This window comes from Lichenostomus cassidix, chromosome 3, assembly GCF_008360975.1.
Source record: "Lichenostomus cassidix isolate B80296 chromosome 3, HeHo_3.0, whole genome shotgun sequence".
Lineage (NCBI taxonomy): Eukaryota > Metazoa > Chordata > Aves > Passeriformes > Meliphagidae > Lichenostomus > Lichenostomus cassidix.
Window position 1 is genome coordinate 29,543,886 of NC_139483.1, and position 243,793 is coordinate 29,787,678.

Consider the following 243,793-nt stretch of genomic DNA (forward strand, 5'->3'; position numbering starts at 1 on the left):
CATATCCCAGTGCCTTTTGCTAAATTGGTTGCTGCTTTCAGAGCACTTGTCAAAGCACAGGCAGAAGGGCAGAGTCCTGGGAAACTGAATGACTAATAAAAATATCCAGGGTCATTTTTCTTGAATTTATATTGAATTATGTATATTGAAAATTGTATGTATGTATGAATTGTCTCTTATTTATTTGCTCATATTGCACTTTCAAGAAGAGCACTTCTGTGGCTTATGAGCAAGTGACCAAGAAGATTTGAATTTTAACAAGTGTGAACTTTACTGGTAAACATCTAAGGCTTGAGAGGTTGGTTCAAGCATTACTCAAAGAAAAACTCCAGTATATGGAAGCATGTTGTAAAGTCTATTCACTCTGTTTGGATCAACTCATGGTTTCAGCTAGCTCAAAAGACATACATTTATTTAAAAAAACAAATTCTAAATACACATTTCATAACAACCAACAAGTAAAAGAGAGGCAACCCAACCAATTTGCTTAGTACTGGTCTGAGCCAACAGCCAGCTTTTTATCTTAGGTGTTAGTAATTTGACAAATAAACTACATGTGTATTGAAACTTCTTAGAAACTTCTCAGAAACTTCTCAGTTTTCCCTGAGCATTCAAAGGTCTACTTTCCTTGGATGAGAAAGGTCTGAGGGACCACCTCACAAGAGCCAGCAAGTTGTGGCAAGGTTTATGAAGTGAGGGTCTCACCCAGGAGCTACAGGGAACCTCTGACCTCTCTTAACTACACTCAAACCAGCAGGTGGTAACCTGAGTTTTAGAAAGAGGCATTTCTTGAAGGGTTCAGTCTGTTTCCTGTGCCTGACTGCTCACACAAGCACCTGCACTCATTCCAGTGAGACCTCCTTCAGCAGTAGCACAGCAGACAGAGCACAATTTTAATGCATCAACTTTGGCACTGGAGCTGGCACAACCTGGTTTGTTGCTCCTCTTCTCTTGAGTAGGTGCTGAGCCCCAAGCAAATACTAGTCACATCCAGCCTGCTTTCCATGTTTTGCCTCAAAAGGATAGCTCAAGACAAATACCAGCCACAAACCCCTTTATTTGGTTGTTGTATTAGCCTGTAAGTTATGCAGTCAAGCACTGGAACAAGTCTCCAGTGAGGCTGTGGCATCACCACTCTTGGAAATTTTCAAAACTGTTGGACAGGACCCTCAGAAACCTCACTGCTTTTGAAGATGATTTTGAGCTTGTATTTGGTTTAGATGAATTCCTAAAATCCCTTCAAACCCGAATTATTCTAGGTCCTAAAACTCCTTTGTGTTGGTTGTTTAGACTCATTATCTCATTTCCTTTCTTTGCTATCTGGTCTCCCCTTAAAAAATGTACTCCCTTAAATATAATCTCCTCTGTCTTGAAAAAAAAATAGGATCCACAAACACAGATGACCCAAGTGGAAATTTTAGTGATACCATTACATCAGAGCAGGGCTTTAATTAGTAGTCCTGAAGTAAAGATAATCAATTCTGCCTGTATCTGTTACAGACACATGAGAGGGATGCTAACCAGATGGAGACTGTTGTTTGTTAAAGTGAAAGGTGTCTTCTTTAACCTTGCAGTGATCTCCATTCCAGCTCTGTGCTTTCCTTCTTGAGCAGCTCAGCAGGGCAGTAACTGTGAGGGGAAGAAAGAAAGAAAAAGATTCAGAGATGTAGAAGTTGAGGAAGTCAAAAACTATCATACCTAAAATATGCTTTTTAACTTTTACCTTGCTGCATGGGTTCCTTCTCAGGAACTGCACAGATTTACCCTGGCCTATAAAAAACAATTTCATTCCTTGTGGATTTTGCCAGGAAGACAGGCACTGTGTCTGTTTTATGAAAGCAAAACTGGGACCATCAGGGAAAAAGTAATTAGGGACAACATGGTAGGATACCAACCTTACACTATCTTTTATTATGAGGTATTTATGATCCTGTGTTGTCTACATACTTGCTGTTGGAACTCTTGGAGAGTGTGAGAAGTGTCAAAGACACCAAAAAAATGACAATGTGGTAAGAAGAAAATTAGGAGAAAGGCAATGACAGTAAGAGAGAAGGGATCCAATTTTCTTAAGTGTTTAAGGGACTTAAGAGATCAAATCTTTGGCAAATTTGAGTCACTTCTGATAATTTATCTAATTTACCAGGAAAAAAAACCAAATTATAAAAAGCTTGGCACTAGTTATGCTGGAGGCAAAACAAATCTTATTCATTATGTCTCTTGCTACTCTGCATATCCTAAGCTTGGTGGTGGATCCCCAGGGAATTTCCCCTTGAACACATCCTGTCTTAGCAGAGAGCAACTAATGTGTGAGAGTGCCTAGAACAAGTCACTGCTTTTGAGTGACAGCATGTAAACTGTACAATCTCCTGTAGAAAGGCTGTCTGGTGGTATTTCAGTTCTCTGGTAGGGATTCTGTTTTCCCTGTAGTCTGGCCTCTCCTTGTCTGTTTGTTTTGTTATCATTTGTATGGAGATCATCAGATCCAAGTACATTTGACATATGGAGATAACAGTCAGGAAAGGAAACAACATATGGCAGACAATTCATATCCATCAAGATCTGTCATAAAACCATTTTTAGCAATAGAAAAAGAGGAGCAGAAAAAGACAGCAGGTTTGAATTTAAAATAAGCATGCTGCTCTAACAAACAGGAGGGCCCAGGGCTTTCTTTGCTCAATGAGACTATTGGTTCACCAAAGCCAGCACCTGCTGGGGCTTGAACAGCAGGTTAAAATCCTCTGCAGTGCACTGGCCAGCTGCTTGTTGACCATGAATTAATGACTAATCTGAATGCTTTGAATGGAGCCAATGGCACTCGCTGTCTACCCTGGTAAATCACTGCCTTGGGCTACTTCTGGGCTAATCCAGCTGTTCAGCCCAGGGTTATGGGGAGGAGGGAGAAATGGAACATGTACAGGTGCTGGAGATCCCAGAGTGCGATGCTTGGCTCGCTGACCTCACGTGTTGTGTGCCCTGTGGCAACATCAGATAATTGATTGGACAGATGGGATAGCCCAAATCCTTCCTTGCAGGACACCAGCATTGTCTGCTGGAAAGGTGGACAGGACTGAATTCAGGATGAATTCAAATCATCTAGGAGGGTGCTCTGGATGTGTAGCCCTGGGTCTCAGGAGTGTCCTAGGCGTCAGGCTGCTCCTGGGAATAACCACCTCAGGTAAGGTGTGGATGTATACCAGAAGAATGGTATTTGAATTCTTTAATACAAAGTAAAATAAATGATGGGTCCTTCAGTTTGGCTGAATTGAACTTTTGGCTGGAGATGGGCATTTTGAAGGACTGTATCTAGTCCAGACATGGCTGTACTTGTATTATTTGCATACACTGGGAAATTTTAAAGGAATGAGGTTGCTTTCCAAGATAGAAAAATACTGTGTATGTCACTAATCTGTGTAACTTAGTTATAAATGGAATTTCTTCTGTAAAATGTAACAGCCATTTTACTTCAAGGGAAACCTGTCCTTTTACCAAAGAAAGTGTCCCTTTACTTTTTCTTGGTTTCCTTTTCATAGTCCTGTGGAAGAGCCCTGTCCTGCAGGACAAAGATGCTGCTTTAAGGATGAGGAAACATCTGTAAAGGAGTGTTTACATTGCCCAACCTAACAGAGGTCTCACAGGCTCAGGCACAGTATCCCTCCTGTGCCAAGAGGAAGGAGCAGCCTCAAGCTCCTTCTTATAAACCAAAAGCTGAAAAACAGAAGAAATAGCCACTGTCCAGAGATCTATTTTCAGGGAGGATCTTCTTCCAGTCTATTTTCCTGATGTTCTTTTATATAACTTCTACTGTGGCCAACCTTCTTTCTCTTTTGGCAATTATCTTCTCATCTGTAATTTTCTCTGCTCCAGGAGAGTAGTTGAGCTGTAATGTTGGGGTTTGCTGGTACGACATCTCTGTAAATAAAAAGATAGCAAACCTTGTTGTGAGAAGAAACAAACACTTTCTGAGATGGACAAAGCTTATTTGGTGATTCAGGGCACCTTGCTAGGAAAAGAATCAGTCAACTTCATCTAAGGGTTAAACATGCTCACCTGAGCAGGGTCATTAGAGAAATGAGCACGGCCAAGTGTTTCTCCCATTCCTGTCTGGGTGAGCAGGAGGGATGAAACCATTGTCTGGTCTAACAGGGCATCGAAGCCTGACCCTGTCCAGAGCCTTGCCACAGTGTCAGAATATGGAGGTATTGTTGTGAAGCATTGCCATCCTTTACACATGCCAGCTCGAAGGGTTTAAAATGCAAAATGGCATTTCAATGTTTAAGAATAGCAAGTAATTTGATGGCTGTAACAGAAAAGCTTCCAATAGAAAAGCAATGTGTTCCAGAGCTGCATAACTGTGCTGATAAAATTGCCTCTGGATTCCTTGTCTAATATTCCAGCCTTTCTCTGGCTCAGCAAAACACAATAGCTTGCACTAAGCCTCCCTGGGAGGGCAGCTAACAGCACATTTACTAGACACTTCAAACATTTGATCATATTTCTCCTGAGTATATTTAATATCTGTTAATGTCAGCAGCCCCAGCCTGATTGAAATGCCTGCATTGCTGGGAAAAAAGTGTTGAATATAAAAGGTGAAGTGGGTAAGCAATCACTTACTGATGTCTTTTGGAAATGGATATCTGACTATACATGCTTACCCTACCCCATTTCTTCTGCCCCCCCTGCCCCTGCCCTGCTCTGTTACCACCCTGTTGCTGTGTGCTCCTCTGAATGCATTAGAGTGGTTATTCTGAGTATGCAGGAGATGCCAGGAATAGTTTCAGGTTTCCTGCCTCATCAGACCAAATTCAATCTGTAAAAAATTAATACACCCAGAAGGAACAGTTAAAAGCATCTCCAATCAATTAATGTTAAAATGGGGGCTAGGAGGCTGATTTGTTAAAAGAAACCCAATCCAGCTCAGAGCTCAAGAGGCTACTGAGATGAGTACAGTGATGAGTCAAGCTGCAGTGCTTCAGAGGAGGGGAGCAAATGAGGTATAGGTTGAAGCAATCCATGCATCACTCTCAGCTGCTCATTGCTTCCATCTCAGGGACCCCAAAGGCACACCCTGTTTGGGGCAGGCCAAGAAGTCTCAGCAGAACAAGTCTTCTTCCCAGATTTCCCACAAGGCAGGAGGTGGGCTTACACTATGTTTGCACTGGCCATTCACATCTCTCCCTTCTCCTAGTGCAGCTGGAGTGAGAGTAAAGGATGCAGCCAACAGCCTTGAGGGAGCTGCACATTTCCAGCAGCCCCATGTATATTGCACTGCTCATTCCAGCAATTCAGAAGACAAGTTGGTACACCATCCCCATGACTTTGCCTTTAAAAATCATAAAAAGAAATAGATGAAAGTTGGGGGTTTTTTAATTGATATCTGAACCTTGTTGGCATTCAGTGTTATTTTGTGATGGAAGCTGAGACTCATATAATCTCTTGACTCTAGGGCCTGGAGCTTCAAAATGCAGTTTTAAGGGCATGTGGATAAGTTTAAAAGATTGCCAGCAAAGATCCTCGTGGTGTATTTAAACACAAATCTATGTAATTTACACACAGTGGGTTCAATCTGCAAGTCTTGACAGCCTCAAGTGTGCTAGTCTTCATAAAGCTGATTTTATTTTTTTCCCCCTCAAATGCTGCCTTGATTGTTTCCAAAGTGTAGAAAACTTCCAAATCACGTCTGAAACCATATTTAAATAAAATCTTTTCAAGCATGTTTTCTTGATACCTGCTGCCTTAAAAATAAATAAATAAATGAACTAAGCAAACAAATAAACAATTAGGTACACAGCCAGCTGAAGCCTATTGTCACCACTTTGTTTCTGATTAATGTAGGTCACACTTTTCTTCCTTCCAGCTATTAAGTATTTAGATCCATTTATACTTTAATCCCTTGTCTTTTTCCTGGTCCTTTGGTGCTGTGTTACCTCCTCACAGTCAGAGAGCATTGAACTAAGTGGTAGAAAAATGGGAAGAGGGAGTTAAGGCAGTAATCCAGCTTTGAAATAAAAAATTGGCCTGAGGTTAGTGCTTGAATCTAAAGAGCTTACCGACGGCAGAAGGGAAAAAAAAAAGACTGACAAGAGAAACTGAGGCAATACAACTGAGCCAACATTAGTGCTTATCTCAGTGGGGTTCCTGAATGGAGTCCTTGTGAGAAAGGGTTAATTAAATTGCATTTCCCTGACTGTTGACTGGGCCAGGGCTAGAAGTAAGAGATTTTTGGAAGGCTATATAGGATTGTATGGGTTATTAGGTAAAAATGTAATTCAGCAGGTCCTGGGCTATGCTGCTTGGTGGGCTGCTCTGTTCAGGGAGAGCCTCACACAGCCATGAGGAGAAAGCAGAGAGGCCCCATAGCTGCTGAGATGGGAAGGGTTTGTATTGTGCTCCCCACTTTCCCCTATATCCATTTTTTCAGGCAGAGGAGTACTGCACCCCAGAAATATGTGCACTTGGTTCACAAATCATTGCCTGTGAGATTTAGAGTGTGTTCTTGGCTTTATCTTTTCTGAAAACTACAGTTTCTTTGCAGGTGGGAAGGAAATTTTGTAGACACCAGCAACACTGTGAGGAAAACTCATAGTGAGGAAACATGTCTGCCTGTTAACTATGTCTCACTTTTTCTATACTTTTCTTTATTTCGGCAGTAGCAGCAACCTCTCCTCTGGTTAAATTAGAGGAAACTCGCTAGAGAGAGCTCAGGTAAAGCCAGTTGAGATATTCCTATGTTCACTAAAAGAAGTTTACACAAAAATACAATTATTGGTCTCCTCTGTCAATAACTGGGCATGCTAACTCCATAATGCCCTAGGTTACACCTCTGGTTCTTTGCTGCTTGAAAGCCAAAATCAATTTCCCCGTAAAATTTTGAAAATAAAATACCTGTTTAAGGAGGCATTTTGGCCTTCATGTGTGTTGCATCACAACAAGATATAAACTGGGTTTTGCTGAAAATTGAGTGTCATTATTTCATTTATCCAGGTCCTGGCAAAAGGAATGATGTTTCTGCAGTCAGATATAGGAGACTGCATGGCTCAGTTGTGCCCTACACTAAGATACAATAAACACAGTGTGGTGCAGCTTTAATTTTAATTTAAAATAAATATTTCCATAACGTACAAAATTCCTCTAATACACTTATCTGGGACAACACAAAGATTAAAGAAATCCTGCTAATTCCTTTATCTTTCAGATACAGGGCTGGAAACAAAGACATCCAAACCTTGAGCCATTTAGAAGAGGAAGAAGCCAAAATCTGTGCCAGAGGTTTGACTGCTGGGTTTACTCATGGCTTCAGGTAAGCTTCTTTCCCTGGGTTGTTTAGCATTTCAGAGGCCCTCTGTGTTCCTCAAGGAGAGCTGTGGATTACAGACATAAAACCTTGCATAGATTGCAGCCAAGGCAGAGCAGGGGGAGTACAAACAAGCTAATCCAGGGTGCCTTCCTATCCAGCTGCCTGCCTCTGACCCTGGCCAGCACTACATGCTTCAGAGGAAGATGTAAGAACTTCACAGCAGGCAGATGCAGGATAATCAATCCTTTCAACCTTGTTCTCAAGCCCCATTAGATCTCATCCTGATCCCAAAATAGTTAGAGGTTGGATTAAGTCTTGAAGGATGGCATTTAATATACTCTAAAAATTGTTGTTATCATTAACTCCCATGACTCTGGAAAGTAATGTTATCCATAGACAGATACATTTTCATTTTGAATCACCCTGTGTCCTTGGTCTGCTATTGCAATGAGTACCTAGGCTTCAACACCTGTTTGCAAAAAGTATTTAATATTTTCTTTCTATCTGCAGTGTTTTCGCTGTGATTTTTTTCACTGTATGTCTCTTTTCTTGACATTATGAGCTAAGGAGGAGGGATAAAGTGAGCATACTCTAAAAATTACACATTTCTTCATCACATTATTGTACAAAAGGTCTCAGGAGATGAATTATTTCAGCAGCTTAAGCATTGGTTTGGCAGCCTGCTTCCAGCCCCATTCAAAAATACAGATTTACACCTCTCCCAACACAAACTCTAATCCACACCTCAGTCCAAATTGCTGACCTTGGCTGACTTTTGTCCCAGCTTTCCCAGTCATGGTTAGGATAAGAAAGATCTTATAGGAAATCTGTTTTTGCAGACCATCCATCCTTTGGCAGCCCTTTCCTGCCCTACTCCAACTGGAGCAGTACCTTGTGTCTCTCTCCCAACACTGACCCTTTCACTCACCCTTTTTGTCAGCACAGCCTTACCCAAGACTCTCAGCCACCCTGGAGGTGGAAGAGTTGTCAGCCCAGAATGCATTTCCAGCTTCCCTGTTCCTTTGGCCTTACTTTTGCTTCCCACATCATTTTCAGCACTCTTATTGTGGTGATTTTTAAGCCTAACCCTTGCTAATAGCCTTGTCTTCTGCTCTTTCCCTAGGATGTCTTCTTAATATTTTGCTTTAACAGGAACCATATCCCCATTTAACTTGTGCAGTATCTCTGAGGAAGTTTTTAGAGCCTATGAAGAGATGTTATGTGTAGGATTTCAGCTGGATTTGTAGTGATTACATAGAATTGCTCAAACATTTTTGAGTGTTTAATTTTTAATTAACTTTAGCTATCTGCTCTCGTTTGTGCACAGATTGAATCTACATGGATATAGCTACAGTGATGACTTGGACTGTCTCCTTGTGTCACCTGCATTATATCTTTGCAGCACCTGCAGTGCAGAATCCTCTCAAGAGCTGGGGCTGAGGAGCTTGTGCTCTTTCTCTGTCCTTTATTCTCCCCCTCCTTATAACATCACATTCTCTCTCTCATGTTTCATACTCTGCTCTTTTCTTCTCTCCTGCTTGGTGCCCCTCACTGAGACAGAGGCCCAGGGGCACCTGAAGGCCCCATGTGTGTATTTATGTGTGGTGGGCAAGAGACTGCAGAGGAGGAGGTTTCTGGGTGAGCTGGCTGAGCCCCATGCTGTGAGCTGGGGGAGGGAGGCAGGCAGGGGAGGTGTTGTCCTGCTGTGGGGCACAGTCTGTCCCACGGTGTGACAGGGACAATTGCTGCTCAGAGCCGCTGTGACATTTGGGGCACATGTCTGCTAAAGGAATGCACTGTGCAGCCATGAGGGCCCTCAGCAGTTTGGAGGTACAGATCATGGGATGGCTGTACAAAAAAATTGCTTTCTCAGTAAAGAAAAACCTTCCCACCTTCTTTTAGATTCCCGTGCAAGCCATATTTTCCCTTTTCCAATGTTACATATCTTTGGCATTTTGGCACTGGAATTTGGTTACTTGGGCCAGTCATCTGGTTGCCTAAGGTCTTTCTGAGTGTCATCATAATAATTCTTACTACTCACCCACCCAAAAATTTGTGGCTGGTGCATTTTTGCTATTTCAGTTCCAGTCCTCTCTAGATCATTCATAAATACAAGAAAATTAAACAGTGTGGGATCCAGAGTGGAACCCTGAGGCATATGACCTTTACCAGTGTGAAAATAGGCCATCTGATTCTTCACTTCTTTTCCCTTTGTTGAAGTTTCATCAAAATAATCGTTTACTCCCCTCTCCTAAGCTGTCTGATCTCCTACAGTTTCTCTTTTTTGTGATCTTTGCCCAAAGCATTTTGGCAGTCTCAGTAGGTCATGGCTTTCCTCTGACATGGCCAGAGAATTATAAGAGATTAGTGAAACACTTCTGCCTTCTCTGGCTGTCATTTTAAACACCCTGTTACTATTTCCTTCTCATTCTTAATGCTACTTTCAAGGAAGGACGGCTAAAACATTTCAACCAAATGTAGCTTGTCAAATGCCACAAATCTGTTTCTATTACCATCCTGATCACACCACCCCTCTGCACAACCAGGTTTTTAAATGTGAAGATCAGTAGTAATTCAAAGAGCATGAAAAAGTGCAGATTACTAGAGCTTCGGGCTTGATTTTCCAGTTTGGTACTCATACCTGGGACTAGAGTTCCACAGACCTAACTCAGTGGGAACTGAACTGTGCTGGAAACCTGACCCAGGGCAGTGCTTTGGCCCCTCTTAACAAGCTGATAAGACTTTGTGGCACAAGGCAGCTCTGTGCAGGTAACAACTCAGCTTCCAGAGATCCAGTAAACCTTTCAGTGCCCAGAAAATTAGCTTTTCTGCAGAGCAAATCAGCTTCACAGCTATTCACCTTCCAGTCTGGATGATAATTAAAGTAGAATTAGCTTGGTGGCCTTTGCCCTGTGCGTGGTTGTGCCAAGAAGACAAGTTTATGCTTTTGAAGACCTTAGAAAGTGTTTTGGAGAGTGTATATGCTCATCCCTCATCTCAGACAATGAGGAGCCCTCTTTCTGCAACCAGTTCTGCATGCGGTGAACCCAAAACATGTGGAAGTTGCTTCCTTCATAAACCAGTGGAGATACTGAGGAGGTGCAGATGCCATTGCCTCAGACAGTCATCAAAATTCCCCTCTGACCCTCACAGCTTCTTCAAGACTATGAGATCTCTAAGGCTGTTCATGCTGCTTCTCCCATCAAAGTGTAGCTTGTCCAGGGGGATATGTGCTTCACTGCAGTTGGTTCTTCAGGCTGTCATGGCTAAAAAAGCAGCCCTTGACTGACTGCACATGTGCATCCCTGCTGTTCTGCTGTTGCCTAACTCTACTGAGAAGAAATGGGTGCTGTATTTGATGACTTAGTCTACTGAATGGACAGTTCCTGGAAGAAAAAACCAAGCTAAACAAAACAAAACCTACAAAAATCAAAACACCTGGGAAATGCTGCTCCACAGAATCCCAACTGTCCTGTCCTGCTGCTAAGAGGAGCCATGTGGCTGTTACAGACACATGCAGGAAAACTATGTTATTAGAGGCATCAGGTATTTGTCCAGGAGGCTGTGGGATGCAGCCATTCCTTGGGCACTCCAGATGTATTTACAGTATTAAAAGGTCAATCTTTCCATTTCCCTGTCTGCTTCAGAGAGTTTTGTTGAACATTCTCATTATTCGTTGTGGTATTTCTTTGATTTAAGAGGATTTCTCTATACAACTGTAGTTATTAGAATGCAGTGTGTGTGTGTGTGTGTGGTAAATGTGCTATTACAATAACAAACTTCTTGTAGTAGATATTTATTCTGAGAGCAAAGCTTTTAGTTCAGTTATGCATGTGCCAGTAAAGACAAGATGCACCAGGTAATTTGGAAAAAGAAAAATAAGTGAAATGGAAAAAAGGCACAAAGTTAATAGTTTAGAGTGATGACTTCTGTTTTTGTTATGGCCTCTGTGCCAACTATTAACTTACTTTTCAATACCTGTTTTTTGACAGACAGAAACCCTGTACAGCAGTATAGAGACCTTGAGAATGGGAGCAAATTTTTATCTTCGTATAATTTCCCCCTAATTGCAGGCAGGTCTTTTGGCCTTATGAAGTGTAGATGAATTGCAGAAAGCCTCTGAATCCCAAGGCAGGTTTTAGGGATCCTTCCTGATGTCCCTCCAGAACTCGCCTGCTCTTCCTTGTCCACAACACCCTTCCAGTGTCAGAGAGGAGAAAGAGGCAGCAGAAAAGGGGGGTTGCTAGAGTGGGAAGCAGCTAAACACACCACACAAATTCTCTGATTTAGTGAGAAAAGGTAGAGGCAACGAGGACTTTCTGTAGATTTAGGAACAGTAGGAATGCTGGCATTATCAGCCAGAGATAATTAAAGATATTATAATGAAGGCAGGGAGTCAAAGGCATTATGTCATGATTTCCACTCTATATTTGAAAATCCACAGCATATGGGCTTGGATAAGGCTGATTATATCCCAGAAGAAGTAACCAAAGATTCTGCTAAACATTATCTATTAGGATGACATATATCTAGGAGCCTTGAGAGGGCTGTCTCGGGAAACATCTGTTTTTAATGAACCTGGCAGTGCTGGCAATATTGCAGATGACTGCAAAGGTCTTAGGTTTTGCCAGTACTTTGCCACCCCTTCAGAGGGGTGTAACAGGAGCAGTCAAGATAGTTATAAGCTGAACAACCTGAAATTATTATCTGGCAAAATAGTGCACAGAGAAATACGAGGGTCTAACTAGAAATATAATTAATATCAGGCAACATAGCTTGCAAGGAGGTAGAGCCTACTAAACAGAACAACTTTTATTTTCTATGTGATTACAAATTCAGCTGTCAACAGAGACTGCAGAGAGATAATATGCTTTTGCACTGTGTTCAGCATGCCCCAGCACAATATTTTGACTTGAGTCGAAAGAGGTAGGGAATGCTGACTGATGGGAGTGAGGTTTCTAGGAAATAGTCTGTGTCCAGTGTTATTTTCATTTCTCTGCTGCTGATCTTGAAATAAATATAAAATTGCTGCTAATAAAATCTGAGAATGACACACAAACTGAAGGAGTAGCCAATAATGATAGGGACAGTGTGGTTACACAGAGAGATAGGATGGTGCAGTCTGCAGTGCCCATTGCAATAAAATTCTTTTTAATGTTGCCAAATGCCAAGTCATTCACCTGGATTGCAGGAAAAACAGTTTTAATCCAGTCAACTCTTATTCATGGCAGCCCTAGCACAGGATTTGTTTCTTTTTCTTTCCTCTTTTATTTTTTTTTTCATCTTGAAATATCTGTTAGGGTAATACATTTGGATCTCATCACTGACTGTTTTGCAAATGCTTCTTTGCCAGCACAGACTGTTTTTAAGTGGTTGTGTATGCTAGTGTCAGCCTCTTACAGGTGAGGGTGACAGTGTTGGACCAGCAGTGAGTGAATCAGAGTCGGTGGAGGTGACTGTTGAGACTTACTCTATGCTCAGCACCTGCCACTCTGCTACTGACAATACCTTTCTCCTTGTGTGCTTTTCCTACCCAGGGGCAAGCTGATCAAAGCAACTCACATCTTCCCTAAGCTTGGTGCTCAGCTTGTGACTGAAGGTTCATATATTGGCTGATAAATTACACCAAATCAAATGTGCATTTAAAGTTACTTGAAGCACTTTCTTGGACAACTGCCCGTCCCAGTTCATTATTTGGGCATTCTCTTACCATCTGTCCAAGCCACAAGCCCAGTTACTGCAGCTGGGTCTTCATTAATAGACTCTCAAGATTCAGTCTTCATGCTGCGAGGTTTGAAGGGTGATTAGCATCTCACACTGTCTTCAGCAGGGTAGGGAGAGTCATAGCAGCAGAATTTCACCAGCTTGTACTTGCTTTACAGCATCAAAGACTCATATTTCTGCAGAACAATGTAAAGACAATAGAGGGGGAGTCTATTTCCAGTTAATTATTAAGAATATCTTGATTTCATGCAGGATCTTGAGTGAAAGTCAAAAATCTTATCGGAGAAATTGCATGTATGAAGATGGATCCATTGATAGATGCTCTATCTTAGTAGCTTTTCCCTCCTTGAAATCAAACATCATTTACTCTAATGTAAGCCCACAAAGTCTTGTGGAATATTTGATGGTCATGGATTTAGAGTACATTGTCTCCACATTACTTTTCATGGATGATTACACCTGGCAGATGTCAACCAGGGTGCTGGGCTCAAGTCCTGACTTGCAGGACTAGTCAGCTTTCCTCCATGACTTCAAGGTGCTCCCCTACATGCTCATGAGACCCCACTGAACATCTTGAAAAAGCTCCTGCCACTAAGCTTGTGAAAGCTGATGAGATCATAGCCTGGGAAAACAGTTAGCTTTATTAAAATAGGGTCTTGAATATTGAACCAATTTCTCAGACGTGCTTCTCTTGTCGTTAACCCTGACAGATCAATGGGTTTAAATTTCTTTTTCTAATGGGCTAAGCAGGCTTTGATAAAAAACAAATGTATTTGTGAACTATTCTCTCTTTCTTTCCAGGAGACTGCTTCTTGGTACATACCCGGCTATAAATATCATAGTGATTGTTAAGAAGTTCTTTCCCCTGTGATGATTTCATATTGAAAGGAATGAGAGACTGTTAATTGTACTAATCATGCATCTTTCAGAACTTATCTGGTGGATTATATACTGCCTCCTCCTCCCCCTGCTGAGTAATCAGTGATATGGGCATACCTGCATGTGGACCTTTTTTAACCACCTGAAGCTGCAGCATGAGAAGAACTAAGAAGAGCCTTTCTTTGTAGGTAGGTTTTTTTTGTAGGGTAGGCTTTGCTAGGAGTAAAGCACTGCATGACAGAAATTGTGCCTAAGCCTGGCTCTCCTCTTGCTCCACTAGAAATAAAAGAGATGATGTAAAATTAATTTTTGTGGTGCTAGCGACCAAGGAATTAGGCCCCTTTCCCTAAAAGTCCCCAGCCTAAGGATGCTGTTTCAGGTCTATTTACAGGAGTACTGATGAGTATGACAAGAACCTATAAAGGAAACATGAACCTGCTTCATGTGGTGATGTGGTGAAAAATTAGATCCCTCTGGAGAGCTGGAGGTGAACTGCTGTTCCAAGGTTATGGGGCTTCCTTTTGCCACAGCCTTCACCAGCCTGTGAGAAAGAAAAAGGTACAATTTCCTTAGCAAGGATGACCCAGCCGGGCAGAAGTCTTTCCAGGCTCTCACTTCTTCCAGTTCTTTGTAGCAGATGTCAAGGAAATTGCATCTGACCATCAGCAAGGAGCCTGGGTGACTTCCCACACTCTGCTCCTTCCCTCTGAAGCTGGTGATTTTGTGGATGACTACCTCTGCCCTCTTCTCCCTTGGGATAAAACTGCCTGAGGTCCTGCTTAGGGCTCCTCTGAGGAGCCTCCTGGGCTTGCTCTGTCTAGTCTCATGTCTCCCAGCAAACAGCAGTGGAACAGGAGTCTCTGAGTAATTTCATTTTGCTGGGGGTCTTGTGTGAGCTGGGTTAGTGCCAAAATCTGTGCTTGGGGGTAGGGGTAGGGGACAAGAAAAGGCATGGCAGAGGGATATGAGGTTCAGGTGACAGGCACATGAGAAGTGACTTTCAAATCTTCTATGTCCCCTTATCTGAATCTTGTTTGGGGCTCTCAGTGCCTGTGACCATCCTGCACCACTTCAGCAGCTAACACCCAGGCTGGGAGTGTAGTGCCTCTGCACCACAGGGGACTTTGTGTGCAAAGACTTGGGGCAATGAGAAATAAAAGATGAATTTGGCTTGTCCTCTCAGTGTTGGCTTTTAGATTGCCTCTCTGTGATAGAGAAATTCCAACATCTGTAAATAATTCTGTCCTCCAGAGAAGTGATTGCCTGTGTTGCATTATCTGTGAGAAATCCTTGCCCCAAAACCTTATTTGTGGCTCCATTAACCTAAAGAACTCGTCTGAATGCTCCATTTGCCTTTTAAATAAAGAACAAGTGATTGCTGAGGACTCACATCCCTATCATTTTGTGTTGCTTTCCTCATTATGAGAGGAACATAAGGGTCTCCGATCATTATTTCTGACTCTGTCATTAGCAAAGGTCTGGAAAGCGTGTTTTCACTCCATTAGCCTTCAGAAATAAAAAGAATGATTGCATAAGTCGAGAATAATTATTTCAACCAGCTCTTCTCAATGTATTGCTGTGGAACAGGCTGGGGTCTAAACAGGAGCTGACAAATTAATTTATATTATTTCTATTTTCCAGAAAAAACACCATGTTCAGGACTGATTTAGCAATACAAACTGCTTTATTTGTGGTTTAATGTGCTTTTCTGGTTACTTATGACAAACATGAGGAAGCTAATATTTTCCTTCATGATGTTTGCCAGGACTCCTGCAATTTAGCCCTGGAGAAGTGGTAGAACCACTCCCAGATCTCTCATAGTCCTTTTGTTTCTCAGAAGTGTGGGGATACTTATGTTAAACAGGACCAACCTCCTTCTGTAACAATATCCTTCTGTGATGATGTTGAAGTTCATGGTTATATGAGGGCATGTGAGTCTAGGGGAGGTCCATATTATCTGGACCATTTCCATATTCAGAGCAATTTCTTCTTTGCTTTAAAGAAAGGATGGAATGTCCCCACCTTTCTTCCTTTCAAAGACCAAAATGCAGCCATTTTTCTTTCAGATACAGCATTAAAATTTGCCGGACCTCTGATGAGATCTGTAATCCCCTGGCAAGACATGCTTGCCACAAAGCAGGGCTCACACAGGATGGCCTCTTTCATGGTGTCATCAAATGAGACAGCGTGAGTGCTTACGAGCAGGCAGGGAGTCAGGGCCAGCGAGTTGGAGTCTGTCTGTCCCATCACTGCTGGTTGTCAGCAGAGACAAGCTGCTTCATGGTGCCTTGAATCAGCTTGTTCAGCAGCAAAGGAAGGCAATAAACAGTAGGATGATATGATAATTCAGTCTTGGACAGAAAGTACTACAGAAGAAGCATTATTTCTTATTTTGACTGAAAATGTTCCTAGATTGCTGGAGATAGTAAAGTTAATTATAATGCAGAGTGAAACTTGTGTGAAAGTGGGTTGAAGAAGACTATTTAGTCCCCTTTTCCAACTGAAATAGACTTTTAAACCTTTTCTTTAAAATTACTAATGAGACAACTGGAATGAAGGAAAGCATCTCTTATAGATCTATGCAGCTCCTTTCACCACAAGTTTCTCAACTGGAGTTTTTGGTGGAGGTAGAAAAGATCACATTCTCCTTGTCAATGAAAAGTTGTGAGCTGTTGCATTAGCATTTTTTTTTGACAGGTATATGATTGCCAAATGAGATGTGGATTGCAGCTTGAAAACATAGGTATTCTGTGCACAGAAGGCATTCAATAAGAGACAAAGGTGATGAGCACAGAAAGAAAAACCCAGGTGATACTGTGAATCATGATACGGTGCCAGAATTTTATGTTAATTGCACACTTTGTTTTCTAGCACCTCTGAGTGTGCTAGTTCCTCGGAGAGGAATGAGTTCAAAAGCTTGACTCCAGCAAACCCACAGAAAGCCTGCAGTCATTCAAGCTTCACTATTAACACCAATCATAATCTGAAAGACAAAGAAAGATGTCCTCTATCTGACAGTGTTGTAAAACAATTGTCATGGTCCCTTTCTCCTCTGAACAATCTTCATGGAAGCCTAGCCAGAGCATCTAAGATAGAAGAGTCCTCTGACCAGCAATGTAAAACAGACAGCATCAGTCCTGAGACAAAGGAATTCATCTTAGCCTTGGGACTGACCTGAACTTTAGAGGATCTGAGGCCAGGCATGCAAAGAATAACAATTGGTACATGCCATAGTAGCTTGTAAAAGCAGGCACTATAGAAGCTGACATGATCATCACTTTTGCTGGAAGATTCATGGTAGAGATAAGGCCTCATTAAAACAGCCCAGAGAAACAATGGGGTATGCCCAGCAAGCTGTGAAATATGGCCCAAACCTACATGAGATGAGCCTTCATCCCCCTCCAGAACTGTGACAGTGACACATAGGCTGAGGAGGTGTTTTGAAGCATTTGGGTGATAAGCACCCAGAGCTCCTGATAGACATCCAGGCTAGAATTACCACCAAATAAAGTAGAGTGGAAGTAAAAGTGCAAGATGAGATAAGGAACACCATGTTAAGGGCTTCTAGAAGGGCTATGACATGGACCTGCAGGTTCTCATCTTCAGGTTGCAGGACACATCCCTATGAGCTTCCTCTACTGGGAAATTCACATACTGGGTGGCTGAAACAGGCTTGCTGAAACGTGGCTGTGTTGTAATTAATAAATACACTAATAGAGTCTTCATTGTATTATTGGGACATTTAGAATTTACTCTGAGAAACCTTTCGACTCCATTAAATTCACCTTTGTCACAAGATAAAGAGCTGTTCATAATAGGCTCATTAACATGCAGACTGCAGTTCAGCCCCATCCATTAACAGCTGGCAGGCAGGAGTTTCCAGAAAGACCCCAAGAAACATTTTCCCTGACCAGGAGCTGGCTTCCTCAGCATGTCTGTTAGTCCTGTGTGCGATGTTTCATGACAAGGAGCTTTTCTACTAGCTTCCCTCTGCTATTTAAATGTACTGTGAAGACCAGCTGTAATCAGTTAGGGATCTGGAAAAATCAGCCATCAGTTCCCGCTCTCCTGCTGGGGTCTTTATTTGACTCAAAAGCTGCCATGAGCAGAAGATGCCAGCCCCATGCAATAGCCATGGGCATCTTCCACCTCTTCCCCACTTGGCCCACCCTCATTCAGAGCCCAAGTGTCAACTGCTCTGATTAAGTGCATTAGAGCCAGGCGTGATGATTAACAGTGAATGATAACAATGCCATTTCTGTGGTCACTAGTAAGCTTCCAAACTTAATCTCTCACGCTCTCACAGAGATAAAGAATAGATAATTCTTCCAGTAACAATTATTACACAATAAAGTTTGCATTTGCTCTGTGCTGATGAACTATGGTGCCTGGTTTCACCCAGTGGCACTTTTGAGACCCCAGGGCTGGGGATGGTGCCAGCTCAGGATTTTACAGATTTCTGATGTCTTGCAGGTCTGTCTCCTGGAGCAGGGAATTAATGCCTTTGTTCTTTCCTTCCTTCTAAAGCCCAGCTCTCCAGCCAGCAACTGATAGGGAAATACAGACTAGGGGAAACTGAAGCTGTCCCTAAGTAATCTATCTGAGCTTACAACTTTTGGACAAAACTCGCAACTTTGGGGCACAATTTATTGATTTGAGTTCTGGGGATTGTCATTTTGGGTCTGGCAGATCCGCAGTAGGGGAGAGAGCTATAAAACTGTCACTGGGCTACGAGGCTCAGCAGAGAAGCTAGACTGGGTGGTAAGGATGACTTTCTAAACACTGAGAACAACTTTTTTCAATGAGATGAAAGCCTGTCAGTGACTGAGGTAAATGAGAAGCCTGACATGAAGATTTGAGGCTTCAAGGTGTTGCATTTTAGCAGCCCAAATGCCAGGACACCAGAACATAACAGTCCACTCAAGCACAGATGCAGTGAGTAGCTGAGCTTTGATGAAACTTTCTACTGGATAGGATCCGTGGACCAAAGCAGACTGGATTCAAGAGAGCAAAACTCCTGCTGAAATTGTAAATTAAACATGGGCAGCCTGCTTTGTTTTAGGACAGTGCCTGCCATGAGAAAACCCTCATTCCCTCTGACCTGTCCATCATCCCATGGTGCAGACAGCAGTAAACTGTGGGCAAGGCACTGTGTCATGGGAATGAATGAGCATCCCACAGCTCTGTATTTCAGGAGTTACTGTTTGCTGCTTAAATTCTTACAAAAGAAAAACTGTTCCTTTTTTTTATTTCAGTTTAAGTCTTGCCTGTGTTGCTCCTGAGCTGCCTGGCAGGAGGTCAGCTCTTTCAAAGATGTTTCTCACATCCCTCTTGATCAGCCCTAAATTCAAGGTCTAGAACAAGAACTGTACTATTCAGTGACAAAAGTCTAGTTTTGGGGCAGGCAGGGGAGCTAAACAGAGTATACATCCCATTCCTAGAAAATAATGTGATTTAGTTGACAAACAGCAAGACATTATAGTTAGGTTTTACTGCTGCTAAATGTGTTGGTCCTTAAACAAACACCTAATGGGACTTTAAGCCTTGATTACTTTGAAACACCAGGCTTCAGAAGAGAGTTATTTTCTTATAGCGTCTAGCATTATGTCTTTAGGATGAGGGATATTATTAGAAAAACTCAAAGCAGAGTTTTCCCCTGATGTATTAAGCCTCGTTCAGTTTGTCCTTTTGCATTTTCTCCTGCATTGGATTCCTTCTCCTTTTCACTCTGCCTCTGGTATCCCAGCTGTTCACATTTCCTTTACTCAGGCTTCATGAAATGAACCCAAGATGCAGATTTTGGTGAAACCAAGAGAATTTGCAATTAACTAAAATTTTTTTCAGAGAAAATATTAGATCTGTGTCTTGAACTATGCTTTGTTGTAGCAACACGGCACAGTTCCAGTAATCATGTCTTACCAGTTTGTTGAGCCCCTATCTTTACAGCAACTGTATCCCTACAGATGTCCCATTGAGGAAACAAAAGATGCTCATTTATAATCACCGTTGGGCTGTCCTGAACCCCTCTTTGAAAATCAAAGAAGTTCCATTATTCTTTTTACTCTTCATTTTTACACATTTCTGCTTTGCTGGTTTTATCTGGGGCACAAGATGATCATCCAAATACAGGTCAGGGCTGGAAATTACTCTAGGTTTATTTCTTACAAAATATTGAAACACTCTGCTAGGTTTTGGTACAATGTTATTTCCTTTTGAAGAAAAGTTTTTTTTCCTTCCAGCTGCATCGAACATCTTCTTACCTTTTATGTATCATACCCTGAATAGCTTTAATTCACTAAGATAGCAGAAACCACCCCAGCAATTAGGATCATATCCTACCAGGCTAATGATTCGTATAGTTCACTGGAGGGTTTGGTGAGCAACAAGAATTGGCTCAAAGGAGAAGGAGAGGTTAGCTCACAGGATCCGAAGTGGAGAGGTAAAGAAAGACAAGGGGGTGAGGAAGACAATCCCTTCCTTTAAGCAGAAAAGGCTGTGTTGGCTCAGCTGACCATGTACCAAGACTTGGTTTCACCCATGGCAGAGCAAGCCCAGTATCTCTTTTTGGATACATGGTTCATTTGAAAAAGCTTTTTATTTTTCAAGGGGGAAAGATTTCTTTTTAATTTCTGAGATGCCATTAGAGACAAACAGCAGTCCTACCTGCACACTCCTCTTCCCATTTCCCCTTGCAGAGTCACAGGCTGTTCTTGTTCGCAGGTGGCATCTGAAAGAGGCTCTGAGGTCTGTGTGTAGAGTCAGTTTAGCACATATAACTGGTCAGACTTTTCTTCATTCCAATTGAGCTGCTATTCTTTTTTGTATAATAGGGGAAGCAAAATGCCTCCACCTCAATAAAACTCTGCTTCCTATACTCGGTCCTCTAAGGTTTAAATTTATTGAGTGTACTTTGTTCCTGCCCAGGCTTCTCCTCAACACCCCATGTTGTCTATTACTGTGTATAAAAATGATCTGTGTTGACACAGGACTGAGTGGGCACTTTGTATTATCAGCTCCAGCATTTGCCTTTGTGCTTTATTTCATGCGACAAAAGCGTAATTCACAGCAAGGTGATTTCTTGAAAGGTTTTCCACTGACAATTTGTCTAAAAAGAGATGCTGCTAGAAAAGACAGAGAGGCATGTCTCTTCAACCCATTCAGCAAACTTACTGAAGAAAACACTCAAGGCTTTGATGCTACTTCTAGGGCCTGAGGTGCACGTTCCACTTGCTGGGTTCCTCGTCCCATTGGTATTTCATGAAATGAAATGAAATCTCAAGAATTCAGGGAGTATCCTTCTGGCAAGGTTCAGTCCATTTCACTGCACAATTATTTTTTTGGTTTTTTTTTTGGGTTTTTTTGGTTTTTTATTGCATTTCATTTCATTTCATCGTAATTCCTCTCCTGTGTGATCAGTTAAGTTCATTCCCTGATTTCCAGACTTCATTTCCTTTCATGAAAGGAAATGAAATCTCGTGAATTCAAAGAGCTTCATTTTGGCAAGGTTCGGTCCTTTTCACTGCACTTCATGTCATCCTATTCCATTTAATTGTTTGCACTTAATTTCAGATTATTTTTTTCCTGATTGCATTTAATTTCATCATAATTCCTCTCCTGTGTGTTCAGTTCACTTCATTCTCTGATTTTGAGATTTCATTTCCTTTCATGAACCATGAATGGGATGGGGAGCTACCCCTCTTGTCATGGTTCTGGGGGCCAGGGCAGTAAGCTGATGCATTTCATCTGAGCTCTCTGAGATCACCACCAGCCTCTGGCCTGCCCTGTCTTTCCTGCAGCCTGCCCACCTGCTCACTGGTCCTCACCAGCCCACGTCGTGCCACCCCAAGCAGGGATGTGCTTGTTCTGCACTGTTCTCTCTTCTGCAGCAGCACAGCCTTTCCACTGCTGCTGGCTGAACGGTTTTTAATTATCCTCCTTGGACTTCTGTGCACCGTAATCAACAGTTAATTGCGAACAATCAGACAAATTGGTGATCTAGGGAAGTAGAGAAGAGTGACAGAGGGGAGCAGGGACTAAAGCAGGAGCCAACTCCAGTGATGGGCATGCCTGATGGCAAACAGCTGTTGGAGTAGAGGGGGCCCAGTGGAAGAGGGGCTGCAGTGAAAGCCAAAGCATCTCTTCTTTCCTCTGTCCCTGAAGCATCTTCACTTTGCACCTCACTTCTGGCATATCACCTCCCTTGTAAGACAATACAGCTTGGTTTTGCCAGCAGTATTGTTAGATCCCACTAGTCTGTGGAAAAACAACTCAGAGGAGGATGGCAAATGAGGAGATCTCAAAGTCACAGCACCGAACCGTACAGAGCTCAGAAGTGTTGGGACAAGGCTCTCAGGCACATGGTGTGATTCCTGGGGCTGTCCCGGGCAGGGGCAGGAGCTGGACTTCCAGAACACTTGTGGGTCCCTTCCAGCTCAGGATGGTCTATGATTGTATTATAAAGTAGCAGCAACACTGCTGTTTTCCCTGCAGTCACCCAGATGGTCCCTAGCCTCTCAGAAGAGCCCTGCCAGGCTGGAGGTTAGCCCCAGCAAGGTGAAGGCCTTGAAGAGGTGGCCCCAGCATGTGGCACAATCCCAGCCACACAACATCCAAGAGGATGAGACAAGCAGAGCAAAGAGCTCCTGTCCCTAAAGCCGATATTGTACTCCCACTGCACAAGGGCTGCCATACTTTAGCTTTTGCTGCCTGCACTTACCTACAGCTCGACGCTACCATTGTCAACGAAAGGTGGCCGAGGGGTTTGCATCGTTCAACTTGCATCCCTTTCCGGCTGCCATATGCTTGGGCGCGGTTGCTTATTTCTCTTTTAATCAGCGAGGGAGCGCTCTCCCCTGCCATCACGGCGGTTCTTTCCGCTCCGTGCCCTGAGGGCTCCCTGAGGGGCCTGGCGGGGTGCGGGCGGGGCGCAGTGCCGCGCCGTGCCGGCAGGGGGCAGCGCTGCCGCGGGGCGCCGCCCGCCCTCCATTCCCAGCGGCGCGCTCCCGGCGCTCCGGGAATGCCAGCCCTGCTCCCGCCGCCGGCCCTGCCCTGCTTCCCGGGGGCTGAAATGTTAATTAGGGCAACCGGGGAGAAGAAAAAAAAGGAAAAAAAAAGAAAAAAAAGGCCTTTTACAACGCGCCACTATATTAAACTTACAGCGCTATAAATCGGCGCCGTAAAACTGTAACTCAGGGTTGGGTGTTAGGCAAACCTGACGCGCTGCTGGGGGAACGGCAGAGATCTTAACAAAGTGCATCGTATACAAGTTTCTGCAATGTACACAAAACTTACTGGTTTGTACCCCTATTAGCTGGTTTTTACAACGTTTTCAGGGACCCAAAAAATAAAAATGGCGAGCAATAGAAACAAGCAAATCAATTCAGGAAAATAAAAGTTGACGTGAGCTTGCATCCAAGAAGTGAGTGACAGCACAGCCTGTTTTATTTGTTTGTGTATCTGAGGTGGTTTGAGATATCTGGGTTAATTTAAAAATATTTTTCTTCCAGTTTCTTTCATTGCTTTGCTTCCCGCAGGTCAGGATGGGCACTGCTAGATAATGAAGGCACGGTAAAATGGGTTATTTTTGAATCTATTTACAGTCTGATCTCCAGATTTCTACACCTCAAATGAAAATCAGCTGATTTGATCCCTACTGCTTTTTTATGATCACAGATGATCTCAAGGGGTGTATTCTCCCCATCTCTCACCCCCTCCCCCAGTGGAAAAAACCAAAATCTCGTGGTTTGTCCATTTGTTTTGACCTTCAAAGCCTTATCTCCTGTCTTTCTCCTCTTCACTAGAGAAACCCTGACAAGAACTTTTGCAACCATAAATAGTCATGTCATTATAAAGCAATAACATGGGCTGCAGCTCTCCCTGCTCATGAAAGGTGAGCAAGGGTGTGCAGCTTGTTATTTTCCTTTTCTGAGAGAGGGAAGGAAGAGCTGCTCTTCATTTTGAAGTTTCACACGACATCACAAATCAGGTCCCTTGGCAAAGAGGGGAAGCAAACACCAAATATGCTGAAGTGAGTAACTACCTTGAGTGAAGAGAATCCTTTAATGTGAGCACGGTGTAGGTAATGCAGTATTTATTTACCACAGAAAAACTGTAAAGAGCACAACATTGATTTCTTGGTTTTTATTTTTCAGGTTGGTTTCACGGGGCTTGGTCTGTTGGGAGGATTTTCTGAGAAGCATCTGAATAGCTCATAGCCAGATGGGTTCGGTTCTGACCCCCTGACGTGAGTGAGGTTTGCCACTCACAGTATTCCTGGAATGACACAGGGGCTCTGGCTGGAGTCAGGCCAGGACGTTAGATGAAACTGCTTTTGTGGCACTTCTGCATTTGATACATAGAGGACAGATTTCCCCCTGTATCTCTCTGCAGCATTTGACTCTGTTGACCGTGAAACTCTTCATGTCCCTGCTGAAGAGAGGATTTGCAGTCTGGTGGGAAAGGTTCAGTGGAACATACCCAGTTAGTAGAGATGAACACATTCACCACTACTACTAATGCCTGGGTGTGGTGCTGCCCCACCACGACCTATGCTTTTCCCCTTTTTGCTGACCCAATTGAACACAAAGTCCTTGGGGTGAGGGAGACATTGCTGCAGCCCAGAATACTTCAATAGCTCAAGCTGGTTGTGCCATCCCTTCCTCTCATGTTTTAAGATAATACACAGTCAAGTTCAAAGTCTCAGTCTGTGAGAGCCTTAGTAGTCTGGATCAAAGTATATAAAAAAGTAACCTTATTAGCACCATCTGATTTATATGAGAGTCTTGCCATTTCCCATTGCAGCAAAAGGTGAGAGGGGAAAAAGGTGGCCCTCTGATAGACTCCTCCAATAGTTTTAAGCATTGCCCAGTGTATCTCTGAAATGTGGAAGAAAAGAATCTCACCTGAGATGACTAGGGCTTCTCTTACTGAGATTACCAGGTTGTTGAGATTCCCTTGCACTTCACATGAACAGGGAATGTTCACAGCCTCTGGAACATCTGTCCCTCCAGACAAGCTCAGAGCAACACAGTGTTTCACCAACAGAATGGTGACTGCCTGTCAGGGGCTTCCACCTTCCTGTCCCTTGCACTGGCCTCAGAACAATGCCAGGAGTGCCTGGTTATCAGTGCAGTGTACAATCTCTCTCCCTCAGTCTTTTCATGCACACACTTTCCCCACATACATAATGCTTATCTTTAATTTTCTGTGTGCTCAAACCATGCAATTTCTAAAGAGGGTTAAAAATATCAAATTAATTCAGAAGACAGAGGTGAAAAGAATCATTCTGAGACATTCACAGGGTTGGTAGTAGTAACAAGAGAGACAGTTTCTGTCTTTTTTTGATCCTGAAGTTAATTGCAGGCATCTAGGGTTTAAAGACCTTGTGTTATTGATGGGGGTGTGTTAGCAAAGGGAGGGACTCTAAACAGAAATTTAGCATGTACAGTAGGTTGTCAAGAGAGAAAAATAAGAACAAAGGAGACTGCTATTATCTTTTATTATTATCTTTTAATTCCCCCCCCATTTTCCTTCTGCATGCTCTCTCTCTGTCAGCCTTCTCTCTTTCAATAATTACAATGATCAACTTACAATGATAACAGAAATAATCTCCTGCAAGATAACTAAACAAACCACGTGTTATCTGTACTGAACTGTGCTTACTTACAGTAGGTACATCACTTATAGAAAAGCCAATAAAATTTTAATTAAAAAAGCATGTACGTTGTCAGTTAAGATGCAAAAAGAGTGTGCAAACACATTCAAAGTGGTCCATAAATTGCTTGGTATTTGATAGAAAAGGTAGGAGGGAAAACCCACCCCAAACAGAACAAAACAAAACAAAACAAAACCAAAACCCACCAGGTTTGAGGAGCTCTATTTATGTTACTCTATATCAAGCACTGATTGCTTGGGAATTCAAAAGCAGGGGGAGGGGAGAATCCTTCCTTGAGCAACGATCGCATCCACCCACCTCCACCAGTGCTGGGAGCGAGTGAGCGAAAGTTAATTAAAGATTTTGCATCTCCCCACCGCAGTGCTGGATTGATAGCTCTGGATCCTGAGATAAACTACAGCTCTCCCACACTGTATCGCTGATACGCCTTCAACCTTGCCCTGGAGGCACCACCTCAGGGCATTAGATGTTTGGTTTCCCTGGTGTACTTGAGGCTTGGCCTCTCTGCTAGCACTGAAACTAGGAGGACTGATGAATGCCAGCCCATGAGTAGGTGCATGTCTCAGAGGAGCAGGACTGCAGGTAATTACCCACTCATGAGTCATCGTGGCTTGAGAGGATTCCAGGTCCTCTGTGTGAGTTGTTTGCTCTAAGCATGGGAAGACTGTTTCACATAAAGGCTACTTGGCATGGAGGAATTTCTGCACAGGTACACTGAATGTGAAACAGTTCTCAGCTGACTAAAGCAGTTGGTTTGCTGGAGCCAATTATGACATGAAGGAAGTCCTTGACACCACTCAATGCCCTGAGTTTGCCCTGCTCCCCTGAGTCGTTCTTTCTGGTGGGTCTGGGTGAATGCAGGCATGGTCTTTTCATGGCCTTTGTGCTCCAATGACTCTGGGAATGGTGTCTTCAGGGCTCCCTTTGAAGACAGAAGTGCATATCCTTCACCTAGATTTTTCACTGAGCTTTTGCTGCAGGGCGTCACTGGTAGGAAATCCTGGCAGTGATATGATCAGCATGGATCAACAGTTGTGCTTTGCATTGTTCTCACTGGATGAGTGAGCAACCACTCCTGGGATTGGATCTAGTGCAGAGAAGGCCTATTTCATAACAGCATAATGTGTGACGATATCCCAAGACAGTGTCTGAAATTCCTTCCTCTTGGCACAACCTTCAGCTTCAGCCATAATGGGCAGATATTGCCTGCACAGGCTGCCCAGGAGAGCCCATGCACGTTGAGAGAAGCAAGGCTGTGAGGGGGAAGGACCTATTTCCTCAGGGAGCACATTGCTGTGGTACACTTGCTACTGCAGGACACTGAGTTCTGAGGCTCTTACAGGGAGATGATGCTTGCATGTTGCTCTTCACATTTAAAGAGATCTATGGACTGTACCTAATTACAGAACCACAGCAGCCTGGCAAGGCAGGACAGTTAGAACCCAGCTCCTTTAAGGCTAGAAATTAAGACAAGGGTATTAAAATGCATGACCAGGGTTAGAGAGGTAAGGTCAGTGGGAAGGCTAAGGTTAAAACATCAGACTTACATATTCCCAGAGCTGTGTTTAACATGTCTCAGCCAAAGAAATTGATGTTAATGACATACTAACCCCTTTCATCTGAAGATCTGAAAATGTTTTATGTCCTGATTTGCTTTCTCTATGCAGCTCTATTGAAGGCCATTGGTCTTTCAAGGGGGAAGAGTGCAGGCTGCTCCATGCTGTACTGTACCGGGATTGCCTCCAGGTCCCCTCAGTGTGGAGATGGCTGGGGTTAGTCACTCCACTCACTGGGGAAGGAGCTGGGTGATTGTGCTTCAGGAAGGGAGAGGCCATTGAGGGAAGGTGTAGGAAGATGGCTGGGTATGGGCTGAGATGATTTGGTATAGCAGTGGTGCATGTGACAGGATAGAGTTGCACCTGGTTTAAGGGGTATCAGGATGCAAGGGATATCTGGATGTGCTGCAATGAGATCCACACAGGAAGGGGACAGCAGGAAATGAGGCAGATAGATTGGCCCTTTTTGGGGAGGGCTGGACAGAAAAGTTGGTCAAGAAGTAAACCAAAACCTTTTCTTGTTGATTTCCTTCAGGAAGAACATTTTTGTCCATCACAGCTCTGTGCCAGGCAATGAAGGAGAGGCAGCTGCTGGCTGGGCAGGCTGAGGCCAGCCCATGGTCCCACAGAACAACCCATATGAGGTCTGTGGGCTGGTGTGCCACACCAGCATGGCCAGGTGCTGAGCACGTTGGGCTGAGCACCCTGGCACCAACATGGGTAAGGGTCCTGGGAGAGCTGACAAAAGCAAAGTGGGTTTGACTTTCTTAAATCTCTTGTTTTGGGACTTGAATACTGTGGAGGAGCTAGACCCTGGCAGAGACTGAAGGAGAGGATTGAAAATGACACATGAACCATAACATCTGCAGCTCCACACAGCCTGGAGGGGAAACTGAGGCATTGTGACTAGTACCCTAATGAGCCACAGCCATGGGCCAGAGGGTCTTTGTCTCATTAGTGTTTTCTCTGACAATGAAATAAGGCACCCTCTGGCATCCAGAAAGTCGTGGCCATTAGCCTCAAGTAGACAATTTTACACTCCTCAGAACAATCTCCCAAAATGAAAATGCAGAGACTGAAGCAACTGCTGACTGGCAAAGCAGGGAGGAGCATGGTACTGCCAGCTGCCACTGGGAATTGCCATGGGCTCACTCCGAGTGCCACACAGCAGGGTTTGCTTTGGGCCTTCTCAGGGAAACCTCTGCATCCTGCTGTGACCTTCATGCAAGCTCTTGCACTGGGACACTGTATGAAGTGGGGACAGTTTCCCCTGCAGCAGCCACTGACTGGCAGCTCAGGCTTTTTTTTTTTTTCCCCCTCTCCATTTTTGATTACAGAACTGCTCTGTTATTCTAGCAGGTCTGAAATTAGATACAGGTGCAAATTAACTAAGTCACAAGTGCATTACATTTGGTAATTTTTCTGTCAAGAGTCATGCTGAAGGGTTGCAGAGAATAATAAGAGCAGCCGAGAGCCAAGTGGCTGGTCCAGGTGTGCCCGGCTGCTGAGTGTGCCACCCTGGCAGCAGTGTGAGGCACAGGGTCCATTTTCACAACACAGGCTGCAAAGTCACCCCTTTCCTGATAGTTTTCTACCTCTGATTTTTGTCTGCTATTCCCCTCCTCTGGCTGCAACTGTGTTTGAGTACTCAGCCCCCTGATTGCAGAGCTGCAGTTGTCATGGTTATGTCGCGGTCCTGGGATTTTGCAAAGGCAATAGAGCAAGGCCCTGGATCTTCCTCCTCTATGGTGTAGACCCTGTATGTTTTCCAGGTGAAGGGAGAAGGTCTGTCAGTCTGCCCAGCTGTGACAGGTAGGTGAGGGAATCCAGCTCTCTCTGCCACCAAAGAGGTGCACAAGGATCTGCTGTGCCTCCTCAACACCATGGCTGCCTCTCTGCTACTTGCAAGAGAGCAGTGGTTGTGGGGGCAGCTTCCAAGCAGCAGAGCAAATCCAATCAGTTATCGTAAAGCAACCATCAGACGCTGTCTAAGGAGGTGTGAGTATCTTGTGTAGAGCACAGCATAACTAACTAAAGTGAGGTGGGTGGCAGAGGACAATAAGACAACGTGAGAATGTGTGAAAGTGTTATTCAGCTGTGGCTGCTCACAGATGCAGAGTGTTCATTTTGTGGAGGGGCTGTTTCTGGCTCCCTGTGACAACTTGCTAGTCATTTCAATTCCAAAGATGCTGAGATTCAAGCACAGGAACTGAGATGAATCTTAGTGCCAGCTGCACTCTGTGAAAACTTTCTGCCCTGTTGTGCAGTAATGGTCCAAGAGAGATTATGAGGTGCCTGAGCCAGGGAGCTGAGCTCCTTTCTACAACTCTTCAGATGAAGCTGTGCACTTATCTGTCAAATGGAGGTTGCAGTGTGCTGGCAGGTCAGCATGTGGATAAAGCTGGTCCTGCTGCTCTCTCACAGATAAGTGGAAGGCTTCATTCACCAAGCAGTTAATCTGGAGAGCTTTCACTGGTGCAAAATCCATACTATTTATTTAAAGATTAAATGAATGGTTCTGTGCAAATTTGCAAATTAGTTAATGACATAATTGCATCAAATGATAATATACTGCTGCACAAAGCTGGGCAGGAGACCATTTCTGGCCCGGATTTTCATTTGTTGTGCCATTCAGACAACTTCTCACCCAAGTGGAGCTGAGGTCTTTGCCTGTCCTGGCACATGTGTGTGGCTCAGACAGGGCTTTGCTTCCTTCTCCCTTCCCTGAGGGCTGTTGCATTACAAGGAATATTGTTTATGGCCATACAGGGCATGCTGGAACTGCCTTCCTTGTTTGGCTCCTTGTTTTGAGATATGGAAAAATTGGCTTCAATTTTGGTCACTTTTCCTTCGAAAATTGTATGTTTTGTAACTGGAAAGATAGGTCAGCAGTTGCAGACCTAATTTCAGAAATGTTTTCTTGGAAGTGTCAAAAGTAAACATGTGCTTTTCGAGCACATTGTCTGTAAACAGCTTATACTGTTTCCTTCTGTGCTAAGATCTTCCCTTTCCAGCTTATGTAGTCAAAGCTGCCTTCCAGGAATATATCAGGACACAACCATCCAACCAGCTGCTCTGGGTGAGACCCAAGAGCTGTTTTGCTCAGGATCCACTGTCTGGCAGCAACAATGGCCTAGAGAAGAGCACCACAAATAAGTCATTAGACAGTGAAGCTAGCTTGGTGTGCTCTCTTTGGCTGCCTGCAGACTGCAGTCATGGACCTCCTGAACCAGACGTGGCACTGAAGGGCAGTGACAAACTGGTTCTCCTGCTCATCCTATGCTATGCCCCATTTGTCTTTTGAAATAACTTTATTTTCTCCTTTTGCCCTTCCTAAAGCCTTCCTTATCCCAGCAGATTTTAGTGGATTTATTAAATATTTCTGCTTCTTTCTTCTTGGTGTTTGATTGCTCTCTAAAACATTTTAATTGTAGCATATGTGGGATATAGAAACTTTTGAGGATTAGAGAACATTCTAGACAACAGCTAGGCACCATTAATGCAGGGATCAACCCATAACTCCATGATGCAAAAATAAATCACAATTCTCTTGTGTCTTTTAGAAATTAGAACAGTAGCAATCATCTTTTATGGGCTGAAAGGTTGTGCTTCATAGACACAGGAAAACTAGGGAAGTTTGGCAAACAGTCACTGAACTTGATTAGTCTGTTGCAGCTCCATGTTGACGTCCCAGCTTGTGCTCAGCTCTTCCCAGTGGTAAAATGGCAAAGGTTTCTAACCTCACCCCACTTTTGTTTGGAAAAGTGGTTGTGTATGTCAGGATGAAAGGGAGCAGGGACAAGTGATAAAGTGGTAATTGTGTGGAGTAAGAAAATAAGAGCTACAAGCTTTTGCATGGGCACACCCTAGGCTTGCTGGTGCCTCCAGGACTGGTCCTTTTTCCACCTGTAGTTTTGCTTTCTGGATCAGCTTTACAGGACTTCTCCCTCTCCCCACAGCATCCTGGCCCCTGTTTATTAGTACAGGAACACCTCTGAGCAAATGAAACTCATTCTTTAGCCAATGTCCTGGTTCCTGTCTTCAAAGCTGCAGCATTTCTAATCTGTTTTCACTTCTGTCACTGATTCCACTGGGGTTCCTGGCTAATCACCCAAACTGTTTTGTAACCTTTCCAGCTCTGTCCATGCTGATAGCCTTGCAGCCCTCACTGACTCATACCCACTTCTCACAGCCTTGGTCTTCAAAACTGAAAGGTTAATCCTCCAAACCCTCCAGTACTCACACCTCCTCTTGAGAAACACCTTTTCAGGCCGTTCTCCACTGTACTATCACAGTGCTAGGAAGAATGTAGAGAGATGCCCTTTTAAGATAATGGCATTAAACCTGAGGTCTAAATTCATTTTACATGACATAGATTTTGTTACCGCTCCAGCAGAATTTTCCTATTGATTTCTCTGGAGCATCTCAAGGCATCCTCACTTCTTTGACTTACAAAAAGGTTTCGAAGTTGGAAGGATGGAAAGCTTTCTTGACCTTTCTGACCATTGCTCTCCTCTGAGCGTGCTCTCTCTAGGTAACTAGTCACTAGGACACACTCCTCTGGCCAAAAGGTCACTTAAATTGTGTATATCACTTATACCATTCTAAATGATTGTGTTTTACTTGGGGACATGATCTACTGGAGCAGGAATTTGGGTCACTGGCCTTTGTTGCAAACTGACAGTCTCAATGGCCTTGTTCCCAATAAAGAGTGTCTTGCTGCTAAAGTGAATGGATTATAACCCTGCGACACTGCAATTACACAAATATTTAAACTACCTCTTATTCTAGAAAGAGAAACATTTACTACCTATCCATTCCCTTTTTATGACAATGGTTTCACAATTTTAATATAGCACCGATTAAATAAAACTGTTCCTTGGCTGTAGGCCAGTAATGAACTGGGTGTGTGTACAGAAGAGTATTGTAATACCTAAACTGTGTGTGTCAAAGATTCCCACAGCACAGCGTCTTTTATCTGGCAGCAGTAAAAAATTGGACCTTTCAGAAAAGATGTAAGACCAGTGTAAGCAGATAGTGGTAATTCCCCACATCTTCTCCAGCTTTCAACCTCCTGTGGCTCAGCTTTTCTAGTGCCAGATGTGTTTTCTATATATTTCTCTTTGTTAGTTTTGGTAAACTGAAATTAAATAGTACTGTCCTTTCAAAAAGAGTCCTAAGGCATTTCATAAGGAACTTTATTACTGTTTTGGGGACTCTTCCTCAACTGTCCAGAGTGTCTGATTGACCTCAGAGGTAGAGAACTGGGTTTTTCTATGCAGGGCAGAGAAGACAGTGCTGGGATTTGAACCTGCTGCTGTGGGTAGTGTTGATGCTCAGCTGAGCAGGTCACCTCCTTGACAGAGAATTAAAAAAGCTGGCCTGGAAATTAGCTATTCATCTTTGCTGTTAAGAGAGTCATGTTCATCTGTGCAGTGGAAGGAGATCTGGCAGAATCTTTACAGGTCATGTACAAAGTAAAGCTAGGAATGACTTTTTCTGTTTCTGAAGGTGTTACAGGACAGAAACCAGAGGTCTGGAAGGGATAAAAGCACTGAGTGCATTTAACCTGTCCTCTGAAAAGACAAGCCCAGCAAGTGCTCTTCTTAGACATACCCTCCCTCTCTGTTAGCTTGCTTTTGGGGAGATAATATGAGCATTAAATGGACTAAGGGAATGACCCACTATACTGAAAAGCTGAATCTCTGTGCATATGTGACCAAAAGCATTTTGAGAATATGCATTTTCCTTTGAAATGTGTATATGCCCCAGAGTGCTGGGCCATAGGTCTGCACTGATACAGCAATTTCCGTGTTTCCCTTCCTGCTGTTTGCCCATGGTCACATTCTTTAGGATTTTCACAAGGACCAAAGCAAGCTGTCTTTAAAGTCTCTGTAGTTAGTAGTTCTTCCCAGCATCACAAATTTAACTCTGTATGTAAGGAATGCAGGTTGCCTTTTCAAACAGGATAAAGCTGCTGCATCTTTAATCTCATGTTACAGAAATGCCCAGATCAAAATAAAAATGTGTTTCCCTCCGTTCCTCCTCTTTCAACTTGTGGCACAAGGGGCTAGCAACAAGGTTAGATCTTGGGGAACTTTAAAAGCCATCATTTCCTTGGAGAGGGCCCTTGATTTTACAAACTCCAGGATTCACACAGCAGCTGTTTAATTTTTAAAGTGTTAACTGAAATTTACTACAAATGCAATTTTATGCCAACACATTTTTTGTTGTTGTTGTTACTAAGGCAGCTATTCCATAGTTACTATTTTGGTTCCCATGACGACTGCACTGCTATCCGAGTTGGAGATGATAAAATTGGTATGTTGACAGATTCTGATTGACTGTTGATACCAGTTGGCAGAAGAAACGAAGGCTTTCCAATAGATTAATATGTATATTTTCAGGAAGAAAGAAAAAAGTCACAAATGATTTTTTGGTACAGTTACATTTTACTAGCAGAAAAAATTGAAGTTCATATTAAAAAATCCTGGCAGACCAGAGACGCCTGGGGAGAGAGGGAAGAAGAAAAGGAAGGAGGTAGGGGAGGGTGAGATGATATCTGAATTTCCAGAGACCTCTCCACCTTGTTGCCTGTTGCCCACCAGGCAGATGGAAGAATGAATGGAGGTGAATTGCGCAGAAAACCCCAGAACAGTGGAGGATGATCTACTACCAGCTTGCTGGGAAACTGCTGAACACCAGGCTTTTATACACTAAGAAGCCACAGCCAGAGTATCACAGGGATCTGAATATTGGCTGGTACCCAGAGCAGTGGCTAGTGTAAGAGACTGTGGAAATATCAAGAGAAAGGAAATAAATCTTGGGTGGGAGGCTGGAGAGAAGCCACTGTGGGATGGTGACACTTGCCATGTGGCCTCTTTTTGGCCATACTGCCACTATGGGCTAAAGTCGTCCTCACTACACTGGTCTCTTGAAGGGATGCAGACATTAGGCAAATGTGTTGAGGGAGTCTTTTGTGTCTGGAAGCTGTGGTGAAGAATTCCTGGCAGTTTTTTATGTACATGATTGCACTGAGAGCCCTGAGGAGGTTTGCAGTGGGCAGCTGCAGTCCCCAGGTAGATAGGAATAGTCCTACAGTGGAGACTGCTCTCTGGCATTCTCAAAAAGCTCTCCAGGCACAATTTTGTCACACTTATACATTGCCTGTGACTGAAATTAATGTTCAGTAATTTGGGGATTGCCTGGATTGTGGCATTTTCCTCTCTTTTCCCTCCTGAGTGTGATTATGGAAATGTGCTTATTCCCAGCATCAGAGTGGTCAAGCACATGGGAGGGACTTGGGCACTGAACTGAGCCAGAAGAAAGGAAAAAAGTGTGTTTTGTGAGATGTGACTTGCACAGGGAACTTGTCCCCCACTTTATGCTTAAAATTCGCTGGTCTTCACCAGGACCAGGATCATGCAGCCAGAGAGCTGCCTCTGAACAGTGGCACAGCCAGCGCACTAGCAAATACCTGGGTTATGAAAGAGCCCAAGTCCACTGACCCCAGGCCAGTGATGGGGCTGATGACAAGGTCAGTGTCATCATATTAACAGTCAAACGGGAAGGGATGGAAGGATGGTGAGGGGAAGGGAAGGTGGAAAATGTTGTCATCTGCCTGAAGAACATCTTTCCATGTGCAGTGCCTGGTTCAGCCAAGGTTTTGGTTCGTGCCCAGCCTTTCTGCATTCTACCACATTTAAAAAAGAGTTGTGAAAAGGGTGGTGTCTTTATGCCTGTTCTTCACACTTCCTGTGTATGGTAACACAGACTACTGCTGGTCTGTCACTCAGAAAACTTGCTCAGTGTTGGTCCCAGTGTTTGCCAGAGTTTGGAAATTACTATTCCAACATGCATTCACTGCCTGGACTCCTTTTTCCTTACAATCCTTGATTATTGCTCTATTTTCTGGTTTTGGTAAATGCTACAGTGCTTTGCTGCCTGCCGCTTCCAATCTCTTCCTAACCTCCCTGCAATCTCCTTGGCAGTGACTGTAATTTACTGTGAATTAACCTAGTCACCAGGGAGCTCCTAATGGCCGTTCTGCAGGTCCACAGATTATCTTAAGCAACTGATATTTAGTGCAGAAAAAGGGAAAACTTCTAAAAGATTTAGTAAATTAAAAGTCTATTACAGAGCTTGGGGCTTTTTTGTTTTTCCTTTCCCCCCTCAATGCTTCTTGGCTTTTCCTGCTTCAGGTAGAGGCCAGCCTAGGCACAGAATGAATCCTTGTGGAGAAAGGAGCATGAAGAAAAAATGAAGCTAAACAAACGTGCCAGAGCAGAGGAAAGATTCCAGTTCCTCTCTCGAAGAGCGGCAGCACAAAGGGGAGGTATCTGTTGCCTGCTGAGGCTCCCCCTGCACAAAGATGCCTTGTTGTTCTTTATCTTCCTCATGTTACTTAACAGCAGGGCTGGTTTGTACAAACCCAGATTAGAGCAGATAAGAAAATGAAGCTCTGAATTATTCAGCAGAGGAGGGAGGAGAGGATGTGGCTGGGGTTACTGGATAAAGCTGTGGCCTCCTATGGAGCTGCCTGTCCCTTGGGTTTTATATCTAAATCTATTTGCTCTGCTTAAGCCTGGTTGCAGAAGAATTAAGACATTGATTTGTTTTATTTACAAAGAAGTCCCTTTCACAGCACTTTCAGAAAATGGGAGTAAAAAGAAAGTCATGAGATCTGCTGGTCCATCCTGCTACCCCAGCAAGGTTGACTAGAGCTGGGTCTCTCCCAGCAGACATGTGCCCATACCAGACACCCCCCAGGCAAGGTTAGCTGTGCTGTCATGTCCCTCTGATGTTTCCCCTGCAGAAGCTTGTGGCCCTGAGCCCACTGTCAAAGCCCACTTAAATTCTTTTTTCTTGAACCTCCCAGGCCTCCCAAGCCCTGTTTTGGGAGTTCCTCTAGTTCAGGCAAAGCACTTGCTGCTTATCCCTTGGTTTAGTTATGTTGGAGAGTATTTGTTCAGTACCTCTTGGAGCTGGGTTGGTCAGGCAGCAGAAGAGACAGTGTTTGGACACTGCTTGCCCAAGAAAGGACTCTTCCATCTCTTGTACATTTCTGCTGGTGCTTCAGAAAGTGAGGTAGTAATGTGGAATAAACTGGGGGTTTCTTCTCTTTGCTTTGCCCTCTTTGCCATTGTGGGATAATTGCTGTTGTGGTGCTGAACCACAGTGCTCTCTGCAGTAGCTCTACTACAACAGCTGCACCAGCTCCAATGCTTTCTCTAAGGGCTGCTGCTCTTCAAGTCTTCCCAAAGAGTAACCACAACTTCTTCCATCTCCTCACTTGTTAGACAACACACTGATTATAGGTGTCCTGGACCCCTAGAGAAGCCTTTCCTGTTCCTAGAACTGGGAACATCATCTACAAGCCCCATACAGCCATGGCAGACAAAGCTTTAAACTATTTTCTTCACTGCTGCTATTTTCTGTTGGATAGTTTGAACTGGCTGGATTGCTTCTGCTATAACTACACTCATGTAGGGAGGAACAGAAATCCAGAGACAACACAGACCTGCTGCTGCTGTGCTTGCTGGTAGGGTGTAATTACATCATAACTTTCTTTTGCTCAGAAAGCTGACTTCAGAAATTTCTAGTCTCATAACACATTTTGCAGCCCGCTCAGTTGTCCTGACACTGCTGATTATAGGGCTGTGTTCTGTGTTTTGATAGGAAGATTGAAGTTAGCTTCTCCAGTCTTTTTCTGGAAGTCTTATTTTTAACCTGTGTCTTTTTGTTTGTTGCTGAGCACGCCACATTGTACAACTCCCACTTCAATGGCAAGGAATGTCCATTCAGAAGAAAGGACATTCTGTGCTTTGATGCTTCTCCAGATGTTAAATGCTGGGCTGGCACCCCAGTTCAGAAATGTTACATCAGCAGAAGAAGGGGAGAATCCTGACAGCCCATTCCTCAGCTCTACTTTCCTCTGCTTGTGCACAAAGCTTACCAGTCATGTCAGGTAACCACCTATCCTCCCTCCCCAGCTGCAGTGACTGTCATAGCAGAGACCTGACCAAGAAACCCAGCTACGTGAAGAATGTGAGGCTTTTTCCCATGCAACCATAATGTTCATGCAACTTAGGATGTACTCTTAGGGGCATGGTTAAACATTGCTTTTACACTCATTCATTGGTTTTGGAATCTCAATGAAGTCTTTAAGTAGAAGGATCAGTCCCACTTTCCTGGCATGCAGTGCTGTTTTACTCCACTGTACCTGCTTCCCTCCAGGAGCAGCTGCCCTTCCCTTCCCAGCTCAGTGAGGCAATCCTGAACCCAGGTTTGTTGAAGTCCCTTTAGGATCAGAGACAGTTACAATGTCTGAAACTCTTGTTATTACAGACGCAGCCCCCAGCAAAGCCTGATATTCCCCACACTTCCTCCAGTTCAAAGTTTACTGTACAGCCTCCAAACTCCTGTGCAAGGAAACTGCTCTCAGCACCATCATCCATCTCCTTTTTGACATTGAAAGTCAGGCCAGGGCTTAATGGGTTGAAACACAACCCCTGCTCTCCAGCATCAGCTCTTCAGGGCCTGTTAGAGCCCTCAATCCACACATTGGAAAAGCATTGGCTTTCACTGCTTTTTTTCTCCCTCATCAGACACAAATTAATGACCTTCAAGCAGTGCAGTGATACTGCCTTTAGCCCTCTACTCAGCTGAGCCTCTTTGCTCTCAGCTGCGGAGTGCATTGGATACAAACATTTTCAAATTTCCTGGGGGGTATCGTGTTTGCCAGGAGCAGGGCTCTGAACTCTCCCTCCACACCCCTGCTGAATTACCCCGTTGATTAATAGTACAACTTGCAGTCCTCTTGCTCCTTGTAAACAGGAGCTCGAGCCGCCGCCATTTAACAGGGGCGTGGGATACGCGAAAAGCTGAAATGTCAGCACATCACAGCACCCATTAATCATAAAGCTGCTCTAAAAAAAAAAAGATATGAAAAGGAAAGAAGAAAAAGGAATTATCAGAAATATCAAGGAGCCAATTTAATTGAGGCAAAGACATGCGTGGCGGCTGCTTTTTAACTTTACCTACATCTCAATTAGACAGGGTTGGAGTTCTCTTTGTTTCTGCTTTTGAGAAGTCTAAAAGTCTGCAGGTTTGATCAATGGCAAGGGACAGAGAGGAAATGAGCAGGAGACGAAAGGGCTGAGTTTCCCTAGAAGCTGTCATGATAATTTATGGCCCTGGCTGATAAAACTTTTAACTAGTCAAATATGAGCTGGGAAATAGCAAAAGCAAAACGAGTCTTGGAGGAACAATGCCAACCAGATAAGTCTTCTGGGAAGCACAGCCTGTCATGAGCAGCTTCTTGCCTGGGAGTATGGGAAAAGCCATTCTTGACTCATGCTGATGTCTTGGCTTGCTGTGAACAGGTCTTGCTCTGGAATAGCCAACAGCTGTGATTTAATTTTTTTGGTCAGGTCTGATTCAACTGGTGACAGCAATCTCTCTGCTTGGGCTATGTTGGCCAAGGTGTCTGGAGGGTGATGTGATCAGTCTCAGTAAGAGAAAGTTACAGGAAGAAGACTAGCACATGATGTCAGTCAGGGCTCTGCTTCTGCCATGTCCTACAAAGTAAGCAGCCCCAATATGTGTCAGTACCCCACTATGGGAAACTGAACTGCTGTGGGAAATGGAGCTGGTGTTTTGCTGTGTCTGTGCTTGCAGGAAACAGCCACTCTCTGCCCTTTGAATCCATGCTCAATGAAAGAGTCAGGAAGATCTGGACGAGCTGTACAGCTAGTGATATTTTCAATCTCTGGCAGATGCCACTGCATTACTCCCTAGGACAGAGTACCAGCATCCTGGACCAATTCTAACCCACTCAATTCATTTAGCTGTACTCAGATTTTCTGGCTGGAAAATGAGCAGTGCTTGAATAGCTGCTGAACTGTGCCTGACCTCTATCTTTGAAGGAAATTGTGAGATGGTGAGGAGCAATGGATGTTTGCAGAATGAGACCACCAGTTGGACACCAGGAAGCTGCTTTCTGTATGGGGAGCCTCAAGCCACCGGTCAATTTGTTTTGGAGAAGAAATCCATGAGAGGAGTGAGTTAATGGGGTCTCCTGGTCTGTTATCCACACCACTGACCTTCACACAGTCCTGTCTGTCACCCCAAGTGCTGTGTCACATGGTGACAATAATAACTCCATGGTGAGAGGACATTAGTGCAAAGCACTGGCCAGTGTGTTTGCACTTTGCATATCTTTCCAATATATCTGACACTTCAGACAAAGCCTCTGTTTCGGCTGAAGGCTGCCTCCTATGAACTTCATGACCTTACACCCTTGCTGGGTTGAGAGACTCTCTTCTTCCCTCCTTTCTCTTTCAAGACTGCAGAATCCCACACCTGACTTTTCCATGGTACTCAAGGAGAGAGGCAGTCAGGTGAGAGCTGATTCCCCTTTGCCCACCTACTGGTTTACCCAACAGTTTTAGAGCCCCACAGGGAATTAGATGGGCAGAAGGTACCACAAGCAGAACAAGGCAAAATGGTCAGAGAGGTTGTCCCTATCAAGTCCTCACAGCACCTCTGTGGGTGCCTTGGGACATGCCAACATTCAGCCACTGTCCTGGTGCAGGTCCCAGGGTTCCGCTCAGCACAGTTTAATTGAGCTAGGAAGTTTCTCTGGAATTCAATGAGGGTCCAAGTGAGGGGACATTGCTACCCTCCTCTTTCCATACCAATTTGTTTAGAAGATGAATGCACGAAGTGTCTGGGGAACCTTTGTGGATCTTGGGCATAAAACCAAAATGCCTCCTAGCTGTTCTGGCCTACCCAGTGAGAGGAGAGGGTGCATCGACACCCTGACAGAAAAAGATGGGCTTTGTGGAGGCTGACAGTTGTTAGAGAAATCTCTTTCTGAGCAGCTGTTGTTCTCTGACTCTTGACTTCTTCACTGCCTTCTCCTCCTCCTTGAAGCCCAGGAGTCCCAAGTTTGCACCCACAGGTGTAGCAGTGGCAGTCAGAGGGGAGTGCTGCCCATGGCAGTGGCTACCTGCATGTAAGCTGTGCAAACACCAAAGTCACAGTCCTCCCAGTTTTAACAGCACAGGTGATTAGCCTTGCCACCTGTGGCATTTGTCAGGGGTTAAAAAAGTAAAACTATTCCCTTGCTCACAATCCTGTCCATCTTCCAGCATGTTCTCTTTTCAGTTGGAAAAACACTGGCCTCTCTCACCAAATTATCCAACATTTGAGCCAACATTTGATCCAACGCAGTTAATACATAAATCCTAGCATGACTGGCAGCTACAGATGGGTGAACCAAGAAATTGCTTGACATATTTGCTTACACTGCATATGAAACTGCTTATCTTGTAGAGGAAGGATAGCTCAAAATTATCAGTAATCCACTGGATCTTGGTGCTAGTTGAAAGAAATTTGAAAAGATTTGCCAAAACTCTGGGATATCCATGTGTATAAATATATAGATTTGTACATACACATATACCCTGTTTCACTGAAGGTGTCACCTGCGTGGTGCCTATTTCTCTCACAAGCCTAGACACACATTAATTCACCTATGTGTGAACTGTTTGAGCATTCTCATCCCTGAGGGCTATCCACAGCCATGAGCTGGTAGAGGCTTATTTCTCAGATGTGCCTATCAAGGTCACGTTTGCCTTCCTGCCCTCTTACTTCCCTCCCTTCTTGGCCATGGAATTTCTCCTTCTCTCCCCCTTTCCAGGTGCCTTGCTCAAAGACTTGCACCAGTGCTGTTCTGTGCTGTAGGGGAACACTTTGGACCTGATTCTCATTTACACTACAACAGGTTTTACAGCACTGTGGCAGTGGAAAGCAACCATGAGATGAATATAGATCACTCCAATTTAAAGCTCTTTTATATTATAAGGGAACACCATGAAAATGGAAATTGGGTCCCCTATTTTTAAAGCCTGTTGGCAGGTGCATATAAAACTAGGAAAGATACTTTCATTCTCTGCATTCCTCTTGGTTGTGCTGTGGGCCAAGTAAAGAGCAGAGTGCCCCAGAAGAGACCTCTGGGTGACAAATTGCAGGGCAAGCCTGGATGCTACCTACCTGCCATATGATGGGATCCATGTGTAGGGGGATGTTAGTGGGCTCACTCCTGATGAGAAAGACAGGTGCAGTAGCCATGATTTGCAGCCAGTGTCCACGGTCTGTTCCATGGGGGCAAGGCCAGGCCAGGCCAGGGAAAATGCTGATTTATTGCTACAACTGATCACATCCTGGCTTTTCTGGTCACCCCCATTGCCACTTCCCATCTCTGCTGACTAACACATGGTGCCAGTGGCCACGGCATGGAGGTGAGGATGGTGGAGTTGGCTCTGCTCTGCAGGACAGACCCTCTCCATTTTGCCTTGCTGTCCTTACTCTCCCTCTAAAACAGGACTTCTGCTGTCCCTGCTTGTTCAATAGCCTTTTCTGATTGTCCTCCAGCTTTTCTCAACCCAAACACTGAAGCAAATGTGGGAAAGCTGTGCAGCAGCTGGGGTTGCCTGACTGCCTGGCTGTTCCCCTGCAGGAACCTGAATGTCACCCACAAGTACTGCATCCCTCTTGGGGAAATGAAGATTTATTTTGTTCTTCACATCTGTGGTAGTGGGAAGTCTGGGCTTGAAGGCCGATTTCCTGTAGCTCCTCAGTGGAAGGTTCAGGGCAAACTGCAGGAGAAAGGACTGCATTCACCTTCATCTAGCACTGCTCCCAGCAGCTAGTGTGGGTCTGCATATGTGGGGCTGACTGAGGGATTGGTGAGTAATTCATGCAGTCCATAAACAGAGCAAGCTGATAGAAAATTTGACAGGTGGACAGAAATGTAGGGGCTAGAAAACTGCTAAGCCAAACAAAGCCAATAATCTGTTTCCTAAAGATGTGGGTGCCATCATGGGCAAGGTTCAAGGAGAGGTAATTTAAACTGTTCACTGACATTGCTGTGTCTTCACTTAAGGGAAGGAAAAATGCGCTCTCCAGTGCAGAGAGCTCCATGAAACCCCTCCAGTATGCAGGAAGGTAGTGAAGCAAGGCAAAGAACAGCTGGAAATGTGAGAGGAGATCAACTATGTGGCAATGCCATGATATTGCTAGATGGCTTGCTTTTACCTGCAATACTATACTCTGTCCTGGAAATCTGTCCACAAAAGGTGTAGGAGAAGTAAAAGGAATTGGCAGTGAGGCAGAAAAAGGGTGGAAAATACTGGATTTTTTATGAAACAGAGCAGATAAATAACAAGGATGGGATTGACAAGAGTAAAACAATAGATGGGTTAGACAAGGTGTACTGGAGGATCCTAATTACTTTCTTTCTCAGAGATGATTCATTACGTTGAAAAACTGCACATAAAAAGCTAGGAAATAATTTTTGTGTAATACATAGCTCCAAGTCTGTGGGAACTCCTTGCTGTCAAAAATTAATATGTCCAGAAAACAGAATGGGACAAAAATAAAAAAAATATGCCTGAATGTGGATTATGGAAATACCCTTAATTCTCTGGATTTGCCCCTTCCCAGATGGATGTGGGGCTCTGCACGCACTAGCTGTGCAAACAGAAGGTGTCTCCCCATCATGCTGATCTGTAGCCATAGGTGCAATCACTTTGGCAACTCCAAGCTCATCCCTCTACCATTAACGAGGTACTTACTCATCATCAGGACATAACTAGTGGGCAGCACTAAGCAGGATTTGGCTTGGGTAATGTAACATTTATTCCACAGGCTTTCAGCTTGTGCAGCCCTTGTGGGGGCTACTGTAGGGGAATGTGGTGCCCTTTCTGTTATGCTGAGGCTGTCAAGAATCCACTCAAGCGATGTAGCCAAGTTTATTGGAAAATCATTGGAGGAAATCAGCTTGCAGGTCATCTTTAAAGGCAGATGAGCCTTATTCCTCTTCTCCCACTTCTGCTGTTGGAAATGGGAACTGGCAATGCCAGAGGCTGGGGCAAGGGTCCATTTCCCAGTGCAGCTGCTGACTCGCAGGCAAGTCTGTCCTCCTGCCTCCCCCCAGGCTCATTGTCTGTGGAGCAGAGATATTTACTTAGCAGCGAGCGCAGCTCCCCAGGCAAAAAAAGCCATCGAGCTGAGGTGCTCATGCCCCTGATTCTGGGAGAGCAGGCAGGTGGCAGCTGGCCAGTAAACTTGCAGAGACCCTTTGAAATTGCCCAGCCCAGCAGCACCACTGGCTGCAGGCTGAAATCTTCACAGCTCTTGGCTGGAGATGAGGAGAGCCAAAGGACTGTAAAAGCTAGGACCAGTGTCGAGTGCAGTGCCTCAAAAACCCCTGCAGCTTGTTTTGGGAATAGTTGCATGGGCAGATCTGCCAGGCTCCCTGCAAAGCTGTGGATGGTGCAGCACTTTGAGCTGGGGTTCACCTCCATGGCCAAGGTGTGACTTCCCAACCCTGAGCCAGGCAGGAACCTCCCTGCTCAAAGGCAGTGGCTGTGGCTCTCCCCTGCTCCTGCAGCAGCCTAGCATCATTGTTCAGACTGAGCTGCTCCTGATGTCACCCCACCAGCACCGAGGGGGTGAGTGGTGCTATTGGGGCACTGCTCTCCTCTGAGGGACCAAGGTGAGCAGCCAGGAGGCTCACAGTGTGCTGTGCCTGACCTGCCCAGGGTTACTGCGGAGCGTGGGCGGCTGTTATTCCATCACCTGTGCAGCTCCAGCTTGGTGGCTCATTAGCAGGTAGGATATATTAGTAACTGTCAAGGAACTGGAGTGCTACCTTGTTGGGTGAATGGATGAAAACATTTTAACTCCCACAAAAGAGGGAGAGGCGGTGATTAGCTGGTGAGATGACAATATGAAATGTCAGAGGCACAGACAGTAAGCACAACTGTTCATTATTATATTAACAGCTTTAATTTTCTGCCTTTAAACACCAGTTTCCTGTCAGTGCAATTAGATTGTGTCTGTGTGTTTAATTTAGATCAATATACTGCTGTGTTTGGAGTTTTCCTCAAACATCCTCTGTGAGGCAAGAAGCAGATGAGCCAGCAGGAGCATCTTTTCTTATGTCCTTGAGGTGAAAGCCAGTTTGTGAAGAGGGTATTTAGGTGATGCATGTCCCCACGGCAGGTGAGTGTAACCTGCAGTGATTTATGAAATCCCCACAGATTGGAGTGGGGAAGAGATGACGGCATAGAAACACCTTGAAGAGGCAGCCAGTACAAACAGCACATAGTAATATTTTTAGTGAATTATCTTATAGACCACAGAAAATAAGGGGAGGAAGAGGGGGAGGGAAACAGACTCTCATGCCAGAAATTATTAAAGGCCTGATCCTGACTGTGGTTACACCAATCTAAGTCTGAAGTTGCTCAAATGCTATTAGTGCTGCCTGTATGCCTGTAAAAGTGAGATCAGGATTGGGCTGGATGCTAAGTGCCAGAAAACAGTGCATTTCAGAATGGGATTTCCCTAGTTTCTCCTCTTTGAACAAGTAACAATATATTGACCTGCTAGGCAAGAGGAAGGGAAGCCCAAGAGAGCACAGGGCTTCTTGCACTGATTTCAACCTAGATTTTCCCCATGTCAAGGAATTTTCAATGTCAGTTGGATCTGGTGCCACATTCCTGTCTCTCTCTGCAGACACAGGGGTGTCCTTTCTGCTCACTGGGGCAGGCTGATGTGCAGCTTTCACTGACATTTGTACCTTGCTGAGTGCTTATGACAGAGTGACACTAAAGCAGACTCCTGTGTGCTTTGCCCCTCTTTCAGCTTTGGCCCAGGGTTTCTGTATGCAGATGCTCTGTCTTTACTTTACATAGGGTATTTTTCCTATGTATGCAGATGCTCTGTCATACTTTACATAGGGTATTTTTCTCCCCCATGGGCTAATGCAGTATGACTCAAGGAGCTCTATTTTGAGTAGCTAGTCACGTTCTTTTGCTTTATTGCTCTTTATAGCACTGATCTCTGCAAGATCTTCCCTCATTCCACTGATACCCCTGGATCATCAAGTTTTCTCTGTCAGATCAAATGTTTTACTTTGGTTTCTCATTTACTTTAGTCCAGCCTCCAGAAGCTCTGTTGCTCCATCCTCGTCTCCTGGACTGGGGAGGAAGCTTTTTGCTGTGGGGGGACTGACCTCCAAGCTCTGTGTTTCCATCCCAACCTGCTGTCCCCATCCTAGGGATAAACCTCAGAGGATAGGTTGTTTTCCCCTACTTCCAGGAGGCATCCAGGCATAAGAGGAGGTGTTGTCCTGTCAGTCCTGCATCTCCAAGAAGTGTAGCATGAGAGGAACAGAAAAGGGCTCCCAGACCCGAGGGGGTGAGAGCAGGTGATCCACTAACCTTGACAGGAAACATGAGCAGCCCTGCTGCAGCACAATACCCAGCACACACCACAGAGTGAGGGGATGCCAGAAAGACTTTGCCTGCCATGGAAATATGCAGAAATGGCAGTGCTGGTCTGGCACCCACCCAGGAACTCCAGGAAAATGTGGCAAGGAGTACAAGCAGGAGTCCCAGCACTTTAGCCTGGCTACCAGAACTTGGATGTTGGGCTTAAGATGAAAGCCTGGGGTCTCTGGAAATGCACCATGCGTTACAGAACACAGGACCTGTCATGTTAGATTAAACAAATGGTTCGTCTAGCTCAGAGCTAGGCTTCCTGGCAGTGGTCAGTAGCACCAATTCAGCCTGCAGAAATGGCCAAAACAAAGCACTGGGCCAGGATCCAGAGCTGGGCAGGGATCTGATTTTCAGTTTCTAAATATTTGGTTGATATTCTGATGTCACATGTCATCTAAAAAGCATTTCCTTATTCCCGTCTCTAGGATCAACCATTCCTCCTCCTTCATTTTGCTGAGACATCAGCAATTGTAAGTAAATAACAGGACCTGAAGGCTGCATCAGAAAGAAGAGCAAATTGGCTGATAACCCATTTTGCCTAGGAAGTCGTGTCTGGTTCCAGCTTCTACCTGACCCATGGCAGTGCTGACTTTCCTTACTATCCAGTTGAGGGAAATTTAGAGACTGGATTAAATCTCTGATCTCTTCCTCCTGTAGTACACAAGATTGTAGGTGAAACATTTCCATGGATGTCTAGGCATCCCTCCTACCATGCCCTGAAGCTCTGGCTGGACAATAATTCTTACAAGGAGCTGCTCTCAGCATTTCTTCGATGGTGGGCTCCTCCCTTCCCTTTCAAAGTTAACAAAGTACTTGAGCCTGCACATGTGTTAATTTCCCATCCGGAGCATAACCCTTTCTGCTTCCCAGGATGGAGCATAAACATTACAAATGAAATCTCCAATGGGTAAAGAATGAACAATCACTTTCTTAATTTTTTTTTTAAAGGCACTTTAGGGCTTTTATCAGCAAAGCATTGTGTCCATTAAGAAACAAATTAAGTCATTCTGCAGGCAAGCTAAGTGCTGTTCTTATGCCAGAATTAATACTGCCTCTTTCCACCAGGAATGTTTAAGGGTCCCTCCCCCATGCCCTGGGATTAAAGCTGCTTTTAGTTCATAGATGGAGGATTAATCAGGGGAGCTCCTTGGTAGAGCTCCTGAAATAGAAATCACAAATCAGGGAGATTGGGAAGGAGTCTGGGAAGTGACAAATGTGAAATTATGTCGCACTTTGTTTGGCATCTGTGCAGGGAGGATGACTGCAGTGACTTAGAGGTGTTTGCCTGATGTGGGATGCCTCTGGTTCCTTTGGAAGGAGACTTGGAGTTTGGGAGAGGGAAAAGCAGGGTGGGTAGGGTGGAGGGATGGCTGCAAACTTCAGTATCCAAATAAGAAGTTGTGAGACTTGACAGAACCACGTGTAGGAGGAGATAGTGAGAGGCAGTAATTGAAACCAACACATTGTTCTCTGCCAACAAGGGTGGAGATCCTGATTCATGCTGGTGTGAGACCAGAAGCTCTAAGTTCTCCTTTCTTTTGGAACTTTCTTGACAGAGAAACCCAAATCAGACTATTCTAGATTCTTTTTCCTCAAACCCACAGATGCCGACTCTCAGTCTGTCCCACTATGTGCAAGACCAAGGTGTGATGTGGCCTGCCTTGTTAGTATCATCTGTCTATGCTTAAATCCATTTAAATCTGTCAGAAGGGTTTCAATATTTCATCCCCAGTTCATCCCCTGGTGATGTGGCAGCTGTTTGCAAGTGATACAGGTGTGCAGAGAAGGAAAAATTAATGCAGTTAATTTTCATGTAAACAGTAGCATTATAAGTCCCTTTATACCAGTTAAAGTGTGACTGTGGAGGAGGAGGGAATACTACTTTAATTACATTGGCTTTGAAGCTAATATAGTTAAGTCAGTATGAAAAATTATGCACAGACTATTCCTAAGGGTCTAAATTGAAACAATTCCTATTGAAGAGAAATTCTAATAGAGAAAATCATTGACAGAATGGTGTAAAAGGATAAACCTTCTCTCAGCTTCACGCTCAGTACATTTTGCCCAACTAAAACTGCTGTATGTGGCTGTGTTGTGGAACTGAACTCTGATAGCTTGGCTTAAAAAAGCACAGTTTGACAGAACTTACCTTGGAACTTCATTTTGATTCCCCTGGAGTATTACTTAGAGAAGGATGAGGTGAAAGCCTGACCCCTAATAGAAAATATGCACTACTACAGAGATGCCTGAAGTTGCTAATTGGAACTCATGATACTGTCAAGAAAGTCAAACAAGTGCTGCTCATGATCTTTACCTGACCCTGTGTTGGGCCCCAGCATTTGTCCCATTACAGCATCAGAGGAATTTTGCATTACCTGTTGGGCTTTCTCACAAACTTCATAGAATCACAGAATGATATGGGTTGGAAGGACCTTAAAGATCACCTAATTCCAACCCCCGTGCTATGGGCAGGGACACCTGCCATGAGACCGTGTTGCTCAAAGCCCCATCCAGCTTGGCCTTGAAGACTGCCAGGGATGGAGCAGCCACAACTTGTTCCAGTGCCTGACCAACTTGTGGACTTCTCTCAGAAAATCAGATAATGAAAATTTTCTAAAATTATTCTCAATCCTCAGGGGTTTTTTTCAGTGCAAAGAAGAAAAAAAGAAAAATGGTGGGAATTGCCCTCAGTTTCCAACTGTCTAAACTTCTTATGTCAATAGATGCATTAATATAACCCCGTGTCTGGGACAAGAAGATACGTTTGAAACATCTCCCTTCCCCCAGAGATGGTTTAGGTGCAGAACCCAAACACTTCAAGGTATGTGCTGATGGCCAGGTACAACTCCACCCTGGGTCTAAGTGCAGATGCCCTACCTAGCCTTGACTGCCAAGGGACTGGAGGTATGCTGATGCTCTCCATCAGCTGCATGACACACATCTGTCCATGCTGGGTCAGCATGGAAGGCTGCAACACTCCCTGTCACCTCCCTTTCCCTGCAAATGACAGTGGAATCCAGCTGGCAATATCCAGTTGTGCATAGGGGAAGATGGCCTGCCTCTTTCTTCTGCCCAGGCCCTCCCCTGGTAACAGCAGGTACTGGGTCACAGGCATATGTGACCCCCAATACAGACTCTCTAGCTCAAAACTCAGGGCACAAATGCAAAAGTTTTGTTATTTCCCTTGGGCTGACCCTCTTTTAGGCAGCTGAGGGGTTTTTTTTAAACTGTGCACATTCAGGCCAGTAACTTCAGCACATCACTTCAGGGAGACCTGAGAGCACCATGCCCCAGAGCTGCCTTGCTTTTGACCATGTTTCCCTTGCTGTGAGGGATGATCTTCTGCCAGAGAAGCTTCAAAAAACACTTTCCCCCATCTCTGAAGCAGTCAAATATGGGGACAGGAGGGGAGGGTTTTCTTTCTAGCCTGTATGTGAAGTTATTAAGGTGAGGGCTGGTCCCCTGCTGCCAGGCCCACATGACTGGCCTCTTACACTTTTTCAATCTGTTAGACAGCTGCCATCCAACTCAGACCCCAAATGTTTATCTTACTTCTGAGGTGTCATCCTCAAAACAGTCTGTCATACTGACATGGGCACTAGGGAAAACAGCCCCACTCTGACTTCAGACACCAAACTCTCCCACCCCAGAAAGCCAGCCCCAGCATTTGACCTTTGAAGATTTGTTGCTTTTCTTTTTTGCAGCTGGGGACTTGGAGAAAGGTGTGAGAAGTGAAAGGGGGGTAGAGGAGTAGTGCAGAGCTCAGCTCAGCTGTCTGCTCTGTGGAGCTGCTTTTATTTGGGAGCCCTGAAGTACAGTTTTCAAAACTTCCTGCCCTCACTGGTGTGGGAATGTCCACGTGCCTTTTAAATAGCTGAAGGAACAGGGTTTTGGTTTTGGTGCTGTCTAAGAATAGGAAAAAATCTAGATTTTTTTTTACTTCTTAAGAGGGCATCGGGGAAGGGCCCCTGTGAAAATCAAACATGGAAAATATGAATTTCCACATGGGAAACTGAGCTCAAACATCAAATTGTACAGACAAGAGGTGGCTTGGAAGGAAAGTAGAGGGGGAAAGGAGGTGAAGGCAGTCTCATGCTGTGCTTTGCAGTCAGATCACTAAGATCCCCATGATCTCCAGTTGAGTATCTGACACTGTGTGCAGAGAAGGAAACGACCACACAGAGAAGAGAAAGGAGCAACTCTGAAATGCACAGTTTATTTGAGAGCCTGGGCAGTGTGCATCCCAATGGCTGCACTGCCCAGAGGTGAATAACCACAGAGACATTGCCCTTGTACAGCAGAAAAACCAAGCTAAGCACTACCCAGCTCTTTCCGGAATACTCTCCAAACTTTATCACAGAACTGCAACCTCCAAACTGGCCTGCCCATTTTGAATATCAAATTTCAGGTGAAGGCTTAATAATGCTCCCCATTTCTGGCTCTACTTCTTGATGAGTTTATGTTGCCTCTTCTTCTTCCTCCATTCCTTCCCCACATTCCTCTTCGCAGTGTCGTGGGGAGCTGCTGTGGGTGAAGAGCTTTTGAAAGCTTCTGGGTCTTGCAATTCCTGCCTACCAGAGGAGAGAGGAAAATCCCAAGAGAGAATTATTTCTGAGGCCACAAGAAATAGCATGTCCTTGTTGGCTCCCCATCCTCAGGAATGAAGTATACCTGGGAGCACAAGACATGTTTATTACCCATTACAGGCACTGTCTGGGAGATTTGTTCATGCCAAAACAAAAGGTGGGGTCAGGCCCAAGAGAATGGGAGCTGTGATCTATGGATGCATGCCCAGCTTGTGGGATTAAAGGTGCCTTGTCCTCAGCAACTCAGAGCAAAGACTTCAAAGGCAGAGACATGTGAGGCACTAAAGCAGCCACTCTCCAGGGCAGCTGGCTTCAGTTTGGCTGACCCTGCAGGGAGTTTAAGGAGTCTCCTATCCAAATGTGCCAGGACAAAGGATCTGGGTTGGCTTGACCCTTGATTGGAGTGGACTGGTTGTCATAAAAGGACTATTTTAATTTTTATAATGCTATAAATGTACATGATGCAATGCGATTTAAAAATGTGGTGGAAACGTCACAGAGTTTGAGACAAAGGTTTCCAGCGACAGACCCCTATTGTACAAGTGCTAATCTTCAAGGTCCAACACAAGCATGGCATGGGCTGTGCTTGACAGCTTCCAGGAGGGAAGGTTATGCTTCCTAAGCAATATCTGTGATTTTTAAAGGAGCATTTGGTTGAAGACCAGCTGTACTGTGAATTAAAGTTGGAAAGTTGCAACATAGCAGCTGCAGACTTGTGAAAGCAGTGCAGGCAGACACAGTGTTAAGCAAGGTTTATAGACCCAAGTTCTGGCTTGGTGGTCCAGTGGTGGCCCACTGGAGGTTTGAGAAGCCCAGGCACCTAGCAACCCCCACAGCCTTACAAAGCCTTGGCTAGATAAAGGGACCTGATCAGCTCAATTTGCTGCTGTTTTTTCACATATCAAGATCACTGAAGACTGTTAAATAATATGATCCCCTGGCACTAAAACATCTCACAAATGGTGTTTTACCATAATGAAAATTGGTCATTTGTTCCTCTTGCTTTTCTTTTGCTTTGCAGTCTTTCTCTATTTTATGGTATTGCTTTGCCTCTGGCTACTTAATTTATGCAATTCTGTCTTAAGAAAGACTTTGTCAAAAGTTCTGCAGGAATCCAGTAGCCTATAGTAACCAATTCTCCATTGCCTTTTCATCAAAATCCAACAGACCAATGAAACATGATTTTCCTGTGTTGAAAATTTGCTTGTTAGACCTTAATGTATCTCAATCAGTGACGCTGTAATTATGTTTTAAATTTTCATTATAAGACTTGTTTATCAGGGTAAGATGTATTGATTTGCATGGAATGAGTAACCCTAGTGTTTCTGAAAATGGTAGACTTGGTGTTTGCTGTTTTTCTAATTTCACTGAGAGATTATGTACTTTTCTTCAAAATTTGTTTCTTAGGTGCCTTCCAGATTTTTTAACCTGGGTCATCAGAGACTGGTGATTTACAGCTCTTTAATGTAGTGCATTTATTCTAACATTTTTTCTTTGGACACATCAATTCCTGGCAGTGTCTCATCTTTACGTGCGGGTTGTTAGCCTCACATATAATTTAGCTTGTCCAGCACTTCCCATCATAAGATCTTATTTTTCAATATGTAAGACCATTTCTGGGCAGAGATTTTTCATGGTTACTCAGTCTTCCTTTTTGGGATACATGTATTTTTTACATCCAAAATGATGTAACAGTTTTCAAGAATGAAGCCAGAAAAAAATTATGCCTTTGTGCACATTAAAAAATAAAGGTGACCTTTTTCTCTAAGTGTTCTGTATTCAGCATGCTGTGGAAATAAGCACTTGGATAGCCTCTGAGTCAGGAATGCACCTTTTGTCTCCTCATGAACCTGCCCCAAATCTGGCCTCCAAAACCTGTGATTTGCACATGGCTACTGGGAATAACTTGGATTGTAGAAGCAGAATTCCCCCAAGAGTCTGTCTGTCCTGGGCATATTTGATGCCCCAGGCCATGCAGAATTTGCTGTACAAGGTCTGTAGCCATGTGGAACCACCTTTTAGTGGGTGCTGGGGCAGCAGATTTGCACAGGAGCCTGGTGAGGTTTGGAACTTCACTTGGGAGCTGGTGAGAGCAAGAGAGATAGGGAAACCAGGCTGGGATCTGGAGAAGGGTGAAGGACTGAGACACAACAAGCAGTAACTGGTCCTGGAAAATGGTCTGGGTGAGGGAAGTGGGATCAGGGAGTCAGGCTGGGACTGAGATGATGCAGGCTGAGACCATGTCTAGGTGACTGTGTGATCTCCCACTCCTGGCCACCAGCGTGGCATTCGATGTGCACAGCTTTGCAGGCTCCGTTTCGGTTTACAGCCAGTGGCACTCCTAGGGAACATTTCAACTGACCTATATTGAGTGCCTGCTTAGGATGAATCATGCCCCAGGACAGCTGGGTTTTCTCTGCCTTGACGACAAAAGGCTCATCAGGTGATGAGCTCAGATGGACACCCCTGTGTCGGATCAGATGGGGCACGTCCTGCGGGAGGGACCTCAGCTGCTGAGCCCTCTGGGTGACTTGAACCTTCTGAGGCTGATGAGAGCTGGGGATCTGCCTGTACTGCAGGGCCCTGGGTCTGAGCTGGCACACAAACCCTCTGCAGGGTGTCTCTCCTTGTCACAGGCCACCCCCTGCAGCCCCTGGATGCAGTGCTGGCTCCTTGGTCCTTCCCCTGGCGTTGATGGAGGCTGGCTGGGTAAGGAAGCCAGTGTGGGAAGCCAGTCCTCAGTGACAGAGGCTGTGTGGATGGGGAGATAATGGTGGGACCCTGCAGAGACAGCAGCAACCCTTGGATATAGGTTGAAGAGGATGGAGGGGAGCAGCGACAAATATGGCAGGATGTCTTGGAGACACTGATGAGAAAGAGCAGCAAGATTTGTGGAGGGGATCAGGCTTGGAACACCAGCAAGGGAAGGGAGTGTGGCTGGGAGCACAGGGAGCAAGGAAGCAGAAAGGGGCACAGGAGATGAGGAACCCAGCCGTGAAGGCAGCAGAGCAAACACCAAGGAGAAAGGAAATACTGAAATGCTATTTATTAAGTTTGTGCTGCTTACCTTGTGCAGTGAATGAAACAGGGCCCTGCGGGGAAAACACTGTGTAGCCTCGTAGTTAATGCATAAGGGAACAAACTAATGGTTGCCTGAAGATCCCTGCCTTTTCCTAATTTTTCAGTGTTTGACTTTGTACTGTCATTTTAATAAGTTTTGTTATGTGTCAGATGCACATATTCTGCTCTAATGTTTCTGGAATGAGTGATGTGCATCCTCATTTTCACCCTGTTGCATCTCACAATGTTTCTCTGTTTAGTGCTTGGTCCAAAAAGCAACTTACCCCTCCAGCCTTTTCCTGCTTTCCTACCAGCAGGTACAAGCTTGAAGGAAAATACAAACCTTCAACCCAGCTGCCTAAAGGCAGGAACATTGCCCACTGAATTTCCCTGTCATTTAATGCCTTATCCTGGATGCAAATGCTCACGTGGTTTACAGAACATGCACTAGAGCAATAAAACACAGGCAAGGAAATCAAAGACATATTTCTGTTCTGTTTTTGTATTACCAGTTGTGTTTAATGCAGTGCACTTAAAATGCCTCTAGAATACATTAGAGTGGTTTTGATGGTAAATTTAACTGCCAAACTATTGCCTGCCTCACTGGGATTCCTTCTCATCTTCGAATCCATACATTCCTTGTCTCACTTCACCACTAATGGGAGAAGGGTGACATGTGCTGCCAGCCTAGCAAGAGCAAAGCCTGAGGAGTTTGGAATCGTTCCTGGCTTGTTCAATATCACCCAGGAGACGAGGCTCACGCCTGTGCAACGAACATCGCCAGGTTAACGCAGAAGGACTGACACTGACCTATTATTTTCTTCCTTGGCAGATGTCTCTGAACCACACTGCACAGAAGTTCATCTGGTGAGCTGAGAATTAGCCGCCCTGATACCAAGCATGGCTGACCAGATACGGAGATAAGAGGCTGTCAATATCTGTTCTTCCCTTCATGCACACAGGAGGCCTGTGATGAATGTTTTAGATTCAGTAACTGTGGCCGAGGGGCCACCATTTTGAGGGAAGCTCCAACCCACAGTACAGCTTTTGCTGGAAGTAAGCTTGCCCCACAAATACCAAAGACCTAGAAAAATATCACACAGAAATTCATAAAAAATTCCCCCTGAAAGAAACATTTTTAAAAACAAGGAAAAATCCCTTTTGGAACTTGCAAAACAAATGTTACTCTGTTAGAGTACAAAATTCAGGGTAAACCTGACTAGAAACTGAAGTGAAAGCCAGACGTCTGTTTCCATTGTCCATCAGAGAGAAATGCCAAGGAACAAGAAAGCAGCAGAAAGTGAAAAGCAAATTGGATTTTGAAAAGCCTTGCAAGGATAAGCTTTTGAGGTATCCTCTATAAATCAGAGTACGCAACATTTAGCATGCCAGCATCCATTCAGGTTAATTAGACTGGAGTCCTGTGCCATGAGCTGTGTGAATAACCTAAAAGCACAAGTCAGTGGTACCCACAATATCACAGGAAAAAAAATACAAACATGGATGTGATTGGGCTGGTAGGGTTTAACTTTCACAGAAAATAAGAATGACACCTGCATGCTCTGGTCACTAGGTTGTGGAGGAAATCTTTTGCATATGCACAGTGCTTCTAGGAGTCCCAGAGACCAACCTTTCAGTCTGTTCTGGTCACTTTGGATTATAAGCAGATGCATTAGGAATTGCAGAGGAGAAAAATTCTGCCTGGTTTAAAACATATCTGTGAGTGGCAGGGAGGGCCTGTCTATGGCAATGCAGAAAGGAGGGTGTAATTCAGTGTCTCTGAGTGCCGGAGAGAGTTGAACAGTAGCAGGACTGGATCCCAGGTCTTGAGATTCTGCCAGAGATCTGAGGTGGCAGATTGCATCCACCACAGGAAAGAGCATGTTAACTTCATGTTATCTTCAAGTCACATAACCTAAGGATCTTCAGAAGCAATTGTATTTTGGCTAACAGGGAGGAAAGGAATAACATTTAAAGAAGATACTGCCTTCTTATAGTAAACAGAGTTTTAATCATCGTGGAAGTAAGGTGGACAAAAGGACTGGATAGCTCAAGGAAATGGGCTGAACTGACTCAAGCTCAGCAATGATTAAAAGCCACTACCACTTACAGCAGTTCAGGGGATATTTGAGAGGAGCCGACAGATATTACACCACAGGCATCAACATCTTTGTAGCACCATCTAATTGGCTCCCATGTTGGCAGTCTCAGCTCTGATGCCATGGCTTAAAAGGGGTTGTGGGGAGTAAATCCACTACTCAGTGTGGGGAACAACCTGGGGTGCTCTGGCAGAGCAGGGGATGGAGGCAGAGGCAAGCTTGTTGTGCCAGTGGCTTTATTTTTATTGCGCTGAGGAGAAATAAAAGCTCCCAGCGATTCCAGTCATCAGCCCAGTCTGCTCTGAGAACTGAGATCTTTCCAATAAAGCAAGCCAACAGCAAGGCAAGAATTTGTAGCCCTGCTCCTCTAATTGCAAGGCTCTTCCCCAGCCCCATTAATTTCCTGTGAAACAGAAGTTTAGTCAGCATTAAATCTGGGAATGTTGCCTTCCACTGGGGCTCTCCGTTATGCAGAAGACAGGCTTACATTTTTGCTGTGACAAATATTTTATTGACATTGATACAATATATACGTTGCAAAAGAACATTCAGGATAACGTATTTCTCTGTTTCAGTGGGGAGACACGTTTCGTATACAGATGGCTGGAGTAAATCTGGCCTCACAATTAAAATCTGTTTAGAGTTTGTAGCGAAGTGACTGATGGATTGGGCTCAGTGCTCCATCAATCCCCCCTCCCCATGCCTCTCCATAGAACAACATTGATGGCAGGTCATAAATAGCCATTTGTACAAAGTGCAGGAACTCTTTAAGTATCATTTTACAGCTAGTATATATATTCCAAGTGGCTGGAAAAATGCAAAGTGCTGGGGGTGTTTAAGGAGCAAAGGCAACAGACCATGGGTGGACAGCAATACCTTTATATTTGTACCAAGGGTGCCTATTTGAGCCTTATATTTGTACCCAATATAGGAACAGGGATATCATTAATATTCTGGTAAATCCTTTATTTGCTGCAAGCACAAAATTCAGGTCCTTTTTTTAAGAGAGAGAGGCACTAAACAGGGTTTTCCTGGCCACACAGATGCCTATCTAATTATATGGTTTTTAAATCTCCCCAGCACTTCAGATTAGTGTAGACTTTCACTTTGCTTTTTTGCCCTATATTCTTGCATAATTTTAGTGGACACCACTAAACAGACACTTTTTTCTTCTCCACAAGTTTTTCATATCAAGGCCAGGGGAAAATTAGGTTCACTGGAAGTTGCTACCAATTATGAGTTATTTCAATGGTGCTTAACATTGTGATGGAAGAGTCTAGTTGCTCATCAAACAATGGTAAAACTATGGTAAAACAATGGTAAAAAATGGTAAAGCTTCCGGGCACATTGTCCCTGCATTTGCCCAAAAAGCAGACTGTGATGTTTCCAGCTTCCCCATGGGGTAACTGCTGTGGGATCTGAGGTGAGACAAAAGTCCAGGGACGTTATGCATCTGAAGATTTCCATGTTTTATAAAGTAGTAGTGATAGCCCAACCAGTTGTAGTTAAGAGACAGAAATTACAAAATACTGGTGTAAGTTACAAAGAGGGAGACACATCCTTTTCCTGGAGGAAAAGGAGTCCTGCCATTTATTAATTTTCTGTAACAATGAGTAGTATTTTCTTTGAGGCACAGAGAGCAATATTCCTCCCTGGCCTGTTATGGCCTGACAACAGCAGCAAACCTTAGCTGAGGAACAAACAAGGAATTATTTATTTGTTCTTGGCTCAATTAATTCCTGGCTTGGAATCTCAATGCGGAAATCAGGCTATTTTCACATGTCCATTGTAGTAAAGTAGTGTCAGGCTGAGACATTCCTGGCAGTACCTCATGCCTGAGAATTAGGAGGGAACCACTATATTTGGAAATAGACAAAATCCTGTTATGGCACTGCAAAATACATTCCCCTTACAACAGGATGCAGTAGACTCCAACAGTCAAAAGCCTAGGAAAACCGATGCCAGGAAAACCCATCTGCTTTCCTAGGATGCCAGTCCAAGGCATAATCATGGTTGATGTTAAAAACATATCTGCAGGAAAACATGGAAACTGAGTTTTAGGTCCTGTCACTTAATAATTTTAGCCAAGCTCAACTGCTCGGAAACACCCTGAAATCTGTGTCCAACCAATGCATCTCTTTTTAATATGAGTACTTTTATTTTAAAAGGATCACCCTTTTATTGTTAGATAAACAATACAAACACAGGTCTGGCTGACCTTGTCCTTACACACTTTGATACAGAGAAAGAGTAGAGATGACACACACATGTGTGCAAATGTCTGCTGGCAAATACCTTTCTTGCATGGAGGAGGATGGAGAGCAGAGGGCTCTAGTGCTCCAGGGCTGGGTTTCAATTATAGGTGCTTTTGCACCAAGAACCAGGATTTACTGCTGTTCCTTGATGTGAGAATGAAAATCAGCTTGCTGTGCTGGTTTCTCGTCCTTCCAGAGTCAGATACATTCTGACTACTCTGACCATTTACATTCTAGTAAAAGGAAGAAATAATGAGAAAGAAGGCAGATCATGAAGGGACCAAGTATGAGGAAGGACTTGTACAAGGACAGATTGGGAAGCCTTCCAAGCTAAAGCACAGATGTGTAGGATGCTGCACATTCACCTGCTGCCTCGGTTAACAGGCAGAAATCAGTTAGTCAGATGCTGCCCACCTTTAATGCTGCTCCAAAACCATACAGCAAAGGAAAGGCTTTGTGACACTGACCTGTGGGCTCCCAGCTGTTGCAGAGCTGAGTTAATGGGACCTGGTAGCCAAATGGTCTCAAACACAACTAGAGGCTTTGGAAGTTCACTATAACACACAAGCATCCTTAACAGCCTCTTAGTTCCATCTTTGCTAAAAAAAAAATCACATTAAAAATTCTGGCAACTGTCTGGATGGGTCACCTGCCCACTGCTATCCTGGAGGTAACCAAAGCAGTCTTAGAGACAGTGGCAAATTTGGGCCAAAAAGGCTTTGGATGGTGTTTTCTACCAGGTATATTGGTTCCTTCTTTTTCAGCTGATAGACACTAAAGGGGCCAGGGCAAGGCTCACCATGTCGTGTTGCTGCTGCTGCTGTTCATTTCAGACTATTAGCATGAACAGAAACAGTCATTTCATGCTGATGCCACAAGATTTTCAGCCATCTGTAACATTTAAGCCTTTCTCAATCCACTATGAAAAATAGCTCAGGGAAGACAGGTAGGGGAACAAATCCTTCGGCTCATCATATCAGCTAGGAAAAGATGATAAGGCTTGGAAGGAGGGATTGCAAATACTCTTCTCACCTGTAATGCTTCACTTCTACGAACCCAGTGGGGCAGAAATCCAAATGAAAACCCTTATAAGACCCATACTTGTTAGTAAAAAGGTAATCTTTCCAGCTTGCCAATTCCCAAGAGTCAGAGCTCCAAGGAATGACGGATTCTTTATTCCATCTGCTCAGGTTGAGGAGGAAATGACTGACTATTTCCATTTTTATGGATTCCCTACTCATAGTGCTCTTTGTGACAGGGCAATAAACCACTATTATCTGGGATTTCAGATTTGTAAGATAAAAAATTATTGATTTTCAGTTGCAGAAAACGTTTGTGTTTGGGGGCAACAATTAACTGCCCACTCACCATGTCTCCCTGGATGCAGGTAACAGGATAGAACTGCTTCTAATGTGGAGCAGATCGTGTTTACGCATGTCTTGCTCCTCACCTGGGAGTACCAAACCCTTGATTTCATCGATCTCAGTCCTTGCTTGGCTAAGCACTTTTAGCTTTCATCCTCTAAGTTTTTGCTGCAGAAGATATAAATCAAGGAATTTGGAGAGCCGACAGAGATGGAAAGCTTGACAATGACAGCTGTTACAGACTGTAAGGTGAAAGTTGATGGTCAGGGCATTGTTAGAGCAGAAATGCCTCTGGTAGATCCTCTCTGTATGAATGCTAATTGAGGTGAATAATTAGCAGGATTAGCTTTCAGATAGCAAAGGCAGGTGATTCTGTGGGGACCCAAGATGATATGCCTAGTCATGGGTGGAGTTTCTGAGATGGGTGAAGAGAAGCCTTTAGGACACCCTCATCAGTGCATGAGAAAGTAATTTGCTAGATTGACTCTGTCATTAGGGATCCTGGAAAACTGGGGATTTAAGTCTTTGCTGGCACTAGCATTCTGGATTTTCCTCAGATTGTACATGTGTTCTTTCTCTGAGTAAGATTTTTGCCCTTGAAGAGCTAATGTCAAGGGCCAACACCTTTAGCTTTATGATCACCAGGACTGCAGTGAAAACTGGCTTCTTTTGGAGGGGCAGATTCACCACCAGAAGGAGGAGGAGGGCATGGTGCCAGGCAAGCACTGGCCAGCAGCAATGGTTTCCTCCTTTTAGCGAAAGATCCCAGAAGGTGTGACATGAGGAGGTTTTGTCTGGCCTCCAGGGCTAAAATTCTGGCCAGTCTCTCTACACTTGATGTTTCACGTGGTCAGAAAACATCATTGAAAATGTAGGAAATCTTGCTTTTTTTTACCCTGCTGTTTTCAGTAACGACTGTGCAGTAGCCCTGGACAGAGACATATGGTTTACAGAAGAATATCCATCTACATAGATTTTTTTCCCATGGTTATTTATCATATTTGTCCTTTTTTAGCAACACAACCATCAGTTATAAGCAATGTAAAGGAGCAGGTAGTAAAGTGCCAAGTGCTGTGCTCTTGTCTTGCCAGCATCAGGACTGCTAATGGGACCATCTGGCTCCAGGGCCCTGTTATTGCACTAAACACAAAGGGACACCTCAGAATGAAGGTTAAAATCCTCAGAAACAGACAACTGTGAAACAGCAGGCCCAAGGCAGGATGGTGGCATTTCTGCCCCAAACCCTCCAAGGTTCAGGAGTGTGATATTATAGAAGATGTTACTGACCTGTCCTCCCATTCTGTCCTTCAAAGATTTCAACACAGCATCTCTAAAGGTTGATATCAACCACATTTCTGGTAGTTTATCATTCAGAGACTGCACACTCCCCTTAAAAATCCCAAGGCATGGTATCTCAAAAGCAGCCCAGTTTTTCCATCTTCCACTGCTCATCAAGTAGTTCTTCTATCTCACTTTTAAAAGGCCACATGATTCTGCTTCTTCTCCAGCATTGTCCAGTGCTTCACTGAGGAGCTTTCTTCCATTCATGCCTTGCTGGACTGGTCAGCAGACAAGCTTCACTGATCCCCAGCCTGAGTTCCATGGCTCATCAGGTTACAGGCAAACATCGCTGCTACTCTCATAACTATCTGCTTTCTCGAAGAAACTAACAGCATTTCTAGGAGTATCCTTTTTGCAGGTGCAGATAAGGAGAAAAGAAGGAAAGAAGGAGCATCTCAGTCTGTGTGTGATAGAGAAAGGCTAGTGGTAATTTTTAGGGCTAGAACACCAAAAACAAAACAAAGTCATATCCATATTTAGTTTGGTCTTCATTTTTCCCCAAGTTTTTGCCAGCTTCCTGGAGGAACTGCCTGTAGACATTCCATCATCCTGGTGACCTCTGGACTTTGGTGCCTCCAACATCTGTTGTTCTTAGAGATGTTGTTCTTCCTTCTGCTGTCCTTCTTGTGTGCCCAGACCTAGATTTTCCTCCTCATCCTCCAGTCAGACCAGTCTTCCTGTCACAGCTCTCTACACTGCAACCACTACACAGTTGTCCCTCCAGCCCCACTGGGGGCATGTCCTGTTATCCATGTCCTGGGCAACCTCACTCAGTGGCACAGCACTTTCAACTGCTCCAGTCTGTGACCTCCAGGCTTTCCTGCAGATACACCCTTGCTATTGATTGTCCCTATTCGCTGCTATTTATCCTTGAATCTTTCCAAAGTAGAGATTGCCACCATGATGGTTTATCTGGTGTCCATTAGCAGTGGTCAAGATGAGGCCTGGCTCTGGCCAAGATCCACATATGCAGAGGCAAAAGGCATTAACCTCTCGTGGCCATGTGTTGATTCTCATTTCAGGCTTGGCTAGAGTTGCTGCAACATCAGTAGGTAACTCTCAGATTGCTTCCCAGCTTCCCCTTGATGCCCAGCTGCAATTTGCTGTTTATTTGGAAGGACAGAAGGAACCAATAAATTGATTGATATGAGAAGATGCAAAACCCCAAAACACTATACAGCCTGCCTGAAAGTAAAATTCTGGGTAATTAAATTGGACTCTGGGAAAAACACTGGGACACAAGATGAAAAAAAGCAAAATCAACTGAAAAGGAAAGCAGAAGACTGCAGGAAACATTTAGATAAAAGGGGGGAAAAAGCGCACACCAACCAAAATGAACCTGGAAACTGGAAAGAAAGGCAGACTGCAAACTCTTTGATTCTGAAGATATTTCTGAAGATAAGGCTTACATTTACTGTGCATGTAAGGTCACTTCCCAGTGTTCTTTCTAAGAATTCAGTTTTGTCCATTGATGTTTCTCTGTGGAGCTGTGTTGCAAGACCAAGAAGAACATTTGATCATAGTTGTGGTGTTGGTAGTGCAAGCATAAGAGGTGGAGTATCTCCAGCAAATTTGGGAGAATTGCTCTGGCTTTACATCCTTGCAAGAGCAAAATCTTGCAGATGGAGACTTCGAATAACAAATGGTTCCATCTGTGAGTCAGATGCTAGGCAGGAGGCAGGTGTGACATACATCTGAACAGTGGCAGATGGCCAGTGTTTAGGGGGAGAGTGCTTATCTGCCAACAAGGCAAGAGAGAAGACCAGAGTTCATTTTAGAGAGCTAAGAAATTTCTGGGAATGGGGATGAGCTGGGGCAAGCCCCAAAACAGGGTCTGAGAAAAAAGAGAAAGAGAAAAAAGTCAATCCAGGAAAGCTGGGTGGGAGAATACTGTGAGAAACTTCAAATCTAGAAAAATAACATTTTTATGATATTTTATTTACCCTTAATCCACATCCCAGAAATCTATTGTAAAGCACCTTGTTGTGACATCTCTCTTGCAGTATCACAAGAACCCACTTTTGTTTCCAAATCAGGCTGAGTCATATGTAGGTCTAGACTTGCGCCAAGCTGAAGGATATTCAGCTGACAGTGTCTGATATAGCTCAAGATGGAGGTAAGGGAGGAAGACATCCACCACTGTACCTGTGTGGTCCTTGAAGAAGTGAGTGAAGTCCTGGAGGCTTGGCTGCTTAAGGCCCTTTTTTGTGTAGAGAAAACCTAGCTGGACAGTACTGGTGGGAGGAAACCACTCTTGACCAGAAACAGGCTTTCCTTCAGGGTAGTAAAGTGAGTTGTTTGTTAGCTGGAACTTCTGTTTTCCTCCTCCTAAGAGTACCCTCTCCTCCATGCAATGCTGGTATGGGAGGAAGCTGTTTTGTCATTTAAAAGAAAGAAACAGATGGAATATGTGGCAGTGTTAAAAAGCTCCAGCTTGTTGCCACGGTAACTGAGGGGGATATATTTTATAATTATTATTTAAAATTCTTCATTGTCTTCATTAAAGGTAACAACGATAGCAGAGAATAAACAAAGTGATGCCCTGCTGTGCAAATCAGTCCCTCAATAAATAAAATTAAAGGAGTGCTTTGCATTGCAAATGCTGATACAGTCACCAGAAGGGTGGAAGGACTGCAGGTTATCTGAGGATGATGAATTATGCATGCTGGCACATTAAGGACACAGCAGGGTCATTTGGTACCTCTACCCTTTAACTTCTTTTGTGTGGGTTTGGACAAGTCTTCTGGAGCACTGGAGAAAGACTCGGCCAGCTTGCATCACAGAATTGTCTGATCAGCTTTAGGAACCCCCTCAGACATTTATCATAATGCCCCAGCAAGCAGCTGCAGTAGCTGTAAGCTCCTTGTGAGCCCTTGAGCACTGGCACTGTGGGATGGAGGATGTCTGACATCCTGAACTGATTGTCTGAGGAGTTATGCCTAAGTGAATGATGAATGAGTGTCTTCCGCCCAAGATATCCAACGAAGTTCACCAACTTTTTACCTACATTCTGGTAGTGCTCTGCCCCACACTGCGGTCTAGTCACAGCCTTGCTGTGAACTATAGCAGTTGTTTTTCAGTTCTTAGCTACACATCTGTTAAGAATGTAAAGGAAAGAGGTACTCTTGGCCATCTAAGACAATAGGATAAATCCAGGACAGACTGCAACTCTTCTGAATTGGTATTTGGTTCAGGGACAGAAGGAGCAAGATAGTAATCAGACTCAGCTGTGGTTTTTATGGGACATCTCATGTTAAAGAAAACATCTCATGTTGCTTTGACCTTACTTGTTGACTCAGAGAGAGAAAGGCATCACCAGATTAAAGAGGTAGTTACAAGGGCAAAGTGTTTAGGTGGCTGATTAAAGGACATGCCTGTGACTGGCCACTTTTGAAAGAAAATGTTTTTCTCTTGATGAGCCCAAGGTCAGTGAAGAGAACGTGTGAACACAGCTCTAATTTGATCAAGAGATTACATTTCATGATAACAAGTTCATACACAGCAAAATCCCTGTTATTACTTCTTCTGACTGTGTTTGTTATTGCTGATGGAACAGATTAAAAATACATCCAAGCCTGCGGAGATTCTCCCTGGGGATGAGATTACACAGAGGTCCTCCAGCTTTTCTGCCTTTGCCCCCAGTTCTTTCCCAGACTTTCTGTGTGCCCAAGCATCCAAGCGTGAGAGAGCTCGCTCAGATGTGGAATCCAGGGCATAGGCAGCTGCTCACTCTTCCTTCAGACAGCAGAAAGGAACGTCATCTAAATTTAACACTGCTTCTGCTCCCTGCATTTCCAGTGAAGTCTGAGGCTCCTGGGGCTGTGGAGTTGCCACCAGCAGGGACAGGACAGCAGCCCTAGCTCTCCCCGGTCTGGGTTTGCCAGGCAGCTCCAGGCAGAAATTCCCTTAGTTAAATAAATGGACAAGGGAGGCCATGACCTTCTGTATTTGCATCTCCACTGGGATGAGTGAGTAAACATCAGTGAATTACCATCTTTTTCCCTCTGCAGATATCTGTATACTGGCATGACCAGGTCAATTATTAAGGCAGAAACAGTCTTTGGAAGATGATAGCTATTTCTGAAATCATAAAAACAAGAATGAAGCTCATAGTTTTTACTGGCTTTACTAGTGAGTGACCTGACTCTTCCAAGTACAGGAATGAGACAGAGATGTCCAAGGGTCATCTCCAGTCACTGTCTGGGTCTTACTTTATTCACCCCTATAAGTGGCCACCACCCTTTAAGCAGACAGAGAGAAGCTCTGAGCAGCTCTCCTTCCTCCAGAGACAGAAATGAGGAGGGATCTGTCTGCTCAGTTTCTCATGACTACAAATGCATCAGCCAGCCAGACCATCTCACTCCAGGAGTCTTCCTGTCGCAAGGGGAATAGTATTATCCATTTTGATAGCTGTTCACATGTCATTTAATCCTGACTCTTTTAGTAAGTCTAAGTATAGTATTAAGCATAAGAGAAGGTAGGAAATATTATACAATAATCATTAGGAATGGAATATGATAGGAGCATAGGTAGTAGATTTGCACATATGAGTACCCATTACCAAGACAGCTTTTGTCAGCTCAGCATTAGGTAGGCTAAGTGGAAGTTAAATGTCCAGGAAACATTGGAGGTGCAAGACAAATGATTTGAGGCTTTCCACAAGCAAAAGGTCAGAAGGAATGGCCTTGTTGCCAGGAAGCCAGCAGATACAATTTTTCACTTAAGTTATAACATAACAGAGGACATAGTTTGGATAACGATAAGATGGTCTGATTGTAATTCTATTGTATTGTTCCCAATTTACTTGTGGTATCACACTGTAAGACTGATAAATATATTTATTTACACATATTACAGGAAATCCTGGTTTTGTAGAGGAGTTTCTTTCAACCTTTTGCTGCTGAAACCTGTGGGGATACACAGTGCAGCTGGGTCCAGCTCTTCCAAATGATGCAGTGTTGGTCCTCACACACACTCTGCTGCTTCCCTCTCTTCTCATCTAAAAATTCTTTTGATTTCCACCTTATACCTTGTGTTTCTTTGAGAACTGGCTTAAGGAGGAGATTAAACTTGTATCTGTGATGATCAAGTCACTGTTGTTGATGGGCTCTTCACACATCTACTGATGTGCCCACTGCAGATGTTACAACTTCTGGGAGCAGGTGGAGCTGTCAGGAAATGGTATCCCATCCTCCCAGCACCTTCAGGGTTTGGGAAATATCCCTGCTGCACAGGAGAAAAGGGACAAAAATGAAAACTTCCATTCTATCTTTTTTTTTTGGTGAGACGTGACAGACACTCAAAATAGCTAATGAGCAGGAAACTACAGCATGGACCAGGAATGAGTAAAACTCAGGTCCAGGTTTTCAAAGTCAATTGCAGAAGCCATGGGTTTGAAAGCTGAGCCCTTTCCATTGAGCACTATCTTGTGCTGAGCATTCTGAGTATTCAATATATTCACTTGTACTGCTCCTCTCACAGAAATCTTCCCCTTGGAAATGTTCCTTTTAGAAATCTCACCCAGGAGCCAAGAGACTGCTTCTGAGCCTGGGATGTTCTTCGAGAGAGATTCAGTTTTCCAGAATTAATAATTTGTTACAAAAAATTTTTGGAGTTGCACTATCCATCCCTCCAAAGTAAGGCTGACTTTGAACTTCGACACTGCTTTAGGAATTGGTCTAACTCCTGCAGGGTGGAAAAGATCACATCTTTTTCTTTCTCTGAAGTTAGTCTTAATGTTTATCTTATGCATGAATGTTGTATATGTCTAAGACATATGAAACACACATTATACAAAAATATATGTCTAAAATTTTTTAAAATTTATATACATGTGCTGTATATATGTATGAACACACAGAGTCCACACTGAGGTTGCCCTTCCCTGAGATCAGCATGTGGTCCTCTGTTTCAGTATTTCCCCTGGAGCACTGGAAAAAGCTCTAGGGACAGAGATAGATTAGTCTTTGTATAAATGTTTTTCCTGGTCTTCATTTCCTGGAAGGCCCATCCTGTGCCTCCATCTGCCCTGTGAGCTTGAGATTTTCCATGTGGATTCATTCTCCAGGTTCTTCCCAAATGGTGGTTACAGGGAAGTGCAAATGAGTGAGCTGAGAGAAGAGAATGCATTTTTGATCTCTCTTTTCCCCTGGCCGATTTCAATGAAAGAGCAGTTTTTGGAGGGTGGAGCATCTGACCTGTCTAATTTTATCTGTAGGGATGCAGATCCATCTTTTCAAAGCTGTTTTCAAAGTGACTCTGATAACAAGACTGCCTACAGATAGGGCTGCAATGATTATTCGGAGCATTAATCAGGGAAAAAAATTATGCCAGTTACTGATTAACTAATTACTGCAATCAAATATTCACTTCTCTCTTTGGAACATTGGGCACAGCACTGGGAAAGGGCGACAACAACAACAAAACCCCTCAACACAAAAAAATAGTTTCTTTATTCTTTCGTGGGCTGGGGAAGAGTTCCAATTGCAGGAGACAGGGGCATCCCAGAAGACCCCAGAGGGGCCCAGCTGGAACCCTTTCCCTGTTTTAATTCCAGTGCATCTTTGCCTGCTCTAGCTTGTGATTTAGTGAAACACCAGCATTTGATTAAGGGAGAAGCACTTGAAAGTGACCTCTGCTAATGGCCTTGAATTAAGATTCAGCAACACCTCTCAGGTCCCGGCTTCTGCCCCCTGGGAGCCACAGCAGAGGCTGTGTCCCTGCAGGAAACCTCTGCAGTTGCAGGCAGGAAACTTTCCAGGAAACTTCTTTTGTCCAGATTTCCCGCTGTGCCCAGTGGAGGGTAATGTGGAGTGAAGCGGGAATAGAGGGTAGAGGACAACTGGAGTCTTCTTCACACTCTGAAAGCATTGCACACACCCCAGCTTGCTTCAGAGGAGGTTTAAACAGTACCCTTGGAGGTGATATGGGAAAGAGGGGCAGCCTGTGGTTTCCTTAGAACAGGCAGTGCATGCTCTCAGTCTATTTGCATTGCCTGCTAGGCAAGGTTAATATGTTTAGGGATCAAGTGGGCTGTAGTATTGCTTCCTCTTCAGGAACGAAACTTCCACCAGTCCTCCAGCAGTAACACTTTCTATTAAACACAGGTTAATAGTGAAGTGTTTTGTCTATTCAAAAGCTTTCATACCTTGCTGAATACCTAGCAGTCCTAGAGCTGCTCTGCAGGCTGTGTATCCATTCCATATACATCACTGCAATAGTTTTCAGTCTGAGCTCTGCAGATTCCTGGAAGTCCACAGACTGGTCCCACAGTACTTTCAGATGATAACAAAGAAACTCGAATGCAGTCTTACGTTTGTTCTACAGATGACAAATAACAGTTACACTTCAAATTTTTTAAGGAGCTCATAAACTGAAAAGAATGGTTTAATTCTTTGATGTGAATATCTCATCTTATGTACAAGGCTTTTTTTCTAATTGTAGATGTTACACATACTGACTGGAGACATTAAGGGAAGAGGATGGGTCAGAAAGGATTTTCTAGTGAAAGGAAATGGTACCACCTGAGAATTAAGGTTTTTTTCTTTGATAATTACATTTTCATTGGTTTTCCATGTTATGTCTCCTACATCACTATCACAGAGCCAGAAGGCGACCTGAAGCTCCAGCTCTCGATACTTCATCTCCACATTGCATTTTCACACGTTCCAGTAGTGGTGGGGTCATCCCACTTGTGCTGCTTCAGGCACAATTTGAAGACTTAGCATATGCACTTGGATCACTGTCAGTGAACCACAGAAAGTGGAGTAGTTCAAATACTACTGACAGTAGAACATGGTTTGCAAAGCTTTGCTGTGGGTCTTATACAAACAAGGGGAAAAAGTCTAAACTTGACAGTGAAGCACTAGAATGAAAAGCTGAAATACAAATCAGCTACAAAATCAGTATGAGATTTTCAGGCATTTGACACTGCAATAAATGACAACCCACAAGTGGTGAGCGCATGTCAGTCCAGGAAGATAAAGCAAAATCTCAAAGTTGAATAATGTACTTTGGATTTTTTTCCATTAGTAGCAATGCAGAGATCTTGACATTCTCTTCAGAGGTATTTGAATTTTAGAATGGCTGAAGTTTGTCTGTTATCCAGAAGTTGAAAAAGAAAGAAGAGAAATTAAAAGAAATAGAAGAGCCTTAGATGTTAATTGCTATTTATTCAAAATGTAATAGCTGCAGACCCTGAAATTCATACCACATTCAGAAATGAGATCATGCTTCCTAATAATTGCTAGTTCATACTGCTAGCTCCTTAATTTTTTTTATTTTAAAAAGCATCAAGAATTCCTTTCTAGCGTTACTGACACCCACTCAGCCACCAGCTCACATCCCACATGCATACACACACAATTTGCCCTTAAATGTTGCTGGACATTTAAAAGCTCTTCCCTCTTCATAATTTCAAACATTAATTATTTCAAATGCTTTTATTTTTTTGCATTAAAGGAAATTTTGTCTGACACTCACCAGTACGTTTTTCCTTTTCTAACATGTATGCAATGCACAGTTCAGAACTGCAGAGGACACATCTCATGATTTGCACTTATTAGGGGCAGGTCTGGGAAGCTGAACTATCAAATTTGGGGAAGTGATTAGTCCCTCTGTTTGGCACCCATGAGGACATACCTCGTGTCCAGTGGCCAGCATGAGATTGCCCTGTAAAAGAAAGAGCTTGGCAAACTGGGAGTCCAGAGCAGGGCTGCCAGGGTGGTTGGAAGCCACAGCACACAGTGCAGAGAGAGAGGCTGAGGGGAAACTCAGTTTAGTCTTAAGCAGGGAAGACAAAAGGGAGATCTAACTGCTGTTTTCTACTACCTAAAAGGGTTGATAGTGAAAGAGCTCTTCCCAGAGATCAAAAAGCACAAGGCTGTCATTACACATTGCAGCACATGGAATTCCAGTTGAACATAAGGAAGAAATTTTTCTCCAGGAGGGTGATCATGAGAGAGGTGTCCAGCAAGGTTGTGGGAACACCAGCCTTGAAGATGTTCAAAACTCATCTGCACAAGGCTGTACATAACCCAACTCAGCTCTGAAGTTAGCAGGAGTTAGAAGGTCACTTCCAACCTGGCTTATTCAGCAATTCTTTATTTTATTTCTTTCTCCTCCCAGGGTTACCACTACACTTTGCTGCACTCATGTTTATGTGGAAACTACTGAAAAAATGCCTTTCTGAAATGGCATCCTGTTGTCCTCTTGGGAGGCAGGACCTGAAACTGAGTTGTTTAAAACCACCTTAAGAACACCTTACAAAGCAGGTGCTTTCTCCATACGCATGGTTGATTTTGCAGAAAATTGAAAAGGGTTATGTAATCCAGAGAACTGGTGAAGGGAATGTGGTTCCTTTGTCCGAGTCTCTGGAAGCTAACACAATCCCCAATAAGCCTACCAGGTCCCAGAATGAGATTTATCTGGATCCGTCTTTTGCACTTGGGATTTTTTTCTACCCAAATGCACTCAAGTACTCTCAGAAACAGGGATGAAGCATGTTGGTAACTGTTCTTCCCTCTCCCTCCAGTTGCTTGCAGCTAGCCCTAGTTAGTAGGAAAGGAGACTAAGTTTGCTTTTAGAGACAGGAGAAGGCTGCAGATGCTCTGCAGGTGGCTCATTCCCTGATATATATATAGATATAGATAAGAGATAAATATAGATAGATATATATATATGTTGCCTTTTGTGCACAGGTATTACCTGCCCAGTAGCAGCAAGGCTTGTTAATTCTGGCTTATAATCACAACTGTTAATCAGACAAGGGGGAAATTGGAAAGCAGACTATTGAAATCCTCCCCTTTCTCCACACACAGACAAAATACTCCTGCTCCAAAATATCCAGCACATATCCCAGCAGCTGGCTCCAGTGTCCTCCAACAGGAATACGCAGCCCCTCTGCCTGTCCTTCTTTCTCTCTGGCCAGTCCAATCCACCAGCAATCTGTCTGACCCTTCCCACTGTCCTCGATTCCCCTTGACCAACCCTGGACACCTGTATTTGTCATGCTGGCACTGGTCTGCGCTGGGAATTCCTGAGTGGAGCCTGACACCTGAAATGCCTTGGTAAGAGGAGGGAAGCAAAATTTTCTGTGCAATGCAGAGGTTTTTCTAAGGAAAGCTATGATCAGTGCACACTCTCTCCACAAGAAGTGTACTTGCTGAGCCCCCAGACAGAGGGGAACATGGACTGTGTTGCAAGAAGTGTGAGCTGATTTTATTCAATTTTAAAGAGAGTATTACTGTATTCTAAATCCATAATCTTGGCATGATCCTGCCTGTGGAGTCAAGGGAAGTAAGAGTGGGAAATAAAGCCACAGCTATGGCTTGAGCAGAATATATCCTACCAGCAGAGCTCCATGGGGTTACAGCTGTGGCTGCCACTGACAGGACTCCCCCATGTCCTGGGTCTAGCTGCACATTCACCATCCCACTGAGGAAGAGGGAGGCTCTTGGCCTGTCAGAGCCCCATTTTGCATCTGCCTTTTATGCACTGCTCCCTTTTGAAAGGCGCCTTAGAAATATTAGGGATTATTAGAGAGGATGAAACTGCGTGAGGGAGTATTAAATATTTATTCCCTTGTATTCTTCATTTGAATTATTTGAAAATTAATTGTCTTATTCTGCTCCCAAAAGTAGGGCTGTGCTGCTGGCTGTGGCTCCCACTCTTTATTGTTAATCTTCCTGATCTGTCCTGTAGAGCAAGGCCCTGCTCAGAACTGGGGCAGATTGCACAGCAGACCCTGTAGTGACAAATAAGAAGACCTTTTGCTGCTGCAAATTCAGACTATAAAAACAAACGGAGCACAACAAAAAGGGTCACAATGTACAATCAAAGTGATCAGGGCTGTTGCTGACAGCCAGAGGGGCAGCATAATTGTAGGCTCTCTTTGCATTTTTATTTTTTCCCTAAAGATACATTTCAATTACCCACCATTTGGAGTGTTTACCTGTACTGGTCAGAGACAGAGAAAGATGTGCAGGGACACTTGGAAGGACAACAGCAGAGAGAGGATATGGCAGCAGCAGGGAGCAATGGTCAGGATCCGGAAACCAGCAAAATAGACAGAGGCAAGGAGAAATAAGGCCATGTTCCAGCTGCAGAGATGAGTAAGGCAGCTGACGGAGTGGTGTTCTGGGCCTGCAAAAAAGGCTGAGGAAAGCTGCCAGGTTCAGTCCCTCTCGTTCTAATGGACTTCAAAGTCCTGGAGCTTCTATTTCATGGTCCAAAGCTCCTTTTGGTCAGAAACAAGCATGAAGGTGCAGGCATTCTGTAGGACAACTACCTGCTTACAATTTACTCCTTGTCTCCTGACCCAGCACTACCAGGCACGGTGAGAAAAGCCCCTCAGACTGCCTCCAGTTGTGTTGGAATGTGCAAGAGCACCAGAGTTGTCAAGCACAGTGCTGTGAATGAGACCAATATGGACCCAGGGGGGATGAAATAGAAGGGAGTAAGGAAGGAATAAATTGGAGATTAACTCGTGTGAAAGGGAATAGCGGAAGGAAGGAGGTGAAAGGATATGGGGAAATATCACACTGAGGTGAATGGGAAGGCTCTGCACCCTCACCTCAGCTGGGAAAGGCTGGTAAAGGCTGGTGGCCAGGAACTGAAGAGGACAGTGAGTGGAGAGCATGGAAAGAGCTGGAGAGGCAGAATCTTACTGTGGTAATAAAGAGGAAAATGACAGATGAAAAATAAAGCCCTAGAGAGGGATGAAACAAGTTCTTTAACTAATCAGCTTGTCCAGATGAGCAGGAGGGTTAATCCAGCTATGATGGAGTGAAAAGGCTAAATACATGGGGCAGGGCCAGTCTGGCTGGAGAAGCACTGTCTAATTCCACTCCAAGGGAGAAGATAGTGGGGAAGGCAGGGCAGGGCTGTGAATGGCTCAAAAACCCAGAAGCTGGGGGTCTTCTGCCCTCAGAGGAGCATGTGGCTGCACAGTCATTATGTGGCTATGGCATGCCCTGCCTGAGCAGCAGATAGTGCAGAACTTTTCTTCACAGCTGGGAGATGTTCCTCTTCAGAGCTCATTTATAGCTGCCTTTCTAGGTTTTTTCCCGGGCAAGACAGAGGTTACACCTTGTCAAATTCATCTATTATAGGGTATTAAAGGGAAAAAATGATGTATTTGCCCAGAGTATCTGGGCAGTGCAGCTTACAGAGTTCTTGATTCTCTGTGGTAGCTGGAGGTACCTGCCTGTGGGCTGGGCTATTGCCCCTGCTGCCCCTAAAGACATGGCATTGCTCAGGTAACTCCAGAACATCTCAGTTTAAGTTGGCTTCTCATTTCAAGCTATATTTGTGACCCTAGGACATGTAACCTGGCAGATGGGGGGAAGGAGAGATAGGTTAGAGTAGTTCACAGTGGATATAATAATTATTGTTCTCACAAATGATAATGGGTTTGGTTTGGTTATTCTCTTTCACAGAGTTCCCCTTCATTTCCCCAGAGAAAAGTTCAAGGACATAGCCTCAAGCTGCACCAGGGCTGGTTCAGACTGGACTTCAGGAGGAATTTCTTCACAGAAAAGGTTGTAGAACACTGGAATGGACTGCCCAGGGATGTAGTGGAATCACCATCTCTGGAGGTGTTTAAGGAAAGACTTGACATGGAACTCAGTGCCATGGTGTCACTGACGTGGTGGTGTTCGGTCATAGGTTGGACTTGATGATCTCAGAGGTCTTTTCCAGCTTCAGTGATTCTGTGATTCTGTGATTCTGTGACTCTGTGATTCTGTGATTCTGTGAAGCTAAAGGGATCCCATATCACCCTGATACCACTTCAGATTGACTTCAGATTCACACAAGGAATTGGCTACTTCTGCCAAGCAGGACAAAAACCAAAGGAGGGAGCATTGCACAGGAAGGAGCAATCTCCCAAGACAGAAAGGAGAGGGGAAAAGGGCTGCCTTTGGAGGGCCAGTTGCAAAGAAGAAATCTGACAGTCAGTCAGTCTGCTATTTCTCTGGCTCTGCAACAACCAAATGGAAGAAATCCTCCAGCAGGAAATAGGAGAAGGAATGGTGATAATTTTATTGTTCTTTTGTTTTTTTCTTTTTTCTCTGATACCTATTATCAGCTGTGTTGAAAAGGCAAAATTTACAATCCTGACTCAGGATATGGGACTGCATCCAGGTGCACAACTATTCCTAATGCTGAAAGGTAAGGTGTGGGAAATGTAATTAGTTGTATTACAGTATTTTTTGTGTTTGCTGCAGATGTGTCAGAGAACTAGAAGGCTGAATTCTGCTTTCCCCCACCCAGGAATATATCCATCAATCACCAACAAGACTACTGCCCATTTGCACCATGGTGAGCAAGAGCAGCTCTTTGGTACTCAGCATTATGGCTGGAATGAGATGGGCAGAACAACACAGTGATGGAGAGGAAACGTGGTCTGCAGCGCCTTGAAACAAAGTGCTGGATCTTAGTAACCCAAGGCTGCACCCCCTGTGTGCACAGGGGACAGAGCCCTGCAGGTGACTTCTAACACTCAAGTCACTCACCAGTAGATAATGCACAATTTTCTAATAATGGAGCCAGAAGCCATACACTGGAAATGTTTCTGAGCACAATGGCATGCTTCTGTAGTTGCAGCCCAGGAGGCATGAAGCAGTGAATTAGGATGAGAATCTCAGCAAGAAATCCTCGCTCTGGGAGGCAGGCTGCAAGAGAGACAGCTCCTCTTATTGCTTTTATTACAGCCTCTGAAAGGTTATCAGACCTTCTCCATCCTGTTGTCCTGCCAGAGGGGATGGGTACCTGACAGCTGAGGAGTTCCCCACACTCAGCTGACACAGGTCTTGTGTATTAAGTCATCATCCCCAGACCATCCCTGGCACTGAGTGTATGAGAAATATGAAAAGTGGGGAATCACTGTGCTTTCACCATCCCTTGCAGGTGGATAATCCCTTAGGGATTACCTAAATTTGCTACTGTTGGTGATCCCCAGGATTCCTCTTCTCTGCTCCAGGACCTAAAACCAGTGAAAAACTGTTTAGAGAATGACTATGGTTTAGCTCCTTCCTTCACTGCCTGAGTTGTGAGAGCTAATCTGCAAACCTGGGTCAATACATTATCTGTCCTTCCTCCAAAGAGTCTGCAGAGATAATACAAGCAAAGTCATCCTTTTCTGACAAAGGGAAAAACAAAAGGCACACTCTGTGTTTTTGTCTGATGTCAGTTGGTAAGTTGACAGGGCTAGGAAACAAATTTTGCAGTCCAGATACAACTTCACCATCCTCGTGACATGGTCCTTGGTCCTTGCACTTTAATTAGAGGTGGCAGACAGCATGTAAGAGGAATGAAAGCCACAGGGATTTGAAAGAAAAGCTCCCTGTCTTTATGTTTGGTCTTCAAGATTTTTGTGACAGTAAAGAACAACACTGAGGCAAAAATGCCTGGACAGCACCAGCAGGGCTGTGCAGGAGGTGGATCTCTGTCAGTTTTGTAGACATGAAGAGGTTTAAAAGAGTGCAGGTATGGGATGGCAAGAGATGGGGCACAGGGTGGCTCTGGAAGCTGGATGGCTATAAATCACTCAGCAACAGCCAGTTAAGAAGTGCAGGTGGACAGGTGTTCTGGAGCAGCCCAAAACCAGATGTCTTAGGTAACTAATAGAACAAGGAACAAGCATCTATCCATATGTAATACATTTGGGTGTAATGTGGGATTGCAGACCGATAAAAAAGAGCAAGGTACAAAAACAAGGACATAACCCCAACAGGATCCTAGAGTGAGGAAGAAGGAACCATCAACATTAACATCATCTTTTTCCAGTGAAGGACCCAAGATGTTGAAGACACACCATGATAAACCCCATTCTCTCCCACCAGAGGGAAACCACCATCATCAAGACCCAGAAGTGCAGTGGAAAGGGGAGCATAAGAGCAGGAAAAGATGTGCCAACTGAGAAATTGCAAAATGCATTATTACTACTATTGAGGGCTTTTTTTCTGTACAGAAGTGTGCTTCCTTTTTGTGTTACAGTCAGATCTGGAGTGTTATTCTTGGATTACACTGTTAAGACTTCGATTATACTAGCAACGGATTCTTGGGACTAAATACATATATAAAAATACATGTACATGTGCGCGCATTTCCGCTGTGCCTATAAACAAGAACTTGGATATAATATTTGATTTAAACTTCCTGCAGATGGAAGATTATTCTGGAATTTAAATTTAGTCTTTTTGCTACAGTCTAACTAAGGCATTCAGCCCACAGGAAAATTCAAAGAAGTATTACATCACTAAAATGTAAAAGAAAAACTGAAAGAAGAAAACTGGAAACTGGAAAGAATTTAAAAGGTAAACTTTAACTGTTTTTGTTGTGTTTTTTTTTTTTTAAGAATTGAATAGAAAGTGTGTTTCAGAGTGACCCCTGCACTTTCTCTGAAAAAGCACAGTTAGAGTTACGTGAACAGGAGCAAAAACCATCTGCATAAGAGCTTAATGGAATAGTCCTCAGCTTTGTGCAAATTGAAACATATGTCATTTAGCCAAAGTAAATTCCCTAATACTCCTTAGCTGTTTTGACACTTAAATCCTCCATCACATGCTTCTGAGAGTTCTTCTGTCTGGTGCTGGGAGGAGCCCAAGTACATTTGAGAAAGATATGTCTTGAGGAAGATACTGCAGGGTCTGCTGTGGGTTTGCTGGGACAAAAGTGACTTATAAAGATTTTGCCCAGTTGCACCAGACTGAGTAAGGGTCTATTTTTGAATGAAGGAGACATAACTACAAACACATCCAACCACCAGTGCTTCATTTAAGATTGTTCTTCAAGATTACCTCAGGAGCAGGGCATCCTTATTGCCTTGTAGGAGGCTACTCCCTAGCCCTGACAGCTCTCCTTGCAAATTTGCATGGTTTATGAAGTGGGATTTCAGTGCTGTGTAAACTGGCTGCAATGAAGGCAGAGACTCAGAGCTGGTTCATTTTTATTTTTCCAAACACCCTCTCAGCTTCTTGAACTGACTGCTGAGGAGGCAGGTGACTGTGGCAGTCATTAGATCTGTTTACCACCCATCCACTGCTCTGGTCCTCCTTGCTCTTTCCCTGGTGGTGCCCCTGATGCTGGGATGGCGCACAGGGTGGGCTGCAGCACTGCCTCTGTGTCAGCCTGGGGATCGCTGTGCTCGCTGGGCTCCTGCTCTGCCGCTCCCCTCTCCCTCCTGGAAGCAGCAAGCCAGATGGCCGAGCCTCTCCCGCCTCGTGAGCAGCCACCCGAGCATCCCAACTGTGCACCCTGTCGCTGGAGCTGTGTGTGGGAGTGGGGCAAAAGCAGGAAACATAATGTTTGAGCTTATCAGAGAGACTGGGTCTGATAGCAGTGGAAAGGGACAACATTTGTACACAGAATGAGCACGCACATGCTACGCCGCATGCATTAACCATGAGGTGGGGAGCAAGGGGATCCCAGTGGCTGCTAAATATTCCCTTGTTCAGCTGGAGAACTGCTCTGGCTCTTCCTTTTGAAGTGTATGGTGGGAGGCTGTGGTGCTTGGTGGCCAGCAGAGCCAGGCAGAAGCTGAGAGTCAGCTCTGCCCTCAGCCCTGCTGCTGACTTGCTGAGTGACTCTGCACACACCTGGTCAAGACCATCCAGTGGTCATCTGGCTGCACCATTCTTGGGGGGATGGCTACATGGGACCCCATGATTGCTGGGTGTCCTTCCTTTCATACTGGACATCCACTGCAGCAGAACCTGGGCTTTTAAAATAAGCCTTTCTCCTAGAGCCACGATGTACCACTTGTCAGCCAACTTGAGAGGGAAGCAGCCCTTGTCAGCACGCAGTGCCCTCCTGTCAGCTTGAGTGTGTGTGTGCAGCTGGGAAGAGCTGCTAGGCAGTAGCTCACACTTCTCAAAAGAGAAGCCATGTGCTATCCCAGAAAGGTCTCCTTAAATCTCTAGGTAAATAAAGACTCTAATGTCTGTTATCTGACTTCACAGCCTTTCAGTTTCATTAAGTTAATAGCCTCCATCAAGGGGCAAGCCTGGATGCTTGCAGTTGATTTAAAATGTGTGAATTCATCAATCTTAAATTGCACTTCAAGCAAAGTCAGTGTACTACACCCTGGGGACACATGGAAACCCTAATGCTCAGTGCAGGACTTTGATACCAGCACGACAGGGACCAGATAACCAGGGTCCTTTGTGCAATCCTTATCTGGGCTTGTTCAGCTGAGAACTTCCCTTGCTGTGCTGGTTGGCCACATTTCCCTGGTGCACAGTGGCATGTTTTGTCTTTGCAGGCAACGTGCTAAGCAGACAGTCATGGGGGGCCTGTGCTTGCAGAAAACAACTTGGGGAAGCATGAGCAGAGGTGGACAAGTCTGGAAGGTGGGTCAGATGAGCATTTTCTGTGTCAACTTTTTAGTTTAGGCTTGTCCAAATTAGCTTTGACTCGCAAAGATAATCTTCTCTTCTTCTCTTCTCTTCTCTTCTCTTCTCTTCTCTTCTCTTCTCTTCTCTTCTCTTCTCTTCTCTTCTCTTCTTCTCTTCTCTTCTCCCTTCCCCTCCCCTCCCCTCCCCTCCTCTCCCCTCCCCTCCCCTCCGCTCCCCTCCCCTCCCCTCCCCTCTTCTCTTCCCACATAAATAAGGCAAAGGTATCTTTGCTATTCCCTACAGGCTTTGAGGAAATGATTCTTGCACAGATAGCATTGTGACTCCTTGTCATAGGATTTCTATAGAGATGCAATTTCTGGAACCTTGGAAAAGGGACAACAACAAGAATCCTAGAGAAACATTGGAAATACTATTATTCCATAATCTAGCTGGACATACCAGCAACACAAACTACATGCCCTTCAGATAGGCTTAGGCTCATGTACTTTTAGATCTGGATCAGCAGGTGAGGTCTCAGCTGACTTGTGGTGACCTACAGACATTGACATCATGTTGTCAGTCAGGGCACTGTGAAAACAATTGGCATTACAAATCTATTTCTTAGCTCATGGTAAGGACTTTCAGAAAAGAAGCCAACCCTGTGTATGGGTACATAGGGTCAAACACTAATTATACCTCACCTTTAGTTACTTCAGTTCAAATGAAGAAGATATGTTTCTGCAGACAAACCTTGTCCTAACTTGACTAAGACTTAACATTTTTCACTCTTTCACTTCTGTATGTGTGCATGTCCTTCTGACTAACTCTGTGATTGACACCTAGAAGAGAGACCACTGCAACCTAGCAGAGCTCCCTCCTGTTGACACTGAGACATTTTGGCACATGTACGTGAAGATCATACTGCCACTATCAATACTAGGGCTATAAAAGTAATCATTGTCTTGTCCAGATCCTTTCAGGATCAACCTCTTTTGTAGACATTCTCCACCTCCAGTCTCACTTCACTACATGGATTCAGAGGCTCAGTCTGGATTTCTGGATGAACTGCAGAAACAGAGTCAAACTGCAGAGAGAACAGAAGCTCTAGAGTGACTTCAGTCTTGGGTCCCTTGGGCTTTTGGTATTCCATCTTTCAACAGGAATAGTGAAGCTAAAACTGAATTGGAAGGAGAGAGAGAGCGAGAGAGAAAGGGAGGGAAAGGTTGAGAGACAGCCAATTCCATATCCATCCACATGCAAAGCTCATTATGTGAGCTCCAGACAGTTTCTGAAAATGTCCAGACAGAGGAGAAAGCAAGAGTGTTATGTGCCTGTGTTTTTATCTCAGCTCTTTCTAATTTGTAGTTTGCAATGATATCCTTTTTATTCTTGGATGCTTTTCCTCCTTGTGGAGTCCTTGGTATTGCCTGCATTTCATAGCAAGGTCCTCATCACATCAAGAATTCATAATCATCCAAAAATATTCAATAGGAATATAAAATATTTACATGTGAAAGACTGTAAGACAGAATGAATCACTTGTGTTACTCTGTTGGAAATTGTTCACTTAGAGAGGACATGAATTTTGCCAGGGCACAAGATAGTGGAATTTTGGATAAGCTCTGTGTGTATGGTGTGGATGAGACCCCAGGGTGGTCCTCCTAGCTGCAGTCCTTGGCTGCTCTGTGGTGCGTGAGGGTGGCTGGGAGCCAAGCCCAGTATCTCTTCCAGGATCGGGCAAGCTCCAGGTGTCTTTGCACAGCGAGCCAGAACTTGTTCTGCTGAGCGCAAAGTAACAATATCAGACAGAAGGAGGCCAGGTGGCCAGGCTGGATTCAGAGATCTGACACAACCCGTACTTACCACCCAAATTCTCACCTTCTTTAAAGTGCCTTGCTGATTCTTTTGCAGCATAGGTGCACTTCCAATGTCTGTTATTTCTTTGCTGAACCTGGCCCATGCATGTAGCTTTCTCCTGCACAGTGAAATCCCAACAGAAGCTATCTCCAGTCTTAGTCTCTTTTCTAAGCTCTGCTCATGCTCTGCCTTCCTTGAGCCAGTCCTTCTCACATACAGACTCCTCAACATTGTTGCATCCTCTTGTAATCACCCTCTTTCTCAAAACCACATCTGGATGCTGCACTGTTGTCATGGCATGAGCTGGGAGGAATAAAATGACTTTGGCAAGTGACCCAAGGGCACGTCCACACCGCACAGTGCACTGCTGTGCTGAAGCGCTGAGTGAGCCCAGCAGCAGGGAGCTGCATGGAAACATTAGGTCAGGTCATGGAAGTGGCACAGCAGTGCCACCAGAGTGCTCCCAGCAGGACCAGCTCCCTGGAGCCAGCACCACACAGTGAAGCTCCAGTGCCTTTGAAACCACAGCGAAGTCATGACGTGCAAGCCTGGAAATTTCCAAATGAGCTGTGCCGCGTGATGGACGTATGCTTTGCAGTGTAAGAGGGAGGGAGCAGAAGATGCCCTCTGGTTTTGGGCATGCAGTCTAGGATCCATCCATGTGTACCATCAAAGCAATGAATAAATCAGTTGTAACTCCCTGACTGAGCACTGCTTGGTTACTGCTTGATGGGCCAGCTAAGATCCTTTCACAGACCAAATGTATAGAATTAAATGGCAGGAACCCAAATGCTAATCAAACTGGATCATGTCTGGGATGGTAGTCTTGGCCATTTTATATACTGGTAATGCTCTTTTGAAGCTAAGGGTTTTCAGGGTGCCTCTGTGGAGGAAGTTATCTAGCACAGGTCTGTTCCAGTACAAGAACTGGTAACACGAAAGGAGTCTGAGAAGAAAGGGTGTATGGTAATTCCTGCTGACTATTGGAATGATTCGTAAATTTGTTTCAAAACAGAAAGAAGACGCATCTCTGTAAACTGATCATCTCTAGCGTAGTTTCTGCTCCCACTCTCATTCATGTACTAAACAGTGAGATGGTGGTGAAGCACTAGGACAGGTTGCCCAGGGAAACTGTGGATGCCTCATCCCTGGAAGTGTTCGAGGCCAGGTTGGATGGGGCCCTGAGCAATCTGTTCTAGTGGGAGGTTGCCCATGACAGGGAGGTTGGAACTAGATGGTCTTTAAGGTCCCTTCCAGCCCAAGCCATTCTACAAATCTGTGATTCTATAAACAGAAACAGCTGTCAGAGTTCTTCTCACAAGGCTAAGCAGGCTCTTGTTTTCATCTGTTTCTTGGTTTAACTTTGACAGAGAGAAGGACCTATTCTGGAAGAAATACCTTCATGTTACCATATGGAGGCAATAAATCCTGTCAATATGCAAGGGGATAAAGGGCTAAAAGGAGACTGGAATTCCTAGAATTTTATGCTATGCAGAATTTGAAGGGCTCCTCTGTTCCTACTGCATTGGTATGGGACCAGTATCCTATCATGGACAAAGAGTCACCAGTCCCAAGGCAGGACTTAAGGGTTTGGGCTGGAAGGTGGGAAGGAATCCAGACTCATTTCACCCACTGTGACCTTGGGCAAGTGACTTAATCTCCCTGTGCCTCAATTCCCTCTGTTTAAACAAATGCAAAGTTGCCATTTTAAGTTTCTAAGGGTGCTCTGCTGGTAAAATGTGGTGGTCATACAGACAATACCAATAGTGCATTAGCATCAAAACAAGGAAAAGAAGATTGTTTTTCAGGATGCTTCTAGGAGGAAAATCATTGTTCCACAGAAATTGCTATCTGATTTTTTCTCAGCATCTTCCCTGCAGATTTCAAACTTTCTTGTTGCCCTTTCTCTAATGAAGTCTGGGAGCCTGGAAGATGCACATGCATATCTTCATACTCAAACACAGGGTTTTTTCCTACAGTGTCAGTAAAGAAGAGACTGTGCAGCAAAATGGAAAAGACCTAGGCATTTATATTTGAGAGCAGGAGGAGGATAGGGGCAGTGGAAATCACTCAAGAATATATTATAACGAACAATCCTGTGTTGACAGAGGGATGAACTAGGTGACCTAATAAAAACTGTTGTTACAGATTTTTTCACTGTCACATAATAGAGGACTTCAGTCTCCAGAGCTGTCAATCCAACAGCTTTCACCGGCAGAAGTATTCACTCAAAAATAATCCTGGTGAAAGGAGAGAACCTCAGTTAACTGCTTGCCTGGGGCAGCTAGAATGCAGCCAGGAGGCTTGTTCGGCAAGTAATTATAAATGCACTTTTGCTGCCCAGGTGCAGGAAGCACAGCTAAAGCTTTTACTCATTAACATCATTAAAATTTCCATTTCAGCTGTCGCTCTGGCATTGACAGTGCTTGCAAAACTGTGACCAGGTCAAGTCAAAATTGGCAGTGAGGCTGATGCTGGGCACCATGAGTTCAATTGCTTAAAAGAGCCAAAAAACCAATAGAAATGTTAAATGATTCAACTGTATCCCCATGCACTTCAGATGACAGGAAGGTTGGCCTTGATGACAGAAAGAAATAGGGGGAAAGAAGGCTCAAGAACATAGGAAATGCCATGTCTGATCTGGGCAATTATCCATTTGTTTGGTATTTTGTCTTTGATATTGATGGGTACCAGAAGTTACAAAGGAAGGCTCACAGGATCTCATGCTGAACAGTTAAGGATAACCATTGCTCAGGGAAATATCCTCCGTAGCACCCTCATTAGTGGTTGGATGACATGCTGTAGTGTGAAGCTGTGAAGCTTTTATATTCATCATTTGTATCTTAACTTCTTCTATTGTAAATCTGGAAAATTTCAATATCCACAAATATCTCTTTCTCATTTGAATCCTTCCACACCCTGCACCTCAGCGATATTTTGTAGCAGAGATTTCCACAGGTGAGTGAGGATGCCTGAGGAAAAGTATTCCCTTTGATGGAATACTTTCCCTATCTCTCAGTTTAATGAGATGTGTCTTTGGTGCTAGAGTGTGAAAGACAAGGTAAATAGGAACATTGAATTTTCTTTTCTACATAATTTATTCTAACTATTTTGAATGCCTATTTTATTCACATGATTTCTAAAATAAATACACCTGCCATTTAATTTGCTTCCTACATGTAAGTCATGCTACTCCTTGAAACAATTGTGTTGACTATTTCTGGACCCTTTTTCATTTCTGCTATAATTTTCTTTGAATACAGAACGGAACACAGAATTCTGGACATAATGTTCCTTCATACTGATCTCACACCATTTTTAGTAAGAAACTCCACCCTATTCCCTACGCATGCCCCAACAAACGGAGAGAGCACTGTTTGACTGCGGAGGAGCTCAGTGCTACAGGAATGTAGATTGCAGCTTCGGAGGACTTCAGATCTTTCTGATTTTGAACCTAGGAACACATATGGATATTTCAAATGAATCTTCCAATGTGCATTAGTTACCAGGAAACTTTGCACCCTTATGTGGTTGATTACTCACATCTTTCTCTAGTTTTGACAAGGAATATTTACCATTTGCAAATATCTCCACCTTACCGACTATTTGCCGTTACCATATTGTCCATTAATCTACAAACCAACAGAAATCTTTCTGGGAGACAAATGCATGCTGCTACTGGTATTTTTCTGCATTGGAAACGGCAGACTTGAGGCTAAATTACGTAGTTGTTTTTTTGGATGCTTAGCCAGCTTGTCTGTTTGCCACGGCATGATGTTCTCATTAATAGAGTACCTGATTGCCTACTCTCTTGTTTGGATCCTGTCGAGAATGCTTTGAAAACCCAAGTGAAAACAGGCAGACAGTTTTCATTTGTCCCATGTTTGCTGACACGCTCAAAGAGTGCTAATAGATTGAAGTGGTTTTGCAAATGCCCTTGCAGAGTCCCTGTTATATCTGCAACTTTCATATATTTTGTCATTCTAGTCTTGTTTTCATCGCAGGTAACTAACATTTCCTGCTCTGCTTTCCCAAACACCTATTGCAGAGAGCTACTGCAACATCTGCCACCCTCTGATTCTCCTTAGAGCTGATATCAGCCAGGCTGTATACATTCTGTAGCAACTTAGCAGCTTCTTTCTGAAATTCCTTCAGCCCATCAGATGTACTGTGTGACTTTTGTCAAATTCCTTAACTATTCTGTCTTGCTGTTTCCCCTCCTTCCCCTTTGTATAACAAGGCACAAGCAGTTACCTCCCTCACAGTGGGTTGGAGAAAGTTGCTTCATTCAGTTTTGTAAAGTTCTTTGAGTCCTTCAGAAAGAAGTTGCTACAATAGTGCAAAGTACTATTATTCAGGGACTTAAATACTATTTCTAAAAATATATATTTATAAATATATATTGGGAAATTTCAGTCCACCTTTAAAAATGCGAGTGAGTTCTATATGAAATGATTCTGTGTTCAGCTCTGTTTCTGATGCATTCACATGATACTATGCTTAGGAAAGAATTGCCTCTATTTGGATGGATGCTCTAGATTAATTGTTTTATCCTATCCTTTCCCTGCAAACATCCCTTACATACTAATGTGTAATAACAAAAGGATTATGATCCCAGGCCAACGGCAACCTCTGGTTTCAATTTTTTTCATATAATCTCTCCCTGTTGTTTGTTTTTTGGTTTTTTTTTTAATTCCATTTTAACGCCTTTCCTTTCCTGTTCTTTTCTGCTTGCTGGGTAGATTATGTGTTTTCCCCCCTGAATTTCCAGTGAAAATGAAACAAGGATATGATTTTTGCCTTTGTTTCTGCCTACACTGTCACAGCAGCATCCATGACAGCGTTCAGGGAACAGGGTTTACTCTGCCACTGTACACACTGGTTCCTGAAAGTTACTCCAGACATAATCAACATCCCTCATGCAGAACCTCCTCACATTTTTCTGCTTTTACTAATGGCATGTTCCAATAGCCCTTCCTTTGTATTTACACATTGCCAAACAACTACCTTTTGACCCCAGAAGGAATTTCTTTTCTGTTATCATCTCTACCTCCCCAATAATTGCTGTGGCAATTTTTCCTGAAACACCTTCTTATTGTGTAGTAGAGACACTGACAGCCATCAGGTCAGATCCCAAAAACGTATTGCCCATTAATCAGATGAATAGGCCTGCTGCCATTCTCTGAGTCTCAGACAGATATCCAGTCAGTATGGATGATCCTCCATTCAGCTACACCCATCTCTGGGGTTTCTCCCAGGAGCCATTTCCTACCTGATGGCTCTCAAAACTGGAAAATGCCTGGCTTGTTTGCCCTGAAGTCCACCCACTCTGTGTGGGCTATTCCCCCCTGCAACCACGATTAACTGTGATTAACAAATCATATCGGCACCACTTCATCACACAGCACTGCCCAAGACCAGACTGGAGTTTGAGAAGTTTGTTCCACCCCCAAGGCTCAGTCTGGTCCTTGTTCCACAGCAGCTCAGCACTTTCATTTTCCTCCAGTGCTCTGCAGCAACTTTCCAGACCACGTGTTATTTGCTGTTAGCTGAGAGGGGAAGCTCCAGTTCTTGCACCAAGGTTTCATGGATGCTCAGATGTTCTGGGCTGGCTGCAGGGAGACCCTCTGCTCCTGAGGTGCCTGTGCCATGTATTCTCCTTCTCATACCCAGCCAAGCCACATGACCCCCAGGGACCAGCCAGCATTAGCTCAGCAATTGCCTTTTATAGCTTTTTGTGGTAACTCAGTGAAGGATATCTTCATCCAAACTCCTTGAAGAAATGTTTTCTGATCCATCTATCCCTCTTGCAAGCGAGATAGATGGAGGCAGGAAAAGCCAGGTGTCTGTGGCACCACGAGGCAATTTGTGAACTGTATTTTGTCTGTTTACTTGAAAGCACAAAATTTGTCACTTGTGTGAGTAATTTACTGCTAATTATGAGCTTACAATCTGCAGATAGAAAAATCAGAGCCAATGTGCATTTTCAGAGGAAAAGGAAAATTACTCCAAGTACTGTGTAATTAGGCACTTAGCTGGGACTTGCTCCTGAGCCTTTGTAGAACATTGGTTTTCAGCTTGAGCAAGTTTACATACAATTGCATTAGCATGTATGTGGGAAGGGAGGGTAGGATATGCCAGAGAGACCAACAACCCAGAAGACAGAAAACCCAGGACGAGAGAGCCCAAGATGGTAAACAGTTAAAATTTCCTTCTCAAAGCCCAGCAGAGTGGCAATCCTTGGCTGAGAGAGGTGCACCACTGCTGTACATCCTGCAACTCATTCACCTTTTTCTATTCCAGCTCTTAACTCCACATGCACTCATCTTCCCCCTCCTCTGGCCCATGTCACAGCCTGCTTCTTCCCATCTCAAGCTCACGAATTCACTCTGCTAAACTCAGCCCCATATATTGTACCTAGCCAGTGAACACAAACAATGGAAAGGAAAACCTCATTTTCATTCCTGACTTAATGCAGCATTGAACTGGGGTCATCAGAGCTGCCAGACCAGCGGGCTAATCTCCTGCAGCACACGCCTGTGCAGCCAGCAGCTGGGCTTTGTTAATGCCCTAAACTACAGCTTCATTTTGTGTCTCCTTTGCAAGAAAGAGAGAACCCAAAATATTTCAGTGGATTAAGTCCCACAGCTACTGAGTTTATTGTCTAAGGGCAAAGAAGTGGGAGCCAGAGAGGTGAGAGATGTTGTCAGCTGAGATTTGAAATGGGATAAAGAGTCAGTGAGGCAGGGAGCTACAGGAAGGAAAATGTTAAATACTTAATTGAATTTGTGTAAGTGATTCCTTAATGATAAACTAGGGATAGGGGAAGCAAAGAAATTAGAGATGGAAAAGACCTACTAGGTCCTCTAGTCCATAAAACAGTTCAGATAAAATAACACTCTTTCCTGCTCACACTTACCCCCGCTCTCATTCATTTTTCTTTATTCTCCATTTTGCCTACAAATATGAATACCCTAGATTTCACTTGCATTTCAAACCTACAGGAAATATTTTCAGAAGTTTTTATATTTATAATTTTTCTTTAAATGAAGAGAATGTTGTGCAGAACTCATTAGCATCCTTGGAGATGGGTGTTCTTTGCTTATTCCTACTAACAGATCAGAAGCAACAGGTACTTGTGCCTCCTATGCTGTCCATCCCTTCTGCTGCAAAAGAGACTTCCCTGGATGTGGAGTGGAAACTGAGCTTAGCAGGAGTCCTGAGGCTGCCTGTTGAGATCCCTAGCTTGGCAGGCATCTCAGTGCCAAACAAGGCTCTGTTTTTGCTACACAGACATTTATCTACCTGGAAACGGGCAGACAACCCAGACAGAAATCATTAGGCACAGGCCTCTAAGAGCCATAAAATAATCAGGATTAAGGCTTCCTGCTGAGTCAGTCACAGGGATGGTTTCTGGGCACCAGAGCTCTGTTGTTACGCAGGGATCATCATCCCAAGACCCAGGCAGAGCTCTTGCCAGCAGCTCCAGCCACTCAGAGAAATCTGGTTAACTTTTGCAGTGATTTTATCTAGGAGCCTGTGGGAAGGGCTGTGCCAATTCTCCTGGGCATCTTTCATGAGCCAGAGGCTGTTTGGGAGGCTCTGGGTCTGCACAGCAGAGCACATATGTTCGGGCACTTAGCAGATTCTACAGAGATATTTTTGTTTTTCCCAAGACAATAATCAGCCTCTGGATAAAGAGTCATCTGTCAGGTTTCACTGACAAAATACGAATGACTTAAATAGTTCTTCTTCTCCTTCCCACTCATCAGAAGGGTAGTTTGGAACAATGCCAGCTTCACTGGGGACAAGCTAACACAATAAACTAATTTTTCATAAACAGTGGTCTGAAATTTTTAATGAATCTGTTTCATTCATGTTCACTCCAGTTTTCCTTCTACTTTTTACCCACTTAGGATGAATGGAGTGAGCTGCCAGATCTACCTGGAGAAGAAGACATTTTAAGCAATTATTGCAGAAGGATGAGATGTTAAATTTAGATTCATAGAAAAAATACTTGAGGAACTAGTCCAAGATCACAAGCCCACTGGGAGATGACTTCCCTATCCAAACTTGTTTCCATTTTGTGCAGTGTCTTCTTTCAAAAAACTGGCCAGGCAAGGGGAACCATGGACCAGATTTATTCCAGTAATTTCAGATTATAAGTGCATTTGCGAAAAGAGCAATCTGCCCATTAATGACCTGAAAGAAAGGACAAATTAATTGAATGAATGATTGATTATGTATTATTCTCCCAGTCCTTCAAATCTCCAAATGCAGTGTGAGTCCTTTCTAACCAAATCTCCTCATCAAATCTTCTTCCCTTTAAAAAGCTGTTGTATTATTTGCCTAAATTATTCATGTGCTGAAATAAACGTGCTGGTTATGGAGTTGTCCCATCTCCCTTTCCTCCTGCTGAAAATATTATTTAACTTAAAGGTGACAGTTATATAATTTAACCCTTGCCTTTCATTATTAATGAATTTTAAGATGAAATATGTAGGCTTTTTCCCCATTCTGCCATATAGAACACTGGCCATAATTATGTCAGGTGGAATTTTTTTGCTCCTTTTTTTTGGAAGAAGTATTTATTAGAAACTGTCTTCCATGGTGCTGACAGAAGAAGTTTAAATGGGTGAGTTATTCTGCCTCCTTATTTTTAGCCTTCTTGTTGGCCATTTTCAATAACAGAACTTTCTGGTGCCTTATGGCCTGTTGGCTCGAGTCCTACTGCTCTTTCTGGGGTGATGGATCTCTGCGCCTGCAAGCAATTCTTATCAAATCAACAGACACAATAGTGAAGGTGGGTTTGGCCAGACCCTCTCCTGAGTTCCCTCATGAATTCTCTCACTTGAGACAAGGCTGTGGTTCATGTTCTACGTGTCTGAAACGGAGCATGGCAAAATTATAGGCCCATTTGCAGTGCTGTCAACAGCATCTAGAATTTCTTGTGACCAGGCCCCCTCTTCTCATGAGACCACCCTCCTTTTCACAGCTGCCAGCCCCCCCCCAGAACCTGGAACTTCCCCTGCTGATTGTCCCTTCCACCCCTGGTGCCTGAGTGCTGCCACTGTCTTTTCCCCTGCTTTCTGGTGTGATTATTCTCACTCCTGTTTGCACACACAGATGGAGCTCAATGGATCCCTAATAGCGTCATTTACTTAATTAACATGCAATTAGCTTAATGAATATTTTAACCTCATTATGTAGTTGCTCATCTTTATCTGTTGTGGGTAAGCCTAGTGCCCAGCTCTGGACTGCTATAAGGACAAACCAAATTAGTCTAGTTCTCCAATTATGTTCAAGGGGCCTCTTTACACGGTCCTTTCTCCCTCCCTGTACACGTCACATCTATGATGGAAGGGCTGGTGTTTATGGAAGCAGAACATACCTTTTTCTTCATCTTCCCCTGAAGAAATTGCCTTGGAGATGAGACAGAAGCAGAGGGTGGTGGTATCAAATTCTTGTGGATGGATCTGTGGTGTTTCTGCTGACTTGGTCAGGATGAAAGCTCTGCCTATGGGACAGTCTTTCCCGGCACAGACATCTCCCAGCTGCATGCCTTTCCTGTTTTCAGCCTGCTGTGTGGTGTGTTGCTGTGGTGCTCACTTCAGAGTTGGCAAATGCTCTTCTCCATCCTGTTCTTCTCACCCAGGATTTGTACCTTGGCAGAAGCATTATCCATGCCTTGCAGTTGTAGGATGGTTGTCTGTCAAGCCACTGACCAGCATGTGGAAAAGTGTCTGAGGCTGGCAAGGAAACCACGGTCCTTTGGGCTCAGACAAGGGAGGAGATGAACTCTTACCTGGAAGTTCTGTAGCAGGAATGGAGCAAGGAAGGGTGTCTTAGGACAACACTTACCTCAAGTGAACTTGTTGGCACATTTCACCCTCTTCTTCCAGGCAGGTATCTTAGCAAAGCTTGACAGGAGCCTGCCTTAATGTGAAGTTCCCATCACTTCCTTCTCCAGGCAATCACTTTGTAACTGCATCTAAGGGTGGAGGAAAAAAGTGTGGGTGGGGGAAAAAGTTTGCTTGAGTTAAGAGACATTCTGAGTTGACTGCAAATCAATATGAAAAAGAGACTTGCTCAGTCTTACTGGATGGGCAGAGCAATTTCCTAATAGATGATGTCATCATTTTCTAACTGAGACGTATGTGAGGGAAGATCTCACTCCTACCATCTTCTGGGAAGAAAACAAAATACATCTCTGTGTTCGTTTGTTTACTGCTGTCATCTCAGCAGCCCCCTCACTGACTCTTCCTTTCTGTTATCACCTGGGGAAGGCAGCTATGCTTTCTACCCCATGGAGGCCTGGGGAAGTAGGTTGGGAAGTCATTTGGTCTCAGTGGGAATCCACACAGAAAGAGAGGAATGGACTTCAAAGATCTTAACAAAAAGAAAACATCTCTGGGAAAATGCCATTGGAAAGTTAAGAAAGCAGTGAGCACTATTTCCTTCAGGCTATGCTTTTTGTTGTTTTGAGTCAGCAAGGTTAACCAGAGAAATAGAGCAGAAAGTTGGGATTATTGGGAATGGCTACAGTTGGGTTTTCAAAGCCTTCCTACATACTTCAAAGAAAAACAACAAGCTTTATTTACGCAATGCATACTCCTCCCTTCTTAACCCAAAACCGTCTGTGCAGAGAATAAGAGAAGTGAAATACTAAGGGGGTGTTAGCAAAGAACAAAAACAGACATAATGAGGGATGTCTTAATGAGTTCCTCCACAATGCCGAGGGTCCCGTCCAGCAGGGCTGTCATGTATTCTTGAGGCTGAATCTTTTGACAGGGTCCACCTCCCTGCTAAGGCAGGCCCTGAGCTCTCAGTCAGCTCTTTCCACCTCTGACTTGGCATGTCATGTTCACATTCTGTCAAGGTATCACCCGGCTCCTGTCCTCACAGAGGAGCAGCCATGCTCAATGAGGTAATGAGCTGAGAAGATTTGTGGGTGTGCATATTGCAGCAGGGTCAGCCCATGCAATCGCTGTAAAGAGCACTAAGCCTGCATTATTTGTCTTAATCTGGAGCTCTTACAGAAGCAGCTGTTACTGGGCCTGAATATTTTATCGACAGGACAAACACTGCTAGAACAGGCATCCATCCCAAAGTCAAGTGGACAGACCTATTGCTCAGTGCTGAAGCCTAAGAATCAGGTTAACATTGCTTTGTCCTCATGCTTTGGCTTGACTGAAGCAGCCTTGTGTTGAAGGATTGGTTCAGTCCCCATTTCATCCTGTATTTACTGTGAATAATTCCCTGTTCCTCCCCAGCACTAGGGAGGGAAAGGCACCCTTTGCCCTCACTCTCTGAGATAAAAGAAAAGTATCTTTCCAGAAACTGAGGAGGTAAGTGATAAGATCCACGTGTTGCAAAACTTGCAGACCATAATCTCTGCTTGTCATAGATTCCTACATGGGGCTTCCCATATTCCTGCCAATTTGGTGTACCTGAGCCAAATTCTCAGCCAGCATAAACAGAATTAAAACAGTCAAGTCACTCACTCCAGTGGATTTGAGACACTTCCAGGCAAATATTTTACCTTAAGACACAAGGCAACACACCTTCCTGTGGTCAGAAACGGACTCAGTGTGTTGCTGCTGCTGGAGACAGGTCTGTATCCAGCTGACAATATTTGTGCATGTGCCAGAGGGAGCAAATACCTCCACTCCTCTAGATCAAGAGACTAAAGGGCTTAATTTTGGTTGTGAAGATCCCAGCTTGTAAACTGGTTCATGATCCTTGGGTGTGACTCCAGAGCCAGCTGGTGCTGGAGCCCTTTGTGTGTGTAGCATGCATGTGAATCTGACCCAACAGACTTGCTGTTCCTTTTTAAGTGATTTTGGGGTGTCTTTGTGGAAAGTTCACAGGGATTCTATATTCAGAGCGCCACTCTACATCAGCTGGCAGGCTCAAAAAGAGGCCAAGGGCTGGCATGAGCCCTGTGTGAGAAGCTGTTCTTCTCCTACCCTCTTGATAGAGAGATGATGAGATGATTTTATTCACAAGGGTTGTCAATCCAACACCTTTCAGCAGCAGGAATTCTGTTTAGAACAAAACAATAGACCCAAAGTTGATAATCAGATGCAAATTATGTACCAGTATGCAGAAGACAAAGAAAAGATTTGCATAAAATGTTTGTGTGACAGCAGCTAAGTATCCCTAATTTTTTCCCAGAAGGTATCAAAGAACAGAAAGCAATAATTCCTCACCCAGCTCATCTCCCCTCCTTTACCACAATCCTCAGCCTGCAGTTCTGTATTTGAAGGCAGACCCGTTTATCAGGTGCTCCTGATAAGGTACTCCTTTCCTTCCCACATGCTGCAGAGAGCAGCCTGCTGCAGGGAAGCTCAGGTCAGGCTTGGTGGCAGAGACAGCACTGTTTGTTTCTTTCCTCAGGAATCTCTTTTCCAGAAGGGGAAGCCATTAGCTAAGAGGGTGAAATGAATTTGCTACTGCTCTTCTGTATTTACAGAGCTTGTTCAACAACTGCTCTCTGTGGAGCTGAAAATAGTCTTTTGAGGATAGGAAACATCTCAGCTTCAATCCAACAGCTAAGTCTTCTGTAAAAAAAAAAGCAATCCAGGGTGCCAGTGCTGGCAGAGTTTCTCTCTTGCAAGCAGGCAAGAGCTTCTCACACAGTAGTGGATACACTGGATATGTGCTTTGGCCAGCCTCCAGCTCAAAACAGTATCCTTCTGCTTCCACTGTCTTGTTGGAGTTTGAGCCAGCTCAGGGGCTCAGGGGCTGAGGTGTCTCCCAGAGCCAGTGAGGACTATTCGCCAGTTCTAATGGGTGAAAGTGTGTAGGTTTAATTGTGCTAGCCAAATTCTGCTGCTCTCCAGTGTGGCTGCTGCACATCCTTGGACACAGGTGTTCCCAAGGAGTCCAAGCAAGGTGGCTTCAATGTGGACATCCTCAATGGCTCCTTCTCTGCGTCTTGGCACCAGCTGAGGACTTTTAGTGCACAACTCAGAGGATGCCAATAGCACCCTTGCTTGGAGTCTGTAGAGATCCCTCCTGCATGATGCCAGCCAGCCACACTATGTTCATCAGGGTTGGCCACATCTTGGACACTGGAAAAAATAGAGTGCCAGGGGAAGGGGTGCTCTCAGGATGTAGGGGCTGTGCAACTCATTTCAAGGCCTGAAGCAATGTCACACAAATGAAAAGGAAAAACTGGGGTTCTCCAGAGATGCCTGCACACACACACACACACACACACACACAAGTCTGACTCATCTGTGGCTGCCCAGGGGCACTCCTGTCAGATGGAAAAGAGCTGAGCTGTGGCAGTTGCAGCAGCGGCTGCAGCAGCAGCAGTGCCCTATTCTCGTAATTCATTGCCATCTGCTTCTCCCAGTCAGAATCTATAGCTATTTTCCCCCCACCAGACGGTTAAAAACATGCCTTGATTTTTGTCTTCCATGCAGTATTTCTACAGTTCTGGACCAATCTCAATTGCACCAAGGGAATTGTAGAGTAGTCCCACCTTCTCCAGCTCTAGCTTCATGTATTAGCTATTTTCTTCTAACAGTTATAGATGGGTATAGATGTGGCTGCTCTCTTCCCCTCCCTTTCTTTTTTTTCTTTCTCTCTCTCCCACTGGATATGTGTATGTATGTGAACCAAGGCAAGAAACTAAAAAGCTGATGCTTGAAACAGATTAGTTTGCATTACACAGCCGACTGGCTTTCTTAGAGAGGATTGGATACCGGGAATTCAGCATTTCCCCTTTGACTGATTGTCTCTGCGTCTTGGGAGATTAGAATTTGGCATTTTGAGGCACTCATGACAAGTCTAAAAGACACAAAATGCACCTGTGACATAAAATCAGGCCCAAGAAAACTTATCCTTTCCTTCCTTGGCTTCATAAGCATGCCTGTTTAATTTGCATTGCTGTTTACTTATTTAAGACACACAGGGATTGTGGCGCTCTTCATGGCAGAGCACTTGATAAAGTATTTTGACAGAGGAAGTACAGTAGTTGCCCGGGATGGACAGTGTGCCCAGGACTACAAACCTTCCATTAACTGACATTTATCTTCCAACAACTCCACTGACAATGACTTTGTATTGTTTCTGACATACAAAATATTTTAGATTGGTATTAACCTCTGTGTGCTTATGTGGGTGGATGCATGGTGTGTATCTTATTACCCTTGGTGTTAACAACTGCAAAATATACCTGCTCGATTCGCTTTATAAACAGCAGAAAGTACTGAACATCAGTGAGCTCTGTGCTGAGCACAGGACAGGCTCTATACCTATGAGGAACGAGGAATCCCAGCTATGAGGAATGCGTAATCATGCATTCACGTTATTGCTTTTAAAATGTAACAATGAAGTTACAATCTGTTTCTCTTTTAAAGGCCCATTTCCGTTCCTCTACAATTTTGTGTTGCTGTGAAATGTGCTTGCTTGAAAAAGATCAGGCTGGCTCTGAAAGCAAGGGAGAATACTTGTGCAACATCTGAAGGAGAGCTTATCAAACAATATTGGAGCAGCAGTTTATTAAAGATTTAACCCCTTTGACATTTTCATTTTTGTTTACTGTTTGTTCACATCCTGCTAGCTCACGGATATACAGTTTATTGTCCTTCAGATTTTCCGTATCATTAATTCTGGCTTCAGGCTCCAGCAACAGCTGTATTTGAAGAAACTAGATTATAATTGAGAGAGATTATTAATGATTTTGTTGATGCCCTCTTCCTTTCCTATTGATTTCACTGGAAATCATCAGCTTGATAGTATTCCCATGGAGCTCAAATGGAAAGGGGTCATATGTGTGACTGTCATGCTCCCCTGGAGTTAAGCTGTGTGTGCCAAGGGCACAGAGGTCCTGTCCTGTTTGGGGTGAGTAAATGACCCCCATTCCCAAGACTCCCCTTTCCACCCTGACACAGTGAGATCCCATCTTGTGTACTGACTGCAGTTTATAGGGCAGAAGAATTTGTTTTCTACAAGGTAGCCCAATTATCTGCATCCTTTCATTGCAATAGGAGGCTCCATTTGCAGCTATAAGATAATGATTCCAGGCTCTGCTTTGCAGACACGACTTTCTCTATGTTATTACAGACAGGGCTGGTTTCAAGCATGGGCAAAGCTGTTGGCTGCTAAAGGCAGGAGCCTGCCAGGGGCTGCCAGCAACCTGGTTTGCTCAGCTGGAAGAGGTGGGAATGGCTGTGGCTGCAGCAGGCATGAGCCCACTGTCCAGCCTTTCCCCTCCAAGCTGCATGCTCTAAAGAGGATAGGAAAGAAAAAACACATCCAGGGAGGGACCCACTCTGCTGCTGCCATACAGTTGAATCTTGCTTGCCCAAGGGTGAAGTGAAAATCTTTGGGCTGCAAAATTAAATTTTAGCTACCCTGCTGACAAGCCTTGAGCCAACTCTGATTATAGAGGTATCTTCACCTTCTTCTATTTTGACTACAAAGACAGGCCTATTGAAAGGTTGATTTTGACCCCTGTTAAGAAAAAAAAATAAAGGAGAAAGACAGCAAAATTCCTCTTGCTTCAAGATTTTAGAGTTAAGTCTTACTGACAATACAATATTTTCTGAAAGCATTACTCGAGGAGGAATATTTTGAATCTAAAATCATTTCTTTTACCTCCACTGCAATATGTTTGCCACTTTTTTGTGAGCCTCTCTGAGTCCAACATAAACACATTATCCTGCAAAATCTTAAATAAAGGTAGGTTAGACACTGCTTCCGCAAGAGGCAATTTGCTAAATCAGGGATGATAAATGTAGAACTGTGGTTTGAAAATGAAATGTGATTCTCCAGCAAGACAAACAAGGGGAGGGGGGAAAGTGCTCATATGAGAAATTTTTATTGGTAATTTCTTGATTAACCAATGTTCATTTTCCAGAGAGAAAGGCATCTATTGGTTCCTGTAAAATATTTTTTCTCAGGCATCTTTTATCAATATGTCTGCTGTTTTCAGGGACTCAGAGGTACATGGGGAATACAGAAGAGTATTTAACATGAGACACCTCACACAGGATATTTGGAGCAGGGATGAGCTCATGTCCTGTCATGCTCAGCTGCAGTGACCCAGCTCCATGTTACCCCCAGATAAGACCAGGTGTGCCTAGGGCAGCTGGACTGGATCTTCAGGCACAGGGAAGCACTTTTCACCCTATTACTCTATTCTTCCCTGTCTGCCCCTTCCTATCAACCCTTCCAACTCCATGGCTTCACTGCAAGGGCAGGACTGTAAGGGAATTATGGCAGGGTGTGAGGTGAGTGAGGGGGTGCACAAAGGTGGGATAGAGAAAAATGAGGGCTGACTGGGCAGAGGAAGGGGCAAAGCTGCCAAGTCCTGGGAACCCTGCCCAGCCTCCACCTGACAAGCCTCCCCTCACCCTACCCATGGCCCAGGAGTATGTTTCAGCCCAACCAGAGGCCACCAGTCCCTGCCCCAGAAAGCAGTGCCTTCTTCATTCTGGCTTTCACCAAATTTCAGTTGTCTACTTGCTCCCAGCATCTTTCCAGCAGTCCTTGCTACTCCTCCCATGCTTCAAGCTTCCCCAGTGCCCCTCTTTCATCCCTCCCACTGGCTGTTTTCCACCCCCTCCTTTCTCTGTCCACCTCATCAGTGCCGCCTGACTTTCCCTCTCACCTGTATCTTGATGGTTCCTCCAGTCCCCCTGAAGCTGGGTGGAGAGGTGGCACCTGTCTCCCTCATTCTTGATGCCAAAACCAGGAAAAATCAGAGTGGGAAAATCAGAGGCATCTGCTCCTCATGGCCAGCATCACATGCCATGAAACCTTCCAGCCAGTCGGATATTGTGGTCTACCTGCAAATCTAAGGGCTGCTGAAGAGCTGTAAATCTGATCCCAAATGCGTATTGTTCCTTCAGACTACTGTCTTGTGCATCTTGATGGAATATGGCACTGCTCTGTGTAAAATAGAAATGAATGGTTTATTATTGGCTTATCAGAAATCAGTACTGGAGGTTGTTCCTCACAATGCGCTGTGATTAGAACGGGACATCAGACCAGCAGTGTTTCCTTCCGTCTCTATATTCTATAAATTATTTGGTCCAGGTAAAAATTATGCTATCTTCCACTGATTTTACTGTTTGACATAGCTAATAGGGGAGTCTGTTGCTGCTGCCCAAACCCCTCATCTGACTTGCCTGGGGAAGTTTGGATGCAGGGGTTGGTTTAGCAAGGAGAAGCGCCTCACCCTTGAGCAGAGGGCAGCCACCTGGGGAGCTGCCCAGACAAACTTCTTTGGAAGCCCACAGGGTGAGTGTGCAACACTTCAGATATGAAGTGACATGCCCTAAGGTACTGCAGTGACTGGTGAGCCCCTAGAGGGAGACTGCAACAGAGGGGATTATGTTTTCAAGTTTTTAAAAAGTGCCACATATACTATATGTAAGTCAGGTCCTGTCTTGGTTCCAGTGGCTCTGTATTTGGCTTTACCTCAGGCTGACACTCCATATCATAGTCCTCCCCATCTGTGAGGTACCAAGCAATGATGTGTGGTAAAGCTGGTTGCTCCCATTGTCTTCAAGGCTCAGTGCAAGATCACCTGTGTGCCCAGCACATCACTCTGGAAGCAGCTATAGCAACAGCCAGCAAAATCCCTGGTTTTATTATCAGGCTAGCATGATTAGCCGTTTTTCTCCTTCTTCTGAGAACTAGATGTAACTGGGAAATCAATCAAACTTCAACCTCTGCCAGCCTATGAAGGGTGGAGAAGGTGGAGGTTCCCAGAAGGTTGTATGATTTGTCATTTCTCTGGTCTGAAAGACAGGGAGAGGAGAAATGTCTTTGTTCCACATTCCTGCTAACTTTCTTGGCATAATGAGCTAGCCGGATAATAAGCAAGTAATTATACATTGGAATACACAGTTCAGTGGCAATGCTGTCTGTCTGCAGCCAGGCTGAGAAATGAGGCAAGAAAGTACTCTGTTCCAGCTCTGCTCATCTCTCTGCCTCGCTATCTGAGTTTGGTGAGTCACACCTTGACTGTGTTTCAGCCCCCTCCTCACACAGGGGAGAGCTCCTTCGTGCTTGCTTTTGATCAGGGGTGCAACTCCTGACTGAGACAGCCATGCCAGCAAAACCCCCCTGTGAGAGTGCAGGTTCACTTGTGTTGCTTGGGAGCAGCGAGGAGATGAGTGAGCCTGGCAAAAGCAGCTCTGCTGGTAAACTGCCTCCCCAGGATCACAGTTTCAATGCTAGAGAGAACTCACACACCTGTTTTGTGTCCCCAGGTAGCCCCAGCTTCTCTAAAAGTGTCAGAGCAGCTCCAGTGAAAAATATGTTGGTAAATGTTGTTGATTTTTCTATAATTTCCTCCCAACGGAATTTTTCTGTTAATTTCTCGTATGTAGCATCTAGTGTTACTTCGTTTTACAGTAATGGCTCCTCTAACTCTGATTTGCTGTACAATTGTGTTATAAATAATCATGTTGAGTTGAAACAGAGTATTTCACCATGGATTTTCTAAAATGGATCAAGTTACAGAGGAAAAACAAGGATGCTGCTGTGCCTTAAGGATGTGAGAATATTTAAGCAGAGAGGCAACATGGAATTGTGTTTCAGACTCACACCAAAAGTAAAGAGGGAGCAGCAATTCTTGGTGCATGTGTGTGTGTGTGTGTGTGTGTGTGTTTTGTGTGTGTGTGTGTGTGTGTGTTGCATGTGTGGTAACATCTCTCAGCAGGCACATTTCAGAACATTTTCTCTTTGTACATTTCTTTTGCAGCTTCTGGATTTGTGCAATGAATTGTCTCAGATATTTTGGCTTGAACAGGCACTTTGTTGGAAATGTAGCTGTAGTGTATCACTGGACAGAAGGGAAAAGGATTTTTGTGTGTGTGTGTGTACATACACGTTCACACAAAAATAAAAATCACTGGATCCTTGAGTCAAGTGCTGCAGCAGTGGCAAACAATACCTGAAAATGAAGAGGCAATAGCGACTTGTAAGGGTTGCTCGTAGACTGTATATAAGATCCAAAAAGGAAACTACTTCTGCACAAGTTAACTGTAGGGGCTTAATTCTCAAACTCACTTAAAGCAGCTGAGCCTTGGGAGGTACTTTTGCACCATGGGCTAGATTTGGATCATGAGAAGCTTTTCAATTAAGTCAGAGGGGCCCACTACCTTGACATTTTGGGTGTTGCACATTTGTCAAAACACTTGGACATTAGGCATCCATGTTTCCTTAATGTCATACAGGATCTAAACACTGAGATGAAATAATGCATATACAAGTGGTATATGTGCAGAGACTGCTGAGGAACACAAATGAGGGCTGAGACTTCTGACAGACTTCTTGCAGAGAAGTCCTCCCTCATGGAAGTAAGATTTGCAGCACTTTGTCCCTCCCGACCTCATCAGTTTACAGATCCAACGCAGGAAAATTCAGTGGCAGTGAGACATGCATTGCCCAGTAAAGCAGCTCTTTGCATTTTCTCCTTAAGCCTGGAAACTCTCTGATGTATTCACCTGCCACCCTGAGCTATAGGTACGAGCAGATCAAGGAATGACAGTAAAACAGGCCATATAAGTTATTTTGAATTAAAACTAAGTGTCCACATCCATCTTTGAGTGCCTCTGGAAGAGATAAGTACACTGGGGCCACTATATTTCCAACAAGAACTCTGGCCTCAGGATTTCCAAAACTCGGGTCAAAGCTGTGTTTATTTATAACCCTCCCGGTAGGAGTCTGGGCAGAGGGAAGATGGGTCAGGCTCGGAGAGTGGATTTGTGGTAGTGAGGGAAAATACCAATCAGCTGGAGTGTTGCCAAAAAGATAGCAGGAGGAGGCCTCCACCAGGCACTGGGCTGACTCAGGTATCTCCAGTCAGAACAGCCAGTGATGGCCAGGTGAGCTGGGGACTGCGCACCCATTCTCCTGGGTGGAAGGAAGCTCATCCCAGCAGAGGTCTGACTGCCCAAGCTCTTTGGACTGTGTCCGTTCACACTGTCTTTGACAGCTAGGGATTCCAAATTCTTTTCATTGCCTTGTTACAGTTAGAAGTTGGTGGAGAGCTGCACCTCTGAAGGGCAGTGTATGGTCCCTCAGGAAGCAGTGGGGCTCTTCAGGCATTGAAGGTGCTCTTCTCTGCAGCCTGCTTGCCACGCTGCTGGATCTTTCTGCAACCAGCTCTCCCAGCTCTTGTGGTCTGGGATTGATAGTGAGGGGAGATTCTGGCAGAAAAATAGTTTTCTCTGCAGTTTCCTTTTTATATCCAAAACACAAATGCTCAACTTCTTGAAGTGAGTGTGGTTCTCTCTAGGGACAAAATGGGACTGGAGAACTTCTTGTGTATTATCTTAAGTCAACATATTGCTAATAGGATCAGCTTCCCAAAAATGAGTGTTGCCACTGGGCAACTGAAGTGAGAACACTAGCTGGAGTGTTTTCTCTCCAGTGAGAGGTGTCAGGGCATGTGAGCCACAGCCTTACCTGAGTGCTTCCACAAAAGTGACTCTGCAGGATGGCTTGCTCCTCTCTCCATGATGTGCTGTCTGTGGCCAAAGGCTTCTCTGCCAAGGCCCAAACAGGAAGGTCCTGTCTTAAGGGTTGTAAGAGCAGATCAATCATCCCTGTGCTGTGGGCTGTGTTTAAAGCCCCTCAAGGGAAATTCAAGTAGCACATTCTCTTGGGAGTGCTGACAACTGGTTCAAACACAGCCCTATGGCTGAAGGCATCTGCTTCAGGAGAAGCTCCTTTACCATCACCTGCACTGCCACCTCCACTGCAGGGTACAGATCACACCTTTTAGATCAGCTGCCTGGCACTGACAAAATCTGCAATCGATGCACCTCTTGCTTGTAGTAGCAGAGGGCATGAACAGAGGAGACTCATGCCCAAACCCTTTGTATCTGCTCTTTGTGAAAAAGTAGCCCTCTCCAATGCAGTGTGGGAGATGTGGGCTAGGAGAGGGGGCTGAGGCAATAAAAGGAAGTGGAAGAAAGGAAGAACAAGTTCCTTTGACCAGCATCAGCTTGACATTTTCTCAACTCACTTTTTACACATGAAAGGGAGGGTGGGAAAGAAGAAGAAAGCATGAATGTAGAAGGAGAAGCAGGCAGAGGAGAAAAAAGATCAAAGAAAAGGTGAAACAGGAAAAAGATGCTCCCAGTGATTCTGAGACACTTGTCTGTGCCCCTGTACCAGCCCAAATCTGTCCTAAAGCATAAGAGCAAAAAAAAAAAAAAAAACCCAAAAAAAACCCAGCAGGATATCTGGCAAACTAGATATATAGGCTAAGAAGCATCGAGTTTGGTAGAAAATGTTGAGTTAAAAGCCTGTGGGTTTAGTGCACAAGCGGGGAGGGGGGAAGGAGGGAGGGCACGAGGTGAGCACTTGAGCTAGGAAAAGACGAATGGCCACACATTGAGATCACAGGGGCAAAGGATTGTAATGGCTTTCAAATAAGCCTTAACCAGGGAACAGAAGTTTGTCAAAGTTGGGTAAAGGCAAGAGGCAGGAATAGCAGAATCCTGTACAATAGCAACCAGCTGTCAGAAATCCCAGCCCAGCCCTGTGACTAACAGCATCTGGGAAGTGCAGGGAGGAAGGGTGGTAAAGCTCAGGGAGGATAAATACCTTGGCTGAAGAATAGATATGGACTCCCTGCTCATCATTCCTTTCAGTACCAAACACTGTCTGTGATGAGGAGAGATAATCAAAAATGCAGAGAATACACAAGAGGCTCAGAGGTACCACTAGTGTTGTAAAATGCATCTGGGAAGAAACTGAGCACAGCAGAGGTGTATTCCCTGGAGTGGAGATGAGGAGAACTAAGGACAGTAAAGCAGAGCCCTTGGGATTTATAGCCCTATCCTGGCATGCTTCATACTGGAAGCAGGAGATACCCAGGAGGATCTAGGACTGCAGCAGCACCAGCCTGGTATTATGAATGATGGGAAACACTGCTCTAGGCCAGGGAATTTTTTTTGCACAAAGAGATTCTGATTCCAGCACTTTGGAATGGCAAACTAGGATTTTTTAATTTTTTTTTTACAGTTTTTCTGCAAAGACCAATTAAACAGAAAGAAAACAGACAGCAGACAGTTTAACTGCAACCTGTCATTGTAGCTTCGCCCAGCTTCCCATCTTCCAGTAGTTTGTGTGTTGCAGAGTACCTGGTGCTGCTGTCCCTAATTTGTTTGAAGCAGTTCAAAAGGGCTCTCCTTCCTTGCACATACTGGCTTTCCCCTGACTTTCCCAGTTCCCCCTCTCTGGCTCCTTTGCTGCACAATCTCACTGCCTCAGGTTAGACACTTGCCCTGTTCCACACTGTTCCACAACCTACCTCAGCTCAGCAGCAGCAGAGGAACAGCCCTGTATGCTCCTCGATGCAGACCAATGATGCAGTTAGAATTCCCTCGTTTTCCTGTCTCCCTGCTAACATCTCTGCTGCAGTGCTACAGAGTCCTCCAGCTTTCTGCTCCCCAGCTCTCACCTCTTCTGCAGCATTTGGAGTCACCCTGGCTTTGCCCATTGCCTTTAAGGTGCTCCATTATGTTCCTTTTCTGTTGCTACTTTCTATTTCTTCTCCCTTTCACTAGGCATAGTGAGGGAAATGTTGCATTAAAGTTTCCATATATGTGTGGAGGGAGGAAAGGGAGGAAGAGATCAAACTTCATGGATCCTGTAGACATTCTTGGATGGGTTGCTGAGAAGAAAATGAACAGGAAAGAGGTGATAGAAATGTCAGGGCACAAGCTCAAGAGATCACCAGGGCCCAGAGATAGTTGCATCATCCCAGAAAAGTAAGAAATGACAGACTGCACCAGACTACAGCATGAAAACATTGACACGGAGATAATTAATGTTCTTGCAACTGGACCTTGGCCTCACACAGTTCTTCAATCGCTTCTTGCCTGGTGTTGTGCTTTATATGATTTGCTCTCTTTGAACACAGCAGCTGTCCCAGAGACTGTCTACCTCTTAACAGAGCTGTGAAATATAGGTGATGGAGTATGTATAAATATTTCAGAGACAGGACTCATTTGACAAGTGGGGTCTTGAGAAGCGACCGGAGACACTGACTCCCAGACGGAAAGATGGGACAAATATGTTCTGCAGAAACAGTTTGGGGGGAGGAAAAGCATCCTTTATCTTTGCTTTCTGACAAGTAGAATCACTACAGGGTATGGTTTCCCTATAACAAGTAGCTTGCTTAGCAAGTGAGCATGGGAGTGCTCCCTTGCTGTCACCCGTTGGAAACTCCATAATTATGAATGCTATGATTTATTAGGCCTCAAGCAATAATTATTAATTACCTTATTTAGCAAATGCAGTTATGTTCTTGGGTTTTGGCAGTATTTTTTCCCACTCAGAATATACTTTGGCAGTTTACTTTGAAATTCATCTTTCATAAGCATTTGTGCAAGTGAAACATGAGCATGTGTGTTGAATACTAACACAAAAAAGGGGTGTGAAGTATACTTTTTTTTTGACTCATTAGCCAGATATTTAATTCACACTCATTCAAACACTGAGACACTATTCCATAATTTAATGAGAGTCCCCAGAAAAGAAATAATGGAAAGGCTACAAAATGCCACATAAATATCCTTATTTCAAAATTATGCATAGAAAAGAACAAGATTCATGTCTCCATGGTTTTATTTTATCACCACAAAGCTTCCTAGATCTGCAAACATCTCTTCATCTCATTTTCGTTGGGTTGCTTTCAGCCTGCTTCATGGAAATGTGGACAATTTCACTTTGTCTCATTATCATCAGCTCCTGCTTCTCCTCATGCCCTGGCAAAGGGGTTGATCCACCTGTCCTCCTGGTGCTGGCTGCCTTCTTCTACCCTTCATTAGCGTTGTAACCACCCACTGTGGGAAGGATTAAATCCTTCTCAGATAAGGGTTTATTGTATTAAAGAATAAATTTGCTCCCATCAGGTGCTTTCACAGGCGCCCTGTTCTGTGCCATCAGCTGTAGAAAAGGCATCTTAGAATGTGAAGCCCACAGTTTCTTGGCAAATCTTCCCTTAGTTATAGTAAAAATAAATAAAAATTCAAAAAACGCAAACCACCACAAAAACAAACAAGGCAGTTTTATGCTGATGTTATCCTGACGAGTGATAGACTAGAGTCCAGTGGGAAATCGCCTGCCATGCGTACCACATGCATGGATGCTGGGCACAGGAGGAACGCTGGGCTCTGGGGTGAAGCTGTCCTCTCTTTATCGCTGCTCTCTTCCTGGTGCATGCTATTGCTTTTCTCTCTTCCTTACTGAGCACCGTTTATCATAGGAATAACTACTTACTAATTAGGGGCTATATCTATTAATTACTTGTTTGTTAGAGCATGACTGAGCAGCCAGCCTCTCTTTGGGCCATATATTTTGATTTGGTTTTTGGTTTTTTTTCTTTTAATTTCATTTTTATCCAGGCAGTGACTTGTTCACATGACGACTCAATGCCTGCGGGGTACGTCTTTCCACCCGCTTTCCCTCCGGGTCCCGCACCCCTCGCCAGCTGCCGCGGGGAGCGGGCGTGGATGCAGAGCGGCGGGAAGGGCAGGGAGCCCCGGGGGCAGCGCGCCAAGCCCACGCGTGGCCGAGGCGGAGGCGCGCAGGGCCAGCCCCGAGGAAGAGCCGGAGAGGACCCGCTGTCGCTAAGGGACACCGCAGCAGCCCGTCCCCGGCAGTCCCGGCGGGGCCAGCGCTGGGGAGGAGGCGAGCCGGAGCCCTGCTCCCGGGAGCAGCAGGCGCCGCTCACAGGGGCTTCCAGGGCGCTGGCTCCGCGTCACGGTCTGGGCTCATTGCTACGGACCCGGGCTACGCACGGGTGGGCTCGCCGGCTCGGGGGCGAGCAGCTCTAGGCTTCCCAGAAGCAGCGTTTTATCTCCCTAGCAAAGCAGACGGAGATAGGGATGGCAGAGCAGGGCCCCACGCAGGCCCCCGGTGCCGGTGGTGATGCTCGGGGCTGGTGCAGCCTCCTCCTCCTCCTCCCGGCCTCTCGGCCCTGCGCGGGGAGGCACGGGGAAGGGGCATGCAGGCTCCCCGCTCCGGCTGTCACGCAGGAGCATCACCGCGGCCCGGGGTCGGCAGTCCGGCGAGTAGCGCGGCAGCCTCGCACCGGCTGGGGCCCCGCACAGCACCACTGCCCCGCCGCTCCCCAGCATGCACAGAGCAGCCCCGCCAGCCTGAACCTACCTGGGGGTCCCCAAAAACTTTGCTGGCACCAGCGAGCACCAGCACGGGAGACACCCCGGCAGGCTGCGCTGACCCCCATCCCTTGGCATCGCAGGTCCCAGCCAGGAGAAGCCGACCGTGCCGCCAGCGTCCTGAGGATGGGGATACCCCGGACGGAGAGCCGCTCCCTCGCCCGAAGCAAGTCCCTCTCTCTCCACCCCTGCGGTCTTGTCTATCATTGGGCCGGGGCGAGGCGTGGGGAGGCTCGCAGAATTGGGCAGGAGGCTGGGCTCTCCCCTGCACGCCCGCTTTAATTGGCTCTTTTTTTTTTTCTTTTTCTTTTTCTTTTTTTTTTTTTGTTTTAATCCGAAGGGGAATGAAATAGTGAAGAGGGGAGGGGGAAAGCCTGGAAAGCCAACGGAGGAGAAAATAAGGCGCGGCTGGCAGAGCCGGCAGGCAGGGAGGTGTGAGGCGACCTCGGGCCAGGCTAGCTGGAGGGCGCGGGAAGGCCCGGGTGCCCCTCAGGGGTCGGCGGAGCGGAGCGCCCCGGGGCCGCCTGGCGAGCGCTGACGTTCCCGGCAACTTTTGCGGGAGGTTTTGGCGCTTCAGGAAAAAATAGTGAGGTAGAGACCTGCCAGGCGGTTTCCAGCTGGCATCTGGTAGGAGTAGCTCAACTTTGTCCAGCTCCTTGTCCCTCCTTGTCGGCTCCCTTCCAGTTGCAGCTCGTTAGGTCCCACTAGGAGCTCCGGCAGCCGTCGAGGGAGAGACACACGGGCCTCCCTACAGCCGCAAGTCTTCGGCGAGGCGGGCGGAGCGGGCGAGCACGGAGGCGACGCACCCACACGAGGCCGGCACACAACATCAGGGAAAGTTTTGAAGGGCGAAGGACCTGGCAGGCTGGGGAGGAGGCGAGGAGAGCCGGGCTGAGCTGCAGGCGCAGCGAGGGTGCGTGGTCTGTCTGCTCCTCGGTTGCTTCTCCCTTCAGGCTGGTTGGGGCGGTGCAGTGCAGCTAGGGGAGCTCTTGGGAGCCGCGTTAAAAAAGAAAAAAAAATTAAAATCCTTCCTGGATTTGATTAATTACAACAATCCCCTCCTCAGAAGATCTGGAAAAGAGAAGCGAGAATCACCTATCCCTCCCTCCGCCTTTCAGCAGCTGTCTCCTACCCCCCACCCTCGCTTCCCCCTTTTTTCTCCACCTCCTTCTCCTCTCCCCGTCCGCTCCAGGGGCTGCGGCCAGAACCTCGTCAGGAGGAGGGAGGGCTAGGACTCACTCAAGTTGGCCCCAGTTGGCAGCACTTCGGGCAGCGCGGGACTTGGGGCAGCGCTCGGCAGCTCCCGCTCAACAGAGGAGCCCAGTTTCCCGCAGGGATAGGGGGACAGCGCTGGGCTGGCCCGGACCCTGCCCTAGCCCGGTGTCCCCGGGCTGGCCTTTCCCCGTACCCCGAGTGCGGGCGCGGCTGCCTGTTCGCCTGGAAATCCTCGAGCAACCTGGCGAGGGGAAGCGGCAAGCGGCACTCCGCGTTTCTACCCTCCCTGCCTCCTTCTCTCGTTTTCTCCCTCCTTATTTTCTTTCTTTTTTTTTCTTCTTCTTCTTTTTTTTTTTTTTTTTTCATTTTAAATTTTACCCCTAGGCGGCCCCGGTGTGGGGAGGTCCCTTCCTCCGCCCGAGGGGCGCCGGTGCCCGGCGCGGAGCGGGGCGCATGGGGCGGCGTTTCAGGAGGCTTTCGGCTGCTCCTTGCTCCCCCGCCGGATGCTGCCTGAGCTGTTTTGGCTGTTTTTCTTCGCCGGCGATGAAGGCTCTGCCTTGAAGATGGACATGATCTGTTTTTTATTCCTGTCTCTGGTGCCGGTGTACAGCAGGGGACAAGGGGTGTACGGTAAGAGACGTTGTCGCGGTTGCTGTTTGCGAAGGAGGGGTGTGGGGTGGGGGGCGAGGGCGCAGACGGCGGCGGTGGGATCAAAGTTAAAAAGCACCTGCAGGAGAAAGTAAATGATGCCGCCGAACCTCGTCTCAGCCTGAGCGGAGAGACTGATTGCAGCAATAGGGCTTCCAGCGCCTGTAGCTACTTCATAATTCCTCGCCGTAACCTCTGGCCGCCTCCCTTGTATGAGTCCGCCGCGATGGCACGCAGGGAGCGCCGGCGGGGCTGCCGCCGGGGGAGCGAATGGAGCCCCGGCCCTGCCTCCCCGCTCCCCACCCGCCTCGCGTGGGGACGCCGCGCTGATGCCGGCGGGGGCGGCTCCGGTAGCACCTCCGAGTTGCGTTTTCTTTGGGGCAGAGGGAAGACGGAGGATCCCTTCTCCGCGCTGCGCTTGCGGGTTTCCGTGCTCGCAGGACCACCGGCACGGGGGAGCAGGGAGAAGGGCGGCCGGGCTGTCGCGCCGGGGGTCTCGTTCCCTGCGTGCCGGGGGCTGCCCGCTCCTGCCACCGGCACGGCTCTGCCCGGCTCGGCGGGGCCGGCTACCCGCTGCTCCCCGCGGCCAGCCCCGCGGGGAACCCCGGGGGGCGAGGCGAGGCTGGTTTTGCACCCTGTGGAACTTTGCTGCTGGTTTTCTTCATAAGGTGATGGAGTGGGTAGTGGTCTGTGGCAGAGCTGATGTCGAGGTGCTTGATTTTTTTTTCCCCTCTTTTACTATTATTATTTTTGCATTTACGGGAGCTTACTTCCACTCCTTGTTTGCAGGCAGGGTGGCAAATGGCGAGCTCGGGTGGTCTCCTCATGAGAGGTCTGGTTTCCGCAGCCCCAGTGCGAGGGCAGAGGCGGGGGATGGCACCCCGTACCGCCGAGCACAAGCCCCGGGCTGAGAGAACACCCGGGATTTACTTTAGCCAGCCGTGCAGCCCCCCTTTCCCTCTCCCAGCCCTCTCTGAATTCTTGCTTTACAAGATCTGCATTTCCAATACACTGGGAAAAAATAAATAAAAGCAACCCACAAGACTTGTCTCTCATAACAAGCCGCCTTTATCTTGGCTTACAACTCAGTTGTGCGTTGCTGTAAAGTCCTTCTGGAAGGCATGCCACTGCCTCTAACAAGCCAAGCGCTCTGAGCTCTGAAGAGAGACCCCAGTGAGAGAATCCAGCCCCCCCTCTCCCTCTTTTTTAACAGCACGCAGCCAGTCTCTTGTGTGAGCTCTGGCAAAGATCAGTTCAGTCTCACTGACTATGGGTAAGTCTTTGTAGGTCACTTTTTAATGATGTATTTCTTTAATGGAAACAATTCCTCCTTTCTCCGTGAGGACTGGGATGTTAATTTGAGTTTGGGTCTGTTTTGTAAAATAACCTTTTTAAATAGAGGATGTTTAACATCCTTTATTTTTTTCTTTCTCCTTCTCAGTATATGTGTTTTCTCCCAGTCTGCGTATCCAGAGGAAAATTATATGACCCTAGAAAGGCTGGAAAGATGAGGAATAGAATGAGTTTGTGGTACAGAAACCTGGTCAGGGCATGCCATTTAATCCTTTAAAACAGGTAATCTGCTTCTAGCTGAACTTTTATTATTTCACTTCAGTGTGTTTGCTGCTGAATAGCTGTCAGTTGCTGTAGAATGGCCTCACTGCTTAGGATTGTAGTGAGAGGGACAGAGCTTAAAACCAGATTTGCTTAAATGTGCTTTAGAAGGTTGCCTGTTGTATTTTTTCATACACTTCAGTGAACCTGCATTTGACCGAGTTGCTGCTATTAGATCTTCAGAGTAACTTACTGATGTTTTTGTCTTTTTCTGTCAGAGAGAGATTGAAGAAGCTGTGTACAAAAGAAAGCACAGATGCAGACATACACTAAGATGAAGGCATCCTTTTAAGCCCAAATGGTACACTACTTCTATCTGTTCTCTTACTTTACTACACAAAGGGGAAATCTAGTCTCTTCCTTCCTCTCCCCACCCCTACCTCTTCCAACTATCGAACACCAGGAGCCTTAATACACAGTGGTCGCTGAGTGCAGCCCAGAGCTGTGTCTCATGGAATCAGCATGCTGCAAACTTGGACGGTGACTAATAGTTTTCATATTGTCTTTACCAATCCTGCCTTCAGTCCACTACCCTGGACTGATTCCATGCCTTGTGCAGCCAACATTGTTTCTTTGGATGTGAAATTGCTGTTCCTGATGGCTCAAGCAGAGCTGGATTAATATTGTTATATTTGCAAGGATAAATCAAAATCAGGATTAGAAATTAGTGCTACTGTCCCCCCCCCTTGGGTTTTTCCTCTATATTGGTCTCTTGCCATAGGTTTAAACTGTACTTCAGCATTCTGTGTTGTGAATGTCGATCTCATGTGGCACCTAATGTAAAAATGATGCGAACTTAAGTGTCATGGTTCAGATCTGTTTTCCTGCCTTTGAATATTGGCAGCGGAGATTGGGAAAGGCATCTATATGGGTCTATAAATATATTTTACTTTAGCAAATCTCCTGAGATTAAATCAGATTAAACAAGATAAAGTATCCATGTGATGTACCCTTTAAATAATACACCCACATGGATATGCACAAAAGACCTCTGTCTAGGAGAGCAGAGTTGTTGGAGAGGTTTATTGAGATGAATGGTATAAATAAAATGTGTATAAGGGGGGTTCTGGGAAAGAAGCATTTGCAATCTAGGTGCAATTTAATTAGGAGTCAAGGTGCTTTTTGCTTGCTACCTGAAGAGGCTTGTTATATAAATTGGCATTTGTTGTAATGACTGAAGTGTGTCTGAAACCCTCTTCTCATTAGCTGATCCCATTCTTTCAGCCTTGTTTGTTGCAGGGAGACAAGGCTGGCCTGGTGGGGAAGGCAATTCAGCAGACTGCCAAGAGGCAACTTTTATCAGCCTTTTGTGGTGGTCCATTTCCCAGTCTGCATGTGCTTTTCAGTCCTGGTGTGTTAATGCTGCTGGTCAAGATGAGAAGCCAACTGAAACAGATCTCTAGAAAATGTCAGAATTGGGGAGGAGGAAGGAAGAGGTAAGGAGACAGGGGACTTGCCCTTCAAGGGTTGGAGTTATCAACACTTACAGTCTTTAAGTTAGACTGAGACGGGAGGATTGGGGAGTGGTGGTGGCATTCAAAGGGAAAAGTATGTGTCTGCCTTCTAGATTTCAGGACTTGGGGTAGCTCTGGTTCTGTGTGCACAGGGCTGCTGCTGTGCTTGCTCCATGTGCAATGTATAATTAACACTTCTGGATTGTCTTGCAATTAGCACAGTCCAGCTGATCAGCAGCAGCTTTTCAGATGGAATAAGAAAGTGGTATGTTTTGTCCCCTGACTTTCCTGATTCACCTGCAGAAAAGACATCTCAGGAATGGGCATCACAGTGTGTAATGTGGGGCTACATGCAGCAAGGTGATGGAAAGGGAATAAAAGGAAATGTTTAGGCTGGGCAGCAAGGCAAGCTGCCTGACACCATGATCAGAGGTTGATCATGGGCTGCACTTGAAACTGGCGGGGTGAAGCACTTGGGAGTGTGGAGTAGTCCTGCCCTGGTCTCAGAGGTGGGGAATAAATGACCTGTTAAGGCTCTTTCTTTTAAGAGACACCATCACACTGAATCACCCCTGAGTTGCCACTACAGACAGAAAAAAACCAAAAATCACCAGCTAGTGGAAGACTGTTTTTTTGTGTCTGTGGTGGAGGAGTGTCATAGTAAAACATATCCTGTATTTAGCCCATAAACATCAACATTTTTCATTTCATGTACACATGACATGATTTGCTTCCTGCTTCTTTTCCCTGGTTGGTTGTTGGTTTTGGGTTTTTTTTTTAAGTAAAAACACTTTTCCTAGAGTTTTTTAATGTAGGCTGCCTCACACCCTCTTGCAACCTGTGTGCATGCATGTCTTCTGCTGACAGGTTCTGGGAGACAGGCACTCTAAAGTCACCTGGAACCTGGTGATCTGGATCCATCCCTCTCACCTGCCTCTGCCCAGAGCTGTTTTGTCAGCAGTAACAGGGAGCCAAGTCATGGAGCTTTTCAGCTACCTTGCTGTCATCTCAGTGAACCCTGTGTCCTCAGAAATGGCTGAACGGACTGCTGGCTTAAGGAGTGGTGGAGCTGGCTCCTGTGAGACACTTCTTGGCTGATTCTGTTTTGAAAATGTGATACTTGAGCATAGTGGCCCTCCAAACTAAATGTGTGTGTGTGTGTACATATATGTATACATGTACACACATCCATTGGGCTCAGCCATTTCTCTTTGTTGTCCAACTCTTAAATCTGTGGTGACTGAGGCTGGATACAGCCTTTTGAGGAATGAGTTTTCTAACTGGAGTGCCACAGAAATAGTCTCAGCAGCAGACTGGGTTGGTCCAAGATTTGCATAGTTCTTGATCAGCTCTTTAAGGTTAAGGCATTAAATCTGTCCAGCTCGGTGCTTCAGAACACCTTGCTGTTCTTCAGCTGTAATGTGTCAGATTCACTCTTCTGTGACACTAGAGCCTCTGGTTTTAGGTCAGGTCAGTAGCTTCACACACCAGATAAGCCCTCAATTGACTTTAATATGCAGTACTAGAAAACTGACATTATCCTCTTGACAGGTTGTTTGCAACTTGCTGGATGAAGTCAAAATATTTCACTATAGGTGTCATCAGAAACCACCATCCTATGCTAATTTTTGTGGGAACATGAAGACAGATGTTGAATAATTTGACATGAGCAGCACAGCTTTTAAAATTATCACCGTGTCAGGTTCGCACTGGAATTTTTGAAATATATATATATTATTTCAGATGAGTTTGAAAGAGGGGGAGGTAGATGTAGTAAGTGACTCCCAATAAGTGGAAGATGCGGCAGAAGATGGCCCTGGAGGTTCAAGACAGTAATTCAGTAGTGGCAGTAAGGGGTGCTGTGCTGCTGAGGCTGCTGTTCTTATTTTAAAGTAAAGATAAAAATGATTTCCATGCTGGTAACTCAGGGATCTTGTGACACTTCCCATCAACCAGAAGCCCTACTGTTTTGCCTGTGTTTTGACGAGTTACTGCTATTCTGCTTGCTTGAATAGTGCAGTTTCAGGCTTCCAGTCCCTCCCTCCATACACACTGTGCTCTCTTGGTTCATTAAGCATAGTCTATTAGCATTAAGCTAAGAACCATGCCTGCATGGCCATGGCTTGTTATGAGGAGGGCAGAGTTGGGGGGGTGGGGGAAAATTGCCTTCTGCCCAGTGCCAGTGTGCTGACAAAAGCAATGGAGAGAGACGTTATTTCTACTAGTGAAAGACAGCTTAGGCTGGAAGGTGTTTCTTACTCTGTTTGTGGAAATGTCCTGAACCCTCCCTGCAGAAGGCTTCTTCTGTCGGCATAAGGTGTCCACAGGCAGCTGGTTTGCCTGTGTAGCTCTGGAGAGACAGTTCACTGGTGAAGTTCTCATCAGGACAGGTGAGATGTTTTGTTCAGAGGGGCTGCTGTGTTGTGCTCTCAGAAGGGGCTATGTTTTGCCGTGGGGAAGATGAGCCTTCTAGAGAAGAGACAGTGGATAATGCTTGTTTGTTCTTGGAAAGGCTGTGGGTACTTACATCTGATAATACAATATGTGTTTCTTCAGGCCATTCCTGGTAGCTCAGATCTTACGTACACTGAAACTGTTAAGAAAACTTTGAGACCATTTCTGCTCTCAAGCAGTCAAGGTAACCACCTCAAGTGCCTGTGTCCCACACACCTTTTGCTGATCATCATCCTCTGGAGTGGCACAGGTTTAAACTCAAAAGGGGAAAATGTGCCAGTGTCCCCTGGGCTTGTGGAGGAAAAAGGAGAGCTATGGCATTGACATCACACAGCAGAATGCTGATCTGGCAAGGCCTTTGGGATCTACCAGAGTGATGTGATGACAAGAAGTGGAAAAGGAGACTTTGTGTGTTTCATGTCTCTGTGCCCATGTTTAACTGGTGAGATCTCTACTTTGGTAGGATCCAAAGTACTTGGATTTGAAAAGAAAAAAGCTTCCATCTGCCCTTTATTTGGGGAAGGTGATTGAAGAAACAACAAAAGATTGTTTCTTACATCCAAGCACTTGCTTACTGTTCAAAAGAACAAATTAAATGTGTGATAGTCCATGGAGCTGAGGCTCAAACAAAAGCACTGCATTAAAGAGCTAGGAAAGAGCTCAAGAAGTGGAGCCGGGAAAAGGAGATCATCTCTACGAAATTCAAGTGCTCCCACCAGCTTAGCTGGGACAGCCCATGATGGGAGGCAGAGAGCCTTCGTGCCCAGTGTCAGGTGTTTCTCGGAACGGAGGTTTAGACTCCCGCTTCTTTTCCTGACTTCTGCCCAGGCAGAGCGCGGCGCCGCCGGCAGCTCCTGCTTCCCCTCGCCCCCGAGGAAAAGGCTGCCCGTCCTTCCCTTCCGCGTCCTGCCGGCTCCTCTCCAGCTGCGGCCGCGGAGCACATCTGGGCGGCGGGGCCGCGCCTCCGCCGCTGCCCGGCAGAGGGAGGCGTTGCGCGGCCCCGGCGGGGTGCCCGGCGAGAGCGCCTTCCCGGGAGGAGAGCGGGCCGGCACTTCCCGGGAGGAGAGCGGGCCGGCACTTCCCGGGACACGCTCCCGCCGCGGCAGCGCCTGGGCCGGGCTGGGCCGGGCTGGGCCGGGCTGGGCGCGGCCCCGGGTGCCGGGCTGGCCGCGGAGCGCCCGCAGGCGGCGGAGCATTCTTTCCGTGGCCGCCTTGGCGGACTTCGGGCGGGATCCCGCTCTCCATCTTCCCGGCGTGGTCCGGGATGGAGCTGCCGCGTCCAGGTTTTGGCGCTGGCTGCCTGCGGGCGGCTTTGCCTCTCTCCTGGGTTTGTTTTAGGATCTGAAGCGCTGTTACGCTGGACCCAAGCACTACATAACCACACACACCTTTTTTTTTTTTATTTTTCCCCCCTTTCCCTCTTTTCCTCTCTCTCCTTCCCCTCTCACTCTCTTCTGGATTATGGAAGTGCTGTTCTTCCATACCTTCTTGTCCATTTCCAAGCAAAGGTTATACAGAAGAGTGAGTGCAGGCCCCTTAAATCCTTAATCAGCTTTTCAGGTGTAGTGTCCCTTCTTTTTTTTTGTGGTTTGGATTTTTGGTTTTATTTGTTGTTTTGGGGTGCTTTTGTTTGTTTAGGCTTTTGTTTGATTGGTTTTGGTTCTCCAGAAGAAAGGGTAGGATTAAAGCAATCTGAATGCATATGAGGGAAGAGGGATACTCATGCATTGCCTTGCTCTGTGAGAGGGAGAAAAGACAGCAAGGTGATGTCTGGCTGCTGGGGCTTCAACATTCTCAGCTGAGGGCATTAGTGCTGTGGTATATCAATAGCCTTGGTTCTGTGATGCAGCAGAGCTGAGGGGGCCACAGCAGAGGTATTGGATTGATGCTGGTGCTTTGGCCCTTGGAAAACATGGCTTAGGGGTGCTAGCTTAGAGCAACATTTTCTTCTGAGCATTGTGGCTGCCTGCAGGGCACTACTGTATTTGCCACGCTGGATCCCCGGGTCAGCTTCTGACTACTAAAGCTTTGGTTTTAATGCCCAAATACTGTGGCTGGCAAAGGGAGACACCTAAAGTTAACCAGGGAAGTAGAGAGGCAGCTGAATCTAAATGATTAGTTCTTTAAATCTTCCACTTGTTCTTCTAGACTAGGCAATGTGGTTACTCCAGTGTGTGCTTGTGACTGTATTCCCAAAATGAACAGAGAGCTTTATGGTTCTAGTAATGCTTGAACTCCTTTGAGAAGGATGCTCCTTCTGTAAAGCACTCGGTGTTCTCAGGATTGTGCTAGCAAGGAACAGCAGTGTAGACACGTTTATGTATTTCAGTGGTTGTGAATAGGGCAGGACAGCCCACTGGGGACAGCTATGGTGCTGGAGTGGCCTGGTGATTTGAAGTCACCGGCACTGCTGTGTGAGCAGGTCATGGCTCTGTGCTGGGCTGTACACCTCCAGGGAGAGGGTGCATCGAGGCGGCAAGTGAGGACCTCAGGCAGCTTTTATTGATCTGGCCAGCCTCTTGCTTTCCTGTGGCTCCTTTTTCACTCATGCTGCAAATCACTCATGGCTATTACCCTTTGCTTTAACTTGCATAGGGGAGACACCACCGATGTAACTAAAAATCTGCCTGCCTGTGATGTTATGGCTTGTGGTTTCTCTCCACTGTGAGCTGTAGTGTAGGACAAATGGCATGCAGATACTTTTGCTGGGTTCATGTAAATGAAAATGGTAGAGTGAGGATAGCAATTGACAAAGGTGCAGTAAGAACGGCAGTTTCTGAAGACAAATTAGCAAATGCTGCTGAAAGAAGAACTGACAAAACATTGAAAGCTCAAGTCAAGCTGTGAGAAAAGCTTTAGGATGTCTGCAGGTGGACATTTAATACAAGAGTAACTGCTTGCTATTGCTGCTCCTGTTTCAGAAGGAAATGGTCCTTCACTAATTAGCGTAAATTGTTTTAAAATAAATGTGGATGGGAATCTTGTGCATCTCTTGTGTGTCTTTGTGATGAAATAAAAAGGAAAAACAAAGATGTGATTCAGACAGATGTTTGAGAAACGTGTCAAAATTGTTTTTGCTTACAAATACTGTTTCACCTTCTGGTGCTTGTTGCGTGTCTTGCATGGTGGAAAAAGGCATTTGTAGATTTAGAGTGAAGAATGATTGTCTTTTTGCTAAGTTTAATAAACGGATTATTCTGACTTGGAGCATTCCTCAAAATAGCAGAAATGTGAGCAGTTGAGGCTCATAAAAGTAACCTGAGCAGCAAGAGCCAGCTGGGGATGGGAGACTGAACTCCCCTTTCAGTCAAGTGAATTCCAGCTGGGGTGTTAAGGAAATTTAGCTGGTAAGGGCATTTCTACTGCAGTTGATAGACCCTGAAAATCCCTCTCAGAGAGTACATGTAGGATTTCTTGTGGGTTTATGTGTCTCCCATCACTGTAATATCTATGAACTTCCACCTTTACAGTGCCTCTGTTGCCTACAGTTATTCCACTCTGCATGTGGGGAAATGAGATGGAGATTAAGTGATTTGCCAGTGGCAAAATGGAGAATCGAACATCAGCAAAGTTTTAACCATCCTTTTCTCCCTGGTAAAGTGCAGCTGGTATTAAGTGCAATCCCTGTGGCTGATAGATCCAAGGTAAATACATCCTCCAAAAGAAGGCATAAGCCATTGAAAATAGGCTCTGATCCAGTTATCGCAGAATCAAGATTTTTAGTAAGAAAACAAAACCATGTTTTGTCTTTCACTACTAATTTAGCTCATCTTTGACACAGGTTAGGATTTATTGTAGGACACCCTTTGGTGGCCTTGTAGAGGTTGAGCCTTACTGTACAGCACTGGGAGAGACAGAAATCTTTCAGTTGTGGGTACACACACAGCTGTGCTGTGTGGGTCTGCAGAAGGATCAGTTTTGGCAACTGTTGACTCATTCTGCAACAATTTAAATGATTTTGCACTTGATCAAAGAAGCAGTATTTCTTGCTATGGAAAACTTCTGTCATGGATGGAGGAGGTTAAATGACTATTGATTGTACCAAGGGGAAAGACAGACAGGCTGTGTTTGCCATGAAGGAGCAAAAATTTGGGATGAGAAGAAAAGCACAAATGTGATTAGGGACAGTGCCTGGGACAAAGGAAAAGTTGTGATATCAGGGTGGGGCTATGACTCTAAAATACGGCTTTGTGCCAGAGCAGAGTACAGCTTCTGAAGAAGCAAAAGGGAAATATGAATATTCCAACACATTTTGTCATTTTAAGTATGTGCTAAACCATATCCTTACTTTTCTTACAAGTATGAAGACAGAGAGAAATTTCTAGTGTTTGTTTCCCAAATGCTAACGAAGACCAAAAGGACTTGATGTCAGTGGTATTTGTTAGACAGTTTGACTTACGGTGCACACACACTGCGCCTACGCAGAAGTAGGACTGTGACTTGTGGGTGCACTCTTGAGCTAGCTTTAAATTAGCAGCTTTGGTTACTGATTGCAGTGCAGCAGTAACAGCGTGGAGCTCAGCCTGGCCTGTGCTCCAGCCACTTGTACTACATCCTGAGTGAGCCTTGTGGTGTGTGCTGAGCCCTCTGTGCCTGGGGTCACCTGGCAGTGACATGATGCACTTGACTGCTTGATTAAACTGTTGTGGGGCACCCCCACCAGGTTCATGCTTGCTTTTGGGTTGCAGTGTGAACAAGTAGAGTCAATTCAACTTCTCCCTGTGCCTCTGGGTGGGAATCCTATAAATCCAACTAGCTGGCTTACGGTGGGGTGAAGTTTGAAGCTTGGTGGTTGCAGCAGCTTAGCTGCTGCAATCCCATAGCTGCAGACTCTAGCAAGACAAATGCCAGGGTTCTTCTTGCTCTGTGGTGTCTTTCAAGCAAGCATAGATGCAGCAGTGTAAACTGGTTTAATGCAGTTTGCTGTGGTGAAGGAGAACCTCTGAACAACAGGTCTGGAATTAATCTTTAATTTTGAAAAGCTATTCCTGAATAAGTCTTTGCACAGACAAGCCCAGCATTTAGCTGTGATTAAGTTTCTAAATTGTTTTTCAGAATGGGATATTCAAGCTCCTGTACCATGTAGCTGCATCTGAAGACGTTACCCATAGAAACTAAGCTCCAGCTTTGGTTAAAATAGCACAATAATAGTTGGTGTTCTGTCTGGTCAAACGATAAGCAGCTCAGCACTTTCATCCTTATTTCAGCAGAAAAATGCAATTGACAGTAGAGAATGACTGTTTACTATGATGTGCATGATTAATACCATAAATCTTTCATGTTGGGAGGTTGGGTGAGAGGCATGAATATCACCACAACAAATTGAAAGAAGCAATTTGTTACATTTTTGTGGTTGGTAATCAGGTTTGAAACTCCATGTAGAAGAAGAAATTAGTCAAAGTGAATGGTAGTTGTTGAAACCAAAAACCACTCTGGCATTTGCTAAGCACTGGCAAAGATGCCATGCTGATTTTTGCAGATCACAATGAGCATATGTACCTACTTGTGGCTGATGGTTATTCCAAGTGGCCAGCAGTAGTGTGTGTGCTATTTGACAAACAGTTCTGCTTCTCGGATTATTATGGAGACATTTCAAAGTATGTTTGCAGCATATGGCTTGCTTAAGGAGATGGTTTTAGATACGAGACATTGGGTAAAACACACTAGATCAGCTGCTTATCACTCAGCTTCAGTTGGGTCAGCAGGGCATTTTATACAGACACTTAAAAGAGCAGTAAAGAAAAATGAGGAACCAGCCCTGCATCACAGCATTGCAGACTTTCTTTCCTTGCATAGAACAGTGTGCAGGAAAGCTCCAGCAGAACTGATACTTAATAGACAGATTTTAATTAAGAATTACATTTAATTGTCTCAAAGCAAGTCCAGAGGGAGTAGTAAGTGAGGATTTTGGGGGAAGGAAGCTATGCTTATGAGCTTTTTGCTTGTTAGCCCTAAATCAAAACTTTGCAGAAGGAGGAAACAGGGGAAAATGCCAAAAAGTACTAGGATTTGTGATGTTCTTGGTGAGGTAGACAGGGAAATGAGAAGGAAATGTGTCTAGCTATTGCTGGATGTAAAAAAAAAAAACAACAAAAGCAGAGCAAAAATAAGTGGATGCTGTTGACGGTGTTGAGAATATTTCTCTCTTTCGTTGGTCTCACAATAATACGCATGACATTGTTACTTTTGAAAATGAAAGATTGGAAGAGCAAGTGAGAACTGCCATCCCTGTCAGGCAGAAGCCTTCCCTGAACAGGATTGCACATCTGCCAGAAAGCAATAGCTGTGCATCCAGGGTCATGCAAAAGGGGGCTTGTCTTAGCACCTGCATTGCAAGAAAGAGGGGGATCTAAAGTAGCATTTGCTTATGTACTTCTATGCACTTATTTTAGGGTCCCAGATGTTCTGTGCACATTGCGCTTGTCAGTGGGAGAACAGCTGTAGGTGACACCAAGGCTGGAGCCCAGATCCCAGGGTGGTGTCAGATGGGTGATAGTTTGTAATTAAGGGGTTCAGTTGCTGAGCTAACTGATTTTTCCTGTGTTGTATTTCTCCCTTTTTGTCTGATCCGGTGAGTCATTGTAGTTAGTTTTTGAGGTGTGTTTGGCTGATTGGATTTTTGTTGATGTCTTACCTCTTATATGTGCTTTGTCACACCTGCTCGCCTTGATGACATGGATGACTTTTTATTCGTTAGCCCAGAAGTGATGCTGCTGTGGGGGTGTGACAGGCAGACCTTGTGCCTGTGATCTGCCAGCAAAAGCTGCTGGCCAAACTCTGAGTCAAGCCTCTGCTAATGCCAGACCAGGAGAAATGCTTGTGTTTCTTCAGATTCTCAGGGAAAAAAGAAGTTAGAAGCAGGGTGGAGGAAATCTTAGAGGTTTCACTCTTCTGGATACAGTTTTTGTCTCTGCTGTGCTACCCCTGTAAATAGCATTTTAATTCTAAGGCAAGGAAATTAAGTCCAACTGAGCTGTTGCTCTCATAAAAATGCTGGCCTGAAATGCTGCACATAATAGCTTGGATCCTGTTGCTGTCAGTCTTTCTTTATGATTTTTTTATTTTAAAGACTTCATTGTAAGCCAAGTATGTAAAAAAACCAAAACATAAAAACCAGCAACAAATAGACTCCCTTTAAATTGTAAAAAAAGTTCAGATCTGTTGGTTTCTTCTGCCCATCTGCTTGTGTGAATGGAAAGTGGTGCCATTTGTCTGCCTCAGACAGAGGTTTCGAAAATTAAGCTGGTGATTTCAGTGAGGTGTTTTCATCTGGAAGTGAAGGGAGAGGGCATAGACAGGGCAACCTCAGTTTTTGTGTGGTGTCTTGTCTCAGTAATTTACAGGTTTTCATGGTCATATGATCTTCCCCCACCCCATCACCATTAAATTTTCACTCAAGACATTTTTAAACTTCAGTTTAGTTTCCACTTGGCTGCATTGGTGAGCATCTTTCCATCGCTGGCTGGTTGCTGTGGTCACTGCGCTGCTGTCACTCTCTCGGGCACTCCCTTTGGTGAGCTGCTTCTGGAGAGCCCCATGGCAGATCTGTCACCAGAGCACAGAACATCCTGGAGTGTGAGACCTTTTCAGAAAGCATGCTGGCCTTGTCTAACCTGAGTGCAGTGCCTCGAGACTTAGCTCGCCAGGTTAACGTGCTGCCAGAGAGGCCAAGCCCTGAAGTCACTGGTTTCTGGACCTGCTGTCTGAGATGGTCATTTCTGTAGGGGGATTTCCTGTTTCTCTTGGCTTGAAAAGTGTCTGGGCACTTTGACTGCAAACACTGCTACTCTGGAGGACTTGGATTATGCTTGTGATTATTCCAGAATGGGATAATTCTTATATTTGAACTACAGCTTAACACTCAGCAAGTCATGCCTCCACTACCATTGGCCAGTCTGGAAAAATGGCAAAACCAGTCTCCTCTACCCCAAAAGTTTTTGGCTGTTTTATCTGTGATACCACTTGAGTATCCTTTTCTAGCAACTGCAGGCCTGTCTCTCCTTGCTATCTTGAAGTGAATTGGAGGTAGCTGGCAAGAGTTGTTGGGATTCTATTTTATTTTCTCCATTCTTCACTTTCCTGCAGGATTTTTATGCTGGAATAAGAGGAATTTTGCCTTCCTGTTCCTTAATTGCACTACAATTGTTGAAGTTTTTTCTCATTGCCTTTGTCACCTATGTTTGTTCCCTAACTTTCCTGGTGTCCTTAAAAACAGCAGCTAGAAGGAAGGGACATAAATAGAGCTGGTGTTCAGGATCTCACTTTGTTTTGGACATAAGGGCCTGCTGGGGGGGAGTCTTTGTCCCATTGTCACCACCATCTTCCCATCTGCCTTCTGTCTTTTCTCAATTCCTGTTGCTTCACCTTCGGAATTCTTCCTGAATTCACTGTGCTTAAAATAATACTTATTTGAACAATAAAAGCTGTATTAAAGGGATACATTATAGCTTATTTTAAATACACATATTGGCTCTGTGAGAGAGGGGTTTGCAAAGGAAGTACAGCTGTATGCTTTTGCACATAAGATGAATACGTCAACAAAATCCTGTAAGAAGTCTGCAACAGAAGAAAGCCCTTTTCCCCTGCTTCCCGCATGCAAATTCCAGATACAATGGAAATTCCTACAGCTGAAGCAGCAGCAAAGAAAACCCAAGTGATGCCTTTATAGTGAGTTACAACACTGAAGGCAAACAGCAGCTGGGTGCTTGGTTTGATCTTTTTGTATGAATAAGATTAAGTAGCAGGCACAGTGCTGGTGAGGGGTATTTTCCTGACCCTCTTCCACAAAGCTTTTGAATACTTATGGAGAAGCACAGAGTGTCTCCAGCACCTGCTGAAGGAATAGTGACCAGAGAGCTCAGCACAGCAGAGAAACAGCTGACAAAGACCGAGGCATAATGTGTTTAGATTGCCCTGCTGACCAGAGTGGATGGACTTCTGTGTCCATGTCTCTCCTTTCCTTTCTGTTAGTGTTTTTGTTATTATCTGTACACCTTTGACATTAAATGCATCATCTCACTGGGGTGAGACCTGTGCCTGGTGGTCATCAGGGAACTGGGGGTCTGGGATTAAGGGCCAACTCTTGGGTCTCTTGGGGACTGTGTGTGAGATCAGATGTGATCTGAGGCAGGGCTGAAGTCTTCCAGGGCTGCTTCTGTAGCCACACCAGCAGTCTCTGCTGTAATGTTTGCTCTGCTGGTGTGAGCTTTCATCACTGCATCCATTTTAGAGCAAGAGTGAAAGAGCAAACTGTCAACTGCTTTGGGTTTTTTTTCTGTCAAATTGCTTGTCAGATTCCCGGTGCTCCCTTACCCTGCCTTCCTTCCTAGAGACTTCTTGCCAGCCTTACCCTTTTCCTTGTCCAACTAAATGTGTAGATTTACACACACAAATTCAGTCATGGTATTCCTGACACAGGCTTTATCACTGTTGTTGCCTTTATTTTATTTTTTTTAAATGTTTTTTTAATTGCCTCTTTCTTGGGCAGATACGTTCCCAGATCACTTGTCCATCATCACTCCACCTTCCAGGAAGAAGTGTGGGCTCTAGGTCTGTGAGTATTTCTGGAGCTGCTCTGTAGCACTGCTCTGCCTGGTGGGGGTCAGCTCTCAGCTCAGTGCTGATGCTGGAATGAAGCCAAAATTCAACTTCCACATGTTCTAGCAAAGAATAACCTCCAGGCACTAAACTTCCCAAGGTGGGGAAAGAAGCTGTCTCCTCATGATACTTTTGTGCTTGTTGCCGCTGGATTGGTGTATTGTTGTTTCTTGGGTAACCAATGAGTAATACATCTAAATCTGCAGTTCTTCTGCAGCATCTGGGGATGGTTAGGTTGAATAGAGATAAGCGCAGTCCTTTTTGCTGAAGAAAAGAATTGCATGAGGCTCTCACCTACTTAAATCATAGAGTGACGTTCCTTTTTTGTCTTTCAGTCTCTCAGGAGTGTGACTCTTCCCCTTTCATTGCCCGTCTGGTCATCCTCCCCAGTGGCTGTCCCCCAGGTACATGCAGGCTCTCAGATGGCAGCAGCCAGGTGCCTTAGGTGAGCAGTGCAGTTGTAGGCACTGCAGCAAAGGCATCGCTCATCCATTGGGGAAAAGCTGCCTTTGTCTCTGATAATCCGCTAGATTTCTCTAGAATCCCTGCCTGGGGAAAGCTGTGACATTTTGCATTGTGTTGGGAGCTCTGTGGCCACCTTCCCAGAAGCTCTTTCTGGGTTTTATGGTCCTCAAGGAGGAATATGGTACACTAACTTCATACTGGGGAAAATCAACACTGTAAACAGAGCAGAGAGGGAAATATATGTTTGTTTTTAAAGAAAAATAAGTTCTGTTTCATTGGGACTGAGCTCACATTTAATCTGTGGTAACTTTCCATTTCTCTTACATTTTTCTGGGAGATAGCAAGGTCTGGAGATTTAAATCTGCACCAAAGTAATTGTAATTGAGGACTCAGCCTGAATCTTAGTGAAAGGACTGACAAAACTTCCTGCTGCCTGGATTGCAGCCTGGTTTAGTGGCCCTAAACCATAAAACCCCTTGTCAATCTCTGGTGGCATCTGCAATAATGGAACAAATCTTAAAAATCAACCAAACTGAGACAGAAGAAAAATATACACTACTAAGTCTAATGTCCATTATAGTCCCCCTTTGTGATTTTGGTGTTTACTGTTTTTCTACATCTCCAGGTTTAAGCCTGTTTTGTGTCAGGTTTAATCATTCTTCAAGGAATAGTTGTGGTTGGAAGGGATCTCTGGAAGTCACCTGGTCCAGCCCTCTGCTCAAAGCTGAGCTACCTTGATGTTAGAAGTTAAGGCAGGATGTTAAACACTGGATGAACGTTGAGCTTCCCTAAGGATGGAGGGTCCATACACTCTCTGGGCCCCTCTACTGGTGCTTCACCAACTTTATGGTGAAGTAGATTCTGCCTTTGGAAATGGGAATTTCCTGTGTTGTGTCTGGTGGCTTTTGCACTTCTTTTACCATGCACCACTGAAGAGAGTCTGACTCTGTGTCCATCTTCCTTCCATCCACCCCATCCCAATTAAGCAATAGCAGTAAGGTCTGCCTTGTCGTCTTTAAGGCTTAGGGGAAAAGCCAAACCAACCAACCAACCAACCAACCAACCAGAGAAACCCACCCACCTTTTTCTCAGCTTTTTTTCATACACCATATGCTCTACCTGCCTGGCCATTTTGATGATCTCTAACTGGACTTGATCCAGTATCACATACTGTAAGTGCTGCTTTCTGAAAAAATGTCTTTTCTATTTTCTTTCATTAAAATTGTCCTTGCTACGTGGTATTTATGGCCTATCCTCCTTTTTAAAGTGCTTTGATTAACATGCTGTAATTAGCAAACTCCTGGCATAGTCTGCTGCAGACAAAGAGGGAAACTGAAGATGTGCTGGTAGACATTTGTACATTTTCCATTATGTGCAGCATAATGTGTGGTGACAGTTATACTTAGTTATCTGCCATGAGTGTAACATAACAATTAAACAAACATGGGGTTAGAGATGGTGGAAAAAGGTGTTAAACCTCTTGACCACTTATCACAGGGAGTAAAATAGCTGTGTGTATGTATATGTGTACTCACATGTGTATGTGTATGTATATATAAAACATGTTTATTTATTAGACACACAAGCAATTTTGCAGGGCTGCCCTTGGGATACCCAGTCAATTTCTTTGAATAGAAAGCAGGGAATGTCCAGCAGATGTCCTGTGCTGTGCACCAAGTCAAAAGAAGAGCGTCCTGTCCCCAGTGTGTAGCAGTAAGTGACTGGGTAGGAAGAAAGACGTGCAGTTTCTCAGGGAAGCTTTGTAAAGAGGATGGCGTGGGGTTCCACTCAGACTGTTTCATTTGAAGCCACCTGTGGTGTGTTAATGTAACAGGGGGACCTCATCTCATGTTGAATGCCCCGGGGTTTCTTCACACTTCGAGTTCTCCATGGATGCCCGGTTGGTGGCTTTGTTTCACAGCATGATGTGCAGGAGCAGGAAGCTGAAGATTGAGTCGTGCTGTCTCTCTTCATTTGACACAGTTGTAGGTGGCATGAAGAGTGGGATGCTGGGGTAGAAAGTAGAAGGAATTATTTTACTCCCACTGAATTTTATCTGGGCAACGTGCCCTATCTGAACAGTTGGTTTGGCAGCTTTTTTTCTTTAATGTGCTTAGTATCTGTGATCCATTTCTCTGTGTCTCCCCTTCTTGTAGGGCCATTCCCAGATTAAAATGAAATAGGCTCTAAACCAGCAAGAAAGGATTAGGAAGTTGGGATGGTTCATGTGTTCATCTGTCAGAAACACAGCACTGAATCTCTGTGAAAGGCAGCATTTTGCTTGTCCTTTTGCTGGTGAAGTCTTTCAAAGAACGGGATGACTTCTGGTGCCTATGCAGCCCTCTCTGCATCTGAAATCTAGCCCAGGTGTAGTTACACATCTCCATTGTTACTAATATCGAATGAAAGGACTGAGCTGGTGTTGTTATTATTGTTGTTGTTGTTATTATTGTTGTTGTTGTTATTATTATGTTAAATTCCTGATATTGAAACCTTGCTACTGACCTCTTGGGTTTTCTGAGAAGGAGTCTAAGCAGCTAAGTCTCCATCCTACTTTGCAGATTTTTTTTTAATTGTTTGCATATGGCTTTTTTGAGGGGGATATAAGGAAATCTTGCTGTTGCTCCTGAACTATCTCCTCTGAGGGAGTGGTAGTGCTGCAGTGTCACTAGAAAATATTAATGCATGTAAACATTTTTCAAAAGGCATTACATCTTCCTGCACGTACTTTATTATATTCCCACAAATCTGACTAGATTTGATAGATAGGTAACCAGGGAGCAAGAATGGGGGAAGCGTGCTAGAGAGGGAAGGAGGGAAAAGGGAGTGAAATAAACACAAACCTGCTGTAATTCAAAACAAGGTAAAATCAGATTGTGTGCTTTGGCTAATTTTCTTATTCAGGTATCGATCCAGCGGCTGCTCCAGAGTCTATTAGCAGTCAGCCAGTGAAAATATTTCCCATCGGGGGCTCTGACCTGAGACGGGGGTGAATCTATAGCAATTTGTTCAAACAGAGGAAAGCTTTTTCCTCTGATTTGTATTCCAATTTGCACAGCCTACCGAGGGGGGCCCCTTTGTCGGGGTTTGCAGGGTGGTTCTTCTTGAGTGGGACTCAAGCTTGAGCCAGGTAACTGGCTGAAAGAAAAGCCTGATTAAACTCTGAGCTGGGCACCCTCCATGTGCCTCCCTGGGCCATCTGGGTGCTGCAGCAGGCTTGCCTGTGAGGGTAGTGGGACAGCTTGCTGCATCCCCTCAGCACGGGGGACACACTGGCCTGGCATGAGAAAGCTGCCCTTCCTGCAGCCTTTCAGAGAGATGGGGAGAGAGGGCAAAAGTGGTTTGTGCCTCAGGCCCATCCCTTCTCTCCATGTGCAGCTGGGAACAGGTTTCCTGTGAGGATGGCTGGATGGCACGCTCCACAGGTGGGTTTCAGCCTGGTGCAACTGTGCTCCATAACTGGTTTGGCCCCAGTTTGCTCCTGCTGGAGAGGGCCAGAGGGAGTGCTGCTTGTCATGTTAAGAGCCAGCTACAGGAGCTGCTGGATCCTGATGTGTTCTTGGAGTCTGACAGAAGGTACCTGGTTACAACAAGCTTCAGGTCCCAGCAGTCACCAAAATCACTGCTGAAGGTGCCATAGAGTTGTAGAGCTCCCCTTGTCACTCATCCCTGTTGGCTGCCACTTCTGTGATTGCTTCAGAAGTAATCCAGACATGGAAACACAGTCTCAGTATCCCTTAAATCCACATGCTGCAGCTATCAAGAACTTCCAGAAATCTCAGTCAGGAAAAATCTGACAAGGTTAGCAATACTCATGGCTTCCAATGCCTTTTGGCTCTGCAACAGGTCTGATGCCAGCTGCTTCCTTCCAGCCCCATGCCAGCCTGGAAATGTCCAGGCTTGGAGTTTAACCTGTCTGTTGTGGCAATGAGGAAGTTGTAAAGTCATGGTTGGAGAGATGTGCAAATGTTTTGGAAAGCTCTTTTATGTGCACAGAAGCATCCATTCTGCCTCTGAGAAGGCCAGAAACATCAGGCTTGTGCCTTGAAATAAGTGTTTTTCACTGCTAAACTTAGCTCCTGACCAAGCTCCTGGTCCTTAAGTCTATATTGGGCTTCCACATTAATGAGCAACACTACACTGCCTGTTTTCCATCAATTGCCCAAATGTGGGAGCATGATGTTGGAAAATCAGTTTAGTAAAGTTGAGAAGAGGGGGAAACCATCCCTTGTATAAAGTACAAGGATAAGAGTGGGAGGGAGTGAATAGGGTGGGAGAGATGCTGCTTTTAGCTTTTAAAATTAGCTGGAATTCTCCCCAGCCTTGTTTATACTTGCTTTAATTTAGTGTTGGTCACAAAAACACTTACAGGGAGGAAGGAGGCCGGAAGGCAGAAAGAAATAATGACTTTAAATCTTAAATCTCTGCAATTTTTAATCCACGAGTTTATTTTTGACTTGGCCATAACTTTCAGGGAACCAGCCTGAGTACCAGGGAGAGCAGTAACTCCAGCTTTGAGAAAGACTGGGAAAGTTTATGAGATTTTAAAGCAGTCAGGCAGAGGTCCCTGCAGTTGATGACATGAGGGGAGTGTGCATGGGGACAATGACAGCAGCATTTTGTAATATTTAGGAGAGTGTTTAACAGTACTGGGGCTGTGGAATGAGATGATGCTGCTTTTAGAGTCAGCAGAAGGCTTGTTATGGTGCTGGAGGGGAGGGTTGGCAGAGAACAGGCTCCACTGCCCAGCTGGCAAGGGTGCTGGCTGCTGCAGAAGGGCTGCCGGCCACATTCCCAAGGGAAGGAGAGCCCCATTCCTCCAGCTTGTATCGTGGCTTTCTGGACAACAGGCAGAGCAAGTGCTGTGCCAGGCTTCTGGGCAACACAGGCTAGAGGGAGATGATTAAAATCCAAGGTACCACTTGCTTGACATGCACCAGTGAATGGCTCCCATTAGGTGCTGGATTTTAAGCCTTTCGTGCCAGCTAATTGGTGCAGTGCCTGCCCTGAGTGTGACCAGTGCCCTGGGCTTTAGCAGAAAGGGGAATGACTGATGAAACAGAGTTGTCAAATTGCAGCTCCTTGGCCTCGCTTTGAATGTGTTGCACTTTCATTCCACTGTCTCCTTCCTCCTGGGCTGTGGCACAAGCTGTAGGAGGGAACAGAACTGTCTCGGTTAACAGTTAATTTTGCAGTTCTGGTTCCTGTAGCAGAGCAAGCAAGCTGTGTTTTGGTAGTGTGCTGAGGAGATGGAGCTCAGTTGGTATCAGGTCATCTGCTTGCTCCTGGGGGAATATGTGGTGCACAGCACCAAGCAGCAACCTGGCAGGAGGCTTTTGGGGGTGTCATCCTATTCCTGCTGGGATAGGACCAGGCAGGAAGGTTGTTGGGGGCTGCCTTGCCTTGGTTGTATGGAGAAAATGCTGGGAGTGACTTCTGCTGAGGGAAGGGGGCATAGGGAGGGAGGGATAGTGCCCACAAGTTATCATAAGGACTTATGCAAACTGTTTTCTCCAGTTAACATTTAAAATTTTGTAGCATCCATTGTGGAGTATGGTTTGGAAATGACTACTGGGAAAGTAACATGAGGCGTATATAAAAGCCAAGTTTGCCCCTGGGATGCACAGCACAGTCTGTGACAGGTCCCCAGAATAACACCCTCTTGGTGTCCCTGCTGTTCTGCAAGACGGATTCATCATGTTTCTCCTAGAAAGCGTATCAGGCTCTGTCTAGTTCAGGACTACAGCAAACAGCACCTGCTACCTCCACCATCCCTGCAGAAGTGTATTCATGTGTTCTTTTCAATGTCTTGTATGGTGTATTTCTTTTTTATGAGGTAACACCACTGGCAGGGTTATTTCCACAGGAATATGAGAGGAAGTCTTCCTTGCAGGCTCCACTTACATCTGCCTAGTTACGTGCTTGCCTGCCCACATTGCTGGGGGCTTGGTGTGACTCGGGGGGGGCACTGCTCAACTCAAGGTCTCTTCCAGTTCTGAGTCTCATGCTGCACAGTGTGTTTGTGTGCACGAGTGGGGCTGCATCTCCTTGATGCCTGGGTCTGATGCCGTGATCAGATCCCTCCAGTGGTCCTTGCATCTAACCCTGTGCCATGGTTTAAGCCCAGCCAGCAACTAAGCACCAGGCAGCCACTTGCTCACTCCCCCCGTGTAGGGAGGCGGAGAGAATTGGAAGAATAAAGGGGAGGAAACTCATGGATTGAGTTAAAGGCCGTTTAATAGGGACAGTAAAAACTGTGCATGCAAGCAAAGCAAAACAAGGAATTCATTCACTGCTTCCCATGGGCAGGCAGGTGCTCAGCCATCCCCAGGAAAGCCAGGCTCCATTGTGCATAACAGTGCTTTGGGAAGGTAAAACACAGCTACTCCAAATGTCCCTGCTTCCTCCTTCTTCCCCCAGTTTTACATACTGAGCATGGTGCTGTATGGTGTGAAATGTCCCTTTGGTCAGGTGGGGTCAGCTGTCCTGGCTGTGTCCCCTTCCAACTTCTTGTGCACACCCAGCCCCTTGCTGGTGGGGTGAGGAGCAGGAGGAACCTTGATCAGCAATGAAGAAATCCTCCTGGTGTTATCAACACTGTTTCCAGCACAAACCCAAAACAGATCATACTAGCTATTATGAAGATAATTTGCTCTATCCCAGCCAAACCCAGTGCATTCTCCATCCCTTAAAGATACTGTTTATGTCATGCACAGGTCCCATACTATCCAATGCACCCCACTTCCCACCCTTTGGTATAATTCAGTTACCATTCCCATAGTTGATGGAGTAGCCCCATGAAAGGTCTGCAGAATGTCCATAAATGTCTACAAAATGTCCACTGAGTTCATTCAGTCTATGACTTCTGGCTCCATATGTTGTGGTGGTCACTTGGGACAGGGGATGTGCTGTGTTGTATGGAGTTTCTGTGCACCAAAGGCAGCTCAGGTCATGACACTGTTTCATTTGCACTGCTCCTTGAAAGCAGGAGCATCGTCTTCCATTGGTTCAGGTGGTTCCTGCTATAGTAATTCCTATAACATGCAGCTAGAATCATGTTACCTTTAAATCGTTGTAACCCATTGTATTTCCATTAGAATCCTGATTAGAACTTTTGGCTCCCAGCTTGGTTGCTTCATGCTTCTTCACCAGCACCATAACTGCATAATAGGCATGATTCAGTTATGGAAGAGATTGTGGGCATGGAGGGAAGAAAAGGTTTGAGAAATGTAATCCAAAGAAACTCAAGACAATTCTCATGCTACAGGATGAAACTTGCTCTTTATGCCACATCTATTCTTGTCTTAGAAACAGAGCACAGAACTGAGTTTTAACTGTTCTTCTTTCTTTCAACAAAATATCATCCCCCTGGTGAGCAGAGACTTGCTTTTCCCATGGCAGGTCTGATGCTGCTCCCTGATGTTCTCTGTTTGAGAGTAACCTTAATTCTCTCCAAACAACCGAAGCAGGCTATTCCTTTGTTATTTTTTCTTACTCTTCGCCAAAGCTACCCACTCATTTTCCAACCTCATTTGGGCTTGGCAGCCAGAAGCATTAGGCAGGAAGGTATTGGAAGGAAAGCAGCATGTATGCCTTCAGCCAGACAAACCTGGAATTTCTTCTTGTCATGGTGCCCTGAGAAATCCATTTGCAGATCTGGCTGGTTCCAGTGGCCTCTTGAGGCAAGTCCTTCCCTGAGCGCTCACACACCCCAGGAGAATTAACAGCTTATGATGGGGCTGTGTCTGGCCTAAAGTCCCCACTGCTTCCTACCCTCCTCAATCCCTGACACCAGACATCCCTTAAAGCTAATGAAAACTGCCTGCCCTGGGTCTCTAACTCATGCCTTTTGTGAAGGAACTGGTGTCATGGTATCTGCCCAGCACCACTACTGCCATGAGTGAATAGGTGAGGGCATGCTGAGCCCTTAGCCATTAGCTGCTAGGTTGTGTTTTTCACCCTTTCTTTCTTCAGCTGCATGAATCAGAGCATGGGATATAGCAGAAAATCTCTGGTTTGGGAGAAGATGGGAGCATCTACCACTGCTTTAGTAGCATCAGTGGGCAGTGAATGGTGAAATGCTGTCTTGCTCACTGTGTTGTGTGTCCAGCATTGCACAAGTGTTTTGGCTTGCCTGGTTATCCAGAGATTGAAAAAAATACAGAAACCCCCCAATGTGTTTATGTTACGTTCTAGGCTCTATTTTTTATGACTACAAAAGGATTTCCAGGTCTGATGTGAGATAATATTTAATGTTCCTCCTTTTCCTGCCCTGTTCAAGTGGTGTTTGGTACTGCAACAGATCATTAAACTGTGTCTGGGCTCTGCCCCCACGTGGATGCATTTCTGTGGCATGTGGGCTGATTTGGGTGAGACAGACCAGGAAACATTCTACTAGTGCTTAATTGTTCAAGGAAGGAGGGAGGTTTCAAAGGGAGTAGTGATAAAGGCGAACGGGCAAGGATCAGCCTCCAGTTTGAAGAACGTGGCTCAGGTGATGAATAGGAGTCTATTGCAGGGTGCATGTTCCATAGCTTGAAACCCCCTGTTGAAGAAGTTGTGTGGGAGATCTTATGCCTTCCCTGTTGAAGGATCCAGCCTCCTGAAATGAGTATTATTAGGTTCCTGGGAGGGCAGTGCTAGTCTTTGCTGTGGGGCATGGCAATCCCAGCTAGTTCTCACAGCGGGCTGACCATGTGTCTCGCTGAGGTAGTTAATGCTCCTGCATCTCCAGGTGCCTTTTCCCCTTATTTCCTCCCTCCCTGCAGGTGGATGTTTTGGACAGTGCAGCCCTTCCTAGCAGGAAGCATGGCCTGCCGAGCTGTGGGGATATGAGACAGAGCTCTAGGAAGCTGAGGGGCTCCTGTGTTGGGCAAGTTTGGAAGTGAAACACCTGCAGCTGAGTAGGCCACAGGCAAGGCTTTGCTGGAAGCTTCCTGTGGGAATCAAGCATTTGCACCAAGAGTGCTGGCTTCTGCCTCAAGGCAGTGCTTTACAGCTTAAATGCTGCCAAGGAAATGACTAGAAGACACTATTTTAATAAACACCAAGAAGGCTTTCTGTCTCAGTCTCTTACTGCCTGTTCATTGCTTCTCTCCCTTGTGTTATTCCTCAGGGACTGGATTTCTCCAGCAGCAAATCATGAGTGGAGCAACCCCCCCATCTCGTAGCACCTCTTTTTCCAGGCCCTTGGGGTGTTGTGGGGTATGAGCTGTTGCAGTGAGCGTTACCATAGGAATGCACCAGGCAGCCTCTGCTAACTTGTGTTCGATACCTTACAGAAAACAGGCCCTGAGGGCCCTGTTGTTTTCCATACTGTGATTCCCTTTGTGGAGGGCTGGTAAATGTGTGACTGGGCTGTTGGACTGGAAATTGCAAGGATGAGCACCAAAGGGGCTGTTCATCACTGTGTGTTGCTGAAGACTGCCACAGCTATGGGAGCAAATGAATACAGTGAGCTCCTGGACTGAACAGCTGGCTCCCGGAATATCCCAGTCACAATCCTTAATCTCTCTGTGCCCAGTTCCCTTACTTGTGCAGCTGCTGACCAGCCTGCCAGGGTGGCATGAGCATCTGTCCCTTTCCAAATGAGAGGCCTGTGCAAGGCTGCAAGGAAAGTCAGTGATCCAAATCCCTCCAGTCTAAGCACCTTCCCTCCACAGAGGAGAAGTGATGTGTTTGTTTCCCTTTTCTTCCACCTCCCTTTCTCTAGGTGTGATGCAGGCTCCCGTGAAGTACCACAGCACCTCTTTCAGCTGTCTGCCTTTGCAGAGAAGCAGTGGGTCAGGAGCTGGATTTCCTCCCTGGAAGCTGCATCCACTTTTGTCCCAGTGGGCCACCATCACTATGGCCAAGAGCTGAAAAAGTGAGGCAAAATGACCCAGTTTGTGACCAGTGCACTGCTGAACAATGTGATTTCTGTGCAGTGGGAGAAATGTGTCACAAGGTCTGCAGCATCTGCTGGGATGGAGTTGCTGCAAATGGACATGGGATGCTGAATTGAATGCAATAACACTCCCTGAGTGCTCCTAAGGGAGGAGAGCAGAGCCTGCATCCCGCAAGGGAACAGGGATTGCAAGCCAAAGTCTTGCTTGAACACTCCTAATTCATCTTTAGGACTCTAGGACAGCCTTTAGGTCTGGAAGAGGCATTGCCATGGGTTTGTCCTGCTAAGTGAGCCCTGCTGAGGTCCCTGTTGGTCAGTGTGGCTCCAGTTTCAGCTCCCCACTGCTGTGGGGAAGGTGATGCCTTGTGCTCTTCCAGCATGTTGAGTATTCCTGTGCCACAGAAAAAAGTATTACAGGAGAAAATGTGTAGATGCTCATTCTCGTGCCTCAGGTTTTTTTCTGCTCTGTCAAACTCCCTCACTCCCTCAGCTGCCAGGTACCTGCTGGCTCCAGCAGCAGCCTCTTGCCTTTGACTCATGCTCAGAAGCTCAGCAAGGGGAGTGCGAGGAGAACACAAAGGGGAGCAAAGCTGAGGAGTCTTCCCATTTCCCAAGAGTGCTTTGATCAAGGTGCCAGGATCGACTAGTGAAGTATATTTCTGTGACCTTTTGTTGCCCCTGTCAGGCACTTCACAGCCCTTGATGTGACACCAACCAAGTTGCCAAGCCGTGTCTCAGCAGGTGACAGCTGCTCCTGCTGCCTTTCTCACTCCTTCTGTCTGGTAACAGGATCTCCTTAAACACATCGCTGCATTTGCACTGTGACGAGCAAATCTTGCAGAGTAAAGTCAAACAGCTTGATGTGAAGCTTGGGCTCAGCCCTTAGATGGAAATTGTAGCTCCCTGTGCACATAATGCCTTTTGCATTTTGCCCAGAAGCAATACAGTAGCGATAAAAATATCCCTTAGGTAGCAATTCTCATGACATTAGTCCCTAACCTGCCTAGAAATATCCTGATCTGCAATGCTTCTGGCCCAAGGTAATTTAGCAGAAATTTGTGATTGCATTGAGCTCCAACCACATCCGAGCTTTGCTCAGTGAAGCAGTGTTTGTGGAATCTCAGACTTCATTATCTTGGGGTTTGCTGGGTTTTTATCTGAAGTTATGTGGGCTGGAAATCTTGCAGGCCCAGGCACGTGGGATCACAAAATCAATTCGTCTGTCTATTAAATAGGTGTAATTTCCATCAACTGCAGTGCAAGTTACCATTTTGCAGAGGAAGGTGGAATTGTATCCATGCATATTAGACACAGAAAACCCATCATTGGCTTCCACTGGACCTTTATCCAAGGTCAATGCAAGACCCTTTCCAAGTGTCTGTGACCAGTGCTTCACTCTGTCTACAGCAGACAGTATCTCCCACCACCCTGCTTTAAGAGCTGAAGTGTGACGGGGTGGAGAGCAAAGGCTACTGACAATTTCTTTTGCTCCTTTGCTTGTACATGGGTTTTAAGTTTTAAGTGTTTTAGTTTATGACATTTTCCATTCTGTGAAGGCTTGGAGTTTTTCTTTTTTTTTTCATTATATTAAGCATTAAAACTGTCCAAATCAATTCCTCCTGGCAGACCTCCCTATCCCCCCAAGCTACCTCCAATCCCACCTCCTCTGTCTTCTACTTCAGAAAAGAGCAGCAATGTTACCTAAGCTGTGTGATTGGTACCAAACAGCAGAGATGGTGCTGATGTCCTGCCTGTCCCCTTGTAATCCTTCTAGTAGAGGCCTGATTGTCAAGCCCATGTTGGTGCAGCACTTGCACTGAGTGTAGCTTATAGTGCATCCACTTACTTCCATGGGCTTAAATGCTTGTGCTGAGCTGTGTGGGTGTGGACATTTTGCTGTAGCAAAGCATGAGCATGAATTTCATTGCAAATCAATCAGCCCAGATGTTCAGTCAGCCCAGGATTAGCTCTGTCCTTGCTATTTAAGAGTGGGACAAGGCTGCCCTTAAGGAGTGGATGAAACAGGTACTTGGCTAGGACAGGTAGGGATGATGAGAACTGTGGCCTTTGTATTCATTTCGTTTTTATCAAAGCTCTCAAAGTTAGGGCTGGCAATGGCTGTTGTGGGAGAAGCCTTCTACTCAGAAGCTCTCCAGGGTCTTCTGTGCTCTCCAGCTTGTTTCTGCCATGTCTACAACAGGCATAGCCAAGGCTTAGATCTTGTCAGAGCTGAATTTTCACCTCTTTTCTGGGTAGGCTGAAGCAGAAAGGCACCAGACTTGTCTTTACTTGTTCACAGATGCTTGTAAGGTTGGAGGTGGAAAAGGGGCAGTCTGGCGCTGCTGGCAGCTTTTTCCAAGCACTGTTTTAGTTATGACCTGTCCCACATGTGGACTTCATGTGAGCCACAGGCAGCTGTGCAGTGTTTCAGACCTGTTTGGGAGTCTGGCTGTTCTTTAAAACAGACCAGATTTGGCTTGGCTGCTTCTCACAGTTTGTTAGAATATCAGGGAAGCTTCAAAGTAGCTGTATGCCAGAGCTAATGAGAATGAAAGCTTTCCTGCCTTGATAATACACACATTTCTGGCCTCACCTGACTATGACTCCAGGACTGCTAAGAGCTGTACCAGCACTGCTCTGGGGATTCAGCGTTTGAGTGAGCCTTTTGCCATCAAGACCTTCAGTCAGGGCAGAAGCCCAGGGCAGTGCCACTGTTCTGTCCCATGGACTCAGAGCTGTGCAGCTGACACCTGGCCATAGGAAACCTGCTGTTCTTCCATGGGTGCTTTGAGAAAAATCTTGAGGTGACAGATACGGAATATTCTGAAAAGTGTTTGACTACAGTTGCTTGTTAGTCTGTATTTACTTCATTGAAGATTTGCTGGAGGATTTTAAAAATAGTGAAGTTCAAGGACTGAAAATCTGTGTATTCCCAAAGCTGAGGTCACCTGAGCGATGTGAGACATAATATTGTCTCCAGCACAGCCTCACAGTGTAATCAACAGCTATGTTGGTATAAAGACAGTGCAATTTTCCCTACCTCAAAGCTGCTCCTTATAAAGCATTGTTAGTTTGAATGAGATCAAATGCATGCCTGTACCACTCTGGAATGGAATGGAACACCAAGTTGCTATTTGTTTGTGTTCATGAAAGACCAGAATCACTTTTTTTTTTCTATTTCCCATGAGTCATGGCCAAATTCCAACTTAGGTTATTATTTTCTGTTCCCTAATTCCCTCTGAAGCTTCAAATCACTTTAGATTGCTTTTCCCTTTCTAGCCTGAGCAATTAGATAATGTTCCTGAGCCCTGTTAACCAGCTGTGTTCCATCTCAGAGGAAGCTGTGTTCTGTTCCTTATGGAAGCAGCCCCCTCTTCCCCACCTGTGTACTTATGAACTCTTTTTGATATGACAAATGATAGCGAAATGTGAGGTAAAGTGACTGCTTCTCACAGCTGGGGTGTCTGGCATTTCCACTCTGCTAAGGCCAAGCTGCAGAAGGGGCTGAATTCTCTCATGGTTCTGCAGCATGCCCCAGCTGCCTGGGATGGTTTTGGGGAGAGTAACAGGCTCTGCAGCAGTGCTGATGGGAAAGGGGTGGTGTGGTGTTTCAGGGGTGCAAATGGTGGCATTTGGGGTAACAGGCTGCAAAGGAGACAGGAGATAAAGGCAGTGTTTAAGGGGAGTGCAGTGCTCATGACATGGGGAATTATGAGCTGCAATATGGGGAGGGGGAGGTGCAAGAGGCAGTTCTTCCTAATGGCTCCACACTGCATATATGCATCCAATTTTCCTTGTTGCACTTTCCAGCAGAGCAGCTGGTGATGCTAATCCTTTGCCCTTATTGCTCATGTATAGCAAGGATTAACAGAGCTTCCTGCAATGAAGCACACCCCCTCCAACTTCTGCCCTGTAAAACTGCAGAAATAAAGGGGCATTTGGTTTGATCCTTTGCACAGGGCAGAAGGAGGAGGTATGTTACACTTCTCTTTAGTGCCACACGTGTTTTGTATTCCTTTTGAGACTCAAGTGAGGCAGTATAAGTGGCTTCTCAGGATTTAAGAGGGAGTAATGAGTGAAGTCCCACAGGTGAAGAGCGGTGTTTGTTTAATTTCTGACGCTCCCAATTCCATCCCATCCCATGGACTTTCAAGTGGCTGTTGTCTTTCTTCTTGTGGTGTAGTTTGCTTCCCATCATCACTTGAAGACCTCTGAAGTGTCTTGCTTGCTGTGGTGGTGTATCAGACACTACCAGGACTGTTTATAATCACATCTATTACTAGTACCTGATGTGAGCTCAGATCCCCTTGCTGTGTGCCTTCAAGTGATCAACAAAAAAGATGACATGCTTGCTATAAGACAGGTGCTTTGGATGCTGTTATTCCAGCCTGTCTTAAACCTCTGTCTGTAGAGACAAATGGGGCCGAATGCCAGAGCAAGTTCCTGATGCAAACATGAAAGCAGCTGTGGGGATGCTTCTCTGGGGATGTTTTAAAGCTTGGTCAAGCTCATCACTGTGGAGTAGCCTGTAGGGAAGGCTTCTAGATGACCTGGCAAGCACTGTGGGACTTCTGGCTGAAATATGTGTGGTTCCTTGACTCTTTCAGTGGCTTGTCTGGGTTTTATTGTCGGTCCATTTGCCTGTGGAAAGTGTTGGTATATCTGTATGCACATGTTCAGGGGGAAACCAGTATTGTTTTTATCCCTCTGGCATTAACCAAAGAGAATTGGCACCAGAAGGAACCATGTGGGCAAATGCAGTAAAATAAGAGGGAAGCTTGATGAACAGTTGCACAAAAAAAAATCTGCAGTGCTCCAACATCCTGTTGATTTTGGAGTCTGCCAGGGAACTGCTGTTGCAACCCTGTGTGTGTGAAGGCAGGGTAGCCCATATCACTATATATATAGTATATAAATAGGACCTATACTGTCCCCAATACAAGGACATGTGGTGTGGACTCAGGCACGTGAAGTATCTGGAGAGCTGTTCGCATGTATGGAGACACTGGGAGGGAGATGCTCTGGCTGCATCTGCCGTGCTGGGGAGAAAGCTTGTACTCGAGCAGTTAAAGCAATTGCCAGCAATTTTCCTTCTCTGGTGGTAATTGTTCTTCAAGAGACTTTCCAAACGCTTCTCCATCTTTGTGCACTTGGAAGTAGCTGTACTGCAAAACACTTCAGCAGCCACATTTCTCATACTGAAGAACTTTGAAACTGGTATGTATTTTTGCGGAGCCGCTGAGATGGTGGCTCTTGATGCATAGGACTGATAGCTGCCTGCACTCCAGGAGACTTGAGTCCTGCACAGCCTAAGGAGTGAAACTTCTCTACATCTCCAAGGTAGTGACTGAAGACCCAGTCTTTGGGTGTATGGGAGTGGGACCCTGTGGGTTTACAGCTTTTTTTACAGCTCTCTCCTAGGTGCTTCTGAGATGTCTGAGCAAATCTCACCTGTTTGCTGTCTACCCCAGGCAGCAGTTCCTGTTGTGGGGTCAGAGCTGTGCTGCTTTAGCTGTGTTTGGTATTTCTCACTGCATTGAAAGTGTTTCTGAGGTGCTCAAGAGTTCTGGTTACCCAAAATCAGTGTTAAATTGAATGTGTGATTATCACCAGGAGCAAGAAAATATTTGGCAGTGTCTTGGAGACTGATGGTATTGGGTTTAATTAATGGAGAGCAGTCTGTCCCCACATGCATCTGTCTCTACTTCCTCATGTTTCCTATCAGTATCAGCTTAGGTTTGTTTTTAATTATTTTTTTAAGTGTTGCACAGAACACTAAAACCCACATCAGATTACTGTGGATATTAATCCTTCGCACTTCTCTAGCATATTACATTTCATCCGATAACAGAGGTTTGCTTTACAAACATTAATTACAAAGCTTCATAACCCCCCTGTGAGGAAGGTAATAACCACAATAAGACTTAGCATTTATATGATTTTTGCATCTTCAAAAAGTTGTATAAACACTAAGCTTTAAAGTACCCTGCATGAAATGGTAGTGCAATTATTCAGATTACATGTAGTGAGACAAAGATGAACCAGGGGGAGAACCTGCTTGCCTGAGGTCACACATCAAGGCAATTGCCAAGTAGTACTCATTATATATTATTCCTGGTTTCGGGGTTTCTTTCCCAATCTCTGTCTTCCTTCGTGTCATAGCTGAGCAGGGAAGTATGGGAGTGGTAGAGAGTTGATAATCATTTGAAGACCATTAGGTCCATGGAACTGAGCAAAAATACAAGATGCCATGTCTCCTGGATAGAGTTGGGGTAGGTGGAGGTTACCAGGGTCCTGAAGAGCTCTTCACTGTAAGTGCTCAATGGTGACTGGTGCTTTGGAACATTGCTGCTGCAAGTGAAATCCTTTGATGTATATTGAGCAGCTCCCCAGCTACCTCAGATGACTTTCTGCCTCCTCCATGGCAGGCATCACCACAGAAAGCACATAGCTGATAACAGCTTGCTGTTCACAGCTTGCTGTTCACCACATGTTTTAGGATATGGTCAAACAGGGAGAGAAGTTTGGAGGTGTGGTGGTTGTAATATGTGACAGAGTGGCTCATTTTGGGGTGTCCAGCAGTATGCATGCTTGTCGCCCTGTGGAAGGAGGAGCAGTCCTGGTTGTACGCACTGCAGGAGCAAGGCATGAGTTGTTTTTCTCCCCCAGCCAGTTTCCTAAGTTTGTCCAGGCTAACTTCTGTCCCTCCAGATGAGGATTAGCGAAAGTGGATTGTAAGACTCAAGAAGTTCTTGGTCATTTTACCAAAATTTATAACAAGCAAACTTTGATCACACTGGCCTTTGAAATGCCCCAAGAAAGGTGTGATGCCCATCTCAGCAAAACAGCCTGGTGGTGCCTTGGTAGTTGGTGACATGTCTTGGGGGAAAAACACTGGGAAATAGTTTCACAGTCCCTGTCAGCCATCAGTCTAGTGCACCTCTGGAGAGGTATGCTCCTCTGGGGCATGACCAGATCCAGAGTCTTTACCCTTAGTGCAAAATAGGAGCAGACTGAAACTGGGGACAAAATTACATTTTAGAAAGTAAACCAGTTCCTTGCCTGGTGGGCAGCACAAGGGATTTGCTCATCCAGGGGATGGAAATTCCAGTAAATGCATCTTTTCAGAAACTGTGCCTCCTTCCCTCTGCAAACACTTTGTCTTTTAATTGGGAAGCCCACTCTCCAATTTTGTGTTTATTTGTCCCGGGGTGTTCTGCAGCAGGCTGGGTTGGTTGAGGTCCTTCAAGAAAGGGGGATGGTTTTGAGACTTTGCTTTCTGTGAGAGTTTGCTTTTCTCCTGTCCCCTTCAGAGACAAAGGGACTGTTTTGTTCTCCATGGGATGGGCTGCTCTGTGTCATTCCACATGCAGCTGAAGGTCCAGGAGTGTTTTAAATAACATGAAATTTATAAATAATATCAAGAAAACATCAAATGGATCTGAGGACAAGTGATTTCAAAATATGCTGAGGTCTTAGCCTGCCCTTGGCCTCACCTAAGTAGGCCAAAGCTTTTCCCCTTGCAGAAGAGAGCTTGAGAACAAAAGTCTTTAAAGAGCTTTTCTCTTCAGAGGTGCTTCAGCTTTGAGGTTGGTGCCTGTCAGCATTTTAGTCTCTCAGAGCTTTATTTCCTTAGTGTCAAAGATCATCTTACTTCCTTGCAAAGCTGTCAGCCAGACCCTGGCTGCTTTGATATGGCTGCGTTAGTCCCCGAGTCCCCTGTTGAACAAGCTGCTCAACGTTTGCACAAATGCATGATCTTGGGTAGGGAATTAATTCCTGCTCTTACCCCCTGTGCAGTCAGCCAGCTGAGAAATTATTTTAAACACCATTCCATGTGGATTAGTGCTTCCCCAGTTTCCTCTGCAAGTCTCACATATTTCAGATGATCTTTTGACTCTGCACAGATGCAGAGTACTAAATTCATAACCTTGCTTTGTGGAACTTTTGCTCCTAAGTTCATTGCTGTTGGTCTCTCACCGGGGACCAGCCAAGCCATCATCAGCCTGCCTCACTTCTCCCTGCCTGTGTTTCAGTTGTAATCATATTTCTTTTTTTTGCAAAATTCTTTACTAATCCATTTTCATTCTTCCTCTTTTTTCTCCTCTCTTCTGCCCTCAGTCTAATTGTTTGAGCTGCCGCAGCTGTTTGTCAGAATGAACTTCATCAATATAACCAGGATGTGGCAATGCCAGAGTTACTCTTATTTTGCAGGGTTTGGGGATGGTCCTGAGGCCAACACCTGGCACTTGTAGTTGAGGAGAGCTCTTTATAGTAGGATCCAAAGTCTATCCCATTTGTAGGAACAGCCTTCCAGTAGTGTGTTAGTTAATCACATGTATATCCAGAGTATGGTCCCATCTTAGTGGAACAGCTGCAGGTGAAAGGGAGACGACTGGTCTCATCCCACTTCTGACACCAAATTAATGTTATGATCCCACTTCTGACACAAAAATAATGTTGTGATACACCAAAATGATGTTAGGGTCTGATTATTAAGAGACACCTCTACCCAAATTAAGGTGCAAATGAGATAATACGCCAAAGTCAATAGTACGGATTTTATTTAACAGTAAATGTGAGGTAGAGAGAGAGACAGAAGAGAAGGGGAGGGGGTGCAGGGAAACAGAGAGATAGATTATTGTCGCCACCACTTGAGTTCCTGCTGGTCTTCTCCCAAGTGTTCTTCTGGAGGTGCCACTTTTATACAGTCCCAGGTATCCAGGAGGCGTATGTGCCATTCCCACAACTTGGGATGGCATGTTTGTGAGCAGCTGCTTCCTTTCCTCACAGCTTGCCATGATGGGATTTTTGTCTGGGTAGGCTACCCAGATCTGCCTCACCAGGCCTGGCATCTTCCTGTTGTTGCAATCTGCAGTTTTCCCACAGTCTGCATGGTGGAATTTTGTCAAGTGTGCTAATTCCAACCTTTTCACCTCCATGTAGGCCTGAAATGAGCACCTTCCTGTTTGCCATCTGAGCCTGTTGTGGTCGCTTACCTTAGGGAAACTTCTTTCTTTGACAGTGACTGCAGAAGGCCAAAAGTGGTAGCTCAGTACTGAAGTGGCTGGAAGTGAACTTGTATTTTATTGCCTCTGAAAACACCTGGAGATGCAGGTTGTCCCCTGGGCATTTACTTCCTCATCACCTGCAAAGCCTCCTACGCAACAATAAACAGAAAATTGGGGTAGGAAGTGCCTGCCCAGAAGAGGCAGTGTGGCCAGATGTGCTGCACAGCTGGAGAGGAGTAGGTGGATAATCTATTAAAGGGAGACAATGCAAACTGTTGTTACGGTGTCAAGAGTATTTCAGTACATGAGCATCATGTGGCAGATGTGGAGTGACAGAAAATGTTCCCTGTGTGCAAAGCCTTACAGAGGCAAGGAGGGGTTCCCCAAGTTCTGACAAAGCAATGGGCAGGGGGTAACCAGAGCCCAAGAGAGTTGTAAAAGAGATTCCTCTCGATTTTGTGTGCAAGGGGAAGTAAAGTAGCAGTCCCTGCACCCTAATTTCCCCACCTTAAAGTCAGTCATAAAAGTGCAATGGGCTGAGTCTCGGATATGCACCACTGCCCTCTCCTGTGTGCATGGGGGGATGCTGGTTGTGAACAAGGCTGTGTGTGTTGCACATCCCTGCCACTTCTGGACAGAAGGACGGGTGCTCTGCCCTCTCCCACGATCCTGAAGTCCTTGGGTGTCTTTGCATGTGAGCACACCCTTTGACATGATGTCCTGCCTGGCAGCTTCAGAGCAGGGACTCCCGTGTTTTGTGGAAATGCCCCTAGCAGATCTGGTGTTAAGGATGAACTCATCTTTGCACAGGAATTGGGAATTTGATACTTTCCTTACGTGTGAAAAATACAGCTTGCCCTCTACAGATTTACGTCGCACAGCCCTCACTCGAAAAATGAATTTGCACAGAATTTGCAAGTCAATATATTAATTGACTTGAATTGAGATTAATTTTTTTTAAGTATCCTCAGTTAGGAATTTAGTGTTTGTCAGTCTGTTTCTTTGTCTGGAATTAATAATGTAATAACACAGGCTCTTCAAATATGGCATGAAATTAGAATCCATTGAAATCTTATGTCTAGGCTAAATTTGAAGAAAATACACTGTAATTAAACTAAGTTATTAACAGTTTCTATATCTAATTATTGTGACTATGTGGTTCTCCTCTGGGTTAGGTGGGAAATCATTATCCCAAACTCAAACCAATTGAGGACTTAAAATGAGCACTAATTCAGAGAGGAGGTATGCACAGTTAAAACACCCCAAATAATACCAAGTCTTTTCAGTTATGATGATTCACACCAGCAACATTATGACTAAGATGTATTACTGCCATGGGCTCCAGCTGAGATGGAACTGAGATTTAAAGATACCATGTATTTTCACTCTTATTCCAAACCCTTGGCATAATGAGCAGAAGAGAAATGAGTGCTCCCTTACCCTGCTATATATGGGATTTTTTTCCCCAGTGTAATATTCAATTAAATTCCTGAATAAGCTATTCTCGCCCCAGGGAATAATTGCAAGATTTCTGTGCTGTTTGTAACTCTTCAGTTAGCTGTGTGCATGTCTACATTTTAGCTCTGTTTTCACCTGGATGCAGGTCTTGCAATGATATATCAGAAGGCTTCTGCATCCACATGTGCAACATGTTACATTGGTTTTGGCACTTCTTATGGGGAAGGATTTTCATTCTACCCTCTGCCCCTCCTTCCACTCCCCTCTGTCTTTATCAGGAGAAGAGGAGAAGGGAGAGAAAACAAAGAGTTGACAGAGATGAATATGCTCTATGAATCAAAGCCTCTGGAAATGCTTCTGTGTGTTAGTTACCTTCCCAGTGAGAGTAGGAGACTTGTACAAAATTTCCCTTGAAGTGTTCTTTTCCATCCCTAGAAAAATGCCAAGGAACTTGGACAAGAGTATTTTAAATGGCGTCTATCTAGCACTCCTTTGTTGCCTATTTTGCTACAGCTAATTAAAAGAGAAAAGCCTTTTAATATTTAAGCACCATTAACTCGGCTGAATTATTAAATGTCAATTTGCATTATGTGCATAAAAGGATCAATAAACAAAGAGAATAAAGCAGTGGAGGTGGCTGGGGTTAGAGAGATGTCAGCTCCTCTTATCGGAACCAGAGGGAATTGCTTGCTTGTCTGCCAGTTTTTGGTTGTTAATTATTGGTTCTCGAGAGGGAAAGAACCGTGGACTTTCTAGGACTCTGCACACCAAAGGCACTGCAGGGATATAAAAGATGCTGTCAAGATAAAACATTACTTGGCTTGATTTCCAGGGGTGTCACTCAGCCCCTGTTGCCTCAGTTCTGTTGACAATTTGCTGGCATTTGCTTTCTCTGCTCTCTCCCTTCCATTTGGGTGGAGCTTGGCCTTTGCATTGTAGACTGGAATTAGGTATGGATTGATCCCTGGCTGTGCTTTAGGCTTCCCGCCCAATGGCAGAGTGCAAAAGCAGCACTTCCCCACTTAAAAGCACTGCTTGGGGGATAAAAGCTTCAGTGTTTTGTGAGGGCCTGCATTGGAACTCATTCAAGCACAAAGGCTTCTTTCCACGGAGGGGCTGCACACAAGCAGCCTCCCTGCATCATCAGCAGCACCCGTCTCTAATCCTTGATCTTGCTGGGAGCAGTGGGTACCCGGCAGAGGGAGGCCAACTCTCTGTGGTCCCCTGGGTCCTTGGCATCTCTGCCAGATTTGCCAGGGAGTGGTTGGGCTGGGGTTGGTGCTGTGGTTGCCTTTGCTGTCCCACCAAGTTGCTTGGGGCTGAGAGCAGATCTTGCACAGCCACAGTGCTTTGATCCCCTGGGAAGTGACTTTGCTGCAGGCGACCTGGGGTGCATGTGGGATGGGCACCACTGTTCCTACAGCTTTGGACAGAGACAAGTCCCTGCTGCCCACCACTTTTCAGTAGTAAAATCAGGGTTTGGGTAGCTGAATAAAGAGTAGCATTTGTACTTCCAGCTCCTTCTAACGATGTTTTGTTCTAAACAGGCTTTCAGTGAAATTTTATTTCAGTCTTTTTCTTGTAGCTCTTACCACCCTCTCCTGCTCTCATTCGCCTATCCCCCCTGCATCCCACCGTCTGTTTCACAATTGAAATAGCCTTTTGCTTTCTGTGGAAGATGGGGATAGCAGTAGGTAAACATGGCCATTTGTTGAATCTTAACTCTCCTGCGTGAAGAGAATGTTTGCACTGCCATCCTGGCATGATTGCACTCACATCCCCAGCTCACTCTGAGCCATATGGATGGGGCCCTGGAAGCAGTGAAGCTGTGACAGGTGAGGATTTAACACTGATTCAGTGCCTGACTGTTTACCCGGTTTTACAGACAGGTTTTGTGGTCTGCACAGAGCTTTGTGCCTATGGAGAAACTCTCCTGGCAGTGGTGGAGCTGCTTGGGTCATGTATATAGGGAAGTCTTCAGGAGAGTTGGGGCACCAGGTAGAGAGTACCTTGCTTTGCTGCCCCATGTCTGCACCCCCTCTCTCTGGGGTTAGCAGCAGCCCTGAGCAGACAATGTCCCCTTTGGCTCTCCGTGTGGAGAGAAGTCCTCTCCTCCAATAGCTCTTCTCTGCCTGTCCTTTTCCTGCCCACCAGCCTCCAGTTGCCACCTCAGCACTGAAGAATTTGGGCCTCAGGGTTTAGCATTTTGAACAGCACCAGCTGAAGTTTGATGGAAATGCTCCTATTCTTACCCAATTTCTGATTGTGTGCTTTGATTGCATACTGGTTTGGTTTTAATTTTATTTTTTCTCTTATTCTTTTTAGTATACCTGGAGCTTCAATTTGTTTCTCTTCTGGGTTTTAGCATGTGTGTGTGACTTTGGTGGAGTCTGCACCAGCAAAGTCTGGATCATTTGCCATGTGTCCCACTAGCTGGAGAATACAGTTTGAAAGCACTACCTCTGCTTTTCCTTATTTTTCATGTTTCAGGAAGCACAGCTGTCATCTGAAATTTTTTCCTGTTTTGATATGAAAAGGAGCCTGTAGTTAGTCATTGATCAGAGTTCATGCACCTTTGCTGCTAATCTAGTTGACAGATGATTAGCAAATTGACTTTTTTTCTCTGTTTTGAAGGACTGAAATGTCTGTGTTGTTCTCTCTTTTTATCTCCTATGTCAAATGATCCAGCCATGAAACAACAGCTGAGTTTCAAAGTACTCTGGTTTAAAGATCTGTGCACATGGACCTCTTTGTTGAAGAGTCACTGTTGTACCAAAGCGGCTCAAAGTATAAAACGGGGAAAAAAGCAGAAGAAGCAGCACCAACAGTGGCTTTGGAAATGAGCTGATCTTGAATTCATGGGAGAGGGTAAAACCCTTGGGACCATTCAAACAAAGCCCATTTGCCTGCAAAAGTTATTAGCAGCAGATGGTGGGGACATTGCCTGTTGGACTTTGCTACCAGTGCTGGCAAGCTGCAGCCTGGCTCTGAAAGGCAGTTTTCCTGACTGAGTGGGGATATGTGGATACAGTGAAAGAGGGGCAGAAAAGGGAGAGCAGAAGTGTGAGTTGCATCTCTATCTGAGCTAGCCTTGGCTCTCTGGTGAGCTGGCTACCTGGAGGCTGCTGGTGATGGGCACAGTGAAAGCTGAGAACAAAGGCCAGAGGGTCTGCAGGCTTTCTGGATGCCTGTAGCTGTTTGCTGCCCTTCAGAGGGTGGTGGGTGCATGGAGCAGCTGGAGATTGGCTCAGGGAACTGGAGACCTGGTACATAAAGGAGACAAGGGATCAAACCTATCAAGGGGCCTGGTGCTCGCCTGTCTGGTTGAGTTCCTCTCTTTGTAGCCCTGTTTTCTCTGACTGGACTGTTTCATTTTCGGGCTTTCACCAGCTGACAAACAAGTCGGTCTGTAGTAGTCTCTAGAATAGAGGTTGGTTTCTTCCACAAGCTGCTTGCCTCCTTTCTGTTTTCCCCTAAAATGCTTGGGAGATTTAAGTAGCAACCAGACAAGAATGTTCAATATTTTGAGCACTTAGCTTGGCAGGATCACCTCGACCAAGTGTGGCTCTGTGGCTCAGTGGGTTTTGCACCAAGATTTAGAGATACAGCTCAGGCTCTGTAGCTGGCACAGTGGGAAGTGGGTTGGGAGAGATGATAAAGTGTCTTTTATGGCCATTATGAGACAGGAATGCTTTTTTCATTTCCCAGCCAAAGCTGGAATTTTCCAGGACAGTGTTGCTGAGGTGCAGGCTCTGACTGCCACTGTATCTGGAGCCCCTAAAGTTTTGAAGATAAGCTACTTCGAGTTGCTGGAATTGAGTCATCTGTAGAAATTCCACTCAGGCATAAGAGTTAGGCAGTAATGCAGAGTTTATGCCTCTGTAATGCTCTGTGTGTGTAACATCTGTCACTTGATTCTTATTTAAACAAAGTTGCTGATCAATTTTCTCTGCTGCTTGACACTCTGCAGTTAGGTGGACCTAGGTAAGAATATTTTGGGAACATCTAGGAAAGCTAGTGAGCTGCTAGAGACAGTGGAGTTTGGGATTGAGGTGATCAGTGATGATCTGGTAATTGATACTGTAGCAATTCACATAATCCTGCTTTGGTTTTAAACTGAACGATGGTCTCAGGAGCAGGTGTTGCAGTCACTGGGGGGTGTACCTGCTATTCATGACATCTCACGTGATTTTGTTGCTGGCGTTTTTCTAAAAGAAACAAAATTATAGAGATGCTTCAAGGAAGTGACATTGATTAAGCAAAAAGTTATTTTAAGACTGTGGAAATCATCTGGCTAAGTTTGCAAAAAGAAACTCTGTTTCTGGAGATGCAATCAGAGATGTAAAGACAGTCTCTTCCAAGTGAAAAAAATCCCATTCTGTTTCAAGTAACCAAGTTTTGTGCTCTGTGATTACTTTACACAACTCTGTTATTTCTCTGTGCACTTCTCATTGAAAATTTTATTTTTTTCTTCTTGCTCAAGAGTGGCTGTGAAGTTGTGTGGGGTTAGACATGGTGCTTTTCATATCTTGCAAGTGGCTGTGTTTCTTTTGTGGGTGAATTGATGTTTGTGTTTTAATCATGATCAGTGTGCAAACACCAAAGGAGTCAGCGACATTTTGCTACTGAAATATGATGTGGTCCCTGCTGCAAATTTAGGCCAGGTGTACAGTAAGCAGAATTTTTTTTTAATTTTTTTTTAAATTTAGATGGTTTGGGATTCATTGAAAACACCGGTGCATGAGAGCAAAAGAACCTCAGTGGAGATCTGTCTTGTTTGAGATTGTATCCCTTCCTGTCAGCAGGCAGGGAGGGTTCCTGATGTCTGTGGCTTTAGGATAATTTTGTGGTAGCACAGAGCTGCCCAGGCAGTGCACTATGTTGGACAAGTCAACAGGAGGAGCCTGGGCAAGACAGAAGTCCAAGGAGTGGGAGGAGACCCAGGACCATGGATGTGCCTTCATCCTCAGCTATCCCTGTGCCTTCTGCATTGCCTCTCTCTGTGCTAGGGGACCAGCCTGGCCATGTGTTAAAAGTTGGAGTTTAATCAGACTGAACCTAGTCTTATTGTCAGACTTCAGTACCAAGCACCTTCCACGGGGAAAGTTCCCTGCAGGGACTGGGCTCCCTTTGCCATTGCACTGGGAAAAGAGGCTGTGAGGGGCTGAGATGAGGAGCAGGAGGTCTCTGAGCAGGCAGCCAGGGAATGTGTTTGGGAAATGGGCTTCCTTGGGCAGGCTGCACAAAGACATCCAACGCCTGAGCTCGATTACATCCACCCACTGCCACCTCCTCTCCCTCTGCTCTTGTGCTGGTCCTAACTGCTGACTGATGGGTATGGCTGGTTTTTCTTCAGCCATTAATGCAATATTGATCCACAGCCCTGCTGACAGTGTTAATGGACACTGATTGTGTATTATTATTTCCATAACTGTCCTCAAGCTGGAGTGAATTCTCCTTTTCAAATGGCCCGTCGATATCCTGCCCTGCATTGTGGGCTGGATGTGGCCTGGTTAATTTGTTTTGTCTAAAGTTTCAGCAAAGCCTGTGGTCTTCCTCCCTAGTGGAGAAATCAGTGAGACCCGCTGAGTAGTGCTGGAGCACACATCAAGGCAGTTGCCATCCCCTCCCACAGCAGGGTGTTTTGTTTGGCTGTCAGGATGCTGCTTCTGCAGACCCTTCCCATCCTACTCGACCTTCCTCGCTGCTGCTGAGTGTTGCTTGCACATCTCTTCCCTTTACACGTTTGCTTGGCTTCTCTTTGTGCTCTGCTGTGGGGACATGACCCCTTCCTCATAGGTCTCCATGTCTGTGTGCCCCTGCTCTCTGAGCAGATCTGTGCATTGCATGAACAGAGGGGATAAAACACTAACTCCAGCAGTGACTTTGAGGCCTGAGCTGCCCTTGGGTGTTGTGCTGTGCCTGGTCTGTAACTCACAGTGCTGCAGGGCAGCTCCTGGAGAGGCAGTTATGGAGAGTGTCTCCTCAGCAAGAAATTCCACATGTGGATTTCCTTAGTTAAATGCTTATTCAACCCCACTGTGGTCCATAAATACCGTGTGTTTTCCCTTTTCTGGGAACTCCCTCCAAGATGCATCTCTTAAATGCCACTTGCTCTGGATGGGAAGGGTGAGGGAAAGAGACAGCCAGGTTCTTCAGAGATTTCAGCAGCAGATTAGCAGCTGATGCCCCCCTTCTCCCTGACTGAGTGTAACTAAGCAGTATGAGTCCAGGGAGCCTGTGAACAGGAATGGGAAGGACCTTGGCTTCTTTGCCTAGGGCATGTGCAGAAAAGGCTGAATTATATCTGCACCAGTTGCATGGAAGAACATTGCTTGCCTTGCAAAGCAGGGTGGTAGATTTAGGCTGAGGAAGAGGAAAGCTCTCAGTGCAGCTTCCCTCTTTCCCCACCCTGCAGGATGGTAGCAGAGCTGGGTAGATTCAGTGCTCCTGTGTGTTCAACTGCAGGTATTGGCCCAGCAGCTTTGTAGATAAATGTCCTTCATCCTTGAGGCCATCAGCAGGATGTTCAGATGGCAGGGGTAGTGGTGGGACAGAGTCAAACAGTGCTGGCTGCTGTTGGAGTGCTAAGACAGCAGTGCAGTGCAGTGCGGTAGGTGCTGCGGAGCAGCTGCCCTTGTGGGTGCTGACAGAGACTGAGGGAGTGTCAGTGCAGTATCTGTCACTTTCCACCCTCTCTGTGAAGGAGCTCTCATCGTTGTCATTTTACTGATGGAATCTGAGGCTCGAGAAGATGAATGGCTAGACCTGTGAACCAAATACAGATGACTCAGTCCTCTCCAAAAGACCATTTCTCTCTCCTTTTATACATTTTCATGATATTAGCAACCTCTAAGCACCAAGAGTCTCATAAACTTTCCAGGTTATGGTAATAATAACATTGTACAGTACACTGCACTGGGAATAAAGTTATTTTATCCACTTCAATTTCCTTTTGTTTTAATGTATAAATATATCAAGTGAAAGCATCGTAGGAAATCTTGATGCAGAGGCCAAATGCATTACAGGCCAGCCATTTTCCAAGGAAGGGCCTATTGCTGCATATTCGTAGTCTGATTTTTTTCCTTTCTAAAGCATCTGACACTCAGTATTTGGCTGGCCTAGTTTCTCTGGAGGACTTTGTATTGAGAGCCTTCCCTAAGCTGATCTCTTTCCTGAAAGTGGAGTAAAAGTGATGATACATCTGTCCCTCAAAATTCTGGGGAAAAAAAGGGAGGGGAACAATCTGTCCCTTCTTTCCCCATAGAGGCCATCAGAGGTCTACCTTGGACCTCTGCTTTGGGGCTTGCTGGCCTGAGGTGAGGGATTCTGCCCCAGAAGGACTCAACAGGGAGGTTGTCTCTGTACAAGAGTTGTTCTGTGTGGAGCCCTGCTGAGAACAGCTGAGGTAACTCCTTCATGTCTAGCCTTTCTTTTCCTTCCTGAGGGCCTTCTGTCAAAGTGGTACTCTGACAGGCATGGTCCTGCCATCCTGTTGTGCTGGCAGTGTGCAAACTGTCTGCATGCTGAAATCCTCCAGGAGACCTGGGATGATGTCAAACAATAATGTATTCTTTCTGTTCAAGCACATTAAAAGTGCAATTAATCCTTACAGCCTCTCTGCCCATCTGTAATACAGCATGAGGTGACTTTCCCAGCCTTTTGTGCTGTGGCAGGCTGAGCTTGGAATAGAGACCTTCCCGAGTCTCATCTTGTGATTTAGTGCAGTCCCCAAAGAGCTGGGTTGGTTCATTGCTCATTCCCCACTTACTAATGTTGTAACCAAACCAGAGGTGGAGTGTCTCAGGCTTGTGGGCCATCTACCTGAGTGCTTTCCTTTCCAAGACAACCCCAAGCTGAGTTTCCTTTTGAGACATGAATGAATGATGGTTGTTGTGCTGAGAACCTGGTGCTGTTATTGCCAGAGAGATGTCACAGCTTAAGCAGTGGGGATTCCCTTAAAGTGATATCCCTTGCCAATGATTTAGCTGAAAGGTGTTAGTGATGGTGACACAAGCAATTTCAGACACCTGGGAACAAAGCTGGATGTGTTTACCCTTGCTTTTAAGCTTCCTTACAGCTCAGTGTATCCAGGGAGAATTTGGGAGGAGACGACAAAAATATGACCCAGAGCTTATCCCTAGGGCTGTCATTTTGTTTCAGTCTAGTGCCATATAAGGATTAGTTTAAATAACATTTCTCTCAAACTCAGAGATCCACCAGCAAATTACCACAAGGCATTTTGGCACCAGAAGTGTTGCACAAAAGCCTTCTAATCCTATACCACTCTACCTAATGATTTTGCTGTGGGAGTTCCCCATATGGAAATGCCTTTGTACAAGTGGTAGAAAAGAGTTGTACAACACAGGTGAAATAATGGAAGAGGGATAGACAAAGGGAAGAGTGAAAGCTGTAATGCTTGCTTTGTATACCATATGGGGTATAGCAGAGCAACTTAAGAACAACATTATCTGGGAGGTAGAGCTGCAGATAAATATTCTGATTCTGCACGGGGTGCCTGGAAATTAGTTTTTACAGCAAGGTCATGTTTGTGAAGGGAGAATAGAGCCACCAGCTGGCAAATGCAGCCCACAGGCTGTGAAGAGAGGTTACCAGAGCTTTGCTGCTTCAGGGTGCCAGGCCCCTGCTGAAATGCAGGCAGCACAGTTTTTGTATGGAGGGAATGTGGCATAGGATGGGAAGGGACAGAGTCTCTCTTTAATTCAGCAGGGATTCATCAGCATCACAATCTGGGTCTCAGCCCTGTAAGTGGTGCTCTGCAGTACACGTGGAGCTAAAGATGTTATGGCAGATCTGCAGAAGACTGGTCCAAGGTCTGAAACAGCACAAGAGGCTGTCAATTTGATTAAGGTGTATTAGCAAAGGTTATTTAGGCTTCTGAATTCCTCCTCTGCGACTGTTGGCTTGACAAGCATTCATGATGTCTTTTTCTGATAAATCATTTTTTTCATTAATGTATTTACATATCTGTATGTATATCCATACATGTATGTTTATACAAACACACCGATGTGTATAAGCACATACACAGGTTTGTGCTCTCTCCTAGGTTCAACAAGACTCTCTGCCATCCAGGCAGGGGAAGGTCACCCATCTGCTCAGCTGTATCAGTGAAATCTGAGCAGTCAGTTTTGGCATTCCATGATGCCTGAGTTACGGAAGGCATCTCGACAGGCCTGCAGAAGGGGAAGATGGGAGAGGCTGAGAGATTTGTCCATGTTTGTGCCATCATATTATTAAAATACACTTGTTGCTTCTGTTTCTCAACTGTTTGGACAATAATAATGATTTTAACAAAGTGCCCCCATGCTGGAAAGACAGAAGAAATGGAAAAAGAGAGGGCAGCTTGCTGTATGTGCAGTGCTGCCTGGATGTTGGGTGGCCATGGCAGGCTGTAAAGCAGCAACAAGAGCAATTATTTCCCACTAGCCCTGTGTCCCCTCTCATGTCCCTGCTGCTTGGTCAGTGCATTGTGGTGACACCAGTTTATAAAAGCTGATCTCCAAGGCAGATCTCCTCCACTGCCTGAGCCCAGCCTGTCCTAGGCTGGTACTGCTGGTGGATTAAACAAGCGAAAATCTGAGCACTTCTCTTGCCCAGGTGTTTGGGTCTAGAGCATTTTGGTCATGTCAAATGAATGAAAATAATTTTTAAAAAAGTAGTCTTTGAAGCTCAGCTAACCTTGAGGAAAAAGTGGGTGCTTGGTTCAGCTTTAACAGGTTATTCTTGCTTAGGAAGGCTCTCTAAAGCTTGTTGCTTTAAACCCTTTGATCATCTCCTCAGTGGTTTGTTCATTTTTGTTATATTTCACGAATGGGATCTAGAGCTGTGATGCCAGAGCCACCTGAAAGCATTCTGGCAAGCTGGGTAAGTATCCCAGGGGACTGTCAGGGAGACACCAACTCTTAGACACGTTTGTGGGTTTCTCTGTTTCTTGAAGTGCGACTGGAGTTTCCCCCTCAAACAAGCGCAGGTGTCCTGTTGGGCTGAGCAGTCAACTTCAATGCATCTCAGCCACTTCTCTGATCACACAAACGCTTTGGAGTAGGGAGCCAAAGGCTGTTTGCACAGAACTTCAGAGCTGAGGGTTTTTTCTTTATAAAATCCTGTTCTACTAGAGCTTGTCTCTTCCTGCTGCTCATCAGGGCTGGTGTGGGATATAGGCGCTGTTTGGGGTTGTGGTATTTTTTAACTTTGTTTTGGGAACTTTCTTTCTGTGTGCTTTTCCACTGCACTAGTCTTCACTCATTTTTTCTGGCTGGCCTTGCCGTCATTAGTATCCATTTGGAGCCGTAGATGGAGAAATCCCAAGGGATTATGGGGACCTCTGGTCCTGCAGAGGCTGTTCTCTCTGGCTGAGGGCTGAGACAGGCTGCTATTTAATATGGGAAAGACTTGTTTTTCCTGCAGTGTGTGCTCTGCCTGTTCTAGGGATGTGTGCTAATAGCTGTACAGAGCTTCAGGGCCCTTTCTGACTCTGCTCGGTACTTATCCCAGCCTCCTGCAAGGTAAATCATAGTAATCAGGCTTATTTTAGACAGGCATAGAGCAGTTGTGATTTGACCATGTCCCTGCTATAGCTGCTTGCACATACTCCTCTCTGGGAGAGATGACAGCAGGAAATTTTTAGTCCTCAACCCATGCAGAAGGGTCCACCCCAAAAAAGTGCCATATTCTGCTTTTCAGTGTCTAAAGCTGCTCATCCCAACAAGACCAAAGGTTTTAAAATAGTAGTTGCTATCAGTCACCCAGGAAATGGGGGAAATTGCTTAAGATTGTATCTCCTAAGACCTCCGTGCCTCATTCCCAGAATTGTCTGGCTCTTCCCCTTTGTGGCTTAAGAGGTGGGAGGAGCCGCCCTGGGCAGTGGGCATAAGGAGATGGGGTACTGCTCGCTTCCTTCTTTACCTCCTCTTTCCTCTCTACAGCTCCTGCTCAGGCCCAAATCATCCATGCTGGGCAAGCATGCGTGGTGAAGGAAGACAACATCAGTGAACGTGTTTACACAATTCGGGAGGGGGACACTCTGGTCCTGCAGTGTCTGGTCACAGGACACCCCCGGCCACAGGTAAGCTTTCGGTCTTGCCTGTTACCCATGCTTCCCGTGGCACTCATTTGTAGTCTCCACATAGAGGAGAGCTGTGGGCAGTGGGGTGTCCAGCTGTCTCCTACATGATGGAACCAGGTAGGGATGTCTCATCATGCAAGCACTAGCTTGTTAAGCTATGAAGCATTTGAGCTCACTTTCATGGGAAACAGCCCACAAAGCTTTGCAGAAGCATACAAAAAGACCTTCTACTTGTCTTTAGTATGTGAAGACCCTGCAAAAACTGAAAGTTCAAACTGATTTCGTTATACAGTGCACCCTCAAATCTTTAACCCTCTTACTGCCAAGTAGGAACAGCCTTCAAAAGGCTTCCCACATGTGCTGGGCATAGGAATAGGTCCTTTGTGGTCCATCAGCCTCTCAGCTTCTCTGGATATACAGCCAAGAGGAGGAATTTGGGAAGTTGTTGGTAGTGGCCATCACAGCCCCATGCAGAGCCTGCTGTTCATTGCTTTATGGCCACCAAGCAGAGGCAGATTCAGACTTGCAGCACTGGACACATCCATGCTGTGGTCAAAGAGACAGTCCAGTGGGGAGGTGCAAAGCTGAGCTTGCCTGGTGGTTGCAGTCCTTCCGTGGGGTGCCCAGAGGCTGGTACAACTTCAAGCCCTGTGCAGCCACCTCAACACTCTTCAGATACTCAAGCTGGGTGGTTCAGTGTTAGTGCAGATGTGTCCGTAGAGGTACTGGACCAGAGCATGGCTCTCCCAACTCTGGGACAGAGCATGGTAGGAGTGGCAGCTGGTGCACACTGCGAGGCTGGATGTGCCAGAATACACTCAAGGGAGCCACATATGATATGTCTTGGCCCCCTTCCTCAATTCTGCCAAAGATATTTGTGGCAAGAAGCCATGCATCTGCTTATGCCAGTCAATGCCTCTGTGGACTTGCTTGTGAGGAGCCTCTTGGTGAAGAGGTGATGACAAAGGCGAGGATTGGAAATGATTTTTCCATCAAAAGAATATCCTGGAAACAATAAAAAGAAAATTATCTGAGCCAAGTCAGCAAAAACAACCAGCCTAGGCTTGTGACAGTAATGGGCAAATGATACCTGTGTGCATCAGAAATGGGGAATACAGTAGCACTGGCCCTGCCTAAGATTGTTGAGTGTGTGGAGAGGTCCTGGCAGGTTGTAGGGATTTGAGCCTGAGTAGCTAGAGAGATTTCTGGAGCAGAGCCTGTTGCAGACAGCATGCTAGCAGGCAGCACTCTGGCTTGTCATTGCTCGGACATGCACAGGAGACACCAGAGCTTGGAATGAGGCGTGACCAGGGAGATTGGAACCTGCACACATAAAATGTGGCATGCATCCTATTTCTGCCCTCCCTCCTAATGGATTGATTTCTTCCCCAGCTAAGCTCTTATCCTAACCTTTGTTTAATCTTCTCTTTCCCTTTCTATCAGCCAGTCATTAAAGCATGAAAATGGCCAAAATACTTAAATGAGATTGTGATTGAAAAGATTAAAGAGCTGGCTGAAGTGTCCTTCCAAACAGGAGACTCCAGGAGTCTTGGGGCAATCAGACAATTTCATAAGTCCACACAGGCTGAATAAATCCATGGTCATTAACACCAAAGATCTGCTCAGCCTGGTGCTTGGGGAGTGAGATGTAGACACATCTGCTCTTTCTAGAGCATCAGCATCAATCAGGTGATGGCAGTGAGCTTTCAGCAAAGCCTGGAAGAGTGGTCAAGGCATTTGGTCCATCTTATCTATGGCTAATGCTGAATGAAAGTCTCTGTCCTTTGTGCTGGCTCATCTTGCTGGATTGCAGTCCCAGAGTCTAGGTGGTCACCAGAGTAGGAGGCTAGCAGTCACCAGCCATTAGAAGAGAGGCTGCAGATATAGGAAACCAATGGGCTGAGAAAAGCTGTCTCTCTCTTTCATTGTCTGGAGTGCACAAAACAAGGGGGAAGTTTGTACTGCCACTGTGAGGGCTGTACCTCATTCCAGACATAAGAGTAACCCTTCCGTCCTGGGCATTGCTGTCTTCTTGCCACCATTCACTGTGAAATATCATGCAGCTCCATTGCCCTTGCAAGCCAGGATCTTAAGACATGTTACATAAGGACAAAGAAATGAAAAGATAGCTTGAAATCTGAAGGGATTTTTTTCTTTTCTTCTTCTGTATCTTTAAAAACAGAGGAAAAGCTTGTGTACTGCAGAAGGATGGCTTACAAAAATAAAATACACAGGGCTTCCCAGTGGGAAAGGGGCAAGAGTCAGATAGCAACTGCATTTTCTCACTCATGGAAAAGCAAAAAGCAGAAATAGCCTTGCTGTCTAGAAAAAGATGAGTGTGGACTGCAGTAAAAGCTCTGTAGCTGTGAGCTGATGTCTGCTGTAGTGTCATGGCCTACCAGCCACATGGAATCTCAAGGATGAATTCTGAAAATCCTGCGCTGTGCAGATAGTGGCATAAAACTGAGCAAGCTTCTGGGTTTGCAGGATCAGAGCAGGAGTGGTAATTATGCAGTGTGTGTCTGGATGAACTGAGGGGTTATCCTGGACTCCTGGACGTAGGGATTGGTGATAGATCAGAATCAGTGGCTGAGCTTGCTGAGATATACTGAGATCAGTAGTTGAGCTTTGGTAAGTCTAGCAGTGCTGCAGGACCTCTTTATGGAAGTAACTAGGGAGGAGGGGGAAGAGCAACAAAGGGAGCTCTGCTGAATCTTGGGATCTCTATTTTGTGTCCCTGATTCCTGATTTCATTTCTCTTGTTCTTCTCATGCAGGTGAGATGGACCAAAACTGCTGGCAGCGCGTCGGACAAATTCCAAGAGACGTCAGTGCTTAACGAGACCCTTCGGATTGAGAAGATCCAAAGGCTGCAGGGGGGCCGCTATTACTGTAAAGCAGAAAATGGGGTTGGGGTCCCTGCCATCAAGTCCATTCGAGTAGATGTGCAGTGTAAGTCGTTTAGCGGCAACCCAGACCTTCCCACAGTTCTACTGCATGTCTCTGCCTTGCTGTGGGGCCAGCAGGGAGCTGCATTGCTCTAGGACCATGTGCACCTGATTCAGGAGCAGAGGGACTGGCATGGTCTCCCCAGGGTCTTTTTTGCCTAGGAGATTAGATCCATCCCTGGAAAATACAGCTCTGCTGTCCTTGTGAATCATTCTTATCTAGGTGCCGCGATGTGTGTCACTGACAGGGTTCCCTAGCATTTGTCTGGGATGTAGCACTGTGGGTGGCTTCTGCTTTCTTGGTCTTCATTTTGAAGCTGACAGTGCTTGAAGCAAGCAATGTTTCTTGAAGCTGGTAGTGCCCAAGATGTTGGGGGCATTCCTGAAACCAGTGCCCTGCTCCCAGCATTGCTATTTTTGTAGTATGGTGGAAACAGAGCTGAAGACTCTGGAATGCAGCTGAAGAGGCTGAGCTGTGAAAAGGTGAATGTGAAGGTGACTCAGCATTTCTCTGGCTGGTCATAGTGCCCATCCTTCTCAAGTCCTGTATATGCTGCTAGTAGTTTTCTACCTTGGGCTCCAGGTTTTGAGAGTTTCTCTTACTGTATTTTTTATTGGGCCTAATGTTTATTTTTGGGCTGCTGTGGTCAAAAGGGAGGGAAATTAAACTTACGCCGTAAGGCCCATATGGGAGAAATCCAAGATTTAATGTCTAGGCAACTTGTGAAGAGATTTTCTCTCTTGGAGAAGATTACCATTGTATTGTCCTTGACCATCGACTATTCCAATTTTCTCCAGCCCAACTGACACTAAATCGCTCTCCTTACTCATGTTATCTGAGGAGGCAAGAGGTTGATGCTAAAAAGTTGTAAAGTATGATAAAGCAGCTGAAACTGTCCCTGAAGCTGTCATGAGTTGTTCCTACATTCCTTCTAGCAAGAAGGTTCTTGCCTCTGAGCTGAGGAGCACTGTGGTTATCTGTCAGTGGAGCAATATCCAGGCTTCAAAACACCAGTACATGCCTGGAGTCTGGGCAGATCTTTTTGCTGACAGCAACTGCTGCCATACTGCTTCCTTTTAGTCCTGCTGTCCAGCCGTGCTGTGCTGTGACTCTCACAAAATTTGCCACAGACTTGAGCATCCTTAGCTTTTGGCAGATTCATGATCCACAGTCATATTATGTGGCTGGGAGCAGCTCCAATCTCTGTTCCTTCCTTGCCCTACCCTTTAATGGAGTAGTGTTGTGTGGGCACCATCATACCTAGGCTGTGGAAATTGATTGCTTCAGCAGCAGCCACTGTGGATAGGATGAGTGTTTTTCATTGGCATTGCCTCACTTTGTTTAGAGAAGCTGTGGCACCCACCCCTGATCTGCTCGGCTTCTCTGCCTGTTTCTTCTCCAACATGTGGTGGAGGCATATGATAACGCTCCATTGCAAAGGGAATTGCTTTTCTCAAGCCTCAGTGTGACACCTTGACAAGGGCCTATGTTTCTAGGAATAGGACTGTGCCATGAATCCCTTCATGTCCTGAGGGTGCTCCCTGGTGCAGGCTGGAGCTAGAGTGATGTAGTGTCCCATGGTCCCTCATGCAGCTCTGACCTGTAGAACTGTGGGGCTAATGGGGTGGCCAAGGGCTTTCTCATACTAACATCTACTCTGCAGATGGACTTGGTACTGCACCTCTGTTCTGCTCACTTGGTTTTTGGGGAGGAGAGACTATTTTCTGCTAGTATTTGCAGTGGGTATGAGGGAACACATGGGAAAAGCCACAGTTTTTTTTGAACGCTCACCCAGGCAACCTTCAGCTGAATGAACCAGAATTTGAAAACAAACCCTTCTTTCCCTCCATCCCATTTTGTAGCTAGAGGTAAGTAATCACCCTTATGTGTACCTTGGTGTCCTTGGCAGCTGCTACTAGTCCTCAGTCATAGTTTTAGAATTTGACAGTGAGGTTGCATAGAGAGCATTTTTGGTGCCAGGAGGATTTTAAACTGGAAAACCTGTGTAGCATGATATTCCTTTGCCCCAAGTGGGCATTAGTGAGGCTTTAAAGTATTGGTTAGATACTGGCAGCTGCTGCTCAGAGTATTTCCATGTGGGAGAGAGAGGAAGTAAGGAAAAAGAAAGAATGAATGTTTACAAGCTTTTATTGTGTGTGAAACATCCCATGTGATCATCTCCATGAGCAGCCTTGGGCCAAACTTATCATTTGAGCAGCTCACTGACATCAGTGGCATTACTTGTACATCAAGGACATACATATTGTTGTAGGTCTTATTTTAGCTTTTCTCAGGAGGGCTAGACCTAGAGCTGACTGCTACAAAAGAAGGCTGAAGGACTCAAAGGAGGAAAGTTTTAGCAACCAAAGAGAAGGTGTTTTTTTCTGTGTGGGGAGTAGCTGGGAGCCAGGAGACTGGAATGGTGAGCTTCTTCTTTGGTTAGGAAGGGAAGTGTTTTGCCTGCTAAGAAACAGAGTCTCAGAAGGATGGTAGCTGCAGCATCACTCATGAAGTTTGAACAAATAAAGGAGGGTTAAGGACAAAGAAGGAGGAAGAGAGGAGAGGCTGTGCTCAGGGTTGTGGTCCAAAAGAATTTTATTTAAAGTTCAATCACCCTATGGCCACATGAAGACAGCACCGTATGGAGAGGAGAAGTTTTTCACATCTGCATATGTTTTTCTTCAGCTGTGACTGTTTTTTGGTTGTTGGGTTTTTTCTGGGGTATTTTTTGCGTCTTGTCATTATTCCATTAATGGCTCTACTCATATCTCTGAGCTATGGTCAAGCAGACAAATTTCAGGTCCCATTATAATTGCTGTCTGCCGAGCATACAGCTCATTAAAAGATGCAAATCCACAAGTTGACACTTGTGATTCAGCAGAGAGCATATGTTGTTTGCATGACATGTTAACAGAAACTCATCCCTGCTTCCCTCTTCTTTTCTGGAAGTCAGATCTCCAAACTTGCAAATCTGTAAAATAAAATACTGTGAAAACTAGGTGACATGGGAGGGCAAGAGGTGATGAGGACGTTAGCATGTGCAGAGGACCATGCTGGCAGCACAAGAGGATACTGGGTACAAGTACCTCAGTTTCCTGGCAGCTGAAGATGAGGTCATAATGCTTCTGAATATATAGAATCACTTCAACTTGAGCTTAAAAGGTACTTTATAAGACATACTTTAAGACAGAGGGACCAATTTCAGTTTCAGAGGGCCAGTTCTTGTCAAAAGGCGTCTTTATATTTAACCTCAGTCTCAAAATGGTTCTGAGAGGACAATGATACCGCCTCTGAGGTTTCCCCCATGCTACCTTGGTGTTCAAACATTGGTACCTGCTGCAGCTTCATAGAAAGTCGTCTCTTCTTAACAGGTGGGCAACCCTACAGGAGCAGCATGCTCTGTGTGGATGGAGAAAATCCTCTCCCTGCAGGGTTATTGCTTCTGTCCTTGCAAGTTGTAGCCACTGATAACCATTGATTCAGTCATGGTGGCTGCATGTCTGGTGCTGGTACGATAAGGTAATTGAAAGGAGCATCTTCTGTAAAGGGAGAAAACAAAAGAATCTGATCAGTTTAGGGATGGGTCATGGAGTTGCAGTGAGTAGAAGTTGCTGAAGAAGGACAGACTTTGAAGAAAATACACAGAGGATATTTGATAGGAAGAGAGAGAAATTATACATACCTATTACAGTGTTTTGCATCTCATATTCCCATGACTCCCCATGAGATTTGCTCTATCTAGTTGACTTGCCATCTCGTCTCCTTGATCTTATTCCTGATTTTTTTACTTTCATTCCTTATCTTGAAGGTTTGTCATGTCATTTTCATGGACATCTCACAGCCACGGGCTTAGCCCCATGATTTCAGGAGGGATTTGGGAACTGGAAAACTGAGAAATTATGATGGAACAGAGCTTCCTGGGATCCTTCTGACCTCTTGCTGAAGTAGAGGGTAGTGATTTTCGATAGGAGGGTGCCACTGGGGAAGGTGAGGCAGCCCACTGCTCTGAGACACATGCGGCAGGCAGGTGGTTTGTTTGAGGACTGCGTGGGGATCTGCAAACCAGAAACTGCTTTCTATTCTCTGAAGGTTTGCGTGGTGAGCGGGAGAGTTCTGGCTTCTCCTGTCTGTTCCCTTTAGACATTGATTGCATTACCTGCCCTCAGATCAGCTCTTAAATCAGCAGCTGTCATCAGCTGATTGTGTGGGGGCTTTCCTTCTCCTCAGTGGTACCTGGAGCATCATCTGCTCTGCAGGCTGTACATGCAGACCAAGCTTTGCTAACAACTGCTGCGACCCTCCTTACCTCCCTTCCAGATCTAGATGAACCTGTTCTCACCGTTCACCAGACCATCAGCGATGTTCGCGGCAGCTTCTACCAGGAGAAAACCGTGTTCCTCCGCTGCACTGTCAACTCCAACCCGCCAGCTCGCTTCATCTGGAAACGGGGAGCTGAGACACTTTCTCACAGTCAGGACAACGGTGTGGACATCTACGAACCCCTTTACACACAGGTGAAAATAAGCAAACCTCCCCCAGCTTGTGCTGAGTGTCTTGCTGATGCAGGGCACTGTAGTGGGTGGTGTTTCCTTCTCTGCATGGATTATGATGGTGAGGAGAGGGTGCAGGCTGCTGCAAGAAGCTCTGCCTCCAGAAGGGCTGGTAGGCCCTCCTTCTGTGTGCAAATTCCCAGGGCACAAGAGGAGCAGAGAAGTAGGAGGGAGTGTGACAGCCTAGGAGGACCTTTCCCCTTTTGTCACTGTCCCTGAGAGCAGTGACACAGCTTCCCTAATGAAGTTATGCATCTGTTGGGTGACTGGGACTAAAATCCAAGCAAACAATCCCATGACTGGATTTCCTCTATCTCCCATCACTAATTTTTTTTTCTTAATTGATATATGGAGCCTGAGTGCCCAGGCTCCATATGTCAGGGAAGGGCTTCCTGTTTAGCAGTGTAAATGAATGGCAGGTTTTGCTGTGGGATCCATGAGCTTTTCCTAATGGCCACATGTATATGGGGAGCCCAGCTGCCTGGGTGGTTCCTGACTGTTGTCCTGTAACAAGGTGTCCACAAAATTTCTCCTTCTCTTCCTTGCCTGTGTTGGACTTGCCCTGCATAACCAAGTTTCCCCTCGGAACATCACTTTCTTTGCAGTAATTAGCCTGCCAATGCAATGGGAGACAGAAGGGAATTTTTGTTTCTCCAGGACACTCTGGGCATGCTACCCTAAGCTGAGCTCAGGCTCTGAATGTCCTTTAGATGCTAATCAGCCCCAGTACTTCCAGCAAGGCTGTGAGGGAGCACATGGCAGGGATGGGTGGGAAAAGGGGGCTGAAAGGGCAGGTCCCCAGGGAACCTCTTTCATCCGAAGCACCTTCGTGCATTCCCAAAGCTGGGTCCAGGGCACATTCTGGCTGATTTTGATTTCTGAGCAATGCCCCAGGCAACCTTTAAGTTAATGTAGTCATGTTCATATTTTATTGAAACACGCCGTCTCTGTAGGTCATGGAAATGGGCATCCGAATGGAAATATTCAGGGGGATGAAGAGGGAGGAGAGAGCTGCAGGTTAGCGGCAGATTTGCAGAAACACTGTAGGTCAGTGCTGCTGTTTGGCCCTGAAGGCAGCTTTGTCTTTGTTCTATGTGGCTTCCAACTAGGACATCCCTGGCCTTAAAAGAAGCCACCATGGGCTCTTCCAGTTTTCACTAGGTTCTGTGTAATTAACAGGAGACATTGCTTAGTGAGAGGATGTCTTAGGACTTGGGATATTTTCTCCAGCTAAATAAGGCATCTGGCAAAACTTCACCATGTTGTAGCATTAATGTTTAAATGACCCAGCGTGCTGCAGCTCCTGTCAGGCAATGCTCCCAACACGATGGGTGATTCCCAGCTCTGAAAGAGGGTGTTAGGACTGCTGTGCTCAGACAGGCATGCCCTTGCAGTCCTCACCTTAACACCGGCATAAGCCTGTAAGTTTGGGTTGGTAAGAGCTGAAGTTAACAAAAACACACCTCTGCCACACTGTTGAAAGGGGAAAATCTTGTTGGAATGTTTAACAAAGTACCCATTGCTGAAGTTTGCAGTGTTGTCTTAGAGATGAGCCTGTATCAGTGTCAGGTTTGAATAGGCTTTTACATTAAAAAGGAGGTGAAGGCTTCAGTGTTTTAAGCTTTCTAAAACTTATTTACAGTGAAGGCTTATACACATCTACCTAAATTTACTAATCAATCAACAGGATACGTATGACCCTGTAAGTAAGTAGATGACATGCATATTGTAAATGCCATAATTTGTGTGGCATAGCAACCATTCTCAGGGGACAGGAATTTCCTAGGGTAATTGGTGTCCTAGGTTTTATCGTTCTAATTTACTCACTTCACATCCTCATTCTCTGCATATTAGCATTCCTGAGCTCATTGTCCAGTCCCTTGAGATCGTCCTCAGGAAGATTTGTCATGCTGACACCTCCTCACACTTGCAGGCAGTTACCGAATGGTTTCTCCAAAAGAGATTTAGACAAACGCAAGGAGAACAACAGCAACAAGCTGTCACTGGAAGACATATGAGTTGCAGTGTGTGCAAACCATAGGATGCAAACCACTCAGAGCTTTCTGCATTCTGTAAATAAAAATCTACAGAGCACATCTGTCGTTAATATAACAACTTGATTCTGTTTTTATAACAAGCCAGTAACTAATGGAGTGCAGGCAGTGATTTTGTTTGTTACCTTAGAATGAAGAAAGGCTATCAAAGTCTCTGCAGTCACTCTGGATTTACATCAGCATAAATGAGATTAGAATCTGGAGAAGATGAATCAGAAAGTTTTGGAAGTTTTTGAGTATTTCTCTGAATATTTTTTTCCCTCCTGTACTGCAGATTTCTACAGCATAACTGTCGAACTTGTCACATTTAGGCCAGCATTAATGCTTCAATCTGCTCTGATTTACTTTGATTTGGCAATATTGAGTCCCCAGTGACTTCCCTTGGGTTCCTACCGATGTCTCAGGGTTAGATCTCAGGGTCTGTTCTGGCATGTTTATGGTTTGTCATGTTCTATAAGATGTTTCTGGTAGTAGTTGATGAGAAATTATGTCCAGACCTGTTCAGCAGTGATTTCAGGTCATGTCAGTCAGTTGCTGGGTGTTTTGAGAAATCTTGGAGGTGAAATTACCACTGCAAACATTTTGTGTATCATTTTTGGGGGTCTTGAAATCTGCACGATTCCCTAAGGTTTTCATGGGTGCTGCTAGTAAACTGTAAAGTTTGGGACAGGTTATGGACTTGGAATGATGATCTGTGCTTTGTACAACTGTGTCTTTTTTCCTGACTGTTTTTCCAAAATCCCAGGGTGAAACCAAAGTCCTGAAGCTGAAGAACCTTCGACCTCAGGATTATGCCAGCTACACGTGTCAGGTGTCTGTCCGCAATGTCTGCAGTATCCCTGACAAATCCATCACCTTCCAGCTCACAAACACCACAGGTAAGAGGGAACATGAAGGGTCCCCACAGCCCTCTGACCCTTCACCTGCTCAGCCACCATTACTCCTCCAGGAGGATAACACAGCATTCTGACCAGAGCCTGCGGTACCCCACCTTCATTTACATGGCTGCTGGGATTACAGATCCTTCACACAGAAGTCTTGTGGCCAGGGCTGCTCTAGTTTCCTGTAGCACTGCATATAGCCACTGCCTTGGCCAAGCCTGCCATGAGATCATTAAAACAGACTGTGTGTAGGTGTTGAGGCACTATGTAGTTTCTAATTCATACCCTGTTTTATTTATTTATAATTCTAAGTGACTTTAAAAATAGATTCGATACAGTCTAGAGTGGAGCAGTGCTGCAGTTCTTACAAATAATTCATCCATGTGTGACTCCAGCCTGGTTTGCCAGGCTGTGCTCTAAGCACCTCCCAGGTAACGGGCTCCACTGGTGCCAGTGTTTCTGGAAAGCATATTTCTCTGGTGCCTTCCCAATAAAGAAATTTTGCACTCAGATTCATACTGGCAATGCTTGAGGGTGCCTCCAGTTGTGAGCAGACTCAGTTTGGTGCTGCTTGCTTGATGTGCAATAAGTGAATGAAAACTGAGTGTCACATATCAAATACTGGCAAGATTGATTGCAATCTGGCTATTAAAAAAAAAACCACACCAAAACCACACACACAATAAAAAATCCCCACCTGCAAAGCCCCCATGTGTGTTGAATATTTGCAAATAATAAGTAAATGTCAGGAAATTGCTTCCAGCCCTGGGGTATTCCATGATCAGAGAGAAAGGCATTGTAGTTGTTTGAATTATTCACCTCTCTAATGTAACACAAAGCAGTTTGCATCCCTTGTGTCATCTTTGTACAGTGGAAACAGAACTTTTTTTGATGTTGTTAACTGTTGACGGGATATTGTTGATACTGTTTAAATTATGTTTATTGATCTGACTTGAGTTCCAAGGTGCTGAATAATAGTTGCCTCATTTTGTGTACAAAGAAGAAAAATAATGAGCTTAAGAAAGTGAATTATGGCTAATGTCAGAAAAAAGTATTCTCTTTGTAGTAAGATTTCTGAACATGTCTCGAACAACTCACCCTATTACCTGAATTTCTCTCAGGATGAGACTGTAGCAAATGTTGAAATATTCACTTTAAAAACTTATCTTCTGTTCATGATGAAGAAAGAGATCTTATACAGCTCTTCTTCCCTGTGTGCCTTTACCTTTGAAGAGTTAGAAAATCAAATTTCTCTTCATGTCCACTCCCCCTGCCAGCCCAAACACAGAGAAACTACTCTTCATTTCAAGCTCCTTTACTAAGTGAATGGAGAAAAATGTATTTTCAGGTTGTACCCGATGAGGAGTCAGCAATATGGCTTAATTTACACCAGCTTCTTTAGCACATCTATCTAGGTTTTTTTTTTTTCCCTGTTTTTTAATTATAGATGCATATTTATACATAGTTACAGTGGAGCCTGGCACTACAAGCTCAAAGGGGCCATGGAAAATGTGTTCTTAGCAAATTGTATTAAAAGTTGGCGGTGAAAATGAAGCTGGCATTGCAGTGAGAGCAGGGTTTGTGTTAAATAGCACGACTATATTTAACATGAAGTATTATATGGGTTACTTGCCCTGTAGGTAGAATTGTGCATAGATGAGGAAATATTTAAATGAAATGAAATTCTTTAATTCTCTACTTTTTTGCTGAGGTATTTTCTGTCCCCCTTGCACTTGTGCTTTCACAGCTACTCTAGGCTGGGCTGTGCCCAGAATCCTGAACAGCTTCGCTCAGATGCCTTTGCCTCTACAACTGAGAAGGGCCCAAAGGGTGCTGAGATGCTTGGAAATTTCTCTCTCTTAAATATTTATAGTCCCAAGCACTACAGACCTTGAGGTGAACTGGTGGGTCGGGTCAGGTCAGGTCAGGCCAGAGGAACCTTCTCAGCTCATTTGCTGTTCCTCAGCTGGTTTCTTGGTGTCCTTTGGGCAGATCATAATCTCTGGTAAGGAGATGGGTTTCTCCCAAGCTCTATTCAGCAGCTTGGGCCTTGCAGCAGGAAATAGGTTCTTCATCTGCCACCCTGCTCCTCCTCTGTTCTGCTGCTGTTGCCTGGCTCCAGAGCAGCAGGTTGGGTCCACAGAGCCACAGGACCAGCTCGGCACCAGGCTGCCATCACCTGCTCCAGCAGGGTCAGCCTGACGTTTCCCCCTTCCTCAGTTTCTGCAAAATTAAGCAGTCCAGCTGGTTAATTCTCCAGCAGTTTTACTGCAGCAAATTGGACTTCAAAGGGAATTGAAAGCGATTCTTTGTTTTTAATGGTCCCCTCGCTGCTCGGCAGACTCCGCCAGCAGGTTTTCTGAGCCAAGAACAAAAGGAATTGCCACAGGTTACAAATAAATGAGATTCATCTCCTGCATAACAATGTCTGCAGTCTGTTAACCTCTGTCTGCTGACAGGAGTGGGAGTGGGGAGTGGTAGCCCACGCAGACTGCCACAGCCAGGGCTCCATTTTGGGGCATGTCATGGGAGCTTGCTGCCTGGAGCTGTGCAGGTGGCAGGTTTGGAGTTTGCCTGCCTTCTTTGTGCATTAACAGCCAGCCTGCCCCAATGCAGTGCTTGCACCAGCTTGTCACCTTTTTAAGGTGTATGTGTCTGGAGTGTGGGTCAGATATGTGCACATCCAACCCAAAATCTGCAAGAGACCTAAATCTTAACCAGAGCCTGCAGGAATTCTGGTTTGGGCTCCCCAACTCTGACACCTTCCCTCTGGACACAGGCTAGTCTCAGGCTTTCTCTGTCTCTGAAGGGGATGGATGGAGATTCCCAGGCAAGAAGCTGCATCTATCAGTTTGTCTGTGCACTGTGAACCTGAAACCAGTTCAATGTCAGAGGGCAGAAACAGCTATTTGATGTCAGCTACACTGAGTTAGTGGCAGGAATGTGTCCTGCCCAACCACGGTGAGTTCAGCTATTGCATTTCTGGGCTTCTTAGTATCTCATGAAACCACCTGGAGCTTGGTGAGGATGTACAAATCCTTCCTTTTCCATTTAATATACAGTAACCCTTGCACTCTATTTACAAGATTCCAGCCACCTGCCAAAGACCCTTTGAGTGCAGGGTGTGGCCTCCCAAAAGTCAAGGGCTCCAATCACTGGCTTCAAAATGGCCAGTGCAGGTAGCTGAAGAGCCACCTCCTTCCTTAGGCATAGCTGGCTATCTCTGACACAAACAGCCTGTGCAGTGGCCAGGGAGGACATTATATTCAGTACTCCAAAGCAATATCCCAGCATGGCAGTAGTTGTACTACTAAATTATGGCACTGGTGCTGAGGAGAGAACAGTCCTCCTTGCCTTGTTTGTATGGACTGTAATTCAGAGATCCAACACAAATCCAGCACAGCTCATTAACACAGGGTCCAGGGAGAGAAGAGGCAGAAATAATGATGCTGTTAAATCAGGCTTCATGAATATGGAACAATGTCTTACTTTGCATTATTATGGCTGTTACTTAAAACATACTCCCTGCTTTTTGCTGGGGACTGCTACTTTCTTAGCTCTCTCTGGATGGAGCCAGTGATAATGCCCATAGAGGCTTTGAAAGACTTCGTGGAATGAAATACAGAATACAAAGGGAAGGATTTTGGATCAGTTCCTGAAGGGGGCTGTAGTGAGAAGGGTGCAGAAATAAAATAAAACCAAAAAAACAGGTACCAGGGCATTCAAAGGAGAGGTTGTCTAGGCACTTCAAATCAGTCTCAGCTCAGCTGACCGTGAAACGGAATCCCTTGATTGTGATAGCCCCCAGGTGTATATGACATATACAGACACTTGAGGTGAAGGAGATTAGGAGAAGGTTCAGGGCTGCTGTTCATAGTCTGTTATGGTGCAGACAGGTCCTGGTCCTCCCTAACAGTCTCCGAGCTGCAAGGACTACCTGCCTGGCAAAGTCTTTGCCTCTCAAAAATGTGTAGTTGGGTGTGAGAGATAGAGAGGCATATCACAGAATAGCTGAGGATAGCTTTTTTAGTGGTAGACCTTCCCTAAAACTCCCTTCTTGGGATGGAAACTCTGAATGAGAGGAGTGGTTCAATCGCAGCTGTCCTTGACACACACAGCAGTGGCTGGGTTCAAGCAGGCTCCTCTGAGCCTGTCCTTTCTCTTTCAGCTCTCCATCAAGGCTACAAAGGCTTCCAATGCCCTTATGCCTGGCTCAGCTCTTTGCATCAGGAGTCAAGAAACTTCCGGCCTTGGGGTTTTCACTGACAAATGTTGTCTGTTTGCCACCCCTATACGTGCAGAGTGGGTTTATCAGGGTTTTCTTTGGACCTGCATCATAAACCAGAGAGAACCTGCACTGAGCACTGATAAAATGTTATCACTAATTTGTGCCTCAGCCCTAAGCACTATGGCTGGCGTGTTTTCTGGGGCAGTGTGATGTCCTGCCTGCACTGTTTCTCAGCCATAACAGAGCAGTATTCTTACTCAAAGACATGGTAATGACCATGCTTTAGATTCATAAACACCTTGCATTTGTAATCAATTCATAGATCCTTCCCACTGTCTCTACTCAAACCAGCCATTATCAAGAACAAATCATAAAAAGTGAGGCTGTGCACAGGCAAGTGGATGTGTCTTTTCCAAGCTCAGAAGTGTCCTTCTTTGTACTTTTCCAGCCCCACCTGCCCTGAAGCTGTCTGTCAATGAGACACTGGTGGTCAACCCTGGTGACAACATCACTATGCAGTGCTCTCTGACAGGCGGTGACCCACAGCCAGAAGTGGTTTGGTCTCACTCTCCTGGCCCAATGCCTCCCAATAGCCTTGTGCAGGGAGGCAACCTCACCATCTGGAGGATCCGCGTGGAGGACTCAGGCTACTACAATTGCACGGCCATCAACAATGTGGGGAACCCAGCAAAGAAGATTGTGAACCTGCTGGTGCGCTGTAAGTTGCTGTTTTTCTCAGAGCATGTATTTTCAGGGAGCTGGGGGATTGCATTCCTGCTGGCTGTTCTTGTACAGCTGAGGGCGAATGTGATATTTAGTAGTAATTAATATTCCAGAGAAATGCCTGTGCAAGTTTCTCTGCTCCCAGACCAACAGCTGTGCAAGCACTGCTTACAGCTTCATCCTGGGCTGTAGCATTCTCCTGGACTGGAGAATGATCCCAGACTGCCAGATGTGAGTCCCTTGGGACATTCTGTGGTAACATAAGTGGGGAGAGGTCTTCGGGCAGATTTTACATGAAAATGTCACCTTCCTGGCGAGCAAAGAACTGTTTTCCTGTCCTGTGCAAGATACTTTACTGTCCCTAACCAGTTTTGCACTTCTGTTCATGTTAGCCATGAAGAATGCCACATTCCAAATCACCCCTGATGTGATCAAAGAGAGTGAGACCATCCAGTTAGGCCAGGACTTGAAGCTCTCATGCCATGTAGATGCTGTCCCTCAGGAGAAGGTTGTCTATTCCTGGTACAAGAATGGGAAACCAGCCAGGTTCTCAGACCGGTTGCTCATCACCCGCAATGACCCCGAGCTCCCACCTGTGACCTGCAGCTTGGAGATTATTGACCTGAGATTCAGTGACTATGGCACCTACCTGTGCGTGGCTACCTTCCAGGGAGCACCCATTCCTGACCTCAGTGTGGAGGTGAACATCTCCTCAGAGACAGGTGAGCCTCCCTGCGGCAGGTGGGAACCTCAGGGGAGTGTTTGGCATCACTGCCTGCCCCACACCCCCATTCCTCTGGCCTTTTTTAAGAACCTCACATGCATGTGTTGAATGCCAGTAGAGAAAGGTCTTACATCCTCAGGCAAGCACTTGACTGAGATTGGAGATGGGTAATGGTTACAACGTCTCTGTCAGATGTGTTATGCACCAGGCAGATCTTCCTTTATGTTTTCTCTCTATGAAAAGTCCACTCCAGTCAAAGCTACAGAGACAGCTTTACAGTGTGATTGTTCAAAAAAACCTCCAGACTGTCAAGGAAGGGAGAAGGGGTGGTATTTCAGCAAATTTCAAGTGTCCCTTTGCTTAAAAGGGAGTAAGAGAAAAAGAAAGCTGCTCTTCTTTCTCTTTGGCATTGCTTTTGAGGAATGTACCTTTTTCAGAGTTGTGTCCAGGATATTGGCGTCATCTGTCATGGCAAATTCTGTGAAGGGCTTTAATGTTTACTGGATTGCAAATGCAGTCTGTCTTGGGTATTCTCTGTAGGAGTCCCAGTGTTATAAATGCCTCCTCCCTTAAAATCCAGGTCAAAGCTTCACCACATGGCTTGGTGAGGACAGTACCAATATGTCAGTGTTTGTCAGTCACTTTGGGGACTGAGATACAGAGCCTCAGGGCTGTCTTTCTGTTCCTGGGGAAGTGGTGGGTCCAGCTGTGCTCTCTATTAATCCATGTCCTTGTGCTGCCTTTCCAGGATCGTGAGGGTAAAGCACAAAGCAGCACTGAGTTACTAATCTGATGAAGACTCCTGAGGGGAGTCAGCTGCCCACAGATTTTGACCTGCACCTTCACAGAAGGTTTCTTCTCAGTCACTGGTTGTGCTGGATCCATAGGCCAGGCTGATCCCAGTCTTGATTCTGGATGCTGCTCAGTTCAGCTCCCCAGCAAAAAGTGCTGCGACTGCTTTTGATGCTTTGGGAGCTCCTTGTGTTCCATCAGAGTTACTGGGGCCAACCTGCTCCCAATAGGATTGCATTCAGTGCTCTTTGGCAGTCTGGAGATTGAGTTCTCTCCATGCCATGGACCCAATAAACGCTGAATAAAGGTCCTTTTTTAATGTGGGCAGATGTGGGAGGTAGGACCCTCTCCACACCAGACAACACCAACCCTGTCACACCAACAGGGAGCAAACTCAGGGGAACTCCCCAGTCCTGGTGCAAAACTGGCTCTCCCGACCTTGTGTGGCTGCTACCACCTGGAGCAACCCTTTTTGCCCAAGATCACTAGATGGCAGAGTGCAGTTGTGTTTAAGGCTGCAATGGTAGGAGGCTGTGAAGGGCTGGGAGACCCTGGATGACCCCACCAAGAGGCTTGGCAGTGTCTGTCACTGCAGGTGTTAGTCCAAGCACCAGCCAGTTGCTGTCTTAAAGGAGGTGTCTGTGGTGACAGGTTGCCCTGTGTTTGTCTGGAGGAGAGCGAGTCCCATATGCTTGTGTGGATGCTGCCAATGAGGAAGAGAAGGAGGGCAGCCTGGGGCATTTTGAAGCCTCTCTTTGGCAGCCTGGGCCATCAGGACCACTTTGTGTCCCAGGGAATGAAAACAGCCATCCCTGCTGGAGCAGCCCTCCATGCAGTAGCCAAGGCTATCCAACATGCAGCATCCCTACAAACAACAACAAGCAACCTCCAACATGTGATTCCCATGTAAAACACCAGGTTTTCCCCAGACCACAGGATCAGAGCAAGAGGACAGCAGCACTGGATCCAAGCTTCCCCACTGAGCAAAGCCTGAGCTCGTCAAAGTGGCTGTCTCCACTAAGCAGCTCTGAGGACATAGCTTTAATTAAAAAAAAAAAATCTTCAAATGCAATTTACAACTTTTCCTGTGGAGAAAATTGCTGCTCGCCAGGTGAGTGGCTGCCGGCAGCGACAGCACTGAAAGTGCTGCTGTCCGTTCACACCATGCAGGACAGGCTGTGATGAGATTCCCCAGCCCACAGGAGACCTGCAAATTGAAAATGTGGCCTCCCTGTTGCATAGGGAGGTCACTGCAGAGGGAGATTAGGCTGGATCCATCCTAAATTTGCTCATAAAGAGCTGCAGGCTGTAACACGTACAATTACCAAAGCACACTCTCCTTTGCTGGAACTGAATTGAGCTAATGTTGGTCAGACCAGCTTGTTACAGCTTCTGTAGTCCTATATTTTGATATAAATTGAAATGAAGTACATGGCACTTGCAGTTATGGAAGTGTCAATCCAAGTGTTACCACTGTCAGCAGGAAGGGCTGAAAAAAGAGCTTTCAGAAAAGATTGTGGCCGTATTTACCTCAGCTGAACTGTTGACTCCAAAGTCTAACACAAATAAATTGTCAATATTGCGTGTGGTTTAGCACAAGAATCTCCTTCCTGGATTCTTGGTGGGATTGGGGATGTGAAGAGCAAACTTCTTCCCACTGACATCTCTTTACCCTGTAATCATTGGGTTTCTTTTGAGCTTTGTTTATCAGCAAAGTTTTGTTTGTCAGTTGATAGCTGGATATTTCTTTGAGTGTTACTGTGCCTCCAACTCTAGCCTCAGCTCAGCAGCAATTCTGCTGGTGAGCTCTTCCCAGCCTGGAATGGATGCCAGGAGTGATTGTTGCTGGGACCCATCTCTCACTCAAATGAGCTAAAGGTTTATTGGTGTGAGAAATTCACAGTGCATTCACCAATAAAAGCAAAACAAATAATAAAAGTAAAATATGCAATAAAAATAAAATAAGCAAAGACACTTAACAGAGCTGACTGCTTGCTGTGGTTTAGGAACAAGCAGAGATCTTGGACCTCTGTGAAGGCTAGAGATGGGATCTACAAGCATTAATCCTTTAAGTCTTGTTTTGGTCTGACCTGGATAAGAGGACTAGATACCTCAGCAGATAAAACTTCTATTTCTTGGCCAAAACACTGCAGTTCCACTTGAGAAATTCAGTGACCAGAAATTGAGAAATGGTTCAAAGATGCTTTTGCCTTCTTGTTCCTGGATGCTATCTCTGCTGCTGGATAACATTGTGGAAACAGAGGGATGGGAGCCTGGAGTCTGCCCCAGTACATGTGGCATTTGCCATTGATATTGGTATATGTTGTTGCAAAGGCTGGGATCCTCCTTGGTTCCGTGCAGCTCCAGGCCCTGCAGGATGACTTGCATGGACAGTGTGTTCATAGAGGGGCTGCAGTGTGCCAAGGGGAAACGTTTGGAGTTCAAGACTGTTGGTGTGACTCAAACAGAAGCATCTCAAGAATGTTCCTTACTTGCTGAAAACCCAGTGTAAAATGATTCCCTTCTTGTCTCCCTTTCAGTGCCACCAACAATCAGTGTCCCTAAGGGTCAGTCCACCATCACTGTGCGGGAAGGCTCCAGGGCTGAGCTGCAGTGCGAGGTTCGAGGAAAGCCGAAGCCACCCATCATCTGGTCCCGGGTAGATAAGGAAAGCCCCATGCCTTCAGGGACAATGACGATGGAGACGTATGATGGGAAGCTGCACCTGGAGAGTGTGAGCCGAGAAATGAGTGGGACCTATAAGTGTCAGACAGCCAGGTACAATGGCTTTAACATCAGACCCCGGGAAGCGCTGGTGCAGCTCAACGTGCAGTGTGAGTACCACCACATGCTGCTGGAGTGCCTGCCTGAATGAATGCCTGTGTACACAAAAGCAGGGCTGACCTTTCTTACTGGGCTGAGCACACACATCTCTTTTGTCTGGGGACCTTTGAGCAGTTTATATTTAATTGGTCAGGCTGCACAGGGCTAAGGGCACATATGGCAAGCATGTTGCAAGTGGAAGGGAGAGGTGTTGTGAGTGTTTGTGTACAACAGCTTCTATTTACCTATCAGAGGATGAGTGCAGCTTTACCAGGCATGTTTTGGTCCTTTTATGTGTGTAAAATACCTTCAGAGTATGTTAGTAAGTTTGTAGAGTCAAGCATTCAGAAGGTAGCAAATGAATGTTATTTAGACTATTTCCAAACCATAACCCTTTCTTCAACTTTCTTACCCCTGGATATGCCTGAATCATTTTGCCTGAAAAGTAGTGCCAGGCAGACCTGACAAGGAATGTATACTCCCAAATGGTTTTCATGCAACCAGACTGTGAGTTACAGAAAACTGATTCTGAGCAGATGTGGTATGTAGGGTGATTTCAGCTATGGGTGGTTCTGCTAGCCCCACTTGAAGGCAGTGTGTGTACAAAAAGGTGAACATAGCAGGAGGGATGCTGCACTGGGTGGCATCTTCATTCTTTCCCTGCACTGGTTTCTCCCTCCAGAGAAGTGAGTGCCTGCTCAGCTCCCACGCTGCTGAGGTGTGTTTTGACGTGCAGAAGTCTATGCTCTCTCTCTCTTACAAGACTTCAAAGCAGATGGGGGGAAGACAGCTGAGTAAAATGCCTTGGTCTGGAAGGAGCTGTGACTGTAGGAATGTGCCTCCCTGCAGATCTCATCCCATCAGGACAGTGCCATTGTTGAACGCTTGCAGAGTACTCTGAGCAGTGCAGATCTGACAGGTGTGGGGCAGGTAGGGAACAGGTTAATTTACACCTGGGCTTCCTGCCTCTGGGCTGTGACTGACAAGCCTCCCAACACAGCACAGCAGCACTCATTAGACATGCTGCCACACTTCTTCCAGGCTCGCTCCCCAGGAATAAGAGGAGTGCAACCAGAGCAGACAACCTGGCTGAAGCCAACCAGACAAACTGCTCACAGATGTGAGCTGCTGGGAGCACAGCAGTAACAGAGGCGTGTGAAATCCTGCAGGAGCTTTGTGTATTTGAAGAGCCCCTTTTAAAATTATCTCTGTCTGTTCAGAGCATGGCAGGATTAGATTACAGGATGAGACAGGGAAATGTGTGAAGATTTCCATGAAGGTAAGTACGTGTGGAGAAGCTTCCCTTAAGCAGAGTGAAAACATTTGTCTTGGTTTCAGCTGTTCAGGAAGGCAGCTTGGTTCAGTCATATGGGGCTTGGAGGGACATGGCAGGGAAGGTAACTCTGGGTCACATCAAGAGGTGATGAGAGATGCAGCAAAATTTCACTTGGGAGCAGAGAACCATCAGACCTGCTTGTGTCCCCGGTTTGGTGCTGCTGTTTGAAAGCTGTGTGGACCTCGCTTGACCCTCACTGCCCCTGCAGAGGGAGCAGCGGTGCCGAGCATGGGATGAACTCAGTCTTACAAGGTGGTCTGGAGGGAGATCACAGCCCTGAATCTTGGGCTGAAGCAGAGGACATGACTCCTGACCACACAAGAAAGGTGGTAGGTGCAAGCCAGAAGCTGTCTAGGGCAGAGACTTCGATGTAACCCTCAAGGAAGCAAAGATGTGATGAATTTCTGTGTAAAGAATAACTGAATATACTCTTCCTATAGCTCTTCCCATGGCTAAGCAATGCTTTATTGTGATCTTGCCCAAGTAAAGGCGGCATGGTTCATGTTCCAGCCCACCCTCTTCCCTTGGCAGTTAGCTCCATGTACCCTTAGTTGAAGCTGGGTGCATGCTGAGTGTACACCTGAGCTGTCTCATCCTGCCTGGAAATTGTGGAAGGACCTTACAATGGCACTGCCTGTTCTAGGCCTCAGCAGGCAGCTTTGGTTTCAGTGCTGTCAATTGCTCCTTCCATTAAGTATGAAAAAGAAACTGCAAACCAGGAAAGTAGGGCAAGAATTGCCCTCATCCCTTTTACAGCCTCCTCCCTTTCCCTTCATGCGAAAAATAGACCCAGAAACAGCACGGTCTGTGTTTATCCCTCTCCTTGTTCATGCTGCTGGAAGGATGTGGGTGCTGTGATGAGGGCTGCTGTGGTTAATTGAAACACAGCTTTCCAGCGTGGGCAGCTCATTAGTCCGGTGGCTTGCTCTGGAATTCTCATCTTGTTGGAAATGGGGATCGTGTGGCTCCAGCAGCCTCCGTGATGAGCACTCATCTCACCTCCCCCAGCCCGCGCATCCCGTCGCAGAGCTGCTCCGGAGGGTGTGCATCCGCGGGCTGAGCGTGTGTGTGCATGCAGGGCAGCCTGTTTGCGTGGCACTGGGAGCTCCTCCTGAACCGCCGCACTCCCGGGAACGGCGGATTCTGGATGGTAATGTGGTTGTTTCTCTGATTTGCTGCAAAGCTAAAGTTGCAAAATCAATACAGCAGATCTGATTAGATGTCAGAACCTGTTTCTGTGTTTCCCTTTTCCCTTGGTTTTCTCCCTTCACCCTCATGCATATAGTGCTGAAGTGTAACAAACTAGTCCAGAAATAGGCTTTTCCAACTGCACTGCAATAGCGGAAAGAGAGTAAGACAAAAAGAACAAGTCAGCTGTCAAAAAAAGGTGTCTGGACTTTTTAGTATTTTTTGTATTTAGAAAGCAGAAAAAGATGCTTTTCTTTTAGCTTATGAGCTGTAATTGTCTATTATCAGCTCTCTGACAGGATGGATGAGTTGTTCCCTGGACTTCTTGGTCTGTAGTGTAGAGCTTTGAAAGATTAATAAGTTTATGAAAGTCCTTGCAGCCTTATAGCTCTGTATTTAAGATGAAGAAATGTTGTATAACGGTTAGAGTGAGAGATTGGGCTTGTCAGAACTCGTGGGGATCTACCTCTTAGGTTGGCAATGTCTTGTCATCTTTTCCTGTATCTTCAAAACAGGAGTAAAACTGACCCACTTCATCAAGGATTTGTGTGGTATAATAAACGTAACACTTTGAAGCCTTGAAATAAAAATATTAACGTAGTGGCCAAGTGCTGTTAGTAATATCAATGCTATCACTGATGCTGTTGTCAAGGACTGGGTACTTACATGAGAAAATCCAGGCAGAAAAATGAATCCTTTGTAGAGGTGGGTTTAAAATCAGGGCTGGGTTCATCTGGTGTAGGGGAACTAATGAAAGGCTGTAAGACACACATTGGGCTTGAAAATGTGCAGTAGTCTGGGTTTTGGAACACAATAGTGTCATTTGAGCTGATATGTATGAAAAGAGGAATGAAAGATAGTGTGCCTGTGTGGATCAGTGAAAAGGGTGCTCTTACATACAAATTTAGCAAGTACATAAGAACAAATTGAAAAAAAAAAAGTATTAGCCATGTGTCCTAAAAGACTGGTCAAAACAGTATTTTCAGAAATTACTGAAGTAGAGTAGTGACTCTAAACTCTGGCTGTTGCTAGAGGTAGCCCTTGAGATGATTGTCTTACCATGGTGAATATGACATTTGCTCTGTTAGAGCCTCATAAAACAGTATGATGAAAATTGCAATCCTAGTACGTTATCCTGCTTGAATAATACTGTGTCAGCTCTGATGCTTTGCCAGTCCTGAACAACATGTCATAAACTTCTGGACAGCTCCGTCCAAGTCCAGCTCAACCCTGCACTCCTCATCCCACCTGATCCTCGATACATCTACTCCTGTATTTTCCTGCAGATGGGTTTATCCTCCTTCACAGCACTTGCTGTCTCAGGCTCATGCTTCATCATCTGAATGGGTTCTCCTTCTTTGGATAACCACCAAAGCCTGGAAGAAGAGCACCTGTCTTCTCTGTTTGGAGTTGTTAATTAGTTCACCAAGTTCTGAAGATGAGATAAGCAGGCTTTTGCTGCTGCCATTTTGGTCTTTGGCAGAGGTTTTGGTGTCTCTGAGTGTCCAGTGGAAGAAGAGTAGAGGAAAATGGGGTTATTTATATAGGGCTGACTTTGTTTTTGATAATCAAGTGTGAAAGTTGGCCCTGTTTCTTGTGTTGGGATCACACAGCAGGTGAAATCTTTGCAGGTAGAAAGACTGGAAAAGGAATTAACCTGAGTATCTCCTTCCCTGCAATAATATGGCCTGTGAATTTTACCTCTTCTGGATCTAAAGTAATAGCCCACAATTATCTGGGATTGATCTCTAAAGGATTACACTTACTGCCCTTATAAAAGGTTCTGCCACATTAGGCAGCAGGTGGGCTATTGTGCTTTATCTTCAAACATAGTGAATGCTAGGTGTAATCACGAAAGCAGACTGACATTCCCTTTGGAGGGACAGTTATCAGGACTTCAGGAGCCATTTATAAGAGAGTCCCAGACATAGGCATTGCCATAGGGCTGGTGACTAGCAAGTCTGGCTCTGCCCTGACCTGGAAGACTGCCAGAACACATCCTGCTGGGGCATCTGTTGCCATTGTCACTTTAACTAATGTTCAGGTGGGCACAGATATGTTTTCCCTATTCAAGCTCACACACTGGCAAATGTTATTCCCGGTCACACACTGTTGACTCATTCCTCTTTAAAATCCTGCTGAACCCATTGGCAGTGCTGTACATCAGGCAGGCGATAGTCAGCATCAATTTCCCCTGTTATCTATGTAGCAAACACAAGAGCGGGAAGCAGGGGAGGGGGTTATACTGTAAATAAGTAAGAAACATTGCTGGATCCATGCAACTGGAAATGGAAATGCATTAAACTGTTTCGATCAACTGCTGAAGCCATAGCTCAATGTCAGAGCTCTTTGCTGGTGCCCTGCCCCCTCCTGAAACACAAGCTTGGATGTTAACTGCTCTCTTAAAAGCGCTCTTGAGACATGCTTTTGGCATGGAGAATTTTTTGCAGAGTGGCTAAGACTGAGCTTTTGGCTCCTAAGAGGTCCCTGCAGCTCTCCCTGCTATGAAGGGAGTCTAAGAGAAATGAGACTGTCAGGGGCCAGAGCAGACCCCCCTGTCTGCAGCTGAGCTGGCTTATCTGTCTTGCTGCTTGGCCATGTGAGCTGCAGTATGGAGCCATCTGCTAAGAATTTTAGACCTGGTTGGTTTAATTTTGGAGTGTATTTATTCATAGTGGCTGTTTTGTTTCTCTTCATTATTTTCATCAGAGAAATTCATCCTGATACTCTCCTCCAAGCTGAGGTGCACAGTTCAGCAGCTAACTTGGGTGCAAAAGGTGATTTTTCTACTCTTGTAGTGGCTGGAGCTTTCCTGCTCTTCCATTCATGCTTCAGTATTGCTGTTCTCCACAGTACAGATCTTGCTGCCAAGAGAGGGAAGCCTCGGGCTCTCCTGCCAACTAGAGCTCTGACATGTTCTGGATCATATTAGACCATCAGAGGCTTAAGAATCAACTGATGTTCCGGGGCAGGTATGTCTGTATTCAAAGCCAGAGGAAAACTATGCCTTCTGCAAGTTCACTGTTTGCAAACTTGGTGAGTTTAGTTGGTAAAAAGCATAAAATAATTCATAGTCATGGGCATGACATTGAACACCAGTCTAAACTAAGCCTGACCTGGTAGTTAGGTTTCACTTTGATGGAAATCCTCCCTGCTTATCCCCAAATAAGTTGTATAGAGGTTTGTGTGACTGAGCTGAAAATATACATCTTATTTGTGCATTTCTCTCAGTACACAGCACCCCTCTGCTCCCTCTGCTAAGAGCAGACGATTTCATTCCTGATTGTCAACACACTTTTTCCTTGCAGTGTTGTGTTTGGGATTAAGCTCCTTGGAGCTTGTGTTTGTGCACGTACCCCTGTCCTGGGTGATCTGGCAGTAGGATTGCTCACTCTGCTTCCCAATGCCTGGACTGCTAACAACTAATTGGACTTGTCAGTCTCAGGACAGGCTGAAGTTTTACTCTGTCGTGGCTGTAAACTCAGATGGCCAAAGTTCAGAGCAAAGAAATAGCCACAGAGACTTACAGCTGGCCTCAGAGTTGTCGTAACAATTACCATCTATTGGTCCTGGGGCCTCATAGATGGAGTCTGTGACAGCACTTATATTAGTTTTGGATTAGGTCCTCATGTGGGATTGTATCAAATGTTACTGTTTAGGACTCATTTGCCCAACCCTCCTGCCAGCTTCATGGCATTAGGGGGCAGGTAATCTGGCAGGCTAAGGATGCTTAGCTAAAGTCCTCTTCTTTGGAACCACCTTTATGTTCATAGAGCAAAACCCCAGGACTCCCAGTGCTGGGGTTTTTTGTAGCATTTGTCATATGCAGCTTTAAAGGAAAAAAACAAATCCCATCTTTCACAGGGTAAAGCAGCTGTATGAATTGTGACTGGTCTGAATTTTTGTCCTCAGTCTATGACAGCTGGGTCTTACTCTGCAGAGCTGTGGTTTCTTCTCTGCTTGCTGCCTTGTGGGGAAGGTTCCCATGTGCTGCCACTCACTGAGGTTTCTTGGGAAGTCTCCCTTGTGTCCTAAGAGCTTTTCTGATTTACCTCTTTGATTGAAATTGGTCTGACGGAGCATTGCACACTGTGGTGGCCAGGAGATACAAGAGACTCGAGACATAAAGCAAAAGACCCAGATGGCAGGGGGCTTTTGGAGGCTGGGGAGCAGATTTTGCAAAGCTGGCATGTCCAGTCTGTGGCACCACACGTCAGATGCAAAGTACAGTGAGGCCTCCTCACTGTGCCCTGGGTAAAAGACTGTGAAAGCAGAGAGGAAAATACCCAGATATGAACATCAGGAAGGTGAGAGCCCTCCTTAAAGAGGGAACCTGGGTTTGCTGTGTGAGATTGCAGCCCACCTGCATTGCCATTCAGCTTCTGTGCAGCTCATTGCTCATCTCTCAACACCTCTGTGGTTGCAATAATAGGCTGAGTAAAAGCTTGTGTGAGAGCTCCTCGCCTAGAGAGATGAATTTGTTTGTTCAGAAGAGAACTGGTTTAAATCGGTTAATCCATTTCTCGGATGTTGTTGGGAGAAACAAATACACATTCCATAATCTGCCATTATCCTGTTTTTTGGCCAGACTCTCCAGGAAGAGCAACTTAATTTTATTGGGAGAGACACATTCAAGCTATACAATTTTGTCAGGAAGGGAGACACAGGAGCTGTACAGACACAGTGGATGGCAGACAATCTTGGCCATCTCTCTGTAAATATTTGCTCACCTGTTGCCCTTTCAGGGCTGAACACCAAATCTCATACTGTTCTAATGCAGACATTCCTCTTAAGGTTTTCCTGCCACGGCAGCTATTTTCCCTGTGGACCTAGGTATATATCAACTTGTTGGGATAAAAACCAACTCCAGAATCCTCTCAAATGCTTTGTGCTGAGCATCCTGCGTGGCTGTACCTGTTTGGGTCTCACCTACACATGTGATTGTCTTTAAGTCACAGGAGCATGCTGCTGCTGGAGGACAGACACTTTCCCAGTGCTTCCCATCTTGCCATTCTGAGGAAACTGCTTTGATTTTGAGTCCTGTTATGGTCTGGGTTTAGACCGTGGGTAAAACCACCTGTATCAAAGATCTCTAAAGCATGATACAGCTGGTGGAAGCCAGGCTGCATCAAGACAGCCTAGGTGGAGGGAGAGGTTGTCCTGACTCTGCTTCTGTTTGCACAGGAATGTAACATACACTGTGAGTAATTTTGCCCTGTGCTTATCTCCAGTCAGCAGGTCAGAGACAGTGAGTCTGGCATGGCAGCTGTTGCCAAGCTTTCTCTTTTGGCCTGTGCAGCACCAGTACAGGTCCAACAGACATGGGAACTTGACTAAGGCAGAGAAAGCATTGTGGATCCTGGAGTATGGTGTGGTGGGATATTCTCTGCTAAGGGTGATAAATAGGACTGGTGTCTGAGTTCATGGGGAGTCTGTGAGAGATGGCAGGAGGATCTGTAAAAAAATAAGTAAAACTTGTGGGTTGAGGTAGGAACAATTTAGTGATTGAAATACAATATTACATTAATAATGATAATAATGTAAAGGAGAGAGGGAGGGGGAAAAATGGAGAAAAGCTCAAGAAAAATAAGTGAAGCACAGTACAATTGCTCACTCCTCATTGACCAATGTCCAGCCCATCCCCAATCAACAACTGGTGCCTCCCAGCCATCTCCCCCAATTTAAATACTGGACATGACATTCTGTGGTATGGAATGTTCCTTTAGTTAGTTCAGGTCAGCTGTCCTGGCCATGCTCCCTCCTGGCTTCTTGTGTAGCTGCTCAGTGGCTGAGCATGAGACAATGAGAAGTCTTTAAGTTAAAGCACTTTTCAGCAACAACTAAGACATCAGTGCATTACCAACATTATTCTCATCCTGAATCCAAAACATCATTGTACCAAAATCAAAAACACAGTACTGTACCAGCTACTATTAAGAAAGTAACTCTGTTCCAGCTGAAACAAGGACATACTGGCTTCAGGAGACATGGGGCAAGGGAAGTCATAAATGGAGCAAATTAGAAAACTGCTGTCAGCTCTCATGTTTTGAGCCTAAGGTCACAGGACAGAAAAAGAGGCAATGGTCTGTCTCTATGAAATTCTGCCTCTTGGTTGTGGAGAGAGAGATGTCATGGGCCAGAACTCACTAGGGGACCCAGGAAGACACCAAGCAAACAAAAATTGTAATTCATTTTCTCGTATTAACTCTCAGCCTCTGCACAAGGGCCTGAGGCACAGAGAAGTGAAAACAGCTGTCCCCACTGCAGGGGAGCATAGGCCATCAGAGCTGACACAGGACCTGTGCCAGGGGAGCAGAGGTCCTTTTCCCCCAGCCTCTTTTCCAGAGTGAGCTGTTGGTGCCATGGCATTGTGCCTGTGCCTTTGCTTTTCTCCCAGAATTTTTGGGCCATAAACCACATCAGGCAGCACCTATGAGGGTGCAGGAGCAGGATCCCATGCTATTCTTCACCTACTCCCTGGACTCTGGTATTGGAGCAGAGCTATTTCCTCTGACCCAGCTGGAAGTCTGTGGCAGGCACATGGAAGCAAGGCACAGAATAGTGGTGCTGCTTCTGAGGAGGGGACTTATGCAAGGAAACCCCTGAGACATTCCTGATATGAACAGAAGCCCCAGTAGGAAAGTGAGCATCCTGGGGGTGTTTTGAATTAGCTGTGACTGTCCTGACCCTGAGCTCTGAAGCAGCACTAATTACATTCATTCTTGTAGGGAAACTGTTTAAATGAGAATTAAATTTCAGAGGTGCTCAGGCTTCTCTACATCCCAGTATCTCTGAAGCTGTAGGCATTGTGCTTCTCTGTCCTGAATTTCCAAGCTGCAGTGGGATGAATGGGATGTAGAAAACTGCTCCATTTCTGTGGCAAAGAAGCATCTGGGGTAAATCTCTGCTGGTAAAGAAACAATGGCAACTGAAGGCCATTCCAGCCAATTCTTTGCAGACTCTTATCTGTTGTGACCTGCTCTCACAGCTGATGAAATGAGTGCTGCAAATCTCATGCAAAAACACTGCAACTCTGAGCCCAACTTGGCCAAGCATTTCATAGGAGGAATTCTTTGGAGTGCCAAACCTAACAGAGTTTCTCAACAGTAGCTGTGATTGAGGTCAAGACAGCAATGAATGACAGTAGCATTTGCACGGAACATGGATTTTCCTTACAAAGTGCAGATTGCAAGGAGATACTCTACTGTCCTAATCATAAGCTAGAATACAGTAGCTAATAACTTAATGCAATATAGATGAGCTTAATAGTGCTAAGTCTGCTGGGATTTTCTGAGCAGTTCATAGCTTATGCATAATATAGGCCCTTCAGCCAACATTCTGGTGTGCTCTAAAATGGAGAACTGGGGCTTGAGGGAAAGTGAGCAGCCTTCCATGTAAGATGGGTTGCTGGAGTATGGTGAGTATAAAGGGATGAGAAAATGGCAGCAGTTGGCTGGATCAGAGGAAAACAGAGAAACTCAAAGTAGGGTTTTGTGATTTGGAAATCTTTCTTTTCCCCCTTGGCTGCTTGTAATGAGGCTTTGCAAAAGTCCAAACTTATGCAGGAAATGGGCAAGTTTTCATACTGATTCACTTCCTAGGTACCAACTCACATGTATAAATGAAAAAATGCAAATGAAACTACCAACAGATTTTAAACAGAGGAGGAAAGAGTTGAGTTTTGTGTTGGGATTTTTTTTGCTTTTTAAAAAAATCATTTGGAGAAGCTTATGTGCTCAAATCTGCTTATCCAAAATGCTGTGACTCCAGCTTCCCGATCACTATGAGAAAGCAAGAGCACTTGGATCTCTTTCTAACAATTTTGTGCTGTTCCTCAGGACAGGAGGCTTATTTATATGTCAAGCATAGTCCCTACCACTGATGGAGCTGAGGAACAAGGTGAGCTTACCTTTGTGCATCTAAACTTTGATTATTTCTACATTTTCAGTGCAGCATCTCTTCACATACTGAAGTGACAGAGAATTCAGTGTGTTGCTCAGTAAGTTGCTCCAGTGTTTTTTCACTCTCATGGTTCAGTTGTCATCATTTAATCTAAGCCTGTCTCATTTCAGTTTCCAACTACAAGCTCTGTTTATGCCTTTGTCTTCTCACATAATGAGCTATTTGTTATCAGCAGTCTCTTCCTCATGTAGTCGCAGACACCAGAACAAGTAATCTCTTAGCCTTTTCAGTATGCAATCCAGGAAGAATCTCTTTAGCCATTCACCACAAGGCATGTTTTCCAGCCTTATGTTTATTTTTATAGCCCTCTTCTCATTTTTTGCAACATCATTCTGTCAGCACGGTCACACGTATTAAACAGATTTTCAAAAGTGATCTCACCAGTGCAGATGTGATGCCCATCTCACAATATGTGTAGTAAGCTTTGGCTTAATCATCCAAGGATTTGGACATCTTTGGACTACAGAATTATGTTGAAAGCTGGTGTTAATGGGTTACATTAACTCATTGCTCCTCTTTGAGTCATTGTCTCTTTCCTTGCAGGAGTGAATCATTCTTTCCTCAACAGTTTTCTTTCCACAGAACTTTTACATTATGACCTTTAAAGGTCCCTATCAACCCAAATTTTCTATGGTTCTCTGATTATCCAAGATAAATTGAATGGAGTTACCGTAAGACCACTCCATCAGGCCAGCTGAGTTATCCTGTCAGAGGTATCTCTTCAGTATGTTATTTACTGCTACGTATTTTGTGTCTTCTACAAATATTGGTTCTTATCCTGACACAGACAAGTAGAAATGCTGATTGTCACTTAGCACTGCTTCTGTGTGGGAGGCAAGGAAGCAAAGCACAAGCCACATGCCACAGATGTGGCAAAGTCTGCATCCAGTCACACCAGCTGCAAGCTGCAGAGGTCATTCAGACACTGAAGGTGGTTATGTGCGATGTTGGCTGCACAGCCTGAACAGGGCACCTTGTAATTGATGTTCTTTAGCTATGTCAGCCTGCTGGCTGGATTGCTGACCTTGATGGAGATGTGAAATAGCATCAGTTTAAGAGGTTTGTGTGGGTTCTTGCTAGTGATGTCTTCCTGGAATAGGTGTTTCCTCTTGCTAGAGAGATCCCAATGGTGCGTGCAGCCATTTAAAATTTCTTTTTGAACTCTTTCAGTTAATGTGTTTTTAATCTGCTTAATGTGGGCTGCATTTGAATAGTATTACATCTTCAATTAGTCTGTCGTGTGGAAGCAAGCCAGGTTCTTTCCAAAGCCCGAGGATGTTATGACAAGATAGTTACTTTTCTTGTTGCTTTCTCAAACACTACCCAGCTTGTCTGCCAAGGACCCATAAAACTATATTAATCACCATTCATTTTTAACTTGGAATGTTGCATCCCACATTCATCTTCCATGAGCTTTTTTTATGGAATCAGTGAGGAATAAAAAGGTTTGTTGCTGTTTGTTGCTGTTTGTTCTGAGGTTTCATCTGCTTAGGTTGACCCAATTGATTTATGTTTGTACTGCCATAGGCAACACATGAATGGAGGGTACAGAGTACTTTTATCTTCTCTGGTGTTCACAGGGTGCTATCACAAACTTCCCCTCAAAGGCCTCAGTGGATGAAGTTCACCCACATCTTTTACTACTTTCTGTGGCATTTTTAATATTTTTATGATCTCTTGTTAGTCTGCCATTTTTGCACTGATGAATTCCAATCAGGGTACATAGATCTAGCCAGGGTCTTGCAAAGAGACCTAGCCTGTCTTTCCATCATCTCTGGTTTGTATCACAGATTTAGCCACAAATATTTCCAGATTTAAGTCCACGCAGGTTCTTTCCAAAACTGTACACGGAATTATATTTACTTCTAGCCAGTACATTGCTGAAACTGTTTTAAAATGTCCTTTTCGCCTGGAGTATCTGATTCTGGGAGGTATTATTATTTATTATGGAGAGAGTGGAAGGAGCAGGATGCTATGTTGCAGTGTGTGCTGCTGCAACCCCTCACAGTGGTGATTTCTGGTGGATTAACTCAGGCCAGGATCCACTTTCAGATCTCGATGCAGTGGGTCAGAATGAGGAAGGTAAGAGCCATAACGTTTTTGTCCCAGGAGAGCTGGAAATGAGAATGAAAAAAACTTATGGAACCAAATTCAGATGTTTATGTGTTGGACCAAAATCCAGAAATTGGGAGAAGAAATAGAGTATGTCCTTCCTACTTGTCCTGCCTGTCACCTTTGCTGTGGCCTCAGCTCTTCCTGGTCAATGTGAAGAAGTGTCTGCATGAGATAGGCAAGTGACCACATTGCAGGGATGCTGCTCATCCAAATAGTTCCTGCTGTACTACCTAGTCTGAGGTCAGTCATGGAAAATCAAATGTCACATCAGATTATCCAGTGAGTGGGACTGTTAATAAATTTCTCTCTCCTGGTCCAAGTCCAGAGGAGATGGGACAGAGCCGATAGCCAGATGGGGAGGTTGAGGGAGCAGGCTGCTCTCCTTGAATGGTTGCCAGTTCTCTCACTGACCTCCTTCCTGTGCTCCCTGCTGCAGAGGAGACCCTGATCCCCAGAAAGTGACTTCTGAGAGCCCACAGCACCTGTGGCTGTCAGAGGTGACAATGCTCTCCCCAGTGCAGGGAAAGACGGGAGCTGCAGGGCTGCACCTGCTTCAGCAGCAAGGCTGGTGTGCTGCTGCACCTTGGGAAACACAGAGTCACGTTGAGAGAAGAGGGGGTTTCCAGTGCAGGAGTAAGTCCTCTCTGTAGCTTGAGTCCATATCGTTTTTTGAGGTGGGTGATAGCAACCATACCTGAAGAAATGGGACTTCCAGATCCTCTGCTGTCTCCATAGGCAGGCAGCAGTTTTGGGAATAGAGTGCAGGGAGATGATTCTCTGTAACGAGCAGATACATTCATGAAGATACATTCATGAAAAGTTTTGACAGTACTAATAGGACAATTAAAATTTTTTTTTAATAATTAATTATTAGAGGAGGAGTTGGGCAAAGGTCCTTATTGATGTCACACATTTTAAATGCATGCAGGTAATGGTGTGAAGGGAGGGAAAGACAGGACGTACAGATGTCAGAGATGATGGCTCTTTAGCAACTGGCTTTTTGGAACCAGTCACTGTTCTGAAAGACCTCAGCCATTTCATCTGAAGACCTCCTGAACCCATTCTCATTTTTCCTTCCTTTGCCTGTGATTGATTTGATCTACCCTGATTCATCTGAAAATGATGATGACAATGATGAAGTGGTAACCATCCAGAGAGTGACAGTAAAAATGCTTACAGTAAAAAATGTTCTTGCCTCTCCTTTCTCTTTGCTATATATACTGATCCTGTGTTTTTAAATTGCATGCATCTCTTGAGTTCCTGTGTGCACCACCCCCCTTGTTACATTAATTCTTATAGGAAAAATTGCTTTGATATCTGTTGACCTCAGCTCTTTCATCTATGGGACTGGATGTTGGCCATAAATCTTTTAGTTTGAGCGTCCTTTCAGCCTCTTTCTGAACAGTTACGTTTTCATTGTCATCATCTTCCTCAGATGAATCAAGACCAATCAAGGGTGAAGGATGGAAAAATGGGGTAATGATGGCAGTTAGTAGAGCAGGATATTAAACAACTGGCAGCAGAACTCTGAGGCAGAAGATAGAGAAGTGATGGAGAACTGAGTGTTGCTCTATACAGAATTCTTCAAGCTTGGTTCAAATTCCCTGCTAGGCCTGAAGGAGAGGCTGAGGAACAGCTTGTTTTGTGTGAGGAAGTTTGTCCTCTTTCCACTCTGTAGATAACTTGTGAGCCCCTGTATTAACTCTTCCTGGTCTAGCTTTGTCCCATGCATCCTTTTTGTTTACGACTGTGAACAAAAATTTCAAAGTAAACATATTAAGGAGTTCTGGTTAGTGTTTGATTATATTAATTGCCTTGGATGGCCCTCCTTTCCCTGCCAAGCTCTTTCTGACTTGGATCTCTCCCTTTTCCAGCTCTGATCCCACTCACCACCATTAAAGCAGGTCTGATTTTTTAATCAGTGTTTCTGGTTTTGGCTGCGCTGCCTCTCATTTTGCCTGCCTGTTTGGAAAGCAGCTGTGGAGGGATTGTCTTGTGGTCCCAATTTAGTTTTCAAACTGAAAACAGAAGGTGAGGTAATGCTGTGGTCCAGCTGTGAGCAGAAGCCTCTGATCCCGTGCTGCCCTGGCAATAAATGCATTTCTAAAGCAGGGACTCTTCTCCATTTTGACAGAATTTCATTCCTCAGAGGTGCTTTTCTCCTGCAGCCTCCCTGGTTTTAAATTTCAGTTCTTTTATTAAAGGGGTGTAAATATATGGAAGTAATTTAATTGCTAGAGCAGCTGGCAATGGAATAGGAGCCTCTCGCTATTGGATTGATGCTTGGAGTCAGCAGCCACCTCTGCCTGGTAGCTCCTCTGGTTGTGGGTGAGAACCTCCATAGGAGACAAGGAGAGCTCACAATTCCTTGTGGGTGGCAGCTGCGTATTCTGGACATGAGCCCTGGTGATGCCACTGATTGGGCATTGTCTGGAGTCCAAAGATTTATCACTGTATTCTCTATGGGGAATGTGCAGGCTGGTGTCTGTTTTCCTTCCCGAGTGAGCTCTGTTGTGGCACGCAGCAGTTGGAGCACCAGAGGTGTCTCCTGTCCAAGAGCAGGATACACTGCCCAGGTTTCAGATGTGTGTTAGGCACAGCTTACTGATCAACTCATCCAACAAGGCACTGAGAGTTCATGGAGAGGTTCACATGGAAGGGGGGCACCGACTACTACAGTGCATTTGCTTTGCTCTGCATTCATCCCACCTGGCAGAGCTGTGAGGGCTGGCATCACCTTAAGCTCCCTGTGCAGGTACAGGAAAGAGGCTGGTATGCCAGCTAGGAATTCCTACCATCTGAATCATCCTCTGGAGATGTCCCTCTCATTCAATAGCCTTGGAGGGAGGTGGCATTCCTAAACTGAGTGCCTCAGTGAAGAACAATGAAGTTAGATGGGATAAATTTGGGCTTTAAAGTCCTGCTTCAAGTAGCACCAGGTTTGATGTCAAACCTGGGGAGGGGAAGTGATCAGTCCTTTCCCAGTTGTTGCTGATCTTTCTGAGGAATGCAGGGGGCTTATCCTAGGATGACAAACTTCATAGATTGGCTTTTTTCCCTCTATTTTCCCTTCTTTACGCACTGGGGAAAGTACAGAGTTGATTACTCGGACATGAAAACACCTATGGGGGCAACTTGCCATAGGCTTAAACTGCAGCAAGGGAATTAGGCTAGATAGTAAGAAAAAATAGTGATAAACTCTGAAGTAAGAAGAAAGAAATAGGTTCTTTGCTTTGGAAGAACTTTATTTAATTCTTTTTTTGTGGGTTGATTTTGGATTTTTTTTCCTTTTTTCCTTAGTTTGCACTGGCAGTGAGTTGCTTTATTCCCAGAACTGCCCAGCTGAGTAGCTCACCTATGAATTATTGAGTAGTAAGATAACTGGTTCTCTGCCAAAAGTTAATGCATATGGGATGCTTTTGGGGAAAGAATATCATTGGCTGACTGCTAGTGAATGTTTGCATCTGAACTATTTATATGCTATTGGGAGCGGCGTGTCACTGCCAGCCCACTTTGTTAAACAGAGTCATGCAATAACAAATGCATGGGTATGAGGTGACACCTTGTTATCTTGTAGAAGACAGGCAGGACATGAGCAAAGAGTTGGTGGTCTGACACTGCTACACGTGGGAGGGCTCCTCTCTGGTGGATATGTGGGTGGGCAGGAGAAGGAAGGGTGGGCAGATCCACCATGGCCATCATCCTGCTTCACCATGTTATAATTAGCAAAATTGGTTGTGAGCTAGAGAAAGTATTTTCATGTTAGTCTGTGGCAAAAAAAACCCCAAACAACAAACCAATTAAGTTTGGGGTTATGCCATTGGTCTGGCAATACTTGGAGATATTAGCTCTGAAATGCCCACTCTCACCCTCTATATTTCTCTTGTGCACAACTTTGCTGACTGGATGGTGTGTGGGTGGGGGGAAGCTGAACATGCATTTCACACACAAATATGGATGTGTTTTCTGTACATGCACCATCTTTTCCTACTTATCTTTTTCAGTTAGGGGAATGCACTCTTTTGAAACGAGGCACTTGAAGGTAAGTGAGGCATGGGAATGATGTGGCTTTACACTGCAGAAGAATATTTTCCTTTGTAGTGTCTTGTTAGTGTGAATTCATCGGGCAGTGAATCTGAGTGGCGTTCCAGCACATCCTGGACAGATCTTTTTTTGAGGAGGCATATCTGTCAGGCTAAAGGTCTGGAAATTCCCATCCAGAATGGACTTTCTTCAAAGTACTCTGTAAAGTGAGCAAGGGGTCTCATGTATTAATCTGCACAGTTCGTCAAGCAGAAGAGGAAATCCTTTCGTAAATCCCTCTTTATTAAAACTAGGTGAAGACTGGTTGAGCTAATTGGCTTGTAAAGTTCAGGGAAGAGGAAAGCAGAAAGGCTGGTAGTGAATACATTTCATCTGCTCTTTTAAAAGCAGTCAACTATCACAGAACTAAACATTCTCTGAGCCCTGCATCTCCAGACCCTGTACTCATTTGTCTAGCAGAAAATGTACTTAGACACATTTGTTTTCTTTGAAATAACAATATTTGCAACTTGGCTTTCAAGCACTGTGCAAAACCCACACATTTCATCCCTTCGTACATGGTGAGACTGAAGTGCAAAGGCAAAAGTCGTATGAGATGAAAGAATGAGATTTGGCTCTTAGCTGAAGTAGGTTGAGCAAGTCTTCCTCCATCTCCCTGCTTCTAACTGCTCATTTATATCTCTCAGAAACAAGCATGTGAGACTGGGCTTGTAAATATGGGTTGGATATTTGTCTGCACATGGAAAACTGCTGGTGCCTAATGTGTGTTCCTAGGGTGGGGGGTGTAGGTGCTGTTGCAAGGAGCAGAATTGCTCAGCTGTGATTCTCCAGCCTTGTGGCAATAGAAGAGCTTCCCGCTTGTTCAGGTAGAGAGTTCTGGCCTCTCCTGGAGCTGAAACCATGGAGTTTTCTCCCTGCTGTGAGAAAAGGGTTGCACTATATTTGCTCCCTGTGTTATCTTTTTTACCCCAGATTATGGGACCAGGGGTTGGAAAAGGAAGGGCACCCTTTGCTGAGATTGCTTTGGTTGTCTAGAGAAGACAGGGAAGACTGCATCCAGTATGACTGCAAAAGGATACCCTTAAAAAATTAAATGGATGGTGAATGGACTCATATAGGTCTCATAAAGTCCTAATAGCTGCCGGTGATGATTTGCTTTCCAGAGAGAGAAATTACTTCCTGTTGTCATGTACTTCTTTGGATAATGAGACTCATCTAATAATTGTAACTAACCACTAAGTGCAGTCTTTCAAACCAGGTTATCCATGTGCTGTTTGCAATGTTCATCCTACAAATGACTGGTCAGTTAGATCTCAGTAAAGAACATGGTGAAGAGTAAAGGCAGGAGTCCCGCTGGTGCTGTGATGCATGGTTAAGCTTTGAGGTAGTCAGTCAGTGGGGTGGGGTGAGAGCTGCTGAAATTAAGCTGCTTTCTAATCTAGCACAGCTTGCTATTTCCATCACTTGTGTTACGTACTGCACTTTCTAGATTTAATTAAAAATTTAAAGACTGATTCTGGAGGATAGAAGGTGTTTCTCACAGAGAAGGAAGCCTGGGCTCAGGATGGAGGCAGCAGGATATGGGTCCTGATATGGAAGGTGTCCTGATTCGGGACACCAGATACTGAAGGTGAGGATACAGGACTTCTGCTCTGCTTCTGTCTGATCTGTGTGTGTGTGACCTTGATTAGGGTGTCGTTCTCTTTGTGCCTCTTTTTTTCCCGTGGGCATTACTGTGCTGTGGTGCTCTTTGCAGCAGAGGAAGCATTGTGGGAAGTAAATTCCTGTAGCAAAATAAGAGTGGAGCAGCCCATGGCAGCTGTACAGACCAGTAGTACAATGCTGGCAGCTCACCTACAGAGATGGCTGTTGTCAGCTGAACATGGCTACAAGGGGTACCAAACTGTTAGTGAGTCAGAAAGCAGGTTATGAGAGAGCTCCCTAGCTCTGACAACCCTTCTAAAACAAACCAGAATTTGGGATTTGATCAGGTTATGCTGTTCACAGTTATCAAACTGCAGTGAGGAAGCAGAATTTGCATGTGTCTTGTGTAATAGCCTTGTCCTGTGATGTCTAGGATATTCAACCTTCTCAATTATTGCCTGAACAACTCTTGTGAGGTCTGTTCACTCAGTGGTCCCCTGTTCTGCAGAAGCTGGTTCATCTTTGTCACTGATTTCTGTGCATCAGTTCACTCCCATAGGAACCTTTCTTTGCCTTTCATCCATACCAGGTTGAGCAGCTTCACAACAACATTGCCATTTTCTAATTCAGGGAATTTTGTTTTCTTTATTTACCCCAGAAGTAAAAAAAACTTCATAGTGCATCTCTGCTATCCTGGGATGCTCTGACTTCATCACTGGTGAAAGAAACATCTTTGCCTTCTGGAGGTATCTGAATTTGATGGGAACCTGCAACAATCTGACAGTACTGCAGTGATGGCCAAGTATCCCTTCTTGAGCTGTGCCCAAGAGCTGGACAGGAGAGTAACAGCACAAAGGAGAGACTCTGGTCTCTCCAGAAGGCTCTTTGGCTCTTGTAAGGAAGAACCTTTGTCCCTTGCTCAAGACTAAAATTGAAACAGACTTAAACCGAACTGACCATAATTCTCAACTGTGAGAAGGCAGTGCACTTCTCACTCACCTAGCACGATGAGCATTTCAGTTCCTGTTATTTCCAGTGAAACCAAGAAAATAAGAGGCTATTGGAACACAAAGCAACAGTCCTTGGTGCTTGACATTTCTTTGTTGTACTTTTCTCACTGCTGCCCTTCATCACTGTGAGCAGTGTTAGCTTAGCAGCCCTTCGGTGCTGAGCATCTGCTCTGGCTCACAGCAAGAGAGCTGCCTGCAGCCCAGCTTTGCTTTAGGGTGCCTGGCACGCTGGAGTAGGTTGCCTGTGTTTGGCTGATTGGAATTGCTCCTAACTAGCTAATTCTGCTGCGAAGGCAGGCTGCCCTGCCTTGTGTTTCACAGCAGCCACATCTTAACAAGGTTGCTGGAGGAGCCTCACTTCGACTTTGCCTCTTTACCCCTTTCATCACTGCTCTTGCCAGCGAGCTCTTCTAGAGCTAAGCTGTGTGCTGAGAGAGAACAGTAATTGTCTATATTTGTTTGCTGTGTTTCTTGCCAAGAGATCCTGAAGCTCTGTATGTGCACAGAGGTTTTTTACCTCCTGGAAGTGTAGCAACTTGCTGCCTGCAACGTGGAGGCTGCTTTAAAGAGCACTTCTGCTACAGGTGCTGTAGTTCAAGGGAGATACAGAAAGGCGTTTGAGGAGCATCTGGTTGAGGATTCACCTTTGGAACTGGGCTAAAAACTTAACGAGCGTCATGGCAGCTTAGCAAGCCAGAATAGCCAAATACTGCTTCCTCACAGCCAGCAGGAATGCTGCTTCCCTGTGACTGTAAGAGGCATCTTGAAAATCATTCCTGCAGCTCCCTAAAGGTGTCTGTGCAGGACTCATGCTGAAGGTTTCTCCTCCAAGATAGTCCCCATCTCAGGTGTACTGGAGCTGTTTAGTTCCTTGTTCTGGGGAGTAGGAGCACCAGCTCATTTAAACAAGCTTTCTTTTGCCTTTAAGCCAGGGAAAAAGAGCAGAAACAGAAAAGACTGTTTTGTTAGCAGTGAGGTTTTACAGACTGAATCCCTGCCTTTGTGCTGAGTCTGCCTTTTGTGTGTAACCTCCTTGAACAACTGTGAACTCCCCAGTCGGCACTGAAGGCCAGAGCTGATGTCTGTCTCTGTAATTGCTGTTGACCTTCCTTTGTTTTCATATCCATGGGAATCTTGGGGAATAGCTGACTCCTGATGTAGTTCTCTATGCTTTGTAGTGATGGGAGAACCTGCTTCAGCTCTCTGTCCAGAAAACCCAGGAGCTCCAGGACTACGTGCAGAGTTAATGCTCATTGGGTGTTTCCTCATGTCAGAGACAAGAGGAGAAAATGTAATCAATTTTTAATTGACAGGCACTTTCAGATATTGCCTTTGCAAGATGATAACATAGGCCCAGAGCCTGTCCCAGTGCAAATCAAGTAAATTCCATTTTCCAGCTGAAGAAGATTAAATATCTTCTGCATCCTTGTCTGCCCTGCTGTTTCAGTGGCATAAGGAAGCATCTGGAGCATCCCTGTTCCTCTGTGGCCCTTTACCAGCCGCAGACTCTCCCTCAGTGAGGCCCAGGAGGGCACTTTCCTTGCAGCATGTGTCCTTGCAGTCAGCACTTTGCCAGTTTCAGACCTTGTCCTCTATCCCAGCCCCACAGCCAGCACAGCTAGGTGCAGTGAGGGAAGCTGCTCTCTCACCCCGCTCTCTCCTTCTCAGGAGATAGACTCCTCTGAGTACATCTGAAGTGGCTGTGCCTTTTTTTTTGAGCCATCTTTTTTCTCTCTTTTTTCTTTTCCCTATATCACCAGCCGGCCTAGATTACAATGTGAGACCCCACTGGCTTCAATTAAGGAGCAGATGTGACTGAAGAAACGGGATAGCAGCTAGGGATGGAGATGACACATTCATGGCACTAGGTCTAATCAAACAACTTCTCACATTATTCTCACTGTGAGGTGGGAGACGTGTGAGCCAAAGGCAAGTCAGCACTTGGAGCACTGGCAGAGACACATCTCCAGGAAAGCCATCTGTAATGAGCTGACCATGCCACTCAGCACAGCAGTGGCAGCTCAGGCAAGGGCTGCTGTTAATCCACCTAAGTGCAGCAAGGTCCAGAGACAGAGCTGAGAACAAGGTACCTTGAAAACAATTAGCCACGTCAAACAAAGGCTGCCACGTGGAGGGGATGATGGGGATGACTGCACACTGCATACCCACATATGCATTTGTGCCCCTGGGAGAAGGGACACGGCATGCCCACCTATGGGACCATACATGTGCCACCTTCATCTGTGGTGAAGATGGGGATGTCACTAGTGTCACAGAGCTGTTGGTGAGTCTTGTTGGGGTCAGGCTATGGGAGAAAAGAGACTGGTGTGCTGGAGCCCTTTCCAGCATGGCTATGTTCAGGGCAGCAGGGATGCTGAGTGACCTGTAGTTGTTGGTGGAGCTGTGTCTGTGGCTCTGCAGATGCTGAGTGTTGCAGGTTTTGGGGTCTGGCTGTGCTTGGAAGCTCTGTGCACGCTTAGAGGAGGCAGGTGCTCTGTACATCTGCAGTGCATGAAAACTGTCTGTGGAAGAGAAGGTGCTTTGAACCTGGAGAAGGTCGGTTGTGATTGTGCTGAAGCTGCTGTAAATCAGTTCTACCTCTTTTCCATTCCGGCTAACAGCTGTTTTGTGTTCAGGAAGCTTTTCTCATTTGAGATGGAGAGCTTCTTGTTATCCCCATGCTGTAGTGTTTTAATTAAGAGTTTACTGCGAGTGAAACATGTTCATCAGATGGCTGTGGAGATTGAAGTCCTCTGTCATTGCATTAAATAAGGAATAACTTAAACAGTATCAATCCAGACTTTCTCCTTGCTCTGCCTCAACCATGCCCAAATTGTGAGGTTCCTGTAAATTTTTACAGGTGCTAAAGACATAGTAGTCTCCCTTTGCTAAGGAGGTGAACACACATCACCATTCCCATTCTCACACTACTGGCAGAAAAGCTGGCATGGATAGATGTGATTCACCTCCCAGTATTGGGCAATTGTTGCCAGAGATAAAAATAGGACCCAAAGTTGCTGTAGCCAGTCCCTGCTGTGTTGTATTGATGTATTTGGGAGAGGCCCTCTAAAACCCCTTCAAGGTCTATGGGGAGAGCCAGTGCATATCCCTCCATCTAAACATAGCATCCTTGATAACCCTGCCAGACACTGACAAGAAGAACATTACTGCTTGGGAACTTACCTCCCCTCTCAAGGAGTGCATTTTATACTGTGTAAGAGGACCAGTTATTCTGGTTAGATGTGAGGATTGAATTCAAGCTGTGATCCAGCTGCTGGTGTTGCACTTCTCACATGAGAGAGCAGGGCTTGGTAGCTCCTCCAAGCAGTGCTCAGTGTGGGATGAGTACTTGCTACAGGTTACCCCTACCTCAGAAATGGGAGGGAGGTAGGATGTGGCCTCAGCCCAGTCAGAAGGGCATGTCAGATGACTGTTGCTTTTGGTGTGATGGATCCTGGCTCCATCCCTTTGGAAACCATAGGTACCTGTCTGGTCAGAGGCGTTCGGGGTGACCGTGCTGAGAGAGGCAGCTGTTCCCTGATGCCATCCCTGTCTGTTGCTCTGTTGGCTCTCCAGTCCCGCCCGTGGTGGAGCCAGCCTTCCAGGACGTACGGCAGGGCATGGGGCACAGTGTCACCCTGCGCTGCACCATGCTCAAGGGCAGCCCCATGAAGGTGGCCACCTCTGTCTGGCGCTTCAACGGGAGCCTCCTGGCGCAGCCCCTGGCAGAGCAACAGGACTACTCGGAACTCAAGGTGGACAGCGTCAGCCGGGAGACCAGTGGGAACTACGAGTGCAGCATTTCCAACGATGTGGGAGTCTCCACCTGCCTCTTCCAGGTGTCTGGTGAGTAACAAAGTGCACATCAGAGCAAGCTGTTGGATGGGGTCATGGGCAGCTTGCTTCTCATAAACTGGTGCCCATACAGTGCCTCTACTGTCTCCTCTGTTCACAGCATTCTGTTCCAGAGGAATGGTTTTCCATCAGCCGGCAGGGAGATCTGTCTCCATCATTCAGGCAGATGGACCTGGAGCAATTAAGTGCTAGCCACTGGTACATTTTAGCAGTGTTTGACCACTTACAGGAGTTAAACTCAAGGCTGCCATCAGCTTTCAAGCTTGGGCAAGCTGTATTGTCGATCAGTATTGACAAGGAGGAAGTGAAAAGCTCTGTACATCCCTCCAACAGGCTCCAAACCATCTAATTCCCCCTTTAAAATCAAAGAAATAAACAAAAACCATATTATGTATTCCTGTGCTTTCCCTATGACTCCTGTCTGTCTGTGTCTGATGATGCTTTCTAGAAAAAAACATGAGCTGGGAATGGACACTGGTACTCAGTGGATTTGCTGCTCACAGTTTCCTGTGAATCCATTATCCACGGTAACAGGACTCCTCTTCAGTACCTGCAATTGCAAAGAGGGATGACAGAGTTATAGCATCTAAAACTGCATATCTGACCTGGCCTTTCCAGCTGATCATTAAATCTGCTTTTCCCATGACCCCAGAACCGACTTGGGCACGAATCTCTAGAAAAGCTCTCCCATGAAGTTGCCTTAATAAGCAATAAATTCAGCCCAAATACTGGGGTTTGAGTCCAGGGCCAATTTATAATACTTTTCAAGACAGGTTTGAAAAAATGAGAATGAATAACATCCAGAGAGGCCTGATTTTGAAGCAGGTTTTTCCTGTGGTTTGGAAAAGCTCAAGTATGCTGTGACTCTGAGATGCTTGCAGAAATGGAGGAACCCAATTTTATTCTACTATTTGAGTTCCTTTTCAGGACCTTGCTCTCACCCCTTGAGATTTCTTGGCATTTGTCTGGCAGTGGATTTTGCTTGAGAGCTTTGGCCCTCTCTACTCTCTCTACCTTTTTCTTGTGCTTGTAACTCTCAGGTCACAAAGTGGTAGCAAACTATATCCCTCTATGAGCCATCACAGAAAACTGTCTCTGTCAAGCCTGGGAATGCTCCCAGGAATTTTGCACTGGTGGCAGTAAAGAATACATATTGGCACCCAGTGTGTCATGCTGTGCCTGAGATAAGATCCCCTCAGCAGAAAGCAGGATTCATCCCTAGAGAGCACTGATCAGGAAAGCAGCAAGCCTTTTTTTTTCCTGCATCCCTTCTCCTTTTCCAAGACATTCATATCTGATGGTAGCTGTTCAATTCGACATCTCTGCCTGTGTCCTGGACAGTTACAAATTAATTAGACCTTCTGAGCCTGTAGAGCAACCTGAAAAATATTCCCAGTGACTAGACTGCTTTACTTGGATTCCTGGAGTTTTAATTCACATCAGCCACAGCCTTGCTATTTGAGCAGGGAGAATGGCATGGTCTCTTTTTGTTTCTGTTTCTTCTCTGTGGAAAAAAAGACCATAAACCTTCCTATGTGACAGGAAGACAGTGACTCATTTGTGACTGAGGGGTGTTCAGGTATACTGAAAATACAGTACATATATCTGACCAGAATGGGATTATTTTCTTCTATGGATGGGTGATTAGCTTTCCAAGATATTTTGGAAGGGTAATGAGACATCTAACCCATTCATCTTGAGGAATTTATCAGGGCAGCCCATACTGTTTATCATCTGTTCCCTCACTATCCACAAGCACAGAAGAGCCTGAAACACAGAAGTCAATAACCTTCAGCTCTTCCCATCAGCAGTAAGCAAAAGATAAAACTTTCCTGCAATGGTAAAAGTTTCCAGACAGAAGGTCTGAAAGTACATTGATGTACAGCATTTCTATCAAAAAGCTTTTTTTTTTTTTCCTAGCTTCTATTTCCATCTTGGAGTCAATTAATAAAGAATTAATATCATGCAAGATGATGATTATAATCAGTTGTGATTTTATTTCAAAATCCATTATGAAGCTTGACTTCCACAGTCAATACAAGTTGAATAAGCAACAATTAGTCTCTGAGGTGATTCTGAACTTCTTGCTTGTGCAAAAATTCAAGTCAATAAAAATAATAAGAGAGAAAGGACTTGGAAATAAATATCAATATTATCCGAGTTCATAAAAAATAAACATTGAATCCTGTCGAGCCTAATTATAACCACACAGAATGTCAGGGCCTGTGATTCAAGTGGAAAGGTGCAGCAGACATCCTGGGGAGATTCTGTTTATGCCTGTTCTGCTCTCCAGCATGCCTTGCTGCCCAGGCATCTTTCTGGTCTCTACTGATTCTGACTGGACCTGAACTCAGACACTTGAGATTTCATTCAGGTCCAACTCCTGCCTGGCTCAGGACAGGACCTGCCAAAAAATTGAAGTTCACTGGGTGAAATGATTGTAATTTCAAATAGGGCAACACCAATTTTAGGTAAGACCTCAAGTTGCCTGTGAGCTCTGTGCATTAATCCCCCAACTTCTGGGCTGCATGGCAGGAGCCTTCAAATTCTGTTTGGTAGTGGTTCAGGACAGCAGCTGCTGGGGAAATGGTGGGAAGTCCCTTCTCTGAACTGCTCGTTTTCCCTCTGGTACATCTTTTCTCTAGTGTTTCCCTTCTCTTGCTGCACTTTGTTTTTAAGGAGAGACGAAAGTTTAGAAAAGACATCTCCGCCCCTGCCAAAGCTCCTGCTGCTTTTACCCAGGCTGAGGTCAGCGTCCCCTTTGCTGCTGAGTTGACTGTTGTTTTACAAAGAGGCTGGAGCACTGTGTTGCTGAGGCAGGGGAGATGCAGAAGGAGCAAGGTCTCCTTTTTAATGCCATGGTCCCTGTGTGATAAATAACACTTTTCCTATGACCTACTGGCCAAATGATCTTTCCTCAGGGTTTGTTAGCAGGAGTCTCTGTAAAGCAGCAGATGAAACGGGAGAAATGCCAGTTTAAAGCTGTTACTTCAAGCTAAACTACAAAGCAAGGGAGAAAATATTAGAGATGGTTCCAGCTGGAGAACTGAAGTTGTTCCCACCTTCTCAGGTGCTGGTCATGTCCCACTGGTGTTGCAAGGCTGCTAATCCTCCCAACAATTTAGGCTGTGAAAGCAGTAGTGATTCACAGAAAAATGGCAGCACATCAGTGCAACAGTAAAGGTGTCCATCATGTTAGAGGCAGGTAGGTAAGCTGGGTGAATGGAGCTCTTTCACTCTCACCACGTCTCTTTGTAATTTTGGTCCCCTTGATCCCACTCTTTTACTTTCCTCCCTCTTTCTTCTCTTTTTTTCGCCTCCAGCAAAAGCTTATAGCCCAGAGTTTTACTATGACACTCCCAACCCCACCTTGAGCCAGAAGCAATCCAAGAATTACTCTTACGTCTTGCAGTGGACCCAGAAGGAGCCTGATGCTGTGGATCCCATCCTCAAGTACCGCCTGGAAGTCCGTCAGGTAAGGTCTGCTCTTCTGGAGTCCCAGCATATGGCCTTGGGAAGACAGCCTTTCAGGAGGCAGGGACATCAATGTCTCCTTGCTGATTTAGATCTGAAAGTGATGAAATTGGCAGATCCTGATGGTCTTGCACCTTCCCCACTGAATGGAAGAGACATGCCAAGTGCACAGCTCAGTGTTGATTTTTACCTCTGGGGCTGGGTACAGTTGAGGTCTTTCAAAGCCCTGCAGCCCCAGCTGGGCTGTTTGGAATGGGGTTTTAATGGGAACAATGCCTTATAGTCATTAGTAGGTGTTGTAGATTTTATAGGCCGAAGATTCAAACAGGTGGAATTCCATCCTCCTCACTTGTATGGAAAAAAGGGAATGAGCTGAAGAGCTCTCCAGGCAGGAACTGCAGGAAAAAGTCAGCAGCAGCTGTTTGTGTTGCAGAAGGGCTTTCATCCTGTCACAGTATCTAAGCTATTTGGACTATATGAACTCTGCAGGGGAAGAGAAGTGGGTTTCGAGGTTTCTGAGTTTGAAGAGAAATCATACTGGGGGTGGGGGCTGGGATAAGAACTGAGTGAAATCTGAAGACATCACTGATTGTAGAAGATTAGGGAAAAGAGTTTGATGTTTTTAAAGAGCACGTTATCTTAGCAGGATTGCCAGGTACTTTCATCCACACCCAGCAAAGCACCTGCATTCAACATTTTTGAAAAATGGGGACACTTAAAATTGGTGGTTCTTGCCATTCAGTGGTAGCTTGGAAGCAAATGAATTTTGCAAGGAAAAGTTTGTTTACTGTAGGTAGAAAACAAAATAATTAAAAAGATTCAAGTGTCTCTTTCCTCTAGTTCTGCACAGTAGGCTCCAGTTTTATGTCTCCGTTTGATTGTGAGCTCTCTGGGGTGGGACAGCCTTTGTTTGTTACTCATGCTGTGTGGAGCACGTTGTCAGTACTTAATAATAATACAGGACACGGGGGAGCCTCTAATAATGAAGGCAGTTTGTCATAGTAGATCTTCCCTCTGAGCCAACTTTTGCTATTATCAGCACTGCAACTCAATGAACAAATTTGTGGGTTTTATCCTTCTCCAGTAAGTTAAGGGTTTTTTCTCTTTGCACAGTGTCTAAAAGTAATCTTGGTTCTATTCTTCATTGAGCTCCTACTGAAAGGGATCAAGAAAAGGAAAAATCACTTTTCTGCTTTAAGTTAGGACATGAAGGGAGATGAGTGCCTTGCAAATTAAACACACACCCCCATTTTTGTTTGTACCCCATTGGTTCCTGTTGTTAGTGTTTTGCAGCATCACCACCACGTAGTTGTGGCTGTTGAGAGCTGTGTTTTAAGGAGCACAATCCCAAGGTCCTGCTGTAGCCCAGTCATGTATGGGAAGGCTCTTAGAAATGGCTACAGGTGTCATCGTGGTAGCCTGGAACTGAATAAGGGAAGGCAGAGAGAGGAGGAGGCAGGGGAGTTTTGTTCCCACTTCTGTTAAGCACAAGCAGGAAACAATTTTGTGGTACTACTGTAAAAAATTAATCTTGTCCTGGCTGAAACTAGGACACACTAGAATAGGCTTTCATGGTCTTGCCTCCTCCTGGCCTTTCTCCAATGAAAACACTCGCATTTCGTGGTGAGGTCTCCACCTCCATGTGCCATACTGCGGTTTTACTGAGCCCTTTTCATTTCCTTGCTTCAGAGGATCACATCCCCTCTCAAATCCAGTCTCCTGCTTCCCTGTATTCATGTGCTGCCTTCATGGCGTTCTCATTATGATGTCTCACTTGGGCTCCAAGCAGCCTTGTGACACTCCTGACCTTTTACTCATTCCCTTGCTCCATCACCTTCTCAAATGTCCTGCAGATTCTGCTGGTTTATCCCACCTTCTTCTCTGTGCTGGGGCACCTGGGCTAAGCTTTGCGTCCTTCCGTTCCATTGTTGGACTGCAAAACATAGTGACCTCAGTGAATATAACTGAGAAAAGCTCAAAAGCTTAAAAGTGTTGCTGACTGGAAGGCTCTTAAGAAAGGGGATTTGTTTGCCTGAATGTGGAGCTGCTGTTTGCCTACACACTCTCCTCTGGATACACTGGCTTTCCAGGCACTAGCTGTGGTGGCACAAAAATACTCCTAGAGAGCTGGGATTGAATATTCTCCTTAGGTAAAACGGGCCTTACACATGGCCAGAGGTAACTGATTTGTTGCCAACATCAAGCTGGTGAGAGCTCACCCAGCCAGCCAGCCCACCTTCTCCCCCAGTCCCAGGAGCTCTGCAGCCTCAGTGGGCATGGCAGGGGCTCTTCAACACCTCAAGGATGAATGAATGTGGCAGCAGCAGCCTGCAGTCTTTGAGTGGTGAGGAGCTGTCAGGAGGAAGAGGGGATGGAAAGAGGAGAATTAACTCTTGCTGAGGTGGAATCCAAAACTCAACCATCTGGAATGCCCACTGGTTGCAATTTGGTTTGCTGGTTTTCATTTCACACTCTGTGGTTTGCTTAAGGAGCTCTTGGCATATGTAATGTGAAGATCCCCAAGTAACAGGATGCTTTGCAAGGCACCTGGGAACCCTTGATTTAAATTTGCTTGCTGCAGCTGCTGAAAATGGGGCTGGGTGGGAGTCAAAGTGCTGCTTATTAATTGGCTGGTACCATGCCTCCTCCAATTCGTCATGTACGGCAGCTTCCTAGGGCGTTACCGAGGGGATTGCAAGCAGTCTGGGGGAATTTGGTTTCCTAAGCAATGCATGGGGGCTCCCAGCAAGATGGGCAGATGCACTTCCACCAGGGTTGATTGTTCCCAGTGCTGCAGAGCAGGCTGAGCAGCGCAACAGATGCGCCAGTTCCAGCAGAATAAGAACTAACTTGCGATTAAAACCATATATGCAGCTTGACAGCTTGGAGCCACTGACCCAGGAAAGCGTGTATGATGGCAACCTGGGGCAAGCTTCTTGCAAAGCCTCTGCTCTATGTCTCGGCAAACAGGCTGTTGTTTCCTGGAGGGTATTGTACAGGTGGGCTTAGGCAGTGGCATTGTTCAGCGACAATTCAGAGGGGAGAACATGCCCAGTGAAGAGCAGCAGGGGCCTCGTAGCCATCTGTCCTGACAGCTCGGGAGGTTTTTCCTTTCTTGCTGCAAGGCAACTGATCCTAATGTCAACCACCTTACTTCACCTTAGCCAGGGACTTCACTGAGGTCACAGCCTTGGATCGTTTGGTTGTGGGCAGATGCCATGAGGCTTTTGGGCGATTTGTTTGGTCAGCTTTTTTTCTTCCATGTATTCTTGCAGTGTAGAAAAGGCACTGAAGTACTGCACTCCAACTGAAAATGCTTTTCATTGCTTGGGGATTCAAAGCAGCCTCCCCAAACCAGATCTTTGCTTAAAAAATAAAAAGCCTTTTAAGTTGCTTGTTTCTCTCTGTGTATTTTATACTCGTCCCAGGGCTCTGCTCTAACATTAAAGAGAAATGAAAAGCCATCTAACACTGCAAGCAGGTTGCATCATGGAGGAATGATCTGAGTTGGGCTGGTGGTTATGGTTATGGGGGATAGTGGCAGAATAACTGTGCACTTAATGAGCTGGAACCCATCCGTGGCCTGAGGCTGCAAGAGAAAGAGGAAGGAGAAGCTATTGGTGCAGTGGGAAAGTTTAATCTTCATTGTTCCCCTCAAGGTGACCTGAGGCTGCTCCTCTGTACCTTCTCATACACAGGCTCGGGCCAGAACTGGGTCAGCTTTACATATTCCTGCCTTTTCCCTCCTCAGAGCAGGCTCAGTCTACCTGCCAGCCAGACCCCTGAAATTTGCACTGGGCCAGGCCCCAGACCCATTTGCTAAATTAGCTCACTGGGTTGTCACTTCAGATTAATTCCTGTCAGGGAGACTGTCTTTAATGAGACTGGCCCTGTGCAACGCCTGAGTAATTGTATGGTCTCTCTTTGTTTGTACTTTCATCTCCTCCATGTTGGATAAACATTCCCTGCTGTCTACAAAACTCATCTGGGCTTGGGAGCCGGCTGCCACTTGCCTCATCAGCCAGCCAGAGCAGCATTAATGAGAGCTGTGGCAGTGGGGAGCCTGCACACCATGTGGGGAGGTGACAGATAACAGAGCTGTTTGGACAGACACGGGACAGGGGCGTTAGCAGGAATTTAATGACTGTGATTAGAGTGGAAGGTTAACTCTGCTGATGGCCATCCCAACACAGCGGGAGAGGTTTTATGCCAGGGCCCATGGACTATGGATCTGTATCACTTAATTTCTGCCTCTGAGTTGTTCTTTTTCTCTCCTCTGAGCCCACTTCAGCAGTGTCTGTCTACTGCTGTCTGTCTTTGGCTTCATTAGCTCTCGGAGCCAGCCGCCCCTCCAAGGAGGGTCTCTCCCGCTCTTTCTGTGCTGAGCAGGGGTGCTATTACTCAAAAGGGAGGAAGAACCAGCTGGAACCTGCCCACACTTTCTTGTAAATGTTTGCTTGGGAATGCCTTTGGGTCCCGGGTTAGAAAAGGCTGTGACTGCAGAAAGGTGATGTGCTTGAGCAGGTGGTGGCTCTTGCAGCAGCCCAGCCATGGGCCCTGGGAGGTGAACAAAACTCCTTTTCTTTTGCACATGGAACCGTGCTTCAGGCAAAGATTCTTGGGAAATGGAGCAGCTGGCACCTTGGGGAGTTGCCTGGGGGCTGCACCTCAGAGCTGAGGGACACCAAAGGCTTAGCAAGGAGGCAGCTCTGCACAAGGCAGAGTTCAGGGTGGCCAAACTCGCTTTACAAAGGGGCTGACATTTTGCTGTCTCTGCAGCACAACACTGTCATTGCCAAGGCAACCGCTGCAGACCAGGTTGGGTCCATAGCCCTCATCCCAAGGCTCTCTGGGGAACTGTGACCCCACTGGCCCCAGCCTATGTGTTTTCCCACTGTAGTATTGAGGTGGGGTTTTCAGCTGGGGGATGCTGCAAGAGCTGAGGAGGTGATATCTGATTTAGGACTTAACTAAAAAGCAGTCAGGGCTATCCTAGTTTTCATACTAGATAATGAAATCTTAAAGGGTGGAGTTGTAGCTTGCAAGCTAGGGAGGGACCCATCCTGCTCTGGAAAAAATGTGCTCTGTTGTGCACTGGCCTGATGTTACCTGGGAAAAGGGAATATGTTTGTGGTGCCACATCCACCAAAAAATCCTCCCGCTGACAAGGTGCTTAATTGGACAGCCCAGTTTGCTGTCCAGGGTGGCACACAGACAGGGCACATAGAACAGGGGTGTGTGAGTCCCTTTGCTTAGAACATCACAGTCCCAGCCAACTGCAGCCAGAAAGGGAGTGTAGTTTTTCCTGAAGCAGCACCTGGTGGCCTTGGCTGCACGTGAGTTGCTGCGTGGACCAAAATACTCATGGGATGTGACAAACCACAGCCCTTTACTGTCCATCATTTCATTTGGTACAGGCTTGAGACAGGCTTGGTCCTGTCTCACTGGTGTTAGGACAGGGGACTCCAGTGACTTGGCCTTACCGTGTTTGCCCAGCACTGAATCTCAAAGCAGACCTTTTTTTGCAGGATGGCTTATAAGTCACATCTGTGAGAAAGCTTCTTTAGTCCTCTCTTCTTTTTTTTCCTACCTTGTCTGCCAGTTTGATGTTTGATCACAGGCTGCTGTCATATGGGATGTCAAATCAACACAATTCTATCTACCTGCAGAGCCATCCTCCGTAGTGGGAAAAGGTCTTTTTTCAGCTCTGTCCTATCTCCCTACTGATTCTCTTTTTTTTTATTTCAACTTTTGTTCAGGCAGTGAGAATAGGCAGATTATATCTGTGCTCTCAAGTCAATTGCCTTCAGTTGTGCTAGTGGCCTGCGTGATGCTGGGCAGGACTCAGCCCTGAGGAAAAGGAGGCAGAAACAACAGTGCCAGTGGGAGGTGTGTTTGGTGGATGGTTTGAACAGCCATCATGATGGAAAGCCAGGGAAAGCAAGAGAGAGGAGGTACTGCCTTTCCAGGCTGCAAGAGGAGGAGAGGTTTGGGACTGTCAGCCACATGCTGGTGGAAGGAGTGCTGGCTAATCAATAACATGGTGGACAAGCAGTCCTTGAAGCTTAGTAAGATTGCTGTGTGGGACCTGGAGGTGAAGCAGCGACTTTGCCACAGGCATTTGGGAGTGAAGACAGCAGGATCTTGCCTGAGCTGTGCTCTCTGCTGCCTAGAAATGGGACACACCATCAGTCACTGCAGCTGACAGCAGAATGAACCATCTCTCTTTTCATCCCTAGCAATCTGTCGCAGGGGATGCTGCTAGAACAAGGTCTGCTCCACCTGTGTTGTAAGGGAAGATCCCAGGAAGCTTGGCACAGCACTGATGGGTCAGGTGGGTTCAGTGGAAATGGCTGGTAGCCATGGGATAGGGTTTCTCCCTTAGCTAGGCTAACAGTTTCCAGTGCCGCTATTGGGACTTCTTCCCTTTGCCCATGAGAGCTTAGCAAATTATGCTTAACTAATGAATTAGTTTGATTAATTCTGTCTTTTTGCATTCACAAATTGCTCTTCAATATGATACATGGTTTTTCTGAACTGGTCTTCCCTAGTCCACAGATCATTTGTAATCAGTTAGTTGGGAAAATTAGCAGTATGAGCAGTGGCAGATTAGTTGTGCCTCAGTCTCAAGGCATCATTTCTCTTCTAATGTAATTATCCAAAGTAAGTAAAGTGTAGTTGGTTGACCTTGGCACCAAACTGCTCTGTCATTCCCCTCCTCAGCAAGAGAGGAGGGGGGAAAATAAGATTGAAAAAACCATGTGGGTCAAGAGAAAGGCAGTTTAATAATGTAAAACTGAGGCCACATGCAGAAGCAAATGAAAACAAACAATTGATTCTTCACTTCCCATCTGCAGGCAATGTCCAGCCACTTCCTGGGAAGCAGGTCTTCAGTACAAGTAGCAGTTACTCTGAAAGACAAATGTCACACTAACAAATACCCCCCATACTTTCATATCCCTTTGGTCAGTTTGAATCAGGAGTCCTGGATATGATGTCTCCTCCCAAGTTCTTGCCCACCCCCAGCCTACTGTTGAGGGGAGAGTGTTGAAGAGACAGCACTGATGCTGTGGGGACTCTGCTTAGCAGTAGCCAAAACACTGGTGTGTTGTCAAGCTCCTTCTAGCTACCCACACAGTAGGTGTGAGGGCTCCTATGGGGAAAATTACCTCTGTCTCACCCAGATCCATGCATAAGGTAACTGCCCAAAACAGGGTAGCTGGTAGTTTTACAAGGTGTCTTGCCATTCATAAGGTGCCTTGCAGTGAGATTTTGTCTTAACATTAACTTTTCATAAGTACTGCTCCTAATGCAGTTCAAGTACTTGACTGGGCAAGAGAGAGAGCAGGGTATTGTTTAACTTTCCTTGTACAAGGGAATAATCCAAGCAGATGTCCCAGTTTCAGCTGTGCTCAGAATAATCTTGCTGGAAAGGCTCATATGATCTTAAGACACATCCAGAAGGAAAATCTCATGTCTCTCTAGCTCCTAACACCACTGTTCAGTGCTCATTTGGGGTAAGGAAGATGTGAGAGAAGAGATAATCAGATTCCCCAAACCAATACACCCCTCACAGCAGCCTTGCAGGACAGAGATGTTGTTTTCACACCACTGTGCTTGTTCATATCCAGCAGGCTCTTGGCTTGTGTTTTACAAAGATGAGTGCAGAATAAAAAATGCTTGCCAGGTATCAAAGTCTGTCCTTTTTGTGCATCTCTTATCCACATTCCTTTGGTGGTTTGAAGGGGTATATGCTAGTATTGAGTTTTCCTGAAAGTCCCTGTTGGTAGGCCGTGATGCAGCATCCCCCATTTACTCTGCTCATGTGTTATTTTCAGTAGTCAGTCCATGCTCCTCCTGCTCTTCACTGTCTTTTCTTTGTGGACCTTTGTGCCTTTCCCTGCTCCCCCTCCTATATTCCACCTCGTCTGTTTTTTTTTTTTGTTTCTGTTTCCTTTCTTTGGTTTTGTTCTTGATTTTGTCTCTATTTTCCCCTGGCTCTCACTTCCTAGAACACGCTGGAGATAGGAAATCTCCAGAGTGTATGAAGGGGAAGGTTTCAGAAGAGAGATGTAGTCTCTCCCATCGCTAGTCACAAATGAGCAGGAGTAGGCACTAGATGGATGTTTTGGCTGTGTTTCATAAAGAAATGAAGCAGACAGCATGGAGCAATGTGAAGGGTTTTATGGCTCTCCCTGCATATGCTGTGCTGCCTCTGCCTCTTCTTTATAGACGGCCTAGAGGCTCTGGAATGATACTTACCTATATACCTTCATTACAGGTACCAGACTGGAAAGTCCAGAGTCACACAAAAAGGCTGTTTCTGCTCCAGGAAGCATTGGTGCTGTTCTTTATTAGCTGTTTTCAAGGGTGAAGGTGCCCTAACAGAGGGCTCTGCGGGGTCTGTGGAGAGCCCAAGAAAAGAAGCCTGGGAGATGGCAACTCCTGTTAGTGGAGCATGTCCTGCTTGCAAGTTACACACATATATAGGCAAAGTGGCTCAGAGTTCAGCCTAACTGCAGCTGGGCAGACTTGGACTGTGCAGAGCCAAATTGCTTTTTCTTCTTGGAGCCAGAAATGCTGACAGCATGGGTCCAACTGCAAGCAGATATGTCCAGTGCAGGGAAATTGGTGGAAGAGGAGACTGTGTGTAGTGACGTAGGGATGGATATAAAGTTGGATCCAGTGAGGCATTGAGCAGTGCTGATTTTCAGATATGAGGCTCAAAAGAGTCTGGAACCATTGTTCTATTCAAGAGGGGGATGTGGAGGAACATGAGGGATGTTGTCTCTCATCCAGCTCCTGCCCATACAATAGACAGAGGGGTGATTGCAGGCTCTGCAGTGCATACAGGTAGGAAATTGGAGTAACAGTGGAGATCTTCCAGTCTGAAACAGAAGGACTGCATGTGCCTTCAGGGTGGAAAATAAGGCTGTGAGACAGTAGAGGAAAGCCTCAGTTAAGGCTTGTGCTTGACTGCCTCTCTGACAGAGTGAAGGCTAGGTCTGTTCTTCCTTAAACCAGGGAACATACGCTAATAAAATACATATTGCTTTCTGATCAGACCCTAATGAAAGACATTATTGAAGAGTGTGGAACAAGCACTTACAGTAATTCATGACAGCACCAATTTAGCTTCTCTAGGAAGCTGTAAACTGCTACTCTTGGAACCTAATGAGGATGGGCAGCTGATTGCCTGTGCAAGAGGAAGAGAGAGAGACTGACTCCCAGCCTAGATGGCTCCAGCTGTCCTCAGAAGCTGTTGAAGGTTGCAGTTGCTTCTCTCTCTGGAGCTGAGAATGTTTAATCCCACAAACTGGGTCTCCTGATAAAGGACAGTTCAGGACAAAAAGTTTCCAGGATTCCTCATTAGGAGTGAATAATGGATTTGCTTTGGTCATCCATCGTTGCTTAACCCCAGCATCTAAACCTGTGTGCTTGGCTGATGAATAACATAGGCATGAATTTCAGTTCACCGATATGCTTGTCTGGGAAATGCCAGCTTTGTGCTTGCAATGTGATTATTTGTTCTGGAAACCCCTTATGAGTAATGGTTATCAAGCAAGGAAAATGAAATAAATCCAAATTTAAACTTTCCTTAGCCCTTTAATTGATGAGGTTAATGCTTGACATCATTTCCATCCAAGATGGTGATGAAGTACTAATCAACAGAAATATTTTAATTCAATGTGACAGGCAGAGGAAGTTTGATGAGAGATTATAGAGAAACATGACAATGACTATGTTCATATCCAAACCAAATTTCTCCACTTCCCAAAACTTACCCAAATGGTTTTTCCAGAGTAGACAAGCATCTTCCCTGCAGCTGATACCAGCCAGTGAGTTCAGAATCCTCTATTAGGATTGTGCTTTTGAAATATTGTGCAGCTGACACCAGGTTGGAAGACAATGCCACCTTGGTGAAGGATCGGGAAGGATTGGAAGGAAGATCTGAAAGATGGAAAACTACTTAAGTGGTTCTGGTGAGATGAAATGCAGTGGTCAAGGTCAAGGTCATACATGCAGAAGGTGCTGCAGGCTGGGAGCTCATCATTGGGAAATGAGTGCAGTGGAGGAACAATGTGCGCAAGTGAGTTGACTTCAAGTAGCTGCTGCTAAGATGCAGGAGTGAGAAAGGGCAAATGTACTCCTAGATGAAACTTGAGGTACTTCTAGTCAGGGTGGGGAAGTGCCACTGCATCCTATATGCAGGGCTGGGGCACCGAACTCCAGCAAGTGGGATCATGCAGAAGAAGGTTGTAGAGTCAATTGTGGAAAATGAGAATCTGTGTTACATGAGGAGTCACAGAGTGCTCAGCCTGCTTAGCCCAGCAAAGCAAAGGCTGAGAGGTGGTGTGATTGCTGTCTATAAAACATCAGGGGGTCAAGCAGCAGCGAGGGAAGAGAGCCATTGAAGCTAAAGGACAGTGCTGGGTGCAAGCTGCATGTGAATAAATTCAGTCTGGAAATGAGAACATTAGAGCGGTCAGGCTCCGGAACAGATGTCCAGGGGGAGGAGGAGGCCTAAAGGGAGCAAACTGCTTTTAAGATGGGATGTGATACATACATAAAATTAATAAGCAGAGGCAGCCCCTGTGGTGAGAGGGGACTGGATCCTGTCAGGCAGGAGTGTACCTCCCCTGCTGTGTCCTAGAATGTGGCCATGCTTTGCCCTTCTCTGAACTCTGGGGGCAGAGGGGTTTTATCCCTCTACCAAAATACAGAGATAAACATCAAATTCATGGTGTTCAAAAGCAATGTCAAAGACAAACCATCTTCCTCGGCTCTGCCCTGTGGTGCCAAGGTGACATCAAGGATCACAATCCACTGCTGTGTGTCAGAGAGTGAATAGGAAGAAGGAGAAAAGAAGGGCCAGATTTATGGCATATTTTTCCAGCATTGTGGAAGATATTGGAGCGTCACATTCAAGAAAGTTCCCTAAAATTTCCTATCCCCACCTTCCTCCTGACCCTGTTTTTGAGCACTTTTCATTCCTCTTTTCCCAAGAAATTACTTCTACCTGTGGAACTCATCTGCTGGGTTATTTGGATAATCTGCTTTCAATCTCTAGCACTATAAACTCTGACACACATAAATTCTATAATCATATTTCCCCCCCCTTTTTTTTTTAATTTAACAAGTCCATGGCTTCTAAACTCTTCGAGCTTGCCTCTCTACAATGTATCTGTAGCTTTTAAGGTGCAGTTGAGACAGAAATTGAGGACAGGGAATGTCTGATGAGGTATTGCGAGGTTTGGCATTGCAGAGCCCCATGGTCATCCCAGGATTTGTTACCAGCCCCATAATGAAGCTCAGCCCCTACCAGTATCTTGGGAGTATTTTTCCTGGCTGTCACCAGTTTAATGCCACAGACACCACCAGTCCCATCATGTTGAGAGCAGTGTGTGATTGTTTCTGATCTTTGTGAACAACACTCCCTTAGGAAGGGAGCAGCTGTACTTAGCTGGACTTCATCGGGATGAGGTCATTACAGTCACAGCCACCGGGGAAATCTGGTAAGAGATGATGCTTGCAGCACTCTGGGACAGAGCTATGAAATCCAGCCAAGACTACTTGCAAACAGGCTGAAATGGTACAAACGGGAGGCTCTGTCACACCCTGAGTGGTATTGCCTGTCAGAAGAAAAGTGCCCTTCTGATACTTTCACCTTCTTCTGCCCCTGGACCTTGCCAAACAGGGTTGTCTATGTGTGCTGAGAAACTGGGCAGCTTGGCACTGAGCTTTGAAGTCCACCTGGGTTGCTGATTGCTTGAAGAGTGCAGCCCACCAGCTGCACAGTCAGGTGAAGATTATTTTGTCCAGATCATTGCCCCATGCTTCTTTTCAGACCCTTTTGAGATGCCTGTGCTTCCTGCACCACCAGGCTCCTAGTCTGGTGGACATCTGCTCTCCAGAGTGTCCTGACACTCACAGATGAGAGGGGAGGGGGAGAGTGGGGGGACTTAGGACACCCCACCTGCACAGGTGCCAGAGACAGCATTTGTCTGGTTTGCTCCTCTGTGGAGCTGCACAGAGAGTGAGGGCACAGAGAGAGCCTGCCAGAGGGATGGACTCTACGTGTGAGGCTGCTGTGCCACAGCAGCCTGCCTTTATCTGCTGCCTCCTCTGCCTTCAGAGAGGCTGGAGAGGCTGCAGATGGAGCTTTCCCAGCAGCCCATATCTGCAGCTAGTTAGGGAGGATGGAGTGGGAATGCGGGCAGCCACCCCTGTCTCTCTTGTGCTGCAGGAAGGAGCAGCCAGGGGAATTTGAATGAGGCTGAGAAAAAAGGGTGAGAGAGCAAGCATGTCTGGAAAGGATTTGAATGGAGATATTGGAAAGCAGAGCTAGTGCTTGTGCCCTGAGCTGAGAAGTTGCTGAAGAAGTGGGACAAGTAAAGAAAGAGCATCAGGAGTGAATTGCAATGCTGGGAAGCTGGATGCCGGCAAAACAATTCCTTTGCTCCGATCAGCTTGTTGGGGAATCTACATGATTTTAATGTACATTTTTCTAGCTGGTGTTTGAAACAATTCATTGGGGCTTGGTGATGAAATAGATTTTCCTTCTAATTTCTCCCTCAAAGAAGCATGCATAGGAGCTTAATATATAGCTGATTATGAGACCACATGCATGGCTACACAAGTCACACCAGTCTCAGCACAGGTAGGCTGTCGTGGTGGTGTAGAGCAGAACCACAACATAAACTCTTGACAGATGTGTTTGTTAATATCATTTGGCTTTATTAAGTCTGCTAGCTGGTAAATAGCTGGCATAAACATCATTCAGTCTGAAAACATTGTCCTGTTCTTTTCCTTTAGTAGCCTATATAAACAGAAAATGTAGGTGTGGCAGTGTCATACCTTGGGCCCTCTGCTGTGACAATGCCCCGGCTGGGAATGGAAGCATGGGCAGGGATAGTGTGACATCCTGCTTTTGTCTCTGAGCCTCTTGGCATGTGTTCCCAGTCCATGGGCCAGCTGAGCTGGCTACAGTGGGACAAGCCCTCTGCAAGTGTCTGGCTCAAGTGATAAGACAGGGGAATGGGCAGACAATACCTACCAAGGGCGTAGGTGATGGTGAGGAATGAGAAAGGGCAGCCCCAGTTTGCAGGTCCCAGAGGTTTGGTGGCTGAGTGCACGTGAGTGTGCTCTCCCGTGATTGCTAATACTGCTTATGAGTGACAGGGGAAAGGGACAAGTTGCATATACTGTATGTGAATACATACAAACCACATGGGGCTGACTTTGCCCTTTGTAAGGTGTTTGTAGCGAGCCCATTGTACAAAAATATTCGTGCCTCTGCAGCCTGTGTGATGTTCACAGCTAGCTGGTAGAAACTGTGGGTTTGTTTGGTTTTTTCCTTTCCCATCCCCTCCCTCAGATTATTGGGAATGGAAGGAGGGTAAAGGCAGAGGCGAGGCTGTGCTTTGTGCAGTGCTCTTGGTCTGGCCCCGCTGGCAGCTTCCCAAGCCTGGTGATGAATGAGTCTGTTGCATGAGATCCTCCACTGAGGCTTCAGCGACTCTAATAAGGTGGCCAGTGTTTCCCTGTCCTCTGCGCCGGCCTCTGCTTTATTAACTGCACTGCAGCAATATTAAACTGGAACACTGGGACAACATGATCAGGAGGAGAGATGCTGAGATGAGGGTGGAAGGAGGAAGATAGCAGGATAGCTTGAGACAAGAGAACACACAGAGCAGGAGAAATGGCAACAGCTGGCGAATGAAGTGGATTGAAAAATGGGTTCCTACTGGACTGATGCATGCAGCTCTGCACAGACCCGCTGCTGGCAATCAGAGATGCAAAGGATGTTTAAGGAGGGGGATGCAGAGGCAGACCTTAGCTTTTATGTCTCTGTCTGCTGGACCTGTGCTAGTAACTGCAAGCCAGCACCTGCTCCACATGCATGCAGCAAGCAGCTGGCTGGTGCTGCCCCCTTTTTCATCCTTGCTCTAATTTCATGCCCTTTAAACTGTGCTGGCAGCACACCTGGCTCTTTCTCCTGACAGCTGCAGCTAGCTCAGGGGACATGTTTGGCCCATGCTGCTTTTCACAGAGAAGAGCCAGTCTTTCCAAAGACATCCAGGGCCAGTTCTGTTGTGAAGCCAGGACTGTAGACAGTGTAGTAAAGATGTGCAGAGGGCAGTCTTGCTGGCAGCCAGTTTCTGTGTCTGTCCAAGTTGCACATTGAATAGAAATAGGATATAGGCTGAGAGAAAAGTTGGCTACAAAGTATTTGTTGGAGGGGAAAAACCCTCTGAAAACTTTACCTCTATGCACCAAGAGGAGATACAGGCTGAGCCTTGGCTGTGCCTTTCCCATTACCTAGAGATCCAGGTCTCTTCTGGGAAGCAGGGAGGTTGCGACCCATGGGAAGCATATGTACTTTAAATTATTTCTGTTTTACAGCCATACCTGGGTGGCAGCCAGTTATTTATTTGGTCACACAAGTCCCTGAGGATAGACTCAACTGGGGGATCCAGAGCTTTGCAGTCCAGACTGGAGGCTGATTTCTCAGTTTGTCCAGGATTAGATGATGTGGGAGAGTACGTGATTTGACCTTGTTCCCAGAGGCTTTAGATACCCAAATTCCACCTAACTCCCAGCTGAGGTGGAATTTGCACTGTGTGAGTCTCACCCTCAAGCTTCTCTCTGACTCTCCATTTTGTTTCCCTTCTAAAGGTTATGTCTAGACGAGGGAAATGGCTCCTGACCTCCTCCTGTTTGCTGGCTGCCTTCCCAACACCCCAGCAAATGGCAGCCTGTGGGGAGGAGCTGCTGCCAGCCCTCCCAGTCACACTCCACTCCTCAAAAAGTTCTATGCCAGGAGCCATACCACTCCATCCTTCTGCTTCTGGCTTCTGACTGCTCCTCTTCTCCCAGATAATTGAGGGTCTGGTGCTATTGATCCCAGGTTAAGTCCCTGGCCCTGGGAGCCAGCTCTGCCACTGCTTGGCCAGAGCTGCAGTGTGAAGGGCTGGCAGATGGGAGGGCTGAGCAGTAAGAATGCCAGTTGGGTGAGAACCCAGTTTGCATGTGTGCAGGTAGGTCGTTGTTGATATGAACAGATCCTGGCAGCATCCTGGCAGCCAAGTTCATGCTAGGTTCCCAGAGGCACTGCTCTGGTCCTGCCCACAAGGACTGCTCCTAGGTGCATTGTAGGGCCGCACCAGAACAGATCCCAGCTCTCTGACCCATCTTGCCTGGGGGAGGAGAAGGAGGAGGGTGCAGCAAGTATTTCCCCAAGCAACTTACACCCTGATCTGCTCAGGTACAAAGGTCTCATTGAGGTACAATCTGTAAGGCAGAGGCAAAACTGTTTGTGAGAGCTACATGCAGCCATGGGTTCCCAGGGACCAGTCCTTACTGCTTCACTACTGCTTCACAGGAAGCACTGTCTAAACTGTGGGCAGATCACGGAGGTGGGTCATTGGCTCCTGGCCATACTGGAATTGAATGGTTCTTTGGCACAGAAAGCTCTACAGTGGCAGCCTCAATTGCTCAATTGCTGTGAGTTTGAACTCACAGTTCTGTCCGTGAGGACGTGGGACAGGCAGAGCAGGGATTGAATGTACTTGTTTTTACTCAGCACCACATCGGCACTGCCCCCTGTCCTGCTTTGATAGAGGCCTTCGCTTCTGCTGTGCCCTCACTCCATCTTGCCCCACACTCTCTATACTGATATATTTGCTGTAAACCTTACTCCAGTAATCCTGTAACTTCTGAGTTACTTATGAACACTGAGACTGCCTGCCAGGAGAATTGCCTTTGAGATGAAAGCTTCAGCCTAGAGGATATATCAGAGGCAGGGGAAAGTTTAGTGAACACTGCACTATGGAAAGCCCTGCCAAAGGTGTTTTTACCAGGACCAGCATCCCCAGTAACATATCTTGCCACAAGGATCCAGGCACTGCACAGCAGGACAGGCAGGAAATTGTATCTTCACAATGCAATCCTCGTTCTTGTCCTTTCCCAGCCAAGCAAGCATGACCATGGCGGGGAAGTTTCACTGACATGTAATTCATCATTTTTAGTGGTGGTGTTTTCGATAATGGTATTTTCCCCATTGTTTTCTTGAAACCTCCCTGCTGCCTTAGCCAACTGAACAATGTTTAGTTGGTATGATTCAGGTAGCACAGTTCAGCCCCTTCCAATGGGTGTCAGAGGAAGGGAGAGCCTATGAGTGACTCCAGAGAGCCATCAGCTTGAGCTAGACCCCTTGCTCTGGTCTGCAAAGGCAGTGTGGGCTAGGATTCAAGCTGAGGAAGTGTGGTAGTACACTGGTCCCAGTGGGACACCAAATGAAATTCCACATGGCCCAGGCAGCAAGTGAACAAATTCTGCAGCAGTGATTGTGAACTGAAGGGTATCTTGGCAAAATGCCACGCTGCATTTGCACAGGACCTGGGTGCACTGACGGGTGAATTGTGTTCATTTTCTCCCTCCTGAGGCCATTGATTCTGACACAAAGTTGCACCAGGACCTGTAGTTCAAGTCATCCCTATAGTCAGGAGGACACCAAGGCTTCCCTTCAGGGAGAGCTCACGCACCTGATCACTTTTCTGTACCAGGGATGGAGAATTTTCCAAACAATACTGCATGATCTCATGGTACAACCTGGTGTATGTCTGTATAGGAAGAGTAGCAATAGGATGTTAGATGATGGATAGGATTGCTTGGGTTTCCAGTTTCAGGATTTCCATAACACTGTGGATTCTTTTTCTGTGCAGCTGTCTCAGAGAAACACCATCCAAACCTTCATTCCTGTGAAGAAAATGGAGAAAGGGCTGTTGCTGGAGCACATCTTGCCCAACCTGAAAGTGCCTCAGAGCTATGAAGTTCGCCTGACACCCATCACCAGCTTTGGGGCTGGAGACATGGCTGCCCGCATCATCCGGTACATGGAACGTAGGTGTCTCCTCCTCGGCCCTGCCTGCAAGAGCAGGTCTGAGCCTCGGGCCTAGGGGTGTGAGCATGCACAGATGTGGTCTTCTGTGACCCTTTTGGGGGTCTCTGGGCTCTGAGGAGTTTTGATGACGCAGTGCTATCACATTTGACTGTATTTTGGCTGTTGCCATCAGCACAGAGCACTAAATGGAGACCTCTGAAGGTCAGTCTCTGCTCATCTTTCACCCAGCAGCCCTGACTCTCACTCTTCACTCTGTGGGCAGGAGATCCCCAGAACCCCAGTGCCCTGTCAGGACATGCTGCAACTTCCCATGACACAGTGGTGTATTATAGAAGACAGCCACCAGATGCTGTGTATTAGCCACATGCCCACAAAAGTAAGAGGATTTCAGGAGACTTCAGTTATTTCCAGAGCTGAATGCATGACTCCTTTCCTAACTATTCACTTGTAAAGCTGTAGCTCTGTCCAGTCCCATGAATCCCACATTATCCCATCGATACACATTGAACATGCTTCTCTCCCTGTCATCCCAACAACTCACAGCTCTCTCTATTCCCACAACTCTATGATTTCTTTACTCCCCAGCAGGAGCTTGGACCCTCTATTTCAGCCAAAAGTACAGATTTTTCTCCTCCTACATTCACCTGATTTCACACAACCCTCTTGTCCTGTGGACTGACTATGTGTCTGGTGTCCCCAGCATACATGTCATCTCAAACTTCCACAGTGCATCAAACTGCTTTGATGTCCCTCTTAGATACCAGGCTTTGGTGTCTAAGGGGGTGTTATCCCACTGGGTGCTCCAGAAGGAAACTACTTGGGTTGCCAGAAGGGTTTCCCTATGCAATCCCAGGATCACCCCTTGGGTGGGTTTTTTTTAAGGTCTGTTGCTGCTTGGATCAGAGCGTCAGCATCTTTTTCCACTACCAAAACAAACTCCAAGCACTGCTTTTTCACAGGGATGCTGCCAGGAGACTTGTGCATTTGTGACCTTTCTTGATGTGTTTATTTTATTTTCACACTTTGATTATGATTTGTGATTTGGGGGAGTACTAGCTGTTCTGACTTGTTTTTCTGTTTCTTTTTCCAGCAATCAACTATCCCAATCCAACAGGTAAGCAACAAGACCTTTGTGTTAATGCTTCGAGTATAATGTGTGTTAGTCAAGTGCTCCAGCAGATCAGGCAAGACAAACAGCTGGAATACGCAGCTGACTTTGTCAAATCTTTTTCCCCAAAAGAGGATGAAATTGCATACACTAAAGCTTCCAGTAAATATTGCCATTTGTTGTACCTCAAGTTATTGCCAAGAGATTTACACCAGGGATAAGCCTCTCACTCACACCTGATATCTCTGTGACTGGGTGGACTGTGATGTTGAACACCCACCCCCTGCCCCAGCATGAGCAATCTACTTCCAGTAAGCATGGCGTTAAATGTTCCCCAAAATATCTGTGTTTAGGAATATTCCCCATCCTCTTCTGGCTAGGAAAGATACCACTTGATATCTCTGCAGGCTTGTATGGAGCAGTCTGCAGCTCAAATCGGGCTCTTCTTGCAAACTTCTTGAGCACAGTCCCTTTCCTCCTCCCCTTCAGTGTCATCACTGTTAATTTGCTTATTTACCTTCTGGTCGTTCCTGGCAAGATGCAGGCCCATCACTATCAATCCAGAGTTCTCATTGATTTTGAGAGCAAAATACACAATGTCTAAGAATGATGGTCTTTAACACCAACATGACAGTGCCCACTGAGCACAAAAGAGGAATTCTCCTTTGCTGTGAGTAGTGGGGGAATGATCTACAGGGAATGCAACAAAGTCCCTTTGCTTTGATTTTAGGATGCAAGCCCAGGCAAAGCTCTTGGGCAGAGATTGGCAGACTACTTGTTAGTGCTCCATGGAGAGCATGTAGCTGTTTCTCCCTGTTTCCAGCTGCTGAGTCAGGATTCAGTGTTTTAATGTACTACTCTATGTGTAGGTAAGTGCTACTGCTGCACTGCAGGGTAGCAGCTGGGAGGAGAAACCAGGATTGGGTGATGGCAGCCAAGAATCAGGATATGGAGCTGACTTGTTAAGGCACCCACAAGGCGTTAATTCTTGCACGTTCACACTCTGAGAATGGTTTGATGAACCATACTCTGCCTGAAAGTAGGAGTTTCTTGCAGAGTCAGAGGGAATTTGTGGCTCTAATTCCTGATTCCATTTGCTCGCTTTTCCTTACTTCCTGATCTTCTTTAAATATTCTCCATACAAGACTCACTGGGAAACACAGAGCATATTGCCAGGGACCTTCTCCAGAATGTGTCTCTCGGTACTTGCTGGAGGAGGAAAGCGTCCCAGCCTGCAGGTGGAAGTGACAAAATCTGGCCTTTTGCCACTTGCTTTTACACTGCATAAATCACTGGTAAACCCAGAGCAACTTCAGTCCTAATTGTGTCAATCTCTTGGGGTCTTTGTAAACTGAGCCTTCAGATTGCCTGCCTGGGGGTGCTTTGGCAGCTTGTTTGAGTCCAGAACAACTGCAGGAAATTTGCCTATGGTAGAAGATAACTCAGCCACTCATATTTTTCATGCAGTAAACACAACACTTACAATTTCCCCTTGATATAAGTTGCACAGCCTGTGGTGGATATTAGGACTCCTGGGCCAGTCATGAAGGTCTTGGCCGTGAGTTCATGCCTTGAGATTGACTGCCTAAAATTGGACCTACCACACTTGCTTTCAGATACACCCTTTCCCTTCAGACCTGCTGCCAGTGAAATATGAGCCCAAAGGCTTTTAGCTCTTTCTTTGGACTGCAGCTGAGTTCCCTGACTCTCATCACAGTACCATGGAAATTCCTCCTGTTACCTCTTCTTTTCCTACTTCCCCTGCTACCACCACCCCCAGGGAAAAGTTCATGCTAAGCTGCCCAGCCAAATTCTGGGAGCAAACATTGAGAGCTCTCAAGTGAAAGGCAAAGATTAGATGATTAATGCCTCTGGCAGCCTGATCCAAGGGCATGCACAATGGTGATTAATTTACAAACTCTGAGAGTCACTTAATACAATTATTTCTTCATGCATTTTCTCTCTCAGCCTAATAAGATGTTAATAACATTGGGGCAGGCATGTGTGTGGTGTGGTTACAGAACCAGGTATTGGGTTATAAAGGAAAAGCAAAGGAAGAGCAGAGGAAGTGAACAGAAGGCACTGGGAATTTCAAATATTTAGTTGTTAACAATAAGACTGACTCTTAATAATCAGTTAAATTGGTTCTAAAAACCAGAATTTTTATTTAAAAAACAGCCTAAGAATTATCTTAATTCTAAGGTATTACCTTAAAGTTCTCGTAGAATAACTGATTATTTTAATGTCATGACTAAATTCTAGAGCTGGGGAATCTGCTCTGTGCTTCTTACCTCATCTGCAATTTCATTTGGATATAACCTTTGCTTTCCTAAACTCTGGAGTGCTGCCCCACAACCTATTCCAGCTACTCAGCAGTGGGTGTTTCGGTTTCCCTTGCTCTGTCAGATGTAAACATGCAACCTTAGTGATGAGGTCATTAAGAAGTATATGGGATAGTTGGTTTATTTTTCTGTTGGCCAACATGTTTTGCCCTTCCAGAGCAGCAGCAGTATTTCTCATGTATCCACAGTCTGGCTGTGTGTGGTGCTAAAACCATGATTTTGGGACCATGGACAAGTACAGTGGGTGGTGATCCGTGGCAGATGTTGGTTGTTGTAGATTAGCCTGGCTTGTTGCTTGCCATCTATTGCTTGTGTGTCTGATCTCTGATAATGCTCAGGAATCCAAGTTTGTCAGGTAAACACATGTGGGAATGAGATGTCAGCCTGTGTTTGGAGCTGGATTACTCAAGTTTGTACCCATTCTTCAAGAAAGTTTGTAATGCAAAGGTTAAAAAAGGTGTCAGTTCCTTGTATCCTTGATGGCAAATAGGATGACTTAACCAGTTACAGTATTGTGAAGCTTTCTTCCGTTGCTGGTTATAAAAGCCCTAGAAGCTTGCAGTGGGAAAGACTGTTAAACGTTCTTAGATCATGACATACTTTGAGGTCTCAATACAGTTTTCATTGTCCTCATTTTCTAGATGGGGAAACTGATGTCCAGAAAGTGACATCCTGTGGGTCACACAGCAGGTCTGCAGCAGGGCTGAGGCTCAGAGATGGTCCTTTATGCTCCAAACCAGTGTCAGCTGTCAGGCCAGAGCTAAATGATGAAGGCAATTTTATTCAAGTGCACTCCATCTGCTATTCACCCATAGTCTGCAGCTAGAATAGGATTATTATTTTTTGCATTCATCTGGCAGCCAGGATTTCAGAACCAGGGATGGCTTTCCCCTAAGGACTTGAAGGGAAAACCTCCATTATGTTTCTCAAGAAGGCAAAGCAGCAAGAAATGCTAATTACCACAGCAGAGGGTCTCTCCCCTGGGAGTGCAGGGAGGTGTCTGTAACTGGAAGCAAGCATCTCTGCACTCGGAGCTGCCATCACTGCAAAGCCTGCCAAGGAAATCTGTCTGGTGAAGAAATGCTAACTCCAGCCTTTGAGGACCCATCTCCCCTGCCACCTCCACCTCACCTATAATAATTCAGAGAACAACTTCTGTGTTCAGTATTTAAATCCACTGCTTAAATTTTAAACAGGAAGCTTTCTTTACACCTTGATGATGAACCAGGATCCTTGGTAAATGTTGAAAGTCATCAAGAAGGTTTGCATCACACAATCGAGGTCAAAAGTCAGATCATGTCTGTGTCCTCTGAGGCACAGCAGGTCATTTAAAGGTTTTCTTTTTGGCTGGATCTGCCCTGTTTCTCCTGGTGAGCCTTGTTGATAACCATCCAGAGGTGCCATGCTGGCAATGTCCCAAACCACACTGAACACTTTCTAATTATTCATGGCGTCTCCACTTGTAGCTCAGAGAAACCATAGACCTTTGCTTTCCTGTGGCTTGTTTTAAACCAGAGGACCAGGAGTCAGAGCACTTGGGTTCTGTTTCCAGCTTAGGCACTGCTGCTGTGACCTTAAATGTGTTTCTCTATACTTTGTGCGTCTGTTTCCCCGTGTGTAATGCAGAAGATTTATAGAAAGAGGTGTTGCTATGCCACAAAGATGTTAAGAAACCTTGTTCATTTGTTGCTGCAAAGTGCCTTGAGCTCCCAAGCTAAGCAGAGGTGATGTGCTGTAGTTACAAACTCCTGCACAGCAAGTGGTGTTGCACATAGGGTGGATCATGTTGTTGATTAAGCAGCAACATTGCTTGATCTGTGGTGCATGGGACCCTTCTCTGTTTTATGTGCTCTGCTAGAAGGGTTGCCTTCTGGAAGTAGCTGCATTTGAGTGAGAGGAGAGGCTGTATGCAGGGCTCTGTTTGGATATTGGAAGAGCTTTCTATAGTCTATTGAGTCAACTGCTCTGAGCAGTCTCATCCTATGTGTGTGGCTTCTTACAGATGAGGCATAGTAGTCAACCGGGCTGGCACAACCAGGCCTTGGTGCTAAGCTGGGAATGCTGTCCTCAAGTCCTCTTGTCTTGCACAACTCTCTCTGAACTCCACCTGAGTTTATGCTTTCTCCTTAATTTGCCTTTCCTTTGATTTCAGTGCCCCCTCATTTGTGGGTGTGTTCCCTCTCAATTAGTTGCCTGGTTGACCTCTATGTTCCAGCTTCCAGCTCTGCTTTCCACATGATATTACGTGTTAAGGTAATCCTGTACTGGAGAAAGATGTCATCTTTCTTTGAGAGTTCATGTGCTCAGCAGGGTCAGAGGTGCAAAGCACCCTGGTCCTTTTCCAAAAGGACAGTCATGGTGGATCCTGCTGTGTAGGATAATGCCATTCTAAGAGAAAACGTGTCTCTTTTAACTGCAGCTGGCAGCCCATGAGCTGGAGTCCTACAGATGTTTGTCTTTGATCCACTGGAGAGAAACCAGTGTATTACACAACCCACCAACATCAACAAGCTTGTGGACTCCAGCTCCTCCTTTGAGGACCACTGGGTATCTGGTACAGCCATGAACTCCTTTCCCTCAGCCATGAGCGCTGAGGAAGGACCCTTAGGAGCTGCTTTCTCACTCTTTTTTCCTTCCATCTCTTTGTTCTGGGGATGAAAGAGGTCCCCGATGCCACTTAGTTGCCCTGTCTCAGACCCCTGAAGCATCTGCCCCATTATCTGCCCCCTTCTCCTTCAGCTCCAGATGCTATTCGGGCCTCTGTGCTAGGCAATGCTAATTTGGATTTGGATGCTAATTAGAAATGAGCAGATTGAACGGAAAGCACTTAGCCAGGGTTAATCAGCAGTTAAGTGGCCAGCCCAGACAAGCTCCCGATGGCTGTGCTTAGCCCAAAGGAATGGGAATGCAGCGTTTCCCACTGAGCTTATGGAATACCCAGCTGCCCTGGTCTGTGAACCAGGCCCTTGACTTGCCACACACTGTCCAACCTCTCCTGGCAAAGACATTTTTGCAGGCCACAGCAGGAGGCTGCCTTCTCTTTTCTCACTGCTTTGGTGGGATGCTGAAAAGAGACAGGGCAAGAAGGGGGAACCCACTTCCCAACCACAGGGGTGTGCAGACCTTTGGTGTCTGGATTACAGACGTTTTCATTTCCACATGGGAGGGGATGGGGAGGATGCTAGCTGCAGGGTAGCCACCAGAACGTGCAGCATCTCAGAGTCAAGATTCTGTTCATTTCATGGGTAGTCTCTGTTCTCTGATACAAGATAACAGATTTTGTTGTGTATGGTAGGTGTATGAAGCTCCTACTGTCACATTGTACTGCATCTGGAGCTTTTGGCCCTGATGTTGCAGAAAACTTCCCTTGTCTGCCCCACCCTTGGCACCCAGCCCACAGGCTGAGGACCTGCTCTGCCCTCTATGTCCTGCCAGAGTCATCCATGCTAGGAAAAAAGCCTCCTGACCAAGAACCAGAGCAAGTAATCCCTGAAGCTACAAGAATGCAAGAGCCCAAGTAAGCATTTGGGCTTCTCTTTATCTAGGCACAATAAATAGTAGAAACAATGTGGGAGGTAAACCCCAAAAACTTTGAGTCTTGCACCAGCATGCCATGGATGAGGTTCCTAGCACATCCCAAGCCCTTGCCAAGGGCCTTGTTTTCCTTTCTGTATGTATTCTTTCATGGCTTTATCATTCAGTTTCATAGCACACTTTGCTTTTACATAAAAGCAGCAATTAAAGATACCCAAGCTTGCTGTATCTGTATCGCTTACAAGGTCTGAAATCCCACTTCCAGCTCATTCTCCAGCTCTGGTTGCTGCCTAGGGACCTTTCACAATACACTGCAGTTTTCACACAGGTTATTGGACCTGTTTTCTCTTTCTATTTTGCCTGTTTTATCCATTACTTTCCTATTGTGTCTGCACTGCAAAGCTGGTCCTTGGCCTTTGCTTTTGTGACTCAAGCACTACCTTTTTAACACAAAGGTTACAATCTTCAGCCTGGTCATGTCCAATTCATTCCAATCTCTGCAGGTCCATATTGGATTATGCCTATGCACAAGATTTTTCATCTGTCTTACAGTATTGCTGTAGGGTGTAACTGTCTTGTGGTAGTAATAAAAGTGAGCCCTATTGCACATGTGGTTGATCCTACATAAAAATCTTTTACCTACATGTTTTATTTTGTTAGGGGAGCCAGCATAAGCTGCAAAATCAAATGTGCCTTTTAGCCTGGTAGAAATTAGATGTACTCTGGCTAAATGACACCTTTGTCACACTGAGCTGACCTCTTCTCCACAGCTGATTTTTTTTCATATGTGTCATAGTTTAGTTAAATATATAGCCCGAAGGGGGGTCATCTGCTGCTACTTTTTCCTCTCTCCTGGGGAAATTATTCTACCATCAAGTTGTTCTGATATAAAAGCCCTTGTAGCCAGTTTGCCTTCAGTGATCTTTTTACCCTCTTCTACATTTGCCCCTTCAGATCTCTCAGAGAATCTCTTTCTCTTTAACCATAATAGCTTTATTCTATTTTGTCAGACCATCACATCCATCAGCCTGGATTAACCCTTCCGTAATAACGCTAATCACTGATATATCATTGTTAGTGATAGGACAAGGGGGAACACTTTTAAATAAAAGAGGGGAGATTTAGATTAGATGTTAAGAGTAAATTCTTAGAGAGTGCTGAGGCACTGGAAGAGGCTGTCCAGAGATGTTATGGGTGCACCAACCGTGGAAGTGTCCAAGGGTGGATGGGGCCCTGGGCAACCTGATCTAATGAATGGCATCCCTGCCCATGTCAAGGGGTTTGGAACTGGATGATCTTTGAGGCTGCTTCCAACTCACCCCATCCTGTGATTTCTATGATTTCTATGATAACTTCCTCTCAGCCTCCTCCTGAGGTCAGGGGCTGCCCATCTGCCCCTGGCTTGGCACAGAGCCTCAGTGGTGACACAGCACTGCTGCAAGCTCCCAGGCAGCCTGGGGAGCATGTTTGAAAAGCAGCAGCTGAGCAGCCCCTTCCCTTCCCATCCCCACAGATAATACCTGCCGCTTTGAGGACGAGAAGATCTGTGGCTTCATGCAGGACAAGATGGACAACTTTGACTGGACCCGGCAGAACGCCCTGACCCAGAACCCCAAGCGCACCGTCAACACAGGGCCCCCCACGGACATCAGCGGTACGCCGGAGGGTAGGCACACGTCTGGGTTTCTTTTGGCTTGGCTGGGGAGGCAGGGTGCACACCATCTTTTGTCAGGAGCCTTGCAGCTCTGGGAGCTGGTGGAGGGCTGATCTGCTTTCCACTTAGCACGGGGTGCAGGGAGCAGGCAGTTAATTTGCATATTACTGATTGGCGTTAAACACACAATTAAAACACCCACAACTTTGTTGATGGGAATAGTGTGAGCATTAGTTCTTGTTACTGGCTAATTGCCTGCTGCCTAATGCCCTTGCACTGTTTGATGCTTGTTTTGAAGTAAAAAAAAAAAAAAAGGATAAACAAGTAGGAGAACATCTCTTAACACCTAGAAATGGCCCTGTGGGTTTTAGTCAGCTGTTTCCTCAGTGAAGCTCTCCAGAATGCAAACAGATCTCCTTAGTACCATGTACAGAAGCATGAGAGACCAGACAGGAGCTGCTTGTGGGGCAGGAGAAAGCCTCACCTCTTGCTGAAGGAGACTGGTATTGCCCACCCTAGCTGTGCACAGAGTACATCCTCCCAGTTTAGCTGGATATTACATCCCTCTTTGTCTAATAAGAAATTTGTATTCAAACACAAATCTTTTAACTCAGAAAATAATGGGAGACTTCCAATGGGAAGCTAAGGAAATGGTTTTTCCCATTAATGTTCAGTACACCAACCTGATTGAGCATTGAAAATGATGTTAATAAATTAAATGGCTAATCTGCTCCTCCATGGGCTGTTGACAACTGCTTGGGTATTGTTCTCTTTAGAGAACAGTATTGTTTATGCTAGATGTACCAAATCCTCTCTCCCTCTGCTTGAGGCAGAGAAATTAGTCTGGAATGGTTTCTCCCTTCTCTTTTTGGTGTTCTTGCACCGTGCAGTCAGCTCTGAGGCTCCTTGTGCTGCAGCATCAAGGCTCATTTTGCACCCAGACAGATGTACATGTTCAGGGATTCACCTGCTGCATGTGCTCATAGCAGCTCTGCAGGTGCCTGTCTCCTGCTCTTCCCTAAATACTGCTGAGGCAGGGAAGGCACTGCAGACATCCTGCAAGTGTCTCTGGCCAGGATCACAGTGGGTGCAGAGCAGCTGGGAAGAGCAAGGCCATGTTTCCCAGAGGAGGGTGGTTTCCCAGCCCCACTGGCATCCCATCGTTTGGAGGAAGGGAGACCCAGTGCCTGCTGCCTTTGCCCACGTTTCCCTCTCATTCTGTAGGTTATTACATGTTCATCGAGGCGTCCCGGCCCCGGGTGACAGGGGACAAAGCCCGGCTCATCAGCCCCCTCTACAATATCACTGCCAAGTACTACTGTGTCTCCTTCTACTACCACATGTACGGGAAGCACATTGGTGAGTACCCTGCAGGCAAAGGGAAACCCAGCCTCATATGGGCTCCTGGGGAAGATCTCCAGCCTCTTGCTCCAGTAGCTGTACCTGCAACAAGCAATTCCAGAGGGAGTCCTACTCCAGTATTCCAAGCAGCAGGGTGGGATGCTGCTCTCAGATACTTGGCCTGTGCCCACAGCCCAGCAGTGACAGGGTTGTGAGGCTGTCACAGCCCATCCTTGGGGGCAGCACCTTGCAGTCATTCCGTCCATTGGAGAGGACATGAGGGTGAAGGGGCTCTGTGGTGGCCACAGCTGTATTGAGGGGACAGGATGTGTGTTCCCCTAGCTGTGCCAAGGGGCTGCCTGCTCTGCCTAGCTCCCTCCTCTCGTTACTGTAAGCCTCGAGTGCAGCGAGCACCACAGAAGCGCCTGGCACACTAATGAGTTTCCATATCCAGTCAAGGAGCAACTGCTAATTCGTCACCTCTTGATTATAATTTCATTAATTTGAATAATAGATGCACTCTTCCCACAGCACACAGGGTTATTAATCACCTGCTGGACTAGAGCCTGACTGAAAAATCAGGGCCCAGGCAGGAATGTGTCCGCCCTTCCATAAGCGGGGTTAATTAACAGCTCTCTGCTCAGTATTGTAGATGTCACTGGGGAGGGAACATGCTCCTGAGTCTGGCCTCATCTCTGTGCACATGTGGCACAGCTGAAGGGTTAAACTGCAATATCTGGGTAAGGCTGAAACCCTGACACCATGGGTGTGCGGGGCTAGGAGCTGTGCTGCAGTTCACTGAGCAGGTCTCTGTCTGTGTCTGTGTTTTGAGGGTTCATATCTGCTCTCTGCGCTTGGAATTGGGCTAGGTCAGAGGTATTTTCACACACCTGGATTCCCCCTGCAGACAGGCTGCTCCATGCAGACAGGATGTAGTCATGCCAGCAATGGCAGGATGCTCAGGCAGAGCACTGTCAGTGTTGGCTCACACCAGGTTTTCCTGAACCTGCTGGTCCTGCTTAGCTGACAGAGTCCAGCTGTTAATGCTGTCTGGAAAACTCATGTGTTCCCTGCAGCTGGCCCTTATGGTGAGTCAGCTCTGCTTCCTAATTCCTGCACATCTTCTCCTGGGGGCCTGGAAAGGGATCTCATTCTTTGATGAAGAGTGGCAAAAAAAAAAAAAAAAAAATGTGGAGAGAGGCTTCTCTTGCTTTTGTTCTTGTGTCATATTCAAGTTCATTTCACCGGTAAAGTAAAAGCTCATAAACATTTGCTTGATTTTGGAAGAGAGCTTGGTTTAACAGTTCTCATGTGGTGGTCTGTCTGGAGATGGGGTGGACTGGACGTGCCAGAGAATCAATTCATTACAGGTTTTTTGTTTTTAGCATTTTAACTCTTTGCTGCTTTCCTCCACCCACAAATTACTCAAAAGCTACAGTGATTCCCAAGACCTAAAAAAGCTTCTGGGTGCCATTTTCTATTCCTCAGCCTTAGATGCCTTTTATATATGTTGATTTTCCCCCTCAAGCCAATGTTATGGCTCCTGCCTGATCCCTGTTTTCTTCTTGTTGTACAAAGGGACTGATAAATTTCTGTGAGATGAATAGACTGTTTTATGCCATATGATGATTTCCACGGTGGGTGCTGCTGAGCTGAGAGCAAATTTAAAAATTAGACTGACTAGACAGAGACAGAGATTGAAAGAGAACAAAATGAGAAAAAAATTCTTTTTCTCTCAGCCTGTGGAATTCCATGTGGTATACATTACTTGGTCCAGCAAACCCACCATATATCTGTCTGCAAACTGAAACTCAGTATCCTGATGCCAGGCTTGATGCCCATATTGGCTGAAGTAGTCTCAGAGCCCTTGGGGCAAAGCAAGTTTATTTGGCTCTTCTTCTTTAGCCCTGGGTTAGAGGAGAGTGTAGTAGGACTTCTGTGAAATGAGGAGGCAGACCCTGCCCTCCTACCCACCTCACATATGCAAAGATACGAACGTAAAGGTGGGGTTGCTGCAATCCTGAGCCATGCCTTGCTTCCCATATGCCCAGCTATCCCTGACGCCTGCAGTCATGGCCACAACCCCTGGCTCACCTAGTGCCAGCGCAGTCCTGCTGAGCCAGGTGCCAGCTCCTGTCAACAGACAGTGCCAGCAAGAGGGTGTCTCCCATCCCAAGCCTTTTCCAGAAACTCCAGTTCCATCATGGAGAAAACTGAAGCTCTGTCACTACAAAAAGTAGCTGTATAAAATCCCGACATTTATTTATTTTTTTAATAACCCTTTTATTACTTTTTTTTCCCCACTACAGAACTTGAAAGCTGGTTTACTCTCACAATTTGACTATAAAATATCCATAGCCATCCAGGCAAATTTTCCCTGCGAGAATTCCCAGACACTACTCGTTTATAATAGATATGACGAAAGAGAGAAACAGAATACAAATGGACTGGTTGTAGCCGAGATATAAAATATTCAGTGACTAGCAGAGCAGGACGCTCTTGAATATCTCTCAGCTGATGAGAGAGCAGGATGAAGGGGAGCTCCCTGGAGGCAATTCCCGTTCCTCTGAAGTTATTTGGTCATCTGTTTTTCTTCCTCTGGCCCCCTCTGTAGCAAGCATTCACATTGCCCTATCCTGCCAGCCCCAACACAAAAATCGGGGGTAGGTGAAGAAAAGAAGTCCCATTTCCACCAGGCATTCAAGAATGAGGGTGTTTTACTTGTGGCTGGTGTAGAAATATTGAATGAGGCTCAGTTGGTTGGAGGTTGGTGCTAATGATGCCATGGTCATGACATCGATCCCCATCAATCCAATACTTCAGATTTGGATTTGATGATCCTTGTGGGTCCCTTCCAGCTCAGAATATTCTGTGATTCTGTGTTTCTGAGGAATTGCTTCCTTTCTTCAGGGGAGGAAACCAGCCATGGCAGCTAGCAGCTAAGTTCAAAAAGGCTCTTGGCCAGGTTGGCTGGATGAGTCAGCATCGCAGCTGGGAGCAAATCCTCAAGTCCTTACTTCAGCCATCAGACTCCTCTTCCTCCCTTCCCAGGGGCTGCCTGAGAGTCAGTGCTTTAAGAGAGTTTCCCTGACAGACTGGTCCCACCACAGTCCCCTACCACCTTTCTCATGTCTCCTAACTCAGAGGTAGGCAGGTTATGATCTGAACAGCCTCCTGCTCACTGCTGGATGCTGTCGCAGGCCCTGCAGCAAGAGGTGGCTCCATGGTCAGGTCACAGGATGAAGGTTGCTCAGAGGGACATGGAAATTTCAGCCACAGTGAATGGAGATTTAAGGATGTGATTGTTCCAGTGCTGACACAGACCTTATCTGACCACTCCGGCTAATTCTGGTTTATGTATAAACAGGATGAGAAGTTTCAAATAAAATTGTAAAGCACTCATTGCTGTCTGTAGCTTCTTGAGGAGGGAAAGAGGGTGAAAGGTGCTCATCCATGGTTCCCAGTGACAGGATGCATGGGAATGGCTCAAAACTGCATCAGGGGAGGATCAGATTTCTTTATTGAAAGGGTGGTTAGACATTGGAATAGGCTTCCTAGAGAGGTGATCTAAGTGGTCAGGCAGTTGGACTAGTTAGTGATTGTAGGTCCTTTCCAACTTGGCTTTCCATTTCCTTTTTTTTTTTTTCTGTTCTACTCTATTTTAAGATACCATGAAGACCAGTGCTGGGGACTGATTAAAAGGGATTTGGGCTCTGAGTCATTGGAAACAATGAGACTTGATTAGACCACAGCATCCAAATTCAAGAAAGCCGTAGCTGTTTCACAGAGGGAATTGGGTTGTGCGCAGGTCACTTACACAGGCAGTGTCACCATGGATGTCCTCCTGCTGAGGAGGAATCACAGACCTGGAAGGCCTGCCAAACTGAATTGTTTCTTTACTTCTTCAGCTCAGATAATGCAATCAGTGCAAAGGCATGTCTAAAAGGCCATGGTGGATGATGACATGTAAGAGCTGGTGGGTGCCATGTGGCTTCAGCTCGTTTCTGACAAGTGACAGTAGTCAGAGCTGTCAGGTCACACAGACTGGCAGGTACCAGTTTTGTCGATGTAAAAGCAGCTTGAACCACAAAGACATCATTTTTTGTAATATTCAACATCACAGCTCCCTCACTTCTACCCAAACATTTATGAACACAGCATCCTTCCACTCCACAGTAGTACAGGTGGCACCCTGGGGGTAGCTGCATTATTTTGGATACATAAAGTTTGCCTTATATAGAAATGTGTTGTTCATTAAATCCATGCCATTATCTCCAGTGCAATAACTCTACACAGTAGAGATTACATCAGTGGATTGATTGAGGGGAGGCTGATTTTCCTAATGAGTATGATTCACTTCCCTCCAGGGTCTTGAAAATAAGTTGCAGTTAGAGTTAAGTGAACAGTTTGTAATGAAAAAAATGTATTCATTTTTTTTAATACTCATTCTTTTTCCACTTATTCAGATGCATTCTTGGCTTTACTCCTTCCTCCATCGATAAATACCTATTTGACTAATGATTCATTAAGAGATCGAGCACCTTCCTGTGGGCCATGGTATGGATTCTTTGCATAGGCTGTGGTCTCTTCTTGTAGTATCTGCTTGGGTATTTTTGGGAGGGTAGTCGAATACCATGATCATGAGCAAGGATTATAAATACCTAGCAAGAAGACCATGTATTTGTAAAGTGTCATTCAACCTCTGTAAGTTCAATACAGTGGCTCTGAACCAAAGACAGATGAAGTCATTGTTTTTCTAAAGTCTTCAAAGAGCTTTCGATTAGAGGCATAGACTTAAAGATTATTAAGACCCAATGGTACCAATACATCATCTAATCAAACTTCTGCATAACCAAGGACAGAGAATTCCCTTCAGTTCTTTTTGCTGGAGCTCAGTAAATACAATGTGTCTATACCTTCATTAGGTATTTCCTTACAAAGAGCACGAACAGCATGTTTGATATGTAGGACTGAATCATCCCTAAGCCAAAGGTCTTGATACCAAAAGCTGAAGATGACACGGAGAGGAGGGAAAGCTGTTCAGATGTGTGTTGGCTACATGTCCTTTTCATTTGACAAATATTGTGTCTTCATGTTGATGCAGGCATTCTGTTTAGTACCTTGAATGGGTTCACTGATCCCTGCCTTTCCTTCCCCCTCACTAAAAGTGCATCACAGAATCAAATTCCCAGTGCAGAGAGGTGCACTGAAGTGCTCTGAAATGTTGCCTTCTTCAAAAGTCCTCTACTTCTGTCTTACCAGTTGAATGTCTGATTACTTTCCTGCTGAAGATTTTGTCAGGAAGGCTGTCGGGACACAGATTGCCACCACCCATTCATTTGCAGATACCCTGAATCCTCACAGATTTTCTTTGCTCCTGATGACCTGATTTGAGACCCAGTTATTCCTCTGGTGGGCAGTTGCTGTGATCCCCCCTCCCTTCCTTCAGCAGAACATCTTTCCATTCAGAATTGACTCACAGCAGCAGCCCTGTGCAAAGCTGAGGAGCTGTAAGGGTACAGTGCAACCTGATTGTCTCCTGAGACATCAGGTGTTGCATGAATTATTCAGACTCTGAAACTGATAGATACAAAACTTAACATCCACTTAAGAGGAAACAGGAGCTCTCAGAGCATATCCAACTAGTTCTCTAGCACTCCCTTGTCACTCTTCTAACATCTCCATGGACCATTAATGATTTCACTCTTGGTCATTCCAGGTGCATATCTGAACACTCTCCTGGGTGCTCTGACAGGATAAAGGCTATGGGACCAGAGTGCAAAACTGTGATACACTACTTGCACATCCATCCCAATCTGTACTTGAGCTTCAACCAGACATGATTTTGTAATGTATGGAAACGCATCCCTTATGTATGGAAAATCAAAGAAATGCTCAACAAGTGTCAGTCATCACCATCACTTCTAGGAGTGACTTCCACTCTCAAAGAGACCTGTGCAGGGATGACAGGCACCCCAGTGCTTGAAGGAGTTTGCGGCTGCAGGTTTGGAGTCTTGCTGTCTCAGCTAGCCACCTTGTAGTTTTCTGGTGAAAGTAAGGCAGGTATGAAGTGGGAAAAGAGTGTCTTGCTATAATGCATCCTGACTCAAAGCTGGGAGCACAGCCTACCCCAACAAACAGCCTTCCTGCAGCAAATCACTTCCAAGGCCTGAACCATTCATCCTCTCACATCTCCCTGGGTCAGGCAGAGAATGAGGCCAGAGAACAGCTTTTGAGTGGTGTCTTCAGTTCAGCAGGAAGAATATGTGATCTCAGCTGCTCCTTCCTGCTGTCTCACTGGCTTCAGCATTGCAGTAAAAAAGCCCATCTGCTCCAAGCCCTGCAGCCGTGCAGCTGCCCTGTGCTTGGCTCCCGGGATGGAGACACCACAGACAGGGTTATGATGGGGAAATAGGGAATTGTTAATAGGGATAGAGAAGAGACAGGCTAAATTTTCCTCAGCATAAGTACATCTGTGTCTGCAGGGGTTTTGTCAGGAACCCTTCCACACACATCACTTGTATTTTGGGGTCTCTGGGAAGCTCCTTCCTCTCTTGCTGAGGTCTTTGCAAAGCTGCCCACAGAAGGGAGACAGGCAGAGTCCCCTGTCTGGCCATTGTGCTCTTGTAAACCTGGCAGTGTCTATGGAGTAGACTTTGTTTCAGCTTGTCGGAGAGTGCTGAGCACAGTGCGTGCTCTCAGTCTGAGAGCCGAGCGCATGAATTCCGCAAAGGACTCAGCTGTCTCTGGTGCCAAAGATGAAAGGGCATGTTATCAAAGCTGGGAGGAGAGGGAGCATTGTCTGAAGGCATCTGGGCATGTCACGAAACAGAGGGTGAACAAGGAGCAAACAGACCTCACAGCTGAGCTGTGGCTCACTCTGCTTCTTGAGTCTGCAAAATTGGTGGGAAAAGTTGCCTGCGCATGGTCTCCTTCCTGCTACATTTATCATACTCTCATTTGTAATGGTTGGACTTGATGATCTTGGAAGTCTTTTCCAACATAAACAATTCTAGGGTTTTCCCCCAGGCTGGCCTCTCTAAGGTAGTACCCAGCACTGCTGGAGACCACCAGCTACAGAAGGAAAGAGGGAAGGAGCTGCCCCCATCAGCATCATCCCATCCTGCTTGCCAGCAGCTGCACAGAGAAATGAAGGAGAGCATCCATGTCACTGCTGAGCACCTGAGGCTCCCCCTGCCCTGCCTGGAGCTGAGTCACAGGCAGCACTGGGCTCCTACACAGCCATGGCCCCAACAAGTGACCAGTTCTGAACTTACCCCTGAGTCACCCTGCCTGTGCCCTCCCTCTACTCATTTCTGGCTTTTGTTCTTCTCAGATAGCATAAATTTAACATTATGGAGTATGGAGATTTTTTCCTCCCTCCTTTGAATTCCTTAAACCACATCCTGGTGTCCACACATAGAAAGCCTGTTACTGGTCACAGACAACCTCTGAGGGAATTTTCCATTAAAAGGGGTGCCAGGATTTTGTTCCATAAACACAGTATCAAAGATGGAAGTCTTGTATCATTCATCTTTCTCTGCTAACAGTTTCTCTAATTAGACTGGTGGATCAAATGAGCAAAAGAGCTCAAGCATAGCTCCATTGTGAGTCTGCTCCTGCCATATCACCATCTGCTCTCTATGTACACTGACAGGTGGGGATATGCTGGAGAGAAGGAGCTATAGCTGTGGCTTGCTTGCCTTCCTCCCATTATTCCTTATCACGAGACAGCCATGACAAAACCACTGCATTTATCCCACTGTCTGCAGGGCCCAGGTCCCCCCTGCCCAGTGTGTTTCCCCAGGGGTCCAGCTGTATGTCCAGTTTGTCTTTTTAAAGTGTTGTTGCTTCTCTGCTGGCACATTCCCTCCATCCCGATATTCCTGTACATGCCGGACTGGTCAGATAGATAGTGATGGATCATAGATCAATCTATGCAATTGGCTTTGCCACGTCAGGGAATATTGCTTCAAGCCCCAACCTCATTTGATGGTGGTTTAGGAGGTAAGAAGCAGAAATGTGCTTGTTTCTTTGGGTTTTTGAAATCCACTGTTAACTTCAAAGAAAATTCCCTGTAGTCATATATAAGTATTTTTTACAGGTTTGCTGTAGGGGAAACATTGCCAATCAAAACTTACCTTATTGCTGTTTATATCCCTGGAAAGTCCTAGACACAGCAGGAAATAGGAGGCTTTGAGTCCCCTGATTCCTTTCTCCATAGCCTCCCTACTGTACCGAAGCATGGAGTGTCCCACAGTAATCAGCTGGCTGGCAGCACAGGCTGGACATTCTCCATGCCTGCCCCAAAGCAGGTGCCTTGTGAGTAGCACTGGGATCATGGTGCCTCTGACCAGGGTGAGCTCTCTGAACCCTTCTGCTCTGAGGTTAGTGAAGTGGTGGCTGCAGAAAGAGGGCTGCAGAGTGACCCTGTGACTGGACAGAGGGGACTCTGCACACCAAGCTGAGAACAGTGAAAGACGTAAAGTTCTCTGTAGTCAGGAGTGGAAAGCAGCCCAGAGGCTTTATTTGTCTTACTCCTCATATGTGAATGTGTGAAGCATCCTGAGATACTGTGAACAAGTAAATACATCCCATCATGGCACGAAGACAACTTACATTCCTAGAAATTTTGAGTCAGTACTACTTGGTATTATTTCTGCATCTCTATCTGTGCTACTACTATTTTTCCACCCTCAGCTCTCTCGCACTCAGAGCAGTAACTTTTCCCCAGCTCTGTAACTGAAAACACCAGTCTGATGCTGACTGCTATTCATTAACATCCATTTAAATGAGAGAGGGAGAGAGACCTGTGTTTGTTGTGGAGATTATAAACAGTAATAGATTCTTTCTGGTGACTGTCATTTGTTCCTGGGATTTGCCTGCACTAAGCTTTGGGCTTTTAGTTTCTGATCAGTGGCATTAACATTAAACACTCAAAGCGGTGCTCAGAGCCCCTGTTACAAATGTGAGAGCTCTTTTTTCCCTGGCTTGGTTTGAACCCTCATATTGGGTCTGCAGGTGACTCTGCTAAGCTGTGCAAGGTCTAAGTTCTCTCCACACTGTGAATCTCTTTCTAGCTACTGGGTACCTTTTGCAATCAGCTTCTTATCTCAATCTGTCTTTGCCTGCTCTGGAAATGCCGTGGGAATTTCCATGGGGGCTTTCAGCCCTGAATTCCCAGTTGGGTGCCAGAACTGAACTGGAGCTGCAGCCAGGAATTCTCATGAATAGCTGATCTCCTGAGATTGCCCCATACTGGAGCAGGGATCTTGCAGGAGTGCAGCAGGCAGTTGCAGTGACACCAGGCTGTGTGCCAGCTGCTGCCTGTGGATCCCAACAGCCTTCTCTACCCATCCCACAGAGCTCTGCTGCACTTGGCATGGCATCCCATCTCTCAGCGTGTAGTGTCATCCTCCCTTTGCTTCCTGACTACTCCAGCTGCCTGCCTTCCATCTGAGCCATGTAAACAGAGCTGTTCCTTAGCCTTTTCCCCACCCCATCACCCTGCATTAACTCCCCCAGAGAACTCTTGAGGAAACCTTTACCCTCTCTGCCATCCTGCACAGACTGTGCTGGTGGCCCTGACCTTACCGACCCTCCCTACCTCCCACTGCTGCCTGCACCAGCTCTTCTGGATCTACACTGCAATTCAATGTGACAGTGAAGTCCCCATCCTGTGGAAACTGAGTGAAGACATTTTTTTCTGTTGTGAGAAGGTAACATTTAAAGGCATCCCTTGGGTTACTTTATCTGGCAGCCCAGCTGGTCTTTTGTGTGAGTGCCACTCTTTTGAAATGCCAGCTCTGGTCTTCAAGGCAGGCAGCAGAAGGTACAGCTGGCTCTCATTGTAATTGATTTCTCATCACTCATCACTGGCCTTTATTCTCCCTTTTGATTGGGAAGTAGGAATAATACAGATTACAAGACAACGCAAAGATTGCCTTGTATGAGAAAAGGTAACAACAGGATTGTTGGTGTCCTGGGATTTCCCTTTTGTTTGTCTGTCTCTGGTCACCTGGAAAGATATAGCAGTAGATAGATGGTCTGTCTTTTTGTGTGCTTCACCAGCAGGTGACCTTAGGAAATATCAGACAGGAGAGATGGAGAAGGGGCAATAAGGAGAAAAATAGGTCACAAAACTGACCAGCTGACTTTGGACTCTGGTACAGGAAACTAGGCATGATTGCAGTATGAAACCAGGCAAAAGGGGTGACTGCAGAAATTGGCACTGGAGAACATCCCAGATGGGCCTTTCACATCTCCACTGATGAGGGGTTGGAGAGCAGGTCCTCACTTTGGTTATTCTTCAGTTTACAACCACTGGAAAGGAAGATGACGTGGAGATTCCCATAGTCCAAGTCTGCAGTGTTTTGTGGTTCTCCCTTGAGTGCAAATCTGGAGGTTCATTTACAAGTACCTCCAACACAGGCTATGTGTCCTTAACTTGACTGGCAACTGGTGGCAGACTGACACATGGTAGAAGGGAATAAAGTAGAAGACCTGCACAAACTTTAACATCTACAACACTGTGGACTCAGTTCAGATGGGACAGAGGCTTCATTGCTGTTCAGTGTCCGGGAGTCCCTGCTATGCCTCCTAGAAACATATTCCCAGTGACAGCATTACTGGAAAACTGAGGTAGTGTAGTTCCTTCCCAGTCTCAGGGAGCCTTTATAATTCAGCAGGGATTGCAGATAGGACTGTGAGACCTGGCTGCCCTTCACAGCTCTGACTGATTTCTAAGACAGCCGTGGGCATGCTACTCCCCTGTTTTGACCTTCAGTTTTCCATGTGTAGACAGGAGTAGTGAAACACTGCATGCTGTGAGTAGATAAGGGAGCTTCTTTTCCAATTGTAAACCATTTGAAGAATGCCTGCTTCTATTCACTATTGTTGTATTAGGGAATTGGGGGGCTAAAAGGTTGTTTTTCCTGATGCTGCAAGGACATGGAGCTGTCAGCCAGGATATGCTCAGGCTTGGTTTGGGTTTAGGCCAGGCATTCACAGCCAGTGCTTTTGAGGCACTAATTTGCATTCCAGATGCTTCTCTGGATTTCTTTCTATCTCGCCTTTGCTTTTTTCCTAGGGCATCAAAGTTCGTTTGCTGCGTGATTTGTCCCAGTGCTGGCTACTCAGCCAGGCTATTGTGCAGCAAATCCTAGTTACAAGTCCCCAAATGAGGATAGAATACACAATGGTTGTTTTTAATCCTTGCTTTCTAGCAGCTTCATATTAATTCTTCATTTGCTCTCAATCCCTCACCTCACGGGCTCTGGTGTCTGTAATTAGCTGCTCTGAACACACTCCTGTTGACATTGATCTGCGGGGTTATGTAGTTCCTGCGTGAGCTGTCAGTTTGGACAAGGGGCTCCATGAGGACTAGGTATCCTTAGGGAGGCCTTCCTTCATAGGAAGCTGCTGAGGGCAGGGAAGATGCCAAGAAACCAGCAGCTCAAAGCTGGTTGTGCCAGAGACTTCCTATAGTGAATTCTCTCATCTGTGGCACTGTGGTTTCAGGAGGGAGATCTCCCTGGCTTGGTTCTCCCAAGGTTGTGCAGTGCCAGCTGGTCTCCAGACAAAGAGAAACAAGCTATTTTTCCTCCTTATCTTGGGCTGTGGTGTGCATCCCAGACTGAGTACCACCAGGGAAGTGAATTGGATATGCTGTCTTATGTTCTGTCAGGCCTTCATCTAGTTTTCTCAGCTAGCCTTACTGCTAATGCTTCCAAATATTTCCAGACAATAATGTGCCTTCTATCCTCATTTCACTAAATTATATACATATTTCATTTTTTTAACCTTTTCTTGTAAGTCATCCACTCAGAATCTAAACATTTCATCATCTTTATTATGCTCTGAACTCCCTGTGAAGTATCTCTCACTTTCTGACAGCCAGGCACTTGATGGGATTATTTCCAGGTCCCTGTCCTTCCCACAGTGCCCCTGAGGTGGATGTGCCAAGAATGAAGGATTTGGGGAGATCATGTAGGAGGGAGGTTATGTAGGAAAGTCTGTTTCCCTGTCTCTTTTCCTGACCTCTTTCTGCTGCTTCTCCGAAGGCAATACCCATGTGGGAATGCAGCATCCCAAGTGCAGACAGACTACAGATGGATAAGTAAGGGTTACTATTTCCACCCTTCTCTCAGGTGTGATATATCTGTGCATGGAGATCAGAAACACTGATGAGCAACAGCATGACTAGAGTTGTGATTGATTGATTTTCTGAGAAAAAAAAGTGGTTCAGGTCAACCCTGATTGGATGTTTAAAAATGTTTTTTCACTGAAGCAAAAAAAGGAAAAGAAGTAATCTGAGGGCATACTAACAAAATGCTGCAGGAAGACAAACTGAGATGGTTTCATGTGTGGGTGGAGGGTAGGGAGCTGTGACACTGTTTTCAAAGTGAGAACTGGAAATGCTTTGAGATTTGTTGGCTTTGGTTTTGGTTTAACGATAGACAAAACCTTTTGGAAATTGCTTTTTTTGAAAGAACTTGAAGTCAGCATTGATTCACAGGGTCTTTGTGAACCTCTGAAGATGTGGGGCTGGGATGGTACCAGGTGGTTTGTTACTGGCAATGCTGTCTGGGGCCTCGAAGAACAGCTGCTCACTCCAAGGCTCCTCCCAGGGCAAGCGGTGAATGAGGACACCAGTTGTATTTCCACAGCTGATGGCCAGGGCTGGGGCAGGGAGAGCCCTCCTGGCTGCATTGCATATTTCAGGTGTCAGTGGTGAACAGGGGGAGGCAAATATGTGGTTTGGGCTCCCCATTTCAAGTGGAATGTAGAGAAATTGGTGGGATCCAGTGGAAGGGCATCAGGATGGTCAAGGGGCAGGAGCAGAAGTCCTGAGAAAGAGCGGTTAAGGGAGCTAGACTTGCTCAGTCTGGTAAAGAAGAGGTTGCTATCAGCCTTTGGCCCCCAGCTGTTTCAAGGGCAAATTCAAAGATAATGAAACCAAAATCTTTTCATAGTAATAATTTATATGATAAGGAACAGTCGCCACAACTGGTAGCGCTGGAGGTTCATACTGGATGGTAGGAAAACTTGGTTTCCTCAGGGAAGTTCAAGACTTGGCCAGGCAAAACCATGCTGAGCTCATGTGGAGCAGGAGACATCTTCAAGCAGGAGATTGGATGGGCTGCCTCCGGAGGACCCTGGCAAATAGCATTTCTGGCACCCTCTTCTCATGCCACCCCAGCAATGCTGCAGAATGCTTCTTCCCAATCCTGTCCCTCTTTGTCTGGATCTGTGTTTCCCTTGGAAAGGCCAGATGGATGAAATATTGCCAGTGGCGCTTACCCATGAACACAGGAGAAAGCTGGCTCCCTTCAGCCAGCACTGGGGGCTCTGCAGGCTGTCCCTGGGCCAGCTGGGGTTCCAGCCCAGAGCTGCACCAGGAGCCAGGCCAGCAGACAGGCTTGGCTGCCTGCCCCATGCCAGAGCCCAGTTTCTCTCTTACAGGCTCTTTGAACCTGCTAGTTCGCGTGCGGAACAAGCGAGCCATCGACACCCAGGTCTGGTCGCTCAGTGGGAATCGGGGGAACATGTGGCAGCAGGCACATGTGCCCATCAACCCTCCTGGGCCCTTCCAGGTAAGCCAGCTCCACAGTCAAGGAGCCACCTGCCACCTGTCCTATCCTGTGTGCCATGGATGTAGAAGATTTCCCAGCAGACATCTCCCTCTGTTGCACCTGGGCTGGTGGGGCACAAGGGAGAGCACTGGAAGCTTTTGACCCCCAGGGTCACTGGGGCAAGGCAAAGGCTTAGTGGATGCACAGAAGTCAAATCTACTTCCATCTGAAGTTTTTATGTGCAAGCATCAGTTTGGCACTATAAATTTTCTGATTGTTACTGGTCTGGAAACTGCCTGTCAAAGAGCTCCTTTTGGTGCCATGTCTGTGTGATGGACAGGTCCCTTTGCTGAGCAGCTGGGGGATGCTGGCCTGTTGGTGTAAAGTCACTGAATGCTAGAGGTTTCTTCTAACATGTGCTGCAAGAGCCCAGTCCCTCTGTGCCACTTACTTAGGACTCTGGGAGAGTTTGTGAGTATGAATGGGGCACTCTGCATGTGCTCATCGAGTTGTTCATGTGTGCCCAGGCAGCAGGCTGCTTTTATCACTGAGGTATTCACCCAGCAGGTAACTTTGCTGTTGTAGGGCTGTTTGTGAGAGCTGGTCTATGCAGGCTGGTAAGTTGTGGCACTGTGGCAAAATGCCTAGTGTGTTTTTGTGTACTTCAAAATAATAAATAAGAATGTGGTTACTCTTGCAAGTCCTGTTCAGTATTGGTTGGCTTGTTAGAGCAGGGCACGTAGTAAAGCAGAGCTCTGTGTGCTCATTTATTACTGTACAGACACTCAACACAAAGAGGTTGCTCCCATAAACAGTGGGATCTGGCTTTCCAGTACTTACAAGTACTGGAAAAACAGGACGGAATCATTCTCTTGAGGACCTGATAAGATCTGAACTGTGTCCTCCTCGTTTCTGCAGAGCCTTGCAGTGCAGGAAGGGCCCTCCACAACTGCAGCCTCACACTGGGCTCTCCCCTCTCTGCTTGCAGATCATCTTTGAAGGTGTCCGGGGCACAAGCTACGAGGGGGACATTGCCATCGATGATGTCACTCTGAAGAAGGGAGACTGTCCAAGGAAGCCAATTGGACCAAATAAGGGTGAGACTGTGTGTGCCTCAGGGCCAAACGAGTTGGAAGGAGTGTATTCACAAATGCACGTGCTGGGCATGCACACTGATTTCAGAGCACACTGCTGTGTCAGTGGCATTCAACAGGATGGTTGGCTCCACCAGCAGAAGTCAGCAGAGGGGCTGTCAGACTCTTGGACTTGTTCCTTACAGTGGAGAGTTAGCAAGAGTCAAAGGAAAAACTAGGAGGTGTGGCCCCAAGAGGCTGAGGACTGCAATATCTCGTTTCCTGGAAACTCTGGTTATGGCAGCTTTGGAAAGGGAAAGACCTTCTGCAGGCTTTAATGGCCTCTGCAGTGTTAAGTCAGTCCTTCTCCATTTGCTCTTTGGGGCATGAACAAGGGAGGGCTGCACTTCTTCCCGTTGCTGTCTGAGCAAAGAGGCACAATCAGGCTAAATCCCACCAACCCCTTTCCAGTCCATCCACAAAAACTGATGCCAGCATTGCAGTAATGGAGATAACTGCACTCCCATTGAGGTACGCCGAAGGTTGAAGCCACAGCGAGGTGTGTAAGCAGTACAGAGGCATTGGGGAGGAATCAGTGGTGAGCCTTGTGCCTTAGTCCTGCCTGTGCCCTCGATAGCATGCCTTGGGTGGGCAGGAGAGCAGATGTTCAGAGTATGCAAACCAGAGCCAGAAAGGCACTTGAGAGCAAGGTTCAGTTTGGTTTATTTATTTTTGACGGAAAAAAACTTGCTAAGTAAGAAACAATTCTAGCAATTTGCTTAACTCCAGAGGTGAAGGGGGAAACAAAACAAAGTCAGAACACCGTCAAATTTTCAAAATTTTGGGTGCAATTAAGGTTCTAATTCAGTCTAGGATGGCCAAGCTATAACCATAACACAATGAGAACCTTTTGTTTGCCTCAAGTTGCGTGTTCTGGGGAAAGGAGGATTGGATTGCAAAAGTATCTGAGATTAAGCCTTTTCTTCAAAGTTAGTTCTGGGAAAATTTGAGAATGTCCAGGACGGGCTTGAAGTATCTTCCAAAAGATCAGGGAACTCTGTGGTTCAGGGTGGGAGAAGACATGGATGTGCACTAGACTTGTTTGATGAGGTCTGTATCTGTCCCATTACTAATTCTCTTTCTCCCTTCTCGGCTGGCAGCTGTTGCTCTTCCAGGAGGTGGTGTCCCAGCCCTGCACAGCTCTTGTCTTTGTGGCCCATTGACTTTCTTCCTTTACGTGCTGCTCAGATGATGGCAAGCGAGCGCTCCTGTCTTCGGACCAAGACATTCCTGCTCCTTTCCTACTCAGCCACCTCTGCTCCTCTTCCTCCCCTCCTCACTGGCACACCAAAGTGTCCATATGTTACCAAAGACTGACAGGCATGACCACGCAAAGGGATCTGGTTCAGAACTGGAGCACTCCTTGAGAAAGTCATAATGTCTAGAACAAAATTTAAAAATAAAGACAAAACCTTTTTTTAAAAGCACGTGCACGAGAGAGAGAGAGTGAGAGAGTGGAAGGAAGGAAGGAAACATACACAGAGAAAAGAAGGAATGAAACACAAAAAATAGGAATGAAGAAATGTGAAGAGCAAACGAAGGAAGAAAAAAACACCCACATGTTTCCTTGGGAATATCGGACAGGGCTTCCTCAGGGAAGTGGGAACTTGTTTTAAACAAACAAACAAAAATATATTAAAGCACAAATTTCTACCAGAACAGTTACCTTCTTTACTGCAGAGCCCACAGCTTAGTGGATGATATCCTGCAGTACTCCCCTTGTCTCCTCATGCTTTCCCGCTGGCTGGGGCTGTCCCACTCCAGCTGCAGCTCCCTGCAGCAGCACCAGCCTCGTCCGTGGGGCAGCAGCTGCCCTGCGTGCCGATGGCTGGAGCACCTCTCACAGCATGTGCTTCAGTGTCTCCATCCATCCACATCTTCCAGGCTCTCATGTATTTTATTGCCCCCAGTGTGGTTTGCTTTGGCCTTTCCCCACCGCTCTGTGCTTCTCACCCCCCGGCCTGAAGAAGATGGAGCAAGGAAGGGACCGATGACATGGACCACGCTGAGTGGTGGAGAAGTCCTGGCTGGATCCAGCTGCAGCACTGGCCTCTAAGAGCCTCTTTCTGTCTCTCAGCACTCTTGCTGGGTAGGGAGCAGGTCTGAGCTGCAGACAGAAAAGTCTGGTCTCTGTGGGGCTGAGGGATGGGGTGTGATGGGATGGGACTGGAAGGGTGGAGCAGCTGCACATTTGTTTCCCCCTGTGAATACTGGGATGACGACTGCCTCAGTCCTAACCCTAGGATTGATTCTCTGCCTCTGTTTCATTACCTATGTATTTTGGTTTTTATTCCATTGCTCAACTTCCTCCACCTCAAGTTTTTTGGATTATGGGAAGAGTCAGGCATTTAAAGGTTCTTCAGCCAGACAGCAAGTCCTGTGCCCATGACCCAGCCCCTGGGCTGGCAGTTC

General features: G+C 45.7%; 1 protein-coding gene across 2 annotated transcripts; it reads left to right on the forward strand.

The window, feature by feature from the left end:
• Nucleotides 1–104,239: 104,239 nt before the first annotated feature.
• Nucleotides 104,240–243,040, forward strand: MDGA1 (MAM domain containing glycosylphosphatidylinositol anchor 1). 2 transcript variants are annotated; one of them, XM_085055092.1, is made up of 18 exons: nt 104,240–105,460; nt 106,147–106,392; nt 153,299–153,438; nt 156,215–156,389; nt 160,704–160,900; nt 163,736–163,868; nt 168,548–168,817; nt 169,215–169,544; nt 172,879–173,172; nt 196,037–196,306; nt 199,639–199,790; nt 216,517–216,694; nt 217,786–217,809; nt 225,193–225,345; nt 226,558–226,692; nt 240,139–240,269; nt 241,237–241,345; nt 242,482–243,040. In XM_085055092.1, the coding sequence occupies exons 2-18, from the start codon at nt 106,266–106,268 to the stop codon at nt 242,571–242,573; spliced, it is 2,910 nt and encodes a 969-aa protein (XP_084911218.1). In that variant the 5' UTR covers nt 104,240–105,460; nt 106,147–106,265; the 3' UTR covers nt 242,574–243,040. The 2 variants fall into 2 exon arrangements, with proteins under 2 accessions (XP_084911218.1, XP_084911217.1); XM_085055091.1 differs by lacking the exon at nt 104,240–105,460 and having other exon boundaries at nt 106,094–106,392.
• Nucleotides 243,041–243,793: the final 753 nt, after the last annotated feature.

Coding starts and splice junctions, on each gene's coding strand:
- MDGA1 (XM_085055092.1), top strand. CDS start 106,266: ATGCTGCCTGAGCTGTTTTGGCTGTTTTTCTTCGCCGGCGATGAAGGC. Junction 153,439..156,214: donor CAGGACACCCCCGGCCACAG/GTAAGCTTTCGG, acceptor CTTCTCATGCAG/GTGAGATGGACCAAAACTGC. Junction 199,791..216,516: donor ACCGCCTGGAAGTCCGTCAG/GTAAGGTCTGCT, acceptor TTTTCTGTGCAG/CTGTCTCAGAGAAACACCAT.